The 288358-nt window shown below is 39.4% G+C and overlaps 2 protein-coding genes across 3 annotated transcripts; one reads left to right on the forward strand and one right to left on the reverse strand.

The window, feature by feature from the left end:
- Positions 1 to 29254: 29254 nt before the first annotated feature.
- On the forward strand, positions 29255 to 158636 carry LOC126267592 (beta-parvin). Of its 2 annotated transcripts, none has more exons than XM_049972893.1 (9): positions 29255 to 29767; positions 113010 to 113141; positions 118451 to 118540; positions 123964 to 124137; positions 139595 to 139692; positions 143569 to 143730; positions 156461 to 156601; positions 156675 to 156918; positions 157112 to 158636. In XM_049972893.1, exons 1-9 carry the CDS (start codon positions 29308 to 29310, stop codon positions 157186 to 157188), a joined length of 1578 nt encoding a protein of 525 aa, XP_049828850.1. In that variant the 5' UTR covers positions 29255 to 29307; the 3' UTR covers positions 157189 to 158636. The 2 variants fall into 2 exon arrangements, with proteins under 2 accessions (XP_049828850.1, XP_049828851.1); XM_049972894.1 differs by lacking the exon at positions 29255 to 29767 and adding an exon at positions 112660 to 112781.
- Positions 158637 to 211451: 52815 nt separating this feature from the next.
- LOC126267593 (peptidyl-prolyl cis-trans isomerase-like 3) lies at positions 211452 to 253894 on the reverse strand. Its single transcript, XM_049972895.1, has 5 exons — positions 253739 to 253894; positions 253561 to 253635; positions 237086 to 237247; positions 211748 to 211866; positions 211452 to 211639 (listed from the first exon to the last, which is right to left on the reverse strand). Exons 1-5 carry the CDS (start codon positions 253739 to 253741, stop codon positions 211513 to 211515), a joined length of 486 nt encoding a protein of 161 aa, XP_049828852.1. The 5' UTR covers positions 253742 to 253894; the 3' UTR covers positions 211452 to 211512.
- Between the last annotated feature and the right edge of the window lie 34464 nt (positions 253895 to 288358).

A 288358-nucleotide genomic window follows, 5' to 3' on the forward strand; every position in this document is an offset into this window, starting at 1 on the left:
GCAAAGAAGAAAGATTGCACATAGCTTTTATGTGTCGACTACCAATGGATGGACTAAATCATAAGAAAAGATATCTACTTAATGCAGTGCACTGAAGACACCTTAGGCTGCTTGAAAGAAGCAAATTACTTCTGAACGAGAGATATACCAGTGGTAAATAGAGGCTCATGAAGTGAATGGGGAGAAGACTACCTTCATAACTCCTAATAGGCTGTATGTTTGAACTTTATTACACTCTAACCACCTTTCAACATATTATGGGCAAACTTCTTGGACACCTTTGATACCTGATGTCATTATCGTTTATGCGGAGGCGTTTGCAGAGCATCTAGGCTGTCTGGCAACCACGGTAAAGTGTGTTCAGACTGCAGGCTTTTCATCACCCAATATGTAAAAATCATTGGGCATACATTTAATGGCCTTGAAATCCATTCCAACCCAGAGAAAATAAGAGCAGTCACTGATTTGCCGACTTATTCGTGATGTGAGAAGTTTTTCCAGAATGTGCTCATACTGCTGGCGATTCATAAAGGACTTGCATATTACGGTGCACCACATATGGGAACTACTGGAGGTAGACACGAAATTTTCCGAGAGTAAGGTGCAAGAAAGGTCTTCCCTTGCCCTTAAGGAGACGCCAACATTTTCTCCAGACCTAGCACTGTGAGACAAGAATGTCGAGACATAACTTCACACTGACACTTGCAAGTAGTGAATAGATAAAGATCTACTTTAAGAAAATGCTGAAAATGTGATGATTTAAGCTTCCACAATATTCTACAAGTGCAAGAAAACCTACAACGATGAAAGGGTGTGTAGCACTTGTTTGTGCCATCAACAACGATTATAGTAGTCAGTAGGAAAACTTCTTCATAAAAAGGGAGAAAGGGATAATGTAGACAATTTTAGACCTATTTCTATGCCATCAGTGTTCGCTATTATTGAAAAGGCTGTGTATTTAAGGATAATTGATCATTTCATTTCACAAACTTGCTGTCAAATGTGCAGTTTGGTTTTGGAAGTGGTTTAACAACTGAAAATGCTATATTCTCTTTTCTCTGTCAAGTTACAGATGGATGAAAGGTTTCGAACGTCAGCCACCTCTTTTGATTTAACTGAGGGATTTAATTATGAGGATTACAAAATATTGCTCCAGAAGTAGGACCATTAAGGAATACAGGGAGTAGCTCACAACTGGTTCATCTCTTGCTTTAAGAACAGACAGCATAAGGTCATTCTCAACAGTACTGAGAATGACCTTCATAGGGCATCCAAGTGGCGCATGATTAAATGGCAGGTGCCCCAGAGATCAGTGCTGGGATCACTCCTGTTCCTTATCTACACTCCTGGAAATGGAAAAAAGAACACATTGACACCGGTGTGTCAGACCAACCATACTTGCTCCGGACACTGCGAGAGGGCTGTACAAGCAATGATCACACGCACGGCACAGCGGACACACCAGGAACCGCGGTGTTGGCCGTCGAATGGCGCTAGCTGCGCAGCATTTGTGCACCGCCGCCGTCAGTGTCAGCCAGTTTGCCGCGGCATACGGAGCTCCATCGCAGTCTTTAACACTGGTAGCATGCCATGACAGCGTGGACGTGAACCGTATGTGCAGTTGACGGACTCTGAACGAGGGCGTATAGTGGGCATGCGGGAGGCCGGATGGACGTACCGCCGAATTGCTCAACACGTGGGGCGTGAGGTCTCCACAGTACATCGATGTTGTCGCCAGTGTTCGGCGGAAGGTGCACGTGCCCGTCGACCTGGGACCGGACCGCAGCGACGCAAGGATGCACGCCAAGACCGTAGGATCCTACGCAGTGCCGTAGGGGACCGCACCGCCACTTCCCAGCAAATTAGGGACACTGTTGCTCCTGGAGTATCGGCGAGGACCATTCGCAACCTTCTCCATGAAGCTGGGCTACGGTCCCGCACACCGTTAGGCCGTCTTCCGCTCACGCCCCAACATCATGCAGCTCGCCTCCAGTGGTGTCGCGACAGGCGTGAATGGAGGGACGAATGGAGACGTGTCGTCTTCAGCGATGAGAGTCGCTTCTGCCTTGGTGCCAATGATGGTCGTATGCGTGTTTGGCGCCGTGCAGGTGAGCGCCACAATCAGGACTGCATACGACCGAGGCACACAGGGCCAACACCCGGCATCATGGTGTGGGGAGCGATCTCCTACACTGGCCGTACACCTCTGGTGATCGTCGAGGGGACACTGAATAGTGCACGGTACATCCAAATCGTCATCGAACCCATCGTTCTACCATTCCTTGACCGGCAAGGAAACTTGCTGTTCCAACAGGACAATGCATGTTCGCATGTATCCCGTGCCACCCAACGTGCTCTAGAGGGTGTAAGTCAACTACCCTGGCCAGCAAGATCTCCGGATCTGTCCCCCTTTGAGCATATTTGGGACTGGATGAAGCGTAGTCTCACGCGGTCTGCACGTCCAGCACAGCTGGTCCAACTGAGGCGCCAGGTGCAAATGGCATGGCAAGCCGTTCCACAGGACTACATCCAGCATCTCTACGATCGTCTCCATGGGAGAATAGCAGCCTGCATTGCTGCGAAAGGTGGATATACACTGTACTAGTGCCGACATTGTGCATGCTCTGTTGCCTGTGTCTATGTGCCTGTGGTTCTGTCAGTGTCGCCCTAACCGCCGTCTGCTTCACGTCTGCTGTGCAGCGAGCTACCTTAATTTAAGTATTATCTGTATTTTTCTTACTTGTCACTTCTTCTTCTGCGTGTTTTTGCTTTTAGGAAGCTTTAATAGTAGAGTGCTATTAAGTGTTCCATAGATCTCGTGTTTGTTTTGAATACAGTCAGAGTCCCTTTAGTCAGCCATAGTGCCAGTAGTGTCAGTGTCGCCCTAACCGCCGTCTGCTTCACGTCTGCTGTGCAGCGAGCTACCTTAATTTAAGTATTATCTGTATTTTTCTTACTTGTCACTTCTTCTTCTGCGTGTTTTTGCTTTTAGGAAGCTTTAATAGTAGAGTGCTATTAAGTGTTCCATAGATCTCGTGTGTGTTTCGAATACAGTCAGAGAGTCCCTTTAGTCAGCCATAGTGCTCGTAGTGCTAGTGTTTGTTTTCAATACCGTCCAGAGACAGGTAGTGCTATTTTCCTTGTTTCTACAAGAAGTGGTTAGCAATCACAGTTTAGTCAATAATCAACCGCCTTTAGTGAATTAGCAGTCTAGTTAAAAGCTGATTAACACTCTATAGTAAATTGATTTCTTAGGATGGCTAGGATGTGTGGCTGCTGTGTACGGACGCAGGAGGAGCTGGCCACTCTTCGCGAACAGCTGAGCGTGTTGATGGCTGCGGTCAGCCGTCTTCAGGCTGCTGCCTCGGAGTGTAGCGGCAGTGGGGAGTCTGGTGCGTCGCATGGTGCACCCCAGGTGTTAGATGCTTCACCCACTGTCCCTGCTGTCGAGACATCTTCGCGGGTACCGGGCGCGGTTGGGCCACCCTCTCCCCAAGGGGAGTGGCGGGTTCAGCGGCGTTCGCGGCGCACGAGGCGGAGGGTCAATGTGGAGGCTGGCCGTGTGGCATCGCCCGCTCTGCCTGTGAGTGGACATGTGGCTGCTCCTTCAGCAAGGTCCGAGCAGGCACACGGGGGGAGGGGTTTATTAGTTATTGGGAGCTCCAACGTTAGGCGGGTGATCGAGCCCCTTAGGAAAATAGCGGAAAGGTCGGGGAAGAAGGCCAGTGTTCACTCTGTCTGCTTGCCGGGGGGTCTCATCCGAGATGTGGAGGAGGCCCTACCGGCGGCGATAGAGAGCACTGGGTGCACCCGACTGCAAATTGTTGCTCATGTCGGCACCAATGACTCTTGCCGTCTGGGTTCAGAGGTCATCCTCATTTCGTACAGGCGGTTGGCGGAGTTGGTGAAGGTGGAAAGCCTCGCTCGCGGGGTGGAATCAGAGCTAACTATTTGTAGTATCGTTCCGAGAACCGATCGCGGTCCTCTGGTTTGGAGCCGAGTGGAAGGCTTAAACCAGAGGCTCAGACGATTCTGCGGAGAGCTGGGGTGCAAATTTCTCGACCTCCGCTATCGGGTGGAGAAATGTAGGGTCCCCCTGAATAGGTCAGGCGTGCACTACACGCCGGAAGCGGCTACGAGGGTAGCGGAGTACGTGTGGAGTGCACATGGGGTTTTTTTAGGTTAGAGAATTCCCTCCCTAGGCCCGACAAGACGCCTCCTGAGACGCGGCAAGGCAGGAGTAGGCAAAATGCAACAAGGAATAACAATATTAATGTGCTAATAGTAAACTGCAGAAGCGTCTATAGAAAGGTCCCAGAACTGCTCTCATTAATAAACGGTCACAACGCCCATATAGTACTAGGAACAGAAAGTTGGCTGAAACCAGACGTAAACAGTAATGAAATCCTAAACTCTGATTGGAATGTATACCGCAGAGATAGGCTGGACAGTGAAGGGGGAGGCGTGTTTATAGCGATAAGAAGTGCAATAGTATCGAAGGAAATTGACGGAGATTCGAATTGTGAAATGATTTGGGTGAAGGTCACGGTTAAAGCAGGCTCAGACATGGTAATTGGATGTCTCTATAGGCCCCCGGGCTCAGCAGCTGTTGTGGCTCAGCACCTGAAGAATAATTTGGAAAATATTTCGAGTAGATTTCCCCACCATGTTATAGTTCTGGGTGGAGATTTTAATTTGCCGGATATAGACTGGGAGACTCAAACGTTCATAACGGGTGGCAGGGACAAAGAATCCAGTGAAATATTTTTAAGTGCTTTATCTGAAAACTACCTTGAGCAGTTAAACAGAAAACCGACTCGTGGCGATAACATATTAGACCTTCTGGTGACCAACAGACCCGAACTATTTGAATCAGTTATTGCAGAACAGGGAATCAGCGATCATAAAGCGGTTACTGCATCGATGATTTCAGCCGTAAATAGAAATATTAAAAAAGGTAGGAAGATTTTTCTGTTTAGCAAAAGTGACAAAAAGCAGATTACAGAGTACCTGACGGCTCAACACAAAAGTTTTGTCTCAAGTGCAGATAGTGTTGAGGATCAGTGGACAAAGTTCAAAACCATGGTACAATATGCGTTAGATGAGTATGTGCCAAGCAAGATCGTAAGAGATGGAAAAGAGCCACCGTGGTACAACAACCGAGTTAGAAAACTGCTGCGGAAGCAAAGGGAACTTCACAGCAAACATAAACATAGCCAAAGCCTTGCAGACAAACAAAAATTACGCGAAGCGAAATGTAGTGTGAGGAGGGCTATGCGAGAGGCGTTCAATTAATTCGAAAGTAACGTTCTATGTACTGACTTGGCAGAAAATCCTAAGAAATTTTGGTCCTATGTCAAAGCGGTAGGTGGATCAAAACAAAATGTCCAGACACTCTGTGACCAAAATGGTACTGAAACAGAGGATGACAGACTAAAGGCCGAATTACTAAATGTCTTCTTCCAAAGCTGTTTCACAGAGGAAGACTGCACTGTGCTTCCTTCTCTAGATTGTCGCACAGTTGACAAAATGGTAGATATCGAAGTAGACGACAGAGGGATAGAGAAACAATTAAAATCGCTCAAAAGAGGAAAGGCCGCTGGTCCTGATGGGATACCAGTTCGATTTTACACAGAGTACGCGAAGGAACTTGCCCCCCTTCTTGCAGCGGTGTACCGTAGGTCTCTAGAAGAGCGAAGCGTTCCAAAGGATTGGAAAAGGGCACAGGTCATCCCCGTTCTCAAGAAGGGACGTCGAACAGATGTGCAGAACTATAGACCTATATCTCTAACGTCGATCAGTTGTAGAATTTTGGAACACGTATTATGTTCGAGTATAATGTCTTTTCTGGAGACTAGAAATCTACTCTGTAGGAATCAGCATGGGTTTCGAAAAAGACGATCGTGTGAAACCCAGCTCGCGCTATTCGTCCACGAGACTCAGAGGGCCTTAGACACGGGTTCACAGGTAGATGCCGTGTTTCTTGACTTCCGCAAGGCGTTTGACACAGTTCCCCATAGTCGTTTAATGAACAAAGTAAGAGCATACGGACTATCAGATCAATTGTGTGATTGGATTGAGGAGTTCCTAGATAACAGAACGCAGCATGTCATTCTCAATGGAGAGAAGTCTTCCGAAGTAAGAGTGATTTCAGGTGTGCCGCAGGGGAGTGTCATAGGACCGTTGCTATTCACAATATACATAAATGACCTGGTGGATGACATCGGAAGTTCACTGAGGCTTTTTGCAGATGATGCTGTGGTGTATCGAGAGGTTGCAACAATGGAAAATTGTACTGAAATGCAGGAGGATCTGCAGCGAATTGACGCATGGTGCACGGAATGGCAATTGAATCTCAATGTAGCGAAGTGTAATGTGATGCGAATACATAGAAAGATAGGTCCCTTATCATTTAGCTACAAAATAGCAGGTCAGCAACTGGAAGCAGTTAATTCCATAAATTATCTGGGAGTACGCATTAGGAGTGATTTAAAATGGAATGATCATATAAAGTTGATCGTCGGTAAAGCAGATGCCAGACTGAGATTCATTGGAAGAATCCTAAGGAAATGCAATCCGACAACAAAGGAAGTAGGTTACAGTACGCTTGTTCGCCCAATGCTTGAATACTGCTCAGCAGTGTGGGATCCGCACCAGGTAGGGTTGATAGAAGAGATAGAGAAGATCCAACGGAGAGCAGCGCGCTTCGTTACAGGATCATTTAGTAATTGCGAAAGCGTTACGGAGATGATAGATAAACTCCAGTGGAAGACTCTGCAGGAGAGACGCTCAGTAGCTCGGTACGGGCTTTTGTTGAAGTTTCGAGAACATACCTTCACCGAAGAGTCAAGCAGTATATTGCTCCCTCCTACGTATATCTCGCGAAGAGACCATGAGGATAAAATCAGAGAGATTAGAGCCCACACAGAAGCATACCGACAGTCCTTCTTTCCACGTACAATACGAGACTGGAATAGAAGGGAGAACCGATAGAGGTACTCAGGGTACCCTCCGCCACACACCGTCAGGTGGCTTGCAGAGTACGGATGTAGATGTAGATGTAGTAGATCATGTGATGTGTCTGACCCCAGGAATGTGTCAATAAAGTTTCCCCTTCCTGGGACAATGAATTTACGGTGTTCTTATTTCAATTTCCAGGAGTGTATATAAATGATATCTCTTCTAGTATTACAGGTGATTATAAAATGTTTCTTTTTGCTGTCACAGTAGCTTGGTAGGATGTTATGTGCAGTGATGGCACTGTTGCAAATGGTGCAGTTCAAAACGTAAATACATTTTTTACCATTTCTAACACACAGTTCAATAAAACTTGTCATAGTGTAATGAATAATATTATTGTTATTTTCATTTTTCTCTCATTTTGTACCAGCAATACTATAGGGTCACAAACAAAACAGGTAGAGATATGCTCTTCATTTTTTTAATTTCTATATATTCACCTGCTTGTTTCTATAAGTGTTAGTGGGCAGACATATTACCATATTAATATTGTTCAAAATGTGTATTCTAACCAGACATTAAAGAAGTGTTATCACAGTTGTTACTGAATGGAAATCAATCCTCGGGAAGATTCTCAATGTCGACAAAAGTGAATGGATGGGTAGTAACTGGTAATGACTACATCACTCGTTATGGTGTCATCAAATGTGTGCTGACTGGAAATTACAAGGTTCATTGTAGAAGACATCATTTGAAAGCATGAAGCACGCCGCCAAATGATCTCTGATCATGGAAAGATATTCCAGTCAAGACTGGTTTCAAATATAATTTCACACTGAGACATCACCCACGGGATGACAACTACCTGCCATCCATAGACGAATGGGATCACAGAATACTTTAATAAGATACTAGCGAGTATGCACCCAATGTACACTGAAGTCAAAAGGAGAGATTTGGATACAATACATCTGTATATAACGCTGCTAAACAAGACACTACAGGCTTCACACTGTTCTCTCTTCACTGCGGATGTAAGGTCGAAATGACAATGGAAACACTGTTTCCATTTAAACTGGAAGATACCAAGGATGACTATGTAAAACACCTCATCATTTGGACTGAAGAAGCAAGATAGCTGGCACGCATACAGAGCTTGGATACCCAGCAGAAGAACTAAGACTGCTATAATATCAAGCACCTTCAGTGGGATACAGCCCAGGAGACGTGGTGTGGATTTTTATGCCTGTGTAGAAAATGGCAATATAGGAAAAATTACTAAATGCAGGCTGCTTCATACCCTTCGTCACTTGTTGAACATATCACATGAAGTCAAGGATTATGACCATTCATCAGAAAAATAGAATAGTTGTCTTATTCATAAAGTGACATATTCTTATTACAGGTTGGATTTGCGGCCTCTCAAATAGAATTTCTACAGCTGCCAGACAAGGAAACATCAGATTTCGATATTTAAAACATACAGGTTGCTTGTCTGAAAGGACACATATACGATGCAAAACTACTAATAAAATGAGGTAACGGCCATTATGCTTCATCAGTTACCTCCATAATGATCCCTGCGAAATATTACAACATTCATACAAATTGTTTTTGACAGGAGCAGTTAGATTCGGTATACTGTCATTTTAAATAAAACACCGATACTTTTGATGACTTATTTTATTTACTAAATAACTGTGCAGCATCTGGTATGTTAGACTAAGACATTCCCCTCAAAACTCTAACAGACAGAACAGAAGAATAATAACTGTAAGTTTTTCTATTTTGTTTTAGAAATAAAATGACCTGAGATATTATTTCTTGTGCCTATCACATGTACATAAATTAATTCTTTGCCACTACTCAACAAATTTTTTCCATACAGAATTTTCTTTCCACTTAAAAGATTTATTATACTGCCTCCTAAATAGTGACCCTGAGTGGCAAACCACAGCTGAACTATTTACATCTAAGATTTTATTACAATATTCTTCAAAAACATACATATGCCAGTTCTCTTTTACGAGGGTCGGTCAAAAAGTAATGCCTCCCATTTTTTTTCTACTTAAAAAAATTAAGTTAAGTGAAAAATTTGAATTTGGCGCCATTCCTCAAACCTTCTTCTGCAATCCACTGCAGTAGTAACTTTCTGTGTCAACAGGTGGCAGCACAGCAGAAGTTTGTAAGATGGCCGACATCGATGTTCGTTTGAGACAGCGTTGTGTGATTGAATTCTTGAATGCAGAAGGTGAAACGCCCATACGCATTCATGAAAGACTGAAGAAGGTGTATGGTGTTGTGACAGTGGATGTCAGCACTGTTAGACGATGGGTTCGTCGTTGTAATGAAGCTGAAGGGCAAACACCGTTGACTGACGAAAAGCGGAGCGGCAGGCCGGTGAGTGCAGTGACTCCACACAACATTCAGCAAGTTGATGACATCATCGTGGTGACCGTTGGGTGACTGCAGATGAAGTGTGTCGCATTATTTCTCTTAGTAAAGGCTGTGTGATCACGATTATTAAACAATTGGGGTACTCCAAAGTTTGTGCACGGTGGTTTCCAAGAATGTTAACCGATCACAATAAAGAGGCAAGGAAAACAATAGCCTCCCAACACTTGCAGCCCTTCCGTTTGGAGGGAGATGAGTTTCTGAAAAAAATTGTGACCGGGGACGAAACATGGGTGCATTTTTTTGAACCCGAATCAAAGAGGCAGTCAATGGAGTGGCGTCACACAAGCTCGCCGAGGAAGAAAAAATTCAAAACTGTGCGATCGGCAGGGAAAGTTATGGCAACAGTTTTCTGGGATACAGAGGGTGTGATTCTGGTTGATTTTTTGGAGCAGGGATGCACAATAAATTCTGTTCAATACGTCACAACCCTCAAAAAACTTAAAGCACGTCTTCAGCGAGTTCGCCCAACAAAATCAATGGCAGATGTTCTTCTTTTGCATGACAATGCAAGACCACACACCAGTCGTCACACCTCTGACGAGATTGTCAAAATTGGATGGGAAGTTTTGCCTCATCCCCCATACAGCCCTGACCTGGCACCATCAGACTTCCATCTGTTTGGGCCACTAAAAGAAGCTCATCGTGGGATTCATTTTGAAGATGAGGAGGCCGTCAAAACATCCGTGCGTCAATGGCTTAGGAAGCAGAGCTGTGATTTTTACCGTGCTGGGATACATGCCCTAGTTCAAAGATGGACCAAAACTGTAGAGATGGGCGGAGATTACATTGAAAAATGACAAAATGATCCTCAATGTTGTGGTTTTCAACCTATGTAATTGCATTTAAATTTCCTGACAATTAAACGTAGAAAAAAAATAGGAGGCATTACTTTTTGACTGACCCTCGTACATGCATATACAATAATCAGTTTTAAATTCTCGTTCCGCGCTTTTTTGGGCATTATTGTAGAACAAATCACAGCTGATGTCATGCAATTGTTCATATTTCAACAGTCCTTGATATGCACAGTAGTTCGCCATATGCCACTCTTTTCACCGTACAGAGTGCAACGGTTTAATACTTGTCAAATGTGGATAAATATTTGTCTCCTTTCATCAAGATCGTCAATAGAAGAGGAAATCATACACTTTAACATAGATATAACAAGTGAAATACATAAAAGATAATACATTAAATACAATTTGTTTTACATGCAATATAAATGTCTCTTATATTTTCAATATATATATTGATATCATCGATTTATGATTTTTAATGTTTTTGCAGATTGTCTATTATATGCTGTGTTTCCTGAGTGCCCAGATAATCTTAAAATCTTTCTAAGGTTAGTGTTTCTGATGTTAACTGTTTATTCAATGTCATTGGTAAAAGAGTCGTTTCTTAAAATCCATGTCTATAGAATGTATGCTTTTTTTATGATGCTCCTTTCTTGCAGATAACACACATACAGGATGATATCCATGTGGTGGTCGTTGTGCTGAGAGGTCATTTGAGAACAAGTGCCAGAACACAGTCGTTCCTTTCGGAATCGTGCAGAAGAGTGATAGAATTTCAGTGTCGACCCCTGTTTTCAATATTTATTTGTTTTTGCTGTTTGCCATAGCCTTACACATGTTTCACTGTATTCTACACTGAACTTCATTGGTTGAATTTACCGCATTTTATGGTGCCTTAGAACATTCCTGCCATCATTTATACGATTTCTTTCGTTCTTTTAAAAGTCTTTATAACTACTTCTGTCATTCTGAACATTCTACTGTATATTTGTTTATGCAGCAATTCTACATTTCTTTTATGTCACCATAGGATTTCTTTAATTACTACTGACACCAGAAAGGAAGGATTAGGCACAGCACAAGCCACTTACAACACATGAGCTCAAGTGCATATCTATGAATTAAATACTACAGTTAAAGTAAGAATTAAAATTCCTCTAAATCGAGTTAGAAGATAGAGAACTTAATTTGTTTCTGGATCCTTATCTGTTTTCCAATGTTGTGTAATGATTTTGTTCATCTACATCATTTGCCTGCTTCCTTTGACGTTTTCCATTATGTTCTGGAGTATGTGATTTCATTCTGTGTTTTGAAAAGTGGTTCGTTTCTAGGAATGATTTCTGTTTGTGTCAGGTTCATGCATGCTCAGATTTCTGTCATAGAAAATTCCAGAGTGATAGGCATAATTTTCATCATGCAGCATAATAAATCATTTATTCTATAAACATCATTTAAATTATAATAAAGTTTTCTTCCTCGCCATTTCTTCTTTCGTCTTAGCTGCTGACTGAAATAAAATATCTTAGACGATTTTGTATATCTGTAAGCTCCAGTCACAATGTTGTGCTTTACATTCATTTTTTTTGTTTGTGATTCTCTTACCTGCTTGTCTTTTTATTATTTTGTTTATGTTTTTATATCAAACTTACGTCAATTTCTATGGTGCTACAATCCAACTATTTTGTTTGTTCCAAAATTCTGTGAAAAATACGACACTGCAAGTGGAATGCGAGCAGTGATGTATGGATCTTCATAAAGAAGCGGCCACTCTTCATTACATCGCTTCATTGTACAAGATTTTGGAATAGTATGCAAAAGTAATTGCATGCCTATTGTAAAATCCTGAATTCGTTTTATAGTTTCTAATTCGTGTTTTCGGTTCTGGTGTTATCTGCTAGGGTAATTAATGCATCTCATGCCTTGTAGCAGGATTCCAGTTGTCCAGGAACCTTTGGAAGGGGATCACACCATTTGTTACTTTCCTTTACATCTAACATAGTTTCGGTAGGTGTATAATTAGAGTCATATCTTTGCATCTAACATAGTTTTGGTAGGTGTATAATTAGAGTCATATATTGGCAAATTATTGTAAATCTCCTCAAAAAGAGACAAATAGTTCACCCAGTTGGAATGTTTCCCTGATATGAATGTTCACATAAAACAGTTTAGTTCCTTGAATACCTTTTTACACGAATTAGACATACGGCTAAATCTTCAAATAAGGATAATTTTGGTGTCATTATGTCCTACATCAACATGATGCTATAATCGTTCATATGTTCTAGATCGTCTATGTCTTGGTATAGTCCCTGAGATAGATGCGACAATGCATCTGCAGTTATATTGGCTTTACCTTTAATGTACACTATTTCGAACGAGTAGTTCTACAAGATCAATGTCCATCACAATAACAGTGTATGTACAAGTTTAGAGGGCATTAAAAAGGTTAACGCCTAGCAGTCAGTGTATACCTTCACATGTCTTCCAAAAAATATAGTAGTTAAATTTTTTAAAGGACATTTAATTCCAAAGATTTCCAACCCTATTGTTGAATACGTATGTTCGCACTTACCAACAGTTCGACTAGCAAAACCAAAAAATATTTTCTCTTGGTTATCCCTTGACCTTATTATCTGAAAAAGACATGATTCTAACCCTGTGCATGATGCATCGCTTGCAATACAGAAATTTTCATTAAGATCAGGATGACGCAAAATATTTGAACTTATGAATGTTTCCTTTGTTCTGATAAAAACTCGTGTACATTGTTTCGTCAAAACCGAAGCATGATTCTTGGTTTAAAACTGGTATCAAGAGTTTGCTGTTGAGTAATTGATTTAGCACAAAGTACCTAAAAATGGGGCAAAACCCAGGAGAGTTTTTAATTGTTTTCTGGCACATTGCTAAGGAAAATTATTATTTGGATGCAGTTTACTAGGATCTGGTGTAATGCCTTCAGAACTGATTGTGTGTTCCAAGTACTTAATATCATTTCGCCCAAACTTTGATTTCTGTATATTTTTTGTAACACCAGCTTGTGCAAATTTACATAATATCTTTTCTAAAATGTATTTGTGGTCTTTCCATGTCTGTGCGGCTATAAGGATTTTATAAACTTACAAACCTACCTTTATCAGTAATTCTGTGCCTAGAACTGTGTCTAGAGCAGTAATTGAAACATCTGAACTTTCACGAATCGAGTGGTAGTACACAAAATTGACAACTGTGGCCACCAAAAATTAACACAGTATATTTTCTTGACCCTTTCCTTAATGGCACTTGTAAAAATATTTTCTTCAAATCAGCAGTTGGTAAGTACTTTAGCTCTAAAAATTTATGCAATTGTTCATCGAGACTTTCTGGTTTTGTGTGAACTGGCATGGTGATTCTGTTGATCACACACGGATTCAGAACTATGCTTATATTTCCGTCTGGTTTGATTACAGTTAATAATGGACAGCAATAAGGAGATATTAATGGTTCTGTGATATTCCACTTAATCATTTGCTTGATTTCTTCACCCACTGCAGGCTGCTTGGATAGAGGCATCTTATATGTGTTATAGCAAAAGATTTCGTGAGGTTTAACTTCCATATTATATACAAATGTATTGATGACACCTGGTTTCTTTGTAAGTAAGTACATGTAGTTGAGCAATACTTTGTGTAGAGTTTCTTGTTGTTGCTCGTTAATGGCTGTAGTTTCATTTAGTTTATCATTAATTAGGGATTGTAGGTCTTTCATTTCATGAGCAAATACAGTTTCATTACTTGTAGCGTCATCTTATCCACATAATAACTGGATCTTGCATCAATGTCAGTGTTTATTATGGTTCAGTGTTTGCTTATCCACACTACTGTCGATGTGAGTGTCATTCTGCTTCATAAAACATTTACCATATAAGAAGTCAATTGTACTGTCCTTGTCTCTTAATAAATATACGCCAGTCAGGCAATTTATGACCAGGTTTTCTACAACAAATGGCCATTTTATTGTACCATATCCTACTTTCATAGTCACAAATATTTGCTTACTTACCCTATTTGATTTGCATCCAACTGCAATCAAGATTCGGCATTAATTAACCGGAAATTCGTGTATCGATCCTGCTTCAACCATTTGTTTATAAAAATTGTGAGATACGGCAGTAAATGTCGCACCCGTCTCAATCATAACAAGTGCTGTTATGTCACTCACTTCACCAAAAGAAATAACTTCCATAATAAAATCTTTAAAAACAAAGCATTCTAGTGGTTACGATGAAATATCAACAAAGTTAATTAAGGCATGTTCTTGTGAGGTTAGTACAGTTCTAAGTTACTTGTGTAACCAGTCAATTATAACTGGGACATTTCCCGACTGGCTGAAATACGCAGATGTTAAGCCTCTACTCAAGAAAGGGGATAAAGAGATGCCATCAAACTACAGACCGATTTCACTTTTGCCAGCATTCTCAAAAATTTTAGAAAAAGTAATCTACAGGCAGCTTCTCAACCATCTGACCGCAAATAACATATTATCAAGAATACAGTTTGGATTTCTGACGGGTTCTGATATCTAAAAGCCTATTTACACCTACAGTGAAAATGTACTTAATGCATTAAATAACAAGTTACAAGCAGCAGGTATTTTCTGTGATTTGTCAAAGGCATTCGATTATGTAAACCACAACATCCTTTTAAATAAATTAGAATTCTATGGTGTCACGGGCAGTGCTACAAAATGGTTCAAGTCATACCTCGCTAACGGGAAACAAAGGGTGTCAGTGCAAGGGACTAGTGAATTAAGTCATCAGTCATCATCAGAATGGGAAGAAATTACATGTGGTGTCCCACAAGGATCCATATTAGGGCCATTGCTTTTTCTTGTGTACATTAATCATCTCTCATCAGTTACACTGCCAGAAGCAGAGTTCGTTTTGTTTTCAGATGACACAAGTATTGCAATAAATAGTATGTCGAGTGTAGTTCCAGAAAGATCTGCTAATAATATTTTCATGGATATTAATAAATGGTTTAAAGCCAACTCACTGACATTAAACTTCGTAAAGACTCACTATATGCAATTCAGAACCTGTAAGAGGTTTCCACCCAGCATACGCATAAAGTACAAAGAAGAGCAGATAGAAGAGGTTGACAGTCTTAAATTCCTGGGATTACAACTTGATAATAAATTCAGTTGGGAGGAGCACACCATAGAACTGCAGAAACACCTTAACAAATCTGTATTTGCAATTCGAGTGTTAGCAGACATAGGCGACATAAAAGTGAAAAAGCTTGCATACTTTGCCTACTTTCATTCCATAATGTCATATGGTATAATACTTTGGGGTAACTCTTCAAGTCAAACAAAAGTTTTCAGTGTCCATAGGCGTGTAATACGTATTATTTGTGGAGTAAACTCATGAATGTCTTGTAGAAACCTCTTCAAAGAACTGGGCATACTAACTACTGCCTCTCAGTATATGTACTCCTTAATGAAATTTGTCCTAAATAATATATCTCTTTTTCCAACAAACAGCTCAGTTCATACATACAATACCAGGAACAAAAATGATCTGCACAAGGACTTAAGAGCACTTACTTTAGTTCAAAAAGGGGTCCACTACTCAGGAACACTCATCTTCAATAATTTGCCAGCAAACATAAAAAATTTAGTTACAAATAGAGATCACTTTAAAAGGAGCCTGAAAGACTTACTAGTGGCCAACTCCTTCTACTCCATTGACAAATTTTTTAATAGAAACAAATGATGTTTTGTATATATTTATACTATTAGTATTGTTGTTTGAGATAAAAAAAAGGTGACATGTTCCACATCTACGAGGATCTCCTCAACACGGATCTATGGAACGAAAAACTAATCTAATCTAATCTCATGTCAGTAATGATTTATATTCCTCTCTTTGGCACTCAACGTAAGCCACAGGACTTCAAGTGTCATTTTCAGTCACAATCTGAAATTAAAAATGATGTTAATAAACATTTATCTCGTCGACTGCAGCTCCTTTTCTCCATCTCATACCATTTCAAAATAATGAAGCATATTTTTCGAAACTAAAAATCAAGTAAAAAGAAAAGACGATAATATTGTACTGATTATTACTCTAATACTTCCAAGCTGAACCTTTGTGAGCACTGCCTCAGTAAACAAGAAATATTCTTCAGATTTTTCGATGAATTAAAAGAAAACTTTTTCTAAAGCTGTTATCAAAATTTATTTTACATTCCAGATCCCAAGTTACGCTTTTTTCTTAACACGATTTCTAGAGACATTCTCGAATCCTCTTAATGTCGAGCAGATGTAACTTAGAGATGACGAACAAGAGATATTTGTCAGTTTTCATAATTCTAGCAAGCCATTGTTCAGAAGCTATAAGAGGCGTGAAAGCAAATTTGGGCACTGTCATTCGAAATCGTTCTAAGGGTGAACAAGGAAAAACTCAGCAAAATCCGATAGCATTGCGCACCTCGATCGTCAGACATTAAAATGACGCACATTCTTCACAAAACTAAACTTCTAGTATATTAAAATAATTCTAGTTGGAACTGCCTAGGCTTATTCTGAGTCTGTCCAGTAGAATAAAAGCCCTTCTGTTAACTTTCATAGGAAGTCCTTCTTCATCATCACAGCACTGTGGCAAACAGCACACGAAGTGTCGAGTCTCGCTGCGCCAGATGTCTGTCGCCAGCCTTTTGCCGGGTTCAGTAGACTTCACACTACTTTTTGCAGTCAGGACGTCACTAGTGGCTTTCTACTACCGATTTTTGTGTGTATTTCTTGTGGATGACCACAGTATTAACAGTGTGCAGGACAAAAGATAAAACTATCGAATTAATCCGTAGCGTAGTGAATAACGTCTTGATTTGCAAAGTTAGAGATGGTAGATTCGCATGTTGCCGCACTTTTTTCCATCTTAATATTAACACATTACGGAACTTTGTTATGAATGTAATACAAGTATGTTCTGCAACATTCGGTCTTGTTTAACATTTCCATCTGATTAGCATGAAATAAATATTTGGCTGCCCATTTCCAAATAGGTGGTGATTTCCGAATGTGTGGTTAGGCAAGTACCTAAGAGGATAGCTGCGAGTGTAACGAGCAGCAATAAAATTCAATTTCTTCCTTGTCACAAATACTTCGCTGTTAATTTCCGAATATGTCACGATTTCGAAGTGAGTGGTTAGGCAGGAGCCATAGAGGACAGTTTTAATTGCTGAGACTGAAACGATGAGTAGTAACATTTTAATTCTCCCAGAAACACATTCTTCTAACGCGTTCTCGCTACAACTGAGATTCTCCTGTCACTAACTCATCCATAAGCGTCTATTCGGTTCTATAGCGAATGATAAATCGATAGCCTCGTTTCACATCACCCCTACGTCACTATTACGTAAATTCCTGCAAAAAGTAGTTTGAAAATCGTACTCGGTCCCAAGTGCCTTTATTTGTATATACCACAAACGTCATGTATGTCTATGGTGTATGCATTACGAAAGATACTGTGGCTCAGTGAGCTCAGTACTAAACTGGAGAGACTATTACCCGAAGCAAAGAAGTGATGCGTAATATCACAGTTGCAATGTTAAACTGTAGCAAGGTGTCAAATGGTTCTGCGGTATAAAATAAATACAAGTAGCATTTATGTATACTAAATGACGTTATGTGTGTTTAGTCTATATCTGACTGTTATCTTCTGCCTTGTACATTCTAAACCTTCCCTGGAAGATCAATTTCGCAATTATTCTGCTGTGTTTACATACGTAATTTCCATACTGACGCTAAAGCTGCTAACAATCTATGCTTCTCAAAAATCTACCTCTGTGTAAAAGACTTTTTTCTTTCACTTCCTTCATTTTATTTCCTTAATGACTAAACTATATAGCAATACAAAATGACCTAAACATTGAAATGAAAAATTTTTCATTATAGTTACTTCAACAGATATGTGGCGAACTTTTACACAATAAAACATGTGATGTAAAGTGCATTTCTCTGTGCATATAACGAGAAAATTTCTGTACACATCATTAAGCAACAAAACTGCTAAACCATTGCTTTGTTGCTAATTTCAGCTGCTAAAAGGAAGAAAATCTTCGATGTTAACACGAAACATGTAACAGATTTTTATGTTAGCAATTAACAGGAAAAAATTTTGGGAAAGGAAGGAGGTCATCAAATTAGTAAAATGTAAATACCAATTTTTATTTACTGTTTTTTTTTTCATTCAATATATAATCACATGTATACACCTGTCATACATTGGCAAATGTAATTACTGTCTCAAACCTCTACCCATGCCTTGATAGCTACTCTGAGAAGCAGCTGTTGATTTTTTTGTGTGTGCCTTCAACCTAATCTAAAAGTACACTAGGAAATACATTATATTAGCTGTGACTCATGCATGTTTTCTCAGTCAATTGCAGAGAGCAGTGTAAGTGCTTTACAAACTATGTTGGCTTGTTCAACACGGAAACAACAAAAAGAATTAATAAGCCTATAATAAAAATGGTCTGAGTTTAAGGTAAATCTCACTAGAGCAGAACAAAAGCATTTGTCTGTATGCTGCAGTATTTTAAACACTGCTACAGATGGGTGAAGCAAACCATCTCTGTCAATCTTCGTAGTAAAGGCAGCCGGATTTGCCATGGGAGTCTTCCAGTAAGTGTGATCATTTGGACGTATGTAGGTAACAGTAATAACTTATTTGCGCTCAGCACATCTTAACGTTTGCAAAATCTTTTTCGCAATATATCTTGATGTATAATAACTAACATTCTCCTAGTATTCACTTTGTAGTGTTCAATCAAAGGCCTCAAAGTAATTAGTGTCTTCATTTTCACAGTGAACTTCTCACTTTGTTTGTTTTGGAACATGAATTCATGAACACTGAAAAGAGTTCAGTTTCTCAATGTTATCTACATTACTCTTGTCACTTGCAGTGACGTTGTTCTTGAGCAACATGCTTCTTAGAGCCGACTGGAACTGTAATGGGATGGGATTACTGTTCCAACCAAACTTAGATATGATGCAAGAAAAAAAGAGTTCTAGAAGTTCTTATGAAAGTTTGTATGTTAACCCTTAAATCAAGAGATGACTTTTTTTAATGTGTACTATGAGATGTGGTCTCTGTGACTCCTGCCTTTAAACCATGTAAATCATGTGAAAATTTAATTTATGTTACAGAACTTTCATCATTACAACTATATAAGTGTTTTTTAAATACTCTTTGTTGCACTAAATAAAGCCAACCATACTGTATTTTTATATCAAGCAAAAATAACATAGTACACGAAACGAACTGTCAGAGAACTGAATTTTACGTTCTGAAAAATTATGGTATCTCTGTAGAAAGCAAATGTTCGCATAAAACTAATTTCCAGGATTTAAACTTGCATAGAAAAACTGAACTCAATTGCTAGAAAAAGAAAGGCTGCAAAATTAACATCCAGTACTGATATCTATATCTCTCTTTACCACCACTCAGAACACATCTAAATTTAACAAACACTAAGTATTTTGTTGGAGAAACAGAAAACTCCTCATCACCATTGTCCTGAAGTTCTTCCTCTGAATGGTCCTCTTGTGTGCTAGCAGAATTCTGGTCACTGGCCATTGAAAAATCACTGTCTTCTTCATCTACTTCTTGTTCTATATCATCGACATCATTCTCCGTCCACTGATTAAAAATTTCATCGAACTTACAGAGTGTAAAATTATCATATTCTTGCTAATACATTTTGTACTGAACTGACGAAAGCAGGTGCTTAGTTCATGAGGTGCAATCTAGGAGACCCCATCATATGCCAACAACACATGTCAACAACAATCAAATAAGGCGATAACGCAACTAACAATAATAATCTGTAGGGTTGGCGATTAAAAGAGGTAGGCGGTGTATAAAAACGTTCCGCCACAATTGACCTACGGGAGTGATTTGGAAAATTCCAGCACGGTCTGAGAGACCACACCTCTTGAGTTAAGGGTTAAAAAAAACCTTAGAGGTTCAGTATCCCAAAACAGAAACAGAAACCCCAGCACAAATGTTTTTCATGAATGTAATAAGACACACACACACACACACACACACACACACACACACACACACACACACACACCATCAATCCTTAATGTTTGAAAGACGTTTTCTGCATAACTAAGAAATTCAGTCAAATAATTTACATTTTCAGCTCTCAATGGTTGTTTAAAGATTTTAACGTGAACACTCCTAGAGTTGCCCACATCAAACAGTTTATCAATAATTCTGATGTACTCTCAGTGGCAGATGCGCCCTGACAATCTTGGTGCTGGGAACTCTCTGGAAACTGAATGGCAGAAACTCAATGGCATCAGTAACACTGGAGCTGAATGTCTGGGCTGCTAAAGAGACATTCATGTTCTTGTTATAGAAATTCCCATGAGAAGCAGACAGTGAATTAGCAAATTTTAAAGATTCGCACTCATGCAGTTAATGTAACTTCAAAAGATAGTCCCACTTCACACCTCCAGCTTCATAGTTAATAATTTTGTTTCCAGCTAAATTATTATGAACTAATTTCAGCATATGGCACAGGTCAAGAATTGCATGAACTATCACTGGCAGGATGCTTGAAGTAAGGGGCAAGATTTTCCAGATTCAGTGAGCATCCAAAATTTTTCACCATCTAAATGTTGACAGCAGTATCCTCACATGTCACTGACTTCACAAGAACACCAACAGAAAACAGTTTCACTATACAAACGCTCATAATTTCATTCATTACATCTGATGACAGTATATTCACAAAGAAATATGCAACTGGGCAGTAAACGTTTCAGTATGTGACAATATCTGAAAAACGAAAGCTTCAGTAGCCAGTTCACTGCACCTATATTCACGATGGTGCACAAATCAACAGAGCCTGCATGCAGTTTTTTGTTGTTGTTCCACACAAACTGCTTCCTGATTTACATACTATCAAAAATAAGTGCACAGTCTTTAAGATTTAGCTTGCCGCTGGTATTATGCTTTAGATTGTTGAATACCTCTTAGTAGATAGCCAGGTTCATAATTTACTGAAGACACCAAACCACAAAGAATACTGGGATGGAATAAAAGAAATACAGAGCATACAAACTTATAATTCCTGGGAGAATAGAAACAGAATGATGGCAAATTGTTTAGTTAGTTCACTGTATCACTTGTTTTTCAGTTTGACAACTATAAAATCTAAAGGAAAGCCACTACAACGTTCCTGAAGAACACTTTCAGGTTCACATTTACACAGTTTCTTTCTTTCTGTACTGTAATTAATTCTTCCATTATTCCCAATTTCCCAGTTTCATCTGCAATTGTCTTACTTTTTCACCAAGGGGCACAATTCTGTGAGATACATCAGTCAGAACACTTACATTTCTCATTATTGTCATTGGATTCACGCAATGTATTTCCAGTTTCGATCTCATTTATTTCTTGACACAAAATTAAAATAATCCATCAGCAACAACTAAAAATTCAGAAAGATACATTAAGAGCATTGGGTATCCTGGGCAATAGTTAAATAAATGGTTTTACCTCAGAAACTGATGGTTTATTCCGAAAACGTTACCTTATCCGATTGATTTTCACTTGTAAATGGCCTGGGAAAGTAAATAACATTCTTATAGCGTCATCCTTCAACAGCTGTCTATCAGCTCCTGGTCGAAACCCGTAGCAGTCTTTTGTAAAACGAGAGCTACAAATGATGCTATATTGCGATAGAGTCCAGGACTCCCTTCGTTCTGCATACCCCAATTTCTTTACAAGTTCTGGACCTGAATGTGGAAAACTGAAAAGATTTTAGGTATCTTTTCACAGGATTTGAATTTATCGAACTCTATTTCCTTTAACATATATTAAATCATATGTAACTGACATGTGGAAGTGATTACCACTTTTTGCTGTCCGTCAATTACTGCATCCGTATGCAATACAACTCTTAACCACGTTTGTTAAAAAAAGAAAAAGAATGACTTTAAGTCAGAAGTACAAGAACGACAAGAAATACTAGGGTCCGTTACAATATGGCGACTCCACCAATGACTATCACGATTTTGTAGGCAAAGACACCTTTGAGTAGTCTCCTCAGTTTAGTATTATGCTCACTGTTGTAGCTGCATTCCTTTCAAAGATATATTTTGGATGAAGTACATGCGTGACGCCATATTGGATTTCATCAGGCTCATATCTGGTGTGTTTTATACACTGGAGAGTCAAATAAACTGGTAAATCTGCCTAATATCGTATAGAGTCCCTGCGAGCGTGCAGAACTGATGCATCACGACATGGCATGGACTCGACTAGTGTCTGAAGTAGTGCTGGTGGGAAATGACACAATGAATCCTGCAGGACTGTCCATAAATACGCAAGCGTACGTACGAGAGGGTGAACAGCACATTGCAAGGAATCCCACCTATGCTCAATAATGTTCATGTCTGGAGAGTTTAGTGGCCAGCGTAAGTATTTAAACTCAGAATAGTGTTCCCAGAGCACTTCTGTACCAATTCTGCTGGAATTGCCCAAGTCGATCAGAATGCACAATGGACATGAACGGATGCAGGTGATCAGACAGGGTGCTTATGTGTGTGTCATCTGCCAGAGTCCTGTCCAGAAGTATCATGGGTCATATCATTCCAACTGCACACACGCCACACAATTGCAGAGCCTCTACCAGCTTGAACAGTCTCCTACTGATATTCAGGGTCCATGGATTCATGAGGTTGTCTCCATACCCATACACGTACATCTGATCGATAAAATTTGAAACCAAATTTGTCTGACCAGGAAACATGTTTCCAGTCATCCATAGCCCAAAATCGATGTTGACAGGCCGAGGCAAGAGATAAAGCTTTGTGTCGTACAGTCATCAAGGTTACACAAATAAGCCTTCAGCTCTGAAAACCCATGTTTCGTTGAATGTTTCACACGCTGACACTTGTTGATGGCCCAGCATTGAAATCTGTAGCAATTTGCAGGACGGTTGAACTTCTGTCACGTTCAACAATTCTCTTCAGTCGTCGTTGGTCCCATTCTTGCAGAATCATATTCCAGATGTAGTGATTTACCGATTAGGTTAGGTTAGCAGCAATTATGTTTTACCAGATTCCTGATATTCATGGTGCACTTGTCAAATGGAATTACGGAATCCCCACTTCATCGCTACCTCGGAGATGCTGTGTCCCATCGCTCGTGTGCCGACTACAACACCACGTTGAAACTCAATTAAATGTTGATAATCTGCTATTGTAGCAACAGCGCCACACCCTTGTGTTATGCTATAGGCATTGCCGACCACAGCGCCGTGTTCCGCCTTTTTATTTATATCTGTATTTGAATACTCATGCCTATAGTTTCTTTGACGCTTCAGTGTATTACAACCATCCATATTGTAACTTATGTCCTATAAATAAATGTACCAAAACACTAGGACATTGAGGATTTTTCATAAAGTTGGATTTTATCGATATTAAATGTCAGATAATGCGTTAATGTCATTTGAAGGTTTCAGGAGGTAACTGACAGAGGACGAAGTTACTAGCTGCACATCATCACCGTGATGAAGTGAGTGACATCGTAAACAGTGTATGAGAAGGTGGAACTGCAATTATGGTAAGTATGGTTCGTCTCCTGTCATCTGCACAAAGTTTATTTATTCGCCTTCACATTAATGAAAACTTGTGGGACTTGACATTGTCAATAATTTCCAAATCAAGCATGAAACATGGAAATGCCGGTCAGAATTTAAAACAAGTTGATTATCTGGGAAGAGCAAACTACCATTCATTGCCAGAACAAAAAACATAAAAAAGACTGAAATATGGGAGAAAGAAAGATCACTTACATTCGCTGTCAGCTGTCTATAAAGTATAAAAGAAAAATTTCAAGTCAGTTATTTTAGGAGACTTCTTTTCCAAACCAGGAAATCTTCAAGCTGAGTCCATATGCGCAAGAAATATATTCTGTTACTCATGCAGGTATATTTCTGGTGGTGATTTTTCTAGATGTTTCTGTTATTTTCACGAGCAAAGGAATAAATTTAATTTCCTCAGAGCGATATTTTTATGGTAAATTGGAACACACTTCACATAACCAGCACACTTATTCGTACTACGTACCGCAATGTAAATAATGAGTATGCTTTGGGCAGGTTGTCACTTTCAAACAAAGAAAAGATAGCAATAGCTTCCAAATTTGTAATGAGTGAGCAAGCTTAAAATATAAAGAACTTCTGCTTTAATTCGTCTGCTAGAACGTGTGTTGCAGTCACGACAAATAGCTTGACAGCAGACACATGTTTTGATGCCTTCGAGAAAGCCAAAGTACTTGAAAGGTGTGCTGTCAAAGCACCTCTCGTGATGCGCATATAAATAAAGGCACGTCTCGATCCCTTATTGACCCACAGAAAATCGTGGCTGCAAATATCTGTGAGGACGAACTTACGAGTGACCCTGAAAGCTAAGACGACCATCTCTAGTACAAAGGATGTGGCAACACGACCAGAAAGTGGGGATCTGCCAACGCTGCCATTCAGAGGACTACTACTAAGACCTAGATCCGAGATGATGTAAATCACCCCAGTGATAATTTCTGAAACAGCTGGTTACTGCTCTCCAGGAGAAGCAGTAGTGCCATGAGCTGGAGCGCATGCAACATGGCATAGAAGTTGATATCGCTAGTTAGCGTACGGTTAGGTTAGGTTATGTCAGGTTAGCAGAAATTATTTGTTGCTAGCTGAAAAGTTCGGTTTTGCCTGGGTATACATTTTGCCAATTATCTATTAGAAAGGTAAAAAACAAAAAAAAAACGAACTGTACTTGCGGTGTAATATCTAAAAAAAATTGATTTTTCCATGTATTAGTGAAACTCCTTTGAAATTATTCAGTACATTTAGTGTGAAATGATACTGGACAGTTGAGATGATACCGGACAGTTTCTGTATGCTGGGCTATCTGCTTCCTATGGTCACAAGGCGACTAAGTAAAACGTGTCTAAGGCAACGCCTCTTCATAGCTCTATAGGCAGCTATTGTTTTTACTGCACTCTTTCGATCTTAGCTGTTGAAAACTGTCAAAAGCGCTGCTATGGATTTCCTGAAGTTGACTCGACTGTAAAAACGACTTGGTAGTAAACTTCATGTGTGATGCGACATTATTTTAACGCATCTCATGACGTCATATCTCTTAAACTATGCATCACAGTGATATATTTGTGTAGAAACATTCATCCAGCGGCATATGTGGATATTGTCTGCAAATATGTTGCGAACATAGTTAGCAGCAAAGAATAATAAATTTAAAAGTCTTGCACAATGCGGCAGTCTATCATGCATATCCGTGTTTATGAAGTCATATCTCCTGAACTATGTGTGGTACCATGATATAATTTTGTATGTGTATTTAGCGGCATATGTGTATACGCCTGCGAAATTTATTTAATGGGAATAGAGTTAGTAGCACAGAAGTAATATAAATTTAGCTGTCATGCATGATGCAGCAGTTTTCCTTCTATCTCATTGTTTATGACGTCATATCTCCTGAACTATGATAGGTAAGTGGCTCTTACTGCTACAACGATTGTTGCCTGACATAACGGGTATACGTATCAAGTTTGGTTGAAATCTGTGCGGTGATTTAGGGAGAGATGTGGAACATACATGCACACACCCACATATTTGAATCCATTTATATAATATGTATGAGTTTAGTTTTATATGTCTCATGTTTGTAATACCTGCTTTTTTGGAATATAGAATGTTTGTATATATAGCACCACTCTCTGGCCAGGAAGTCAGTTCCATTCTATCTGTTCTTTCGTGTCAATAACAAATATGTTTCCAGTGAAAAGTGATGTATTTTATTGACGAACCAACTTTCGCATTTGGATTTCACTGTGGTTATGGCGAGACAATATCTCTCTATTGTCCACCATATTCACTCCCAGATGTAACTGAAAACTTTAGAGCCCACCTCAGTTTTCTGGCACAAATGTTCCCCATTCACACTGTCATCATTGACAGAGAACTACTTCATGCAACCATCAATTTAGAAAATTACAATTTTGTTAGTGGTTGGCATGACAAGACATCCAACGAAATGTTACTAAAAATGTTATCTAGAAACTACCTAGATCTGAATATACACTCCTGGAAATTGAAATAAGAACACCGTGAATTCATTGTCCCAGGAAGGGGAAACTTTATTGACACATTCCTGGGGTCAGATACATCACATGATCACACTGACAGAACCACAGGCAGATAGACACAGGCAACAGAGCGTGCACAATGTCGGCACTAGTACAGTGTATATCCACATTTCGCAGCAATGCAGGCTGCTATTCTCCCATGGAGACGATCGTAGAGATGCTGGATGTAGTCGTGTGGAACGGCTTGCCATGCCATTTGCACCTGGCGCCTCAGTTGGACCAGCGTTCGTGCTGGACGTGCAGACCGCGTGAGACGACGCTTCATCCAGTCCCAAACATCCTCAATGGGGGACAGATGACAGATCCGGAGATCTTGCTGGCCAGGGTAGTTGACTTACACCTTCTAGAGCACGTTGGGTGGCAGGGATACATGCGGACGTGCATTGTCCTGTTGGAACAGCAAGTTCCTTTGCCCGTCTAGGAATGGTAGAACGATGGGTTCGATGACGGTTTGGCTGTACCGTGCACTATTCAGTGTCCCCTTGACGATCACCAGAGGTGTACGGCCAGTGTAGGAGATCGCTCCCCACACCATGATGCCGGGTGTTGGCCCTGTGTGCCTCGGTCGTATGCAGTCCTGATTGTGGCGCTCACCTGCACGGCGCCAAACACGCATACGACCATCATTGGCACCAAGGCAGAAGCGACTCTCATGGCTGAAGACGACACATCTCCATTCGTCCCTCCATTCACGCCTGTCGCGACACCACTGGAGGCGGGCTGCACGATGTTGGGGCGTGAGCGGAAGACGGCCTAACGGTGTGCGGGACCGTAGCCCAGCTTCATGGAGACGGTTGCGAATGGTCCTCGCCGATACCCCAGGAGCAACAGTGTGTCTAATTTGCTGGGAAGTGGCGGTGCGGTCCCCTACGTCATTGAGTAGGATCCTACGGTCTTGGCGTGCATCCTTGCGTCGCTGCGGTACGGTCCCAGGTCGACGGGCACGTGCTCCTTCCGCCGACCACTGGCGACAACATCGATGTACTGTGGAGACCTCACGCCCCACGTGTTGAGCAATTCGGTGGTACGTACACCCGGCCTCCCGCATGCCCACTATACGCCCTCGCTGAAAGTCCGTCAACTGCACATACAGTTCACGTCCACGCTGTCACGGAATGCTACCAGTGTTAAAGACTGCGATGGAGCTCCGTATGCCGCGGCAAACTGGCTGACACTGACGGCGGCGGTGCACAAATGCTGCGCAGCTAGCGCCATTCGACGGCCAACACCGCGGTTCCTGGTGTGTCCGCTGTGCCGTGCGTGTGATCATTGCTTGTACAGCCCTCTCGCAGTGTCCGGAGCAAGTATGGTGGGTCTGACACACCGGTGTCAATGTGTTCTTTTTTCCATTTCCAGGAGTGTAGTTCAGGAACCCACTCATAGTGGATTATACTCTAGACCTAATGGCGACATATATACCTGATATTGACGACGACGAACATATTAAAATGGAAATGTTCAATAACCTCCGGTGGCTGACTCCACAAGAGGGGCGTTGTACATCATGGAGACGTTTACTTTTGAATTTCTGAGAGAGTGCATTCCAGGAAGAGTCGTGCAACATATTACTTCCTTCAACATACGTCTCGTGAAATGCCACAACAGTAAAATTCGAGAAACTAGATCTAATGCAGAGGTTTACCCACAGCCATTCTTCCCACGCCCCAGTGAAGTGGAGGTCAGTAAGTAATACCAGAAGTACCCTTCACCACATACTGTCAGATGGCTTGCGGTGTATAGATGTAGATACAAAAATGATATTAGTGACTGCAAGACAGTTGTAGCAACAATGATTATAAAATTACATTGGGCAGCTAAAACAAGTAGGAAGATATTCAGATTTAGTAAGTTACACAAAGAGGCTGTCCTCTCACATCTTCAAGAGGATCTCAAAATATTTACCTCGTATCTCTTGGCATGAGTACGTAGAAGAACTATAGCTCAAATTGAAAGGAATAAATTGACTATACACTGGATAGATATGTGTGTAGTTCATAATGGTATGTGGGGAAGGGAGAAAATAGTCCATGGTATATAGTTATTGTAAAGTAAACAAACAGTGCCTTCTGCATAATAGGCAAAAAACAAAGCATAGGACCATGGATAAAGACACGCTGTATGAAACGTGTTTGGTTGTCAAGAGGGCAGTGCGTGAAACCTTCAATGACTAACACAGCAGAGCATTATCAAAAGATTCCTCACAAAACCCAAAGAAATACTGGTTATATGCAAACGATGTAAACGATGTAAGTGACAGCAAAGTTAGTGTCCTGATACTCATAGATGAAACGGGAACCGAAATTGAAGGTGCATAAAAAAATAAAAAAAATAAACAGAAATACTGAACTTGGTATTCAAATGATCTTCTACTGAGGAAGATACACATGTAACCTTTGATATTTAATGATTTTCTTATTTTTAACTTTCTAACTTAAAAAGTAAGGCGCGATTTAAAAGATAATTTATTTTCATTTATATTTAATGGATTTTGGTAACAGTAGATTCTCGCACTAATTAGTGGATAACTGCATCATATGTGAGTGATTTAGTCCATTGACGCTGTAACGAGAAATTCGCCAGGCAACAGTCGATGATACAGACGGCATTGCCTTAATTTTATCGCAGTTTTTCTACTTTTGCGTCAGTTTCAATGACTTTGGTATAATTTCACTGTAGCAGTGTAGTATGATGAATTTGTACTACCGATAATACTCAAAATGTATTTCTCTTCTGAAGTTTTGTATATATTGTTTCCACGGAATCCTAATATGGGCGCCGCGGAAGCTGCGGCCGCCTGTATCGGTTCTCTTCCTGTATGACACACGCAGATAAACTGCTTCACCAGTCGCGCTGATTACGTTGAGCGCTATGGAGGGTGAACTGGAAATGCCCGTATCTCGGACACTGTACCGTCAGTCGTCCATTGAAATGCGCGTCCAGCCAGCTTCTCCTACAGCTTCTGAATACGAGGATGAAGGCGAAGATGACAAGCCGCAGCCCCCTCGTGTGATAGACGTTACTCCTAAAATTCCCCAAAACAGACAGTGTGAAACACAGGGTCATACGCAGCAAGTTGTCCAAGATGAAGATGAAAAGTTAAAACTTGAGAAAAGTTCGGATGAAACAACACCAGCCGAAGTCAACAGTACGCAAGAACAAGCTCCAAGCAGTGAGACAGAAGAACCTGATTATGTCGTACTGGCAGTTAGAAGTGACGTGGAAGAGAAGCCTGAACAAAAGGAGGCACCAGAACGAGCACAGAAATCCGACGAGAAAGAAAATGCAAAGTGCAGAAGCAGTCACTGCGAATCAGTTGGGACACTGAAAGGTATGTGATTCATAAGTAATGAGCATATCGATAAATCTTCATTTCATATGGTGTAATTGACATGTTTGACGTTAACTATGCAAAAATGTAAACATTCTGCTAGCAGTAGATGAAGCTTCAGGAATTAATACTACACTATATGTTGTGTAAATGTTTCTACATGTTTCTTAAATAGTCTGTACTACATTATTTTTAAAAAATCAATATGGCTGCCAGTGGTGACTATGTCTCATGCACTTACGCTGCAGTGATCTCTCGAAACGTGATGAGTTACTAAATTCTTCAGAATGTTTGACATGTGAAGTTATTACTTTAAAATGCATTACCCACCATCTTCGTTACGGCTATTTCCGATTTGTGCAGTATTTATATACGTCTCTTTTTTAGGTAGAACGGACTAACATCTAAGATTACATCTATTTCTGTGTATGTTACATGCACGCTTCCTGTTATCTTTCTTTGTGTTATTTCTAAGAAACTTATTTGTTTTCGTGCTTTCTATTGCAGCGTGATGCAGCAAAGCTATTTTTTACATAGATTTTTCCAATGTTACTGAGGCTCATATACGATAACGAGAAACTTATGTGTGAATTAATACCACTAGACCAATTTGTTTCTTGCTGTATTTATCTCTACAAATAATATTTTATGTCTTAGGTACATTTAAATCTACATGACTACTCTGCAGTTCACACTTGAGTGTTTGGCCGAGGGTTCAACAAACCAAATTTAGACAGTATCATTACCGTTTCACTTTCGAATAGCACGTGGGAAAATCAAGTTCCTAAATCTTTCCGTGCAAGCTCTGATTTCAATCATTGTACTACGACGATCATAGCTCGATAGGTAGGTGGGAGTCAACAACTTATTTTTTCATTCGGAGTAAAATGGAAATGAGCGTTTGACGTCATTGGCCGGGAGGCCCCTTGCGGGGCAGGTCCGGCCGCCTTGGTGCAGGTCTCATTACATTCGACGCCACATTGGCCGACGTGCGCGCCGGATGGGGATGAAATGATGATGAAGACATCACAACACCCAGTCTCTGGGCGGAGAAAATCTCCGACCCAGCCGGGAATCGATACCGGACCCATAGGACTGCATTCTGTCTCGCTGACCACTCAGCGTTCGGGGAAGAAAGCTGACGATTGAAATTTCGTGAAAAACATGGCCGGTATGGAAAACGCCTTTGCTTTAATGATTGCCACCCCAACTCACGTATCATATTCACGACACTGTCATCCTTCTTTCGCGATAATGCAACACATGTGCCCTTCTTTGAACTTTTCTGATATCTTCCACCAAGCCTATCTGGTAAGGATCCCGTACCTTGTAGCAATACTCCTAAAGAGGACGAAAAGTAAGGTGTACACAGTCTCTTTAGCAGATTTGTTGTATCTTGAAAGTGTTTTGCCAATAAAACGTAGTCCTTGGTTTGCCTTCCCAATAATATTTTCCGTGTCATGGTTCATGTTTAAGTTGCTAGTGATCGTAGTCCCTAGCTATTTATTTAAATAGACAACCTTTAAATTTGTGTGATTTATTATGTAACCGAAACGTTATGGTTGCTTTTAATACTCATGTAGAAGATCTCACACTTTTTGTTGTTTAACATCGGTTGCCAGTTTTCGCAGCATACATGTTTTTCGTCTAAATAATTTTGCAGTTGGTTTTGTTCTTTTGGTGACTTTAGGCTAGACGATAAACGACGGTATCATGTGCAAACAATCTAAGAGGGCTGCTCAGATTACCTCCTAAATCGTGCATATAGAATAGGAACAGCAAAGAACTTTGGTGAACATCAGATATTACTTCCATTTAACTCGATGATTTTTCATCAGTTACAATAAACTGTACCTTTCTGGCAGGAAACCACAATCCAGCCACATAACTGCGACGATGTTCTACAGCCAGGAAATTTCGTTAGAAGCTGCTTGTGAGGAACTGTTCAAAAGCCTTCGAACAATTTAGAAATATATAATCAACTTGAGATCCACTGTCGATAGCATTCATTACTTAGTGTGAATAGAGAGCCAGCTGTGTTTTATTAGAAATGATATTTACTGAATCCTTGTTGTCTATGATGTCTAGATGGTTTGCTTCGACGATTTCGTAATGTTCAAACACAGTGTGTGTTCCTAAATCGTACTGCGAACAGATGCCAGTGATATGAATCCATAACTTAGCAGATCACTTCTATTTCCTTTCTTCTACAGCTACACCCATTTTCTGCAAAGCACTCTGAAGCACATGAAAGAGGGTACAACTCATTATGCAGTTAATAGGACTTCGACCCATTCACTTCAAGTGTGATGTGCGAGAAGAATAACTATAAATGAGTCCATGTGCGCTGTAATTAATCTAATCTTAACTCCACTGTCCCTACGAGAGGGATACATGGGGGTTGTAGTACATTTCTAGATTTCATCATTTAAAATAGTTTCTTGAAATTTGGAAGTAGACTTTCTCTGGAGGTTTACCGTCTATCTTCAGTGTCTGACAGTTAAGCTTCTTCAGCATCTGTGACACTTTCCCATTGGCCAGACAAACCAGTGACCATATGTTCAACATTTCTTGGTGTGCATTCAGCATCCCCTGTTATTAATATTTGATATGGATACTACAAACTTGATCAGTATTCTAGGAAAGTCACACAAGTGGTTTATAAGCAATTTTCTTTGTGGACATATTGCGTTTCCCTAGTTTTGTCAATAAAATGAAGATTGCCACCTGCTTTACCTACATCTGAGCCAGTGTGATCTTTCCATGTTATATCCCTGGAAAGAGTTACATCCAGGTATTTGTATGAGTGGACTGATCCCAATAGTGACTCTTATAAACTGTGCTCATAGGAAACTATGTTTCTTAATTTTAAGAAACGCACAGTTTTAGATTTCTGAACATTTGAAGAAAATTTCCAATCCTTGTCTACTTTGAAAATTTTTTCAAGATTCGACTGATTATTTATCAGATTGTACTTCATTACAGATAAATACATCGTTTGCGAAAAGTTTGACATTACTGTTAACATTATCCACAAGACCATCAAAATACAACACGAACAGCAAGGGTCTCAACACATTTCTCTGGAGCACTTTGAAGTTATTTTTACATCTGTCGATGATTCTCCATCCAAGATAACATGCCATGTCCTCCTTCCAAGAAACCCTGAATCCAATCGAAATTTCACTTGATACCCCATTCAATCGTACATAGCTGTGTTAGAGAGTAATTTTTTTTCGAAAATCGAAAGATACTGCTTCTACCTGACATCCCTGATGTTGACATTGTGTGTTGATTTGACCTGCGTCACTTTCCAGTTCTTAGGTTTTCGAGTGAGCATTTGTATGTGATTATTAAATATGGAGTTCTTACAACAGTATACTCCAAAAGAAATTCAAGTCAATCCTTTGGTCACCATTGACCACTTACAGCGAAAAATGTTAAGATATAACTGTAAAATTAACAACAATTTTACAGAGAAATTCTTATAATTTAATTCCACTTCTTTTAGAAATATTTTCATAAACAATCATCGATAATGTTCACCTCAGATAGTTCTACTTTCTCGTAAAATGGGTGTTTCAGTAACGATTCATAAATCCGAACTTTGATTATATTACAGGACAAGGATCAGCTACATATAGGAAGTGCTTATTTTATGTGTGTTTGCAGCCTTCGTCGGTCTGTGTCATGGTATATCAAAAATCCCGTTTCTGCCCCGTGTTGTGAAGATGTACATTTTCTTTGTATATTCTCATTTAAGTTGCTTTTGACATAAATCAATGCTGTATACAAATGTATAGATTTAGAACAGTAAATATGTTGGGCTCGATAAAGTGGGGTCATCTGTGTTCCTAGGGTTTCACTTTGCATTCTTCTGGTTAGGTTTCTTTTCTTTCTTTTTTTTAATTTTCAGAATTTTAGTGAAATAACAGGAATGTCCAAATCAGAGGGCCATAGGAAACATGTCACGAAATAGTCTACAACAACCCACAATCCATCTTTAGGTGCTCATAAGTGACTACAGTTCCCAGGTTCCAATTGAGATGCACACTCTTGCTATTCACTTGCTGACATGGCTAATATGTTCATACCTCCTTAATTTGCAATCAATATGAAAACCTAAAAATTTTACTGTTTTATTTTCTACAGCTTTAGTTAACCCCCGAATTAGAACAAGTGTTTTATTAGGATTACAAAATTGTTGATTAGAAGAAAATAAATTCATTTCTAGTTATAACTTTTCGTATGTTGCGTGATGCAGTTCTGGTGCATCATGGTGTGTATTGAGTAGTGTCGTGTCACCTGCATAATAAACTACTGGTTTACCTCGTACCTAGTTTGGTAAATCGTTAACTGTAATGATGAAAGAACTGTAACACGGACCCCTCTGTGGCACTCAAGTCTGAAGCTTTCTTCAACGAAAAGCATCTGTTTTTAATCGAGAGTAACTTGTTTACTATTCCTTACATATGACATGATTACAGCTAAAGATGGTTTTCTTATGTCATAAAATTCTAGTTTTGCAAATAATGTGTCAGAGGGTATATAGTCAAAAGTTTTGCTGAGATCACAAAGTGCAACAGATACCAAATCCTTATTTTCAAATGCAGTTAATACTTGGTTAACAACTTAGTGATAGCATTTGCCATACTTCTACTGTGTTGGAATCCAAATTGTCTATTGCAGATGAGAACATGTTTTTCGAAATAGGTATTTATCTGCTTGTACAACATAAAATCACTAACTTTGGGGCAATAGAAAATCGTTGGTAGTTACGTTTGTGAAGTAATAGGCGAATTGTGGCGGCCTGAAGATATTCTTCTTATGTTCGGAGTTAGCGTAGCCGCACGGGCCGCTCGGCGGGCGCGAGCCTCTCACAGGCCGACCACCATGGTCGGCGGACGTGGGCCAAAGCAAGAGGGGTCCAGACCGATCGGGTGGCTGGGAATTCCATGTTGACGCTGTGACGAGGACGGTGCTTTGTGTTGATGAAGGAGATGTCAATGCTGAGAGTACCAAAGATGGCGGACTTTGTGAAACCTTAATGGCAGACATTTCACAGTTCTGATAGAACTTAGAAGTACCCAGATGAATCATGATACCTCAAAAAAGGAACAGGTACATTACCGTTATTTGCACGACGACTCTGATGGCGTAATCAGATTTTCAGTATATTTATTAGTTTAAACTTTAGTATCAGATGATAAATTATACAAGTAACACCCAGCAACGAATTTCCAAAATCTGAACGGTTCAAACGATTTCGTCGATTTACATGTCTTTAGAAAGCTATTAGTGTAAACCTAAATTGGTTTGATTTACAGGCATGTAACTTAAATAGTACATGAGTTATTGGAGGTCAAAGTGGCTGATTACTATCGATCGTGTCAGGCCATAAGTACTCCACAGTTACACGAAAAAACGGTAGCAGCATGCTTTTAAATATATTTATTCATCTATGTCTTTGTTTATATCCGATATATACTATTCATGAAGAAATTGGTTAAATATTTACTGTGTTTTAGAAAGCACAGAGACATTAGTCTACTGGCCTACATTTTGTTGCTTTTCCTTTGATATATGTTTATTTAATTTGTTTATGTATTTAATAATGTGTCTTTGAGCGTGTTTATGGTCCAGCCATAGGAATATTTATTTAATTTCGAGTTATTTAAATGTAAATCCAGCATGTCGTATGTGTTTCAATATGTTTGTGAGTGCATGTTGGCTTGGAAACATGGAGGGAGCTCTCTAGCCATTCACAACGCTCGTTACTAGGAGAGACGTATGAAGGTTGGGGAGGAGCATCGATTCCGGCGAGGACAGGAGGTAGGTAGCTCTGAGCAGTGCAGCAGTTCTGGAAAGGGCGGCACAGTACACGGGAAGTGCTGGACGCGACGGCGCGACGAACGCGGAGTCGCCGGAAAGACTTGGACAGAGGAGCAGTTTGTACGTGGTCCGGAGGATAGAAATATTTCGGAGTGCCATCCTGTGCTCTTGAGTGATTTCCGTGGCTTCTGCAGTGAAGATGTAGTGTCCATTCAGAAGTGAATATCTCACGAGCTATGTTGTTGTTCATAACTAATTACTCGAAGTTATTGTTTCCCTGTTATTCAACTTATATTTTATTTAATTGCTCGATCATCGACACCAATTACTGTTTTGCAGAAATATACCGCATTCTCAAAAGTATTCCTACTAACGTACTCATAATTTAAAGTCGTTAAGATAGTACCTGTAGGTTTTATTTAATTGCAAACTTTCATTTATAAATTTATATGTTACTTTCATAATTCGCAATTTCCGAGTGATAGAAACCTTCGACCATTCGATTCATGTGTGTATTCTTATCGTATACTGTAAACTCAGCAGTAATTGGCCTGTAACATTGCAACTACATGTCCCATCCCCTAAACAACGAAACCAGCCAAAACTTTTAATATTTCAACGTTGAGTCGGAGGGTACGTAGTTGAGGGCCACACCTCATTTTATTTACTATTGAAAGCCCGCACGGTGCAATGTTTATCTCTATTTTTAAAGACTTTACCATTTTTGAGTGCATCAGGAACTGGTATACGATCTGGGTCAGAAGACTTGACTTTATTAAGTGACTTCAGCTGATGCGCCACACTGACGGTATTTGCTTGTAAGTTATTCATGTTGACAGCTGTTCCTGATTCGAATTCTGAAATACTTCCTGCATCTTCTTCGGTGAAGGAATTTCGGAAAACTACGCTCAGCATTTCCGCTCAGTGGTGCTTTCGTTGGTAGCATTATCATCGTTATTGCACAGTGGAGGCATTGACTGCGTCTTGCCATTCAATCACATTCTCTTTGGATTTTCTGCTATATTTGGAATTTCGTTGTGGAAACTGTTGAAAACATGCCACATTGAAGTCTGAACTAGATTTAGAGCTTTTGTAAGCCATAGGAAATCTTGGAGTTTTTGCATTAATTTAAATTTGTTATTGTTTTTCGTTTCTTCTGCGGCAGTGTCCTCACTTGTTTTGTGCACAATGCGAGATCTATTCCGTCTTTTATTAATTTACTTGGCATGAATTTCTCAACTGCTGTCAATTCTATTTCTTCGAATTTAAGCCACTTCTTGGGTAAACTTACGTAGACAGTTTGAAAGGGGCGGAGACTGCCTCTTAGAAAGGTGTCAAGCGAATTTTTATCTGCTTTTGCTGTGGTTTAGCAGACGGAGCAGTAGACTCTGACCAAGAAGTCCTGAGATCATGCCCCAGGTAGAGGTTTTGCCTCCTTTTAGTCCCTTTAAGACTACCCTAGGTACACATTTTTTATTAAAAGATTAGTTGACACTTACGAACTTCTTTAAAAATGGTTTATTGTGTGAAAGCTTTGCTCCAAGGAAGACATTTAGTTTATATTTGAAAGCTCTTGGGATTTTTATACTTTTAACTTTATCTTTATTGTACATCCAATTCCCAAGTGCAGCAACTTCTATCATAAAATATTGTCCTGCACTCAGTCGGCGACGATTCAAACAGTAAGGTGTCGACACACACGAAAAAAAGGCCAGAGCTCAGATGTTCGTGTGATGTTGGTTAATGATGTCACATGTGCACCAAATTTCACCGCTATTTTGCCTAATGCCACAGTGGACGTGCCACACGATGGGAAGGTAGTCACCCCCCCCCCCCTCCTCTCAATTAGTCACATCTAACCCCTCCTTTTGACGCTTCTGCGGTGGAGAACAGAACTGTGGGTCAGGAAAACATTTCATACACACTATCTCCCACAATCGACACAAAAAGGTCTCAATATGTGTCATAAAGGGTGTCAACGACACCACCCCTTCCTCTGGGACATTCATTCCAACGCATTTCAGTCTGAAAGGATAGTGCGCAGTGCGATGAGCAACCGGAGACGTGCTTCACAATCTTTCACACTGCTGGTCATATGCGAACTCTGATGGGTGTCGAAAGGGCTGTCTGTCCCGCCGGTGCTTATGTGTAGGTGAACGGCCTGTCTCCTTACAGGGACATACATAAGGTGCGCAAAGGGGAACGAAGATGCTGCTGAACTGGGAGGAGAGGGGGGGGGGGGGGTTAGAGGGCTCCATAGCCGTTTTATTCACGCTCATTTCAGTATTGCATCCCTACGTGCACACGTCATAGGAGATAGCAACACAGAAAGACTGAAAAAGCATAAACACCATCTGCTGTTTCCGCTCACATTCAGATTTCGAGAAATTATTTTGATTGGTCCTTACTGTTTCTACACTATATACTAGAGCATAAATTGTGGTCACTAATTTTACGGAACATTTATCTTGGACCACAAAAATTTATTTATTACTTAAAAATGAACACGAACAGTCACAACTGCAATAAACTTCTTTTTTTTATGAGGTTACCGGTTTCGGTCTGTTTTAGACCATCTTCACACCTGACACCGAGATGGCAAACGGTGGCTGTGAACGTAGCAGGCGCTAGACTCCACAAAGGCTGCTCAGTTAGCTTCGTGGAGTTTAGCGCCTGCTATGTTCACAGCCGCCGTCTGACATCTTGGTGTCAGGTCTGAAGATGGTCTAAAACAGAACGAAATCGGTAACTTAAAAAAAAGGAAGTTTCTTGCGGTTGTGACTGTTCATGTTCATTTTTAAGTAAAACTGTATTCACGTTACACTCGAAACAGGACAGACCATATTCAATGGGTTGGAGCCCCAGGATGTCCTGAGAGAAGGACTGTTTGGGCTGGGGAGGGGGTCGTGCCAACAATGTCCAAGGTTATCAAGAAATTCGTCCTCTTGTTCATTGCACTACGAGCTTTCATTTTTCCATCGCGAAATGTGTGGGAATGAACGCACCAAGTAAATGGGTGGTTTCATTGACGCCCCTTATGCCACCTCCAGAGGCATTTTCGTGCCGGTTCTTAGAGGGGATGTGTCTGAAATGTTTTCCTCTGCCATCTATAAAAAACCCAGGCGATTTCAACGCTGGGCATCGCTGTTCTGATCTCCATTGAGAGACGTCAAAACAAGGCGTGAGATGTGGGTATAGGCAAAAGCAAGTCTTCTGGTCCAGACTGTATACCAGTTAGGTTCCTTTCAGAGTATGCTGATGCAGTAGCTCCAGACTAAACAATCACATACAACCATTCGTTCGACGAAAGATCCGTACTCAAAGACTGGAAAGTCACACCAATATTCAAGAAAGGTACTAGGAGTAATCCACTAAATTACAGGCCCATATCATCAACGTCGATATGCTGCAAGATTTTGGAAAATATATTGTGATCGAAAATTATGAATTACCTCGAAGAAAACGATCTATTGACACGCAGTCCACACGAATTTAGAAAACATCGTCCTTGTGAAACACAACTAGCTCTTTACTCGCATAAAGCGTTGAGTGCTATTGACAAGCGATTTCAAATTGACTCCGTATTTCTGGATTTCCGGAAATTGCGAGCTAATGGAATATCGTTTCAGTTATGTGACTGTATTCGTGATTTCTGTCAGAGAGATCACAGTTCCTAGTAACTGACGGAAAGCCATCGAGTAAAACAGAAATGATTTCTGGCGATCCCCAAGGTAGTGTTATAGGCCCTTTGCTGTTCCTTATCTATATAAACGGTTTTGGAGACAATCTGAGCAGCCATCTTATGTTTTCTGCAGATGACGCTGTCGTTTATCGACTAGTAAAGTCATCAGAAGATCAAAACGAATTAGGAAAGATACCTGTATGGTGCGAAAATTGGCAATTGACCCTAAATAACGAAAAGTGTCATGTCATCCACGTTGTTGTTGTTGTGGTCTTCAGTCCTGAAACTGGTTTGATGCAGCTCTCCATGCTACTCTATCATGTGCAAGCTTCTTCATCTCCCAGTACCTACTGCAACCTACATCCTTCTGAATCTGCTTAGTGTAGTCATCTCTTGGTCTCTCTCTACGATTTTTACCCTCCACGCTGCCCTCCAATACTAAATTGGTGATCCCTTGATGCCTCAGAACATGTCCTACCAACCGATCCCTTCTTCTGGTCAAGTTAACACAAACTTCTCTTCTCCCCGATCCGATTCAATACTTCCTCATTAGTTATGTGATCTACCCATCTAATCTTCAGCTTTCTTCTGTAGCACCACATTACGAAAGCTTCTATTCTCTTCTTGTCCAAACTATTTATCGTCCATGTTTCACTTCCATACATGGCTACACTCCATACAAATACTTTCAGAAATGACTTCCTGACACTTAAATCTATACTCGATGTTAACAAATTTCTCTTCTTCAGAAACGCTTTTCTTGCCATTGCCAGTCTGCATTTTATATCCTCTCTACTTCGACCATCATCAGTTATTTTGGTCCCCAAATAGCAAAACTCCTTTACTACTTTAAGTGTCTCACTTCCTAATCTAATTCCCTCAGCATCACCCGACTTAATTCGACTACATTCCATTATCCTTGTTTTGCTTTTGTTGATGGTCATCTTATATCCTCCTTTCAAGACACTATCCATTCCGTTCAACTGCTCTTCCAAGTCCTTTGCTGTCATCGGCGAACCTCAAAGTTTTTATTTCTTCTCCATGGACTTTAATACCTACTCCGAATTTTTCTTTTGTTTTCTTCACTGCTTGCTCAATATACAGATTGAATAACATCGGGGATAGACTACAGCCCTGTCTCACTCCCTTTCTCGCCACTGCTTCCCTTCCATGTCCCTCGACTCTTATAACTGCCATCTGGTTTCTGTACAAATTGTAAATAGCCTTCCACTCCCTGTATTTTACCCCTGCCACCTTCAGAATTTGAAAGAGAGTATTCCAGTCAACATTGTCAAAAGCTTTCTCTAAGTCTACAAATGCTAGAAACGTAGGTTTGCCCTTCCTTAATCTAGGTTCTAAGATAAGTTGTAGGGTTAGTATTGCCTCACGTGTTCCAACATTTCTACGGAATCCAAACTGATCTTCCCCGAGGTCGGCTTCTACTAGTTTTTCCATTCGTCTGTAAAGAACTCGCGTTAGTATTTTGCAGCTGTGACTTATTAAACTGATAGTTCGGTAATTTTCACATCTGTCAACACCTGCTTTCTTTGGGATTGGAATTATTATATTCTTCTTGAAGACTGAGGGTATTTCGCCTGTCTCATACATCTTGCTCACCAGATGGTAGAGTTTTGTCAGGACTGGCTCTCCCAAGGCTGTCAGTAGTTCCAATGGAATGTTGTCGACTCCGGGGGCCTTGTTTCGACTCAGGTCTTTCAGTGCTCTGTCAAACTCTTCACGCAGTATCGTATCTCCCATTTCATCTTCATCTACATCCTCTTCCATTTCCATAATATTGTCCTCAAGTACATCGCCCTTGTATAGACCCTCTATATACTCCTTCCACCTTTATGCTTTCCCTTCTTTGGTTAGAACTGGGTTTCCATCTGAGCTCTTAATATTCAGACAAGTGGTCCTCTTTTCTCCAAAGGTCTCTTTAATTTTCCTGTAGGCAGTATCTATCTTATCCCTAGTGAGATAAGCCTCTACATCCTTACATTTGTCCTCTGGCCATACCTGCTTAGCCATTTTGCACTTCCTGTCGATGTCATTTTTGAGACGTTTGTATTCCTTTTTGCCTGCTTCATTTACTGCATTTTTATATTGTCTCCTTTCATCAAATAAATTCAATATTTCTTCTGTTACCCAAGGATTTCTACTAGCCCTCGTCTTTTTACCTACTTGATCCTCTGCTGCCTTCACTACTTCATCCCTCAAAGCTACCCATTCTTCTTCTATTGTATTTCTTTCCTCCATTCCTGTCAATTGCTCCCTTATGCTCTCCTTGAAACTCTGTACAACCTCTGGTTCTTTTAGTTTATCCAGGTCCCATCTCCTTAAATTCCCACCTTTTTGCAGTTTCTTCAGTTTTAATCTACAGGTCATAACCAACAGATTGTGGTCAGAGTACACATCTGCCCCTGGAAATGTCTTACAATTTAAAACCTGGTTCCTAAATCTCTGTCGTACCATTATATAATCTATCTGAAACCTGTCAGTATCTCCAGGCTTCTTCCGTGTATACAGCCTTCTTTTATGATTCTTGAACCAAGTGTTACCTATGATTAAGTTGTGCTCTGTGCAAAATTCTACCAGGCGGTTTCCTCTTTCATTTCTTTGCCCCAGTCCATATTCACCTACTACGTTTCCTTCTCTCCCTTTTCCTACTACCGAATTCCAGTCACCCATGACTATTAAATTTTCGTCACCCTTCACTATCTGAATAATTTCTTTTATTTGATCATACATTTCTTCAATTTCTTCGTCATCTGCAGAGCTAGTTGGCATATAAACTTGTACTACTGTAGTAGGTGTGGGCTTCGTATCTATCTTGGCCACAATAATGCGTTCACTATGTTGTTTGTAGTAGCTTACCCGCATTCCTATTTTCCTATTCATTATTAAACCTACTCCTGCATTACCCCTATTTGATTTTGTTTTTATAACCCTGTAGTCACCTGACCAGAAGTCTTGTTCCTCCTGCCACCGAACTTCACTAATTCCCACTATATCTAACTTTAACCTATCCATTTCCCTTTTTAAATTTTCTAACCTACCTGCCCGATTAAGGGATCTGACATTCCACGCTCCGACCAATAGAACGCCAGTTTTCTTTCTCCTGATAACGACATCCTCTTGAGTAGTCCCCGCCCGGAGATCCGAATGGGGGACTATTTTACCTCCGGAATATTTTACCCAAGAGGATGCCATCATCATTTAATCATACAGTAAAGCTGCATGCCCTCGGGAAAAATGACGGCTGTAGTTTCCCCTTGCTTTCAGCCGTTCGCAGTACCAGCACAGCAAGGCCGTTTTGGTTAATGTTGCAAGGCCAGATCAGTCAATCATCGAGACTGTTGCCCCTGCAACTACTGAAAAGGCTGCTGCCCCTCTTCAGGAACCACACATTTGTCTCGCCTCTCAACAGATACCCCTCCGTTGTGGTTGCACCTACGGTACGGCTATCTGTATCGCTGAGGCACGCAAGCCTCCCCACCAGCGGCAAGGTCCATGGTTCATGGGGGGGGGGGGGGGGGGATGTCATCCACACATGTCATCCACATGAGTGCTAAAAGGAATCCGCTAAAAATTTAAAGGCCGTAAATTCAACTAAATACCTAAGAATTTCAATTATGAACAACTTAAATGGGAAGGAACACACAGAAATTGTTGTGGGGGAATGTTAACCAAAGACTGCGTTTTATTGAAAGGACACTTGGGAAAAGTAACAGATCTACTACGCTTACACTACGCATGTCCGTTCTCTTTTAGAATACTGCTGCGCTGGGTGGCATCCTTACCAGGTCGAACTGATAGAGTATACCGAAAAGTTGAGAGAAGGGCAGCACGTTTTGTATTATCGTGAGATAGGTGAGAGAGTGTCACTGTAACTATACAGGATTTGAGATGGACATCATTAAAACGAAGGCGTTTTTCGTTGCGGAGGAATTTACTCACGAAATTCCAATCGCCAACTTTCTCCTCCGAATGCGAAAATATTTTGATGCTAGGAAGAAACGATCACCATGATAAAATATGGGAACTCAGAGCTCGTACGGAAAGACATAGTCGTTCGTTCTTTCCGCGAGCTGTAAGAGATTGGAATAATAGAGATTTGTGAAGGTGGTTCGATGAACCCTCTGCCAGGCACTTACATGTGATTTGCTGAGTATCCATGTCGATATAGATGTAGATATAGGTACGGTGGTTTCGACTACTTTCCCACCATGTAACATGTCCACAGTGACAGGCAGAATTGTGGCAATGTGAGTTCATTAAAAACATCTTACACATCACATGAACTTCTGAGCTCTGTTCTGTTTCGCATTCGGGAGGACGACGGTTCGATCCAGCGTCCGGCCATCCTGATTTAGGTTTTCCGAGATTTTCCTAAATCGCACTCGGCAACTGCCGGGATGGTTCCTTTGAAAGGCCACTGCCGACTTCCTTCCCTAATCCGATGAGACCGATGACCTCGCAGTTTGGTCTATTCCCCCAAACAAGCCAACCCCTCTGTTCCATTTTTCGCACGTGTCGACATCTTGCTGTTTGAAGTATCGCCGAGCACGAGGACGATGTAGCAGGGCGGTACCGTTACAGAGGAAGATTGTAGGTGCCTTTCAGGCAGAAAAATTACAACATCAAGAAGAAGGTGTGTGACATAGACGAATGTTGGCAGGCATATTTCTACATGTGAAAGATGACGTCCGGAAGTCCATATCAGTTTTGCGACAGTTATATAAGAGAGGCGCTAGTAGCACTACGTGAGGAAGGAAATCATGTTTGCTTTTAATACACGCTGCAAAGATGGTGAGCGTTAGATATTTTGAGATTAGACGTGGTGAGTTGATGTTAGTCAAGAATGCCTTTACGGCGACATGGACGCTATTATAAACACCTCACTGAGGTTGGACGAGGTCGGCGAGAAGCTGGATGTTCCTTTGGCGATATTACAGAAAGACTTGGCAGGAATGTAGGAACTGAACATGACTGCTGGCAGTGGTTGTCAGGAGAACGTTGCATCTGCAGTAGCAATCTGAGCAGAATTTGACGGCCCAGTGACACAACGAACTGTTACAAATCGCTTACTTGAAGGACAGCTCCGAGCCAGACACCCTGCAGCGCGCATTCCACTGACCCCAAACCACAGCCAATTGCGACTTCAGTGGTGTCAAGCGAAAACTTATTCGAAGACAGGATGGAGGTCTGTCGTGTTTTCTGATGAAAGCTGGTTCTGTCCTGGTGCCAGTGATGCCCGTGTATTGGTTAGAAGGAGGCCAGTTGAGGACCTGCAACCAACATGTCAGTGTGCTCGAAACTCTGAACCTACTCCTGGAGCTATGATCTGGGGTGCGATTTCGTATGACAGCAGTACTCTCTTGGTTATCTCACGCATCCTGACTGCAAATTAGTTCATCAATCTGGTGATTCGACTTGTCGTGCTGCCATTCACGAACAGCACTCCAGGGTGTGTTTTCCAACAGGATAATACTCACCCGCATACTGCTGTTGTAATTCAACATGCTCTACATGTTGCCTTGTCGACATGTTGCCTTGGCCTTCTCAGTCGCCAGATCTGTCTCCAATTGAGCACATATGGGACATCATCAGACGACAACTCCAGCGTCATCCACATCCAGCATTAACCGTACCTGTATTGACCGATCAAGTGCAACAGGCGTGGAACTCCATCCCATGAACTGACATCCAGACATGTTGCCTTGGCCTTCTCAGTCACCAGATCTGTCTTCAATTGAGCACATGTAGGACATCATTGGACGACAACTCCAGCGTCATCCACAACCAGCATTAACCGTACCTGTATTGACCGATCAAGCGCAACAGGCGTGGAACTCCATCCCACGAATTGACATCCAGAACCTGTGGAATACCAGTCATGCACGTTTGCATTCATGCATTCAAAATTCTTGCTGTTACACCAGTCATTAATGTACCAGCGTTTCACATTTGCAATGGTTCGCTTTGCACTTACATTAACCTGTAATATTACAGTGTCCGCAGCTCGTCGTCTTGCGGTAGCGTTCTCGCTTCCCACTCATGGGGTCCGGGTTCGATTTCCGGCGGGGGCAGGGATTTGCCCTGCCTCGAGATTAGTGGGCAACAGGTGCCGATGTTAACCGTCCAAAAACTGTCTTGATTCCTGTACGGTCTACGGTAACTCAGATAGACCGCACGTGGTTTACAATCAGTGATAAGCACAAAATTTTAGGTATTCCTTTTCAAGCCAACCTACAGAGAATGACGTCCCACAATTGGCAGTTACTTCTTAATTCAATCAGGGCTCTAGCGAAAACGCATTCTCGACGACACCTTGCACTAGGATAGAAAATTCAACTTATTATGTCGTTATATTGTCTAAGATCTGGTTTTTGGCACAAATCTTCCACCTACCGAAAGAGATAGGCAGAGCTATTGTCCAGGCAGTTTACTGGCTGCAATGGAGGGGGGAGATTCTTAAGGTCTCTCACGCCACCTGCACGCTGCCACAGGATGAGGGAGGACTTGGGCTCATCGATCAGCCGGCCAAATGTGCCGCACTTCTAGTTCATCGGACACTCGCCATCTGTGACAAGCATATGCCTAGTAGCACAGCAGCGTTCTTCCAGCATCTCCAACCAGATTCCCAGGTTGCTCCTCTCGATCCAACGGTGACGCCTTTTCGATTGGCTTATGTGTGGCAGTTTCTTATGCAGGATATTTCACCAGACTGTTTGGAGCAACACAATCGGACGGCGAAGAAGCTATATGAAGCTGTTCGGGGAACACCGCCGCGGAATAAGTATGAAGCACGGCACCCACATGGACGATGGAAGATTGCTTGGCAGAACATCTCTGCCCGTTATCTGTCCCCTCAATTCAAAGCTACGTTGTATAAAGTGGTTAATAGGACAATTCCGACTAATGAAATGCTGCACAGGTTACATCTAATTCCGTCCAACGTGAGTGCCACTTGTGGTGGGGTAGACAGCGTAGAACATCGCATCATATGCTCCCGCTTCAAATCAGTGTGGGATGTCACACGGGGCATGCTGCGGCTCATGAATCGCACAACGATCGACTGTTTCGATACAGCCACCATCGTCACCCCAGATGTCGAGGCTTTTCCTGCCAGTAAACGGACGGCGACTAGCTGGATTGTCACACATGCAGCACACGCCATCTTTCACCCGGGTATTACGGACGCAGTTCAATTCCTGATGTACGTGTGGGACCAGCACCTGTGCTTGCAAGGCCATATACACTCCTGGAAATTGAAATAAGAACACCGTGAATTCATTGTCCCAGGAAGGGGAAACTTTATTGACACATTCCTGGGGTCAGATACATCACATGATCACACTGACAGAACCACAGGCAGATAGACACAGGCAACAGAGCGTGCACAATGTCGGCACTAGTACAGTGTATATCCACATTTCGCAGCAACGCAGGCTGCTATTCTCCCATGGAGACGTTCGTAGAGATACTGGATGTAGTCCTGTGGAACGGCTTGCCATGCCATTTCCACCTGGCGCCTCAGTTGGACCAGCGTTCGTGCTGGACGTGCAGACCGCGTGAGACGACGCTTCATCCAGTCCCAAACATGCTCAATGGGGGACAGATGACAGATCCGGAGATCTTGCTGGCCAGGGTAGTTGACTTACACCTTCTAGAGCACGTTGGGTGGCACGGGATACATGCGGACGTGCATGGTCCTGTTGGAACAGCAAGTTCCCTTGCCGGTCTAGGAATGGTAGAACGATGGGTTCGATGACGGTTTGGATGTACCGTGCACTATTCAGTGTCCCCTCGACGATCACCAGAGGTGTACGGCCAGTGTAGGACATCGCTCCCCACACCACGATGCCGGGTGTTGGCCCTGTGTGCCTAGGTCGTATGCAGTCCTGATTGTGGCGCTCACCTGCACGGCGCCAAACACGCATACGACCATCATTGGCACCAAGGCAGAAGCGACTCTCATCGCTGAAGACGACACGTCTCCATTCGTCCCTCCATTCACGCCTGTCGCGACACCACTGGAAGCGGGCTGCACGATGTTGGGGCGTGAGCGGAAGACGGCCTAACGGTGTGAGGGACCGTAGCCCAGCTTCATGGAGACGGTTGCGAATGGTCCTCGCCGATACCCCAGGAGCAACAGTGTGCCTAATTTGCTGGGAAGTGGCGGTGCGGTCCCCTACGGCACTGCGTAGGATCCTACGGTCTTGGCGTGCATCCTTGCGTCGCTGCGGTCCGGTCCCAGGTCGACGGGCACGTGCTCCTTCCGCCGACCACTGGCGACAACATCGGTGTACTGTGGAGACCTCACGCCCCACGTGTTGAGCAATTCGGCGGTACGTCCATCCGGCCTCCCGCATGCCCACTACACGCCCTCGCTCAAAGTCCGTCAACTGCACATACGGTTCACGTCCACGCTGTCGCGGCATGCTACCAGTGTTAAAGACTGCGATGGAGCTCCGTATGCCACGGCAAACTGGCTGGCACTGACGGCGGCGGTGCACAAATGCTGCGCAGCTAGCGCCATTCGACGGCCAACACCGCGGTTCCTGGTGTGTCCGCTGTGCCGTGCGTGTGATCATTGCTTGTACAGCCCTCTCGCAGTGTCCGGAGCAAGTATGGTGGGTCTGACACACCGGTGTCAATGTGTTCTTTTTTCCATTTCCAGGAGTGTACGTTACCGAGAGACTTTCCAGTACTTCGTGAAACTAGCACTCCAGACTATTTTTCCGAAATTTGTGTCTACTACTGTGAGATTGTGATGCAAGACTGTGATGGATAATAGTTAACATTGTTTTCCGCACAGTTTGTTTCTGACCAGCTGCAGTACTGTTCATCTTTACTTCAGACACAATAGGATTGGTACATTTCTCGATACTCACCTGTATGTATATGCTAGTAAGTATGTATTACTTGAAAGATGGTCGTTATTTTGTATTTTGTTGAGGCAAGGCATGAAAATTGCTTACAAAAAGGTGTAATGTACTGTAAAGATATAAAAATAAAGTAATTGTATAAAAATTGTTGTGTCACCCTCATCATCATCATTCATCCCCACAACGGTCGGAGGAAGGCAGTGGCAAACCACCTCCGCTAGGACCTTGCCTTGTCAGCGGTGCGGGTCTCCCGCATCGTCCTACGCTTCTCGCAGTATGGGGCCTCATCATCATCATCATCAGTACAACGTTAATCACTTAAACATTTTACTTAGGCAAATGATTTCCAGAAATTTCTTCACTTTAAATTAATTATGTTTAGGTGCTGCGACGTTTTTTAGACTTTGACAGGTAAAACCGTATATATATATATATATATATATATATATACTTTTCATTTCCGCAATATTTACGGTGCAAGCTTTAGGTGATACATCCTCCCTCCCTCTTTTTCTCTCTCTCTCTCTCTCTCGGTGAATCAGTGAATCACCTAAAACTTGCACTCGTATTCATGTGCAGTTTTCACAGGACAGATGGCCAGTCAGGGGCTTATGGTGTTAGCCAGTCAACGGACTAATAACTCTTAGAAAGTGAATTTTTTGTGGAGATATGCACTTTCTTTAAATGTAACAGTGTCTATTGACATCAACAAAATAAAAGTGGGATGAATTAGAATGTCGATGGTGTTCGTCGCAGGATTCTAGTGCGAATCGTTTACGAGATATCGAATTTTGTAAAGTTTACACACCAACACATTTTTGCGCCATTCAGCTTGTGTAGTTGCTAGGTATGATATTGCTATGTTTGATTACAGCGCGCTTTTGTGTTCCTTGAGTGGATTAGGACTTGCTAGTCAGTTAGCGTGTGATAGTACAAGCAGCAGGTCGTGGCTGGGCGATGGAATTTGCTAATGCGGAAAAAGCCAACAAGCTACTGGTGTATGTAGAGTGTAGGAAGAATACCTTTCGTTCTTGCACAGTGTATGCAGCAAGATATCCCAATAGATGTCAACTATCTCGAAAATTATTTATCAACCTCTTCAAACAGTTACATGAAAGTGGTAGTGTAACACCTAGACAACGTAGCAGAAGGAAACGAGTGACAAGAGGACAGCGGTAAATTAATGTTCAAAATGGTTCAAATGGTTCTGAGCGCTATAGGACTTAACATCTGAGGTTATCACTCCCCTAGACATAGAACTACTTAAGCCTAACTAACCTAAGGACATCACACACATCCATGTCCGAGGCAGGATTCGAACCTGCGACCGGAGCAGCCGCGCAGTTCCGGACTGAAGCGCCTAGAACCGCTCGGCCACCGCGGGCGGCTGTAAATTAATGCTCTTGCTGCTGCTGATCCACATGTTAGCTTCGGTGCATTCACAAGAGGAAGTGGTATGAGATAGGCAAGTGTCCTACACATGCTTCGTCGTCATAAATTCCATCCTTACCACATCTCTTTCCATCAAGAGCTGTATGGAAACGTGTATGAGAGTATTGTTAACTTCTGTACATGCGCATTAAGACGAGACACTCCAGATGTAGCCGGCCGGTGTGGCCGAGCGGTTCTAGGCGCTACAGTCTGGAACCACGCGACCTCTACGGTCGCAGGTTCGAATCCTGCCTCGGGCATGGATGTGTGTGATGTCATTAGGTTAGTTAGGTTTAAGTAGTTCTAAGTTCTAGGGGACTGATGACCTCAGAAGTTAAGTCCCATAGTGCTCAGAGACATTGGACCCATTTTATTTCATTTGGACTCCAGATGTATCATGTTTCTTGTTTAGCAATGAAGCCACATTTACCAATAATTGCCAGGTAAACCGCTCGAACGTGAACTATTGGTCTGTTGACTGTCCCTGTCGACTTTGTCAGTTGGAATATCAATGTCCATGGAGTGTAAACGTGTGGAATGCGGTGGTGAACAGTCAGCTCATAAGCCCATTTTTCAGAGTCCGAACACTAAATGAACACAAGTGTCGCAGCCTCCTGACAGACTATCTTGCATAGATGCTAGAAAATGTCCCTCTGCAGACTAGGAAGGACCTGTGGTACTAACATGATGACTTTACAGCCCATAGCGCACGAAGTCCTACAGCATATTTTCACGAATTGTTTTCAAATCGTTGGATTGGATGCAGAGGACCTGTAACGTGGCCAGTCCATTTTCTGATTTTGACGCCAGTAGACATTTTTCTGTGCAGAAATATGAAGGACGCTGTCTAAAAGAACATACCAAGTGTACCCAGTGACATGCAACGACATATTACTGAAACCTGCAGTTACATCTCTGCTGGAATGCTATCACATGTGCAGCTGTCTTTCCATACCAAGATGGAAGCGTGTATTGCTGCTGTCGATGGTCATTTTGAATACAACCTGTGATGGTCAATTTTCTCTGTACTGTTCAGTATCCACATAACTAGTGTATGCGCTTGTACTATTCTTTAGCGTGTACTGCTACATGTACTGTACAAGTGTTGATGTATGGACCTTTCAAAATACAATATCTCGTAAATGACTCTCATTAGGATCCTGCAACAAACACCACAAACATTTTAATTTACACTATTTTTAATTTTTTAACGTCCATAGGCACTGTTGCACTTAAAAATTGTATGTTTGCACAAAAAATACACTTTCTAAGTATTATTACAATCTGTTGGTTGGCGAACAATACAAGACCCCGACAACCACTCTGTCCTGTGGAAACGGCACATGAATAGCACTTTCCATTTTCGCAATATTTGCAGTGCAAATTTTGAAACCAAGAAAATGCACCTCTCTAATTCTAGGTGTGCACGGTCTGCAGGAAGTTGGTCTGAGGGAAAATGTTCCCTTATACCTGAGGTGATTAAAGCAAACATTCTAGAGAAGCAGAACGTCTGGGTTTGCGTCCCATTCCAGCACAAATTTTAAACTCTCGCTGTTGCATTGTCTGAAAGCCCTGTGCAGCTGGAACTCATTATTTTCTTCCTATCTTTTCCCCATCGAATTTCCTTTCCATTCCTTTCACCCCAAATATTCTTGTATATGCCACAGCTGCCTCAATGTGAGTGGTGTCTGTTCTGTTGGACATGTCTCACAGAATGGACACCACTCATATCTATAATTCTATGGGCTCAATGGCTGCTTGGTGAAACTGTTTCTGTGTGGTCATAAAACAAATGTCGAACTACTGCGAGCAGAATGTTGGGTGAGGATTGTTGTGGTGCAGCAAGCAGGAAGTAGAGAATTTGTGTCTAATGAAAAGTCTGTACGAATGGTTGAGGCAAGTAAGGCAACCTTTCTAGAGAAGCAGAGTATCCTGGTTTGAGTCCCAGTCCAGCACAAGTTTTCAGCAATGGCCACTGAATTGCTGCAATGCTCTGTGTAGCTGGAAGCCAGTATTTCCTACCTAGCTCTTTCCCATCCTGTGTTCCTCCCTTCCTTTCACCCTAGAAATTTATGTATGTCCCTGTACAGTTTGCAGCGTAAGTATATTAGCTGTGACGTCAGATGGGTGGGGAAAACCCAGGTATTTTAAACTTTGAACAACTGGGCTTTTGGATTCTAAACTTAGTAAACTTAGCACAAGTTTGGATTATGACCTCAGAAGTGTGAGTGGAAACTCAATATTTCTGAATTTCCACACATATTTTGAATTCCCTCCTATTTTATTGTTCTTTTTAATTTCCTGTGAATTTCCTAGTATTTTAAAATGGTTTCTTGTATTTCATGCTCAGCATGAATGACCTAGGCCCGTGAGCCTAGATTTTTCCAATTTTTTTGAATTTCCCACCACTTTTGAATTTCCTGCCATTTTAAAAATGACAAGTGACCTATGTTCACCATCTTGGAGTCTGGCGTCAGAGAAGTTGGGGAAATCTGGAAATTTTGCACATCATCAGGTAAGGTCATAGGGTGACATTATCGGGAATCTGGCAACAGTGCATGCTGTACCAGTATTGGTAAAGTTGTACTGTTGTGCAGTGTGAATAAGCGTTTTTTGAAGACATCCACAAGACAGTGATGATTTGTTTTTCAGCTGTTGTTTTTCCAACTGTTACAGGCGATGATATGTGGGTATCCTTCACAAACACAAAATTAAAGCCGCAAACCATGTAGTAGTGTTATTCAACTTGGCCAAAAACATCTATCAGTCTCCTTGTTTCAGATAAAAAAAAATGATAGTTACTGTTTTCAAAGAAGAGAATGGAGTTCTTTTCATTGCTTTGAAGGAACGTGGATCAAGAGTTGCAGCTGACATGTACAGGCACACATACACAGAGCCAACAAATGACAACCAGCTGTTTTGTTGGCCGAGATTTCCTTAGGCCGGTATTACACTATCAAATTTCTTTGTCAAAGATTTGATCAAAGATGTGATCAAATATTCCGTCAAGTATATTTGACAAAGTTCTTTGATGTAGTGCTAGAAGGGGTATTACACTGTCATCAAATTTTTCGTCGAAGTTCAAGATGGCTGACAACAACTTGCTATTAACAGCAGCAGTTGCTCATACCGCAATTGCATTGTGTGCACATGCAGAAAAGAAGTGGGAAAAAAAGGAAACCATACATACGAGGTTGGCAGTCTTAAATTCCTGGGATTACAAGTTGATAATAAATTCAGTTGGGGGGAGCACACCACAGAACTGCAGAAACGCCTTAACAAATCTGTATTTGCAATTCGAGTGTTAGCAGACATAGGTAACATAAAAATGAAAATGCTTGAATACTTTGCCTACTTTCATTCCATAATGTCATATGTCATCATATTTTGGGGTAACTCTTCTAGTCAAACGAAAGTTTTCAGAGCCCAAAGGCGTGTAATTTGTATTATTTGTGGAGTACATTCATGGACGTCCTGCTGAAACCTCTTCAAAGAACTGGGTATACTAACTACTGCCTCTCAGTATATTTACTCCTTAATGAAATTTGTCCTAAATAATATATCTCTTTTTCCAACAAACAACTCAGTTCATACATACAATACCAGGAGCAAAAATGATCTGTACAAGGACTTAAAAGCACTTACTTTAGTTAAAAAAGGGGTCCACTACTCAGGATCACTCATCTTCAATAATGTGCCTGCAAACATAAAAAGTTTAGTTACAAATAAAGATCAGTTTAAAAGGAGCCTGAAAGACTTACTAGTGGCCAGCTCCTTCTACTCCATTGACGAAATTTTTAATAGAAACAAATGATGTATTGTATTTATTCATACTATTAGTATTGTTATTTCAACTTTAAAAAATTGACATGTTCCACATCCACGAAGATCTCAGCACGGATCTGTGGAACGAAAAACTAATCTAATCTGGGTGAAGCTGTGGGTTTTACTATGACACGATAAAAGCATTCAACAAAACTTCTTATATGAGCTTACAGTGGAAGACGTCAAGTCGTACAACAATTACTTAAGAGTGGTTGAGCATACGTTTCTGTATGTGCTCAGTGAAGTGTATCCTCATATCACAAAGCACAATATTCACTTAAGAACTACTACATCTTCAGAAGACAGGCTCACTGTAACACTCCGATTCCTTGCTACAGGTTATGTTAGGTTAGGTCAGGTCAGGTCAGGTCAGGTCTCCAATCTTCTTAATCTATTTTTGTATTCAGGGTGCTTCACGTTGGAAAGCGCCTCATCAGCTTCATACATCTCTATTAATTATGTAGTTGTCGGCACACACCAATTGTATTTACCGGCAATGTTTATAAAAACACTACAGACGACAGAACGCTGCAGCGATGCTAGCGCTCCATGTGGTATCATGTCATATTGCAGTGAAGAGAAGACAAGCGATTTCTTTGATCAAATCTACAGCGAGGCCCTAGATTTGATCAAATATTGGACAACATTTGACAAAGTTCCTATTACACCATCAAATATCTTTGACAAAGGTATTTGACAAAGAAATGTGATAGTGTAATACCGGCCTTAGTGTGTACAGGCAGCAAATAGAAACCCATGAAGCGGTTGGCCTTGGTTGCTGTTCGGAGTGTCAGCGGTAACATTAAAATGTGCTAGTATAGACGCAGGGTCGAAACATCGTTGGTTCAGTAAAGATTTACTGTGTCTCTTAACCGGATATGTATTTATCTTGCTTAAAAATACTGAAATATGGAATGGAACAGAGAGACAGCTTTAAAGCTGGTAGCTTTTTCGTGAACGGGAATGTTTAGGGGATCCTACGAACTGTGATTATAAAAACAAATTGAAAACTGTTGGAGGGAACTAAGTGAGATGTTGGAAAGTGTTTTGATAACGTGAAAAGGAAATGGACCCTGCATTGAAATTTGTAGCTTTCATTCCGAAAAAAAAAGTTATGAGACAGCCCATATTCCAATTCAGATTTACTGTAGGACTTAACTTTGTCCCACCACACTGCTCACTACGTTTTAAAAGCGAGGTCGTCCGCCAGTGCCATTTCTTTTTCCTTTTTCTGATGATCAGAATAAAATAAGTGATCAGAATAAAATAAATTTTGCACATGTTACAACTTCTGGATTCTTTACTTCCCTTATAATATCGAACACTGAAATAGTAATTGAAATGCTACTTTATAACAATTACAAAAAAGGAGCAGCATTGATGTGTTATGAGAGCCAACTGCGACTCCACATGGGCGAACCCTTGGCCCTAATCCATTGGTTTGATGAGTATGAGAGGCCAAACACCAATGCCTTGGCGATCAACGTTTGGTTGAATCCATTGGCTGTAGTTCGTTGGCCTTTGTTGACCCACCTTGCTATGAAACATTGGCCAAACTTAACACATACCACACAGGATTCGGGAGCCTGTCATCTTTCTCCACAACAGTCTGTGTAACAAAGACTGGTAAACTACCCATGCCAAAGATTTAGTTTGCTTTCCCTGTGATAAATGGATTATAGGATCTTTGATGCATAATAGATTAACTTACAAAACATAGCAGGATGTACAGTTCAGAAACCATTAAGTAAAAGTGTAAAGTTACTCAACCCAATATCTATAGAGCACTTCAGACAAAGTTTAAGAAATGTTAACTGGGAAGTTGTATATACTGAGCCAAATGCTAATGATAAATGTAACATATTTATTGATACATTTATACCCCTTTTTGGACATTGTTGTCCAAAAAAGTTACTAAATGTAACACCAAACAGTTTTGAAAGAAACATTGTATTATTACAGGTACTAAAGTGTCTTCAGAAAGAAAAAGGAAACTGTATGAGGCACCAAGAATTCGTAAAGACCCAGAAGTAATTTTACAATATAAAAATTATTGTAACAAGGGGAGAAAACTTGTCAGAAAATCAAGAAATATGTATTTTATGGATGAAATTAACAACTTGGGCAATAAAATCAAACTAATATGGAATGTTGTTAGAAGGGAGACAGGAAATGTATCCACTGGACTAGGTAGTATTAGTATTAAAGTTTATGAGAACACTTTAATCAACAGTACACAAGAAGCTAATGTATTCAAAAGCATTTCTTAAGTGTAGGTGAAAAAATTGGTGAGAATAGCTCAAAAGAGAATGCTGAGCAGTATATAGAAGAGTCAGTTTTGAGAAATCTTAGTAATATTAATTTTCGCCTAAGTACCTCTTGTAAAATAAGAAAAGTCATTAAAACTTTGAAAAATAAATGTTCTGTTGGAGTAGATGACATCTCTAACAAGACATTAAAACAATGTGGAACAGTTACAACTGATGTTCTAAGTCACACATATAATGCATCAATAACTCAAGGTATTTTCCCAGACAGGTTAAAATAAGCTATTGTCAAGTATCTCTAAAAAAAGGGGACACCACAGATGTCAGCAATTACCAGCCAGTATCCTTGCTTACACCATTTTCAAAAACCGCCGAGAAAGCAACATGCGTAAGAGTGGTTAGCCATCTCAGTAGTAATGGGGTACTTAGTCACTCAAAAATGCTGTTCCACTGAGACAGCATACAATTTCACTGCCCATGTAACACAGTCTTTAAATAGTTGAACATCACCAATAAGAATTTTCTGTGACTTATCCAAAGTTTGCCACTTCATGTAACTAGGATGAAATTACGTTAGGTGTTCCACAGAGTTCGATCGTGGGACCCCTTCTGTTCTTGATATATGTGAATGACCTCCCTTCTTATCTGAAACAAGAAGCTGTTCTGACACTGTTAACTGATGATACAAGCGTCATTATTAATCCAGTAAAAGAAATTCCAATAGAAAATGATGCAAATAATGCCTTTGGAAAAGTTGCTAATCGATTTTCTGCGAATGGTATTGCTCTGAACTTTAAAAAGACAAAGAACATTCAGTTTTCTGCTGCAAGGAGTACAGTTCCTTTAATAAATATAACACAGCAACAGAAATCAGTATCCAGGGTAAAGCATCCTAAGTTTTTGGGTGTACATGTAGATGAGAATCTTAATTCGAACATTCATATTTTGGATCTCCTAAAGCGATTAGGTTCAGCAACTTTTGCAATCAGAATAATTGCCAATTTTGAGGATATAGAAACTAATGAGATAACATACTTTGCATACTTTCATTCTCTGTTGTCATACAGAATAATATTTTGGAGCATCTCAACTCTTAGGCAAAAAGTATTTTCTGTTCGAAAGATAGTGGTTGGAATAATGTATAGGCCTCATAGTTGCAGGTCTTGTAGGCATTTGTTTAAAAGCTTACAACAGCCTCACAGTACATTTACTTAGTAAGGAAATTGCTCTCAACAACATGGACCTTTTCAAAAACAACAGTGACAATCATGATTATAAAACCAGAAGAAAGAAAGACTTACACTTTCCTCTACTTAACCTATCTTTGACACAGAAAGGGGAGAAATATGCTGCTATAAAACTTTTCGATAAATTAGCAGATGAAATAAAATGTCTGACAAACAGTAGTAATAGTTTCAAAAACAAACTGAAATCATGTTTCCATGACCATTCCTTCTGTACCATAGATGAATTCTTGAATAGGAATAAATAAATCTATAGGTATTCTGTGCCATTTAATGGAATGGAGTAGGTTAGACAAATTTTAAGCTTTTTCAGAAAGAGAAACCTTGATTCATGCGTGCATTTCGTATGCACTTGACACATTCAACATCAAAACAGTTACTGTGAGGTTAATCACTGGGACACAATACTTCAGATCGTCGATGTCAGTTGTCTGGATTGCCAGACAGAGGACTTCAGTAGAAAAGGGTTGACGAATCTAATGCAGTGTTGCGAAAAATGTTTAGAAGTGAATGGAAATAATGTAGGAAAGCGAAGTAGATTGATAGGAAACTAAGACCACCACTAAACACTTTTTGTAAAAAAAAGTTTCGGAAAAGTGTCGTAATTCCTTCTTTCACATAAGCTAAGAATTTTAGAATCCAGTTTTTGTTTTGTAACTGGAAATTGGGACAGAAATTATAGATGAATTATTATACTCAAACATGGTTGCTTCTGCTTAAGGCTGTCAAATAGGTTTTTTTTATTTATTGTGGTTGCAATGTATAGTTTTGCCGTTCATGTTCAGGCATAAGTCTCAAATACGGATGTCAACACAGGCATAAGTCTAGCTGCTAGTTCAAATATCACGCAAGGACGAGCAGTGTCCAAGTAAAAAAGGTACATGGACAATTACAAAACCAGATCAAAACCACAACAGTAGTCTAGAGGCTGTTTGAAAAGAAGTATCATATATTCCTCCACGAAACAGTATGGGTCAAACCTAGAAGGCAATTTCCTATAAACAAGGACGCAGGCAAGGGGGGTTTGATCTGTTAAAGAGGAGTTTAAGACTCTTGTTTTTCATTTATTCTGAAAATTTGCATAGAGAACGATAAAACATTTTATTCGATAATAATTTCAGAGTTTTTACCAAGAGTAGGTCTAATCTCGTTACTTAAAAGTGCAGTATTTTGGCAAAATAATAAGAAGCAGTCATGGTCCAATCTCCCTTCACCCTCCAAGGTCATTTTACACTCATCTTATTTCGTCTGGATTTGAGCTGAGGAAGTGATCAGAAATGCATGGATCCTAATTTTTTGGGACATCATGATAGTTACCGACATGACTTTTGGAAAAAAGAGACCTCTGTTCGATAGAAAAGCTAGAATAATTTTTGGTGGCGAAAATCCCAAGGATCTGGAATTACTCAACTTAACAATTCCCCCAAATTTCCACATTTATGTACGCATCTGTCACTTCTTGCTATCTAAGAAAGACCATTGTTCACATTAAAGAATATCATGGCAGACAAGTGCATGGGCCTCAATGAGGAGAATTTGCCCTGCTACTTATTTATCATACAGCTCTTAGTGTTGAGAGTTTCTAAAGAGATGCTCGGCTCACTTTTGATGCAGTTCTTTTCAATTAAGCAGAGGGGCTACATCTTTTAGGGAAACAACGTTATTCGGAAGGAATTGGTTGCGGCCTATAGTAAGGGACCAACCCTAGCGTTTGTCTAATATGAACATGGGAAAACAGAGGGAAACATTTTGGTTTTTGCTGGCAGATGGATTCGAATCACCTCCTCTCTCGAATTCAGGGATACTGAGCTAAGTGCCTTAACACGCACAGCTACCCCAAGTCAGTGGAGAATTTGGAAAAAACGCCTCCTAAACATTCTTTTAAAATAAATAAAATAAAATGCATCACAGCAAACGATTGTATTGTGACAATAAAATTATTCTTCTAATTGTGCATGGTTAGTGACTTAAAATGTGCATAAATGCATGAATATTTTAAGTTTTAATTGTGCATAAAACTGATGGCTTCTGTTATTACAGTATTACAAGAGCGTAAATACGTTTTGGACGAAAGGGGGAGTGTGAGGTGCAGGGTGCAGTCGTCTAGAGATGAACGAATTAAAGAATGTGCTGTCATCACATACCACTTCCATTCTTCACAAACCCACCCCAGCGTTTAGAATTTGGATGGCCAGATTGGGCAATTTTTTGCCATTTGTGCTACTAATGACAGATAACAGAGTGAACTTTTTAAAGAAATGCAACAGTCTCCATTTGGCGATATTTTTGTTGATCAACGCAGTTTTGGGATGGCATGGACAAATCTACATGTATCTTTATGCACTGATATTGACTTAATGTTATTTATAATGTGTTTAACGTTCCACTGTGTCACGAAAAGCTGAAACATTGAATCCCAAAATTCTGTCAGCCAACATATAACGACTCCAGTGCTAACATTAAACTCCTATAGATAGGTCATTAGGCTGTTGTAGCATTGTGTACATACTTGTATCTTACCAAAACGCCAGAGTACAAATCAAAATCGATTTTTTTCTCCTTTCTTGTCACAGACTTAGCCATAATTAGAAACTTTTGCAGTAGCACACAGCACAAAAACAATAAACAGTAGCACTTACATTCAACTGCAAGTAAGAACTGAACTCATTAACAAAACAACTACTGAGCTTAAGCAAAAGAAACCGTTGTTCTTTGTTAAAATAGGCATGGGCGATAGCTGATAGCTCTATGGATGTAAAAATAATTTAAATCCTTCGTTGGCTTGCAGACTATCGATAATGCATATCTCTTTTTCATCTTGTGGCTGAAAAATCAAAATGTACACCTAAATCGTATGCAATTTCATTTGGGTGACAGGGGGGAGTACAGACCCACTGGACATCCACCGCCCCTTCACTTTTTGCTTTGTCTTTGTTATAACTGTGAAACCTTCCCGTCTCCTTTATATCTCTTTTTTTGTTACGCAACTTTCCCTTCTACCATAACCTATGAAACTTTTTCATAGGATTTCTATTTCTTGCTTAATAATAACAAATGAAATCTTACCTTTGAAATTTATTCTCTTTCTCAGTCTTCACATACAAATTTAATTGCTGCTTATTAAAAGTGATTTTATGGTTATTTCGACGAAACATAGAATGCGTCGTCGTCGTGGCCCTCGGTCGTTATCTGCAATAACCCAAAACTGTTCCTTACCTTTTTTACTGATGCTGGATCGCCATCTGACTGCTACATCGACTGCAACATGAATGTACTTACTCTGGTTGACTATACTCTATTAACTGCTTGTAGGCTGTCATAATAAGTGGCTGTATTTATTACCAAAGCTGACATAATTCTTTAATAGCAACGTTGATGTTATTCTTTAATTAATTTGACTGAAGTTACATAATTCATCGTTACACTTTTCTTGACAACAATAAAATTTTTGTAAAGTTTTATGTTGATGGCTTTTGGGATGGATTATAATCAGTAATGCAACATTGCTGGCAAAAATTAATTATATTCTGAAAATGTTTCTTAAAATAATTACTGCTGGTAATGAAATGATTTTACAAACATTCATATGGGACTTACTTTTTACAATAGTCTTACAACTAGCATTGTGTAAACATAACTTCAGTAGTTTTGAGTTTTGTAAAGAAAATAATTCAATAATATTAGTTCCTCTTATGATAATAGTTAGCTGATGACCCTGTACATCCGTTTATAATCTCTTGTAAATCATAGCTGGTGGCTGGCAGGCACACTGCTCCTCTCAACCTCTGGCTTCAGACCTGCTACCAACTCCCTTAACATCTCACTTACTACTGACTTCCTACGAACGCCAACAATGCTCTCTGGTGCAGACAATCCCTGCTACCATTACAAAATGTATCAATGCGCAGTCTTTCCTGCTCTTTTCTTAAAATCTTACATGGTCTCACCCACTCTTTTTAAAATTATATAAATTTGCGGTCTCTCTCTTGCCAACTATACTTTGGTGCAGACATTCCCTGCTACCACAATTATTTCCAACATGACAAATATTAATTATTCCTACTTAATCCTATTAATAAAATATAAACAATTTTCATAAATTGTGGTTTGGCAATAGACAATAGAAATATACACATCTTCCATAACCCTCCACTGGGTTTCCTTAAAATTTTCCTATGTCTTTAAGTCATTTGTACATGATGTAAGGAGAAAATTTGATTATAGAAATATGTGTAGTAAGTAGTAAGCTAATGATAGAATATTTTTTTCAACCAACCACATACATATACTGTCATAAGAATTTGTTTTTCTAAGTCTAACAAAGAGAATATTCAAAAGAGTATACATCAAAATATACAAAGTAAGTCAGTAAGCCGGAAGTATACATCGGGTAGTAAAGGTTATTTATATCTCTAATAGTAATGGATGGCAAGAAATTAGAACATAGTTCATGTTTCATTTTAAACTGGCATCTATTAATACCATATTCAAGGAACGGAAAAAAAGGAATTGGATAGCATGGCCAAAGCTCTGGCAACTGTGAATGCACTCAAAAGTCCGTTTCTTTCCCTCACATAGCTCAATACCAGGTTTCGCCATGTGATTCAGTCATCTGTTTGATCCATAGTTTTAGTGTAACGAAACACTAAGTTAACTGTCGAATTGTCTGAGTTGCCGCAGCTACATCAGGTACAAGTTCCAACTCCAATTGTCCATTAGTAGTGATGGTGTGCATCTTGGTATGCAAGAACCTATTGACCTACATCATGACTACGGTGTGCATCTTGGTATGCGGACACCTCATAGAAAACATCATAGATTGGAGTAATGTGGTTCACTATTCACTTTGTTTGTGCTCCATAACCATGGGAATGCACAGGAATTGAGGTAGAGGTATAATCATTTTGTCAAAAGGTTCACAGATATGGTTGATACCGTTACTGCCAAATTTTACATCATCTCTTTACTCTGTGCTCATAAAAATTATCTTTCCTGTATTCTTATTTTACGTTTAAAACGACAAAATATGTCACCTTGTGTGACTGTAGAAAAAGTTTACAGTTTTAAACAATTACATAAAAAACACATTATCCATCTGTAGTGAATTTAGCCTACAGCACATATGAAATTATGTGACAGTCAATAACATAAACAAATATTCCTGTAAGCGGAATTTAGCAGTACATTTAGGCATCATCATTTTTTAATAAAATAGACAAGTACCTTTATACAAACTATGTCACTTCCTGTGACTTGTTCAGATATATTTCCTCTAAATAAATCATAATCTAGTGCTCATATAAATAATTACATAAAGACACTGTTATATTACTTCACACGTTGTGAATTCACAGTTTTTGAAATATTAAAGTACATTTTGACAAACTAAGTCACTTTCTATGACTTCAGTATGTTCAGTAATGTGGACATCAGTTACGAGTCATATTGTCAGTCGACTATATATTATGTTTGAATTGTGAAGCATAAATCGTCATTGTTATTTAAGAGAAAACATTTATATTTTACACAGAGTGCGAATCAGTATGCTGACATTTGGTATGATCTGTTTTTCCTATGTATGTATCTGATGTAGAAGATATCATGTTCAATGCAGAAAAAATTTTTGAATAGCAAAGTACATATAGTATGCAATTTAATATGGTTTCTCCATCCGTAGTGCTTTGCTGTGTCACCTGTTATCAAAATAAACCATTACTAATTTATATGCCTTACATAGTAACATCTTCATTCTCCTCTCTCCTTTGTACCTCCTGTCATCTCTCTGCATAGCCTATAATAAAATATTCATTGTTAATAATCATCAGCTCATGGCATGACTTCAATATCTCTCTGTATTACCTATAATAAAATATTCATGGTTAATATTCGTCAGCGCTCGGCATGACTTCAACATCTCTCTGCATCTGGAAAAGCCGCGTCAGCTCTCGGCATGACCTGTAAATCATTTATCCACATTTCTCCATATTCAGTACTTATATTATAATTAAAACTACGTTTATTTTGGTGAACTATCACAACAATGTTCTATGCATGGGTTAAAGAATGCATCTAATTGCTACTGCTGTATGAAAATTATTTGTACGTGTTATATATTTACTTTTAAAATAGCCTTGTTAATTGCTTCACGTACCTTACATAATGTGAAATAAATGTCCTGCGAGAACGCTTCTAAGACTGGTGTATTTATTTGCAGTCGAATCGAGGTGAACTGTTGTGCACATAAATAACCCATTAGTAGCTCACTGTGTTTGGGCTTGCTGGAATGTGTCAAAAAGCTCATTGTTATACTCCTTCTATATGTATCCCTGTAAGAAGGTTTTTCTACTTTAAGAATTTCTTTATGTTTCACATATCATGGTTTCATGCCGATTTTTTTGTTCTGAGTGTCTCAATGTGTACTACATTAGCGTGCGGAATACTTCGAATTCTGTATGGTCCTGCATATAGAAGTTCACTTTTTTTTTGCATCGGTTCTTCCCTTTATGTGACAGATAATGGGTACGAACTAGTACCTTATCGTCAATCTCGTACTTGTGTAATCTACTTACCTGCTCCTGCTGTCTCTTCCGATGATCTGCAGCTCGTTTAATGTTCGCTAATGCCATGTCTATTATCTCACGATGAGGAAGTCTACGCTTCTTTGGAAAAGTAATCATTTCAGTAAGTTCATTCAGTGGGTGTGTATTTGTCAGTTTTACAGTTGGTGACAACATCGTTGACTCATTAGATATTGCATTTATTACTTCCTGAAACTGTGAAATGTATTCGTCCTATGTTGTATGCTTTCTATGGCAATAAATTCTACATAGTTTCCCGATCTCTTTCATTATTCTTTCTGATGGGTTAGAAGAACTGCGATATCTTGATATGTAAATTGGTGTTACATTCTTACTCTCTAACATTTGTTTCCATATGTCTGACTTAAACTGTGGTCCGTTACCTGGAATAACCTTCTGAACATGTCCTACTATTGATAGAAAATCTCTTACAAATGCTCTTGATACTGATATAGCTGTTACTTTCCTTAGTGGAGAAAATGTTACAAATTTGGATGTCAGTTCTACGGCTACTAGAATATAACTATAACTTTTACTTGTTCTAGGGATTTGACCGAAAAGCTCTACTGCTGTCTTGTGTCTTAACTTAACCATTATGATAGGATACAGTGGTGGAATGTGTGATACTGTTGATGATTTAGCTTTAGTGACATATCTTGCACGATGCTATAAATTTGCGAATGTGTTTTTCCATATTGCTGAAGTAACAATTTTGTCGAAGAATTAGAAAGCATTTCCTATCTACTTTATGTGCATAGCTTATGTGCGTATACCATATCAATTTGTTTCAGATCCCTTCTGGAATGCATAAAAGCCAACTGTTGCCGTCTGGGTGTGAGCGAATACACAGAATATTTGGATGTGTACTGTAATTATGTCTGATTTTTGCAAAGCTCTTGTCTCGCCAAAGTATTACAATCTCTTTTAGTGTTTCATCTTTCTGCTCATGATATAAAGTCTTCGGAAGCTACTTGTTTGATATACATAATACTATGGTTGTGTGGCAGAAGGTATTTTATTTCTCTAGCCTTTTATGGTGAATAGATCTCGATAGTGCGTCGGCAACAATATTCTGTGTGCCTGTAATGTGTAAAATAGTAAAGTCGAACTCTTGTAGATATAATTTCCAATGGCTTAATCTATCATGCGTAAGTTTTTCTGATAAAAAAAAAAACTGGATTGCTCGGGGATCGGTATATGCTGTGGTGTGTCTTCTACATAAATAATGACGGAATCTCTTAAATGCCCATACTACGCATAGAATCTCTAATTCTGTTACAGAATAATTGCGCTCTTGTGGAGAGAGTATCCTGCTTGCAAACGCAATATGTTTAACGACTGTCTTACCGTCCTCCTCTATTTCCTGGACAATATGTACTCCTAGTGCTGAAGTTGAACTATCTGTTGCAATGGAAAAGTTTTGTGTTGGGTCAGGATGTGAGAACAAAGGTGCCCTTAGTAACACTTCTTTCAAATTCTCGAATTCAGCTTCAGCGACTTCATTCCATGACCAAATTGTGTTTTTACTTGTGAGATGGCATAGCAAGGGTGTGTCTAATGCTTTATAATGAATGAATTTTCTAAAATAATTAATAAGGCCTGAAAAGCTTCGAAGTTCCTTCTTATTTGTTGGCATGTCGATATCTTTCAATGCTTGTAATTTGTCGGAGTCTGGTGCAATACCTGTTTGTGAAATGATATGACCTAGAAATTTTATTGAGGGTTTTCCAAATTCAGATTTACGGTTTATAGTCACACCGTTCTGCTCGAATGTATTCAGTAATTGTTGAAGGGTGTGGTTGTGCTCTTCCCAGTTTTCAGCTGCGGTTAGAATGTCATCCAAATATGTAGTAATTTTGTTTTTAAGATCCTGTCGGAGAATTGTATTCTTGCCTTGTATTAAGGTTGCAGACGAAATAGTTAGACTAAACGGAAGTTTACAAAATCGGTAACATTCACCGAAGCAAAGGAATGGCGTATACTTTCGGCAATTTGGATGCAACTGGATTTACCAAAATCCTGATTTGAGATCGAGAGCGGTATCTATAGAGGTGCCATGAAACGTTTGCAGTAACTCTTCTAACGTCTGTGGTCGGTCAGTTTCTGTAATGATTATTTTATTAACCAGACGTGAATCTAAAACTAAATGGAGCGATCCATCCTTCTTTTGAAAGGTGTGTAATGGATTTATATACTGCCTTGCTGCTGGTTCAATTATACCCTGATCAATCATTGCTTGTAACTCTTTCTTAACTGCTTCTCTGTGTAAATGTGGGATTGGATAGTGATTTGCTTTGAAATTCTCGTGTGGTTTCACCTGAAATTTGTACATAAATCCTGTAATCGTTCCTGGAACATTGTTAACAACTGTTTTATGATACACAAGAATATTTTCTAATTCTGTGCGCTCTGTGTCGTCTTTTGCTATACTGCCTCCAACCTTGCATGTAATTGTCTCTAATACATTATACTCCTGTTCCTCTGCCGAGTCGTTATTATGTGTATTCGTTTAGTGTGAGATAACAATCGTTATCCTTAGAATCTGCAATAATCCCGATCCTGTCCATATTTTGTTCTTCTGAGGATACTGTGTTTTGAAATCCCACTACCTCTTCACTGTCTTCCTTTTATAATGTTAGGTATGACGATTTAAAGTCAATCTTTGCATCGTACTGTACGAGAAAATTCATTCCTAATATTACATCAGTTGGTAAATGTGGAACTATCCAACAATTGCTGTGGAAAGTTTGCCCTGCAAAAAAAACGTTAATTGTGTCTGTCTTTTGACTTCAATGCTTTTTCCTGGAAATGCTCCCTTAACTTTAGTTTTGTTTAACAGGAATACTGGGTCATCATTATTGCTATTGCATAAATGTTCTGACATTTCATTTTCTGTCAGGGAGTGTTGTGTGTTCTCTATGAGCTGTACTGTTCTACTATTTTGATTGTTAGCGGTAAGTGGTGGATGAAATCTTGTGTCTAGTAAATTCATACGATCACTTGGTTGTTGTGTACTGTTTGAATTTCTATGAAAATCATCGTTGTAGAATGTCCATTGCGGCCATTGTTCGTTTTCTCTCCTTCTGTCGTTATAGCTGTGGTTATACGGCGAGGCATGTGTGTTTCTCTGAAAAGGCTGTCTTTGTTCGTTTTGTGTATTTTGCGGCTGACCCATGTAATTGCTTGCACCTAACGCATTTTCTAGGCGAGGAGTCATGTGAAAGTTTGACCGGTTCGGTATTTCCTGTCGTATATGTGTCATGTTATTTGGATGGCTTTGTTGCTGTCTTGAATTGTACTGTACATTGTTATTATACTGCTGTTCATTAAATCCCTGTGTGTATTCTCGATTAAAATTTTCATTTTCGCTGCGAAAGCGTTTATTACGATTATTATTGCCAAATAGTTTTTGCTCAAAATTAGCATTGTTTGTCTGGTTTGCATTATGTCGTGAAAATTTCTTATTAACAAACGCATAATCTGACTGGTGTACCTCTAGCAATTGCAGGATGTCTCTAAATGTGTACCCACCGTCCTTTTGCTGGCCTGTTAATGACACTTTTAATGCTCTGGGGAGTTTTGAAATACACAGCTGTATTAATGCGGATTGACATGGCTCATTGAGGTATTGGTTTTGTTCAACCATATACTCGAAAAATTGTGTGATTGTTGGGAAAGTAGAATTTTCGAAATTTGGCAGACTAATTAGCAGATCTTTAATGCTACTCTGTGTGGTGTCTGACCAATATGCAGCTAGAAATGCTTCCTGGAATGTTTCTACTGAAAAACACTGTCTAGCTATTGGTCGCATTCTTCTCGCTGGTTACCCTTCAAGAAAACGAATAATAAATTCTAGCTTATGTTGAGCTGGCCATGACAGTGGGTGTTCCGCATTGAAATGTTGGATTCAATCCAGTGGATGTATTTGCGTCCTGTCGTTTTTAAATGTTTTAAACTTTCTCACTGAAAGGAAATGCTTGTGGTCGAAATCGTCATGTCTTTGTGTGTAATTATTTTCATAATGTTGTGAATATGAATTTATGTGTCTTTCTGCCTGGTTAAGATCTCTTACTCTCTGAAGTCTACCGACATGATATGTATTGTGCATCTGAGGCAAGTCGTAATGGTGTGTGTTCCGTTCGAATTGATTGTTTGCAGTTGTTTCTTGTGTGTCAGCTATCCCTCGCTGTAAAGAATTGATTTTCTGATGTAACAAATTATTACGTGATTCTAGGTTTGCGATTATTTGTTGCACATTTGTAATTTGCGTATCTTTACTATTAGAAATCTGTTGAACTGAGACTGGTGTAGTGTCATCTGATTTACTGTCATTGTTAATATCTAACAGGTCTATTCCTGAAACTTCCTGGCAGATTCATATCAGCGCACACTCTGCTGCAGAGTGAAAATTTCATGCAGGTCTATTCTTGTAGTAAGTTCTTTGATCTTTTCTGTAAGTTTTTACTATTACATTTGGTTACTTTCTTAAAATCTGCTTTCAAATTTTCTGGGTCTTGATCGATTTCTGCATGTTCTATTTTGTCAGTTAGTGTCTGGACTTCTGTTAATTTATCCGTAATATTCTGAATTTCAGTGTCTGTAGAATTTTTCGCCTCAATTGTGTGTGATTGGATTTCCGTGAACCCCTCTTGTATTTGAATATTTTTCTCCTTAACTGTTTCGATTTCTTCCGAAATCGAGTGTATGTGATTTTTCCGTGAGCAGACACTTTCTTTTTGTCGTCCTGTTGCTGTTTATTAATTGTTTGTAATAGTTCTTTTCGTTCTTTATCCTGCAATCGCACCAGTTTGCGGCGACGTATCAAACAGTTTTCTGTGTGATTGTTAAAACGTTCATCAATGTGAGCGTTTTCTTTAGAAAAGTTCTCTGTCATTTTTCTCGTATGCTAACCGCAAATGCTTCTTCTTTATCTGTTATTTCTTGAATCTTGGCATGTAATTCTTGGTTTGATTGTGAACATTTTTCAGCGACTACCTTGATTTCGTTTCTTAGGTCTACTAATTCTTGTGCCCTTCTGTTAAAATTCTGATTCATGTCTTGTCTCATTTGTAGCTAAAATGCAATTATTGGATCCGTTTCGGGTTGACTTCTGTGTGTATTTGTATTCGTTGTTAAAGGTTGTACATCTGTGTTCATTTGAACATCCTCTGATGATTGTAATCGTGTCACCTCTTCCGTTGTTTCTGAAGTTTCGTCAATAAAACTGTGATATCTGTTACGCAGATTGTGTAGCTGTCTACCGTTTGAATCTGTTTCGGCACATAATGGAGTTACACTGTTCGACTACATTACAGTGGTTTCGTTACTGAAACTATTATGTCTGCTACAGGTAAGTTGTGGCTGTGTAGTGTCTGTTGTATTTAAAAACAAATTATTTTACACTAATGTCTCATTATCAGTTGGCATTTATGAAGCTGATTGTTCATCAAAAGATTCCATATTATAACTGCTCTCGAATGTCTGTTCACCTAACGTTCCACTATCGGGTTTTTCGCACGTATTATTTCTGTCTATTCCTGTTAAGAGTTCCTCGTCAGTATTTTCTACACTTTTATCACTTTGAGAACGAGTAATTATTCTGCGGGACATTGTCTATAATTAATACACGCAACAAAATTTATCACTGTTCAAAGCGGATTCAACACTGAACAAACACTTTCCAACGCAGAATCAATAGAGGAAACAGAATTGCCGTTGGGCTGTAAATTAAAGGTATACAGTTTAGTATAAACGTTGCACTACTTAACACTAGCTTATTCATACAATTGTCAGAGTCAGTATATCCATTTTCACAGTAGATTCACTAAAGAGTCTTACTGGTTGGATGTCGCCATGTGAAATCTTCCCGTCTCCTCTATATCTCTTTTGTTACACAACCTTCCCTTCTACAATAACCTATGAAACCGTTCCTTAGTTTTTCTATCTCTTGCTTAATAATAACAAATGAAACCTTCCCTTTGAAATTTATTCTCTTTCTCAATCTTCGCATACAAATTTAATTGATGCTTATTAAAAGTGATTTTCTGATTATTTCGACGAAACATAGAATGTGTCGTCGTCGTCGTGGCCCTCAGTCTTTATCTGCAATAACCCAAAACTGTTCCTTACCTTTTCTACTGTTACTGGATCGCCATCTGACTGCTACATCAAACTGCGACAAGAATATACTTATTCTGGTTTACTATACTCTACAAACTGCTGGTGGGCTGTCATAATAAATGGCTGTATTTATTACCAAAGCTGACGTTATTCTTTAAGTAATATGACTGAAGTTACGTAATTCATAGTTCCATTTTTTCTTGACAACAATAAAATTTTTGTAAAGTTTTACGTTGATGGCTTTTGGGATGGATTATAATCAGTAATGCAACATTGCTGGCAAAAATTAATTATATTCTGAAAACGTTTCTTAAAATAATTATTGCTGGTAATGAAATTATTTTACAAACTTTCTAATGGGACTTACTTTTTACTATAATCTTACAACTGTCAATTGTGCAAACATACCTTCAGTAGTTTTGAGTTTTGCAAAGAAAATAATTCAATATTAGTTCCTCTTATGATAATAGTTAGCTAATGTCTCTGTACATCCATTTATAATCTCTTGTAAATCATAGCTGGTGGCTGGCAGGCACACTGCTCCTCTCAATCTCTGGCTTCAGACCTGCTACCAACTCGCTTCACATCTCGCTTACTACTGACTTCTACGAACGCTGAAGTGCGGTCTCTCCCGCCAACAATGCTCTCTGGTGCAGACAATCCCTGCTACCATTACAAAACGTATCAATGCGCAGTCTTTCCCGCTCTTTTCTTAAAATGCATCCATACATGGTCTCTCCCACTCTTTTTAAAATTATATCAATTTGCGGTCTCTCTTGGCAACTATACTTTGGTGCAGACATTCCCTGCAACCACAATTATTTCCAACATGACAAATATTAATTATTCCTACTTAATCCTATTAATAAAATATAAACATCATTCATAAATTGTGGTTTGACAATAGACAAAAGAAATATACACATCTTCCATAACCCTCCACTGGGTTTCCTTAACTATTACCTGCTGGAATATGTGTCGTTTTACTTATGACAAGTAATGTGTAGTATTCGGTAGTGTAGGCCGTCATACCGTTGCGTAATATGTACATTTCGCATATTTGGGGAGATGCAAATCCTTGACCAATCATAGAGATAAGGCATCAGAGTCGCTCCAATATCGTTACAGACGGTCTACGAGATATCCCTGGCGGTGGGATTTCGATAAAGATTTAAAAATTAAAAAAAAAGTGCTGTACCTGACGAAATTTGATCCCATAAGCTCGTGAAAGTGAAGCTACTATCCTATCCATTACTCCATGGAACCAGACTATGCAATTTGGCTTTTAAACGTTATTGAGCAGGACACAAAACTCAGAAATATATTCCCGTCAATTACATGCAAGTGATGGCCCACCAGGATGAATTGCTGCAGTGTGTGAAACCTGGTATCTTAACCTACATCATCATATATTTGGTTTCAAAAAGTCGATTCCACTGCTAAGGACACCTCTTATTAGTGCTCTGTTCCTGTTTCAGCTAGGAACGTGGAGTAAAAAGTTTTTGTTTTAGTCTTTACCAGCGACCGTTTGTACAGCCATTCAAACACCTGCCTTATAGTATCTATGTTACAGTATATTAAGCACTGTATGTACGACGATCCTGAGATGGTGCCCAAACAAATGTCTTTTGCAAAAGATTTTAATTGGGCTGAAATTAATACTCGGCTGATGGCACCAATTGTATGTGCACTGTTCACGTTTTTCATACAAAAACAGTAACCCTCGTTCGGATATTAAGTGCAGAGAAATAGTCACCCTTAAATAACTCCTGAGTGGAGGGAGGATGATGGTTTGTATTTGTTCCATTGGTGTTTCGCACTTTGGTCTAAGACAAGTTTTAACCATTTGAAAAAATCTTGCTTCCTTTGGATTTTACGTACAAAAGACAGGTTTTTGTGAGAGATTCTTGAAACGCACAAGTTCTATACTTTATAATTGTACAAGTCGGTTCAACTGCCCACGAAGTAGATAAATAGATAAAGTCAAAACGATATTTTTAATCCAGTAGTCTTTATCCGTTGTCGAGACACGGTGATTTAAAATCGAGCTAATTACAGCTCGTAAAATTCATTCTTAAGTGAACAGAATGCTCAGAAACGGTTTAAACTGGATCCAATAAATAAAAATGCATTTTTAGTTAAATTTGAAAACTCACTTTCAAACATATAGCTTCACTCGGATTTTTCGTGCATAAAACACGGTTTTGAGAGTTTTTCTGCGCTCCACTTCTATGTTTCAGACTTATGTGAATCGGTTCAAATTTTGTAAATGAATAGACAAATACATGTAATTAACAGTTGTCCTGTTATTTTATGAAAGCTTTATCCATTTCACGATATAAGCAACATGGTTCGAAAGGCAATTAAAAAAATTATACTGGATGTCGTCGCCCGAGACAACAAAAATCTATATGAAGTGTCAAGCTGTGGCAATCTGATTCAAAATTATAGTGGAGTAAAAGTTGGGAACCGGAATGAAAAAATGCTCCTACCATAGAGCAAAAAATGACGAATATGCCCTGGGCAAGGCTAGGATTGTAAAAGAAGGGAACTAGCTTTCTGACTTATCTGGCAGCTTAAAGACATTTAAATCAAGACATAGTGACATATTCGCGTTTTTTTTGTCAGTTAGCCCTACTTCCCCTGCACATTGAGCTCTCTTACCCGCAAGGTGTTGGCAGACCTGCATATTGTAATTTGTAGGCTAAATCCTAGATCTTGTGCTCAAACTCCAGAAGATTTACGAGCCATAGTAAACAATGTATTACATCACATGGTTGAGGAACATACATGTGATAGCTAAATTTTTTTGGGGGGTGGTGAGTAACATTTATGGGGATTGATTTATTCTTGGGTGGGATGCTAATTTTTTTTATAGGTTGATTTTTTTTCCCCAAGGGGACCAATTCTCTCCCACACCCACCCTTGGTGTATGTATTGTTAAGGGTGTAAGAACAAATAGACACGAATTTATGTGCTTCTAGAGCATGATACGCATCTGTAATAGGAAGTATCCTAGAGTGAGGGAGCATCTATAATAGGAAGTATCTCAGAGTGGGGATGCATGCATCCTAAACCTCAATCACACGTTGTGTCATAATGCACATCATTACAAATGCCATGTGAGATGACGTGATGGCATGTGTCATGTTATACAACGTTATTTTACATGATGTGATGTACTAATACTGTTGTTGTTATTGTTGTTGTGGTCTTCAGTCCTGAGGCTGGTTTGATGCAGCTCTCCATGCTACTCTATCCTGTGCAAGCTTCTTCATCTCCCAGAACCCACATCCTTCTGAATCTGCTTAGTGTAGTCATCTCTTGGTCTCCCTCTACGATTTTTACCCTCTACACTGCCCTCCAATACTAAATTGGTGATCCCTTAATGCCTCAGAACATGTCCTACCAACCGATCCCTTCTTATGGTCAAGTTGTGCCACAAACTTCTCTTCTCCCCAATCCTATTCAATACTTCCTCATTAGTTATGTGATCTATCCATCTAATCTTCAGCATTCTTCTGTAGCACCACATTTCGAAAGCTTCTATTCTCTTCTTGTCCAAACTATTTATCGTCCACGTTTCACTCCCTACATGGCTACACTCCATACAAATACTTTCAGAAATGACTTCCTGACATTCAAATCTATACTCGACGTTAACAAATTTCTCTTCTTCAGAAACGCTTTCATTGCAATTGCCAGTCTACATTTTATATCCTCTCTATTTCGACCATCATCAGTTATTTTGTTCCCCAAATAGCAAAACTCCTTTACTACTTTAAGTGTCTCATTTCCTAATCTAATTCCCTCAGCATCACCCGACTTAATTCGACTACATTCCATTATCCTCGTTTTGCTCTTGTTGATGTTCATCTTATATTCTCCTTTCAAGACACTATCCATTACGTTCAACTGCTCTTCCAAGTCCTTTGCTGTCTCTGACAGAATTACGATGTCATCGGCGAACCTCAAAGTTTTTATTTCTTCTCCATGGATTTTAATACCTACTCCAAACTTTTCTTTTGTTTCCTTTACTGCTTGCTCAATATACAGATTGAATAACATCGGGGAGAGACTACAACCCTGTCTCACTCCCTTCCCAACCACTGCTTCCCTTTCATGTCCCTCGACTCTTATAACTGCCATCTGGTTTCTGTACAAATTGCAAATAGCCTGTCGCTCCCTATATTTTACCCCTTCCATCTTCAGAATTTGAAAGAGAGTATTCCAGTCAACATTGTCAAAAACTTTCTCTAAGTCTACAAATGCTAGAAACGTAGGTATGCCCTTCCTTAATCTAGCTTCTAAGATAAGTAGTAGGATCAGTATTGCCTCACGTGTTCCAACATTTCTACGGAATCCAAACTGATCTTCCCCGAGGTCGGCATCTACTAGTTTTTCCATTCGTCTGTAAAGAATTCGCGTTAGTATTTTGCAGCTGTGACTTATTAAACTGATAGTTCGGTAATTTTCACATCTGTCAACACCTGCTTTCTTTGGGAAGTCTGAGGGTATTTCGCCTGTCTCATACATCTTGCTCACCAGATGGTAGAGTTTTGTCAGGACTGGCTCTCCCAAGGCCGTCAGTAGCTCCAATGGAATGTTGTCTACTCCGGGGGCCTTGTTTCGACTTAGGTCTTTCAGTGCTCTGTCAAACTCTTCACGTAGTATCTAACAAGTAAAAAGCTGCAAATATGTCAAGATGTTTTAACATAAATGTCTTTGAAGCTGCCAGGTAAGTCGAAAAGCTAGTTTCCTTTTTTTTACACCTCTTACTCTGTCCAAGACATATGCTATCATACGAGCATGTTCCATTCTTGTCCACTAAATGTGTATGGGCAGGAATCGTCAGTGACAGAATTAGGACCATATACTTTACCAGACAGATTAACAGGTGCTGTGCATCACCGCTTTACACATGACGAATTACCATTGCTGCTGGGGAACACTACACTTACAGAAAGACATCTATTGTCGTTAATGCACGACAGATTACCACTACATTTTTTATGAACAGTACGACAGTGCCTCAACGCAACGTTTCATGGACGACGGATTGGTTGAGATGGTCTCGTAGCAGGCCTCACTTTCGCCGGACCTCAGTTCATTGGACCCTGGCTATGCGGACATTGAAGGCATTGGGGTATGCCCAACACATGTCAATGTGCCAACATTACAGGAGCGTGCAGAGCAGAGTGAATGGAGCCAAGTGTATTGAAAGAGTAAGAGTTCATTGCGAAAATGATGTGTCAAGATGCGTGGTAACCAACATGCAGCTGTGTATGCAGTATCTACAGGGCTATTACAAATGATTGAAGTGATTTCATAAATTCACTGTAGCTCCATTCATTGACATATGGTCACGACGATACGTAGAAAAACTCATAAAGTTTTGTTCGGCTGAAGCCGCACTTCAGGTTTCTGCCGCCAGTGCGTTCGAGAGCGCAGTGAGACAAAATGGCGACAGGAGCCGAGAAAGCGTATGTCGTGCTTGAAATGCACTCACATCAGTCAGTCATAACAGTGAAACGACACTTCAGGACGAAGTTCAACAAGGATCCAACAACTGCTAACTCCATTCGGCCATGGTATGCGCAGTTTAAAGCTTCTGGATGCCTCTGTAAGGGGAAATCAAAGGGTCGGCCTGCAGTGAGCGAAGAAACGGTTGAACGCGTGCGGGCAAGTCGACGAATAAAGCAAGCAGGGAGCTAAACGTACCACAGCCGACGGTTTGGAAAATCTTACGGAAAAGGCTAAAGCAGAAGCCTTACCGTTTACAGTTGCTACAAGCCCTGACACCCGATGACAAAGTCAAACGCTTTGAATTTTCGGCATGGTTGCAACAGCTCATGGAAGAGGATACGTTCAGTGCGTAACTTGTTTTCAGTGATGAAGCAACATATTTTCTTAATGGTGAAGTGAACAGACACAATGTGTGAATCTTGGCGGTAGAGAATCCTCATGCATTTGTGCAGCAAATTCGCAACTCACCAAAAGTTAACGTATTTTGTGCAGTCTCACGGTATAAAGTTTATGGTCCCTTTTTCTTCAGCGAAAAAAACGTTACAGGACACGTGTATCTGGACATGCTGAAAAAATGGCTCATGCCACAACTGGAGACCGACAGCGCCGACTTCATCTTTCAACAGGATGGTGCTCCACCGCACTTCCATCATGATGTTCGTCATTTCTTAAACAGAAGATTGGAAAACCGATGGATCGGTCGTGGTGGACATCATGATCAGCAATTCATGTCATGGCCTCCACGCTCTCCCGACTTAACCCCATGCGATTTCTTTCTGTGGGGTTATATGAAAGATTCAGTGTTTAAACCTCCTCTACCAAGAAACGTGCCGGAACTGCGAGCTCGCATCAACGATGCTTTCGAACTCATTGATGTGGACATGCTGCGCCGAGTGTGGGAGGAACTTGATTATCGGCTTGATGTCTGCCGAATCACTAAAGGGGCACATGTCGAACATTTGTGAATGCCTAAAAAAAACTTTTAGAGTTTTTGTATGTGTGTTCAAAGCATTGTGAAAATATCTCAAATAATAAAGTTATTGTAGAGCTGTGAAATCGCTTCAATCATTTGTAATAACCCTGTACTTATATTAAATAGAAAGATGGTTGCTTGGCTCGTTGGTATGGGGGGTAGCGGACCAAACAGCGAGGTCATCGGATGAGGGAAGGTGGGAACCATCTTGGTGTTTGGCTGAAGTCATGTATGGAATGAGGATGGCCGGACTCGGATTTGAACCTCCCGAATGCGAGTCCTGGGAGTCCAGCGTGCCACCTCGCTCGGTACAGAAAGATGATGAGAAGATAGATCCCCTTGTGTCTCACTACTTATTGGGTTCCGGAGATATCGTCATAGGAAATTTTCTTCTGGTTCTGACCAATACTACCTCCTGTAGGAATACGTGACTTTTTCTTACACACTCTGTATTTCTTTCATTTGTATGGTCCAACGTGATTGCTGGGTTACAAATATGATAGATAGACACTTCCTAAAATTGTGAAAGTACATCTACTGTGTATGTTTTGCATTAAATTGACAAGGGTTTACAACAGTAATCTCGAAATCCATAATCTATACACGTTTCTCTGTTGTCGGAATAGGTCACATGTAGTATTCAGAAGTGCAAATACTTCCTCGAAACTGGATACGTAATGTCATGATGAGTTTTTAAAAATATATTTCGCTTGAGTCTGAGAACTAGGTGCCCTTCTACATTTTAATGAATACTTGCATATTTCATTCGTAATTTTTTGTAGTAGTGGCTTGTCTGAGAGACGATGTCAACTTTATTATAATTGCGTCTATATATTTGGGTCACATGATCCTATGAAATGCACATACTAATAGATTTGACTAGTAGAATGTCTCATTTATCGATTGCTACTGCGCCTCATGGCACTGTTTTGCCCGAAAACGGAATGTATAATTATAGCATAAGTGAAAATAAAGAACAATTAGTTTTTACACACGAACTCTCAATATCTAGATCAAATTTGAATTCTGTAGTGATATAGTAGAACCTCGGCTATTTATGCACAAGTATTCTTCGCCAGAAATTTATAATACCAGGTATTGTAGATTAGGATGGGTATAAAATCCGCAGATATTTTCTTTCTCGTTCTAGCGACACATTGTTTCTTGCCTAACTTCAACCTGGAGACCAGCGCGTACAAGGACCTTCTACTTGTATTCTCTAACAGCTGGAGCTCCACAATCAGTTCGCGTGAAGACCTCTGCTTTGGCAGGGTCGTCACGCCATCCGGTATATGGCTGTACAAGCCTCCCGCGTGAAGCTTTGCTGACATGCTCCCGTTCCGCTGCAGTACTCTCGGAAAGTGCGCTGCTCCGCTGGCTTGGAAACATCTGTCAAGGTCCGCTGCTCCCTGTGAATCGCAGCCTGTTGCCTTCGCCTTTCTGAGTTCGTTGCCATAACGATTACTTTCGCGTCATTTAGAAATCATGACGTTCTGAAGTCGTTACACTTATTTTACAAGTCACCGCCTCGCGTATCGACATCTGTAGTCTGCAGTCCACTGTGAAATACATGCAGAAGGTTTTTCCCAACGTAACAGTACCAGCTATTTGCGTATGAGCTAGAAAAGGATTATTGTTTCACTGCCTCTGTGCAGTCAGTGCCTTTATGATCCACACGAGCGCGATACCTAGTAGCCTGCAACATATTCCTAGATAATGCACTTGGAAATGGTCCTTGAAATTTTGTAAGTAGGCTGTCACAGGATAGTTTGCGTCTAGCTTCAAGCGTTTACCAGTTTCGTATTTTCAGTAGCCTCTCTTTGACGCTCTCCCATGGATCAAACAAAATTGTGACAATTCGTTAGCCCCTTCTTTGTATACACATTCAAAATCCCCTGTTAGTCCTATATGGTCCCCCCTCCCCTTGAGCAATATTGTAGGGTGAGTCACAAAACTGTTTTTAAAGCAATCCCCTTTGAATTAATCGAAGTACTCATTTTTAATGAAAATTCCACCAACATTTGGGAGTTTCATAATTTTTCCAATCAATCTAATAAGAATAAACTGCACAGGCATCACGTTAAAGAATCATCCATTGTTCATCACAGAAAATTTATGTTACCGGCACATGTAGCCAAAACTAATACTTTTTGAATTTTATCAGTTATTGCTAATATTTACCACTTATTACACTTAGAATATTACAAGGGTTGGAACTTTAATAGTGACAACTATTTACTTACAGTTCGTACAAAATAGATACGTGTTTCGAAGTTTTACTGACCTTCAGCGTAGTCCCAGCATTGGGTATAACCTGTTGCCAGCGATGTGGAAGTCGCAGGATAATCTTAGCAGTGCCATTTGTGTTGACAGTTCAAGTGGCGCGGTCTATTGCCCGACGAATTTATAGCAGTTCTGGGGGGAATGCTGTGAAGTGTTTCCTTCAGTTTACAAATCAGGTTGAACTTACGAGGGCTTAGGTCAGGGGAGTGCAGTACGTGGTGTAGCACTTAGCAGCCCCATCAGTCAAACAAACCAGTAACAGCTTCCACTGTACATGTTTGAGCTTTGTCCTGCAAAATGATGGTCAGGTCGCGCAGAAAGAGTCATCACTTCTGTCTCTATGCTGTTCATTTTTGGAACACAACCTATGACCAGCTTAGAGATAGAAGTGATGACACATTCTGCAGGACCTGACCAATCAGTTTTCAGGACAATGCTCAAACACATACAATGCGTTACTGATTTGTTTGAGTGATGGGGCTGCTAAGTGCTATACCTCTTACTGCACTCCCCTGACATAAGCCCTCGTGAGTTCAACTCGGTTTCTAAACTGAAGGAAACACTTCAAAGCATTCACTTCAGAACTCCTACAAATTCGTCGGACAATAGACCGCGCCGCTCCAACTTTCAACACAACTGGCACTGCTAAGAGTATCCTACGACTTCCAGGTCGCTGGCAAAGGGTTATGCACAATGCTGGTGACTACGTTGAAGGTCAGTAAAATTTTGAAACACGTATCTATTTTGTACGAGCTGTAAATAAATAGTTGCCACTATTAAAGTTCCAATCATCGTATTTTACTCGATGCAGATAACTGAGCAGATGCTATTAAGGCGCCATTGTTCACTGTATATTGACTTACAATCGCTGGGGAAAAGGATTATATGTCGGAAGCGTCTCATAGTCAACACTGTAAATAAAGGAACTAACTCAAATTAGCTCCACAATAGATTTTCTCACTTGAGAAACTGGTTATTAACAATCTTTATGAATTTGATAGTAACTGTAGATTTCATAAATATAACACCTGGAATAAATGTTATCTCCACTGTTCACAACCTAAGCTGACTCTGAGTCAGAAATAGGCATGCTACCACAGAAGTAATCGACCCACTCCCAACAGAATATTGATTCTGATATAAAATAAATACACATTTGAAAGCTAAACTGAAATCTTATCTATACCGTCACGTCTTGTGCTCAATAGAACAATTTTTGTGCACATAGTGTATATTTGTGTACCTGTATGTGATTAGTTGTGTGTGATGTAGTTCAAGTCGTACATAAATATGTGTGTCTACATTTATGAGTTGAAATATAAACTAAAGGTGGAAGATTTACTTGTTCAGAACCTTCCTTCGGTGTCACTCAGTCAACAATGCCATACACTCTGAATGCTGATATCGGGACTCGAATTACGTGAGGATTCTAAGAATATTTTACAGCCTCCTTCGTGTTGTTTCCAAAGGGTCTACGAAGGCAAAATCAGACTAATTACAAAGCGCACAGAGATCAGTATCTACAGCCTTCTGTTATAGCAACTGTTTTTCTTTAATGACACCTATATGGGAGACTGTACACTTTTAATAGTCCAGCTGACAAACCAAACACAATTATAGCATTAGTTGTTAAATTACATGTTATTTACTTGATATTATTAACTTTCACTCACTCACACACACAGTATCGTCTGGACACACAACATATGTCTCTCACACATTCACTCACACTTAATTCGAGCTCGGGACTCAATCTTAAAACGTATCGTTTCTATATTAACGGGTGTCCAACTATGTTGTATGTCCTGATTAACGCCATAATTCTTTTCCAATAACAGTGTTTCTGTAGAATTTTGTAATAGATGGTTTACTTTCATCAGGTAGCATAGCACACTGATAAAGACAAAATGATTTAGGCAAGGGAAAACGTGTAATTACAAAGATTTTCCCATAATAATATGTGTGGATGTTCTTCATGGGTATACAGCCGGATTTCATCGTCCTTACAACACAATATTTTGATGGTCCAACTGGCCGCCATCTTCAGGTCAGATCACAGGTGCACAATATGGTTGTCATGGATGTTGAGTAAGAAAAAATATTCTTTAACATTTTTTCATTTAAATTATAAGAATTATCTTGTCAGAAAACATGTGAAAGTTCAATGCACTCAGATACATATGAGAAGTCTTGGGCTATTGTAGCCATGCACCATCAAATAGAAAATATCACTTACTTACAATGATTGCATTGTTGTTGTTGTGGTCTTCAGTCCTAAGACTGGTTTGATGCAGCTCTCCATGCTACTCTATCCTGTGCAAGCTTCTTCATCTCCCAGAACCCACTGCAACCCACATCCTTCTGAATCTGCTTAGTATAGTCATCTCTTGGTCTCCCTCTACGAATTTTACCCTCTACGCTGCCCTCCAATACTAAATTGGTGATCCCTTGATGCCTCAGAACATGTCCTACCAACCGATCCCTTCTTCTTGTCAAGTTGTGCCACAAACTTCTCTTCTCCCCAATCCTATTCAATACTTCCTCATTAGTTATATGATCTACCCATCCAATCTTCAGCATTCTTCTGTAGCAGCACATTTCGAAAGCTTCTATTCTCTTCTTGTCCAAACTATTTATCGTCCATGTTTCACTCCCTTACATGGCTACACACCATACAAATACTTTCAGAAATGACTTCCTGACACTCAAATCTATACTCGATGTTAACAAATTTCTCTTCTTCAGAAACGCTTTCCTTGCCATTGCCAGTCTACGTTTTATATCCTCTCTATTTCGACCATCATTAGTTAGTTTGCTCCCCAAATAGCAAAACTCCTTTACTACTTTAAGTGTCTCATTTCCTAATCTAATTCCCTCAGCATCGCCCGACTTAATTCGACTACATTCCATTATCCTCGTTTTGCTTTTGTTGATGTTCATCTTATATCCTTGTTTCGACACAGGTCTTTCAGTGCTCTGTCAAATTCTACACGCAGTATCGTATCTCCCATTTCGTCTGCATCTACATCCTCTTCTATTTCCATAATATTGTCCTCAAGTACATCGCCCTTATATGGACCCTCTATATACTCCTTCCACCTTTCTACTTTCCCTTCTTTGCTTAGAACTGGGTTTCCATCTGCGCTCTTGATGTTCATACAAGTGGTTCTCTTATCTCCAAAGGTCTCTTTAATTTTCCTGTAGGCAGTATCTATCTTACCCCTAGTGAGATAAGCCTCTACATCCTTACATTTGTCCTCTAGTCATCCCTGCTTAGCTATTTTGCACTTCCTGTCGATCTCATTTTTGAGACGTTTGTATTCCTTTTTGCCAGCTTCATTTACTGCATTTTTATATTTTCTCCTTTCATCAATTAAATTCAATATTTCTTCTGTTACCCAAGGATTTCTACTAGCCCTCGTCTTTTTACCTACTTGATTCTCTGCTGCCTTCACTACTTCATCCCTCAAAGCTACCCGCTCTTCTTCTACTGTATTTCTTTCCCCCATTCCTGTCAATTGCTCCCTTATGCTCTCCCTGAAACTGTGTACAACCTCTGGTTCTTTCAGATTATCCATGTCCCATCTCCCTAAATTCCCACCGTTTTGCACTTTCTTCAGTTTTAATCTACAGGTCATAACCAATAGATTGTGGTCAGAGTTTACATCTGCCCCTGGAAATGTCTTACAATTTAAAACCTGGTTCCTAAACCTCTGTCTTACCATTATATAATCTATCTGATACCTTTTAGTATCTCCAGGCTTCTTCCATGTATACAGCCTTCTTTTATGATTCTTGAACCAAGTGTTAGCTATGATTAAGTTGTGCTCTGTGCAAAATTCTACCAGGCGGCTTCCTCTTTCATTTCTTTGCCCTAGTCCATATTCACCTAGTTCGTTTCCTTCTCTCCCTTTTCCTACTACCGAATTCCAGTCACCCATGACTATTAAATTTTCCTCTCCCTTCACTATCTGAATAATTTCTTTTATTTAATCATACATTTCTTCAATTTCTTCGTCATCTGCAGAGCTAGTTGGCATATAAACTTGTACTACTGTAATAGGTGTGGGCTTCGTATCTATCTTGGCCAAAATAATGTGTTCACTATGCTGTTTGTAGTAGCTTACCAGCATTCCTATTTTGCTTTACTGCACTGAATTTGTATAATAGTCAAGAGTGTATTGGTACTTGTATTATTTGATATTATTTGCAACATGTACACTTTAGTTGGCCCTACTAAGAAAATCATCTATGGAGTAGAAGGAATTGTTCACTGATAAACCCTTTAGGCTACTTTTAAACTCAACCTTATTAGGAGTTAAACTTTTAATCGCTGCCAGCAACTTATTGAAAATGCATGTTCGTGAATGATGACACCTTTTTGGAACAATGTTGATGTCAGTGGTGCTGTGTGTTTTGTCATGACACCATTCCACATGCAAAATGGATCCTCAGCTCTGCATAGATCTGTGGAGTGGAGTCTGCCTGTGCTCAGGGTTCAACTTGCTGCTCTCAGACAGGATTCAGAGGCTGCTGGCGCTGCAGAACCAAGTCCCTCTAGGAACTCAGCATGAGTGTGGCAGGGGCAGATGGCAGGTTCAGCAGGCTGTAGCACCAAGTCTCATTAAGGAGGCGCAGCCCAGTCACAAACTCACAGTTGCTGATGGTGGTGCCCAATAGTCTCCCTGTCCTGCATAGCTCTGGTGATATGGTGATGCTGCTGGTTTCCAAGAATTGATAACTGTCTAAAAATACAGACATATCAATGTGCCTCTGTTGCCCATTTATTTCGGCAAAACCTGGCAAATTGTCATGTTGTTACCCATAACAAAAGACCTGCCCTGGCGTGGTTGCATCGCTCTGCTGGATACATGCTTATCGCTTCACAGAACAGTTTATTTGTTGCACTTGGCTATCCTGGCTTCGCAACCCACTTGCATGTCTGTTATTGTGACCCACATGTCGCCACACTGATGGCTGCCAGCTTGGGAGTAATAATACAACGCACCAAAGTAGTTTCCATGCTACTTCTCATTACTTTTGCTGAAACATATAATTTTTACTCAAAGGCAAGGTAGCAGCACTACACTGCCCCCTCCACAGAGAAGACCCGATTTCTCAGGTCTTGCTCCAGCCTAGCTCTGTATTGCAATTACCACTACCCCTTAATCTGTAATACAATTATATAGTAATAAATCAGTTACTTTTAATTACTATGGAAATTTCTATATTAACCTCTGACCCTGTAAATCAGTCTTTCATCCATTGCTCAGGGGATCCAGTCTACAGGAACTTGAATTACCCTTGCATCAGATTCTAGAACAGTTCATTGTCTCAATTACATAAAAACTGGACAGAGCAAAATCAGAGTTACCACAGCATTAAGAATAGCGATGTTCAAGGTCATGGTTACCTGATGTCTTCCATCCTGATACAGTTCCACATGCTAAAGTAATTGCTTTGCTGTGGTTGCAGCTCCTAAGCCGCTATTATCCAATTTAGTGAAGAGTCTAGGCTGGTTTCCAAGATGTCGTTAAGAAGGTAAGGTTTTATTTGTACATCTCCAGAGGTTTGTCTGGCCACTACAGCTGTGTCTGTGTTCCATTCAAAAGAGTAGTTCCCACCTCAGTAGCTGGTAGATGAAACATGGGTCCTGTAGTATCTACATCTACATCGATACTCAGCAAGCCACCTGACGGTGTGTGGCAGAGGGTACCCTGAGTACTTCTATCGGTTCTCCCTTCTATTCCAGTCTCGTATTGTTCGTGGAAAGGAGGATTGTTGGTATGCTTCTGTGTGGGCTCTGATCTCTCTGATTTGATCCTCATGGTCTCTTCGCGAGATATACGTAGGAGGGAGCAATATACTGCTTGACTCTTTGGTGACGTTATATTCTCGAAACTTTAACAAAAGCCCGTACCGAGCTACTGAGCGTCTCTCCTGCAGAGTTTTCCACTGTAGTTTATGTATCATGTCCATAACGCTTTCGCGATTACTAAATGATCCTGTAACGAAGCGCGCTGCTCTCCGTTGGATCTTCTCTATCTCTCCTATCAACCCTATCTGGTACGGATCCCACACTGTTAAGCAGTATTCAAGCAGTGGGCGAACAAGCGTACTGTAACCTATTTTCTTTTTTTTTGGATTGCGTTTCCTTAGGATTCTTCCAATGAATCTCAGTCTAGCATCTGCTTTACCGACGATCAACTTTATATGATCATTCCATTTTTAATCACTCCTAATGTGTACTCCCAGATAATTTATGGAATTAACTGCTTCCAGTTGCTGACCTGCTACTTTGTATCTAAATGATAAGGGATCTATCTTGCTATGTATTCGCAGCACATTACACTTGTCTACATTTTGCTTCAATTGCCACTCCCTGCACCATGCGTCAATTCGCTGCAGATCCTCCTGCATTTCAGTACAATTTTCCATTGTTACAACCTCTCGATACACCACAGCATCATCTACAAAAAGCCTGAGTGAACTTCCAATGTCATCCACCTGGTCATTTATGTACACTCCTGGAAATTGAAATAAGAACACCGTGAATTCATTGTCCCAGGAAGGGGAAACTTTATTGACACATTCCTGGGGTCAGATACATCACATGATCACACTGACAGAACCACAGGCACATAGACACAGGCAACAGAGCATGCACAATGTCGGCACTAGTACAGTGTATATCCACCTTTCGCAGCAATTCAGGCTGCTATTCTCCCATGGAGACGATCGTAGAGATGCTGGATGTAGTCCTGTGGAACAGATTGCCATGCCATTTCCACCTGGCGCCTCAGTTGGACCAGCGTTCGTGCTGGACGTGCAGACCGCGTGAGACGACGCTTCATCCAGTCCCAAACATGCTCAATGGGGGACAGATCCGGAGATCTTGCTGGCCAGGGTAGTTGACTTACACCTTCTAGAGCACGTTGGGTGGCACGGGATACATGCGGACGTGCAGTGTCCTGTTGGAACAGCAAGTTCCCTTGCCGGTCTAGGAATGGTAGAACGATGGGTTCGATGACGGTTTGGATGTACCGTGCATTATTCAGTGTCCCCTCGACGATCACCAGAGGTGTACGGCCAGTGAAGGACATCGCTCCCCACGCCATGATGCCGGGTGTTGGCCCTGTGTGCCTCGGTTGTATGCAGTCCTGATTGTGGCGCTCACCTGCACGGCGCCAAACACGCATACGACCATCATTGGCACCAAGGCAGAAGCGACTCTCATCGCTGAAGACGACACGTCTCCATTCGTCCCTCCATTCACGCCTGTCGCGACACCACTGGAGGCGGGCTGCACGATGTTGGGGCGTGAGCGGAAGACGGCCTAACGGTGTGCGGGACCGTAGCCCAGCTTCATGGAGACGGTTGCGAATGGTCCTCGCCGATACCCCAGGAGCAACAGTGTGCCTAATTTGCTGGGAAGTGGCGGTGCGGTCCCCTACGGCACTGCGTAGGATCCTACGGTCTTGGCGTGCATCCTTGCGTCGCTGCGGTCCGGTCCCAGGTCGACGGGCACGTGCACCTTCCGCCGACCACTGGCGACAACAACGATGTACTGTGGAGACCTCACGCCCCACGTGTTGAGGAATTCGGCGGTACGTCCACCCGGCCTCCCGCATGCCCACTATACGCCCTCGCTCAAAGTCCGTCAAATGCACATACGGTTCACGTCCACGCTGTCGCGGCAAGCTACCAGTGTCAAAGACTGCGATGGAGCTCCGTATGCCACGGCAAACTGGCTGACACTGACGGCGGCGGTGCACAAATGCTGCGCAGCTAGCGGCATTCGACGGCCAACACCGCGGTTCCTGGTGTGTCCGCTGTGCCGTGCGTGTGATCATTGCTTGTACAGCCCTCTCGCAGTGTCCGGTGCAAGTATGGTGGGTCTGACACACCGGTGTCAATGTGTCCTTTTTTCCATTTCCAGAAGTGTATATTGTGAGTAGCAACGGTCCTATGACGCTTCCCTGCGGCACACCTGAAATCACTCTTACTTTGGAAGACTTCTCTCCATTGAGAATGACATGCTGCGTTCTGTTATCTAGGAACTCCTCAATCCAATCACACAATTGGTCTGTTAGTCCATATGCTCTTACTTCGTTCATTAAACGACTGTGGGGAACTGTATCGAACGCCTTGCGGAAGTCAAGAAACACGGCATCTACCTGTGAACCCGTGTCTATGGCCCTCTGAGTCTCGTGGACGAATTGCGCGAGCTGGGTTTCACACGAGCGTCTTTTTTGAAACCCATGCTGATTCCTACAGAGTAGATTTCTAGTCTCCAGAAAAGTCATTATACTCGAACATAATACGTGTTCCAAAATTCTACAACTGATCGACGTTAGAGATATAGGTCTATAGTTCTGCACATCTGTTCGACGTCTCTTCTTGAATACGGGGATGACCTGTGCCCTTTTCCAATCCTTTGGAACGCTACGCTCTTCTAGGGTCCTATGGTACACCACTGCAGAAGGAGGGCAAGTTCCTTCGCGTACTCTGTGTAAAATCGAACTGGTATCCCATCATGTCCAGCGGCCTTTCCTCTTTTGAGCGATTTTAGTTGTTTCTCTATCCCTCTGTCGTCTATTTCGATATCTACCATTTTTTCATCTGTGCGACAATCTAGAGAAGGAACTACAGTGCAGTCTTCCTCTGTGAAACAGCTTTGGAAAAAGACATTTAGTATTTCGGCCTTTAGTCTGTCATCCTGTGTCTCAGTACCATTTTGGTCACAGAGTGTCTGGACATTTTGTTTTGATTCACCTACCGCTCTGACATAAGACCAAAATTTCTTATGATTTTCTGCCAAGTCAGTAGATTGAACTTTACTTTCGAATTAATTGAACGCCTCTCGCATAGCCCTCCTCATACTACATTTCGCTTCGCGTAATTTTTGTTTGTCTGCAAGGCTTTGGCTATGTTTATGTTTGCTGTGAAGTTCACTTTGCTTCCGCAACAGTTTTCTAACTCGGTTGTTGTACCACGGTGGCTCTTTTCCATCTCTTACGATCTTGCTTGGCACATACTCATCTAACGCATATTGTACGATGGTTTTGAACTTTGTCCACTGATCCTCAAAACTATCTGTACTTGAGACAAAACTTTTGTGTTGAGCCGCCAGGTACTCTGTAATCTGCTTTTTGTCACTTTTGCTAAACAGAAAAATCTTCCTACCTTTTTTAATATTTCTATTTACTGCTGAAATCATCGATGCCGTAACCGCTTTATGATCGCTGATTCCCTGTTCTGTATTAACTGTTTCAAATAGTTCGGGTCTGTTTGTCACAAGAAGGTTCAAATGGTGCAAATGGCTCTGAGCACTATGGGACTCAACTGCTGTGGTCATTAGTCCCCTAGAACTTAGAACTACTTAAACCTAAGGACATCACACACATCCATGCCCGAGGCAGGATTCGAACCTGCGACCGTAGCAGTCGCACGGTTCTGGACTGCGCGCCTAGAACCGCGAGACCACCGCGGCCGGCTCACCAGAAGGTCTAATATGTTATCGCCACGAGTCGGTTCTCTGTTTAACTGCTCAAGGTAGTTTTCAGATAAAGCACTTAAAAAAATTTCACTAGATTCTTTGTCCCTGCCATCCGTTAGGAACGTTTGAGTCTCCCAGTCTATATCCGGCAAATTAAAATCTCCACCCAGAACTATAACATGGTGGGGAAATCTACTCGAAATATTTTCCAAATTATCCTTCAGGTGCTCAGCTACAACAGCTGCTGAGCCAGGGAGCCTATAGAGACATCCAATTACCATGTCCGAGCCTGCTTTAACCGTGACCTTCACCCAAATCATTTCACATTTCGGATCTCCGCCAATTTCCTTCGATATTATTGCACTTCTTATCGCTATAAACACACCTCCCCCTTCACTGTCCAGCCTGTCTCTGCGGTATAAATTTCTATCTGAGTTTAGGATTTCATTACTGTTTACGTCTGGTTTCAGCCAACTTTCTGTCCCTAGTACTATATGGGCGTTGTGACCGTTTATTAATGAGAGCAGTTCTGGGACCTTTCTATAGACGCTCCTGCAGTTTACTATTAGCACATTAATATTGTTATTCCCTGTTGCATTTTGCCTACTCCTACCTTTCCCCATCCCAGGAGGCGTCTTGTCGGGCCTAGGGAGGGAATTCCCTAACCTAAAAAACTCCTATGTGCATTCCACACGTACTCCGCTACCCTTGTAGCCGCTTCCGGCGTGTAGTGCATGCCTGACCTATTCAGCGGGACCCTACATTTCTCCATCCGATAGCGGAGGTCGAGAAATTTGCACCCCAGATCTCCACAGAATCGTCTGAGCCTCTGGTTTAAGCCTTCCACTCCGCTCCAAACCAGAGGACCGCAATCGGTTCTGTGAACGATACTACAAATAGTTAGCTCTGATTCCACCGCGCGAGCGAGGCTTTCCGCCTTCACCAAGTCCGCCAACCGCCTGTACGAAATGAGGATGACCTCTGAACCCAGACAGCAGGAGTTATTGGTGCCGACATGAGCAACAATTTGCAGTCGGGTGCACCCAGTGCTCTCTATCGCCGCTGGTAGGGCCTCCTCCACATCTCGGATGAGACACCTCGGCAAGCAGACAGAGTGAACACTGGCCTTCTTCCCCGACCATTCCGCTATTTGCCTAAGGGGCTCCATCATCCGCCTAACGTTGGAGCTCCTAATAACTAATAAACCCATCCCCCAGTGTGCCTGCTCGGACCTTGCTGAAGGAGCGGTCACATGTCCACTCACAGGCAGAGCAGGCGGTGCCACACGGCCAGCCTCCAAATTTACCCTCCGCCTCATCCGCCACGAACGCCGCTGAACCCGCCACTCCTCTTGGGGAGAGGGTGGCCCAACCGCGCCTGGTACCCGCGGAGATGTCTCGACAGCAGGGTCAGTGGGTGAAGCATGTTACACCTGGGGTGTACCATGCGATGCACCAGACTCCCCGCTGCCGCTACACTCCGAGGCAACAGCCTGAAGACAGCTGACCGCGCCCATCAACACGCTCAGCTGTTCGCGAACAGTGGCCAGCTCCTCCTGCGTCCGTACACAGCAGTCACATATCCTATCCATCCTAAGGAATCAATTTACTGAAGAGAGTTAATCAACTTTTAACTAGACTGCTAATTCACTAAAGGCGGCTGATTATAGACTAAACTGTGATTGGTAGGCACTTCTTGTAGAAAACAATGAAAATAGCACTACCTGTCTCTGGACTGAGTTTAAAACAAACACTAGCACTACTGGCACTATGGTTGACTAAAGGGACTCTCTCTGACTGTATTCAAAGCAAACACGAATCTATGGAACACTATTAATAGCATTCGACAATTAAAGCTTCCTAAAAGCAAAAACACACGGAAGAAGAAGTGATAAGTAAGAAAAATATAGCTGATACTTAAATTAAGGTAGCTCACTGCACAGCAGACGTGAAGCAGACGGCGGTTAGGACGACACTGACACTACTGGCACTATGGCTGACTAAAGGGGCTCTCTGACTGTATTCAAAACAATCACGAAATCTATGGAACACTATTAATAGCACTCGACAATCAAAGCTTCCTAAAAGCAAAAAAGTCCCATTGATTAATAGTCCACCACCTCACAGTTCTAAATGGCTTGCCCCCATGAGTTACCCTTTCTTGTAGCAACTAGCAACAACCACCATTTCAATGTACACTGAGTTTTTCCAATGTAAACCTACTCTCCAGCAATATGGTTCTGGTTCGATTACTTCCTTCTGATAAGCTTGTCCTTCTGTTTTACCCCTGAAGAGTTGCATGAGGCATTCACTCCCACTTATCAAATCTTGTGACTCAGGCATAAGGTGGCTATGCCACTCTGACACCGCTGGAACTCAACCTCAGCCATTACAATGTGTCAATCCCCTTCTCCTGTTAATAGTAGCAACCTTTTCACTTGCACAACTGTTGCAACTTCTCTGGACAAATGTGCACTGTGTAACACCTAAACACCCCATGCTTTTCATTCGTCATCATCCTCATTGATACATACATCTGTGCACTATCTGCCATTACACCCACCATAGTAGAATGGCAAGTTTTGGCTCCTCGACTCTTCTATTTGATATAATTGTGGCTGTGATTTTCCTTGCACCCTCCCCAACACTTTGTCATACAGTTTCAGCAACAGAAAAATAGGACTTAACTGCCCATACAGTGTCTGATGGTTGGTTTCTTGCAAATTTGTGAATTCCATTTGTGAATACCAGATACTATCCCCTAATGACTGCAATGGCCTGGCCATCTTGCTTCTACTACTTGCTTCTGTTGTTGTGCCCTTGTCAAACACCAATTCAGAGTGCTAGCCGAGGCCCTAGCATAATCCATAATATCCTTAGCCATTTGTCAAAGCACGCATGTACTGTTTAATATAGAGTAGATCATGGGAAGATGCCGTCCTTAAGGTTTGGAATTTCAAAAGGCGAGTTAGAATTGAAGATTTAGGGTCAGCACTAAAATATTGTTCACTGATGAGATTTTTCTATGTAAAGGCCAGTTGGCGTTACGAAACCATTAATAATTATATGGGTGTTTAATTTTTTTATGAACAAAGTTGTGTAGGCATCTCATCTCAGGCATCAGGGTGAAATGACAGTTACATTGCAAGGAGATTTTAGCACTAGTTTGAAACGTCCCCTTACAAAAATTATACAAGACTGTACTTCAACTCACACACAATATTTTTAGCGCAACGCAATCTGACCTTCAAAAATCCCTACAAAAGAATGGCCCTGACTAACATTAACCTATACCTATCACAAATCACTTACCTCACAAAAATCTTCGTTACTGAAGATACTGCAATACAGCGAGAACCACTACTGCCAGCTAAATAAAAGACTAACTACTGATAGGCATAGTTAGCAAATGAAAGACTTTGATAGAGAACAAACAATGTATTTACCTTAATACTTATAATATACATATAGCAGTTCATGACATCCAGTCTTACAAATTTCAAAACTCTGCCATCTCTCTCCCCACATCCACCACTGCTGGCGGCTCACCTCCAACTGCACAACGCTACTCGCTGTTAACATCCAGCTGCCCAACACTACAATGGCAGACAACAATGCAAACTAGCCACAGACTGCGCACAGCACAGCCAGTGATTTTTCATACAGAGCGCTACATGGCGTTACCGATTAAAACAACCTAAAAAACCTACTTACATAGGCCCCATGCTTCCCACAAAAAATTTTACAAATTGTTTTGGGCACTGGCCAATACAAATTTGAATTTTTTTTCAAAATTACAGTAAGAAAGATATCAAATGCACACACTTATTCATGCAATGTTGGTCAAAAGCTAAAATTTTCTCACAGTCCATAAAGACAGTCCTGATTATCCAACACAGTAAAATTGCTGTGTTTTTCTCAAAGACTGAGCAATAAAAGAAAATGCACTCGGAAGTAGTGGATTTCTAAGCAGTGTTGAAGAAGTAGTGTTGTCCTTCCAATGGAAAGACAGTGCTGATGCTCGACATGCAGACAGGTAATGGGCCAAAACACAGCAAACCCACAGCAGAGTCAGTCAAAGTTGAAGAATATTGGTAGCTAGGTCGTCACAGACCAGACCCACTGTAGTCCTGGTAGAGATTATGTTATTGGTGGGCCACCAGAGGTGGAGACCCAGTGCAGTCCTTGTAGAAATAATGGTATTCGTGGGCCATCAAAGATGTAGACCCATTATAGTCATTGCAGAGACGGCCAACAGCCATCTATTGCGATTGTGCAGGTGCACAATCACCATCAAAGAGTCTTGCAGAGAATATAGCAAGTCCATAAACCACCACTTGTGCACTCACAAAGTTTTTTTTAAAATTGTCCTTAGAACCAGCAATGCTGTTAACCAGTCCCTTGCTGAATTGTTAACACACGTGCAAACACTATCAGTTCCTACTTCTCACATATTGTCCATATACTATGACCAACAGAAACGTGTGCAGTGAAATGTAACTTACAAGTTACTTAATTTGATGAACTGGTGTCAGTTACAATTTTATAACATAAGAATACAATAACAAAGGTACAAAATACATCATTAAAGAACATAACAATACTGATAACATTTGTAGTAATAGGGGCTTTACAAAAGAATAGAAATTAATATATACATCAGTGTTACAGGAATTATGACATAAGTAAATACATAAAAGATCAGAATAACTTTTGAAACATCAATTTCACACGTGAGCATTAAAACAATACATAACAAATAACAACTAAACATCTGCAAGAAGTAAACAACATATTATCAGAAAAATTCTACAACGTAACTCTCATCAGATAAACACATAAAGACAGGAAGAACACAGATACCCAAGGGTACACAAACACATAGTGGGATAACACAAGAAGAAAGGGCAGGGTTTGTTTTCAGTGTAACATTTGGTACCCCAAAACTTCATTCCATAGATCTTTCGTCTTATTTCAACATTTGTTTCAACCAAAAAAATCCTATCCAAGCATGCTTTCTGTATTTTTTTCGTATAACTTCTCAATGCATTTCTTCCAGTTCATCACAACTCATTCTCTTATATAGTCTACCCCCTCTTAAGCTAACTTAAATCTACTGAACTCAGATGCATGAACTAAGGGACGAGGCAATGCAGCAGCACAAAACAATTAATACAAGCGACAATGACAAAAAAATGCAAGTAAGCAAAGCAAGTAGCAATAAATGTAATAACTTATACCTAAACATGACAAACTCACAAGCAGAAAAAATAGTACACTAAAGACAACAACGCAGATAAGGGAAATGTATATTCAGATCTTAATGTCTATATAGTTAAAGTTGTGCACCACCACTTATTCTACAAAATTTATGCAGTTCCTGTGAAGGGAAATGTCTTTTTGTGCTCCCTCATTTTTTTGGAAGTATATCACACTATTATTATATACTGGATCTGAAGACAGAAAATATTTATATTAGTACATCTATAAAATTTTATTTTAACCAATGCTGCAGTGCAGCTAGAAACTAGATATTAAACAAAATAGACAAAGCAAAGCGTGAAACGTCATTCGCTAGCCATAAGGCATTTCATAATGCAGTAAACAATCATCCAACTAGCAAGACAATAGACATGAAATGTTTCTCATCATTTCATTTCAGTAAATATCATAAATTAAGAGCTCTACAGTGTAATCATGTTTTCAAGTTCGAGGGTGTCGTATTTACGATGCTTTCTACAAAGGAATGTCAATAGCGAGGATAATGGCCTCTTTTTTTTCCACCTGTGCCTCTGAAAGGCACGAACTAATGGCTTTCTTTTCCAGGCGTCTGCCGCGCAGCTGGGTGCCCATGACGCATTACGTGAAGGTGGTCACTTAACTTTCTTACCGAAATATTTATGACAGCAGTTTCCGCTACAGTAACAGTCTCATATAAAAATATTTCACAGGTCAAGAGTTTGGGTTACAAATCTGTAGAAACAAAATCCTTTAACTATAATAGTGTCCAAAAAATTTTCGTCGGCATTGTAATACATTCATGCATTTACATACATTTCAAAACTCTTAAATTACGATTCTTGGTTTCCAACAACCTTTTGCACAAACCAGAGTCCCTAACCACTACTCATTATTCCTTGCTTTATTACACATATACATATTTGTCAACACTTCTCCAATATTTAATCATAAGAAATACGTAGCATAATCAAATTCCTCATATACCGTAGCATCAGCTTATTGATCATAAACATACCGCAACAGCGTAATACGCATCATCATCCTAACATCATAAAACCTCAGCCAATTCTCAAAATTGTCGTAGCTTCCTCCAATAATTTCTAAACCTAAAAAAATTCTCTGCTCATTTCAATAGTGTCATATACCTCAAACGTACTTTAAAAATCATGATCTCATACCAAATACATCATTCAAAGCTCTCATAGTATCACAATGGTTCTGAAAAATATGAACAGTTCACAAGGTACATACAAAATACTATTTCATAAGTGTGAAGTTATCCAACTGTGTAATTACGTAAACATCTGTCACAGATGTAGTAAAATAAATATTTGTCTCTCTCAGTTAAATTATCAGATAGCTGCGTAATTCTGTGTTAGAGGAATATGGTACCGATGTGTAAAGTTGTATAAGCAAATACCATATAAGCTAGGGCTCCTTGTACTTGCCAGACACATGGTACACAAAGTAAGCGTGTACCCCCCTGAGGATTAATGTAATTATACCCTCAGGTGTTACAGATTACAGCAATGGAATGAAATGTATCACGGAAACCCTTTGTATCATTGTACTTCAAATATCTTTAAAAATAAATGTTTAAGTACAAAATTAATCACTCAAATACGTGTACTATAGCGCTAAACTGTGCGTCTTGTTGTAAGATAATCTCTGTGGAAGTGTCGTAGTTATCGTCCTCTGTAAGCAAAGTTCTGCTGATTCCAAGTACTTCCCTTGTAATAAACGAAGTGAATTGTTTTCGTAAATATATCTTAGTTATTACGCTTATTGCCGTGATGAAGGAAGTGCTGTGCTGTAACGTATTGTTGTGCTACGGAAAAGGCTGTCTCATTGTAGATATATCACAGAAGTTACTACTAAAACATGTTTTACTTTCCAGAATAATTCAGAAAAACTGTGCAGATATAAAACAGATACACCGCAAAAGCAACATTGTAAATTGTCACTCATTAGTAGCGTCGTGATAAAATCGTGTAGTTGCCACATAAACTAAACACTGTGTCATCTGGTATCTCACAGAAAGTACTTTAAATCCAGAATGTATCTTCAAGTAAACCAAAATGTTGCATTAAAATGTCATTAGCTGTACCAGTATATGTCCTAAGTATGTCAGCGTGATAGTCGTTACGTGATCGTGCAACTAACAAGCAAGAATGTACAAATACAACACTGTGTCGTCTGTTCACTATAACAATGCATTCGTAATTTCTGTTTAAAAATGTTCTCTAGGTTCTAGACTAGATAGTTAACTTCAAAACATTGTTGCATGTTAACAGTTCCTCAATTTGACAAATTGTACTAGTAGCGAGAGGTGAAAAGTTTTATGGCAAAAAATAAGTTAAAAAACATCTTTCAATAAACGGTTTTACATGTGAAATGTGGTGCAATCCTTTACTCTTCCTAGTACACAGAGTTTCAACTTCAACACAATTGTCATGTGGTGTACGTCGGTAAGGAACATTTTCTCAAGGTTAGCGTCTATGTTACTTTTCTCTGAGCCAGCCGGCGCACGTGGCTGCCTGCTGTGCAAGTCATTGTCTGTCTCTTTGTTGGCGCGCGTCGTTATTGGGATTTGGAGACCTAACTTCTACAAATTCACCTTGTCGAGAGGGCCCTGCTCTGTTTAAATCCCGCCAGTTCTGATGCAATTCAGGTATGTCGTTACGATCATATCGTCTGCCGTGATGTCGGTAGATTCCATAGTTTCTTTCTTGTCGGTCACCTGGTGGAGAATTTCTCCTGGAATCGCAACTGCGTGATGGATCGTTGCGTCTGAAGTTATTCTGTCTCCCTTGATAATATTTGTTTTGGTTCCCATATTGTCTGTTTCTATGGTTCTCTCTGTCATATTCATTACTACGGAAATGCGATTTTTCTCTGTAACTATTACTCTGCCAGTGGTTGTCATATGGGCGGTGTCTGTTCTGTTCACGATTTGCGCTGTAAGAATAGCCTTGTCGTGTATTATTTCTGTCATCGCGGAATTGTGACAGATGTAACCTGTAATTGTTGTGCTTCTGTTTTCGCGTTCCATGATTGTCAGTGTCAATTTCTAATTCTTGTAAGAGTCCCTGAAAAGCGTCAATGTCGTCTTTGCAACGTCCTGCCAAAATAATATGCCGTAAATGTTCAGGCAATTTGATTAAGCAAATGCGGATGAGTTCTGAGGAGCTGTATGGGTTTGACAGGCACTGATTCTTGTGCAACATGTCTTCAAAATATTTCACAAGACTGGAAAATTCAGATTGTTCGAAATGTTTCATCATTACGATGCCATGTTTTACTCGGTCTTGTGTGGCTTGAGACCAATATGCTGAGAGGAAGGCATGATAAAATTCTCCTTCACTGTGACAATCGTGAATGACCGATCGCATTCTTACAGCTGGTTCATTCTCCAAGTAGCCACACATAAATTTTAATCTGTGTTCTAATGACCAGTTGGGAGGAAAACAATGAGAGAATTGATGGAGCCACGCTTGTGGATGGATGTCGTTGCTAGAATTCTTAAATGTTTTGAATTTACGTGTAGTAATGAACAGCTTATAGTCAAAATCATCATGTCGGCGAGTCGCATGTCGGTCATTGTTACGTCGTTTCGGCGGTTCCATCTCAGAATTCGGTGTACCTTGCCAATTTCTTTCATAATCTCCGAAGTGCCCTGTGTTATTATTTTGTGGCAGTTCCGTGTTTCTATGTCCCTCTTCCTGTATTGGAGCGCGAGAGTCCTCTGAAATATGTAATTCTTGTATTACCTGTGTCAGCTGATCTTGTACTTCCCGGATTTCTCTTTGGTGTTGCGTATTAATTTGATTCAGATTTTGTTTGAATTTCCTAATTTGTTCGCACTCTTCTGTGTCATTAAAGACTATCAGTTTTGTGTCATTCAGATTATCATCTACCTTCGTAGATAAATTATTTAGCTGATCCGAAAGTTCAACTACCTTCTCTGATAATGAACTAATTTTCTCAATGTGTCTTTCTGAACCAATTTTCATAGTATCTACCGTGTACTTTAAGTTTTCTTGAGTTTTTGCAAGTTGTGTAACCGAATCGGTAGATGCAACTGAGTCAATTTTAGCTTGGAAGGTCTCATGATTTTCATGAACAATAGTTTGCAGTTCTTTTATGGCTGCTTCGTGATTCTGTAATGCATTTACATGCCGCGAAAAAATAGGTTGGAAATGCTCTCAATTTTGTGTTTTTACGTCATTACAGACTTTTTGACATTTCGATTCGATTTTATGTAATTCAGTAGTTAAATCTTCACGTGTTTGTTCAAGCGTATGTTCCACTGAGTCTAACTTTTGAAGCTTTTGTTCCATTGCGTCTAACTTTTGCTGTGTTTGTCTCTGATTTTGTTCCATTGTGTCTAACTTTTGAAGCTTTTACTGCTTGTCTCTGATTTTGTTCCATTGTGTCTAACTTTTGCTGTGTTTGTCTCTGATTTTGGTCCATTGTGTCTAACGTTTGAAGATTTCGTTCCATTGTGTCTAGCTTTTGAAGCTTTTGTCCCTTTGGTGCATTAATTGTAATAACAATGCACTAGTGTCTGAAACATGTTCCTCAGTGCTATTCGGCAATGCATTTGAACCGGCAATATTCGCAGTTTGAAAAACGGAAAATGTGTCTTGACTTATTTGAGAAAACGGTGAGGACGCAAGACCTGAATCTACAGTATTTGCAAGATTGTGCTCTGTCATTCCCGATTCCTGAGGCGAGCTGTTGCCGACCGATCGATCGATAATGCTTCCCTGTTCAGTAGCTGTTTCACTGTCTACACCATTATTTGACGCCCTCTCCATTTCCCTATGCATAGTTACCAAATTACTACTTTGAATGTCTGTTAATTCATTACAAAGTGCTGCTGGTAAGCTACGCTCGTCGTCACTATTATTTCTCAGTTTACTTTGGAGCCTAGTGTTAGGTTTTTCACATGCCATTATTGTCACAATATTTCACACGATAACACAGAAAACCACAATTTGAAGAGCAAAAATAAGAGAACACATTAACATAGCACTGAAAATAATATCTAGTTAATTGCAAGTGCAGCTGCAAAATACTTCGTGCAAAACTACATGCATGCCATAACTGTTTTACTGTACAACAATAAAAGACTGCAACTACAAAGGAAATTCTCTCTATGATTATGCGCTAGCAATAAACAAAAGCTACACTAATTACACAAACTACAAGAAAAAAATCAGAAGATTCCAGTGAGGTATTCTCGGCTAAGGGTCTACATATGAAACGTCCCCTTAGAAAAGTTATACAAGACTGTGCTTAAACTGACACACAATATTTTTAGCACAACGCAATCTGACTTTCAAAAATCCCTACAAATCACTTACCTCACAAAAATCTTCGTTACTCAAGATACTGCAATACAGAGAGCGCCACTACTGCCAGCTAAATAAAAGATTCGAACTACGGAAGGCACTAAGTACTGATAGGCATAGTTAGCAAATGAAAGATTTTGATAGAGAACAAACAATGTATTACCTTAATAGTTATAAATATATATAGTAGTTCATGACATCCAGTATTACAAATTTCAAAACTCCGCCATCTCTCTCCCCACATCCACCACTGCTGGCGGCTCACCTCCAATTGCGCAACGCTACGCGCTGTTAACATCAAGCTGCCCAACACTACAATGGCAACAACAATGCAAACTAGCCACAGACTGTGCACAGCACAGCCAGTGATTTTTCATACAGAGCGCTACGTGGCGTTACCGATAAAAAACCTAAACAGCAAACAAGACTGTGCTTAAACTGACACACAATATTTTTAGCGCAACGCAATCTGACTTTCAAAAATCCCTACAAAAGAATGGCCCTGACTTACATTAACCTATACCTTTCACAAATCACTTACCTCACAAAAATCTTCGTTACTCAAGATACTGCAATACAGCGAGAACCACTACTGCCAGCTAAATAAAAGATTCGAACTACGGAAGGCACTAACTACTGATAGGCATAGTTAGCAAATGAAAGATTTTCATAGAGAACAAGCACATTGTGCTTTTGCAGTGTATCTGTTTTATATCTGTACAGTTTTTATGAATTCTTCTCGAAAGAAAAACATGTTTTAGTAGTAACTTTGTGGCATAGCTACAATGAGACAGCCTTTTCTGTACCACAACAATACGTTACAGTACAGCATTTACTTCATCACAGCAATAAGCGTAATAACTACGATATCTATACGTAAAGCATTTCACTTTTGTTTATCACGAGGTAAGTACATTGACTTCTCCAGAACTTAGCTTTCGGAGGACGATAACTACGACACTTCCACAGAGATTATCCTACAAGACGCACAGTTCAGCGCTGCAGCACACGTATTTGAGTGATTAATTTTGTACTTAAAACATTTATTTTTAAAGATATTTGAAGTACAATGATATACAGTTCTTCCGTGACACATTTCATTCCATTGCTGTAATCTGTAACACCTGAGGATATAATTACATTAATCCTCAGGGGGGTACACGCTTACCTTGTGTACCAAGTGTGTGGCAAGCACAAGGAGCCCTAGCTTCTATGGTATTTCCTTATACAACTTTACACATCGGTACCATATTTCTCTAACACATTAATTACACAGATATCTGATCATTTAACTGGGAGAGACAAACATTTATTTTACTACTTCAGTGACAGATGTTTACGTAATTACACCGTTGGATAACTTCACACTTTCGAAATTGTATTTTGTCTGTACTTTGTGAACTGTTCATATTTTTCAGAACCATTGTGATACTATGAGAGCTTTGAATGATGTATTTGGTATGGGATCATGATTTTTAAAGTACATTTGAGGTTGATGACACTTTTGACATGAGCAGAGAATTTTTCTTAGGTTTCGAAATTATTGCAGAAAGCTATGATATTATTGAGATTTGACTGAGATGTTATGATGTTATTATTACGACGACGATGTGAATTATGCTGCTGAGGTATGTTTAAGCTGATGCTATATGAGTTATTTGGTTATGATACATGTCTGTTATGATGAAATATTGAAGAAGTGTACAATGGCAGACAACAATGCAAACTACCCACAGACTGCGCATAGCACAGCCAGTGATTTTTCATACAGAGCGCTATGTGGCATTACCGATAAAAAAACCTAAACAGCCTACTTACAAGTTTTGTGCATCCATGATACAACATAGCTACATAAGTAATTCAGAAAGCAAATTAACTACGTTTGTAAGGAACAGAATACAAAACAAATTTAAAAAACATTTAAGAATCAGCTAATACAAAATCAAATAGGGGTAATGCAGGAGTAGGTTTAATAATGAATAAAAAATAGGAGTGCGGGTAAGCTACAACAAACAGCATTGTGAATGTATTATTGTGGCCAAGATAGAGACGAAGCCATTGCCTACTACAGTAGTACAAGTTTATATGCCAACTAGCTCTGCAGATGACGAAGAAATTGAAGAAATGTATGATCAAATAAAATAAATTATTCAGGTAGTGAGGGGAGGCAAAAATTTAATAGTCATTGGTGACTGGAATTCGAGTGTAGGAAAAGGGAGAGAAGGAAACATAGTAGGTGAATATGGATTGGGGGTAAGAAATGAAAGAGGAAGCCATCTGGTAGAATTTTGCACAGAGTATAACTTAACCATAGCTAACACTTGATTCAAGAATCATAAAAGAAGGTTGTATACATGGAACAATCCTGGAGATACTAGAAGGTATCAGATATATTATATAATGGTAAGACAGAGATTTAGAAACCAGGTTTTAAATTGTAAGACATTTCCAGGGGCAGATGAGAGCTCAGACCACAATCTATTGGTTATGAACTGTAGATTAAAACTGAAGAAACTGCAAAAAGGTGGGAGTTTAAGGAGATGAGGCCTGGATAAACTGACTACACCAGATGTTGTACAGAGTTTCAGGGAGGGCATAAGGGAACAATTGACGTGAATGGGGAAAAGAAGTACAGTAGAAGAAGAATGGGTAGCTCTGAGGGATGAAGTAGTGAAGGCAAGAGAGGATCAAGTAGGTAAAAAGGCGAAGGCTAGTAGAAATCCTTGAGTAACAGAAGAAATATTGAATTTAATTGATGAAAGGAGAAAATACAAAAATGCAGTAAATGAAGAAGGCAAAAAGGAATACAAACGTGTCGAAACTGAGATCGACAGGAAGTGCAAAATGGCTAAGCAGGACAAATGTAACGATGTAGAGGCCTATCTCAGTGGGGGTAAGATAGATACTGCCTACAGGAAAATTAAAGAGACCTTTGGAGAAAAGAGAGCCACTTGTATGAATATCAAAAGCTCAGATGGAAACCCAGTTCTAAGCAAAGAAGGGAAAGCAGAAAGGTGGAAGGAGTATATAGAGGGTCTATACAAGGGCGATGTACTTGAGGACAATATTATGGAAATAGAAGAGGATGTAGATGAAGATGAAATGGGAGATAGGATACTGCGTGAAGAGCTTGACAGAGCACTGAAAGACCTGAGTCGAAACAAGGCCCCCAGAGTCGACAACATTCCATTGGAACTACTGACAGCCTTGGGAGAGCCAGTCCTGACAAAACTCTACCATCTGGTGCGCAAGATGTATGAGAGAGGCGAAATACCCTCAGTCTTCAAGAAGAATATAATAATTCCAATCCCAAAGAAAGCAGGTGTCGACAGATGTGAAAATTACAGAACTATCAGTTTAATAAGTCACAGCTGCAAAATACTAACGCGAGTTCTTTAAAGACGAATGGAAAAACTAGTAGAAGCCGACCTCGGGGAAGATCAGTTTGGATTCCGTAGAAATGTTGGAACGCATGAGGCAATACTGACCCTACGACTTATCTTAGAAGCTAGATTAAGGAAGGGCAAACCTACGTTTCTAGCTTTTGTAGACTTAGAGAAAGCTTTTGACAATGTTGACTGGAATACTCTCTTTCAAATTTGAAAGGTAGCATGGGTAAAATACAGGGAGCGAAAGGCTATTTACAATTTGTACAGAAACCAGATGGCAGTTGTAAGAGTTCAGGGGCATGAAATGGAAGCAGTGGTTGGGAAGGGAGTGAGACAGGGTTGTAGCCTCTCCCCGATGTTGTTCAATGTGTATATTGAGCAAGCAGTAAAAGAAACAAAAGAAATATTTGGAGTAGGTATTAAAATCCATGGAGAAGAAATAAAAACTTTAAGGTTCGCCGATGACGTTGTAATTCTGTCAGAGACAGCAAAGGACTTGGAAGAGCAGTTGAAAGCAATGGACAGTGTCTTGAAAGGAGGGTATAAGATGAACATCGACAAAAGCAAAACGAGGATAATGGTATGTAGTCGAATTAAGTCGGGTGATGCTGAGGGAATTAGATTGGGGAATGAGACACTTAAAGTAGTAAAGGAGTTTTGCTATTTGGGGAACAAAATAACTGATGATGGTCAAAGTAGAGAGGATATAAAATGTAGACTGGCAATGGCAAGGGAAGCGTTTCTGAAGAAGAGAAATTTGTTAACATCAAGTACAGATTTAAGTGTCAGGAAGTCGTTTCTGAAAGTATTTGCATGGAGTGTAGCCATGTATGGAAGTGAAACATGGACGATAAATAGTTTGGACAAGAAGAGAATAGAAGCTTTCGAAATGTGGTGCTACAGAAGAATGCTGATGATTAGATGGGTAGACCACATAACTAATGAGGAGATATTGAATATAATTGGGGAGAAGAGAGGTTTGTGGCACAACTTGACTAGAAGAAGGGATCGGTTGGTAGAACATGTTCTGAGGCATCAAGGAATCACAAATTCAGCATTGGAGAGCAGTGTGGAGGGTAAAAATCGTAGAGGGAGACCAAGAGATGAATACACTAAGCAGATTCAGAAGGATGTAGGTTGCAGTAGGTACTGGGAGATGAAGAAGCTTGCACAGGATAGAGTAGCATGGAGAGCTGCATCAAACCAGTCTCAGGACTGAAGACCACAACAACAACAACAACAACAACAAGAATCGGCAAATGACAAGAAATCATCCAAAAAATTAGTATTCATTTGCACAGTTATTACACATGTTTTCTTCCTCTGTACAGGCTTCATGCAACCATTTATTGCATATGACACACTGAATCCAATCCACCTGTGGTCCATTTTTATCATAGTAATTCTTGGAATACTCAGCACAATAATCACTGTCATTTGCTGAGTTACTTGGTTTGCTAAACTTAGACTGACCTTGAGTTGATTTTTTGCTTTTAGTTCGCTGTGACCTAGCTCTTGCTCCTTCTTTTCGACTCCTTTCTGTGAGAACTTCAGCAGTTTTCTTTCTGTGCTTCGATGGCAGTGCATACTAGACAGGCATAGGAGTAATTTCTTCTAATGATGTTCCTGGCATTGGCTCATTATCAACCTGTGTTTCAAGTCTTCTATTGGCTTTCTGTGGGAGAACAACCTCAGCACATCCTCTACAGTCGGTGTTATATGCTTTATTCTTGACTGCCACACCAATAGCAACCAGATCAGAAATTTGAAATCCCTCCTCTGGAATTCTTTCCAGGTTGTATGGATACAAGCCACAAGCTTCAAATCCAGATTGAGCATTGGATGGAGCTGCAGCTTTCTTCCAGGTTTCGCTGAGGAAGACTGGGAACTGGACTTTACGTCCAGGATGACACAATGTCCAGTTTCGCATTGTCCTGTAAAAAGCTTGTTTCAGAGATTTGAAAACACACCTGCCAAGAGGCTGAAGATAGTGTGTTGAATGTGGAGGTAAATAAATCATGATCACATCATTTTCTGTTGCAAGATCAAGCATATCTGGATCAGTAGAATGTGAGGTGTGCCCATCGAGAAGAAGAACTACTTTCCCTGGTTGAAACTTCCTGGCAGATTAAAACTGTGTGACCGACCGAGACTCGAACTCGGGACCTTTGCCTTTCGCGGGCAAGTGCTCTACCAACTGAGCTACCGAAGCACGACTCACGTCCGGTACTCACAGCTTTACTTCTGCCAGTATCCGTCTCCTACCTTCCAAACTTTACAGAAGCTCTTCTGCGAACCTTGCAGAACTAGCACTCCTGAAAGAAAGGATACTGCGGAGACATGGCTTAGCCACAGCCTGGGGGATGTTTCCAGAATGAGATTTTCACTCTGCAGCGGAGTGTGCGCTGATATGAAACTTCCTGGCAGATTAAAACTGTGTGCCCGACCGAGACTCGAACTCGGGACCTTTGCCCTGCCTCAAACTCCAGGCTTATTTATATACCTCTAGCACGCCTAGTCACATTGCCCATAAATTACCTGTCCTGGTATGGTGACATCAAGCTGCTGGCTACATCATTACCACTGTGCGGTACAATTTACTGTTGTGCTCAGCTCTCCTGGATTCACAATTCCCTTGTGTGTCTGTCATTGTGGCCCACACGTCACCACAATGAGACTACCAGCTGCCAATGCTCCACAGCAGCTTCTATGCTACTTCTCATTACTTTTACTGAAGACTGTTACTCAAATACTAGGCAGCAGTACTACTGTAAGCATATTATGCCAGCTTTTTTTGTTTTTATATCACATGTGTTTCTCCCAGTTGAACTTATTATTAAGCTGTAACCTCAAAAATTTAATACTGTCAATTTCTATATATTTTTCATCATTCTTTGGGCATATACTGACGTCAAATCTCTTACAAGTTCCTAACTTCATGTATTGTGTTTTTTTAAAGTTTGGTGTTAAAGAATTGGTTAGGAAACACTTATTAATGTCCATGAAAATTTCATTAACTGATCTTTCTATGACGATATTTGATATGCTATTTATTGCAATTTTTGTACCATCTGCAAATAAAACAAACATGGCATCTGGCAATCTTAGAGATGAAAGGTCAGTGACATAGACAAGGAAAAGTAAGGGTCCTAAGATGGAACCTTGTGGGTTACCACTTTTAATAAGTGCCCAACAGGGTGGGGCAAATAGCACAGCACATATCTTTTTCTTAATGACATCCTATGTTTCCTGTCAGAGATATAGGATATGACCACTTTGCAGCATTTCCTGTTACATCACAATATTCTAATTTACTTGAAAGCATATTGTGGTTTATACAGTCAAATGCATTTAACAGATCATAGAATATACCAGTAGTCTGCAATTTATTGTCAAAGGAATTGATTATATTCTCACTATATGTGTAAATGGCCTTCTAATATCATAATTCTTTAGTCATCCAAACAGTGACTTTGGCAATATATTATATACTGTCACATGGTTAAAAAGCCGATTGTATAATACCTTTTCTAAAATTTTCGAGACTGCTGACAAAACTGAAACTAAGTGGAAATTTGACTATATTTATTTACCTCATTTTTAAAAACAAAAGCTAAACTTCATTGTATTTCAAAAATTCGGGAAATATTTGACTGATAAATGACTGGTTACACAGATAGCTTAATATGTTACTATCCTCATAAGCACACTCTTTACTTAACTTTGTTGATATTTTGTCATAACCACAAGATTGTTTTAATTTTAGAGATTCTATGGTGGACATTATTTCTACTGGTGTAGTGAAGGCCATACTTATATTAATGAATCTGTTTGCAACAATTTCTCTGAGGTACCCCATGGCATCATCTACTGAACCTGACAACTCAGTATATTCAGCAATCGTTATAAAATGCTTGTGGAAAGTTTACAACACTGCACACATTTGTTACTAATGTATCATTTACTCTTAATGTTATCAATTTCTTGTTCAAATGTGTTATATTCTATGATGCAGAATTATATTCAGTGCTGAAGTTAAATAGCTTTTTTAGGAACTGTTCACATAACTTGTGTATGCAATTTCCATGTTCTTGACTTTGCCAATATCTGTAGTATACTGACGAGAGCCAAGAGCTAACTAAATGTATCTTTTAATCTTGTCTTCTCTGAATTGTCAATATGACAGTGTCATCAGGCTCCTACTGATTCTGCTGTAACAATATATATATATATATATATATATATATATATATATATATATATATATATAAAATAAACCATCTCCAGAAGATGAAAATGGCGACATACATTGTAAAATCGTTTACTGTTGTCTTTACCAGGTATTTCCAGTTGATTTGTTCTATCAACACAACTTTTGTTAACTAGAATACATACAGCAAGTATGAGGGTGGCACTGTTGGACAGGAATAAGACCTGTGAAAGCAGTATAACTATTAATGAGATTGCAGATAGGCAATCATTTACTTGGTCCTGCACATTATTACAATGATTTTTTTCAGGATTTAGGAACAAAAAGTAAAGAAATGATTGCTAGATTCTTTCATGTGATTCAGTTTTACATTCATGTTTTAAAATTAAGCATAGCCAGAGCAGGAGAATGTAAAGCCTCAAAGACATTATTAGGATAATATTTTGTAAGATAGAGCACTCTTACACCTTGAATTATGTCAGACACAGTGTACAGTTTCAGCTGTGTTGAATATGCCACAAAGTGTAATTTTTAGGGTTTAGGCATGGTTCTGTAGCTTATATAATGTTCATGGTATATTAGTAAAAGATATACCAAGAATATTTAACTGCACTACAAAAACAGCAATATTTGCAAAATATTAGTTTTGAGAGCTCATAGCTGTCTCAGGAATTATAGCTTCCCCACAAACGATCTATTGAGTGGTTGAGAAATTGGTCCACATGCTACAACTGTCATTAATGTGTATCCCCCATTCCTAGGAATTGGATTGATTGTAATAGGAATTCTTGCACCATCTTATAATGAGTGTATCAAGACACTGTCAAACATGTGTAGCAGATTGCGATGTACATATACTGCTTCTCTAAGACAAGTAAAAAATAAAGGCAGTTCTTTTAAAAAAAGAAACTTTATTATTGAGTAAACAATGTTGCAAGTAACATCATTTCTCTACATTATCTCAGTCAACCACTAGGCACTTGGTTCACCTCTTGACAAGCTTCCAAACCTTACCTTGGAAGATGCTTTGTCACATTGCACATAACCACTCTTGTGTCACCTTCAGAATCTCATCATTCTACGAAATCTTAGATTCTCACAGCTGCCCCCTTACTGGATCGAAAAGATGGAAATTAATTGGAGCTACGTACCCTGAAGCAAAATCATTCCTTTTGTAAGTTTCCTTCTCTTTTTCGTTTCGATTTTGGGTTTGAGATCTCACAGTAGCTCATAGTAGCTGTTCACTGTTTCACCTTTAGGAGTGTAATAAGGCTTCCGTAGTCCATGATGTATGTTTCCACACCTATACTCTGCCAATATGAGGCAAAAGCATTATAGAAACGGTAGTACTTTCATAATAAAGGTAAACGAATCACACCTCTCACTTCTTCCTTGACGCATATGCAGGAGGGGGCTGTCACAATCAAACGCTCTATAACTGCTGCAAATAGGGATATTCACCGAACCAACACAGTGAAGGCAAAAGAGCAATAGAGTTGATAACACACGCTAGTATTGAGTCAGTGCTGTCAACCTAAGGACCATAAAAAATTTCCATCACTTAATGATTTGTGGTCATATGTTTTAGAGATTCTCATGTGATACTACTGTTTTTGCATATCTATATTCGTTTTTTTGAACCTTCCAGATACAAGTTTTGACTACAACACTGAAATCACATCCAGGATGAGTGAAGTTCAGATTTATTTCTGGACTTCCACAGCAGATTTTCCTAAATAATGTAAGGTAAATGGCGAGATGATACCAATGAGAAGGTCATGGGGATGCCAGCCCATCCTTATACAACAAGAGCTTGTGCTCTATCATCATCAATGAGATGAGTAACACCAATCTTCATTTCTTTCCTTTCTAACCCTTCTGGCATCCTGTGTATGGAATATGTTTCATTTTAGAAATGTATTCAACACTGCTCTTCTTTTATCACATAATATTTGCCTCTAGAATTTTGGCAGTTTACTTAAATCACTTATAATTTTCTTATACTTTCTTCTGGAAGTTCATGGGAGTAACTGACATACCAGAAAGTGTGTGCATAAGAATTAACTCATAAGATACTATTGTTGCCAATGTAGTAGTAGCTGTCATGGTAGCAGTAGTTATTCATTTGTAGATCACTTTTACGGGGGTATCAGCTTATCATAGTACCAGTATTACATATTAATAACAACAACAATAACGTAATGCATATATACAGGTCTAGTTTGACAAAGATGAGACAGGTCGTTGGCTGCGGCCTTACTTCAAGAACATCCTGATGCTTGCCTGAATGGAAAACGTGAAAAACGATGACTAGATGAATATTAGAACCTTCATGATACTAAACACAAGACCAGTCTGTTTACAACAGTGCTACCTCATTCACTTTATCCCTAGTAAAGAAGTTATTTAATACTGTAGAAGACAAACGCTACATTGTTCATTTATTTCTCGTTCCCAGGTACTGCATACACTTCAGGCTACAAACATTATTTCATAACGTAATACTATACACATTACCAGCTGACATCAACACATGATATTAACAAACTCCTAACAAACTCCCCGTGAGCTGTCTGATAGTGTCTGTCGGCACAACAACCGGCTATGTGCTTATCGCAGAATTCCTGTGTGGAGAAGGTATACAAATACTGTGAACTCCATGGTGAACTCATGAGATATAAAAGAAAATATAAAGAAATATACCCTCTTGTGGGAATACCCTCTTTGGAGTGACAGGCTAGGGAGGAAGTTTTTCCCTTGGACCATATTAAAAGAAATTTTTCCGGCGTTTTCGGATAGCTGTTGAAAATTTTGATGACTGCTTCGAATTACACCTGCCTTATCATAAAAAATAGGAATATAAGATTGTCAATCCCAGCTGAACAAAAGCTGTCCCAAGCACTTGAAAATATCAGTCCACTGATTTCCACCTATCCTTTAATTTTCAGATTTGTGCCTGAACACTCCTTGAAGTTTTTGTTGAAAAGTGATAGTGTTTTTTTCATTTCATCTAGAAGAATATCATTATCGATATCGTCTTCGTGCTCAGCCATGGAGTGCGATAAAGGCGACATCGTGATTGCGTCCCACCAAGGTTGCTACATAGAAGGTTGGGCCAATGTGTTCGGCAGCGATCGGGCGCTTCCATGCGACGTCATTGTCGAGAAGCGTCAGCAGCGCGAGGCGTTCACAAACGGCACTATTGCGCTTAAACTAACATTAATTTTCGAAAAGTAAAGGGCAATATAATGAATTATGGATTCGATCAAAGCTTCCCAATACAGGGGCTGAATGTTAATACCTGCTGCGACTGTGAAACTCTTATATTGTCTCTCTGGTAACGAAAAAGTAAAACTACAGATTTGTGGCTCCCCCTCAATTTATATTCTATTACTCAATATTTTTTGTTAGATAACAACAATCTGGTATGCTTCTGTCCCTTTTTATATATTTTACAATCTTTAATAGTACTGGAAACGCAACAATTACAAGAGCTTTCAGTTTACTAAACACATTTTGTGCATCACAGTCGGCAATAGTGTGTACCATCTTTTTCATGCAGGTATTAAGCAGCAACCGTACATCTAGTTAGTTGAGACATTACTACACATAATGATACAGAAGCCCGGTTTAATGAACTCACATTCAAAAATTTTAAGAAGAATTTAAATACCTTAATCAGATCTGGAGGGGACTGCAGAAGCTCTCCACCTGTGTGCTGCTTTCTGCTGCTGCTGTTTGGCCCTCTGTGCCTTTGCAGATGTGTTGAAGTGCCTTCTCCGGATGAAGGTTCTGGTTTTAGCGTACACTGTGATGACCTCTTGAGGAATAGTTGGAAACTTCCCAATTAAAAGTCTCGTCAGGTTTCTGATCACATTGCCGTCTTTACACAGACTGCTCCCATGAAAATTTAAAAAAATGCTACTATAACTGCTTAACAACATCAAACCACACATCTGAAGGGATGATTAAGCCACCACGAGACAGTTTCTCAATCCACCCAGAACTTGCATGGTCTTTCGACACTTCGAGTGTCTTACCACTAGGATAACCAAGTGATTTGTCAATGGAGACGCACCTGGAGACAATATATCCAGCGATGTAGCGGAGACCTTCTAGAGAACACTCTGAATCTTCTATCAAAGGTGGAACAATTAAGTCATGTAGTGTAATGTCCCTCATTTGTTGATCACCTTCTATCATTGACACGCTTCCTCAATGCCCGGCACTAGTCCTGTAAACAGGTTGGAAGTCAAATAATTTGTATCAGTTTCCGAGGAGACTGGACAGGAACTGCGTAACTGAAAGTCAGCAATACTTTCGTTCATAACTAAAATACGCAAACGGCTTTTAAATTCCAGTGGTAAGGGATGATCATAGGCTCTGCCAATTGCTCTTATCTGGGAAAATAAGTTTTCAAGGCAGTCTTGGTTGAACCTTGAGGTCAATACATACTTCAAACCGTAGCCATGCTTTAAATCCGAAAAACAACCCAGCAGTGACCAAATCGAGGTGAGTAATCCCTTTTGGAAAGGAAGTAAAGTTTTATGATTTCCCATACTCATTTTTTCACAGACAGAGTAGAATCTGTGAAGAACTTACTCCTGCGTCTCCTTACACAATCCAAAAGCACTTGAAACTGGTCGTTTGCCGACAGCTACCCTCGAATTCATAACATCAAAAGTGTCGTTCACCAATTTGAAGAATTCTGCTGTGCCCTGTTGATCTCTTCCACAAACTGTCAGATGATGAGCAGTAAGCTTAGGGCACAGTTTCAGTTCTCCATTATCTTTCGACAATAGCTGCTCGATTACGCGTTTCGTTATCGTTCTTCCGTCACATAATGAGAAACCATCATCTAAAAGGTGGTTTCTGAGAAGTTTCACCATATGTGGTACATCAGCAAATACCCAAACACGTTTCGTTTCATCATATGGGTTGGTGAAGCACGTGTTTGTGTAGTCGATGTGGAATTCCTTCCACACTTTCCCATTTTTACCCCCGAAATCAGACACTATACCAACTACGACAAATCCCACTTTCTGCATCTCTCTAACGATACTGATCAGTAAATCCCGATTTATCGTAGTATCAAAGTTATAATATACGGGCTGCTTCCAGGTTCCACACAAACCACATGCCATAACAACCTGTACCTAGCTATGTGGTATGGTGGCAGTTTCTTGGTCGTTGCATATGCGACTGTCGACATTCACTTCGTCAAAGCTTAACACACACAGCTTCTCTGCTTGACTTAAGTTTGTTGCTTGCTTATTCATTAAGTACACTACATCAGTCAATATTCCGGGAACACAACGAAAAGAATTGGATATCCATCGTTTTAACGTAGAAAATCCAGGTAATGGTATTCCCATTATATTTCATAAATAAATATAAGTTTTTCTGGACAGAGAGCGCAGAAGCAAGGCTTTGCTTGTATCTTCCTGGGTCCAATGGGTGCTCTTTTTTGATTTCAGAAGACATTCAATTTATCTGTTCGTAAACACTTTTTTTAAAACTTGGTGTACTTTAGTTGTCACTTTAGTACTTCGTTGATACTGAAGCCTTTGGCATATCTTTCTCTGTCTGCTTAATGCATGAGCCAGTAATTTGTTTCTCGTTCTCAGCGTATTGTTTTCAGCTATCAAACGCTTATTTTTTTCTGTCTGTAGCGATAATTCCTTATGAAGCCTCTTCATTTCATCCTCGATGCGGCCTTTTTCAGTTTCTGTGCTATGATCCATTTGTTTTCCTTCGGTGGCAGTGTAGCTAGTCTGTTAAGCGCACGTTTACGTGTTTCATGATCTTTCCTTCTGTCATTTCTTTCTTGGACAGAAGACGAAGCAGCAGCAGCAGCTGCAGATGTTGCTTTAATGAGATGCAATGAAGGAACTGCAGTCGGCTTTAAGATCTTCTTTGGCGGAAGTTTCATTAGTTCAGCTTGGAGATCCCGTAAATTATCGTCTTCTTTAAAATGTACGCTACAGATAGTAGCATTTTTAATGTTAATACTATCACGTCTTCTACAGAGCTGAACCCACAGAGCACATGTTTCAGGATCTTTCGGAAACTTATGATAGGAGATACCACTCCCTTTAGTATTCTGATTATAGTTTTCACACACCGCCACGGCACAATTCGGCATTCTTTAAGTGTCGCAGAAAGAATAAACTCGATTCAACTCGATAACAAACAGCAACAACACAACACTTACTTGCTTCAACACATTAGAAAGCGCGCGCGAACTGAGCGGAGTTTCTCGACGCTGACGTCATGCGCAGTACGGCGAAAAATCTCTGTTCTGCGCACGCATTATGGGCCCCTCCTGGGGGTGCCACTTTATTGTTAGTCGGAAAACAAATGGGGGGCGGAGAGTGCGGCGTTCAGAGTGACAAATTTGTCAATAGTCCGCGCGCAGCAATAAAAATGTAGCACCGCGGTAATAATTTTGTCTAATGTTCATGGATCGGCGTACAAAAGTGTTATCCCGTAGTCACGATATGAACGCATCTACATATACAGCCACAGACTGGACAAGAATGATGTCACACTCACAGTGACGAAAGTCGCCCACGAGCGCTAGTCCCTACTGTGCACATTGTTAAATGTAGGACTGAGACAAGCAGCCGCATCTTCACCGCTCATCTCCCGTTGCAGGAAATTGCATGTTAGTATGACATCGAAGTTGCATGATTTGGTATGGAAGTAACGTTCCGTTGATTTACTCGCCGTATGATATAAATTTTATGCAAGTTGTATTATGTGTACAAAAATGTTCGGCCGCATTAATTCTTTCGTTTCGTTCAGTTCACTGCATTTTTCGTCTTGTCAGCAAATATCTAGAAATGAATCAGCATTGTGGAATGTTTACATTGTCTTGTTTCGAACTTCACAGGTTTATCAAGCATGGCGTCCCCGAGGCCAAAGTCTCCTAGGCCAGCTGTGGCCACGCCAAAGAAAGATGAGAAAGAAGAATCTTTCTGGGAAAAGATTGGCACGTTAGGAAGGAAGAAGCGCATTAAAGAAGGTAAGATAAGATCTCATTCGAATGTACTGCTACTGTGTCTGGGTACTGAATTAGATTGGCCACAAGAACAGACCATATTTGGCCCTTGAAAATGGGCGTAGCTGTTTCCTGTCAGCGCTATATTACAATACAGTGAAGAATGCTATTGGAGAATCTCAGTATGAAAGACGTAAATCGGCAGCGGATTGTGTTCTTAATATTTAAATTATTTCTGTAAAGGTTTCTTGTTTAATAGCAGTTAACGCCCTTTGATAATTGGGCCTATTTCGGGTGTGAACCTTTACACTTCGTGAAATATTTAATCGGTAATTGTCAACGATGGTGTGAAAAACATGCACAACACTAATGTGTATCCAACGCACACGTCCTAGTAATATTTGAAAAGATCTGTTTTGCAAAGCAATCTCGACTGTAAGGCCATTAGTGCATTGGTGTTGGCTAGAAGTGTCACCACAGCCAACTCTAACAGTGGGAATAAGCTTAAACGACTAGAGCCGTCAAAAATTGTTTTGAAATACAGATTTCTGCGTGTTTTACCGTTAGTAATGATTTTGCCCCGTTGTGTACAGTCTTTTAAGTTTGGAGGTTAATAAACTGAAGACTACGGAAACACTAGAAGCTAAAGAAATTAGTTCACAGGATTCATAAACGATGTATTATGTAGCAAAAAATTTAAAAAATTGCTGATGTAGAAGTGCAAATGTAGAATTTGAATGAAGTGTTTAAAACATGATGAAATGGAACAGTTTTAAGCAGCAATCTGCATAATGTTATTGCAGTGGCTTTGATAGTGGACTACTGCAATGCAGACACACCAGAATTGATGCAGAATGTCGACTTGTTGTTCTTATCATGTGTCTTTACTGTTTCATTCCACTCTGTTTCAGTCACTTCGTTGTGTCTCAGAATTTGCACTTTGAAGAAGTTCAAGAGCAGGCCAGCAGAGCAACTTGCAATTATGAATTTGTAGATGGTGACCTGAGAAGATAGCTTCCCTAACTGGTATCTTACTGATGTGAGCATTATTGGGCTGTTCTGGTGACATGATTGGTTCCGTGTTAGCAGTGCTGTACATCAAGTGAATGCAAAGCTGGAGATTGCGCAGGTGACTACGGGCTGGGTGCACATACCTCAGCATTGTCTATCAAATTTGGAGTCTACTATAGAAACTGAGTACACCAGCTTGAAGTTGAATTACAGCCTTTGAACAGCATAGTGGTGTTCATTACAGAGCACTAGTGTATAGACAATGGCCTACAGCACATAGTGCTATTTTTACATGAATGTGCATATTGCTTTTATAGAAATACCTGAAAGAGCAGGGTATCATGTGTATGTATCAGAAGTGCCACACATTTTAAAACTCAAAGATCTGATCACAATTAGTGTTGGAAAGCATTTGAACTGGTAGTTACTCAACTAACAAAGCTAGACACGCATAGGAAGTTGATCATTGTGTGCATCTGCTGCTCATCTATCAGTAATGTTGACACTTTTTTTCAACAAATTGACTGAAGTACTGAAAAGAATCTGTCACCAAAACCTCTCATATTGATATGTGGTGACATGAGTATTAATACATTTGTTGATGGTGAAATTAGTAATAACTGTTTAAACGTTTTGAACACTTTTTGCCTGGCACAAATGGTAGACATGGCTACTATGATATCACAAAGATCAGTATCAGTGTTAGGCTACATACTTGTAGATATCAGTAAAAGAAATTGTAAAGTATTAATCAAAGATGCTTGCCCATCTGATCACTACTTTCAGATAAGGAAGCTAAAGACATTGGCAAAACACACAAAACTGTAAATCTACAAATTGATTTTCTTCACATTTAATATACATACTTTTTCTAGGGCACTGACAAATCAGATGTGGGATGAAGTGTATATGGGAATCAATATACATAGACACTACATTCTCTAAATTCTGCACATGGTATAATTAAATTTTTTGAGGAGATATTTCCAAAAGTAGCCATGTCAATAGCAACATTTAAGGAAAATAAATGAATAACTCTGGCCATTAGAAAGAGCTTTCGACATTTAAATTTCTTAGTTCTTTACTAAAGTATTACATATCCACCATTCCTGAATTACTGTCACATGTATAAAAAAGTATACAAGAGGCTACTGCCTGCTGGAAAAAAAGAAAGAAAAAAAAAAAACAACCAGAGAATGCTGTATAATAGAGACCAACCGAATGAGGCACTACAGCTTTTAAGGTACTGACTTGATATCTGGGAGGCTGGGGTTCACTCTTTCCAGCCATCTTGATTAGATCACTTCAGACAAATGCCAGGATGGTTCCGTCATCAAGACCATGGCTAACCACCTGCCCGATCCTTTTACGTCATGCTCAAGTACTCTGTGAATCTCTATTTTGAGCTGTTGACTTTTATCGTATTACCTTGACAGGTCCTATAATGTTGAGAAATGATTCTTGGATGAAATAAATAAATAAAATACAGGGTATATCAAAAAGAATCATCAGATTTAAGGAAAAGGTAACTGCTATGTTATTTCAGTGTGTACTGTTGGAAAGAGCAAAATCTTGAGTTTTACATGGTTCCTGCCAGGTAGCAGCAGTGTGCACCGACTTAAGTTCTAGTACAAACATGACAACAGAAAGTGTTTTGTCATCTACGTTTTGTGCAGTGTGAGTCAGTAATAACTGTTCAGCGTGGCAGTGGGAATGGGTGTTGGTAAAGCAACCATTGGAAGAAGAACCAAGTAAAGCTTGAACAGTCCTGTGCAATGTCTTCAGGAAAAACACTCTAAATTTGACAGACTTTGAAACAGTCCCAGTACAATAAGGTGGATGAAGCTATTTTCCTTTGGTTTACACAGGAAAGAGAAAGAGGAACTCCTTTGAGTGGAGTACTGGTTCAGGAGAAGGCTGTTTACCTGACCAAGTTAATGAATAGTGATGAGTCTTCTAGTGCAAGTACGGGTTGGTTGGACAGATTCAAGAAACGTCATGGAATCCATCAGCTAACAATTACTGGAGAGAAGCTTTCTTCTGACCATGGTGCAGTGAAGGAATACGTGGGTGAGTTTGAAAAAAAATGATAAGAGAGGGAAAGTAATCTTCCCAACAAATTTATAACGCTGACGAGACTGCCCTTAATTTTAGGGCCTTACCAATAAAAAGCCTGGCATCAAAAGTAGAAGACCATGCTCCTGGTTTTAAAATGTGCAAAGATCACTAGCATGCAGCAATGCTGCTGGTAATGACAAGCTGCCTTTAATGCTGAACGGCAAACTTACTAGACCCAGAGCTTTTAAAAATTTGCAACCTGAAGTCCGTGCCTGTATATTATCACAACCAGAAAAAAGCATGGATGGATGGTAAGCTGTTTAATGGTTGGTTTCACAGCCAGTTTGTTTCCTCTGTTCGACAGTTTTCTAAGGAAAATCAATTGTCTCCCAGTGCAATCCTTTTGATTGATAACGCGCTATCTCACTCCAGCACAGAGGAATTATGTGATGAAGAAATTGTAGCGAAGTTTTTGCCACCAAATGTTACAACATGTCTACAGCCAATGGATGAGGGTGTGCTGCAAACATTAAAACTGTTTTACAGACAACAATTTTTAGGAATGCTGATCCATGGTGATAGCATTCCTGTAGTGGACAAAATAGAAAAGACCAATGTGAAGGATGTTGTTTATTGGCCCACTGTGGCATGGCAGAATATTTCAGAAAATACTCTGAGAAAATTGTGGAGAAAACTGTGGACATGTCTTGAATTTCAGGACAACCTAGTTAAAATGAAGAGAAAAATCTACTACAAATGATACGGGCAATCCCTGGATGTGAAGAAGCTAGTGAAGGAGATGTAAATGAGTGGACAGCAGCAGATGGAGCATGTATGGAGAACCTTACTGACGCTGATTTAGTTGGTGCTGTGACTCAAGACCAGGAAAAAGTGGACTGCTGTGATGGAAGTGACAATGAGCCAGGAGTGCTGTTGCCACACAGTGATGCAGCAGAAGCCCTTGACCTCACGCTATGCTATTTGGAGCAACAGCCCACTGCTACACATGCTGATTTGATGTTTATGATATGATGGCGCAACTCTGCGTCATATAACAGACTGTCTTCATTACGCCAAAAAACAATGACTGAGTTTTTGTCATCTAAAAAGTAGGGATAAAATGTCCACTGTATTTTAGTAAGTTTGACAGCTTTTCTTTCATTGTTAGACATTGTTTAAAACTAATGTTTTCTTGCCAATTTTTCTAATACGTGTTTACTGTATTGTGTAAATTAAAATAGTGTTTATGTACAGCCATTTACCACACAGTTTTCCATCCTTAGACTAACATTTTTCATGTTCGGGTTAACTGAAAGTTCGGATGATTACCGGGGTTCGGATTAGCGGGACTCTGCTGTATCTGCGTGTAGATTTGGGGAGTGTATTGAGAGCAACAATAACATAGGGATGGAGATGTTGAAAGGTGAAGAAATGTCTTTGATTAGGCTACCACTCTTCTTGGGCTACAATGAGAGTGAGAGAAGCCTTGGTGAAGAGTGTATTTTAATTGATATATGTTGATTTCTCAAGACTTGGGTGATACGTGACATTCTGGTCAGTGACTTGTTCTCTTTGGTGGCAGATGTTCCTTCTCCCTTCCTAGTGTCACAATCTTTTCTCTACTCCCCATACCTCAATCTGTGTACCTAGACAACCATTAATCACCCCCCCATCCCCCCCCCCCTTCTCTCTCTCTCTCTCTCTCTCTCTCTCTCTCTCTCTCTCTCTCTCTCTCTCTCTCTCTCTCTCTCTTTCTCAATTTTTTGCTTTGCAGCAAAATGACAGATGAATTTGGTTTCATGAATCATAAAGAGATAACTAGAAAAGATTGGGAGTTGAGAGGAATAGCTTTGGATTCATTTTATGTATATAGAAATATATAATTGTGACAAGGAAAACTTTCATATTGTTCTGCGTGTTCTGAAAGAGCTTTCAATGAAATTCTGGAGGGTACACTCCCAGATATCTCATTGCTGAGCGAGAAATATCAAAACAGTACTGGAAATGTTTACAAATCATTCTGTGATACAGCAACATAGTAAAATTTTGCTTGTATCTGATACAGTGTGGAATGTACAAAAATACAAGACGGTTTGCTAATGTTGAGAAATAACAGTTTTGTAGTCCAATAGGCTCCCTTTATATACCTGGCCGAAAGAAGATGAGTCCTCATGTTTCATGTTCAAAATTTTAAAAATATTTGTTATTCCTTGCATTTCAGATTGAGCTTTGTTCTAAACTTTTGGGGGCATTTAATGTTTCAGTGCAAGAGGTGCAAGAAGAAGGAAAATATGCTATTGACTCACCTGGAAATCCTACAGCCCCTGATTTACCACCAGAGGAATATGCACTAGGTAAGTTAGCCTACTCCTGATAAAAGAAAGAATGCCCTTATATTAGTCTTCATAAAAATACAACACTGTACTGATAATTTGTTAAAATGATAATTTGTCTCTTGAAGTATTCACAATAATTTTAAGAGTAACTGAAACACATTTCAGACAACACTCTCCTATGGATTTGTTAGCCTTCTGCTAAAAATGTGGAACATTATCCCAAATCTCTTGGTTTTGATCACATTAGTTTGTATACATATCGTAATTCGAATGTAAAAACTGTTCACTCATAAAAAAGAGTTAGCAAAACCTTTTATTAGCCATTTTAATTCCCTAGAAATTTCTTCACTTTTCCACACAATCATCATACACTTGTAAGCACTTTTCATTACATTGCACTGCATGAAAGTTCTACACCTGAGAACTGAACCAGTTGACAGTGGTAGCCTTGAGTTCCTCATTAGCTTCCAGTTGTTGTCCATAACCTCATTCTTTGAAGTGCAAGAAGAGAAAACAGTCTATGGGTATGAAGTCAGGGCTTTAGAGTGGATGTTAGAGAAGTTCCCAATGGAAATGCCGAATCTTATGTGTAGTACTGGCAGATGTTTGTGGAAGCATGTTGTCGTGGAGGAGGACCATCCTGGACAAACGCATGGCAGTTGTTTCTCAGTATACTTCAGCTGGAACTGCTGATTAAAATTCAGTGAAAGCAACTGAAAGAATTCCTTTTTGTGCCGGTAAATGATGAATATCATTTCTCAACTATAGTAAGGAGACTGTGAATGTTTTTGGCTCAGCCAAGTTGAATGGTTGGACTAGATTTACTGTTGTTTTGAATCTGAGTTGGTGTGGCAATTGTCTCATCACCTGTAATGATGTGGAAAACAAATCATCTGTATCTTGTTGGTAGTGCTCAAACACAGTTGTCTGTTTGACATTCTTTGTTGTTTGTGCTGCTTGCCAAGCAGTTTTAGTACTACAGAGCAAAGTGGTAAGTCACTTGACGTATGGTCAGAATGCAGTTATTCAAATCCCTGTCCACCTTTCAAGATTTAGGTTTTCCACGATATTCCTAAACTGCTTAAGGCAAACGCTGGGATGGTGCCTTTGAAATGGCATAGCCAGTTTCCTTTACCAATCCGAGCTTGTGCTCCACCTCTGAACCTCTGATGACCTTGACATGGCTGTGATTTTAAACCAATCTTCCTTTTATTTCCAATACCCATCTTGCCAAATTTTGATACCTTATCTTTTCTGTGATCAGTTGTGTAAATGGTGGAGCATCAAGCATGAAGAAATTCATTAGCCAAAACACTACTTGTCAGTCAATTTACAGTTTTTGACTCAGTATTGCATGATCTCATTGCTCTGAATACTGGGCCTCCCATTCTGCTCTTAATCATCCACATTTGTACAGAATGGGGCAAATAAAAATGGCTCGGATGAGGGGCTATGACAGGAAACGAATGTAAGCCTATAACCACACCCTGTGATATGCAGATCGCATGTACACTCGCCATGTGATCCATACTAAATCTTATAGCACATTTACGCAATCTTCATGCCTGACAGAGTTCAGTTTGGTCCCGGCCCTAGCTGCCCCCCCCCCCCCCCCCCCCCCCAGGTCACCTGATCTGTCAGCGTGCGATTACTTTGTGTGGGGAGCCCGCAAGTCTAAGGCATATCACAACCACCTTCATAGTCTTAAAGAACTGTAGCAGAACTTTTTATGATATTGCAGCAATTCCAACAGTCCAGCTTTGATCCTCCTTGAGCAACTTGCTGACCAGAGCCGAAAAGTGCCAAGAGATGAATGGTGGTCACTTTCGACACCTGCTGGTTACGTTAGTACTATAGTTCCTTTCCTCTACCATGTTTCTTTGTACCCTGGAACTCCATCCTCTGGCCACTTTTATTTGTGCCAGCCTGTATAACCTTGTTTAAAGTATCGACACAGTTGTCTAACCTTACCTTCACCCATTACTAGTGCATAAGCCACATACAATTTCTGATTAATCTGGAAAAGTATAGATCCTTCTACACACAAAAATTAAATAGCGATATGGCATACACGTCACTCCTGGCAGGAGCAACAATTTTTGTTGTCTGTTTTCACCCACTATGGAATTAAAACAATGACTTTAGTTGTGGTCCTTGCTTTTAGAGTATGTCTTGTATATTCATGTTGGATTGTAAACTTTGACAGATATATGGCTCACTTCTGCATATTTTATGAATTATTCATATGATAAAATTTCTGGTACCATACATAGACAGTTTCATGAATGAAGGTGGTCTGCACAGGTTGAGCCACAGAGGGAGATTGCAGTATTGCCATTTGCAGGTGATAGGTGTAGTGTCCTCTGTTTTCTGCTGCGTAGTGTCCTCTGTTTTCTGCTGTGTGTTTGCAAAAAGCATGTATCCTGTTAATTATGGCTTGTTTATGTAGAATTTGTCACTTACCCCTGTTGTTGGCCACAATAACTCATAACAAATAGAACAAAAATTCACTAAATAACTCACTATGACCACATTTAATGCTCACACTGGCTTCGGCATTCACAGTGGAGTGCTCAGAAAACTACCGAACGCTTATTGGCTGTCAGAGAATGCGTGTTGTCAAGTGTACAGAACTTGCCTGAACTTGGCCGCCTCCATTTGTGACTACGACTAAAGGAAAACAATCACATAAGAATCAATTCTTCAGACTTCCTTGGTGATCTGTTGACATGTTCTGCCAGACATCAGTGTCGTCCATGCACAATATTTCGACAGTGTGGATCTTTGTCATCAGGTGCTACATGATTCTCTGCAGGAAGCACCAGATGATTTGTCATCAACATATTGTCATGTATGATGCTGACATCTGACAAAACACCCAACACCTCAAGATGTCAAGATAAGAAATGGTTATTTATTTATTTAGTCATTCATTCATTCATTCATCTGTTTAAAATTCCCATTGTATAAACATAGTCAGGACATGGACAATATCAAGCATGTTTATGCACATAACACTGGAGTACTGTAATTCACTCAAAACTTATTTTAATTACCCTCATATTAATACCCAGTGCAAATCTAAGAGTGCCTCAATACAATCTGGATAAGATAAAAGTGTTATTAATTTCACTTTTGTACTGCACAAATTTACACATTATCTTCACATTTTTACAATTATACACTTTCACTATTTCACTTTTGAACTGTATGCCCTGCTCTAATTAATCTTCACTAGCACACACTTTGGCAGCCTCATTTTGTAGTGCTAAACCTGTCCAATTCTCACTTCAGAGAAAAAAAGAGAGACAGAGATAGAACAATGAACAGTGTTCTTACATAAAGTACGTATGTAATATATTGTATATTTATGACTCCTGGTTTATATATGCATAGATACTTCTTGTTTAAATGGAGATCCTCTCTACTGCTTAGCTTGTAGGTATTCTTCTAGGCTATGTAGAGATGGAGAGACTAAATAACCTCGTAATTTATTTCTGAATACAGATGTGTTTTCAATGCTTTTTAATCTGGTAATTTATTTCTGCAGGTTTTGTCCACTACTTCAACATAATAATAAGTACCAATGCTGGCCATAGTTTTATTTATCAGGCAATGTTCATATGCCGTTTTTAATTCACCCTTATTGCATAGCGCTTGATGTGATCCATATCTCAGTATTTCCTGTAGTTAAAACTATTTAATAATGCCGGCAGTTCATTGGTCAATTACACAAGTTAAGATAGATTAGGTTAGAAGTAGTTTTTGTTCTAATGGATCCATAGTGAAGAGATCCTCCAAGTTGTAGAACATCTCAGAAAACTAGATTACACAGTAAATACATTAAAACATTTGATTTTCTTTGTACGTATCTTTCAATTATTCCAAGTGAAATGGTCCTCATAGATGTAGAATAAGTTACTTAATTAAAAACATGTTCCATGGGTCATTTTGCATGATAAATTGTAATTATCTGACTAATTTTACATACACATCGCAAATTAATTTATAAATGTGGGGACATGCTGAACACTTATAAGTTTTTTGTTTAAAACATACAGATATGAGTTAGTAATTCCTACTTCTCATCTTTTACACATGAAAATAATAGAAATTCTTTTTAATAATAATTTAAACACATTTTCATTAACATTAAATTGTTATAAAACATACAAATGTTCAGTACACTAAGGTGCATATGATAATTCATAGGTCATTGTAGCCATGCTTTAGCAAGTCGAATAACCGCTTGACATCACTTATAAATAATTATTGCATTACAGCACTGAATTTTTAGCCAGCCACGGTGGCCATGCGGTTCTAGGCACTTCAGTCCAGAACCGCATGACTGCTACGGTCGCAGGTTCGGATCCTGCCTCGAGCATGGATGTGTGTGATGTCCTTAGGTTAGTTAGGTCTAAGTAGTTTTAAGTTCTAGGGGACTGATGACCTCAGATGTTGAGTCCCATAGCGCTCAGAGCCATGTGAACCATTTGAACCACTGAATTTTTACAGAGGTAAAGATAATAATAGAAGCAGCAGGTGGAAGCAAAAAAACTGTGACAGTTTGGTGATCATAACTAAATAATGTAATGCCATTATCACAAACAGTTGAGTTTTGCAAGATGGTGATAGATGTTACAGAGATATCGAGTGCATAATTCCCGTCTGTATGGTTTGTAATTATTTTTAACTGTTTGTACCTTACTTTCAGCTTTATCCTGTACTTCCATCATTGATATCTTCCTTCATGACTATCATGGTTGTTTGTTTTTCTGCCTATTCAGTATTTTTATCCCTATCTTTATTTAATTTTCATTCATACATATTATTATTTATGGAAGTGCTTTTCACTTGTTGTTGACTAACAATGTAGTTATTCACAAATTTGTAGTGTATTATGTGCACATGTGTGTAGCAACTAACTTGTCATATGCAGTGGTTCACCCATCAAACATAATAGTGATTGTGTCAAGTTAGTCTAGGTGGCTGCTCTGCATGTGTTTCAAGGCAAGAAGCTTTAATCATGTCCTTATTCATCTGATATTAGCAGAGGAGTCGGTCGAATCGGCAAACCATCAAAGTTATGCAGAAAACAGTGAGGCTACTAGTTTCCCCTGTATTGCCTCGTGTTGACTGTAGGCGTATTTTCACCATCTTTCAAAACTGTCTGTTTCAGTTTTCTGACACCTCGAATGGTGGTACTGTTGCTTTGTTCAAAGTTGTCAGCATTAGCACATTGTTTTTAACATTCTTGTTTATTTTACGATTTACTTCCTGTTGCTCTGCAGGCTGCATTGTGATCTTATGTCTGTAATTAGTTTTTGGTAAATAATAACATTATTGTCATTATATTTTTCTTGCCATATCATGAAATGGAATTGGCTTAACATTTTTTTGCAAAAATAACAATTATGGACATTCAATATTTGTACTCTTAGAGGAAAATGAGGAGCGGTCAATGATAGAACCAAGATCCTTTGAAGATCCAAAGCTGAAAGAACTCATTGCAGTGCTCATTGAATGGATAAATGATGAACTGGCAGATCAGAGGATAATAGTCAAAGATATTGAGGAAGATTTATATGATGGGCAGGTACTGCAGAAGCTATTGGGTAAGTGTTCCTAAAATAATAGTAACTTTACTCCTACAATGAAAACATAAAGCAATTAAAGAAAATCTCAAAATTTGTGTTGCACAATCTAATAGAGAATGCAAGAACTTGATATATCAAGATGTCATATAACATTATTCCAGTAATACGTAATTGTTGTATAGTCTTACAGTATGGTACCACACTCAAAGTTGCATGCCAGTTGGCAACAAATTCTCTCTCCCTCCATCCGTTTCCCTCTCCCTCCTCCACTCCTGAGGAGGTTAAAGTCACCATGAGTCAGGGTGATGACTGAGTTGGTAGGGAAGTGAACATTATCTTCCAGATCATTGTTCAGTGTCATATCAGATGAACATTTGGTTTAATATTCTATTGTGGCATTGCATATCATAAGAAGTTGTGGCTGTTTCTGATTGTACCTGGTCTTGGCAGTGACCATTACATCGAATAGATTGGAGAGCCAAGAGCAGTATCCGTTTGGTTTCTTATAACTTCTTCGTATCATGTAAGGACTTTTAAAGACTCTTCAAAGCATTAAGGATATGGTGTCTTCCCTGAACTGCCTACTGACTTAGTAAACACTTCAAAAAAGATTTTGCACTATCCTTAAGATATGCATGGTTTATTACAGTCACAAACCTTAACTATATACTATTTTATGTTTATGACCACAAAATTTCCCTTTGTATAGCCACCTGTTAAGTAGAGGTGAAAATACACCTGCATTCTGATTGCAGTGTAATAAAACATACTGTGTGTCTAATCTTGAAAGTGATGGTGTAGCTTGTACAGACTGTTCATTTTGTCAATATGCTTCAAAGGGTCATTTTAAGCTAAGGCCATGTCCACACTGCCACTTTGTGGCAAGAAGGATTATCAGCATAGGAAGTTGCCCACCATATTTGGTGCACACCACAGTGACCTCCTTCAAACATTCGGCTGCTATCTAGACAAACTAGACTTTGAAGCTCTTCCTTATAATGATCACCAGCACCCAACACCACCAGCCTTTGACCACCACCAGCAAATTGACACACAGATACTCTGATAAGAATGCAAGACAGTGCACTGTCTTTTTAGAGGCAACTGGGAGAGCTGTGCAGACCCAGATGGTATACAATCATCTCTGCATGACCGTTTTAGTCTGCAGGTATCTAGTGTGAACAACAGAACAAACATGGTGCTCAAAGAAAGTTGGCATGGGGAAAATCTGTAATTGTTTCTTGTCACCGATGAGAGCAGGATTTGTCTGGCACTAGTTTGTGGTTGTTGAACAGCAGCCAGGTGCCAATGCATGTCTCAAGACAAGTTCACCAAGGAAGTGGATCAGTCATATTTTGGGCTGTCGTCATAATATGAGGATGACCTCAGGAAGGCCATTGTCAAAGAGTGGAACAGGCTTCAGTATTGGCCATCTTGTAGACAGTTATGCTGGTTGTGGATAGCGTGCCATGGGAGGTATAATAATATATCCTCTTCTCCAATCTTTATTATGTCTGGCTTTTGTAAAGACCAGTCTTTAAATTAGTTATATCATTGATATTTGTCCTCAAATTGCTTAGAGACTCAGTAGCAGGATATTATAAAATTATAGATACAGGATGGAAGAATAGGAACAAAAATCTCAAAGCTATGATTAATCAATCTTTACACCACACTGGTAAGTTTTTAAATAATGTACTGTTGGTTATTTTGTCATCACACCAATGAAATAGTATAATCAGGGTTGCCAAGGTTTCTGGAAATCAGAATTTCAAACACATCAGGGGAATTTGGGGGGGGGGGGGGGGGGGGAGGGAAGATCTCATTCTTGTCTCAGTAGCTGAAATAGTTTGTTTACTGAGGTGTCATGCATCGTTGCTGGCTGGGTGTAGCTGAGTATGTGCACTGCCCTCATTCTTACTGCTTCTCCCCTTATTGTGACTTCCCTCAGCTTGCAGTCAGAGCTGCTACCACCTCTTGCTATTAGCCTAGCAGCTGCCAGTGAGAGTCAGGGAAGTGGAGTAATAGTTTGTTTGGATGTGATTTCCAGAGAATGTAGACACACCAGCTGGAGATGGCGGTCATGTGTGCATGAGTTGTGTCTGAGTAATTGTGTTAATGTTTGTGTGCTCTCATTTTCTGACAAAAGCCGTGGCTGAAAATTTAGTTGTGAGAATGTGATTGTCTTGTCTGTGTCTGTCTGTCTGTGGCTCAACAATCATCTTTACAGTGAGTTGCTACCTATCCTCATTATTATTCATTCTCAGAGTATTTGAACAAGTTATCTGTTGCATGGATTGATCACTGTGGTCTCATTTCAACAAGATGCTGTCTATGGCTTGTGAATTTCCATGCCAGGCTAAAACCACAGGCCATTTCTGTGGGCATCTGTAATGGATTGCACCTGCCGATCTGAAGCCATTTGGTACCCCCTAATGTGCAGGCCTTGCCTGTTGGATCTAGTCTCACTGATTTACCTTCAGGCTGGATCTGTTTGTGTTTGGTGTAATGCAGCAGATTTTTATGGTTTATCCATGGACCCAGGACTGTGGTGATCCTCAGCAGGCCAGAGGCCATGATCGATATGTTTCAGGAATTCAGAATGTCTCACTGCAAGTATGTTGTACAGTGTGGCATTTGATAGACATTTTATTTGTTCTAGTACATTTTGGCACTTCAAAAGTAGTTTATATGTTAGAGAGTATGGATGATAAGAAGAAGAAAATTGTCAGTCGCTGGCAGTTTGTACACAATGTACTCATATATTTCTCAAAAGAGAAATCACATAATACATGTAAAATAATAGATATAACACATGGGTAATAACAGACAATGATGAACATAGTAGAACCAACATTTTATTGGTGGTCACCTACAGTGTTGGTTTACATAATTCTTTTCCACTTACATCCTTCTTTCAAGAGGCCTACTTTGTTGAGGTTATTTCTGAAAGCAGTGTAGGTATTTTAAATCTGTCGTGCGACTCTAAGGAAATGCGTATTCTTGTCACCAAATGTGTTTTGCTTCATTGATATAAAATAACATCAGTGGTCTTGATGAAAAACATACCATTTGTCTTGCTTTCTCCATCTAACAACAGTTCGTTACAAAAGATGTTGATGTTAGTCCTTAAGATTTTTGCTCACATCAGGAAACTTCATCTGCTTGCAAGTATTTTTTTAGATATTTCCTTGTTTGCGCTATTATTTCTTGTACCATGGCTGCAAAGACAGATTGTCAATGTATGTCTTAACTCACCCTTGAGATCCCAAATTTGTCATGGGAAAAATGCTAAAACTTGTCTGGAAATCAGGGAATTTCACTTGGGGAAACTTGTGGCAACCCTGATAATGTAATTGGATATTTATATTGTCATTATATTATATTGTCAATAATTGAGTCTTTTCGTAGTTACAATGAAATAGTATGCTTCTCTTACAATTATTTTGAATTCCATTACAGTGATTTATGTTCTCTAGCTTTTTGTCTAATGGCAGATCCCAACACTCGTGTCTGGTCTTGTGTTATGGCAGACTGGAAACTTGCCCTCTGCTTTTGCTTACAGACAGATAGTAGCTAAAGTCCATGTTTGTCATTTTCTGTTCCATTAAGAGAAAGACAATTGATTTGAATAAATAGCATAGAGATAGTAAATCCTGTGTTCTGAGAGATCTTACATCATAATTACTCATCAGTAATCAGTGCATGAAAACTGTGGATTTAAACAAAATCTATGACATGTACAGGCTATTATCACAGTATGGCTTCACCAAACAATGAGTTTTTAAGTAAATGTAGTATATACATGTGTTTCTTCGTAAAACTATAAATATTGTGTGTAGTAAATTGCATTCATGTCTGGTGATTCCTTGATGGTGGCAAAAGTTTCTAGAATAGTTATGTATGAAGCTACACCACACTTACCCCATTGGCTGTTCTTGCAAGTTGGGGAATTAGATGTCTCTCTGGAACTTATTAAAATAACTACATAATGTGCACAGGTACTGGCACAGTTGTACTTTAGATGTGGAGCAGCAACCAGCCACCACCGTCAGCAGCAGTATCTCTTGTTCATGTTCAACACTTAACTTTAGTAGTGATCCCAAGAGTAGTGTGGCTGTACTCGGATTCTGCTTGGGGAAGTGGTATGTTTGTTGTTGTATAGTTGAATATAGGTGAAGAGGGATGGAGACTATATCTTTTGTTGGATGGGAAATTCATCACTGTCCATAAATAGTTGGATGCTGTGTTGGCCGTGGTCGGGTGACTGAAAGCTGCTGCCTAAAGCCATGGTGTCGTCTAGACACCTGCCATGAAAGATGTGGCACTTCTGGTGGACATTTAGTATCACCTGGAATCCCTTATGTTGCAGTGCCTTCTGATTTGCCTGACCTGGCTGTTTTACACTTTTCTAAGAGTGAACAGCCAACAATGGAGGGATCATGCATATTTTGGGTGAAACACTAAAGTGGATAAATGCAGAACAGCTGCCCCTTTAGGCCTAAAAAACAGGTATTGCCCATTTCAAATGGATATTTGCTGGGTGGAATTGTCAGAACTTAGGGGGCTCGGCCAGGGACAGTTGAATGCACTGGGTAAAGATGGCTGCAAATTGTGGTTCATATTGTTATGAGTGACACCTGCTACCTGGATTCAGAGGTGATCTTGGGTTCCTACAGGCAGTTGGATGTATTGATGAAAACAACTAGCCTCACACACGGAGTGGAAGCTGAGTTTCATTTTGCAACATTTTTCCCAGAACTGAAAAAGTCATCTGGTTTGGAACAGAGTGGATGTCCTAAATTAGAGGCCTTGGTGATTCTGTGGTGATCCTAGACGTGAATTCATTGACCAGTGTTACTGGAAGCAGAAGTGTGGGATACACATGGCATCCCTGTACTGGTTTTTTAGGATAGAGAAACCTCTCCACAGGGCTGATAAATTATTCACTGATTTCAGAGTGGGTGAAATATTAGCCCTGTTACTTTTACAACATTCATTATTGCAGATGAGAGAAATAAAATGTTAATATAGTATTAACAATGTAGGAAAATACAAATTGCTACTTACTATAAAAAGATATTAAGTTGCATATGAGCACAATTAAAAGACTCTTACCGACAGCTTTCAGCCACAGCCTCCATCAGCAAAAGAGAAAAACACATAATTCATACACACAAGCAAGCACACCACATGCACACGTCTGCCAACTGTTGCGGCATGGGCCAGAATGCAACTATCACTTGCGATGTAAGCAACAATCTTGAGGGGACAGGAAAGGGGAAGGGATAGTAGTGTATGGATGGGGAGTGAGACAAACACTGTGTCTCGGAGTGCGCAGAATGCCAGCAGCCATAGAGTCAGAAGGTTTTGCGGGTTGGGAGGTGGGGAAGAAGGAGTGATAAAGGAGAGGAGTGGGGAAAGATGGACGGATGCATTGGCAGAGGGCAGCAAACAAAGAGGGTGGGGAATGAGAATTGGTAGGAGATGATATTACAGAGAGGGTGGAAACTATTGCGTGGAGAGCATGGGGACAGTGTTACCGTAGGTTGAGGCTGGGATAATTACGGGAGCGGAGAATGTGTTGTAAAGATAACAGCCAGCTGTGCAGTTCAGAAAAGCTGATGGTGTGGAGGGGAGGATCCAGATGGCTTGGGTGGTGAAGCAGCCATTAAAATCAATTATGTTATGTTCCGTTGCATGTCTACTTTGCTCTTGGCTACAGTTTGTTGGTGGCCGTTAATCCTGGTGGACAGTTGGTTGGTTGCCATATCAATAAAAAATGCTGTGTAATGTTTGCAGGAGAGTTGGTAAAGGGCATTGCTGCTTTAACAGGTGGCCCATCTCCTGATGGGGTAGGATAAATCAGTGACTGAAATGAAATAGTAAGTGATGGGTGAGTGGATTGAGCAGGTCTTGCATTTGGTCATCCACTGGGATAAGATCCTTGTGGCAAGGGATTGGGACTAGGAGTGGCATAGGGATGGCCTAGGATGTTGTGGAGGTTGGGTGGGTGGTGGAACACCATTTTAGGAGGTTGGGAAGGATCTCTGGTAGGATGTCCCTCATTTCAGGGCATGATGATATATAATCAAAGTCCTAGTGAAGGATGTGGTTCAGTCGTTCCAGTGTGGAGTGGTACTGGGTGATGAAGGGGGGCACTCCTTTGTGGTTGGTTATTGGGGCTGGTGGGAGGATTGGGAATATGAGGGAAAATGGCATGGGGGATGTGTTCGTAGACTAGGTCTGGGATAGTGCCTGTCTGAGAAGGCCTTGGTGAGATCCAGAGAATACTAAGCAAAGGACTTCTTGTCACTGCAAACATGCTGTCCTCAGATGTCAAAGCTGTATGGGAGGGATTTTTTTGTTGTGAAAGGGATGACAGCTGTCGAAATGCAGGTACTGTTAGTGATTGCATTTAATGTGAACAGAGGTGCAGATGAAGCCATCAGAGAGGAGGAAGTCAATGTCTAGCAAGGTGGCATGCTAGTTGGAGGAGGACTAGGTGAAGTGTATGGGAGAGAAGGTACCGAGGTTGTGAGGGAACAAAGATAGGGTATCTTGGCCCTGAGTCATAAAGATATCATCAGTGAACCTGAACCAGACTAAGGTTAGTCAATTTAGGAAGCTAGGAAGGCCTTATATAGATGGCATAGAAGAGGGCCATGGGGCTGCCCATGGCTGAGCTGCAGATTTGTTTGTATACCTCCCATTCAAAGGAGAAGTAGTTGTGATTTGATGTTGGGAAAGGTACTTTTCAATAGCGGTAAGAACATGGGCATGAGGGATGTTGGTGTATAGGGAGCTGGTGTCAACAGTGACAAGTAGGGATTCAGGGGGTAAATTTGTGGAGTTGGTGAAGAAAGTGATTGGTGTCTTTGACCTGGGAGACTAGATTATGGGCAATTGGTTGAAGGTGTTGGTTCATGAGGGACAAAATTCTTTCAGTGGGGACACAGTAACCAGCCACAGTAGGGCGTCTAGGATTGTTGGGTTTGTGAATTTTGGGGAGCATGTGGAAGGTGGGTGTGCAGGGTGTCATAGGGGTGATGAGGAAAATAGACTCAAGGGAGAGGTTCTGGGAAGGCCTAAGGCTCTAAGAAGGGATTGGAGGTAGTGTTGGACTTCTGGGATGGGACCACACTGGCAAGGTTATAGGTAGAGTAATCAGATAATAGGCTGAGGTAGAGTAGTCAGATAATTAGCAGAGGTCTTCTGCCAGGTAGTCACTGTGATTCATAATAGTGGTGGTGGAACTTTTGTCTGCAGATAAGATGATTAGGTCATGATTTGTTTTTGAGGTTGTGTATGGCTATTCTTTCTTCTACTGAAAGTTTGGTGTTCTGAAGGAGGGACCTGGGGAAGGGTGGTGAGGCTAAGTTGGAAGTTTGGAATTCCTGGAACGTGACCACCAGTTGGTGACAGAGAGGTGGAGGATCATGGCTGGACGGTGGTATGAACTGGAAGATGCATGATTCATTGTTGGATTAGGTACGTTTTGGTTGGAGGGATTGGTAGTAAAGAATTGCTTCCATTGCAGGGATCAGGAGAAGGAGAGTAGGTCTTTGACAGGTCCAGCGTGGTTAAATTTGGGTGTAGGGCTAAAGGTAGGGCCCTTGGATAGGACTGAGACTTCTCTGGAGGTGACAATTAGCGGTATGTTTTGGCTCCAGATTTCGACAGCTGTCATCCCCTTCACACCAAAAAATTCCTCTCCTACCATCTGGCCACCTGGGGATGGGATATCTGGAATGATAAAGAACTCTCGTGCTCACTATGCTGAGGGTCTCACGAAGGCCTTCACAGACAGGTATACCTCACTTCTAATCTGCAAACAGATATACCATGTCATTTCCCCTCAGTCACGATCTTCCCACCAGCCCCAAGAACCAGCTCAATCCCAATCCTTTGCCACAAGGATCATACCTGTGTCTAAGATAAAGTGCAAGGTTTGTCCAATCCACCCACCCAGCACTTAGTATTCCAGTCCTGTTGCAGGTTTAACCTACTCAATCAGGGGCCGGGTCGCCTGTGGAAGCAGCTCTGCTGCAATCATTGCACAGCTTTTTATATTGGTATGACTAGCAACCAGCTGTCCACCAGGATGATCGGCCACCAACAAACTATGGCCGAGAACAAAGTAGACCACACTGTGGCACAACATGCAGTGGAATGTAACATGATTGATTTCAATGGCTGCTTCACCACCCAAGCCATCTGGATTCTCCCCTCCACCACCTGCTTTCCTGAACTGCATGGATGGGAGTTATCGTTAAGACACATTCTCCGCTTCTGTAATTATCCCGGCCTCAACCTACGGTAACATACCGTCTCCACACCCTCCACCCAACAGTTTCAACCCTATTCCTTATCACCACCTCCCCATTCTTGTCTCCCACCCTCTTTGTTTGCTGCCCTCTACCAGTGCGCCTGTGCATCTTTGCCTTCTCTTCTCCTTTTTCTCTGCTCTTTTCCCCACCTCCCTGTCCCAAAACCTCCTGACACTGCACTCCCCCCACCCATACACTCCCACCGTCTGTATAGTGCTATCCCTTCCCCTTCCTCATTTCATTATTTCATTATGTCGCTCTTTTTCCACTCAGAATTTTTGTGAATGTGAATTCAATTTTATATATGTAAAATTCACATTCACAAAAATTATGACTGGAAAAAGAGTGAGATAAAGAAATGGTGATTAAAATGATGTGACAAACGTAAAGAAATAAAAATTAAATGTAAACCACTTAATTGAATAAAAATAATGATCAAAATCATTTCAATAAAGATTTTTAAAATGAAAATGAGACTTCTGACAAGATTCAAACCCACAACCTCCTGCAAGTGAAACCCTTACCCTATCCATTGTATGCCACACGACTTTTTTAATACTATTGCGGATCACACAGAATTCAGTAATATTTTTGTCAATTACTCACAAACAATGTTTCACCAGTGTGAACGGTTACTGGTTGTGATACCTTGGATCTTAACCTACACCACCATTTATTTGGTTTCAAAAAGTCACTGGGTGTATACGACCCGGGACAACTGGGAGATCCGGGAAAAACCCCGGGAATTTTTTCATCCGAGAGAAAACTGGGAAAAACCCGGAAGTTTTTTTAGAATTCCAGGAATTTTCAATTTTTGTAACATTGACCGGTAAGAACCAATACTCTAACAAAGGATGTTACTGTATTTCACTACTGCAGAATAATATGGCAGCAATAAAACTTGAGACAGAGAGAGAGAGAGAGAGAGAGAGAGAGAGAGAGAGAAACGAAAATAAAACAAAGTTGTCAAGGAAATGTGCCATATACAGCAACAAAACACAGTGCTCACACAAGCGTCTGCCAACAGCAAAATGTGTCAACGGCTTTAGGAAGACTATGCAATGCTTCATAACAGCAAATTGCTTCCGATTAGCGTGACATCACAACTGCTTACAGTAGATTCATTTGAGCAGTTGCTAGCAAGCTCATGTGCATGCGTTGTTGAGTCAAGTATGAGTAGTACCTTCTTCAGCTTTTTTGCCAGAACGCTACACTGGTAAAGGCCAGTTGTAAAGTCCCCGGCTAGCAGCCACTGAAGTTCTATTGTGGGAGCAGCGCGGAAAAAGCATTGTATGAACATGTAATAACACCTAACCAGAGAAAAAAACGCAGAATAACTAAAACGGTGATTGTGGCAGGGTTAGTCAAGTTAACCGGAGAATAAGTTTTAACCCTGGCAGGAATATTCATAGAATTAGTGATGACAAAATTGTTAGAATGAGGAAGGAGAAGAAACAGGGACATCACACAAATTTTGGAAGAATATGACGATTCCAAATTTATATAAAATTTTTGTACTACTGCTTCAGAAGCTAGAGCGTATGAATGAAATGTGAAACTATTTCTTAACATGCAACTTTTTGCTTGTAGTAGGCCTAATAGGCATTGATTATATTCTGTCATGTTGTAAAAATGACCATTTGTGCCAAAACAGTGTCGTTTGTTCAGTATGTGTTACAATTGCTGCAATATTAGGCAGACCTATTTCGTGACAAAATACACATAATCAGATTGAGAAACCATGACAGTCTTGGGTTCTATTCATATTAATAGCATTTTCAGTAATAGACAACATTTGGTTTTTTCATGTAGCAAAACATTTTACAAACTTTGTTGAACTAATAGATTCTTACCCAAAAGGAAAGCACGCCATATAAAGCTGTACTAAGGTTAGTGATAAAAACAATGTAAGGACTTAAGGATTGAATAATGTGTACTGTCTTGCTTGTATATTGTCTTTACTGGTTTTATGTATCCTATATTTAATTTTATGTCACACAAAACATACAAGTTATTAGCTAACAGGCAATAAAGAGTGCAAATTTTCTCAAGAGTTAGTGTTCTCCTGGTTACAAATAATCCCATCCAGTATTTATTGTGAGTTTCTTCTAAACGGAAGCAGGTTGTCAGACCGGACGATTGGGAGCAGGATAGGCACCTCAGGAAATTTTAATTTCCACTGTCCTGAATATAGTTTGATGGCATCCATTACAAAATGTTACAGGTTTGAGTTCCACACAATGAAATACAGTGACGTGCGATACAATGCTGTGTGAAGAGGCGTAGGACTGCACTTTGGCACATTTAAGACCAAACAATGTCTTACATTTCCTCAAACACATATATCTTATATATCAGACTCTTCAGAAAGATGTGCACTACAAAATGGACATTTTTTGAAAAGTCGATTTTTTAAATTTTTCGTGGCCTACTTCAAACGCTCGAGGGGGGGGGGGGGGGGGCACTATCTAATATTGCCCTGGTTCGGAAATATCGTAGATCCGGTGCAGATGTACAGAGTAGTCTTAAGTTGTAATGGGTAAGTGGGTAGTCTCACGTGACCCATGTTTACATTTGGTGATTTCGCTGTTTTCTTTTCGTTGATTGCTCTTACGTCAAATGAAATAAAACTGATTTCTGTGACTGGGAGCTATCAAGTGAATTACATAATTACGGAAGGCTAAACTATTTTGTTAGTTTCAGATTTTATTTTATTTCTCCTTTCTTATAGTCAAGGATTAATCACATTGCAGAACAATGAAGTTATTTCTGTCGATTTGCTAAAGAAATTTGGTTTTTATTAATCTATTCCGCTGAACCAGCCAATTTATTTGAAATGGAGTGTTAATTCCACACTATTGGCTAGATTCAGCTGTTCATGTTTTCATCTTCTAGAACGTATAGAATTATGCCATAATAAAGAACCAAACATGAGATAATACAGTACTGGTACTCCAAGAATATTTACATCCGAATCTGAAAAATACGAATGTGCACTTTAAGCCGAATTATGCATTTTAGTGTGGTTCACGAAATACCCGTGCTTTTCGAGCATCCTCTAATGTCTTGTTTCTTTTATGACATTATGTAAGACGCTTGTTATCAGGTGCCCCCTGGCAAGTGTTGAAACGAACCTATTTCTAACAGGTCACTGGAAAATATTGTGAATGGTGGTTCGAAAAGCGTTACTGTCAAAGTAAATTTTATTTTACGCAAGATGAACTATGTGCGAGAATGTATGATGAATTTCATAAATCCCAGAGCTTTTGACTCTTTATTGAAAAATCAACTCTTTGAGTATGACGATTTAGAATAATTTCGAGCCCAGATGATCTGACATTTATGTCGTTGTTAGACATTTTACGGACACATTTGTGTGATGTATCTTAAAGTGTAACACACACAAAAAAGGGGCAACATTATATATGGAAGCTTTTCTTTTCTTGTTGCCTTGTAGCAACACTACGTACATTAATTTAAACCATTAACTTTCCATATTGTGTGTTCGTGTTACCTAACAGTGATGTTGATTTTGGCCGACTACATTACGTGTCACATTTTCTGAATATCCGCTGTCATCGGCTGGTGAGATCACGTGACGTGAGCTGTGACTGGCTTACAAAAGCGCATCGCAATGACGATTTCAATGCTTCGGAAAGTAACATGCAGTGTTTGGTGGAATTCGTATTTATACTTTTGTAATATGAAAATGTGCAGTGTATATGTTGCTGCACATCAGACATCTTCCCACGTGTTTGGTTACCTGAGTTTCGTTTTCTAAAATGCCGGGAAATTCTACGCCCGAGTATAAAACCATAACCATTCAAAAGACTAATAAGTTTTACAGTTCGGAGGAGAAGAATACTCTCACTTAACATCGAAAAAGTGTATTTCCACCTGGGAGGAAATGTACCCAGCGGATATGGTCGTCCAGAACATCCATGATGTCCTACTCCACCTGCAACGGCAGGGAAAGGAGGTTTCTTTCTGCTGGGTGCCGGGGCACGTGGGTATTAGGGGAAACGAACTGGCGGATGTGGCTGCCAAAGATGCATGTTCCCTCCCTCGTGTTGTTGAATGTGCCGTCCCCCTCCATGCTGTTACCTCCCTTTTATGTTTTCGTGTTATGCGTCAATGAGAAGAGGAGTGGCTGGGAGTCGGTGAAAATAAGCTGCATCTGGTCAAGTCCACCATTCGGCCATGGCTGATGTCCTACCAGGTTCTCCTCACTCGCCTCCGCATCGGGCACAGTCCCTTAACGCATGGTTTTTTACCCCGGCGGGAGGACTCCCCAATCTGCAGTGCTTGTGGTGTCCAGATTACTGCCCGACACATTTTACTTGACTGTCTTTTATTCTCTGACCAGAGGGCGGTGGTTTCCTTGTCACCGGATTTGCCCTCGGTTATTGTCTTATGGTTTTGTGTCCTGTCCAGTTTGTTGCCTCGGATTTTAGGAAGAGGATTTTAATGTGCTGCTGGGTGACTGGCTCACCCAGGTTTTAGGTAAGAGGTCTGCCAGTCACGATTACCTATTGTTTCACTTCGATTTCTGTTCTCTTTTCCTGTCCTTTTTAGTGTGTTTCTTCTCCTCTTGTTTTGCCACTGTATGTGAGGATTTGGAACTGCATCAGGTCTGTGTCTTTTAGCCGTTCTCCTTGTTTGCTGTCCGTCTTCATCCCTTCACCACATGTGTTACTGTTTCTATGCGTTTGGGCGCTGATGACCACGCTGTTTAGCACCCGAAAACCTCAAAACACACACACACACACACACACACACACACACACACACACACTTTTAACCGGGAATTCTGGGAAAAATCTGGGAGTTTTTTTTTCTTCCTCGTCCACTATACACCCTGGGTCAGTACCACCACTGGGGATTTCAGGAAATGGATCAAAACCATCTGTTCAGCTACTCAATGACCATATTGGTGCTGAAATGGAAGATGACAGAGAGAAGGCCAAAATTCTTTATTTTATTTGTCTAAAGTTGTTTCATTGAAGAACTTTGTACTGTTTTTCCTCCTTACATTTATCACATGAACACCAGAACGACAGATATCGAGGTGAGTGACTGGAGAATAGAAACACCATTAAACTTGCTCAGCAGATTCGTCAATCAGATGGACATAACTATAGGTCTATATTGCTGACACCAAAGTCTCTTCAAATTTAAAAACATGTTATTTGCTTTCTTGAGACAGAAAATTTCCTTGATGAATTAATAGGATTCAGCAAACATTGATGGTATGAGACCCCACTTGCGCTGTTTGTCCATGATACCAAGAAGGCAGTAGGAGCAAGCACTCTGGCTGATGTGTCCCTTAACTTCCGGTCGGCATTCGACACAGATCCGCTGTGTTGCCCAGTTAACTAAATACACTGAGGCAACGTAAGTCATGTGATAGGAATGAACTCGCATACAAATGGTGGTAGTATTGCGTACACAAAGTATAAAAGGGCAGTGCTTTGGTGGAGCTCTCATTTGTACTCAGCTGATTCAGTGAAAAGATTTCCGATGTGTTTATGGTCACACAAAGGGAATTAATAAACTTTGAACACAGAATTATAGTTGGAGCTGGATGCGTAGTTGTCAGTGCTAATAAACAAGTAACACTGGATGAAATAACTGCCAAAATCAATGTGGGATGTATGACCGACATATCTGTTAGGACAGTGCGGCAAAATTTGGCATTATGGGCTAAGTGCCCTTGCTAACAGCATGACATTTTCTGCGGCACCTCCCCTGGAATTGTGAACATATCGATTGGACCTTAGGCGACTGGAAACATATCGATTGGCCTCTAGAAGGCTGTAAAACTGTGGCCTGGTTGGATGAGTCTGATTTCAGTTTGAAAGAACTGATGATAGGATTCGAGTGTGGCACAGACCTGACAAAGCCTTGGAAGAAGGAAAAAGGACATTGTAAAAGAGGTGTGTGTGTGTGTGTGTAAGCCACCACCACCCTTGGTTCTCTTTTCTTTCTTTTCATTCTTAATAATAAAGCCAATGAACAACATACATATGTTAAGTGTAAACATTTCCTAACGTGTGACGTCAGATATATTGTCCAGTCTCTTGCTGTACTTGATAAAGTGTATATTATAACAGTTAAAACTTTTTATAAAGTATTTATTTATATAAATGACCAGATTTAGGGCATTTAAACCTGTTAGAGGCAAATGCCTATTTATAAATGTCCTGCCCACTGGGCATTTGTTCACCCCATACCACTAAGCACACCAGAGATGATATCATCATCATCATCATCATCATCATCATCATCATCATCATCATCATCGTTGTTGATGTCATTGTCTTCAGTCTGATGACTGGTTTAAGCAGCTCTCCACATTAGTCTATCCTGTGTAAGCCTTTTCATCTCCAAATGATGTCAGCAGCTTACATACATTTGAACCTTCTTACTGTATTCATTTTACATGTAATGTGAGACTTTATGATCTGTTACCTGAGTGTTTAGGAAGGGTGTTACTGGCTTGTGTGTCAGTGAATCAATAACAGAGAGGTGTAAAAAGTTTTGGAAAAGCAAAGTAAGATGTAACATATGACAGAGTTTGGCAATTGATTAAGGGGCTCAGAAAAAATGATGAGTGTAAAGTTATAAAATGATGGAAATTCCTGGATGGAAAAATATGTAAAATGAGAGAAAAGCAACTGCTTACTTATAGAGGCCTGATGCCTGGCACTCAGAAACACGTAATAGAAAACTGTTAACAGTAGGTTTCGAGCTCTCGCTCTTTCGCTAGTAAGAGTGCACACAGATACTAAAGCGTACACACTGTGTGTGTGTTGCTGACAAAGGCCTTAATGGCCGAAAACTATAATTGTGTGAATCTTTTTGTTGTGCCTGTCACGACTCTGCATCTCCGCTATATGGTGAGTAGCAACTTTCCTTCTCTAATGTTGTTATTCAACAGTAATTAGAAATAGAGTAACTGAGGGAAACAGACTGGAAGCTGCACAAAAAACTCCTTCTGTCCAGAAGTTAATATTGATTATTGATAGTAATCAGTTTGAAAATATTGAATATTGTATTTAAGAATTGTTCAAAAAACCAGTGGTGGGTTTATTTGTTAATGTGAACAGAAAATTTTGTATCATATTGTTCTCTTTTATTTTTAGAGAAGCTTAGTGGAGAAAAGTTAGATGTGCCTGAAGTGACACAGTCAGAAGAGGGTCAGAAGCAGAAATTAGGAATTGTTCTAGCTGCTACCAACAGGGTAAGTTCACTTGGTACCTATAGTTTGTATCGCTGCACTCTACATGAATACTGAGGTTAGTCTCCTTTGTTTTGCTACTGAAACTGGTATTTTTTAAAATTTCTACTATTTATTGTAGGATAAATAGCAATTGAATTAGAAGTAGCGATGGTGTTGAAGACAGATAGTGCACCCATTGCCATGTTGTGGAGCAGTTTCATTTTTACTTGACAGAGACTGTCGGTATTAGAGTACATAGCATGTATGCTGGGAGAGATGTTTGACCTCTGTACCTCATAGTACGGTGACACTTCTCATGGAATGGTTGCTCACATGTGGTAGTTATGCAGCATTGAATTAGCAAATGATGTGTTGTAATGTAGTCCTCCTTTCTACTTTTACAATCCCTGACAGCGCATGGTGTCCCCTATAAACTACACATTGTTGCCCATGGTGGTTCACTAAGGCAGCAACAATTTTTCAACAATTGATTCACAAACCATCTACCCTCAACATAGTGACAATTGAAGAGTTTATTGCCTGAAGTTTAGAGTCATCCTTAATATATAATAAATAGTATTAAGTCAGTTGCTTATTTCACAGTGCCCACCAAAAAGAAAAGATAAGAAACTGATGCTTATTTTTAATAAGCCAAAGTGAAATAATTGCAAGACAGAACTATGAACTGTATTACCGTATTTACTCGAATCTAAGCTGCACCTGAAAAATGAGATTCGAAATCAAGGGAAAAAAAAGTTTCCCATATCTAGGCCACACCTGAAATTTGAGATTAGAAATTCAAGGAGAGAGAAGTTATAGGCCGCACCTCCAAATCGAAACAAAGTTGGTCCATTGTAATATGAGACACAATTTAGGTCGAATGAATGACGATACAGCTATAGTAGTTCGGTTCGAGTTGTAAGCTTAGCGGTTAAGCTTTACCAGGTAGCCATTGCTATGTGTCAGGTGCTCTGTCCGTATTTACATGGGTGCCCTTCCTTTCTCACGTGCTTCGTCTGGTTTGAATTGATTGCTTATTTTTCTTTGATCTGATAAGTGTCGTTCTCTTTGTTATAGGTGTTTACGTCTCTCTAAGCTGAAAATTCATTACTGTACTGTGTCGCGCATTGTTTGTCGCATTCTGATAATGAGTGTTTACGGCCTTTCGCCGCTCGTGGCATGGCTTGCTTTTGTGCACGCTACAATCGTCTTGTTAGCGAAACAATGGCAAGAGACTGCTATTTGTTGTTACTTACATTGCTGCTTTCTTTGATAATGATCAACAAGAACCAAATTATAGACTGTGTATGATAAGAAGATGGTCTGAACGAGAGTTCAGCGAAAATTTTTCTCCGTTTGAAAATTTTTTGCAGACTCCTCTTTAGCACATTACATTCTGCACAAAAATTAGTCATCTTAGATTTAAAAATCTAGTCAATTGCTGTGCTTCATTTCTGTCTATATCACTATTAGGCATAAGAATAATACGAATATAATCATGACATGATATATATATTCCTCTGCGTTTGCTGTTGTCTCACTCTAGTTTCGTAGTTTATTAGGCAGACCGGATTTAAATTAGATAGCAGCAAACACGAAAGAATACATGGCAGAATGTTTACATTCATATTATTCTTATAGTGAAGAGAATACTGCATGTTATTCACAATTCATAAAATTTCCTATTAACAACCGTCTCTTCTCACAGGTAGGAAAAAATTCAGAACACAGAGTTGGCCATATTGACAAACATCCCAAAAAGTCTTGCCAGTCGGATTTTCGTAGTACACTGAAATGCTGCTACATTCGAAGATGAACAATACGGAATTTGTATTTACTTCGTTGAATAATGTATAAAATGCAGTGGTCGAAACTTGGGGCGGAGAAAAAAAGCTCATCTTCCACCTTTTATTATTATTATTATTATTATTATTATTATTATTTTAAATGACGCAGAGGTTTTGGCGCCAGTATTTATCTTTGTGCCTGCAAAGCATGCCTGTGTAGCGCGACATATATTTGACGGCAGAAGTTAGTTGTGGTGGCACCTACCAACAGTTTTCAGAACTTCATAACTTACTTTGCACTCGATTCTAAGCTGCAAGCGTTTTTTTGGATTACAAAAACCGGAAAAAAAGTGCGGCTTAGATTCGAGTAAATACGGTTCTCAGCAAAGCGAAGTTATAAATCTCGGACAGGGGCAGCAAAATCATGTTTATGCCCAAGAAATAGGGAGCAGGAAGTAATACTGGTGTACACTCCAGTATTACCCGCATGGATAAAGTCATTGCGAGTAATCAACTGAAAGTATTTTGTATGGTGTTCTAGAGTATTTAAACTTAATAATGTTGTTCCGAACAGTAGTGAAGTATAGGGGTTAAGACATATTTATGACAAGCAAGAAGTTGTAAATATGAATCCCTTCAGGTTCTTATAAAATTTTATTTATAAAAATTTACCTTAATGGCTTTATTCATTAGTTTTATTAAATTTATTGTGTTTATTTTACTTCTAACCTTTGTTGTGTTATTTTAACCATTGTATTAACATTTTTACATGTCCATCACATAATAGATGGCTTTCAAAAATTGATCCCACTCCTCCCCTTGTGAGTTACCGAATGTTTTGTTACTACCATTGCGGATGAAAGTGTTTGCCAGTAAGAGAAAGTGGATAGAATTATTTTCAAATTTGCATGCTATGAAGGATAATACAGTTGCTGCCAATTAGTTTTGTTAATTTATAAAACATTTTAGCTTTTTTGTGTTTTGTTTAGTCAAAGATAAAATATGACCCTCTTCAAATAAATAAATAAAGATAAGTTTTCATGGTCCATTTATGAGTGGTTGTCAAATATTTTGATTTTTTAGTCACATATGAAAAATTAACTCATAATGAAACCCATGTCAGTGCCTGCATTCACAACAATTAAACACAGGCTGCCACTTTTATTCGACAATAATCCTTGCACTCTTTGTCAACATTTATTTACAGGCTAATGTGTGTGAAACACGTTTCACCTAAGAAGTAAACCACTGGCAGCTTAGATTCTGATGCTTCATTCTTTCAAAAAAATCTAACGTAGTATGCCCTTCTTCTTTCACACATAACACATTGATTTTGGCACCTTTCAGAACTCAGAACAGTTTTTCTAAGAGTTCCATTGCTGCCTTGAAGTTCAGTTTTGTGTAACAAAAGCTGTACAGGTTTTGCAAAGTTGATATTTCTTTATATTGTTAGCAATAACTGTTGAAATTGGTATCTGATAATACATATATCTATATCATCAGTGGAATACTTACTGTGAACACCTTGCCTCTCCTTCTGTGGTGCAGGAATGTGACCTCCACTCTGCTCTGATGTGTGTCATTCCTTCTGTAATTTGCAAACCATTCTCTTGCTCACCTTCAACGTTTTGGCTGCATGTTCCATTGCCTTCTCCACTGGCATGATAAATCCATTCTCTGTTAATCATCAACAGATGTGATCATGCTAACCATAAACCATCTCCCTGTTTGCAAAGAATTTTTTGAACTCGCTTTCTGTTCCTGCACTGTGGTATAACAATACACATTACTGAAATCGGAGTGTGACTAAATAACATGTTAGTCCCCCACTATTGCTGCATTTCCTCTTTGTCTTGTCAGGTTGTACTTTAAAGTCTGTTTTCTCTGTTCTGCAGTATATTATTTTGAACATTCATGGCAATGTAAAGCAGTATATTAGTCAGTAACTTGGGAGTCCTTACACCTTTTTTAAACTTAGCCACTGAAGCATGTCTCATAGTGAGATGGTTGAATTTCATGAGCCAAAGCCTGCAAAAATATCTCACTTCACATGCTTTTTCCCTGTGTGTGTGTGTGTTTTTTTTAAAATTATCATTGTAATATTTTGCAGGTATTGGGACTTCCCCGTTGGTCACAACAAAAATGGAGTGTTGAAAGTATTCATTCAAAGAATATTGTTGCAATTTTACATTTGCTTGTTGCTCTGGCCCGCCATTTCAGAGCACCTGTTCGCTTACCTGAAAATGTTGCTGTGCATGTTGTTGTTGTACAGGTATGAACTATGAACTAAATATTTTATGTCATTCTTTTGTCAATTGATGTGTGAATAATTTAGTCAGTTACATTGATAGGCAAAAAATAAATAAATAAATAATAATTTAAAGAATAATATACGTAGAGTGTAGTAAAGCTTGTATACAGTGTTTTGACGAAGTGTAGCTGGCTCTCATTTCATCTCTTCCTTGTATGTAACTATTAATTTGACAAAAAACACAGAATTGGATTAACCGTATTCTCAACAAAATCTTCATATAATAGACAGAGTGAGACTGGTTAGCAATTTTCTCCTATTTCAAGTTTTTGCATAGTTTGGTCTGACCAGCATCTCCTCCTTTGGCAGTGTACAAAAAATTTAGAGTTGAAACAGCAAAGTGGAGTTACATTCGTGGAAGAGGTGTTTAAACAGCAGCTGGAAAAAAAAAGATGATGTCCAATCCTTTTCTTAACAGTATTTGCTATTAGTACAAGCACAGACATATATCCTACCGAGAAGGGAAGCCATGGAATCAATTATTAGCTTTATAAAACATCTGAAGAGAGAAGCTAAAGCAGACTGTTGAGTGCTACTATATTACTTTATGCTGCCCCCCCCCCCCCCCCCCTCTCTCTCTCTCTCTCTCTCTCTCTCTCTCTCTCTCTCTCTCTCTCTCTCTCTCTCTCTCTCTCTCCTCTTCAAGTCAATGATCTAATGATACATTTTCTTTTGCATATAGGTTTTAAGAAGCAGACAATGAAAGGCTCGATTGATAACAGTTAATCTACAATCTATTATCTAAACTGTACAGTCTATTATCTAAATTGTTACGCATTTCAAGATCAGTTTTAGTACACTCAATTTTAACATCATTCTACATGGCACAGAATGACATTAATCACTTCACACTGAAATTTTAAGTCCGTCCGAATGGGACTCAGATATATCCAGAATGAAATTTTCACTCTGCAGTGGAGTGTGCATTGATGTGAAACGTCCTGGCAGATTAAAACTGTATGCCAGACTGAGACTCAAACTCGGACCTTTGCCTTTTGCCGGCAAGTGTGAAGATAATTAGTGCTAACACATTAGTGATGGTGGTCACCAAATGACAACAACAGACTTCCTGGCAGATTTAAGCTGTGTGCAGGATTGAGACTTGTACTCAGGAACTTTGCTTTTTGCGGGCAAGTGCAAAGATAATTAGCGCTAACACATTATTGTTGGCGGCCGCAATTGGCAACAACAGACTGTAGCCTTCTATTCACCATGAATTTAATGAAAAAGGAAAGACCCAAACAGATAGCAAAAAAATCATAGTTAAATATTAAATGATATAAACCAATAAGTCACATGGATTATATACTCTTAACTAATGTGATAACGTGAAAACATAACTTCAGAAAATAAATACAAGATATTAGAAAAAAATCTTCAAAATGTGGTATTCGAGGTTGTGTAAGTGGAAAAAATGGAAAAATACTATTATTTACAAAATTTGTCCATCATTTAGCACTACAACAATTAATATGAAGACATGCTTTAGTGCAAAAATTCTGAACTGCTTGTTTATAAAAACAAATCCTTATATATACTTTTAAGAACTGTTATTATTTACGTAATGTAATTAGAAAAATGAGTAAAGGATGTATATGAAATTAATCCATTATCTGCTAATTGCAACAGAGCGAAGAATTGTCTTTTCTCCAACAAGATTTTTTAAAAAATGTCTTTCACAGAAAGAATTAATAATTTTCAGATCAACATATTCCACCAGCCTATTTTGTTACTTCTAGTCTTTCTTTAAATAAAATCCACTATGTTCAGAAAATTGTATTTTGAGAGAGAATAATCCTCTAACGAGATTGTCATTGTAGACAAACATTAACTAAGTACACCATCGTGCAGCAAGAGTAATCATATCGGGTATAAAATGTATCCACAAAATGTGTTATCTTCCAAAGTTAATCTAGTCAGTTTAGAAATGAAGAAAGAAAATTAGAAAGAGGCAGAGATAATTTGTGGTACACAGTTCACATAAGTAACTATGTATTTGCGTATAACTAGCATCAAAGTTTTTATGTATCCAGACTAAACACATATAATATCACATTATTTCATTTGTGTCATTCACTTCACTTGCAGGTACTCCGCTTTGTAAAGAATGTGGGTAACATTTAATTCATTACACACAATGAAAGGCTCATATTATTGTTGCATCTCAAATGGAAATGTTGATAAACAAATAGCTTTGACATTGCTCACACTGGATCGACTGGTGCACAGCCTGGCTTTTTTTTCCCATCAGAAGATACACCAACTCCTGGGGTCATTCAAAGTGATGTCAGACTCCTCCTGCGAGCCACCTTATTGCTTTGGGTGATGTGCTGTGCACCAACACCATTCAAACGTAAAGGAAACAGAAATTAAACTCTTGATGCCCACACCATTGAACATGTAAATGATAGTCACACACAAAAAATAATTTGAATCACTGTTAATGAATTTCTACACAAGGCAAAGTCTTCATGTTATCTCTCAACAGCAAACTTGAAATTTCTTCTTCTTCCCTTTTCAGTTACTTTTTCTCTTATTATTTCCAAAATTAGTTTACAATCCTCATCTTTTTATTCATACTGTTTTTGATCTACTATTCCAGCGGAATTTCTCCTTAAAACTGTTGTGAAATTCCAATTGCTGTTCTCATCGTGGATTAGTAAATTATGTACAGTTTTCTGCTGATCTTTGCAAAAACATACACCTGAGAAAGTGCTTTCAAACTCTGCAGTTGTTGTAAATTTTTCCACACCTAACTCACAATATGAGCTCTGTTCGAAAAATTCTGAAACATTTGTAATTTTGTGCCAGTGGTTTGTTGGAGTGAAATTGAGTTGGCATCCCTGCACATGCCTGTGTTTGGTGTATAACTGCCGGAAGTTTCGTTGTTATATTTCTGTTAGTTATTGTTCAGTGCTGTATTGAGTAGAACATTGCATCACACAGTTTGCAAATTTTTAGGTGACATAGTTAGAGAAGCAATGTGTCTGCATTATATTTTGCGTGAAACTAAAGAAACCTTTACAGAGACACACCAAATGATGCAGGAAGTTTACAGTAATGAGTGCTTAAGCTGTGCTTGGTGTTAGGAATGCTTCATATGATTTAGAAATGACTGGACGGAAGTTAAAGATGACTCTCATTCAAGATGCCCTTCGACATCCATCGATATGCTCATGTCAGGAACATCAATGAAATTGTGTGTGTTAATTGAAAACTGACTGTCTGAGAGATTGTAGAAGAATGTAACGTTTCAGTCGGATCATGCCATGAAATCCTGACGTGGCACCTTGGAATGCACCGTGCTACCGCCAAGTTCATCCCATGGCTCAAGAAATCTGTGAAGAGCTTTTGGATCACGCAAATGAGAACAAGATCTTCCTTAAGAGAACCATAAATGGTGATGAGAAGTCAGTCTATGGTTATGATGTTGAGACCTGGGTTCAGTCTTCACAATGGGTCAGGAGAGGTTCTCCAAGACCAAGGAAAACTGAACAGGTTAGGTTAAATGTCAAAGCCGTGCTGATAGTTTTCTTTGACTGTGAAGAATTGGTTCATTGTGAATTCACAAAAACAAAGTATTAATCGATGGTACTATCGGGATGTGTAGCGATACCTGCAAGAAAATGAAGGAAATGGCCTGAAATCTGGTGAGGTAGTTCGTAGCTTGTACAAGGTAGTTTGTAGCTCGTACATCATGATAATGCACCTGCATATTCGTCCCTGTTTGTGCATGACTATTGTGCAGAAAATGAAATCACTGTGCTGCCTCACCCTCCGTACTTTCTGGACCTTTTTTATTTGCAAAGTGAAAACCCCATTGGAAGGTTGAAGATTCGCAATAGATGCGATAAAAAAAGAATTTGCAGATGGGGCATTGTGTGGTCCAGCAAGAGGTGTACCAAAACAGTTTCCAGAAGTGCAAATGGTATTGGGATGGTGTATCAATTGTGGAGGAGAGTATTTTGAAAGTGACCATACACAATAGGTAAAATGAGAGTGTAGAAAAATTTTGTGCTCAAAAGTTCCAGAATTTTTTTGAACTGACCTTGTATGTAGTCACAAACATTACAAGTAGAGTGCACATCATCAGCAATTTGTGAACACGAAATGCTAAATTGTCCGTCGATAGCAAAATAGTTGATCCTTAAGTTAAGAGTAGTAATATTATTGCTAAGCACTGTTATTATTAAGTTAGTGTAGCAGTTATCATTGGAGCTTTCTTGCATCAGCAAATCAATATCCTGTCATTTCCGACTCCAGCCAGTATCAGTTTTCTTTTGTCTTGTCCAATTGATCCAGCTAATTAACTTTAATTTCAAGATTGAAAGAATGTTGTTATACATCAGAAATCTACTTGCAATCTGAATTGGTTTCGTCACGTTATTTTTGCATATCAAAATTGGTATGGATAATTATTGTACTTGGTTCAATAATCTGAATTTCTTGTTGCTGTGAGATTGAACTTCAGCCTCCTTGGATTCTTTCTCTTCTTCTCATTGTTTACTGTCCTGCGTGCCATCAGACTGCTTGGCATTTGTTAATCACATAAGTTCATTTTTCAAATCCTTGAATAACTCTTACATGTCATAATGATTTTTATAACTTTTTTATTCAACATTCCATTCAAATCTATTTTTAATTTTTGGTTTTGCTCATAGAGCTTTTTTGTTTACACATGCACTTAATTTTTGATTATCAGCCTTCAGTTAGTTACTGAGTTTCATGTTGCATGGATCACACAAATTAATTTTTAAATATAGTTACATGCCAAATATCTATAAAGGTTTTTTTCTTTATATCGACAGTGTTGAACAGCAACCTTGCTTGTCAAAAAAATTAGTTTTACATGAGAGTGAAAAAAATTATTATCTTGATATCAAACTTGTAAAGGCAACCGTAATGTTGAGTAACGAATGCCATTTTTTTGTTCTGCTGTCATATTTATGTACATCATTGTTTCTTTTGTTTATAACAAATTTAATGAGGGAACAAATATAGTGTGAAGCAGTAGTAAAAATGCCCAAGAGATGTGTGCAAGATAATTGTGTATGTGCACCACATATTACTCTTGCAGCAGGTTTTTGAGCAATGAAGACTTTCTTTCTTAAAGATGAGTAACGACAGAACATTATTTTGTTCATCTCCTGCTTATTATCATCTATTTTCTTGTTCAAATCTACACCCAGATTTTATAATAATTGCATTAACACATTCTGCTTTCCTACATTATCAGCATGATTGTTGTCTATTCCTGCCTCTTTTGATTTTGTGTCTGTTCTCAACTTTGAACTGTTATATTCAGCTATCTCTACAATATGAATTTTGTCGGTTAGTCCTGATTCATCAGTGACATGTCCAAACTACGCAAATCAAGACTGCCCTCATTAATTACGTCTCGGTTCTCACTTTGAGTAGACTCTGTTATTTATAATCAGAAGAGCAGTTCACTATCTATGTCATTTCTCCAGTCCAATGTTGTTTGATAAATGGAGGTACCACTGAAAATGGCAAATTCACTTATTATATATTGACAGTGCCACTAGGGCTCCAGATCAGAAGATCATTGCAGGATGTCAGGTCCTTGTCACCGGTCTCCATACATAAGAGTATCTGTCAGTGATGCTGTATTAACCAATGATACTTCTCTCCTCTTCAACTCAGTGATCTAATGAAACATTTTCTTCTCCTGATATCTTTTAGGAATCAGACAATGAAAGGTATGATTAATAACAATTAATGCCGGCTCACATGCTGTACAATTTATTATCAAAGTTATTACTCACTTCAAAGCCAATTTAACTACACTTTGTTTTAGCAGGATTCTCTATGTCACAGTACAACATTAATCATTTCACACTGAAACCTTAAGCACATCTGAACAGAGTGGGGATAATTATCCCGAATACAGTAGTGAGTGGTTTTCTGTGATTTCCCTAAATCGCTCCAGGCAAATGCCGGGATGGTTCCTTTCAAAGGGCACGGCCAACTTCCTTCCCCGTCCTTCCCTAATCTGATGAGACCGATGTCCTCACTGTCTGGTCTCCTTCCCCAAACCAACCAACCAACCAGCAGTAGTGAGTGCGGCTACACGATGACGACAGATTCTAGCTATCTACTTGCCACATTAGTTCTAAGCCAAGCACATGCACTAAGCAACAATCACTATACCCGAAAGCATTGTCAGTGGGCAAAGATTATTCTTAAATGCTGGACATGGATAAACCAGTGTTAGCTGCAGTTATATAACACATACCCTGTGGTAAAAGTGATAACTAAGGTCTCAAGAAATGTCTTGAAATATGTGGGAGGATAAGGGATCCTCACAACATTACCTGTTTAACATACTGGATGCTATTTAGAAAGATAAGCTAGGGAGTAATTCTTGCTGGAAATTCGGAACGTAGGTGTGGGTGTTCCTATGTTTGTCTGTTTTTCTCACCCTGCTTTGTTGTTGTTGTTGTTGTTGTTGTTGTTGTTGTTCTTAATGGTGCCCATTGAAAGTTTTTCCTTCTGTCCATTTTGAACATTTTTATATGGTCATTTCTCTCCTACACGAACTATTATATTCTATGGCCAGTGCTGTCTTTTTCTCACAGTATCACTTTGGTGTACTATCTAGTTGTAAGACAATTGTGCCATAAAGAATCAGTGTACATAATTAGCACCTAATATGTTTCAGCATCCTGTGAAACGTAATTAAGAATTGGACCTTGTATGTCCTATTAAGATCATCCTTCTCAACCACTTTTCTTTAAAGATCAGATTGTCGATTGACTGATTGATTGATGTTTGATTGGCCCAGTTTTTTATCATACATCACAAATTGTACAAGTGATATTGGACAAGTCAAAAGAAAGTTCAATAATACATAGTATAAGCAAGTAGTAGGTAAATTAAAGAAGTTAGGAAAAGCAGTAGGTGAATATGGACTGGGGGTAAGGAATGAAAGAGGAAGCTGCCTGGTAGAATTTTGCTCAGAGCATAACTTAATCATAGCTGACACTTGGTTTAACAATCATTAGAGAAGGTTGTATACTTGGAAGAGAGATGGAGACACCAAAAGGTTTCAGGTTGATTATATAATGGTAAGACAGAGATTTAGGAACCAGGTTGTAAGACATTTCCAGGGGCAGATGTGGACTCTGACCACAATTAATTGGTTATGAACTGTGATTAAAACTGAAGAAACTGTAAAAAGGAGGAAATTTAAGGAAATGGGACCTGGATAAACTGACTAAACCAGAGGTTGTACAGAGTTTCAGGGAGAACATAAGGAAACAATTGACAGGAATGGGGAAAAGAAATACAGTAGAAGAAGAAGGGGGAGCCCTGAGGGATGAGGTAGTGAAGGCAGCAGAGAATCAAGTAGGTAAAAAGACGAGGGCTGGTAGAAATCCATGGGTAACTCAAGAGATATTGAATTTAATTGACGAAAAGAGGAAATATAAAAATGCAGTAAATGAAGCAGGCAAAAAGGAATACAAACATCTCAAAAATGAGATCGACAGGAAGTGCAAAATGGCTAAGCAGGAATGGCTACAGGACAAATGATGGACTATGGGAACGATAGATACTGCCTATAGGGAAATTAAAGAGATCTTTGGAGAAAAGACAACCACCTGCATGAACATCAAGAGCTGAGATGGAAAACCAGTCCTGAGCAAAGAAGGGAAAGCAGAAAGATGAAAGCAATATATACAGGGTCTATAAAAGTGCAGTATACTTGAGGGCAACATTATCGAAATGGAAGAGTAGTAGACGATGATGAGATGGGAGATAAGATACTGCACGAAGAATTTGACAGATGTAAGTTGAAAGAAGGCCCTGGGAGTTGACAACATTCTGTTAGAACTACTGCTAGTCTTGGGAGAGCCAGCCATGACAAATTCTTCCATCTGGTGAGCAAGCAGGTGAAATACTCTGACTCCAAGAAGAATGTAATAATCCATTTCCTAAGAAAGCAAGTGCGAAAATTACCAAACATCATTTTAATAAGTCATGGTTGCAAAATGCTAACATGAATCCCTTACAGAAGAATGGAAAAACTGATAGAAGCTGACCTCAAGGAAGATCAGTTTGGATTCCTGAAAAAAGCAGGAACATGCGTGGCAGTACTGATTGTACGACTTCTCATAGAAGATAGGTTAAGGAAAGGCGAACCTATGTTTATGGTATTTGTAGACTTAGAGAAAACTTTTGACAATGTTGAATGGCATGCTCTCTTTCACATTCTAAAGAGGACAGTAGCAAAATACAGGGAGCAAAAGGCTATATGTGATTTGTACAGAAACCAGATGGCAGTTGTAAGAGTCAAGGGGCATGAAAGGGAAGCAGTGGTTTAGAAGGGAGTGTGACAGGGTTGTAGCCAACCGCCAATGTTATTCGATCTGTATATTGAGCAAGCAGTAAAGGAAACAAAAGAAGAAATTGGAGTAGGCATTAAAGTCCAGGGAGGAGAAATAAAAATTTGAGGTTTGCCGATGACATTGTAATCCTGTCAGAGCCAACAAAGGACTCGGAAGAGCAATTGAATGGAATAGACAGTGTCTTGAAAAGGAGGATGTAAGATGAACATCAAAAAAGCAAAACGAAGATAATGGAATGTAGTCGAATTAAATCAGGTGATGCTGTGGGTATTAGATGAGGAAATGAGACACTTAAAGTAGTAAAGTTTTGCTATTTGGAGAGCAAAATAAATGATGATTGTTGAAGTAGGGAGGATATAAAATGTAGACAGGCAAGGGTAAGAAAAGAGTTTCTGAAGAAGAGAAATTGTTAACTTCGAGTATAGATTTAAGTGTCAGGAAGTCCTTTTTGAAAGTATTTGTCTAGAGAGTAGCGATGTATGGAAGTGAAATGTGGATGATAAACACTTCACACAGCAAGAGAATATAAGCTTTTGAAGTGTGGTGCTACAGACGAATGCTGAATATTGGACGGTGGATTACGCAACTAATGAGGAAGTATTGAATAGAATTGGGGAGAAAAGAATTTGTGGTGCAACTTGACTAGAAGAAAGGATCAGTTGCTGGAACGCATTCTGAGGCATCAAGGGATTACCAATTTAGTACTGGAGGGAAGAATGGAGGATGAAAACTGTAGGAGGAGACCAGGAGATGAATACACTAAGCAGATTCAGAAGGATTTAGGTTGCAGCAGTTACTCAGAGATGAAGAGGCTTACACAGGATAGATTAGCACGGAGAGCTGCATCAAACCAGTCTTTGGACTGAAGACCACATGAAGAAGAAGAAGAAGAAGAAGAAGAAGAAGAAGAAGAAGAAGAAGAACAACCTACTCTTACAATTAACTAGCAGTACAGTATGTCCTTGGTTCTCCCCACCCACCTGGCCTTAATTTACATTAATTTCTTCTGACTCAGCATTTCTTCACTGTAATTACATTTGCTTCAATCCACTTTAGTTTTCCATATCTTTCATTGTCTTTCCCATTTATCTTTCCACATCTGTTACGTACAATGCACTTAGCTTTTCACTCTTATTAACTTGTGCATGATATTTAAGCAGTAATCTCTATCTGCATATTACCCTGTCTTCCACCTTTAAGCTCTTAGGTGTTCAAATCTCGTCCGATGCAGACCCACGGTTCTGGGTGACTTTCCACAAAATCTACCCCTTGGCCTTTTCCTTCACCCCTCTTCCTTTCACATCAACTCTTTTGCTTGAAGAAGGAGCCACTGGCTCCAAAAGCTTGCCAATTGCAACCATCTTTTATGTGTATGTTCTGCTGTGGCTTGGTGAGTAGATTTTTTATCTATCCAGTTAAATAATGTAGTTTTTAAGCAACTTTTTCACTACATATTCAGAAATTCTTTTACAGATTAGTAACAGTGCTTTATTAGACATGCCTTTAGTTTAACTTAAATTATTGGATATGTAGCAATTTTTATTTCCTGTGATAATTTATTGTCTAGTATTACGCCAATGTTAATTATGCTCCTCTGATTTGCTGCTGTTCTGTGATATTTTTTGTGTATTTTTGACTTCCCTCTGGTACAATAGTTGTGTACATCTTTGTTCTGTAGTAGTTTTGTTTCCAAGAGGTAGTCTCTATTGAACAAGATAGTTTCATAAATGGATAAACTTGGAACATTCAGAACATCAAGCTCGGAAAATGAGATTTTTCAAGACTGCATCTTTTTATGGCCACAAATTATTGTTAGGGCTCATTGCATTCTAAAAACCTTTACGCTGTGAGTTGAGTGTTGCCAGAAACTGATTCCATATTGAAGGAATTAGTTTAACTGTGCACAGTATGCCTGCAGTACTGTTGTTTTTCTTTCTGTTGACTTTAATATACTGGTGTCTTCAGCAAAAAGGATAGTTTTTTTTTTTTGAGGACTCGTGTATTCAACAAAGTGACACACATAAATCAAGAAGGATAGTGGACCTGAGATTGAGCTCTGCGGTATGCCATATTTTATTGGCAATCTACTAGAAAGGAAGGAGTTGTTTCTTGTTTAATTCTTAGTGTTGAATTCATACTGAAGTGATATCTTCTGCATGCTATTTTTTTAGATATGAACACAACGAGTTATGTGCTACACCTTTTACTCCCCATCTTTTTAATTTTTTGAGCAGAGTGTTATGATCCAGGATGTAAAAGGTTTTTGATAGTTCTAGAAAAATACCTACATCTAATATATGTTGATCAAGGGATTTTAAAGCACAGTCTAAGAATTCAAAAATCACTGTCTGTGTAGGTTTAGACTTTTAAAACCATGTTGTTGTACTGTAAGAGGAGAATATTTATTTATAAAACTTAAAAGCATGTCATAAAAGAAAACAGATAAAATAATGCCGTAAAACAATTTTCTCTAGAATTTTTGAGAAGGGATTTAACTGTGACACAGGTTTTTAGTTTGATATTTTATCCAAAGAACCTTTTCTTAGCTCTGGCATCCACAGTTCTCATGCATTTTCCTTGTTTGTTGCCATGGATTGTAGACCATGTATTTAGCAAGTAAGTATGCATATAAAAACAACTGCAATGCCTTTCACACAGACTACTTCTCCACAGCCTTTGTGTGACTAACACTGCCGGTGTGATGTAAACATTTAGTAACCATTTCCAGAAAACATGTTTTCTTTTCACGTCATGCAGAAATAAATCTTCCATGCCATTACATTCCTGTGACAGTACTGCTAGCCAAGATCTAAAACAATCTCTCTCTCACCCCCTTCTCCCTATTTTCTCATACATAATATTCAGCTCGCAAGTTACATAAACATGTTATTCCTTTATTACAAAACTCACTTTTCCTTGTCTACTCCATTTCTGCCTCATCACACATACCATTATCTTCAAAAGCAGTCAGATACTACAGTTATCTTGCTACATCACTGTCTAGCATTCTGTTTGCAGTATGTTAATGTGAGGTGCCTTTTTATATGAATAGATCTTTTCCAAGATAATTCCAGTCCTTTTGTTCAGTGTAATGTTATGACAGATGCTTTTTTCCAACTGTGGCATCTCCATATCCCTTCAATAACTAACAACTTCTCTCTGAAACATGTAAATAATATGTCTTCTTGCCCCCTCACCTTCCTGCCAGTCTCATTACACTTTCGCATCACTTGTCCCTTCAAGCGTGTTTGTGTTTGTGTGTGATGAGCATTGCTGGATTGATAAGCAGTTATGTGGTTGTGGGGAGAGGTCGAGCAAAAACGGAAGAGTTAATATGATAACTTTATCATTTACATCAGAAATTGGTAAACTAGCAGGGAAACCGGTAATAAAATGCATCAGAGGAAAAAAGAGTTCTGCATTAAAGGAGGCTAGCAGAACATGTTTTTTCTTAACAAATGCAAAAATTATGTGGGTAAAATAAAGATGTACTGTATTGCAGGATGTAAAAAGGTAGATTGTTTTACAAGAAAAGGAGTTTTGAAACTACTACATAAAATGGCCACTAACTGCAACTAAATTGTGAAAATGGGAGCATAACATTGTCAGTCTTCACTGAACTTCTTTCAATTAGTTTGTATGTATGTGAGAAAGTACGTATGTGATGAAAGACTGTCCAACAGAACAAATCAGTTTGTGGTATTTAATGTTAACTGTGTAAAATCTTATATCTATATGTTACCCCATTCTGTGCAGGATCCTTTCATCAAGGGTTTTGTGTTTTGGAATAGAAATAGTGCGCGCGCACCCCCTCCCCCCCTCCACACACACACACACACACACACACACACACACACACACACACACACACACACACTGACTCACTCTTTCAATGAAGAGTTCGGCATTAAAGGAGGCTAGCAGAACATGTTTTTTTCTTAACAAATGCAAAAATTATGTGGGTAAAATACAGATGTACTGTATTGCAGGATGTAAAAAGGTAGATTGTTTTACAAAAAAAAGGAGTTTTAAAACTACTACATAAAATGGCCACTAACTGCAACTGCCATGTAGTGAGTATGGAAATCCTGATTCAGTTCTGGTTGATGAGAGACTACATGAGATGAAATAAAAATGCCATTAGCAAAAGGGAAAGCATGCAGCATTAATCATCTGTTTTGTAATTAAAGAGAGAGAGAGAGAGAGAGAGAGAGAGAGAGAGAGAGAGAGAGAGAGAGTTGAAAAATGTGTTGTGCTAGTTTTGTTTGATAGAGTTATTTGGACTCAGCATACAGTATATTGAGGAATTTGTATTGCTTTAGAAACTGGATGGCTCACTGAGCCATCGGACAGTATTAGAAGAAATAACAACTACCTATGATGACCTCGGGATGCGCTGTGAGAGAGACGCCTTCGATACATTATTTGACCACGCACCGGACAAACTGCAAGTTGTGAAAAAGGTATGTTACTAATTTAAAAGTTGCCTTGAATATTAATGATGTCAGAAAATTGAGTGAATTCTTTTGTTTACAGTCTTTGGTTACATTTGTCAACAAGCATCTGAACAAAGTAAATCTTGATGTGACTGATCTTGATACACAGTTTCATGATGGTGTTTATCTAACTCTTTTGATGGGCTTGTTGGAAGGTTTCTTTGTGCCTTTATATAGTTTTCATTTAACACCACAAGATTTTGATCAAAAAGTTCATAATGTTGCCTTTGCCTTTGAACTTATGCAAGATGTGGGATTAGCTAAGCCGAAAGCTCGACCTGAAGGTATGTAGACTTCTTTATAACTGACATTGTTTTTTTGCTATATATTAATTTACAGTGATCAATCATTGTCATATAACTCTTCATGAAATAATTTTCATGACTAGTTAACCTTCCTGTTTAGAAATAGTCTATTATTCATCTGTTTTACAGTTAAGTGTTTCAAGAAGTTGGTAATAATCTAATTTGTTTCCAGATATTGTCAACTTGGATCTGAAATCAACACTCAGAGTATTATACAACCTTTTCACAAAATACAAAAACTTGAGCTGAACTGAAATCAAGCAGACTGGAGACAGTCACTGTATAGCCTAGAAATAAGCTTAAGGCAAGAGCTTTACTAGTTGAGATTAACTATAATCGCAGTAAACAGAAAATGAATGGTTGTTATAACAGGAACATTAAATACAGTATTGTCTTTTCCAAAATGCATAACTTCATATTTGCTTGACACCACAGATTTAACAAAAATCTCATCTGTGGAGCATTGCTTATCTGCAAAAGAACCACAGCCTACCTTTTGCTGACTGTAGATTAAAAATGTGTCTTGTCTTCTGTAACTGGACAGTGCATGTCTGTTCTTAGTTTAAGTCATTATGTGCCTTTGTTCTCCAGAAATGAGTATTTTTTCTATATGAATATGTAGAGTAACCAGAGTGTTTTAGTAGTCTCTTGATCTGCAACTTTTATGTACAGTAGATCACAAAAAGGAGAATAGAAAATAAGAATTAGGTTAGATAAGAGTTTTACAGCTCTTTTTGCAAGTTAATTACTTGCTGTGCCGATAATTCTGATCTCAGATTGTTTGATGTTGTCTTACTACATTGTTAGACACATTCAATATGTTTTGATAAACTTCATTGCATGTAATTTTTTATTTATGTTTAAAACAAGATTTTGGTAATTTGTGTGTGATGTGTGCCTTCCATTACTTAAAATACTAATTAATGTATAAGTAATTAATCAATGTGTGACAATTGTTTTCCGTTATTTAAATTACAAATTAATGCGGAAATAATCAATGTGTGACAAATGTCTTCCATTACTTAATATACAAATTAACATAGAAGTGATTAATCTTTGTATAACAGTTGCCTTCTATTATTTAAAATACAAATTAATATAGAAATAATTAATCATCTGTTGACCATTCCCTTTGCATCCCAAAACTATGATTTAATGAGATAATGATTGGCCACTGAAATGGTACTACCAGTGTGATCACTGTTTCACTGGTCTGCCAGAATTGCAGTTAGTTTCATTAGATTTTGTTTACAATATTCTTTTCATTCACAGATCCTTACTAATAAAATGATTGTTTGAGGTGCACTAATAACTTACTGCTGTGAGCTTCTTTTATCTGCTTCTATAGGCCATTAATTTGTTGGAGTTATGTAATCTCTTACATAGTTGTAGTAAGACTACTGGTGCTAAACTTCGAGAGGATGGATAATGTCAAGAAGACATAAAATTATCACTGCCAGGAAGAAAATATATGTATGTAAGGTTAGTTTGTGAAGTGCCTCCTTTTTACTGTGTCATTTATATTGTGCTTCCTTTATGCTGATACAAAAATGTTTGGGAAAGATGTCCTGTGTGGGAAAGATGTCCTGTGTGAACTAGATTCTTGCCATAAGGATGTGTATTACATTGAAAAGTCTATAAATGTGTGCTAATTTATGAAGTATATGCACAGTGTTTAATAAAAGATTTTTATAAGATTCTCTCAAAATTATTTTTCTATTAAAAAACGCAATCTTAGAACTTATTCCGTCCATAAAAATGGCACATACCTCACATCAAAACATTGCACACTGTTTTTTTTGGTTTCAGCTTGTGACATTAGTATATTACTACACTGGTATCCAAAATTAAAGAACTGCTATTTTCCTGACCTATGTCTAATTCACGATATAATCATACAAACTGTAAACGACCTCCGTACGACCGTGTTCTGCACGGAAGATGGCATTCTGGTTAACTGACAACTGTGGCAGTGATGATATCGGGCACCTATGAAACAAGGTAGTGTTTGCTGGGTAGCACGACATCCACAGTCGCTGTGTACACAGTCACAGACAGTGCAGTATGGCACAGAGAAGATGCTACCAGACTCGCTGCAGTGGAGGACCAGAGAAAGAAAGAAAGGAAGTAGGACTCTCGCAAACTGATGTGGTCCGATGGCTTAGTGTGAATCATTCTGTTATTTCTTGAGTGTAGCGACAGTGTATACAGTCAGAAACTGTGTCCCAAAGACACTGTAACTCAGCACTTGTAACTTCAGAAGAGAGAGCTTATTTGACTGTAAGCGCATGACAGTACTGCCTTAGTACTGCACAGCAACTGGCACGTGAGTTGGCAGGGACGTGTTGTATCGAGGCAAATGGTGTGCAGAGACTTTGGCAGAGTGGCCTTTATTGTCGGAGACATGCTGCTTGTCGACCTCTGACACGTCTTCAGGGGGGAATGTCTAGAGTTGAGTCACCAACATGTCACCTTGTTGGACGAACAGTGGACCAATGTTGTTTTAACAGACAAGTCCCGATTTGAGAATGATTCTCAATGGATTCGGATCTGGAGGGAACATGGAACACAATTTTGGGAAATTGTAAGGGTAAAACAGCAACTGGTGTCATGTATGGTGACAAGATCTTGGGACCTCATGTGCAGTTGTTGTGTGATGCTGTGGGCCCAGACTTTGTACTGATGTGCTGTGGGCCCAGACTTTGTACTGATGGACAACAGTGCTCCACCTCATAGAGCATGTGTGGTTGGTGTTTACTTGGTAACGGAAGATATTGCACACATGACATGCCATGGCCTGCTCGCTCTCCCGATTTAATTCCCGGAGAGCATGTCTGGGATGCACTAGGGAGATAGCTTCCATCAGTCAGCATCCACCAACCACTCTTCAAAACTGCGAGCAGCTCTGCAGGAAGGATGGGCGTTATTGCCTCAATGTGAGACTGATGACATAATTCATAGCATGCCCCCTTGTTGTGAGGCCTGTATTGGCGTCAGAGGTGGTCATACCCCATATTAAGCACATTAACAACTTGGTGGAATGTGTGTGCAAATCCCCTAAGTTGGAAAAAATGAACATTTTTGTCTACCGCTATGCCCATTGCAGTTGTTTACATTATGTGTTCTTCACATTGTTTTTACTTTGCTATCACCTGTTTGTACTGTTTTGTGGCAAAATAAACACAATGATGCTAAATGTCTGTGTGTTGCTTTAATTTTGGACACCAGTGTATTATAAATGTAAAAAAAAGTATGTATTGATACAAATTAAGAAGATAATTGGAAGTAATGCCATAGACAAAGTAGTGTGGATTTGACTGCAATTGCTTCCTGTTACATCACAATGCTGTTCTTACTGTGGTACGCTGTTTCAACAGTTGTACATTGAGTTCACCTTATCATGAAACTTAAAGTACATACTCCAAACGGCACGCTGTGCGCTTCACCTTAGATTGATACAGGGTGTTTCAAAAATGACCGGTATATTTGAAACAGCAATAAAAACTAAACGAGCAGTGATAGAAATACGCCGTTTGTTGCAATATGCTTGGGACAACAGTACATTTTCAGGCGGACAAACTTTCGAAATTACAGTAGTTACAATTTTTATCAACATATGGCGCTGCAAGTGATGTGAAAGATATAGAAGACAACGCAGTCTGTGGGTGCGCCATTCTGTATGTCGTCTTTCTGCTGTAAGCGTGTGCTGTTCACAACGTGCAAGTCTGCTGTGGACAACATGGTTTATTCCTTAGAAGAGAGGATTTTTCTGGTGTTGGAATTCCACCGCCTAGAACACAGTGTTGTTGCAACAAGACGAAGTCTTCAACGGAGGTTTAATGTAACCAAAGGACCGAAAAGCGATACAATAAAGGATCTGTTTGAAAAATTTCAACGGACTGGGAACGTGACGGATGAACGTGCTGGAAAGGTAGAGCGACCGCGTATGGCAACCGCAGAGGGCAACGCGCAGCTAGTGCAGCTGGTGATCCAACAGCAGCCTCGGTTTTCTGTTCCCCGTGTTGCAGCTGCGGTCCAAATGACACCAACGTCCACGTATCGTCTCATGCGCCAGAGTTTACACCTCTAACCATACAAAATTCAAACGCGGCAACCCCTCAGCGCCGCTACCATTACTGCACGAGAGACATTCGCTAACGATATAGTGCACAGGATTGATAATGGCGATATGCATGTGGGCAGCATTTGGTTTACTGACGAAGCTTATTTTTACCTGGACGGCTTTGTCAATAAACAGAACTGGCGCATATGGGGAACCAAAAAGCCGCATGTTGCAGTCCCATCGTCCCTGCATCCTCAAAAAGTACTGGTCTGGGCCGCTATTTCTTCCAAAGGAATCATTGGCCCATTTTTCAGATCCGAAACGATTACTGCATCACGCTATCTGTACATTCTTCGTGAATTTGTGGCGGTACAAACTGCCTTAGACGACACTGCGAACACCTCGTGGTTTATGCAAGATGGTGCCCGGCCACATCGCACGGCCGACGTCTTTAATTTCCTGAATGAATATTTCGATGATCGTGTGATTGCTTTGGGCTATCCGAAACATACAGGAGGCGGCGTGGATTGGCCTCCCTATTAGCCAGACCAGGTGTACTGCGCCAGAATCCAGAAACAATTGAACAGCTGAAGCAGTACATCTCATCTGCATGTGAAGCCATTCCGCCAGACACGTTGTCAAAGGTTTCGGGTAATTTCATTCAGAGACTATGCCATATTATTGCTACGCATGGTGGATATGTGGAAATTATCGCACTATAGAATTTCCCAGACCGCAGCACCATCTGTTGTTGACAATTGTAACTACTGTAATTTCGAAAGTTTGTCTGCCTGAAAATGTACTGTTGTCCCAAGCATATTGCAACAAACGGTGTATTTCTATCGCTGCTCGTTTAGTTTGTATTGCCGTTTCAAATATACCGGTCATTTTTGAAACACCCTGTACTTGCTTTCTGGTTTATCAAATTTCATTGACTAAATTTCTTAAATTACCTTAAGCAACTTTCTTGGGGCAATTTCAGATCTTTTGGTTCTGGACCAGGTAATAAGTTTGCTGTGGGCTTAACACTTTTTGGTTGGGCCTGAATCTTACAATGGCACTGGTCCACTGCTATAGATGACATACATCTTGAACTATTTGTTGTACAATGATGTAAGCTTGCAGGTACATTCAACAGTGTATATGGATACTGTCTACAAAATTTGGTGTGAATAGAGTTAGTAGTAAAGAGATAATATATTAAAACATTATGCGTTTGAGACTCAGCTCCTTCTCAGAACTGTTAGGTTCGAGCCACCAATCTATAAGGCTGAGACTGGTAATTGTGTGTGTGCTATGGATTGAAATATTATTCAAGCAACATTATGCAATTCTTGTCCTTCACGTTAGAAATAGGTAGTTAACACACACAAGCATGAGTTGCACTTAGATTGTGTAATAACATTATATGTGTCATGAACATTATTTCAATAAATCTCAATAGCAGCTCTGATTTATTGTCACTGCAAAGTATCAATTAAAACAATGAGCAAATTTACTTCTTTGACAAACAAGTGAAAAAGTTTGACCTTGAAAACATTGAACAGTAAAATATTACACAAAATGCATTTTGACGCTATTTGTACAAAAAAAAAAAAAAGGCAGCTCTCTAGAAATGTTAATAGTATCCATTATAAAAAGATTTCTCACTAATCATGTTGTCATACATTATGCCAGGCAGAATTCAGGATTGCTTGGACTGTCTCTACACTTGTAAGTTTTGTCAGTATACTTGCCTTGTTTGGCACAATTTTACACCTCTTCCTCATGATTTGCTTTTTTTCCTTCAGTTGATTCCTGCTTTTCCACAAATTTGTTCTTTTTATTCTGTAAGTATTTGTTGTAAAGGAATTGCAAACTGAAACGTGTCAACATCATCTAGTCCTAGAAATATTTGCAATACAATTGGCAGTGGTTCTGAGATTCTTTGCTGCCATGAGTTTATGACTTACTTGTGTCGGTGTGTTCTGAAATTTGGTGGAAATTAAACTAACATCTCCTCTTCCTTCCATTTTCAATTATCAACCTTGCACATAGTGAGCAATTGTGTTTCCTTGGCTCAGTTTTCTAGGTACTGCAACTTTAGGAGCATTCCTCCTATTTAACCTTAATGTTTCACAGCAGTGCATTTTCAGATTTAATAATGCCACAGCAAACACAAAACTATTGTAATAATGATGGCCAATATGCAACTTCTCTGAAAAGTGTGAAACAACATTTTTAGTATGAAATTTTCCACCAATATCGCCAAGCAATTTGTACACAGCACTCATTTATAAAACCAACTGGAATGTTCAGCATATATATCTTCATGCCATATTTATGCCTTTTTATTTTGTATATATAGTCGAATCATTAATTCATCTAAAGACAGGTCTCTTCTGATAATATGCTCGACTCATTCATACACTCGCTCATAATCACTAAGCACTGGAAAACGCAATGTTTTGTCCTGTGTGGATGTCGAAGGCACTTAGATTAACATATGTTATGGAGGTGAGTGGTTATTGTTTATTGTGATTTTCTGCAGCACTTTCATCTAAAGTGCCAGGAATAGACTTACTCGGTGTCAAATCTGAAATGTTTATCGCAAAGACACTCAGTAAATTCTACACTTGTCGTGACACAGTTCGTAGCCTGACATCTGAGGTGACGCGAGGTTGGTCCGAAGATGTGGTGAACAATGAAGACATTGTCGCTATGTTGTTTGGCACTGTAGTATCGTCCAAGCCTTGTGGATATTTAGGAATTTTGCATGTGGAATTCATGAGCACTTGAGAGATGTTGTCGACATTGCCAAAGAAACAGTGAGATTGTGCTGTTAGCAATGGCAGCATTCTCAATCATTTAACCGATATGGCAGATTTTTGGCTTAACAGCAAAATCATGGTGTAATGTGGAAAATCACCACCGAGGGAAATTGGATACCAGAGGTGTGAAATCGGAATAGTGACACGCTAGAGATATGATTTCCTTACTATTTATTGCTGAGCATAATATACACAATTCTTGTAATCATTATAAGCATACAGAGTATACTAACTCTCCTTGCCGTCCGGACCAGTGATCTTCCTTTCCTCCAGTCAGAGATGTTACACCACCACACCTTCATGACAAATAAAAAGCCAAAAATGGGACAAACTTTAAGTGAATTGTCTACTGGTCTGTTGAAAAATTTTAAGAAGTTATTGCCATATATAAATTGTCTAAACAGTTCTTCAGCTATCATATTTGCATCCAAGGAGGATGATTCAAAAGAAGACAAAAATACTAAATTCTGTAATTTTCTCATAGCACGGTCATTATATTTCTCGTGTCAGTTTTTGCACAAATGCTGAAATAATAAATATTGTGACATTTGTTCATGGAATAAGAAAAGCTACTATAATTGCTCAGCACAGGAAAGGAGACTGGGCATGATACGACTCTATCGTTCTGTTCTATGTAGATAACTGGAATGCTCTTGCTCCTGTTCTACCAGTCATAGGTTCCTGGAATAATAGTGTTTCAAGTGACAACAAGGTGACACAAGCCTCTCCCATTTATAATAAGAATTATCAGATTGCTGCTCCTGACTATAGGTTTACTTCAATGACATTGTATGCTTACATGTTATGACCTGTTTCGAGATTCTGAACCGCCTCTAGGAATTGGTACTGATTCTACAAATGGTGATAGTGTGAAATTGTTCAAGTAGTTCAGTTCTCGAAATGGTAATTTCCAGGAAATCATTCTTGACTTCCAGACATGTTGGTACAATTTTGTACTGTTGCCTAGAGAAGAAAATGCACACTGATAGAGAACTGCACCTGCTCTGTGATTCAGATTAGCGGGTCTTAGGAGACAGAACTTAGCACATCGTTCTTAAGAGTGTCAAAATCATTAGATGTCAAATAGCTTCACACTTACCATAGGGGAACGTTTGCGGTGCCTAGTGTGGATTTTACAAGGGATTGGGCAGCGGGGTTCATGATAAAGGGCATTCTATAGGTAGACCAAAGTGAGAGGGAGACTTGCTTGGCTGGACTACATTCTGTAAGGTGGACTGGAGGATGATGAGGAGAGTAATAAACTCAAAAAAATAAAATTAACATCCAATGTTTATTTAGAATATCAGTTACAGAATTAACCTCCCTATCACAATAGTAGCCAAGTCCTTCTACAAACTTTTTTGCGGTGAACATACAGTGCGTAGTGGGGCATTCATTCTGTTTACTGGATAACCGGTTTCAACACTCTAAAGGTGCCATCATCGGACCTGTGAAGATATAACATGACAGGTTTGAGGGAGGGCTTAGACGAGTTACACTATATACATTACTATTAGTACAGTACCAAATATCTGAATGTAGATTAACATTTATACACCATACATGAGGCAGACCAGCTGATATAAAATCAATGCCACAAAAAAAACTTCTCTCATGGTCATTCTTTTCCACAAGGTATGTAAAACCGAAGTCACAAGATAAAACCATTTGGTACATGACCGCTGCTCGACTAACAACAGTCAGCATCACACTGCCCTATTCCGCGCAGGTTTACCTGCTGCGATTCTAGTGGTTCACAACCGGCCACCAGATAGCGCTGTCTGAGCAGTGCACACACAGTCCCACTCATTACTACTACAATACAACTTTACTATTACTGCTAATCAAATACCCATGCAAAAAAACACTTTTGCATACACATACTGTTAAGTACATCAATTACAGAGTAAAAACGTCTTAAGCACAGGCATTATCCATATTAGCACCATACAAAACTACATATTATAATTTACCCTTATTCATATATGGAAGTCAGGAATTTAAACACAGTAAGCTGTTCATAACACGACTTAGATACACTGTGATGAATGATTAAAACCTATATGCTGGGCTTTACCTGTCTGGGTACTATGGTCTTCGGTACTGTAAGCGCTAAAAAAGTACTCACTATAAAAGGCTCTCATCATCATCTATACACTCATGAACGTAGTACGGACCAACTATGAAAACCTGCATAGGCACATGAAATTAAGGAAGTGCCCAGACCGGTAAAGCCCAGCATATAGGTTTTAATCACTTGCCACAGTGTATCTAAGTCGTGTTATGAACAGCTTACTATGTGTAAGTTCCTGACATCCATAAATAAATAAGGGTAAATTATAATATGTAGTTTTGTATGGCGCTAATATGGATAATGTCTGTGCTTCAGATGTTTTTACTCTGTAATTGACGTACTAGTACGTATAGTATGCACAGCATGTATAGTATGTACAGTAAGTGTATGCAAAAGTGTTTTTTGCATAGGTATCTGATTAGCAGTAGTAGTAAAGTTGTATTGTAGTAGTAATGAGTAGCTATACCATGGGACTGTGTGTGCACTGCTTGGACAGCACTATCTAGTGGCAGGTTGTGAACCACTAGAATTGCAACAGGTCAGCCTGCGCAGAATGGGGCAGTGTTATGCCGACCGTTGTTAGTCGAGCAGCGGTCATGTTCCAAATATTTTTTATCTTGTGACTTCGGCTTTACATATCTTATGGAAAAGAATGACCATGAGAGCAGTTGTTTTTTATTTTTTGTGACAATGATTTTATATCAGCTGGTCTGCCTCATGTATTGTGATATCCAAATAGTTTATAAATGTTAATCTACATTCAGGTATGTGGTAATGTGCTAATAGTAATGTATATAGTGTAACTCATGTAAACCCACCCTCAAACCTGTCATGTTCGTCTTCACAGATCCGATGATGGTACCTTTAGTGTGTTGAAACCGGTTATGCAGTAAACAGGAATTAAGCGTTCTTGGCTTTTGAATTATTTCTCCTTCTAAAGAGACAGTGACTGTTACCACTCTTGCCTACTCACTGCAATAAAAGACCAGCAGAGCCTTGCAGGTCACTCAGTGCCTCCAGCCTGTAAATATGGCTGCATCTGTCCAAGACTGCTTTTCAATGTCTCAGACTTCTACTCTGACTTGTAACTGACTTCTTCTGGACACTCAGTCCTAGAATGTTGTTAGTTTTATCATCAGATCTCTCCGGCTGCAGAAGCGGCGTAATATTGAGGGGTTTTTATCGCCTTATTTCCTATCTTTGTGCATTGTTTTTCAGAGACTGTGCAGAGGGTAGGGGAGTCTTTCCCTGTATGGTCTCAAAATTCATCCTAAGCCCTTCATTGGCATGTAATAGCTTAGTGTATTACCCTTCACAAGCATTGTCTCTTACGGTTTTTGTTCTTTTTCATTTCAACCTATTCATTGCCTAAGTACCTCACTTCATTAATTCTGTCTCATTCCTTTATCATTCAAGGAACTTCCTTGATTATTTATGTCACATTACTTACATAACAGGCCCCTTTGTTTGCTTGCATGTCTGGCCTGACAGTGTGGCAACCTGTGGTTGCCCTTCTGCTATGCCCTAACTAGTTCCTTTCTACACTGAAGAGCCAAAGAAACAGGTACACCTGCCTAATGTCATATAGGGCCCCTATGAACATGCAGCTCGATGTGTTGTGCACTCAACTGATCTCTGAAGTAGTGCTGGAGGGAACTGACACCATGAATCCTGCAGGGCTGTTCACAAATCTGTAAAGATTATGAGGGAGCGGAGATCTCTTCTGAACAGCAAATTGCAAGGCATCCCAGATATGATCAATAACGTTCATGCCTGTGGAGTTTGGAGGTCAGTGGAAGTGTTTAAACTCAGAAGAGTGTTTCTGGAGCCACTCTGTAGCAATTCTGGATGTGTGGTGTGTCACATTGTCCTGCTGGAATTGCCTAAGTCCGTCGGAATTCGCAATGGATGTGAATGGATGCAGGTTATCGGGCAGGATGCTTACGTACCTAGCTATATCAGGGGTCCAATATCATTCCAACTGCACATGCCCCACACCATTACAGATCCGCCTCCAGTGTGAATAGTCCTCTGCTGACATGCAGGGTCCATGGATTCATGAGGCTCCATATCTGTACACCCCCATCTGTTTGATACAATTTGAAACAAGACTTGTTCAAGCAAGCAACATGTTTCCAGTCATCAACAGCCCAATGTCGGTGTTGAAGGGCCTGGGCGAGGCATAAAGCTTTGTCATGCAGTCATCAAGGGTACACCACTGGGCCTTCAGTTCCAAAAGCCCGTATTGATGTTGTTTCACATGCTGACATTTGTTGATGGCCCAGCATTGAAATCTACAGCAATCTGCGAAGGGTTGCAGTGCACTTCTGTCACGTTGAACAGTTCTCATCAGTCGTTGGTCCCATTCTTGCAGTGTCTATTTCCAACTGCAGTGATGTTGGAGATTTTATGTTTGACAGAGTTCCCGATATTCACAATCCGTGGGGAAAATTCCCACTTCATCGCTACCTCGGAGATTCTGTGTCCCATCACTCGTTTGGCGACTGTAGCACCACATTGAAACTCACTTAAATCTTGATAACTTGCTATTGTAGCAACAGTAAGTGATCTAACAACTGTGCCAGACACTTGTCTTATATGAGTGTTGCTGACTGCAGCACTGTATTCTGCCTGTTTACATCTCTCTGTATTTGGATACACATGTTCATACCAGTTTCTTTGGCACTTCAGTGTATATTGTTTCCAGTATTTGGCTTTTCATTGTGAACATACCACCACCTTCCTTAGGAAAATAGGCGTTACTCCTCAGAGTAGTGTCAATTAACCTGGTTCTTGAAGGACATTCTGAAGGATCCATGTCGGCTGTTGTCTGCACTTATTTACTTTATTTAATTTCACACAGCTCGCCAATTTCAAACCTACAAACCATTATAAAGTGCTGTAGTATCAAATTATTTAGCAGGGAACACGGTAGTACTGAAAGCAAGCACAAATATGAAAAAGTGTCAAATTTAAAGTAGAATGTTTACTGACTACACTAATAATCATTGTAGAAACTATTGCCATGTTGTTAGGCAATGCATGTGCTCACTTTCATTGTTAAAAATTGACCAGTCATGTGAAATTAAATAAAGTAAATGTATGTAAACAACAGCTGAGGTAGATGGGCACAGTATCCTTAACAAACATGCTGCTTGGTACATCATAAAGAAAGTGATTAATCTGATTCTTTATTGTGGATTACTTTTTTTATTTTGCAAATGAATATATTACTACATCAGTAAGTGTTTTAAATTGCAATGTTGTCCCTATAAAGGACACAGTGACATACTCCCTCCCAGGATAACAGTACTTTTTTCTGAAATTTAATTCTATTTCTAAAAGATACTCATTTGTCTTAGCCTGAGGACTCCCTTAATAAATTATTCTCCTTCCAGTATTTCTATTAACAGGTTGTCTTGATAATATATTTTTCTGGACATTGGTTTCTTCTAACAAAATGTTTTCCAGAGCAGTCAATGTCAAATTAGTTCCATATTGTCTTATAACAATCTTTGTAATATTTACGCTGTTTACAGCAGCATTCAAATATGACCAGTATGACCAGCATTATACTTACTTATGTAGTTACAAAAATGTGTTAAGTTTCTCGAGTGTGTCATCTATATTACTTAGCAGCTAATATGGTTCATGATATATGGTCCCAATGCAGGTTGCCTATCTAACAGCTTCTGGAGACTACAAAAATTTGATTTTCAAGTGTTTCATATAATTACTGGCTGAATTTAAAAATTGAAAATGCTTTCTTAGTTACTCATTAAAAGACAAGCAAAAAGTCTAACACAGTAGGACAAGTATTATAGTTAAAAATTGTGTATATGCATTGAGGCAGTGTAGCTCACGGCATACAAAGTCTACGTTTAGCTAGTATTTGAGAATGAGTACACCTGGCAATTTGCGATGGACTTCAAGAATACTTTCAAACCTTTTCCTCGCTTAGATGCTTAACATAAAATACTGAACACTTCTTTGTACTTGGGTGTTCGATTCTTTACAAAATCAAGGATTTACTGGTTCTCTTTAAATCATTTAACCTTTCTCCTCCACAACTTTCAAGTCACAGAGTTGACTAACCACATGGTCTAAGGGCAAGTCTAAATTTAACATGGAAATGTTAGTTTTTTTTCCAAATTTATATGTTGTGTAATTTCTTCCTTAGTTGTTTTGGTACATATAATTTTGCCTGTCTGTATGAAGACTCTTGTTCCACACCCTTTACATTTTCCAACTCCTTTCATAAGCACATCATTTGGGGCCTGTTACCTGCATAGTACTGTCAGTCCTTCCTCTTTAGAAACTACGTTCAACCGTCAGATTAAAGCTACAATATTCTCTTCACACAGTCATTTGGAATTTTACTTACAACCGACACTCTTCCTGCTCAAAAGTTAATATAAGTGGAAAAGTTTTTCTGCGCAACTTTAATTCTTTACAATTACACTGTTAAGCCAACAGCTTTACATACTGTCTTTTTTACTGAAAGATCTGTTGGCAATGGAAACATTTTGTACAAATTGAACACATTATCAACAACTAAGAGAATATTTATTATGTAACATGGTATAGTCCGGCTATGAATATATCTAAATCAGTCTACTTCAGCAGTAAATACCAAGATGACTCTGCTAGAGAAACAGGAAATTTATGTTTTTTAACTCATATTACACAAGGAACTTTACCATTTGTATGAGATTTATTCTCTGCAGCTGCAATATTCCCATTTGTTCATTCACTGCTTCATTTATCCTATGCTCATATTGTTTGTATTTCCCCAATTTTGTCTGATGATTACAACACTGGTTCACATATTGTGACAAACAATGTGACTCTTTTTTTCATTTCCATGTCTGTTTTGTTAACACAAGACTTAATGAACCTTTCCATTCCTAATTTTAAAGTGCTTTAATTTTATTTTGCATGAATTATTGTTCTATTTACTCCAGATAAAGTGTTGTTACTGCCACTTAATCCAGGCTTACATGCTGTCAGTGCTACAGTCCTTGGAGAACCTTGGCCTTCTTTGTCACCTGCCTCCATTCTTTGTCCACTGTTTTCCTTCTGCAGTTTGTGACTCCCATTGCTCTGAGACACTCCTCCATATCTTCAAGTCACCTTTTCTTGGGTCTTCCTCTTTGCTTCTCCCCTTGGGGGCTTTCCTATAAACTCTTTCTAAATACATTGAATTTCTGGCATTACTCTGTACACCAGCAGGCCATTTTATTCTTCCTTGCTTGATTTTCACCACAATGTTTATCTGCCCAAAAAGTATCTGTAGTTCTGCATCTTTATTCTCATGCTTTCATCATCTCTCACTGCCTCAACTATCTTTCTCAAAATCTCAATAGCTATCCTCCTTTCTTTGAAGTCTTCTCCTGGCCTTCTGATGCCTGCATCACTGTTGTCAAATATATTTGAATTTTCGCATTCCTACTAATAGACATGAATGCACTATGTGATCTAAAGTATATGGACACCTGGTTGAATATGACTTAACGTTTGTGGCGCCCTCCATTGGTAATGCTGGAATTCAATACTATGTTTGCCCACCCTTAGCCTTGATGACAACTTCCACTCTTGCAGGCACATGTTTAATCAGCTGCTGGAAGGCTTCTTGGGGAATGGCAGCCCATTCTTCACAAAGTGCTGCACTGAGGCGAGGTATCAATGTCAGTCGGTGAGGCCTGGCACGAAGTCAGCATTCCAAAACATACCAAGGTGTTCTATAGGCTCTGTGCAAGCCAGTCCATTACAGGGATTTTATTGTTGTGTGACCACTCCACCACAGACCATGCATTACGAATAGGTGCTTGATCATGTTGGAAGATGGAATCGCCATCCCCAAATTGCTTTTCAACAGTCGAAAGCAAGAAGGTGCTTAAAACATCAGTGTAGGCCTGTGCTGTGATAGTGCCACACAAAACAATAAAGGGTGCAAGCCCCCTCCATGAAAAACACGACCACACCATAACACCACTGCCTCCGAATTTTACTGTTGGCACTACACACGCTGGCAGATGACGTTTGCCGAGCACTCTCCAAACACAAATCCTGCCTATTACACATTATGACCCTCTTCAACTGTCGGCATTCTCTGTCAGTCAACATATGAGGTTGTCCTGTACGCTTTTGGGCTGTATGTGTCCCTTCACATTTCCACTTAACTATCACATCAGAAACAGTGGACCTAGGAATGTTTAGGAGTGTAGAAATCTTGCATAGAGTTGTATGACACCCCATCACCTGACCACATTCAAAGTCTGTGAGTTCCGTGGAACACCCCATTCTGCTCTCTCATGATGTCTAATGAGTACTGAGGTCGCTGATATGGAGTACCTGGCAGTAGATGGCAGCACAATACACCTAATATGAAAAACATGTTTTTAGGGGTGTCCGGATACTTTTGATCACATAGTGTATATTCTGCAAGGAATAATAACATTGGTTTCCACCTGCCATCCTTTCTTGAATTTCTACTGCTATACTGTTATTATTGAACATGAATATTGGAACTTGTCCACTCTTTGGTACTCTTCCCCATTTATTTTTAATGCAGTCTCTCCCCACCAGGATTTCCTATCATCATATACATGACTTTAACTATATTCACTTCCAGTCCTAACTCTTTTACTGCTGCTTCCAATGCAGCACAATTATCCTCCAAAGCTCTGACATTCCTTGCAATTAACATTGCATCATCAGTGTTTGCCACCACCTAGACATGACGGTTAAATATAGTTCCCCATGTTTGTTGCACTTGCTGAATCACCTTCTCTAATGTGAAATTAACAAGAAGCACAGAGATCACATCTCCCTGCTGCAGCCCCTCCCTATGCAGAACTCTCCCGATAACTCTTGCTCTATTCTGACCTTGTGAACTAATACTTTCATTGTCATTTCTATAAACCTCACTAATTTTAGCAGGACTCTAAAATCTTTCATACTGTGAAGGATCTTATACCTGTTATGTTGTCATATGCTTCCTTAAAATCAGTGTACAACTGATGCAGTTGTTTGGCACATTCATAAAAACTCAGCAAAATACTCTTGCCATCTTCCCAAAGCTTTGCTTTTATTTCCAGTTAGGTTTCCATCTTCATACTTATAAACTGCTCTCAGTTTGAATCCTATCTTCACTTCACTAGTTCTTTCTTGTCTCAATAATTTCTTCTTAGATTCCTCCTGCTTTTCTGTAATTTGGAGACTTTCTATAATGTTTTGCTTTTCCCCTACATGTTTTGTTTCTTGCCATACATATCTTCTGTCTATATCTGACATGCACTAACTAATGATCTGTGTCTTCATCTGCCCCTGTACAGCTATCAGCTCCCTTAATGTCTGGTGCTATCAGCTTCCTTAATGTCTGGTGTGTATAATCACTTGATCTGTTACTTGCAACTCCGTCTGGGGATGCCCAAGTACACTTCTTAATACCTTTCGTTGGTTGCCGTGTGTTTTTTGTTACCATCTCATTACCACTGACAAAGTCTCTCAGCTTTAGTCCCATATCATTACTGACTTCAAGCAGGCTTTCTTTTCCTATTATACTTCCTATTTTTGCAGACAGATCCACAAGGATCACCCATGCACCATTCCTTTGATCTTTGCTGATTTCCTCTTCCAGTTTGGAGCAAAATGCACCTTTTCATCTTCACTGATTCCTGCATAGGTGCAGCATATGCACACATCGTAGTAACACTGAAAAAGTTTGCTCTAAATTTCTAAGAAAACAACATGTCACTAACTGCTTCAAAACTAATTATATTTGCCTTCACTGAGCTGTGTACAAAGAGATCATTCCCATGATGACCTGTATCCCCTCCGCTATACATCAGCATGCTTTCCTGATCCAATCATTCCTTGTCACGTTCATTATATTTTTTGTAGTGCAGAGCCGTGCACTGCAGCGAGTTCCATGTCTAATGGAAAAACAGATGTAGGAAAGAAATGGTAAGGAATGGTTGTGACTGACACAGCTAATTTAAATGATAATGCTGAAGGGAAAACTCCAAGAATTAGAGAAGCAATGAATATACAACAGACAAGAGCAAATGAACTGAAAGTGGAATTAAAAGAGAAAATATTGCAATGGGTAATAGAGCAGGTTTTATCAATTGGCAGGTTGGAACAACTACAAAAAGAAAATGAAAGTTATAGAGAAAATTCACAAAAACCAGCAAAAACATATGCAAATTTGGCACTAACAGTGCCACCTTGTAGAGATGTAAGCAAAACAGCTCCTCCAGCTAAAATTGCGGCAGCCCAAACAATGCAATAAAATACATTATTTAGAAGGTCAAGAACTATTGAAGAGGCAAAGGTAGTGCACCAAAAACTAATGATCTTAATAAATCCCACAAAAGAGAAAATTTGGATAAGAAATATCAGGTTAACCAATAATGTAGTCATCATGACAAGTGCTACACAAAGTGACACGGAAAAGATAATGAACAACAAAAAGATGCGAGAGAGACTGATTTGTCAACAGCCTAAGAAAAAGAGACCTTTAGTGATACTCTACGACATCACAGATGCAAAGATACTAAATGACACAATATAAATGCAGAACCTTGAAAGTGAACTGTACAAGGAAAGCTTTGAAACTGGCTTTACAGTACAATTCAGGACAGGACGAAGGGGAAGAAAAGGCCTCTACCAAGTTATTGAAGTACGTTCTGAGGTTGGAACAACTCTCATGAAGTGACAAAAAGTGTATCTTGGCTTACATTCGATTTCAGTGAAAGACTATCTAGTACTGAGGTGCTGCATTCAATTCCAAGACCTCGGTCATTTGGCGAAATATTGTGATAAACAAGTAATAATTTGTAGACATTGTAGGGAAGGACGCCATATAAGAAAAGACTGCAATAAAATCAAACAAGTGGCAGTCTGTGTGCCATGTAAATATAGGGGTAAAAATGCATAGGGAAGAGAGTTGAATGTCACACGTATCAAAACCTCCTAACAAGGCAAAATTTAAGAATGGATTTTAGGTAGGTGTCTCTTAATATTATAAAGCAATCAGGGCTCTAATGAAACCATCAAGTGCCCTCTGTGTAGTAAACATAAATCACCATCGAGGAGGAAAAGGGATGCCAAAAGAGTGAAGAGTTTCAAGCAAAAAGTGAGCAGTAAGTACCATAGAAAAGAGCATGCAACACAGGCCGAAATAGAACTTCATCCACCTATGAAAAAGCACTAAATAAGTTTTTTTTGCAAAAATTCAGAACTTTGTAGTATAACAGAGAAGCAAGATTAGGGGTAGATGTAGGAGTGACATACGACATAGGCAATCAGGGTTTTGTGACAAACTGGGCAGTTGTACGTAGAATGTGACAGCACCGACCCTGAGAAATACACTGCACTGCCTACAGAAGTAAAAGAAGATTCACCAATGTGGAATGTGAATCTGTAACAAAAACATTAAGAGACTCAAGAGCTATTTGTACAGGAAACAAACACCTACTACAAAGAAGTAAACAATAAAACACAGACCAGAACAGATCCGCCACAGATTTATCAAAGCTTAGAGGAAGTTACGCAACTCACTAGACTGGAAGAACCGATGACATTTACTGCAGTGTTCAACCATCTAGTAATGTAAAAACATCCAGAAGAGGAGTATACTACATTTTCTGTGCCTGATAGTGTAGGTATAATCCACCTCAAAGTGAACAATCTGCCAATAGAAGTGGGAAAGACGCAGAAGTTACTGAAACAGATTTCTGCCACAGGAAATGCACCATCATCCTTAGATACATGGTACAAGCACTTTGTGATGATGGGTGATCGCATAGCGTGGGGTTGCTACAAGCAGGTAGGGCGAGACTGTCAAATATACACTCATCATTCCTAATGGAGATAAAGATAGGATAGCTCAATGCTAAGAAAAGTGTCAGCATATTGCTACAAGAGTGGCAGAAGAGTTTCAGTTAGATGTATTGGGCCTCCAAGAACTGTGTACGAATATAGGAAAGAATCCCAGTATGCTAATAACTGTCCAGATAGTCACAAAAGGGAAGTGTCCTATGCCAGTGATAATAGTACTTAACAACGCCATAACACTGACAAAAATATTACAAGACTGTTCAGAACACACAATCTGTGTGGAAATGTTAGTTGGAAGGGAGAGTTGCATCTTGGTTTCAAAGTATTTTCAATTTAGTGATGAGACTGACGAGCATCTACTAAGAATAAAGAATATTAGTCACTTATTACTCCACTGACGCAAATGTGAAGTCAGTATTGTGGCAGTGACGCACAGTGTAAAAGGCTGGGGAGCTGAGAATGGAATGACATCGAGTGACCATAATACCATACACTATACCATCACTGCAAGGGGAATCCAAAATGCCACAGTTATGTGTGCATAAGGCCCAAATATAAGATTGAGGGAAGAACTAAGAGGGGTGTTTCAGTGTCCAGGAAGTCCATCGCTGGGTGACAATGTAGGTGTTAAAGCATGAGAACTGGCAGTGGCTATATGTAGAACAATGAAGGCATCGATATTTGTCAACGGAGGTCCTACCAGAGGAGTATCTCGCAACTGGACAGAGAAGTTGCAGAAACTAAGATGGGAAACAAGAAGAGCTAGGAAGCTATACTGGAGCCACATGACCCACGAAGAAAAAATTTGAAGATCACACGTCTTTACATGCCACTGTCATTACCTCCCTTTCCTGTTCCAGTCGCGTATGGTTCGCAGGAAGAACGACTGCTGGAAAGCCTCCTTGCGTGCTCGAATCTCTCTAATTTTACATTCGTGATCTCCTTGGGAGGTATAAGTAGGGGGAAGCAATATATTCGATACCTCATCCAGAAAAGCACCCTCTCGAAACCTGGACAGCAAGTTACACCGCAATGCAGAGCGCCTCTCTTGCAGAGTCTGCCACTTGAGTTTGCTAAACATCTCTGTAACGCCATCATGCTTACCAAATAGCCTGAGACGAAATGTGCTGCTCTTCTTTCGAATTTCTCTATCTTCTCAATCTGTTCTCTATCTGTCAACACGGACTGGTAAGGATCCCACACTGATGAGGAATACTCAAGTATAGGTCGAACGAGTGTTTTGTAAGCCACCTCCTTTTTTGATGGACTACATTTTCTAAGGACTCTCCCAATGAATCTCAACCTGGCACCCGCCTTACCAACAATTAATTTTATATGATCATTCCACTTGAAATCGTTCCGCACACATACTCCCAGATATTTTACAGAAGTAACTGCTACCAGTGTTTGTTCCGCTATCATATAATCATACAAAGGATCCTTCTTTCTATGTATTTGCAATACATCACATTTGTCTATGTTACGGATCAGTTGCCACTCCCTGCACCATGTGCCTATCTGCTTCAGATCTTCATGCATTTTGCTGCAATTTTCTAATGCTGCAACTTCTCTGTGTACTACAGCATCATCCGCAAAAAGCCGCATGGAACTTCCGACACTATCTACAGGGTCATTTATATATATTGTGAAAAGCAATGGTCCCATAACACTCCCCTGTGGCACGCCAGAGGTTACTTTAACTTCTGTAGACGTCTCTCCGTTGAGAACAACATGCTGTGTTCTGTTTGCTAAAAACTCTTCAATCCAGCCACACAGCTGGTCTGATATTCTGTAGGCTCTTACTTTGTTTATAAGGCGACAGTGCGGAACTGTATCGAACGCCTTCCGGAAGCCAAGGAAAATGGCATCTACCTGGGAGCCTGAATCTAGTATTTTCTGGATCTCATGAACCGACAAAGCGAGTTAGGTCTCACACGATTGCTGTTTACGGAATCCGTGTTGATAGCTAGAGAGTAGATTCTAGGTTTGCAGAAATGACATGATATGCGAGCAAAATACATGTTCTAAAGTTCTACAACAGATCGATGTCAGAGATATAGGCCTATAGTTTTGCGCATCTGCTTGACGACCCTTCTTGAAAGCTGGAACTACCTGTGCTCTTTTCCAATCATTTGGAATCTTCCATTCCTCTAGAGACTTGGGGTACACGGCTGTTGGAAGGGGGGCAAGTACTTCGCGTACTCTGTGTAGAATAGAATTGGTATCCCGTCAGGTCCAGTGGACTTTCCTCTGTTGAGTGATTTCAGTTGTTTTTCTGTTCCTTGGACACTTATTTCGATGTCCGCCATTTTTTCACTTGTGCGAGGATTTAGAGAAGGAACTGCAGAGCAGTCTTCCTCTGTGATACAGCTTTGGGAAAAAGTGTTTAGTATTTCAGCTTTACCTGTGTCATCCTCTGTTTCAATGCCATTATCATCCCAGAGTGTCTGGATATGCTGTTTCGGCCCACCTACTGATTTAACATAAGACCAGAACTTCCTAGGATTTTCTCTAAAGTTGGTACACAGAATTTTACTTTTGAATTCACTGAACACTTCACGCATAGCCCTCCTTATGCTAACTTTGACATTGTTTAGCTTCTTTTGCAGTAGTTCCTAACTTTGTTGTTGAACAATGGTGGGTTTTTCCCGTCCCTCACAAATTTACTCAAAACATACCTGTCTAAAACGTATCTTACAATTGCCTTTAACTTTTTCCATAAACACTCAACATTGTCAGTGTCGGAACAGAAATTTTCGTTTTGATCTGTTAGGTAGTCTGAAATCTGCCTCCTATTACTCTTGCTAAACAGATAAACCTTCCTTTTTTTATATTCCTATTTACAGGATGTTTCAAAAATGACTGGTATATTTGAAACGGCAATACAAACTAAACGAGCAACGATAGAAATACACCGTTTGTTGCAATATGCTTGGGACAACAGTACATTTTCAGGCAGACAAACTTTTAAAATTACAGTAGTTACAATTGTCAACAACAGATGGCCCTGCGGTCTGGGAAACTCTATAGTACGATATTTTCCACATATCCACCATGCGTAGCAATAATATGGCATAGTCTCTGAATGAAATTACCCGAAACCTTTGACAACGTGTCTGGCGGAATGGCTTCACATGCAGATGAGATGTACTGTTTCAGCTGTTCAATTGTTTCTGGATTCTGGCGGTACACCTGGTCTTTCAAGTGTCCCCACAGAAAGAAGTCACAGGGGTTCATGTCTGGCGAATAGGGAGGCCAATCCAAGCCCCCTCCTGTATGTTTCGGATAGCCCAAAGCAATCACACGATCATCGAAATATTCATTCAGGAAATTAAAGACGTCGGCCGTGCGATGTGGCCGGGCACCATCTTGCATAAACCACGAGGTGTTCGCAGTGTCGTCTAAGGCAGTTTGTACCGCCACAAATTCACGAAGAATGTACAGATAGCGTGAGGCAGTAATCGTTTCGGATCTGAAAAATGGGCCAATGATTCCTTTGGAAGAAATAGCGGCCCAGACCAGTACTTTTTGAGGATGCAGGGACGATGGGACTGCAACATGCGGCTTTTTGGTTCCCCATATGCGCCAGTTCTGTTTATTGACAAAGCCGTCCAGGTAAAAATAAGCTTCGTCAGTAAACCAAATGCTGCCCACATGCATATCGCCATTATCAATCCTGTGCACTATATCGTTAGCGAATGTCTCTCGTGCAGTAATGGTAGCGGCGCTGAGGGGTTGCCGCGTTTGAATTTTGTATGGTTAGAGGTGTAAACTCTGGCGCATGAGACGATACGTGGACGTTGGTGTCATTTGGACCGCAGCTGCAACACGGCGAACGGAAAACCGAGGCCGCTGTTGGATCACCAGCTGCACTAGCTGCGCGTTGCTCTCTGTGATTGCCATACGTGGTCGCCCTACCTTTCCAGCACGTTCATCCGTCACGTTCCCAGTCCATTGAAATTTTTCAAACAGATCCTTTATTGTATCGCTTTTCGGTCCTTTGGTTACATTAAACCTCCGTTGAAGACTTCGTCTTGTTGCAACAACACTGTGTTCTAGGCGGTGGAATTCCAACACCAGAAAAATCCTCTGTTCTAAGGAATAAACCATGTTGTCCACAGCAGACTTGCACGTTGTGAACAGCACAAGCTGACAACAGAATGGCGCACCCACAGGCTGCGTTGTCTTCTATATCTTTCACATCACTTGCAGCGCCATCTGTTGTTGAAAATTGGAACTACTGTAAATTCGAAAGTTTGTCTGCCTGAAAATGTACTGTTGTCCCAAGCATATTGCAACAAACGGTGTATTTCTATCTCTGCTCGTTTAGTTTTTATTGCCGTTTCAAATATACCGGTCATTTTTGAAACACCCTGTACTTCCATATTCAAGGATGCTGCAACGGCCTTATTCCCTGTTCTGCACTTACAGAGTCGAAAAGTTCGGGTATGTTTGTTATCAGTAGGTCCAAGATTTTATCTCCACGAGTCGGTTCTCTGTTTAATTGCTCGAGGTAATTTTCAGATAGTGCACTCAGTATAATGTCACTCGATGTTCTGTCCTAAACATCTGAGTGTCCCAGTCTATATCTGGTAAATTGAAATCCCCACCTAAGACTATAACATGCTGAGGAAATTTATGTGCAATGTATTCCAGATTTTCTCTCAGTTGTTCTGCCACTAATGCTGCTGAGTCAGGAGGTCAGTAAAAGGAGCCAACTATTAACCTAGCTCAGTTGTCGAGTGTAACCTCCACCCAAAATAATTCACAGAAACTATCCACTTCTATTTCACTACTAGATAAACTACTACTAACAGTGACAAACACGTCACCACTGATTGCATGCAATCTATCCTTTCTAAACACCATCTGTGCCTTTGTAAAAATTTCAGCAGAATTTATCTCTGGCTTCAGCCAGCTTTCCATACCTGTAACGATTTCAGCTTTGGTGCTTTCTATCAGCACTTGAAGTTCCAGTACTTTACCAATGCAGCTTCGACAGTTTACAATTACAATACCAATTGCTGCTTCGTCCCCGCATGTCCTGACTTTGCCCCGCACTCTTTGAGGCTGTTGTCCTTTCTGTACTTGCCCGAGGCCATCTAACCTAAAAAACTGCCCAGCCCACACCACACAACCCTTGCTACCCATGTAGCTGCCTGCTGTGTGTAGTGGACTCCTGACCTACCCAGCAGAACCCATTTTCTCCAAACTACATATTTGTTAAGAAAAATGACTTGTCCTATATCATGTGTACTTTGTTCAATATGTGATCCACAGGATAAATAAATAAATACAAATACAAATACTCCACCACCCTATGGCGCAAATTGAGGAATCTGCAGCCCACATGGTTGCAGAACCATCTCAGCCTCTGATTCAGACCCTCCACTCGGCTCTGTACCAAAGGTCCATGGTCAGTCCTGTCAACGATGCTGCAGATGGTGAGCTCTGCTATCATCCCGCTAGCGAGACTGGCAGTCTTCACCAAATCAGATAGCCGCCGGAAGCCAGAGATGATTTCCTCCAATCCATAGTGACACACATCATTGGTGCCGACATTGGCGGCCATCTGCAGATGGGTGCACACTGTACCCTTCATGACATCCGGAAAGACCCTTTCCACATCTGGAATGCCTCCCCCCGGTATGCACATGGAGTGCACATTGGTTTTCTTCCCCTCTCTTGCAGCCATATCCCTAAGAGGCCCCATTATGTACCTGATGTTGGAGGTCCCAACTACCAGTAAGCCCACCCTCTGCGACCGCCCGGGTCTTTCAGACTTAGGGGCAACCTCTGGAGCAGGACAAGCAGCCATGTCCAGCTGAAGATCAGTATCAGCCAGAGACAGAGCCTGAAACCGGTTCATCAGACAAACTGGAAAACTGGAAAGGCCTTCTGTTCAGCCTTCCGGAATGTCTTTCGCCCCCTGCCACACCTCGAGATGACGTCCCACTCCACCATGGGTGAGGGGTCAGCCTCAATGTGGGTAGTATCCTGGGCAGCCACAGCCGAAGTCCGTTCGGGGGATGCATGGGACGAGCTGGCCGTCCCTGACAAACCCCCGTCTGGACCCCCACATTGCTGCCCATTGCAACAGCCTCAAGCTGTGTGGCCGAAGCCAACACTGCCTGAAGCTGGGAGCGAAGGGATGCCAACTCAGCCCGCATCCAAACACAGCAGTCACAGTCCCTATCCATGCTAAATAATGTTGTGCAAAGAATGTCTGAACTAATCTACAGAGAGCACAAACAATTTGACACAAAATTTAAATGGTTATTAAAATACAAGATTGCCTAGTAAATTCAGTAATGCTGCTACTTGCTCACTGCTGACACACTGCTTGATGGCAGAAGGCTAATTGTCAGTAACGTACAAAGATTATTTGAAAGAAATAAACAAATGACAGACGACTAAGCGACTTTACACGTCACAGATATTAAAATGCAAATCGGCCCCTGCTAAATACGAAACTACACAATGATTTGGCAGATTTAACTAAACAAGTGTGCTAAGAACACTCAAACAAATTTTCAATTTGATGACAACACTTATATGAATGCTAAATAAGCCACTTGCTGCTACTTGCGCACTGCTGACACACTGCTCGGGTGCAGAAGGCATAACATACAGTTATGCTAAAAGTTTTAAGGAAGATATATGGAAAACACAAGACGAATGATGCAAGCAATTCGTGGAGAGTAACTTAGAAACCAATCCCTGGGATGTACCATACAAAACAGTCTGTGAGAAAAATACAGTCACCAACAGTTTTACCTGTGCTTAAAAGGGATGATAACAGAAAGTTGGAAACAGTCAGCTGCCTTGCTAATGGAAACACTATTATGCAGAAGAAGGCGAAACAGATCAGATCTCTGACTAAGTAATACAAGCTCTATGCAACCAATTAGATAGTTACTTGTATGAACTGTACAATAAGTCTCTCTTGCAAGGAAGGGTCCCTGCACTGTGGAAGAATGCTGAAGTGGTAATAATCAGTAAAAGGCAAGATCGAATGATATTCAAATCCTAGAGACAAATTTGTCTTTTGAACATTCTTGGCAAGATATTTGAAAAAACCGATATGCAAAAGATTACAAGATCACAGACTGGTACTTAGGATGACCCCTCACCAGTATGGGTTCAGAAGAGGCAAGTCAACTGAAGAAGCTATAAATAAGGCAACTTTGCTTGGACAGATACTCATTCTACATGCATTCTAGTGATAACGGTTGATATGGCTGGCACTTTCAATAACCTATGGTGTCTGTCTTTCTTTGGCCACCTTAGGGATTTGGAGTGCTCAGAAGTGCCGTACAACTGCCTGAGAGACTACTGTCATGGTGAACATGCTTCTGTAACATGCCCAGGAAAGAAAATAACAAAGACAGTAACAAAAGGCTGTTTGCAGGGATAGGTGTGTGGTCTGGAGTTTTGGGATGTAGCACTGGAACCTGTGCTACAGACATTACGTGACAGCAGTAACATAAGTGGACTGGTGGTATTTACAGATGATGTGCTGGTTGTTGTAAGTGAAGAATTACAGAAGACAAATGTAATGAGGGCTGGTGTCAAAGTGTTAAACTGTTGCTAACACTTCACAAAACAATGTATCTCCTGCTGAAAGGGAACCTAATAAGAAACCCTAAAACAAAATTAAATGATTTAACAACTAGGAGAAGCACAGTAACAAGATATATAGGGGTATTGTAACTTTGCACACCATAGAGAAGATGCGGGTACAAACATGATGAATAAAATTATAACCATTGCAAATAGTCAATTTTGGCTTCCCCTGAAAACAATAAGAGTAACCACTAATCTGTACTAGCACCAGTCGTAGGATATGGTGTGAGCGTTTGGGCTCATAGATTGCAGCTAGTGAAGCCAGCCTCATTAGGGAGAAGAGCTCAATGGGGAGTGTTACTAAGATTAACGGACGTCTACTACACTACCCCAAATGATGCTTTGTTAGAAATTCTAGAAATATGTTCAAATGGACTTAGAAATTAGGAAAATGGGGAGACTTTTCCGGATTACAGAAAGGCAATCAAATGGAACTATGAAGGGTGCTTGGAACGGAGGACAAATCGAAAAAGGCAATAGATGATCGTATATTACAACTGTGGCAAAATGAATGAAACACTTCAGGCAAAGGCAAGAGAACATACCCCAATTTCTCTCTGTCAGGGGGAGATTAAATATGAGATTTTTTAACCCGTTGAGTGGACTGATATATTGCCTGACTGACCATGGCCCATATGCTACGTATCTATGCAAAATCAGAAGACAGACAAATGACAGTTATGACTGTGGCTGTGTAGGCATACAAAAACACACATTGTGGAACTGCATGCTCTATGAGGATGTAGTGAGGTAATGGATGTAAAGTATTAAAGATGCTGGAACCCCGCATTAAGGACATTGGATCCCAACGCAGCACTAAGGGGTGAGTTGACCTGGTGCACATTAGATAACACTGCAGCCAAAGTATCCAGGTAGGCCAAGGAAGACTTCAAGAGGCATTGAACCATAAGTCATAAGTTAGCATGCTGCCATCCAGGCTACACAACATACTCTGTAGATGGAGAGAAGATAACAGAGGTTGGTGACCACCAAATGAAGTACTGTCCAAAGAATCTAAATTTTATTGGTGCAAGTGATCATGGAAGTGCGACTTTAAGAATTAACAGTAATGAGTGGAATTAATTGCTACAGTGGAACGCTGCTGACATGCTGCCTGAAGCCCAAAGAATCCAGCAGACAATGGCTGTTGTCCGGGGTAGTATGACGGTGGATTCAGTAGCAGAAACAACCATCTACAAGTTGATGCACAAAAAGAAATGAACACACAGAACAAATGCTGTAGTGCTTGTGGTAGATTAGTAGTTGGTTAAAGGTTTCATTGTAGTTTGGTAGTGGTAGAAGTAGTTTTACTTTTTTATTTCTCTCTTTTTTTCTCTCCCTTTTTCAAATTCAGTATCAGAAATAAATAATTAACATAAAATTTACTACTATCCGAGGAAATGTGATTTGTATGGCATGTTTTGGCTTTACAGATAATGGGCTGTAATTATGAATAATAAATAAATAAAAATAAAAGTTTTCACTCTAGACTTATACAATTCTTCTCTAATTTCTTGCAATTTGTCAGGTCTCTTACGTGTTCTTATATTCCCATGGGTTATCATGATACCTATTTTCTTTCCCATTAACCTCTTTTCTCTTAATTCATATGCTTCTAGATTGACAGTTACATTTTGTGAGGTAGGGCTGTTGGCCCCCATCTCAAAACCCCAACATGGAGGATCAGGATTTTCCCTGCGAGGGGAGGGGGGTAGGTTTGGCTTCCCTATGCCTATAGAGCCCTCTGCCCTATGTGATACACGATTCATCCAACTCCTCTGTAGAGGCCCATCCAGCTTGGGTGATTTTGCCAGTAGCTACGCCACTGCTGGCATAGCCCTCAACTTTGCTGGAGTGTGCAAATTCTCCCACCCAGTACTGAAGGTGTCTTTGGTAAGGCCGTGTCTCATGGGAGAGCACTTGTTCTTTAATTAACTTCAATATTAATTCAGAGTTCCTTTCCGTAGTCTCTGTGTGTTCATAATACGTGGCATCTGCCTTGTCCAGTGCTCTGAAAAGTATCTCACTTACCTGGCTGACGACGGTCATTTTCGTCTCTTCTCATGCCTTGTCAGCTGGCGTAAGAACTTCTGCAATCTTGTATCTTTGCATGTCGTGTCACTTGTTGACCTAATAGGTGACACACTATTAATCCTACATTTACTTCTTTGTGTGTCCCTATGCCTCTCCAATTCTTGTGTTACTTCTCCCTCTCTGCTTGGGACAACCCACTGCGGGATACCATTCGGTATCTTTATGAGTGTTTGCATGTGAGAATACACACCTGCATTGACATCAAATGGGGCACACTGTATACTAATTCAGTTACTTGGGAAACCTTTACTGTGATGTTTCACTTCTTACCATATACTCCTACAAAGATAAAATACCTTCACATAACTTATCAGTAAATTTATCTTGTGCTTACAGATGCTGCATTTCTATTTTTCCAGTAGTATACAATTTAGATTCACATATCGCCATTCCAGAAGAACAATGACAGCTGTCAAAATGAAAAGTTTACAGGAGACACAGAAAATCAAACAACATTCTCCAAAAATTTCAATAGACAACAGTAAAATTATCTGCGGAACTGAAACTCAGCCTAATTGTGACACTTAAGAAGTGTGCCTTACAAAACACAAAAATTACTTCTTCTAAATTGCACCCCATTCACCCCCTTGCAACCCTTTTGACAAATATGCCATTTTTCCTCTGGCATTAGTGGCCAAATAACAAATACGACTGAAAAAGATGTGCAGGAAAAACTTCAATGCATCTCTAAATCATTAGTTTTTGGTCATTCTTACAGTGTTTCATTGTTATCATTTTTATTATTTGTATCTTATAAATGAAATAAAGTAATACACTCAGGAAAAAAAAAACTTCCAAACAAGTGACATAAAAAGCAACACATTACATTTTTGTGGAAAGAGAATTACAGAAACCCTTGCAATACTTAGGCATCTGCAAGAAACGACAAAAATAAGTAAAACAGACTTCAAGAGTAAAACAAATTTTGAAAACAATGTATGCATGGGCACTTACTGTGAAACTCTCGTGCCTTGATTTGTAGAAAAAGGCAGCTGTTTGTCCTGTAGGCACTAGTAAGACAGCTTTTAAATCACGAACAGCTAGTTGTATCTCCTTGTCCATGTTTTTCTCCATGTGGCTCAATTCTTTTCTTCCTGATGTTCTTGAAATGCCTTTTGTCTTCATCTGTAGCGTTTTGTAAACTTCACATTGGACGCACTGATCCTCCTTTGGTGCAAAGAAATCCCCTATTAAATTCAGGATTGAATATATGCGTGTAAATGTCATAATTCACAGCTGGCAGGTTAGTGGAACATCATGCTGAATAGTAAGTAATCTATGTGCATTTCAGTGATGTACAAGTCACCGTTGATGAAAGCTCTTGTTATGTCATGCCTTGCAAAGTGACTCTCAATAAAGGGAATTGACATTATGTGATTCCTAGATGACTCCAAGATTTTTTGATCAGTCTTACAATGTTTTTCATGTTGGGCCATTTTGTCCGCAGGTGCCATCTCAGTCCAGTCATTTCACCTTGATAACAGTACAGACTTGCCTTTCCATTATTTCCAAAGCGTTTATCAGAAAGTTTTACACACAAGAATCTTCTGCTCATCTTTCATCAAATAGAAAGTGGTTCAGCTTTCTAGGTTCTCTGGCAGTAATGTGATAATATTTGAGAACGAGTGTGTCAATGCATGAATTCAGAAAATCCTGTTGGCTTTGTAATGATCCCAGCACCCAGTAGCTCATGGACAGCTGATGCCTGTAGTCCTCTACCACTTTCTATGTAAAGAGAGGATACATTTATCTGTACATGCGGGACCCATGTTTTGAGCCTTGACAATTTTGCCTGTTCTTGTTACATAATTTTTTCACTGCTTCTCAATGTTTTAGCTTTTACTCTGGCAATCACTAACATTCTGCATTCTTTCTTTAGGTTTTTTAATGTGACATTTTTCTTTGTTGGTGAGTGATCTTTCACTTGAATTTGACAATTCATCGCTGCTTGATGGTTGATAGTAGTCATTGTTGCTTGACAGTTGATAATTTTCACTTGAACCAGAGGACAAATCTGAACTGCTTTCAGAATTGCTGTTCAGCAAAGGGGTCGTCAATGACAATCTTTTCAAAACTGATTTTGTCGTGTTTGCCCTTTCAATCACATACACACTTGAAGCTTCCATTATTTGTGTAACGTTGAACTTGTGCTTTAATGCTGATGTCTGTGGCTCCTCCTTGCTTACTTGTTTTTTGTTATTTTACAATGTGGGATTGATGGCTGTTCCTCTAAACTGCTGGATCGTGTTTGTGTTTCACTTCTCACAAAAAAATGTATCTCCCTGGTCTTTTTGTTATCCTCCATTAGCCCTTCAAGAGCAAGGTGCATGATCTTTGTTTGATCACTCTTTTTGTCCCTAAAAAACAGAAAATAGAAATGAAATTGACTTTAATGTATTCAAAGCCATTTTGCTCACATCAACAATGATGCTAAGAACAGTTTTAAAACAAAAGTTATTTTAATGTTTAGCAAACAATGAGGCCAAGAACGATAATGCTGCAGAAGTTACTCAAATGTAGGAAAAACAGTGACACAATGTACACTTGCATCATTATCACATCCAGGACATGAGTTGAAGCGACTCTCAATTCCCGCTATTCAACATTTGCATTGTTGTTTCACTGGATATGTTACTTCACTCATCAAACTGAAAAAGACAACTGCCAGTTACGATGATGTTCTTCCCAACCTTTGTCACAACATTCGGTATTTCCACAAAGACGTAACTATCTTATAGTGGCACGATGTATAACAGCAGTTAAGATCTACATGACTACTCTGCAATTCACATTTAAGTGCTTGGCAGAGGGTTCATCGAACCACAATCATACTATCTCTCTACTATTCCACTCCCGAACAGCGAGCGGGAAAAACGAACACCTAAACCTTTCTGTTCGAGCTCTGATTTCTCTTATTTTATTTTGATGATCATTCCTACCTATGTAGGTTGTTCAACAAAATATTTTCGCATTTGGAAGAGAAAGTTGGTGACTGAAATTTCGTAAAAAGGTCTCGCCGCGACAAAAAACGTCTATGCTGTAATGACTTCCATCCCAACTCGTGTATCATATCTGCCACACTCTCTCCCCTATTACGTGATAATACAAAATGAGCTGCCCTTTTTTGCACCCTTTCGATGTCCTCCGTCAATCCCACCTGTTAAGGATCCCACACCGCGCAGCAATATTCTAACAGAGGACGAACGAGTGTAGTGTAAGCTGTCTCTTTTCTTTAGTGGACTTGTTGCATCTTGTAAGTGTCCTGCCAATGAAACGCAACCTTTGGCTCGCCTTCCCGACAATATTATCTATGTGGTCCTTCCAAGTGAAGTTGTTCGTAATTTTAACACCCAGGTACTTCGTTGAATTGACAGCCTTGAGAATTGTAGTATTTATCGAGTAATCGAATTCCAACGGATTTCTTTTGGAACTCATGTGGATCATCTCACACTTTTCGTTATTTAGCGTCAACTGCCACCTGACACACCATACAGCAATCTTTTCTAAATCGCTTTGCAACTGATACTGGTCTTCGGATGACCTTACTAGACGGTAAATTACAGCATCATCTGCGAACAGTCTAAGAGAACTGCTCAGATTGTCACCCAGGTCATTTATATAGATCAGGGACAGTAGAGGTCCCAGGGGAACACCTGATATCATTTCAGTTTTACTCGATGATTTGGCGTCTATTACTAGGAACTGCGACCTTCCTGACAGGAAATCACGAATCCAGTCGCACAACTGAGACGATACCCCATAGCTCCGCAGCTTGATTAGAAGTCGCTTGTGAGGAACGGTGTCAAAAGCATTCCGGAAATCTAGAAATACGGAATCAACTTGAGCTCCCCTGTCGATAGCGGCCATTACTTCGTGCGAATAAAGAGCTAGCTGCGTTGCACAAGAGCGATGTTTTCTGAAGCCATGCTGATTACGTGTCAATAGATCGTTCCCTTCGAGGTGATTCATAATGTTTGAATACAGTATATGCTCCAAAACCCTACTGCAAACCGACGTCAATGATATAGGTCTGTAGTTAAATGGATTACTCCTACTACCCTTCTTGAACACTGGTGCGACCTGCGCAATTTTCCAATCTGTAGGTACAGATCTATCGGTGAGCGAGCAGTTGTATATGAGTGCTAAGTAGGGAGCTATAGTATCAGCGTAATCTGAAAGGAACATAATCGGTATACAATCTGGACCTGAAGACTTGCCCGTATCGAGCGATTTGAGTTCCTTCGCAACCCCTAAGGTATCTACTTCTAAGAGACTCATGCTAGCAGATGTTCGTGTTTCAAATTCTGGAATATTCCATTCGTCTTCCCTGGTGAAGGAATTTCGGAAAACTGCGTTCAATAACTCCGCTTTAGCGGCACAGTCGTCGATAACAGTACCATCGGCACTGCGCAGCGAAGGTATTGACTGCGTCTTGCCGCTTGTGTACTTTACATACGACCAGAATTTCTTCGGATTTTGTACCAAATTTCGAGACAATGTTTCGTTGTGGAACCTATTAAAGGCATCTCGCATCGAAGTACGTGCCAAATTTCGCGAGTCTGTAAATTTAAGCCCATCTTCGGGATTTCGCATTCTTCTGAACTTCGCATGCTTTTTCCGTTGCCTCTGCAACAGCGTTCGGACCTTTTTTGTGTACCACGGGGGGATCCGTTCCATCTCTTACCAATTTATGAGGTATGAATATCTCAATTGCTGTTGCTACTATATCTTTGAATTTGAGCCACATCTCATCTACATTCACATAGTCAGTTCGGAAGGAATGGAAATTGTCTTTTAGGAAGGCTTCTAGTGGCACTTTATCCGCTTTTTTAAATAAAATTATTTTGCGTATGTTTCTGATGGATTTGGAAGAAATGGTATTGAGCCTAGCTACAATGACCTTGTGATCACTAAACCCTGTATCAGTCATGATGCTCTCTATCAGCTCTGGATTGTTTGTGGCTAAGAGGTCAAGTGTGTTTTCACAACCGTTTACAATTCGTATGGGTTCATGGACTAACTGCTCGAAATAATTTTCGGAGAAAGCATTTAGGACAATCTCGGAAGACGTTTTCTGCCTAACACCGGGTTTGAACAAGTATTTTTGCCAACATACCGAGGGTAGGTTGAAGTCCCCACCAACTACAACCTTATGAGTGGGGTATTTATTTGTTACGAGACTCAAACTTTCTCTGAACTGTTCCGCAACTGTATTATCGGAGTCTGGGGGTCGGTAGAAGGAGCCAATTATTAACTTAATTCGGCTGTTAAGTATAACCTCCACCCACACCAATTCGCACAGAGTATCTACTTCGACTTCACTACAAGATAAACCACTACTGACAGACACAAACACTCCACCACCAATTCTGCCTAATCTATCTTTCCTGAACACCGTCTGAGACTTCGTAAAAATTTCTGCAGAACTTATTTCAGGCTTTAGCCAGCTTTCTGTACCTATAACGATATCAGCTTCTGTGCTTTCTATTAGCGCTTGAAGCTCAGGGACTTTTCCAGCGCAACTACAACAATTTACAACTATAATTCCGACTGTTCCTTGATCCAAGCACGTCCTGTAATTGCCAAGCACCCTTTGACATTGCAGCCCATCCCGCACTTTCCCGAGGCCTTCTAACCTAAAAAACCGCCCAGTCCACGCCACATAGCCTCCGCTACCCGTGTAGCCGCCAGCTGAGTGTAGTGAACTCCTGACCTATTCAGCGGAACCCGAAACCCCACCACCCTATGGCGCAAGTCAAGGAATCTGCAGCCAATACGGTCGCAAAACCGTCTGAGCCTCTGATTCAGACCCTCCACCCGGCTCTGCACCAAAGGTCCACAGTCGGTTCTGTCAACGATGCTGCAGATGGTGAGCTCTGCCTTCATTTCGTAAGCAAGACCGGCAGCCTTCAACAAATCAGATAGCCGCTGGAATCCAGAGAGAATTTCCTCAGATCCAAAGCGACACACGTCATTAGTGCCGACATGTGTCACCACCTGCAGCTGGCTGCACCCTGTGCTCTTCATGGCATCCGGAAGGACCCTTTCCACATCAGGAATGACTCCTCCCGGAACACATGGAGTGCACACTGGATTTCTTCCCCTCCTTAGCCGCCGTATCCTTAAGGGGGCCCATTACGCGCCTAACATTGGAGCTCCCAACTACCAGTAAGCCCACCCTCTGCGATTGCCCGGACCTTGAAGGCTGAGAATGATCCTCTGTTCTCCGTGATACCCAAGTCCGGCTCCCCACAGTGGTGCCCATTGGCAACAGCCTCAAGCTGCGCGACCGAAGTCAGCGCCGATTGCAGCTGTGAGCGAAGGGATGCCAAGTCGGCCCTAATCCGAACACAGCAATCGCAGTCCCTGTCCATTCTAATCGATGTTGAACAACAGTTACTGAAACACGAGTCCGTGCCTAGATAACGCAAGCGAAACACGCAAAGAATGTATCAACTAACCTGTACAAATGCCTAACGACTGCGCTACAATCTGCTGAATTTACGATTACAGTAACTAAAACTCGAAATTGCACCTCCTATACGAAACTCACACGCAATTTAAATAAGAATCTACGAAGTAAACACTAAAGCGCGATGCTACAACTGTCAAATACTATAATACGCCTGAAATATATGAATTAAACAATGCAAGTACCCAAAAACACGCAAAGAAATTAATTAAACTATCTAACAAATAAGTAAGCTAGGGTTATGCGACTTGCTGCTGCAGCTGCTTATCCAACGGCGGCAGGGAGCACAATGGCTGTGACCAACTGACCCTGGCTGTTCAAAACAAAAACAGAAGACAGACGACTACGCGAATTTACACTATTCAGGTACTAAGGCGCGATGCTACAACCCTCAAATACTATAATACGCCCAAAATATATGAATTAAACAATGCAAGTACCCTAAAACATGCAAAGAAATTAATTAAACTATCTAACAAATAAGTAAGCTAGGGTTATGCTACTTGCTGCTGTGCGCTGCTTATCCAACGGCGGCAGGGAGCACACTGACTGACTGACTGACTGACTGTAAGCACTACCTGTTTCTGAGATGACTGAAGCAATAAAGTTTATTTGACAAATTTTGCAGTTGCATCAGAGTTCTTCTGGAACAATAATATGTACAGTTCTCGAAGTGGTAGTGTAAGTCTATAACTACATCTGCACAGATACTCCACAAGCGACCATAAGGCATTTGGAGGAGGGTACCCTGGACCACTACTAATCATTTCCTTTCCTGTTCCATTCAAAAACTGAATGAGGGAAAAATGGTTGTCTATATGTCTACATCTACATCTACATCCATACACTGCAAGCCACCTGACGGTGTGTGGCGGAGGGTACCTTGAGTACCTCTGTCAGTTCTCCCTTCTATTCTAGTCTCGTATTGTTCGTGGAAAGAAGGATTGTCGGTATGCCTCTGTGTGGGCTTTAATCTCTCTGATTTTATCCTCATGGTCTCTTCACGAGATATACGTAGGAGGGAGCAAATTACTGCTTGACTCCTCGGTGAAGGTACGTTCTCGAAACTTCAACAAAAACCCGTACCGAGCTACTGAGCGTCTCTCTTGTACCGAGCTACTGAGCGTCTCTCTTGTAGAGTCTGCCACTGCAGTTTATCTATCATCTCCGTAACGCTTCCGCGATTACTAAATGATCCTGTAACGATGCGCGCTGCTCTCCGTTGGATCTTCTCTATCTCTTCTACCAACCCTATCTGGTTAGGATCCCACACTGTTGAGCAGTATTCAAGCAGTGGGCAAACAAGCGTACTGTAACCTACTTCCTTTGTTTTCGCATTGCATTTCCTTAGGATTCTTCCAATGAATCTCAGTCTGGCATCTGCTTTACCAAACAATCAACTTTATATAATCATTCCATTTTAAATCTCTCCTAATGCCAAATAATTTATGGAATTAACTGCTTCCAGTTGCTGACCTGCTATATTGTAGCTAAATGAGATAAGGGATCTTTCTTTCTATGTATTCGCAGCATGTTACACTTGTCTACATTGAGATTCAATTGCCATTCCCTGCACCATGCGTCAATTTGCTGCAGATCCTCCTGCATTTCAGTACAATTTTCCATTGTTGCAACCTCTCGATACACCACAGCATCATCTGCAAAAAGCCTCAGTGAACTTCCGATGTCATCCACCAGGTCATTTATGTATATTGTGAATAGCAACGGTCCTATGACACTCCCCTGCGGCACACCTGAAATCACTCTTACTTCGGAAGACTTCTCTCCATTGAGAATGACATGCTGCGTTCTGTTATCTAGGAACTCTTCAATCCAATCACACAATTGATCTGTTAGTCCATAGGCTCTTACTTCGTTCATTAAACGACTGTGGGGAACTGTATCGAACGCCTTGCGGAAGTCAAGAAACATGGAATCTACGTGGACGAATAGTGCGAGCTGGGTTTCACACGATCGTCTTTTTCAAAACCCATGCTGATTCCTACAGAGAAGATTTCTAGTCTCGAGAAAAGTCATTATACTCTAACATAATACATGTTCCAAAATTCTACAACTGATCGACATTAGAGATATAGGTCTATAGTTCTGCACATCTGTTTGACGTGCCTTCTTGAATACAGGGATGATCTGTGCCCTTTTCCAATCCTTTGGAATGCTACGCTCTTCTAGAGACCTACGGTACACCGCTGCAAGAAGGGGGGCAAGTTCCTTCGCGTACTCTGTGTAAAATTGAACTGGTATCCCATCAGGTCCAGCAGCCTTTTCTCTTTTGAGCGATTTTAATTGTTTCTCTATCCCCCTGTCGTCTATTTCGATATCTACCATTTAGTCATCTGCGCGACAATCTAGAGAAGGAGCTACAGTGCAGTCTTCCTCTGTGAAACAGCTTTGGAAAAAGACATTTAGTATTTCGGCCTTTAGTCTGTCATCCTCTGTTTCAGTACCATTTTGGTCACAGAATGTCTGGACATTTTGTTTTTATCCTTGACATAAGACCAAAATTTCTTACGATTTTCTGCCAAGTCAGTACATAGAACTTTACTTTCGAATTCATTGAACGCCTCTCGCATAGCCCTCCTCACACAACATTTTGCTTCGCGTAATTTTTGTTTGTCTACAAGCTTTGGCTATGTTTATGTTTGCTGTGAAGTTCCCTTTGCTTCCGCAGCAGTTTTCTAACTCGGTTGTTGTACCACAGTGGCTCTTTTCCATCTCTTACAATCTTGCTTGGCACATACTCATCTAATGCATATTGTACGATGGTTTTGAACTTTGTCCACTGATCCTCAACACTATCTGTACATGAGACAAAACTTTTGTGTTGAGCCGTCAGGTACTCTGAAATCTGCTTATTGTCACTTTTGCGAAACAGAAAAATCTTCCTACCTTTTTTAATATTTCTATTTATGGCTGAAATCATCAATGCAGTAACCGCTTCATGAAAGCTGATTCCCTGTTCTGTGTTAACCATTTCAAACCTAATTTCTCATTATTCTTACACGCAATACACCATGTGGTTATAATTAAACTTTCTCTATTTAACATGTTATAATATGAAAACTAATTACCATATGAATAAGAAACTTGATAACATTAATGTCAAGGACATGGGGAAGAGAAATAATGCAGAATCAGTTTTTAACTGAAACACTTTTAATGTGCTGCTACAGTACATCATGCTATTACACACCAGTACCATTCCTGCTACAAAAAAGGCTCAATATGGCGCCCATCAAAGACCATAATAGTATGAAAGCGCAGGATTGCATTCTGCACAGCAAAACACAGCATGTCCCTAGTTATGCTGGCTCTTTGTCTCGATATGCTGCGCTTCAGATCAGCATGTGTGAATGTTCCCCTGGTAAAACTTGTCCTTCAGATAGCCACACAACAGAAATCACAGGGAGTGAGATCAGGTGATCATGTCAGCCAAGCATTTGGAACTCAAATGGGAATTCATGGAGGGAAGGTGACGTTGTTTTTGAGAAACACTATAGAGGAAAATTTAGAGAACAGTCATTTGAGGATGACTGTTGAGCGATTCTAATGTCGCCAACATACTGGGTAGTTATAATTAAACTTTCCATATTTAATTTGGAAATTAATTACTGTAAGAGTGCCAAACTTGGTAGGAGTAATGTCCAGAGTATGGAGCACGATTTCCATGCGTCAGAGCACCACCGTCCAGTTGCAATTATGGCCACCAGGTGCCGTCACAGGAAAATGAGCTTCGTCTGTCCATAGGATGGTCCAGGGCCAGCCCTCATCAATTTCCATCCTTGCGAGACAGTGGAGAGCGATGTCAACATGTCGTTGTGCGTCCTGTGGTGCAAGCTGCTGTATGATATGGACCTTGTATGGATACCATTTGAGAATGGTTTGAAGCACCTTTCGTACAATGGACTACGGGATGTTCAACTGTCATGACACAGCAAGTGCACTGCCTGATGATTGGAAATTGTACGCAGCATTGTCTGCCATAACAACAGTGATTTAACTAACCACCTGTGGCGCAACCAGTCATCAGCCTCTTGCCAGAGTGATGCCCAGTTCTCCAGTTGATTTGAACTTCTTCTTCATGCTCTGCACAGCCAGTGGACAAAGAGGACTCTTCTGTAATCCTTTCAGCTGGTGATATTCTCAAAGTGCATCTGCAGCATTTCTGTTGTTTTGATGATAGAGTTTCACCAATAATGTCCTGCTCCTTTTGTCCAAGCTCATGTTGACACGTCAACAAGTACACTGCAACTAGTCAGGTGTGTGAGACTATGAATCATGATGACCAATCATGGCACCTGGTGGCCATAATTGGAACTGGACGGTGGCGCTGTGACACATGGAAATCATGCAATACATACTTTGGACATTACTCCTACCAAGTTTGGTACTCATACAGTAATTAATTTCCATATTAAATACGGAAAGTTTAATTATAACCACCCAGTATGTTGGCGACAGTAGAATCATTCAGCAGTCACCCTCAAATGACGGTTCACAACATTTACAAATAGTGTTTCTCAAAAAGAATGCCACCTTCCTCCATGAATTCCCATCTGAGTTCTAAAAGCACCTCTGTAACACTTCGGTGTTGTTCAAACTTACTGGTACCAAATCAAGCAGCTCGCTCCTGAATTGATTCAGTGTTTTCCTTTAATCTGACCTGGTACAGATCCCAAACACTCAATCAGTAATCAGGAATAGGTCATACCCGTGTTCTATACGTGGGTCTCCTTTACAGAATTCTCTGAATAAAACAAAGCTGACCATTCACCTTCCCTGCCAAAGTCTTCACGTGCTTGTTCCATTTCATATCGCTTTGCAACGTTACACTCAGATATTTAAATTACATGACTGTGTCAAGCAGGACAATAATTCTGTATTCAAACATTATGAGTTTTTTTTTTTTTTTCTACTCATTCACATTAACTTAAATTTTTCTACATTTAGAACCAACTGTCATTCGCCCGATCAACTAGAAATTTTGTCTAAGTCATCTTGTATCCTCCTACAGTAACTAGACTTTCCCCAGATTATCATTAATGCAGTCCTGATGGCTCCTCTATTTTTGTTGCTTCAGAATTAATTACTATATTTGCCATGTTGGAACTTGCATGTTGCACTGGGACTTCTAGTAGTAGGAACATTCTCCCTGGGTGTGCCATACCTGAAATTAAAACTAGAAATCTGTTCACATGTATCTTTGCTTCTTTTAATCTTTATTATTACATTCAGAGTGCCTATGCTTACCACAACAAATGGTTCTTGGTTCTGTAAATATTTATGAATCTGCCACATCTCAATGAATCATTGAAGAGTAATACTTTGTCATGTGCCTTCAATTTTTTTCAAGTTCTGTTTAAGTTCACATGCACCTCTTACGTGTATTTGATATATTTTAACGTCCCACTATGTCATTTAACACTATTCAAATATTACCATAGCTGTCTCATGATTTCTAGAGACATGCTTGGCTTGTGTGTACTTATCATTCTGACGGGATGGACACTTTTCCATATACTGCTCTGTACCAAGCTTCCTTCTGTGCCACTGTTTGTACATTTTAATTATATCAGACATCCTAAACATGCCTTGGCACTCTCTTGAAGGATAATCATGCTTCACTTTTAATATATCCTCCTTATCTAGGAAACTAATTCCCTTGTCACTGTTTGCTTCCATTCCTACCTTTGGGTTTGCTTACACTTGTCGCAAATTAAGGGGAGGGGAGCAGGAGGAGGGGGGGGGGGGGCAGGGGGCCGGTGTTACTCACATGGTTCAAATGGCTCTGAGCACTATGGGACTCAACTTCTGAGGTTATCAGTCCCCTAGAACATAGAACTACTTAAACCTAACTAACCTAAGGACATCACACACATCCATGCCCGAGGCAGGATTCGAACCTGCGACCGTAGCGGCCACGCGGTTCCAGACTGTAGCGCCTAGAACCGCTCGGCCACTCCAGCCGGCCCGGTGTTACTCTCTAACCCTTCTTTCGTTACAGAGCTCTCCTCTGTTCCTATATTGTTACTTTTTCAGGCCATCTGTTTCTCGTGGGTATGGTTCGACCACGTTTTAAGTGTATCCACATTACTGGTCAAACTGCCTGCTTTGCAGATTAACTGGTGGGTCATTTCAAAAGCCCTGCACACTGTGCACGGACAACCTTTATCATGGTTTGATGGTCATATATATGTTTGCTGGTTTGCATGGCTCTGCTGTGAGTGATTTGGTTTTAAAGTGGAAGCTGAAAACAAGGCAGGTCACATTACTCATAGTCACCAGCATTCTTACATCAAAATCAAATCCCTATGTGGAAAGAACCCAATAGAAATTTACACTTTGAGTGAGGTGTGTGGGAATAGTGTAGTGGATTGTAGCTAGTATTACAGTGGTCTGCTTGTTTCCATGAAGGTCACGTAATCACTATGGACAACCCAAGAAGTAAAAGACCATCACCTGCAGCAGACTGCATCAACTACAAAGGACTGCAGCCCCCAGGTTATTGTTAATGAAATTCTGAGAGAGGATCAATGACAAATTTAAAGGAAAAGCATATGAGGCCAGAATGCCTTCCACTTCAGTTTACAGAATCATAACTGAGAAGTTAAAAATGAGAAAATTTGCTACCATATGGGTTCCGCATGATCTGAGGGAAGAGCAGAAAGCAGGTTGCAGAATAATTGCTTCAAAGTTATTGAACAAAAGAAGAATTTTTGCACTTGATAAAACCTGTATACAAGATTTTGAGCCAGAACTGAGGTTTCAGTTGTCACAATGGAAAAGTTCCCACTACACGCCTGAAAAAATTCCGCCACCAAAAATCAAAAATGAAACTGATGATGATCTCTGCATATGACATGAATGGAGTCATAGCTACAAATAAAGTGCCCCAGTAGACGTATATAACAGGTGCGTTCTACAAGATGATTATCTGCAAAATGTTTTGCACCTGAAATAAGGTCTGACATGCTTGTGATTGGTGTCCTCAATTTGCACAATAATGCAAGACCACATATTGCCCTACCAGTGAGAGAAAATTTTGATAAATATGAACTGCAAATACTTCTCCATCCACCATAAAGTCCTGGTATGACCCTGCCAGATTTTGATTTGTTCCCCAAAATGAAGGAACAACTTTGTGAAAAAAATTTTTATTCAACTGATGGAGCTTCCAGTGAGGTGACCCGAGTAATCAGACAGTTGCAAAAATGTTGGCAAGCTGTCATTAGGAAGAGTGGAAATTATATTGAAGGCCTGTAAAGGTTTTTTGTAAAATAAATTACTGTCTTCAATTCTGTTTTACAGTATGCAGAACGTTTGAAATGAACCTTGAATTCTTCAAGTTTGTCTCCGTTTTAGGTGTCTCGAACTTCGATCCTTCACACTAAAAATCTGTTTTAATGGACTGCACTAGCCATTCCTTTTCTGTCATATTGTTGTTCAATTCAGCTTTATTCAACAACTGAATTGCATACACTACTGGCACATCTTCAAGAACTTTCCTTGTGCCAAGACTGCTCAGAGTGCTTTGTTAGATGTGTCTGTCATCATTATGAATGGTTTCCCATAGCCAAAGTACTGAAGTACTGGAGGAATAATCAATATCTCCTTCAGTTTCAAAAGCTCCATTTGCCTTTTACCCCATTTTTATTTCACTCTTTTCTTTAATAGTTCATTAAGTTGCTTAACAATTTTTCTACACTTCCCTATGTATCTATGATAATATACATTTCAATTCATTTGTTGTTTTCAGCAGAGGAAAGAACTTTACCTTTACCACTTCTGATGAGATTACCTTCTCTGTAATGGACTGAACTATGAAGATAACTTTTTCTTTAGGAATTCACTCTTACCCGGTTGCAGCTTTACATTATACTCTCGCAACCATTCAAGGATTTCCTGAAGCCTCTCATTATGCACCTACAGTTTCATCCACAGCACACTACACACTTTAGAAAAGCAAAACATTTCATTCCTTGCCAAAACTGTGTTCATGAGCTGCTGAAAACATCCTGAGGCTCCTTTCAGTCCCATTAGTGTGGGCAATTAGGAATGAATGCAGTTTTCTTTCTGTCTTTATCTGTTAATATCTTATGGCATTACTTTGCCTGTCCCATTTGGTCCAAAATATCAGATGTATTCAGCAGTGGAAATGCACCACCTACAGCAATATCATCCTTTAATTGCCTGTATTCCACTACAACTCTCCATTTCTTTTGCCACTGGAATATCTTTTCCAGAACCAACAATGACAGCAGCATGCTCCAGAACTACAGTATCCTATGCTTCACTAGAGACATATATGACAAACTGTTACTTGGTAGAACAAATGCATCTCCACATTCAGTGAAAACCCACATATAAATGTAAATGCCACTCGGGGATTACACATTAGGCCTGTTCCACTAGACTGCTGCCTACAAGGCGATATGAAGAGCAATCTATGATAGCAGAACATGTGATCAGCTTGTCACCAATTCCTCCATTCATTATTGCCAGTAGACGAATCCTGGTGATGCTGTTGCTTCTTTATTCACACAGCTGCTCATCTGGTTTAAGGCTGAGTTAACTCCACTCCAGACGTCCCTGCCTCAGAAAAAGTTCTTTCTCTAGTGACCATGTGATTGACAGGATGTTAAACTCTACTCTTTCTTCCTTTTTCAGAGAAATCTGAGGTAGTACCGGAAATGGAACCTAGGTCCTTCAGCAGTGAAGATAACAATGCTAACCATTAGGCTACGGAGCAGTCAACCGGACGTACAGAATTGCACTTCTCTCTTCTGCATTTAAATGACTAATTCGCTTGATTCCTACTGGCTCTCTCTCCCTCTCTCTCTCTCTCTTCCTTCTATGGCGTCTTTAGTGCCTTTTACTTTGCAGACTTTCACTAGTTGTTCTGTTCCTTCCATCACTAACCTGACTCTCTTTATCTGAATTTCATCCTCAAAGACCACTGCACTGACTACACCTTTCATTTTGGATGCTACGATATGACTCTGGTGATGTACACCCTATGTACAGGGTGATTATCATTAAAGTTAAGTTTTCAAACCACTGTAGAAATAACACCACTAGTCAGAATGATGTCAAACTGCAATGGAATATTATTGGAAAAGGGGGGAAAAAGTACGGCAGAATTAAAAAAAAAAAAAAAGTGTGAAAATTGATCAATAGATGGCGCTCTATGTGTCAGAATATGTAAATGGAAACACCTGTCATGCACACGAACCATTTAAGTTGGTATAAACACACCCGATGTTCGTCATGACTGTCTCAACGCAGGATCGCCCTCTGATTGTAAGGCTGTGTTACATGAATGATGACAGTGCACACATCGCTCTGCAGAAGTTCCAGACACTGAAGGGTTTGAAGAAAGGCGCTGGTCCAATGACTGCTGTGGGTGTGGAGAAAATGATTCACAAATTTGAAAATATGGGTTCTTTTGGTGTGCAACCTGGTAGAGGGAGAAAACAAATTGATTTGTCAGTGAAAGCAGTGGTCACAGCAACGCAGGAGGAGATGAGTGGTGGTGTGCAAATGTGCAGTGCACTGAGAATTGCCCAAACATTGAACCTACCCATGAGCACAGTGCGTAAAATCCTACGAAACGTCCTCCTTTGCTGTCCATTCAAAATTACCCATGTGCACGAGTTGCTTCCTGTTGACCTGCCAGCAAGAGAGAACTTTGCTTTAGAATTTCTTGCTTGCATGGAAGTGGGACAATGATTGGTGGAAGATTTTGTGGACAGATGAAGCCCACTCCCATCTGACAGGATAAGCCAATTCACAGAATTGTTGAATATGGTAAACGGAAAATCCACACGCAAATGAACCAGTACCACTTTATCCTGAAAAAGTCACTGTGTGGTGCAGGTTTACAGCATCATTTATCATAGCGCCATATTTTTCCAAAGAGACGGTCCTGTTACCTGTACTGTTACTCATTAGCACTACGAGTGTCTTTTGTGCAACCATGTCATTCCAGCTCTTCAACGGCGTGGATGGTATCATTTTTATGCAACATGAAGCAACTCCGCACATTGAAAGTCCACTTAAGCAACTGCTGAAGTGCCATTTCAGAAATGCTAGAATTATCAGCCACCATTTCCCTACATTCTGGTCATCCCAATCACATGATCTTAATCTGTATGACTTCTGGCTATGGAGCTATCTGAAAGACGACATGTTCAGTGTTCCGACTGCAAACTTAGCTGCATTGGAGGCTAGTGCTGCGCAACACTTCTGAACGTGACCCTGAAAACACTTTGATCAGTTGTGGAACATGTTTCTCAATTTCAACTTGTTGCAGTATTTCTGTATGGTACACTTCACACAGGTTTTAGTCCATGCTCTTACTGCATCCTGACTCTTACTCATTTGCAACTTGAGTGCCATTCACTTCTCCCAGCTATTTATAATCTTGCCCTTTGGCGGGTGTTCCTCACATCATGGTTTTTGACGATTTACAGTGGAATCCCTACAATAATTATTGATACAAAAAGAAATAAATTGTAAGGGTAACCATCCCAACTTTTAGAATCATTTACTTCATGTACCAATGTTTTGTCATTGTGTTCTACAGAAACTAAATGCACTACATTCCGAAATACTGATAATAGCATACCCCCAAGTTCAGTAAAAATTCCCTGGCTTCTAAGAGAACCACCACATATAGCTTATTTAACAGAAGTTGAAACTCTGAATATTTCCTTTAATAATCAAAATATGGAAAGTTTTAAAACATCACAGTTTGCGAAGAAATTTTTGTCACGGTATTATTAGAACAAAATTTTGAAATATTACAAGGTACAAAAATTGTTGGTGAGCTGAAATTGTATCTGAATTAATTAATAACTTTTCAATTACAAGCATTTAAACTAAACTACTTACTTCTTCGAATAATAAACAGATTTTACACACACATTTTTTTGCACTGTAATGAAATTACCATATTTCCATATCCTGGCATCCACTGAATCAATTAACTTTAAATGACAACAGTTACACCACCATTTTCCTTGTTAGATACAGTTGATCTGCAATAATAATAATAATAATAATAATAATAATAATATGAAATCCTTTACAAAATGTGAAAGTTACAAAATCATGTACACTTTTGTGATGAGGGGTGTGGGTAACACTTTAAATGGATCCATAAACAAGCTTAATTTGTTGTGTATAATAGTGAAATCTTTTTTTCAATAGGAATATGTATCTCAGAGAATTTGTTAGAATTCAACCTACTGAAGCTGATGGGACATGGAATTTTGTTCAAATTCATAAAGCACAGGAACTTTAAGCAGTCCTTGGGGAAAATTATTCCAGAAACAGAATAATCAATTAGTTGTTGTTGTTGTTGTCTTCAGTCCTGAGACTGGTTTGATGCAGCTCTCCATGCTAATCTATCCTGTGCAAGTTTCTTCATCTCCAACTGCCTACTGCAACCTACAACCTTCTGAATCTGCTTAGTGTATTCATCTCTTGGTCTCCCTCTATGATTTTTACCCTCCACTCTGCCCTCCAATACTAAATTGGTGATCCCTTGATGCCTCAGAACATGTCCTACCAACCGATCCCTTCTTCTAGTCAAGTTGTGCCACAAGCTCCTCTTCTCCCCAATTCTATTCAATACTTCCTCATTAGTTATGTGGTCTACCCATCTAATCATCAGCATTCTTCTGTAGCACCACATTTCGAAAGCTTCTATTCTCTTCTTGTCCAAACTATTTATCATCCATGTTTCACTGCCATACGTGGCTACACTCCATGCAAATACTTTCAGAAACAACTTCCCGACAAATCTATACTTGATGTTAACAAATTTCTGTTCTTCAGAAACGCTTTCCTTGCCATTGCCAGTCTACATTTTATATCCTCTCTACTTCGACCATCGTCAGTTATTTTGCTCCACAAATAGCAAAATTCCTTTACTACTTTAAGTGTCTCATTTCCCAATCTAATTCCCTCAGCATCACCCGACTTAATTCGACTACATACCATTATCCTTGTTTTGTTTTTGTTGATGTTCATCTCATACCCTCCTTTCAAGACATTGTCCATTCCGTTCAACTGCTCTTCCAAGTCCTTTGCTGTCTCTGACAGGATTACAATGTCATCGGCGAACCTTAAAGTTTTTATTTCTTCTCCATGGATTTTAATACCTACTCCAAATTTTTCTTCTGTTTCTTTTACTGCTTGCTCAATATACACATTGAACAACATCGGGGAGAGGCTACAACCTTGTCTCACTCCCTTCCCAACCACTGCTTCAGTTTCATGCCCCTCAACTCTTATAACTGCCATTTGGTTTCTATACAAATTGTAAATCGCCTTTCGCTCCCTGTATTTTACACCTGCCACTTTCAGAATTTGAAAGAGTGTATTCCAGTCAACATTATCACAAGCTTTCTCTAAGTCTACAAATGCTAGAAATGTAGGTTTGCCTTTTTTTTAATCTAGCTTCTAAAATAAGTCGTAGGGTCAGTATTGCCTCACGTGTTCCCATATTTCTACGGAATTCCAACTGATCTTCCCCAAGGTCGGCTTCTACAAGTTTTTCCATTTGTCTGTAAAAAATTCGCATTAGTATTTTGCAGCCGTGACTTATTAAAGTGATAGTTCAGTAATTTTCACATCTGTGAATGCCTGCTTCCTTTGGGATTGGAATTATTATATTCTTCTTGAAGTCTGAGGGTATTGCACCTGTCTCATACATTTTGCTCACCAGATGGTAGATTTTTGTCAGGACTGGCTCTCCCAAGGCAGTCAGTAGTTCTAATGGAATGTTGTCTACTCCCGGGGCCCTGTTTCGACTTAGGTCTTTCAGTGCTCTATCAAACTCTTCACGCAGTATGATGTCTCCCATTTCATCTTCATCTACATCTACATCCATTTCTACAACACTGCCCTCAAGTACGTCGCCCTTGTATAGACCCTCTATATACTCCTTCCACCTTTCTGCTTTCCCTTATTTGCTTAGAACTGGGTTTCCATCTGAGCTCTTGGTATTCATACAAGTGGCTCTCTTTTCTCCAAAGGTCTCTTTAATTTTCCTGTAGGCAGTATCTATCTTACCCCTAGTGAGATAAGCCTTTACATCATTACATTTGTCCTCTAGCCTTACCCATTTTGCACTTCCTGTCGATCTCATTTGAGATGTTTGTATTCCTTTTTGCCTGCTTCATTTACTGCATTTTTATATTTCCTCCTTTCGTCAATTAAATTCAATATTTCTTCTGTTACCCTAGGATTTCTACTAGCCCTCGTCTTTTTACCTACTTGATCCTCTGCTGCCTTCACTACTTCTTCCCTCAAAGCTACCCATTCCTCTTCTACTGTATTTCTTTCCCCCAGTCTTGTCAATTGTTCCCTTATGCTCTCTCTGAAACTCTCTACAACCTCTGGTTCTTTCAGTTTATCCAGGTCCCATCTCCTTAAATTCCCACCTTTTTGCAGTTTCTTCAGTTTTAATCTACAGGTCATAACCAATAGATTGTGGTCAGAGTCCACATCTGCCCCTGGAAATGTCTTACAATTTAAAACCTGGTTCCTAAATCTCTGTCTTACCATTATATAATCTATCTGAAACCTTCCAGTGTTTCCAGGCCTCTTAAATGTATACAACCTTCTTTCACGATTCTTAAACCAAGTGTAAGCTATGATCCAGTTATGCTCTGTGAAAAATTTTACCATGGTGCAGGTGAGGACTGATTTACAATGGGGTGCACAATGAAACAGTGGCAGCATTAGTAAGTGTATTTCCATTGTTAATGTACAGTATTACAGCCAACTTCAAGGCTGTCCAGACCACATGCCAGTGCAGCCAGTTGGTGGTGCCCATGACGTGTTTACCCTAGGTCATGGGCAGCTACCTCCGCAGTGCCATGTGTCTTGTGAGCCAGGAGTATGGGCCATTCAGGGCCTCTAGATTCGGCAGGCTACACATCCCTGTGTCATGCACTTGGTGTCAAACGTCTAGTGTCAGCTATTGCACCCGAGCAGCATGTTCCCAGTCACCCATAAGGGATTGACCAGGACAGTGGCCGATGACATCTAGGTAGCTAGGAGGCTGAAAGAGCTTGCCTTCCTCAATTGGACTGGAGAAAATTGCAGTCCGTCAGTCAAAGTGTCAGAGGATGGAGGGTGGCTACACACAGCCACTTGCAATGGTGAAGTTCCCCAAATCCAGCAGCTGCAACATTATTGGTGTAGCATACCTCAAGCCAGAACCTGACAAGTTTGTCAGTACCCAGTCAGCCAGCAGATCTTCACTACCCAAGTGTTAGTCACGGTGTCTCTGGAACTCAACAGGCTGTCGTTCTTTATGCTTCTGATATAGTCCTACTGGGGTGAGTGGATCTGTTCCATATTCCTTGTCTCATCAGCTTTTCCTAGCTCTGCTTCGAGCACACCTCAGTCATATTTGCAATGTGTGATTTTTCAGCAGCATGCAAGTGCTCCAAGTTGCAAGAAGTTACTTCAACCTTGATCTCATAGCATTGGGAGGATTAGGTGTTCTACATGCTTCACCCATGACTGGTGTCACAAACCGGTTCAGTCTGAGGGTTTGACGTAATGTCAACATTGCTGCCCAGTGGCCTACTTTATTAGCACTTCAGTAGAGCTAGCATCTATTGCCTGGCAGGGGCCAGAAAAATTTTACAATTTGTGCGCCAAACTTTTTCATTGCATAGCACACCTCTCCTCTATCAAAAGATTTGTCCTGAATCTTCCAAGGTAAGTCCTTTACTACATTTATTACTGTGCTGATGGGAACACCCGGCCTGCATGATGAGCTGTCCCCCAAGGGTCATTCCATGTAATTTCACAGGTGGTGACGATGTGACCATTTCAGAATTTAGTCATATATGGCACATGGATACAGTACAATGAGTTCCAGGAACATGATATAACCATGCATTTTCAGTCACTGCTACTAACAACTTTCTAATGAAGAGAATTCCAACAGACAAAAATGGGAACACTGCTGCTATGGAAGCTCATAAAAATGCCTTGTGGGAACAGCTGCAGGTCAGACAGAATGTGGCTTTCATTTACCATGAGATTTGGTACACAAGGTGTATTTCCCCGCCATCAACTGGATTTAAAGATGTTGAGATTAACTGCACGCACTACTGCTAAATCACAATTTCTTTCAGGCCCAATAGGAATGTTGCTGTTTGGGGGCCCTTCTCCAATGTTATATGTAAAATGGACATCCCACCCTTACACAGACGCAGTTCACAGCTGTATAAACTTGGCAATAAATGCTATGGAAGAAAAAAAGAAAAAAATCATACCTCTTACCTTTAAGTGAACTAATTTCGTTTTTGCATCAAGATATCAAGAAAAACATAGTTATATGCAAGGTAAAAGAATTTTAAAAATACATTTTCCTTCTTTTATTTGAATTTATTTATGAAACTGTTCTTTGCAGAGTTTTTATACCTGTATATACCAGTATACATTTAAAAAGTTATTATTGTCTCTCACTATTGCTTGCACCTTTTCTGATTCACTGAAGTTATCTTTTTAAGTTATAGTTACTGAGGGGTGATATCACCCCATTTGTGCACCGAAGCTGTCTCTTCTAATTCATTCCACAGAAAAGACAATAAATGTAACATTTTTGACACTCTTCTGTAGCACCAGATCTCAAATGCTTCGATACCCTTTTGTTCTGGTTTTCCAAGGTCCATGTTTTACATCCATGCAATGCTGTGTTCCAAACGTACTCTATCAGAAACGCCGGCAGTCCCATAGTACTCAGAGCCATTTGAATGGGGGGGGGGGGGGGGAATAAAAAAAAATAAAATCTCAAAATGATTGGTAACTTTTGACCTCTCACCTGTTTACTGTTCTGACCTCAGGTCAACCACAAATATTTTAGGAACAATTTTTCCAGGAATACAAATGGTACGCGCACACACATGCGCACACACGCAAACACATCTTGCACACACATCTGCAGTCTCAGAACTGAAAACACACTCAGTTTCAGTTCTGCCAAAAGCTATAATTGTGCGAATCTTTTTGTTGTGCCTATCGTGACTCAGCATCTCCGCTACATGGTGAGTAGCAACTTTCCTTCTCTGGTATTGTTACATTCTTGGAAAATGATTTGTGTACTGTCATATCATACCTGCACTAGTAACATACAGAGGAGAGAGCTCTCAACTGATGTCCATTTGCCTTTAAATAGTCTGTAGCTCTTCAACTGGTACATCATGTGCATTGTATTTCAGCTTTTGAAACTAATATATAGGGAACAAATACACCATTGCACATTATTTTCCACAATACCCCTGAAATATTTTTGTGCCCATGACTGTCTCTTCATTGCCATCAATATTCACTATCAGTACTGCATTCTGTACAGCTCAAATTAAATGACCAAATTTTTGCTACATTTTGTTTCGTGTTGCAGGTCTATCAATTGCACAAATGCAGGGTTTACTCTATGGCTCAGCCTTTTGACTCCGTCTGCCAGATGCTAACCTTGGACTGAATGCCACAAAATCAATGAAGTGTTTACATGTGTCTGTTGAAGCATGCTTTATGTAAGGTATTAAGATGTTTTTCAGCCATCCTCGTTCCTATCTCCTCCCTACTGTCAGGTCCATGGCACAGTTTACATTCCTCTTGCAATTAAATTTTATCAATGCTATCTATGTGATTTCTGCTTATTTCTCCAGGTATTAAAATTGTAATATAAATGGTGCTCCGACATAAACTTACTTACTTAAAGCATAAACTATAATATTCAAAATGTTCCTGATCTGTATACTATATGCTCAGCTTTGTAGAGTCAGTAGACTTCTGACAACTAAACAGTTGGGGGGTCTTGTATCCAGCCATTGCACTTCAGTGAATGAATTGTACTGTGTACACTAATACCATTGCACTCAGGTTGTTCCTACTAAAATAAGTGCTGAAGCAGTTACTGATGCAGTATTGGCACCATCTACAACCCCTCCTTTGAAAGGAGAGCTCAATATATGGAGTTAGAGTAAATCCTCAGTACAAACTACAGGTACAGTGGCAGCATTGTGGAAGAAATGGGCAATTACAATATCTCCTTTGTTCTTTGTTACATGGTAGTCCGTGCCGGGCACAGCATCCTTCATCATTTTCACCACATCTCCATTCATTAATGAAGAAGAAAAAATTTATGGACTACTTATATTACTGTGGAGGAAGGTTTTTCCTTTTTGCTTAAGTACTTTTAAAGTGTGACTTAACACAATAGAAGCATACTGCAAGTTGTGACACATGCTGTAATAATAAAAAGGCAGACAATTACAAATGAGTTTTCTTGGCTATCTCTATTTTGTAATGTGTGCCATGATACAAATATTAGTTATCCAAAAGAAATAGACAAGTTTTATGAAAATCATTTTCAGTCTATCAACACTGTGCACTTTGGCGTATTGCACATAACAGCATGGCTTTTCATTTTAAGGTTCATATTGTCACATAACCACAACCAAATCCGAAAGGAGAGTCACCAATGGAGTACAAAACTTAACACTGAAAGCATATACGTTTCACACATCAACATCCAGACAGAACAGAACTGCTTCCTAGTTGGTGAGTGCTGCTATTCATGCATTATAATATTCCTGAATAATACAAACACAAGAAATTTCGAGAACCTTCCAGACAAGATGAGTACTGAATATTTGTTGATAATCAGCCTTGATCTGGCAACCCGCAGCAATCCAGCAAGTGGCACAAAACACTACTCCACACAGGATGCAGCACAGCTAGCGACAATATTGTGGTTATTCAGTTATGACAATTTTGCAACTTTGGTTTTACCGACATTGCACACTTGTTTATGCGTAAACAACTTGTGTTTACATAACCATATTGTAAAGTGGCTTATCAAATTTGCAACAAATAAAGTAATACCAAATAATTGTGAGTTTATGTAAAGTTTTTATCATTTAAATGTCGTTTTCTTCTTATTTGTCATACCTTTTAATCTTCTCTGAATACCAGCATCTTAGCAAACATGCATAGCACAAAATCCTCTTGAAGCTTATCAAGAAATTTAAAACCAATTACAGCTCAACAAAATGTTTGAAGTGTGGTATGTTGCAAGATCACAAATATGCATGGACTCTGCTTATAAGACAGTACTATGGTTCTTCTGCATGTCCGCAAGAAACAAAATTGCTACATGGAGGTCTGGAGAAGATATTCACCATTATTGACAGTCTTGCAGAAATTGGACAGGAGCATATGACCTGTGCATGTAAGCTGCCAGCTCGGAGAGTTGTCACTAGTGTCACTGCTTCTCAAAATGCATGATTCCTAATACATTGGCAACTGAAAGCATTTCTGCAATTTCTGAAGCATACAATACACAGCCCGTGGTCTTTGAATGCAAAGCACATGGATGACAGACTGGTGAAAACAACAAACCTCACCTGACATGTTCACCTTTATTGTGGATATCACGCTAACTGTAGGATTTACTATTTCTTTCAGAGCACCACAATATATTAAGTCAAGAACCAACATGTTGTAACAGAAGAATCTATTTACATTACCAAGTCACTTTTTCGCCACTCTGTTTTTCCTTCTGCAGTCTTCTACGTATGCCTACTGCTTGAGGGAACATTGTTCAGCTTATCTGGCTGCAATTTTATAAAGTTTCTCTATCTAAATCCACATTTTACCTAATTGAAAACTTCCTCTTTCTACACTGGATTCTTAATATAGCTTTTGAATTCAATTTTGTTTTTCTTTTTTTATAAAAAGAAGTTGTGGCATACTGTTGCCTAATACTGGATAAAAATTTTAGGCACCAAGAATTATTTGGGGCTGTAGCAAATCACTGATCTTATCTAACACAAAAAAAGTGTTCATGGATTTAGGTGTCTGTGCCTTTTCTTGTTCCAATGTAGACATCAGTTCACAATGGGTTAAGTTCAACTGATACGCACCCCCCCCCCCCCCCCCCAAAAAAAAAAAAAACACACACACACACACACACACACACACACACACACACACACACACACACACACACACACACACACACACACACACGAGGGCACATTTAATTGCATTTAATCATTTTCTCGAAGTTTATTGTGGTGTAGCACATTCCAGAACTCCACCTCAAGTAAAAATATTTGAAGCAGTACCCGCCTGCCTTTATCATTAACAGGCACTACTTGTATAGAAAGAAGTGTGAAGTTTCAGCTGAGAAGAAAGTGCTTTAAATTATATTGAGATACAAAAATATATCTTGCGACTCAAAACTAAATGTTATGCACAATAATTTGTATCATAAATAGTCCTCTGTTCAACACTTCACGTACCTGCAGTGTATACAACATTCAGGAAGTACTGAAGATTAAAATATAAATTGGAAAAGAATGATAACAAATCAATTAAATTTTTATTCACCTTTTATTCTATGAAATTTTAGGAGTGATGGGTGCTTGGTTTAATAAAGGCTAAAGCCTTTAAAACTTCTGTAAGACTTGCTGCAGTAAATTTCTTATTTTTTTATTTCACATGTATTATCCAATTAATTTATTGCTGACAATTATCCTGCCAAGGGGTTGGCATGTATTGTAACTCTGTTTATCCTTGTTTCTGTTAAAGGTTTGTAATTTTTAGGGTTTACTGGCAACTTCTCTAATTCATCCAGTGTCTCAAATCCATCAATAACCCTATAACAACAACAAAAAAACATAGAATTCTCATAGTTGAAATGGGGAAGAAAAACAAAATTTGGTTTATTGGTTACAAATTGTGGTATAGAAGGCAATGGAACTTACTTTCCAAAGATGGTGTATTTCAAATCCAGGTGCGGCTGGGCAGCATACGTAATAAAAAATTGGCTTGCATTTGTGTTTGGACCATTATTTGCCATAGATACAATACCTCTAGTGTTATGCTGTTCAACAAAAAATACAGTGACTCTGTAATTGCAAAAGTAAAGAAATAAGAATCAATGTAAAAAAAAAATTAGAAATATCTGCAACAATTTTATGACAGCAGAAAGACATCAAAGTACCAGTCTCAAAGCACTAAGTCTTAAAAAGATTGTAAATGCTTTTCATTAAATATACTGCACAAATAAGAAAATGATTGAAGTACCAGAAAAGTTCTGGTACAAGGTAAAATCTCTCTCTCTCTCTCTCTCTCTCTCTCTCTCTCTCTCTCTCTCTCTCTCTCTAATTAAGATTTGTTTTAAGCAGAAAAAAAACTTCACTTGGAACCCACTGAATGACCAAGGGAGGTTTTTGCACGAGAACATCCACAACATTTGAATGGTCGTCTATTTAATATTCATTATCCAAAATCTAGAAAATAATTTTCCAAGTTAATGAAATGATACACAATGACAAAGAAACAGGCCCTCCATGATGTTAGTATAATAGGACAGCCATAGACCACAGCAACAAATTCTAGCAAGTCTGTGTGTGTACAGTTGTGACTGATATTTAACATCAAACCCCACAGTAATCATATAATGGAAAAGCCAGGACTGAATGTAACAATATGGTGAGTAACAACTTTCCTTCTCATTATATTGTCACAAACCCCACAGTAAATAATACCATCCATCTGTTGGCAAAAAGATGACATGTTTTAAGCAAAATCCAGTGATTATAGTATACTCTGTTGCCATCAAAGTGTAGATATGGAATTCACTCCAATGAGGCCATCACAGTGAAGTTCTATTTAGCATGTTTATGAGACTACAGTAAAATGAGAGAGACAAAATACTGAGTGAAATAAAAACTAAAATGGGTTGGTTATCTCTACAATGAGCCTCCATATAACTCACTTTTTGTTCAGTGAGAATATGAAACTCCGTCACTCTGACTTAGCAGTTTGTGATTTTTCTCTTTACACCAAAATTAAATTCTTATTGAATGTGTGGCTATTTCCACTGAAAAACACAAATGTAAACAACAGTTATTACACATGCTACAAATAATTTACTTTTAAAAGTGCTTTCAACCAAACGAAAAACAGTCTCATAGTTGTGAACTATTCTGAAGTGATTGTTTTGAAGATGTCGAGTATTTAAAGGAATTCCCCTATTTTTGCTACAAAGTGCACGTTTTGGGTATCTACATCTACTACTATACCCTGCAAACCAAAGAGGGTACATCCCATTGTACCAGTTATTAGGGTTTCTTCCCATTCCATTCCATTCCATTCACATGTGGAGTGTGAGAAGAATGACTTTTTCAATATCTCTCTGTGTGCATTAAATGTTCTAATCTTATCCTCATGATGCCTATTTGAGATGCATAGGGGTTGTTGAATGTTCCTAGAGCAATCATTTAAAGCCAGTTCTTGAAACTTTGTTAATAGATTTTGTTGTGACACTTTACATTATCTTCAAGAGTCTACCACCTGTTCCTTCAGTATCTCTGTAACACTCTCCCATGGATTAAACAAATGTGGAACTATTTATGCTGCCCTTCTCTGTACAAGACGAACATCCTCTGTTAGTCCTATCTGGTACAGGTCCCACATACTTGCATAATATTCTAGAACCAGTCAAACAAATGATTTGTAAGCAATCTACTTTGTAGACTGATAGCACTTACCCAGTATTCTACCAATAAACTGGAGTCTACCACCTGCTTTACCCATGACAGAACCTATGAGATCATTCCGTTTCATATCCCTACAAAATGTTACACACAGTTATTTCTACAAGTTGGCAGATGCCAATAGCAACTCATTGATTTTAGAGTAGTGTAAAATTTTACATTTATGAACATTTAGAACACGCTGCCAATCTCTGCACCACACTGATAACTTATGAAGATCAGACTGAATATTTATGCAGCTTCTTTCAGACATAATCTGTGGTAGTCTTCCTCAACAGGCTCTACAGTCAGTCAGTCAGTGAAATATATTTGTTGTGCTATGTATGTTTGCAAAAAGGCAGATAACATGGAATTTACCAACCCCTCAGCACATACAAAAAGCACCTGAATACCATATGCAACAGCACCTGAGTAAACTGGACTAGAGACATACCCATGTTGTAATTTTGTTATTGTAATTGTCACATAAGAATATGAACGTTAAGTACACAAGTACATTTCTAATTTGCTCAAGATGTTCAATTTTCACTGCGAGAACGTAGTATGAACTCTGCCTACCACACCCTCCCTGCCTTTTCCAATGCACAATTTCTCTTTTCAGCAAAGCTGTAAAGTTTAATTTTGCTTATAAATGAAAGAGATTAGATTGATGTGCTTACCTTGCACTATTTTAGGTATGTGTGTGCTCTTTGTCATTATTCATGGCAGTTTTTGGTTCATTGGTTGGGTGGAGGTTAAGTGACTAAACAGTGAGGTCATCAGACGCTTGGTCCATGGGTTATTCATTTGCAGTTAGTGATGTCTGCCAGGGAAGTGTTATGATGAAAGTGTGTATGGGCAGTAAAACTGAGGCACTTAAAGCAATAAAGATGCCAGATAAAAAAAAGAAGAAGTAGTATACGGGTATAAGTCAGAGCAGATGATGATCTCGCAGAGCTCGTCAACAGTGAGAGAAACCCTATCCACAGCTGACTCCTGCCAAATCGATTAAGGAAGAAGACAGTTACAGAGTAAAGAATGCCTTCTAGTTGGGAAGTTCTGAATGTGAAAAGAGAAGGCTAAAAACGTAATGAGCACCAGATGTATAATCAATAATGAAAACAAAATAAGAGAAATAAGTTATGCAGCAGGTGGGTTTCCATTACACTCTACATGTGACAGGGTCTGTCCCATCCAGAACTGTTCCACCCCTGATACATTATAGACAAGATGTTAAGAGGACCCATAATTCCACAATGTTACTCTTGAAATGGAAAACAGGGTGAAGAAGAAAGACTCAGGCTACACCTAAAAGCCCTTAAACAGACTAAAAACGGGATGAAAGAGGCAGCATGCAAAGGAGGCAGGTTAGAGGATCCTCCAGACCCAGCATGCAGTGGGAGATGACCCAACCCCAAGTGCCCCACCTCCTGCCATGAAGATAGTTTAAAATTTTATATCTAAGATGACTGAGAACGGGTTCATCTGTCCATGGATTGCCTGCCAGGATTAGTGGCACAGAATCTGGAAGACCATGGAGGGCCAGAAGGTGGCAACATTCCACCAAGCTATGAGGTACTGTCTGTAATGCTCCGCAACCCCAATATTTGGGGGGATTGGCTCATTATTTAAAATAAAACTATGAGTTAGCCTGGTACAATCGATGTAGGAGGGAGATAGGATAGGGGATTCCTTCCAGGAGGAATGGAAGGAGAAACACCATGCAGCAGTAGTTGATTAGAGGGGGCAGTAGCCGACCATTTATTATTTCATCTCCGAATGAGCAGAGGCTTTACGTGCACCCACAAATATGCATTTAGGAATATTAAAGAGTATACATAAAAAAGACAACTGTGCAGGTAGTATAAGTAAGGTCAGACAGAAGGTAGTGAAGAGCAGATATTGCAGTGTGACAAGAGTAACAGTGACTTAATGGCTTAGAGGCTGTTCACTGAAATTTAAAATGCAGTCAAGGGTGGCTTGTATTATAAAATGTGGATCTTTGTTAATGCTAATTAGTTTTTGCAAAAACTCCATGTTTCCGGCTATAAGTGTTGTTCTTGATTGGCAGGTGATGTAAACACATATTCCACCTATCCATGGTTTAAGTGGTCAGTAAAATGAGACAGCAGCACACTGATACTCATGGAAAACTGAAAGGAAAAGACACTTTGTCTTCTGGTAGGTCTAATCCATGATGTCGAAGAATCCCATCTGCAGCTATCGAGCATGCAGCGTGCAGTCATCTGCGGGTGTGGTTCACATCAGTACCAATGATGTTTGTCACTTGGGTTCCGAGGCCATGCTGAGCTCATATGAGTGGCTAGCAGAAGTGGTGAAGATTGCTGGCCTTGCGTGTGGGGTGCAAGCAGAGTAAACAGTGTGCAGCATAGTTCCCGGAATTGATTGGTGTCCTTTGTTTTGGATTCAAGTGGAGTTCCTCAATCAAAGGCTCCACTGATTCTCCATCAAGTCTATGCTGCAGATTTCTGGATCTGTGTTATGGGGCGGAGAATTGTACAACTTGGCTTGACACGTCAGACTGCATTACACAAAGGAAGCAGCTACTTGGGTAGCAGAGTACTTGTGGAATGCACAAGGGGTAATTCTGGCTAGGTGGTAATTTGAGATCCTCTGGTTGATATGTAGAGAGTAAAATCAAAATCACACCAAAATATGGAAAGTGGAGACTGTTGCACTCTAAGTTCAAAAAAAGAATGTGCATGCGATGACAGGTGAAAGTTAGAAGAAATCTGAGCGACTGTAAAAAGATTGATGCATAAAGTATACAACTACCAATGTCATAACTCAGCGAAAGATCCTGCCAAGATCCAGAGAAAATTCTGGTCCTACATAAAATCGCTATGTGGAACGAAAGCTTCTATTTGGGCACTCGATCAGTCTGGGATGGCAATAGAAGAAAGCAAAAGAAAAGCCCAAGCTTTAAATCTTGCATTTAAGAAAACATTCATGCAGGAGGATTGAACAAACAAAGTTCTGGAAACAAAGTATGAAGGACATAGTACTCCTAGCACAGAAGAGCATCTGAAAGAGTTGAAAACAAATACAGTAAGTTGCAGGTCAGGATGGAATCACAATTCAGTTTTAGAGAGAGTTCTCTTGGTATCCACCTCTTACTTAGCTTGCATTTATAACGAATCTCTCAATCAGGCCGAAGCTTCAAGCAACTGGAAAAAAAACTACAAGTGAATCTTGTGTTAAGAAGAGTACAAAAATAGATTCACAAAACTACAGATCTATATTCTTAAAGTCAGTTTGCTGAAAATGTGTTTAACATATCCTCACTTCAAATATAAAAATTTTCTTCAGGTAGAGGAGCCTCTGTCCACAAATCAGCATGGGTTTAGAAAGCACAAATCATGTGAAAATCAGCTTGCCCTTTGTGAACCATAGATGAAAGGCAACAGGCAGAATCCATAGTCCTATATTTTCGAAATGCGTTTGACACAGAGCCCCAATAGAGACTGTTAATGAAGGTATGAGCATGCGTAGTTGTTTCTCAGGTATTTGAGTGGTCTAAAGACTTCATAAGTAATAGGTTTCAGTAGGCTGTCCTTGGGGGTTCACCAGAGAAAAGGGTACTGCATATACAACAATAGTGCAACTCATTCTTCAGTACTGCCAGAGTATTTGGGATTCCCTCCAGGTCGGATTAAAGGAAAACATCAAAGCAATACCAAGGTGGGATACTAGATTTTTACCAGTAGATTTGATAAACACGAGTATTATGGAGCTGCTTTGTAAACTCAAGTGAGAACCTCTGGAGCGATGACAACATTCTTTCGTGGAGCATTATTGAGAAAATTTGGAGAATGGGCTGCTGGAGTCCCAATTCCTTAGGAAGACAGAAGTTTACTCAGCATATGTGGGCAGCTAGCACACTGTGACTGCTGTGTTGTCATGATACTCTGCAGAAACAGTGCATAATGATCCCAACATGTCAGATTGGCTACCGAGAGTCATCAACTCTCTAGGCAGTAGGTGCTATTTGAGGTGTTCTTCTGAAGTTGGTTCACACTACAGAAAAAAAACTGGAACCAGGAGTCAAACCCAGGTGACCAAATTACTTGAGCCGAAAAGTGATTAAGGAAAAATTAAGAAATACGGCAACAAAAGAAAGCAGAACCTATGGAAATAACTGAGTCAACATCAAAGGTTACCACTAAGAGAAACAGAGAGAGGTAAGGATAGTTGGAGATGGAGACGACAGCCCAAGAAAGGAAATAAGTGCTGAAGTAGCTTTGGGCCCTGTGCTCACCACACACACACACACACACACACACACACACACACACACACACACACACACACACACACACACACACGCACGCGTGAATGAGTCTTTAGCTTCCTGAGGGGCCAGTTTTTGGACTTTACTTATTGCTTCCACACTGCAAGAGCAACTGATTGGGTTCAACTCTCTTGTCAATTTCATTTAGTTTGCATGATAAACCCAGACAAAAAAAAAAATCAACAAGTTTGCATAATGGTAGGTTAGATTATTTAATCTAATTGAAGTAATTTAAAATGCTAAACAGTACATTTTAAAATATTAAATAGAAAACACTTTATAAATGTTCTGCATAATTATATCTATTTGGTTACAAACCAGCTTTTGTCATCTTAAGCCTTTATTATATGTACCTTGTCACCCGACAATGACCAAAGTAGCTGAAAGTCAATTCATGACCAAATAAATATTATTTCACAGAACATTAAGAAATTTTTTTGGTTAATATTTTTATCATGTTCCACCAAGCACCAATGGAAAATTCAATTAATGTTGTAAAGTAAATTTTATATTTACAATAACTCCAATGTAATAAAACAAATAAAGTAAACAGGATTCACTCATTCATTCATGCATCATGTTCCGTTTATCCCATCATGAAGGGGAGGCTTGAGATATGTGGAATGAGTCGAGTTGTACATTAACATGTAGATGCAAGCACTTCTGGCTTTAACAAATGACTAGTACTAATCTAATCAAATAATGGTAATAATTTTTTAAATTATGTTATACATGTAAGTTAGAAGAGAAACAGCTACTTTGAAAAGCCTCATGCTGTTATGTAATACTTTAAACAAAGCATTTATGCAACATTAGACAGACCACTATAGGCTTTCTATATAGCCTAATGGCAAACTCAGGATACCTCTAATACAAATATCAGACTTGTGAGGAATTTATATTCTTGAGTCCAAGAATTGGTTGGTTAGTAGTTGGAGTTTAAAGGTACCAAATTGTGAGGTCATCAGTCCCTTCATCCTATACGAATTTAACCATGAAAAATCCTCAGAAGGAGGATAGAGAAAGCAAATCCTGAGAAGCCAGATTAGGTGCAAGATGCAATAAGACAGAGAAAATCAAGGAGAAGCAGGAGGGGAATGAGAGGGGGTAAGGTGCAGGAGGGGAATGAGAGGGGGTAAGGTGGGCGAGCCGCTCACCCAAAATGCAGTTAAGAGGTCCCCAGATCATGGTATACTGTGGGAGACACACCCTCTGGATCTCACCAACACCGCCTCACTGTCCTCTACTGCAAGAAAAAGAGCACCACAGACAAGGTGAAGTAATTTTAGAAAAGATAAAACATTAGAAATGGTAAACTTAAAGGACTAAGGAGAATAAAAAAGTGGGAAGGGTAGGGGCCAGGCCACACCACTGAGCAAGGACTACCATGGGAACCCTGGCCCAGAGCAGATGAGGGGTGCCCCTCCAAATCATCAGGTGGTCAATGAGGCTGAAGTGCCCAACTCACAGAGATGAGTAGAAACCACCTTCATGGGTGAAACCTAAAATCAGGTCAGCTGCTTTGGAGCTGTCCGCTAGCACAAAGAGGTAGTGTGTCAGGAATGTTAAAAGGCTGACAAAGTAACCACATTTGGGCAGTCTCTTAGGATTTGGGTCACCGTAAGGTGGGCACCACATCGATTGTAAGGTGGGTTCTCACATTGGAGAATGGGACTCTGCATCAGCCAAGTGTGGCCAATGCGTAGCTGACTGAGGACAGTGGATTCCTTACAAAAAGTGCGATGGGACGACGGCCATATGGCCGTGGTTTCCTTTATTGCCCTCAGTTTGGAGAGTCCAGGGTGAACCATTCCGAGTTCCAGACATCCAAACAACTGATGGCATAGGATTGACCAAAGGTCTAATTCTGGGAACTCCATTTCCAATATTGGCTTCCTGGTAACCAACTTTGTCAAGTGGTCATTCCTTGAGATCCCAAAATGTCCAGGGGTCCAAACAAAGACGACTGGCCATCCAGCTTGATGGAGGACAGAAAGAAGATCATAGATAGCCATGACTAATGGAAAACGAGGGCAGCACTGGTCTATAGCCCAAAGGTGATTCAGGGGCCGCTGCAGATTAGAAGCATCCTATCAGTGCAAGAATGAGTACAGCAAAGGGCTCGTTTGATGGCCACCAATTCAGCAATGAAGACACTGCATCCATTTGGCACAGAGTGTAGTTCACTGCACTGTGTGTGTGTGTGTGTGTGTGTGTGTGTGTGTGTGTGTGTGTGTGTGTGTGTGTCACGAGCTCACGTGTGAAAAGCAGGTTTGGCCAACAACCGTTGAGATGTTGTGTATACCACCTCCAAACCAGGAAATTTATCAAGGACAGCCAGGACCAGGTGGCAAAACACAGTGGGGTCAAATGAATTTTTGAGTTCAAAGGGTAAATTGAGACAGATTCAAGGTCAGGGTACATGCCGCAGGGGTGTACACAAGTAATCACTGACAAGATGTGATGGAGGGAGAATTGGAGTTCAGAGTAGAGACACTGACAGTTTGAATGCTTAGGGGAGATGAAAACATTATAACATAATTGAGTAGGTCTTGTTGGCACCTGATCCATAGTGGATGGACCCCAGACTCCATGAGTAGGTTGTTCATAGAACTAGTTTGAAAGGCTCCTGTTTCACGTCAGACCCTACAGTAGTTCATTGGGTACAGCGAGCTGAGAACGATGCCAAACAATACGCCAGACTCTCGTAATCAAGATGGGACAGTATCAGGGCTTAATAAAGCTGCAGAAAAGTAGTGCAGTCTACCCACTGGCCGGTGTTACTGAGGCAGCAAAATGTACTAAGGTGTAGCCAGCGCCTCTGCTTAAGTGGCGAAGACGGGGGAGCCACGTAAGCTGGGTGTCAAAGACCAGTCCCAAAAAACAGTAAGCCTCCACCACATTGAGTAATTGGTTATTGAGGTGAAGTCCTGGTTGGGGATGAACAGTAAGACAGCGACAGAAATGTATGATGCCAGTCTTGGCAGCACAAAACTGGAACCCATGGTTGAGGGGCCATGACTGGACCTTTCATATTGTGCCATGCAGTTGGTGTTCTGCAACACCCACACTAGAGGAGCAAAAATCATCGGCATACAAGGAGGGTGACACTCAAGGCCCCACAGTCACTGCTAGATCATTAATCACCACAAAGAAGAGAGGGACACTTAATACAGAGCCCTGCAGAACCCCCATTCTCTTGGATATGGGGGATACTGTGGGCAGCACCAATTTGAACCAGGGAAGCACAGTGCGACAAGTTCTGGAAAAAAATTGGACTGTGAGGGTTCTCTAAATTAGTTTCAGCAACTGATGAAGATCTTGAAGCCTTATGACCAGCAGCCTGGCACAAGAAGTGGGACGAGTGTGATGTGTATCTGGGTGGGCGAACAGTATCAGCATCCCTGGTGGGTGGGGAGTCATTGCTCCCAAAGTAGGTGATAGGTGTAGGGGAAGTAGCAGAAGATGGCCCCCAACCATCAGGGGGACACGTACAGCTGTGCAGCCCTGAGGGCTTGCTGTAGGAGCTATGACAGGCAAAAGTACTGTCTGTAGAGAGGGCGTCATTATCATAGTAGTTGTGTGTGACACTCATGCAGGCAGGATGTAGACGCTCATACTTTTCCTTGGCCTCTTCGTATGTCATTCTGTCCAGAGTCTTATTTTTGTGTTTATATATATATATAAAACAGAAAGAAACTTCCACATGGGAGAAATATATTAAAAATAAAGATTCCAAGACTTACCAAGCGGGAAAGCGCCGGCAGACAGGCACATGAACAAAACACACAAACACACACACAAAATTACGAGCTTTCGCAACTGGCAGTTGCTTCGTCAGGAAGGAAGGAAGGAGAGGGAAAAATGAAAGGGTGTGGGTTTTAAGGGAGAGGGTAAGGAGTCATTCCAATCCCGGGAGCGGAAAGACTTCCCTTAGGGGAAAAAAAAAAAAAAGGACAGGTGTACACTCGCACACACACACACATATCCATGGATGTGTGTGTGTGTGTGCGAGTGTACACCTGTCCTTTTTTTTTTTTTTCCCCTAAGGGAAGTCTTTCCGCTCCCGGGATTGGAATGACTCCTTACCCTCTCCCTTAAAACCCACACCCTTTCATTTTTCCCTCTCCTTCCTTCCTTCCTGACGAAGTAACTGCCAGTTGCGAAAGCTCGTAATTTTGTGTGTGTGTTTGTGTGTTTTGTTCATGTGCCTGTCTGCCGGCGCTTTCCCGCTTGGTAAGTCTTGGAATCTTTATTTTTAATATATATATATATATATATATATATATATATATATATATATATATATATATATATATATATATATATATATATGGGGAGGGGGTACCACAAAGGACATTGGTGTGCAACAGTCGTCCACAATCCCTACAGGCTGGGCTGGCATTGCAACACAAAGACATGTCCGAATTTCATTTATTCAATGCATTGCAAGGGGGGAGGGTGCACACAGTTTCACACTATGTCGATGTACCATCAATTTGACCTATTCAGGCAATGAATCGCCCTCAAACGCTAAGATGAAGGCCCTAATAGCAATCTTATTATCCTTTAGCTCCCTATGAACACACAACAGACGAAGTGCACAACTCATTGCTGCAAGTTAGTGCACAGTTCATCACCACACTGCAAGAGGAGGTCACAATGGAAAATGATGCCTTGAACCATGTTTAGATTATCAGGGGGAGTGAGAGTCAGCTTGTCATAAGCAACCAACACCTGAGACTGGGCAGGGGATGCTGTTTTAATCAAAATTAACCCACTCTTTATTTTTAGATGACTGCAACTTCCCCAAAGTTGTCCTATATTGTCTATACAAAGAATAAAGGCTTTGTAGCCAAAAAAGAATACTTATCTGTTGCACAAACCTGGTAATGAGGGGAGTATTTCTCTGCTTGTTGCTTTGCCATACGTTCCTCCCATGACGTAACCAGGGAAGGAAACCATTTTGGGGTCGTATCTCTCTGCGTTGAATGAGTTCTTTCCTTCTGAAGAGATTGCTGGGACCAAGTGACCACCACCAAGAGAAAGCTTCATCTGCTTAATACGTGAGCCATGTGCCATGGTACCAGCCACTCTAAATGTGGGCTGGTGCCACCCAGCCTCAGCAGCGGCTACCTGGCCAGTAATCCATTGCTCATAATCCCCATGCCCCAGTCATGATGGGCACATACTCCATGGCATACATGGGGAGGTTTCAGCTCAGACCTCAACAGTGCAATCTGTGTGGGGTCAGGGGGCGCTACAATCGTGCAGGAACTTGACAGCCTCCCCCACAAGTGGATGGCTACCGAGCCAGGTTTTGGGCATGCTGCCTTACTGGAAAAGAAGGGTACTAAGATGGAAAGCCAAAAAGGTGGTAAAGACACCACACTGGAGGATCTTCCCTGCACGATCTGCACTCCTGAAAAATTTGTAAAAGTGGTGGCATGTCAAACCTAACAATGGGGACTATGTATCTATTAATGAAAAGGTGTAGAGAGCGTTAGAAGTGAAATGGAAAACTAGGGTCCTAAATCGTGTACAAGGTCCAAGTGGAGTCTACACCAGAAAGACCACCCAATGGAAAGACAGAAGGGGAAAGGGATAGTGGAAGTACAGGAGTGCAACACAGAAAGGAAAGTGGAGCTGCAAAGGCTGGGGCCCCATAGTAGCCAAGCCTGTACTGACAAAAGAGTTATGAGCCCTGTGGTAACATTCCAAAATTTCTAGTAAATTGTTGGAAGATTGGTTATATGAGGTTTTTTTTAAAGTATTCCCTGTCTGATGTCAACTGGCAACCTGTTATAGATTTCAGCACCACAATACGAAACACCATTCTGAACCCCCAAGAAGGACAAGTTCTCTATATGGAAATAATTTCTACTTCTAGTATTGAGGTTATGGATTGCCGAGTTCATCCTAAATTCACTTGTTATTAACCAAAAGTACCATTAGGGAGTATATGAGGTGTGGTGTGGTGTGTTAAAGTGTCAAGAATTTTTATTTCTTGGAAATAATTTTATTTATTCATCCACATTAATGTTATCTCCTTCAAAGTAGTCCCCATTAGATATTATACACTTATCCCAGCACCTTTTCCAATACCTGAAACACATTTGGAACCCACTCTTTTGATAGTACTTAGCTTTTTCAGAATTGCATTTTTAACCTCCTAACTGATTATCCCAAGATAACTCAGGTTTAACTGTTTTACTGAGAAATATTAACCCGAGGTAACTCAGGCCTCCAAATTTGATGCACCCCTGCACAAATATCCTTATTATAAAAACTGTAGTTTCTTTCACTGTTGCTCGTTAGTATCAGCATCCAGATATGGTCGTTTTGGTTCATTTTGTTACCACTAGTTAGCATTTTTTTTCCCCACAGTGTAGTACTACTGGCTTGTGCTTGTGAATTTGCTGCAGCAGTACCATGTGGTTTCATAGCATTTTGGTGCAGTTGTTGCAGTATTACATCTGCTTGCAGTCTTCTATAATGAATATTGATTGTTCCAGTCCAGAAGAGCAGTGGGGAGACATCCCTGTTTTGCAATCTGGTAATGTCTCTTTTGAATTATCATCAAGTGAGGAGGAATGTGAGTAAGGCACAGATACAGATTGGTGTCAGGTGACACTGTGATGTTGTTGATCAAAATACTGATAGTGGTCCACCACATTTTTCATTAATTGCTAATCCTGGCTGTATGACTCCTTCTGCCAATGAAAGACTTGAAATACCTGACCACTTTTTTTTTATAGGGGTTTGATGGAAACGATACAGGAGGAAACAGCTAAATACACGTTAAAGAGCCAAAGAGACTGGTATACCTGCTTAATATCATGTAGGGGTCCCGCGGGCATGCAGAAGTGCTGGAACATGACATGGCATGGACTCTACCAATGTCTGAAGTAGTGCTGGAGGGAATTTACACCAATAATCCTGCAGGGCTGTCCATAAATCCATAAGAGTACGAGGGGGTGGAACAGCACATTGCAGGGCATCCCAGATATGCTCAATAATGTCTGGCAGACAGTGGAAGTGTTTAAATTCAGAAGAGTGTTCCTGGAGCCACTCTGTAGCAACTCCAGTTGTGTGGGGTAACATTTTCCGGCTGGAATTGCCACAAGTCCATCAGAATGTGCAATGGACATGGATGGATGCAGGTGATCAGACAGGATGCTTATGTACATGTCACAACAAGACACATCACATCAGGGTCCCACATCAATTCAACGGCTCACACCTCACACCATTACAGAGCCTCCACCAGCTTGAACAGTAACCTGGATGACATGAAAGGTCCAAGGATTATGAGGTTGTTTCCATACCCGTAAACCTCCATCCCCTCAATATACACTCCTGGAAATGGAAAAAAGAACACATTGACACCGGTGTGTCAGACCCACCATACTTGCTCCGGACACTGCGAGAGGGCTGTACAAGCAATGATCACACGCACGGCACAGCGGACACACCAGGAACCGCGGTGTTGGCCGTCGAATGGCGCTAGGTGCACAGCATTTGTGCACTGCCGCCGTCAGTGTCAGCCAGTTTGCTGTGGCATACGGAGCTCCATCGCAGTCTTTAACACTGGTAGCATGCCGCGACAGCGTGGACGTGAACCGTATGTGCAGTTGACGGACTTCGAGCGAGGGCGTATAGTGGGCATGCGGGAGGCCGGGTGGACGTACCGCCGAATTGCTCAACACATGGGGCGTGAGGTCTCCACAGTACATCGATGTTGTCGCCAGTGGTCGGCGGAAGGTGCACGTGCCCGTCGACCTGGGACCGGACCGCAGCGACGCACGGATGCACGTCAAGACCGTAGGATCCTACGCAGTGCCGTAGGGGACCGCACCGCCACTTCCCAGCAAATTAGGCACACTGTTGCTCCTGGGGTATCGGCGAGGACCATTCGCAACCGTCTCCATGAAGCTGGGCTACGGTCCCGCACACCATTAGGCCATCTTCCGCTCACGCCCCAACATCGTGCAGCCCGCCTCCAGTGGTGTCGCAACAGGCGTGAATGGAGGGACGAATGGAGATGTGTCGTCTTCAGCGATGAGAGTCGCTTCTGCCTTGGTGCCAATTATGGTCGTATGCGTGTTTGGCGCCGTGCAGATGAGTGCCACAATCAGGACTGCATACGACCGAGGCACACAGGGCCAACACCCGGCATCATGGTGTGGGGAGCGATCTCCTACACTGGCCGTACACCTCTGGTGATCGTCGAGGGGACACTGAATAGTGCACGGTACATCCAAACCGTCATCGAACCCATCGTTCTACCATTCCTAGACCGGCAAGGGAACTTGCTGTTCCAACAGGACAATGCATGTCTGCATGTATCCCGTGCCACCCAACGTGCTCTAGAGGGTGTAAGTCAACTACCCTGGCCAGCAATATCTCCGGATCTGTCCCCCATTGAGCATGTTTGGGACTGGATGAAGCGTCGTCTCACGCGGTCTGCACGTCCAGCACGAACGCTGGTCCAACTGAGGCGCCAGGTGGAAATGGCATGGCAAGCCGTTCCACAGGACTACATCCAGCATCTCTACGATCGTCTCCATGGGAGAATAGCAGCCTGCATTGCTGCGAAAGGTGGATATACACTGTACTAGTGCCGACATTGTGCATGCTCTGTTGCCTGTGTCTATGTGCCTGTGGTTCTGTCAGTGTGATCATGTGATGTATCTGACCCCAGGAATGTGTCAAAGTTTCCCCTTCCTGGGACAATGAATTCACGGTGTTCTTATTTCAATTTCCAGCAGTGTAATTTGAAACGAGTCTCATCCAACCAGGCAACATATTTCCAGTCATCAACAGTCCAATGTCAGTGTTGATGGCCCCAGGTGAGGCATAAAGCTTAGTGTCGTGCAGTCATCAAGGGTACACAAGTGGACCGTCGGTTCCAAAAGCCCATATTGATGATGTTTCTCATGCTGAGACTTGTCGATGGCCCAGCATTGAAATCTGCAGCAATTTGTGGAAAGATTGCACTTCTGTCACATGAACAGTTCTCTTCAGTCGTCATTGGTCCCGTTTTTGCAAGATATTTATCCGACCGCAGAAATGTCAGATTGGATGTTATCGGATTCCTTATATTCAAGATACACTCATGAAATGGTTGTACGAGAAAATTCCCGCTTCATCCCTATCTCGGAGATGCTGTGTCCCATCGCTCGCAAACGCAGCTCTATATTCTGCCCGTTTACATATCTGTGTCTGAATACACATGCCTATACCAATTTCTTTGGCGCTTCAGGGTATTAGCCAATTTGTTTCAACCACCAGCTGTAATGGCTTGCCACCATCATGTGAACAACTTCGAATGTTCCTTGCTGTAACCATTTTGCGAAGTGTTGTTCAGAAACCTGAACCACAGATGTACTAGATGCAGCAGCAAGCATATCAACTCCGTTTTTCAATAACATAATGTCTTACAAGAGGCTTTGTCAATCAAAAAGTATCTTCATTTTTCTGATAACAAAATCTGTGATGCTGCAAAACACCCAAAGCCTAAGCCGAAAAAAATTTGCCCAGTTTATCAACACCTTGAAAATAAATTCGAAACTTCTTATGTTCCTGAATATGACATAGTGATGAAAGTCTACTTTTGTGTAAGTGCCGACTGGATCCAGTACAGTATAGTTCCATGAAAAAAACCAAGATTTGGAATAAAATTCTACATTCTGTGTGAATCTTAGCATATATGTGTGGCTCATGACTATAGACACAGCGAAAGTTGAAAAGATGGATGCAGAATTTATAAATTTTCCAATGTCATCACAAGTTGTTTTGACACTTTTAAAACCACTCCTGAAGCAAGGCTTCTGTCTAATGACAGATACCTTTTACATATTCCCACTGTTAGCCGATTTCCTAACTCTGAAGTCCACAGGTATTTATGGAACAGTAAAAATGACCCAGTTGCCACAATTTCTCTGAAATAAAAAATTATGAAGGGGGGTGGGTTCTAGCATTGAATAGAAAAGGTACGAAAGAAGTGGTACCTCTTTCAACTATCCACTTTATGGATATGGTGGAGACTGAAAAAAGGTCATAGGAAATAATGTAGCCAAAGCTCATGCTTGATGACAGCAACACCATGGGATAGGTGGATCAAGCCGATTGGAGAATGGCATTGTATCCAATACTCAGAAAGCAAGGCAAGAAATATTATACGAAAATCTTTATCCGTTTGCTGGAAATTTCTGTGTGGAACTCTTTTATCTCGTACGGCAAAGGTGGAGGGAAAAAGAACTCCCAGCAATTTATGTTGACCTTGGAAAAAACAGTTGAGAAATACGAAGGGAGCATCATTTCTCCTACACCAAGATGACCATGACAAACACCCTATCCTCTTCAGTAGACAAAGACATTTCCCAGAAGCCATCAAACCAACAGAAAAGAAGAGCGATCTGACACGAGTATGCACAGTTTGCTCCAAGAAGTAGGATACACGTGGGAAGTGTGTCTAGAGAGAAACACAATACTACTGCCCCAGGTGGTAGTCTCCATGTGCATCACACCATGCTTCAGAATCTACAATACAAAAACAGATTTCTGACATTGGTCTAGTGTGATATATAATGCTTATGTTACCTATGTGCTGATACGTATCTTTAAATTTTCGTCTTTGTAATAAACCATGTGTTGTAAAGAGTATTTGTAGAAATTTGTGATGAGCCCGAGTTATCTCGGAATAATACCTTTTGTCCTTTTCCACCTACAACACCCCTAGATTTTCAAGATAACCATAGGAATGAGTTGCCAAAGGTATGTTATTTTAAAATAGTGTTAAATTACATTGGAAAAAAATATAGGTAAGGTTTTGAAAGTTTTGTGGCAGGCTTCTATGCTTGTAAAATGAAACCCCTTTCGAGTTCTTTTTATTTTTGAAAATAAAGAAAGTCACAAAGTCTAGTGAATGTGGAGGCTGGGATATTACTATAGTGTTGTTTTTTGCCAAAAAACTCATGAACAATCAATGAAATGTGAGAAGGTGCATTACCGTGGTGCAAAATCCATGAATCGTTTCACGTGTTTCATACCCAAAACATCCAAAAAGATCTCATGGTATAAGGCAATTGTTATGCCAACACCATCAGCAACTTCTCTGAATGAGATTTGGCAACTGTTTTCACTTTTTCCATGTTTTAGACTGTTGTTGATGTGCTGGGATGTCCAGAATGATCATCATCTTCAACATCTTCACAGACATCTAGGAAACATTTATATCACTCACAAGTCCTAGTTTTAGTGATAGCAGACTTACCAAAAACAATACTCAACAATTCTGAAACTTTGTTACATTTTATTCCATTTTTATAGCAAAATTTACTGCAAATTCTCTGACCTACTTTTAAAAAACAATCATTACTCGTAAGCATACACATGCAACCTTCTTGAGAACTGGCAACAGGCTATCTGTATACAGATATGTTTCAGACATGTTTAGCAACACTATGAAAAACTGCACGAATTGGACAAATGCAACCTGTGAAATTATAAAATTCCAGATACTTTTTGAACACAACTCGTATGTATTGACATGTAAATTTAAGAATGCCTAGGTGAATTAAGAGGCTCATACAAGATGCTCAGTTATCAACTTAACAGAATGTTCTTATTGCACCCTTCTCTAGAATAAACATTTTTTTTTTCATTTTAGCTGGAATGCGCCATAACATTATGCCATACGACATAACTGAGTGAAAGAAGGTAATGTATGCTAGCAGTTCTCTCTGCAGGTCGACACAGTGAGAGATGTTTCAGAGTGCAAAACAGGCAGAACTGAGCTTTCTGTCTACTCATTCACATATTGGCACCTCCTCAGTAGATTATGTATTTGGATACACAGGAGCTCAACACACAGAGCCTCATTCAGTGCATGGCCATTGATCTGAACTTCTGGATAAGTAACTTATTTATTTGGAATTGTATAATATGAGTTTTAATACGATTTAACTAATTAATGGAAAATCTCATATAAAGATGTGAAACAATTACTACAAAGAGATAGAGGGGCTGGCCAGTACTTACCTCAGCTCAGTACAGCCGATAGAGACACAAAAAACAACCGAAAATTTAAGCTCCTAGCTTTCGGAATAAATGTTCCTTCATCAGGGAGGAGAGAGGGGAAAGAAAGGGAAGAAGGGAAAGTGGATTTAGTTACTCACAACCCAGGTTATGAAGCAACAGGGAAAGGAAAACAGGGAAGGTAGCAAGGATGGAGGCATGGCTGTCAGAGGGAAGCATCTTTGGCTTCCCTCTGACAGCCATGCCTCCATCCTTGCTACCTTCCCTGTTTTCCTTTCCCTGTTGCTTCATAACCTGGGTTGTGAGTAACTAAATCCACTTTCCCTTCTTCCCTTTCTTTCCCCTCTCTCCTCCCTGATGAAGGAACATTTATTCCGAAAGCTAGGAGCTTAAATTTTCGGTTGTTTTTTGTGTCTCTATCGGCTGTACTGAGCTGAGGTAAGTACTGGCCAGCCCCTCTATCTCTTTGTTTTAATACGATTAACAGTTAAGCTGTTGTCTGGGAACAACTTTTAAGTCTGTTCCATTATTCCCAGGGCTGTCTCTGGTATGGATGTTTGGATCTTTTGTCAATATGAGGTATGAACAAAAATTAACAGGAATTTTATTTCAAGGGCTTTATATATTCAATTTTGAAAGATTAAAAAAAATCTTGTTTGTACACATGTTCCTAATGTATGTTTTAATTTTAAGCTATTTTGTATATTTAGTTTATTGTTGAAAGTCAAAAATGTCCTAGAGTATTCGGCAAATTTTTACTTTTGAAAAATATGGATCAAAGAATTTGCACTAAATTTTGCATGAAAAATGGAATAAAGTGCAGCACCACATTTGAAATGTTGACTGTGGCTTTTAGCATACCTACTATGAGTAAGATAAGAGTTTACGAGTGGTAAAAATGTTACAAAAAGACACTGAAGCTGACAATTGCCCTTGATGCCCTAGCCCAAGAAAATGGACAAATCACCATCAGAGAGGTTGCTGCTGATGTCAGTATTTCCTTTGGCTCACGCCATTTTCATGTGCACTCTTCCAATAACAGTTCAGTTCCTGCATAACGAACTTTGAAGTGATGACAAACAAAACACCCAACCTGGCAAAAACCACCCAATTAATTTGACACAAAAAGTCTCCCATTTTGGCAAACAATGCCAAATTTGCCAAAGAACACCCAATTTGGCTAAAATACTGAATTTGGCAAAAGAACACCATACTTGGCAAAAAAACAATACCGTGCTTGGAAAAGAAAAATGCACTGAATTTGGAAAGAAACACCAAGTCCGCAAAATCAACAACAGTGAATATGGAGAAAAAAAGAAAAAAAATGGCACCAACCTTAAAACCAAATTTGTACAAAATTATCACATATGGAAAAAATTATGAAACACCAAGTTCAATAAAAATACAGAATTTTTCAAAGCAACACTGAATCTGGCAAGAAATAATGCCATGTGTGTCAAAAAAGTATGGTTACAACCAATCTGGCACAATCAACTAACTTGGATAAACGTAATGTCAATTTTGGCAAAAATAACAGCAATGTTAGCAAAAAATGACATGATCTTATCAAATAATAGCAAGGATTTTGGCCACGAAACAGTATTTTTTTTCCCCCATCCTGAACTATGACTAACATTAGCTTGCACTTTTTTTTACTGTCTTTTCAGAGCATACCTAAAGTCCTCAGATTGTTTGAATACTTTCTGTCTGCAGTGCAGTGAAGCTGTTTTGAGGCTGATGCTAGCAGACTTGCACAATATCTTGAACTTCTTGCCCAATACAGCAGGTTTGACCACAGTCCAGTCATCTACACTATTATGAACTTAACTGCTGCCAAGTACAGTTCTGAATTGTTCTAATTCTGCCCATGCTATAGGCATATCAACTTTGAGTTTTAAGAGCAGCTGGAATTTTTTCATAATCATGGAGCAATATACATAACTACTACAGTGCCAAAGGCTTGTCACACATCTAATCCAAGCTGGTTGCTTTGCTGCATCCAACATGAATAATCATTGGTAGTCTGCACACTGTCGATCTTTTCCACTAATCTGCAGCAGTTTTCACACTTGTCAATTGTGACAACAACATTTTTGCATACATCATTGTTTACCAGTACCTGCCCAATGAAACATTGAGATACTTGGCTTTTTACAGTTTTATTTGATAAAAATGACTAACTAATGATACTGTAAATAAAACAGAAAGAAACTTCCACATGGGAAAAATATATTAAAAACAAAGATTCCAAGACTTACCAAGCGGGAAAGCGCCGGCAGACAGGCACATGAACAAAACACACAAACACACACACAGAATTACGAGCTTTCGCAACTGGCAGTTGCTTCGTCAGGAAAGAGGGAAGGAGAGGGAAAAATGAAAGGATGTGGGTTTTAAGGGAGAGGGTAAGGAGTCATTCCAATCCCGGGAGCGGAAAGACTTCCCTTAGGGGAAAAAAAAAGGACAGGTGTACACTCGCGCACACACACACACACACACACACACACACACACACACACATATCCATCCGCACATACACAGACACAAGCAGACATATTTAAAGGCCTTTAAATATGTCTGCTTGTGTCTGTGTATGTGCGGATGGATGTGTGTGTGTGTGTGTGTGTGTGTGTGTGTGTGTGTGTGTGTGTGTGTGTGTGTGTGTGTGTGTGTGTGTGTGTGCGCGCGAGCGAGAGTGTACACCTGTCCTTTTTTTTTCCCCCCCCTAAGGGAAGTCTTTCCACTCCCGGGATTGGAATGACTCCTTACCCTCTCCCTTAAAACCCACATCCTTTCATTTTTCCCTCTCCTTCCCTCTTTCCTGACGAAGCAACTGCCAGTTGCGAAAGCTCGTAATTCTGTGTGTGTGTTTGTGTGTTTTGTTCATGTGCCTGTCTGCCGGCGCTTTCCCGCTTGGTAAGTCTTGGAATCTTTGTTTTTAATATATAACTAATGATACTGGTATATAATTTAATCAAGAAATTTGTGAACAATATATACAAATAATACCTATTTAGCTGTATGTTACATTACTGAATATTTCATAAAATAGATACTGTTTCTCGTAAGTAATTTCACTGCCACTACAGCAAAGACTGAGATCAGGTTAAGTTGTGTTCATTACACAAGTATACAGTAAACAAACTTTTTAGTAAAATACAGTAATGCAATTTGTTATTTTTATTTGCTAAATTTATAAAAAGTTTGGTATTTACCTATATAAATAGAGCTTTAAGAATACTTACTATTGTTTACAACAATACTAAAGCAAGTACTTAGATATTTCTACACAAGCACTAAAACTAAACTTTTTATTCACTACCTCAACTATAGCAGCTTGTTAATCACTGAAATATCCAAATTTAATGGCACTTTTAAGTCTTACAATAGAGATCCCCAGCAGGGGAACTGACTTTTTCAAACTATCTATATGGCAATATAGGTTAAGATCCCAGGTATCACATCCTGCAACCATTCAACCTGGCGGAGCCTCATTTGCAAGTAATCGAAGAAAAAAAAAAGTTTTTGGAATTTTGTTTGACGCTCTACAGATTTTAAAAAGTTGGTTTTTTACTAAATGGCTGTGTACTGTAATGGTTACAGTACAAGCCTCATATGCAGAAAATTGTGGGTTTGAATGTCATTAGGTGCTTTGAAAGTTTTACATTTTTAAATCTTTAGTGAAATGACTTTGATCACTATTTTTGTTCAATGAATGGGTTTCAATGTAACTTTTTTTACTTATGGTGACACCGTGCAGTTACATAGCATTGTATCGTGCATGTTTAGGAACAATCATGCTATTAAACATCTTGTGCCAGCCATCAGACGTGTTGTGTTTATATATATATATATATATATATATATATATATATATATATATTTTGTTTTTGTTATTCTTTGAATATGCTTTTTTTATTGTTGGTTCATGCATGGCTACAAGATTATGCTGATGTTTTTGTTTCTTGCTTATTTTCAACTGCAAGCCCAGAATGATCGAACAAGGCATGTAATCTTTGCCGTCTCCTGTGATTGTGATTAATAAAGCCACATTAATATTGTTCAAAGCAGTTCTTGTGTAGTGTTGTTCTGTCAATTAAGTACACATATGTTCTAACAGTCAAATGACAGTCTGCTCAGCTAGTACCAACATCTATATAACATCACTTTTAATCACCATTTTAACTTTTGTAACTGCTCTTATTCCCCTCACCCCCCCCCCCCCCCCCCCATCAGTCTTCTTTCAGTTAGAAACTGGGTGTGTGAATTTAAATGTACAATTATTTTTATTTATTTATTTATCATAATACTTAAAAATTTGAAAATGTTGATCTATCAGGGAAAGGGGGGGTGGGGGGGGGGGGGGGGAGAAAAAGAAAGAGAAAGAGAAAGAGAGAGAGGACGAAATAATCAGTTTCCATGTGCAATTATTTCAAAATATGATTTTTGTTGCATGATGTACAATTTCTTGGGCGGTAGTCATTTACACATTTAAATCACATTTTTTTTTTTTTTTTGCACTATGGACAACATAGGTGAAGATTTAAATGAAAGAAGGAATTATAAATAAAATGAAATTCAAGCAAAATGATAAATAGAAATAATGAATAACAAATACAATAAACTGGGCAAAAAGTATAGGATGACGGAACAAAAGAAATAAATCAACGTTAATGCATGGAAATAAATAAAATCACATGCTCAAAAAAGATTCCAAGTGGTAAAAGAATTACAGGAAAAAAATTAGAGCAACTGAAAAAGTTGATATGGTGATTAAAATGGCACGACAAAGGAACAGAAATAGATAAATTACTTATAAACCTATTAACTGAATTAAAAAAAAGTGACCAAAGTTGTTTTGACAAGGACATAAAAACAAAAAATTTCAAAGCAGCTAATGGGATTGAAACACCCATAACCACTTGCATAGGAGGCTTGTACTATAATAATTATGTTACAAAACAAGTCTGATTTAATTAAATTATTTAAAGCTGTACAGCACCACATAAAATTTCAAATTTTGTTTGTAGATTGTCAGCAAAAAAGGGCTCACCAGGGTGAATGGCTGCAAGTTGTGATACATGGGACATTAACCTACAGTACCTTACAGATAGTTTCAAAAAGTCGATTCCACTGCTTGGGGCATCTCCTTGTTACAAATGTTCACACAGTCAGTGAAACGCTGTAGTTTCTTCCCGCTTAACTCTAAAACATTCAAGTTGATGATTGTGGAAGCTCCACACCAATTCAACATCAACAGTTTGCAGTAAAGCAAATATAAACAACTAAGCCACAGTATGCATAACAGTTCTGTGTTTTACAAGCTGTGTGTGCATCAATACAAAAATCAAAGTTATCTCTATCTAGCAACACTGGAGTCATCTAGTGGCAGCAGTGCACTGATGCAACAAATGTGAATTGCAGGGATTCACAAGCTAGCTAACAGTGTCTCCCTCCTGTCCCACAATCATAAACCCAGAACACTGTCTAGGCAATGATGCAACATTGCAGGCTACGATGGCAGTTAGCTCGAACTGGGAGACATTTGTGGTATCAGTAACATTACAATTTCTGTTAGGAGCTAGTTTCTTAAAGGAAAAAATAAAGGGTATTCATATGATGCAGGCTATGAATCTAAAGTAACAGCATATGCAGAAGAACATGGAAACAAAGCAGCTGAGTGGCATTTTGGCCCTCCACCAACAGAAAAGGCCATTCACGATTGGTGGGCAAGTAAAGAACAACTGAAGAAAATGAGGAAGACTAAGCATGCAAATAAGAGTACTGAATGCAAAATGGTCAAAACTATAAGATGACATATTGAAATGGATTCAAGGACACCAGCAAAATGTCACTGAAATTAATACAAATATGATTCAAATACATGCCCTTAACCTATTGCTACAGTGGAACTTAACAGACTTTAAGGGTGGTATTTGTTGGTGCTACTGGTTTATGAAGTGTAATATACTTAGTATGCGAACCAAAACCAAAATATCTCAGAAAATGCCACAAGAGTATGACGAGAAAATATTATCTTTCCATCGCTTTATTATTAAACATCAAAATAAAACCAATAGGGAGTCTACACAAATAGCAAATATGGGTGAAACTCCTCTGTCATTTGATGTGCCGAGTAACTGAAGTATAACTAGAAAAACAAGTGGACTTTAAAAAATGCACTACACTGTTGTCCTTTCATACTGTGCTGGAGGTACTACAGTCAATGATCATTTTCAAGTACAAAACAATGTCAAAACTTTCCGAAATGCTGCCAGGAGGTGTTGTTCACACACATGACAAGGCTTGAATGGACAAAACTGATATGAAATTACAGATGAACAGAATGTGGGAGAGAAGGAAAGGTGCTTTCTTGAATAAGAGGTCTCTCCTTGTGCTAGATCAGTTTAGTAGCAATCTGAAAAATTCTGTAAAAGAGAAGTTGAGACAGGGAAATACAGGGCTTGCTATTACTCCTGGAGGACTTCTCAGTGGCAACCTCTTGAATATCAATAAATAACCCATTTGAAGTGTATGACAAATGAAACCCAAGATGAATTCACACAGAAGGGACCTTTACAATGACCTACAATCAAACAAGTGTCTCAGTGGATAAAACAGTCATGGTCTAGAGTGAGACAAGACATTATTGTTAAATCTTTCAAGAAGTGAGGCACAAGTAACATTCCCGATGGCAGTGAAGACTATCTTATATATGAAGAGAACAATGATGACGAAGAGGAAGAAGAAAAAGAAGGAGAACAACAAAGTTAACACAGTTCAGATGATGATTTTTACACATTTTAAGGTCAATTCTGTTTTATAAATAAATAATTTGTTAAGTCTGGCTTTGCAGTCTAATAATAAAGATGGTAAATGTTCTGTTTTGAAAAAAAAAAAAAAAACAAAAAACTGCATCTTATAGTCCACAGTGTTTACAGTCTAAAATATGGTAAATGAATGAATTAGATGGATTATGTATTGCACTGCAATTAATGGACTGAAGAGAAATAACTGTTCCAGAATTTCTTGAGAGGTCACTTAAGAAATTACTCCCGTTTTTGTAAGTAGAGAAAAATAAAGATGTTTTGCCGAATGAAGGGAGAAGGGGATTTAGTTATTTATAAAGAGTTAGTACAGTAACATAGAACTTAATTTACACAGAAATAATAGTCTGATAACAGCAAGTAGTAGATATTTCTTGTTACCTTCAAGTCTTCCTTATATTCATCTTCGAATTTCCGGCCCCATATGGAATTTCCTCCCTTCCCTGTCTGTGTAGGATCTCCAGTCTGAACAATGAAGCCTTTAATATTCCGATGAAATAAACAGCCATTGTAATAATCACTTGCACACAGTGCTAAGAAGTTCTGAAAACAGAAGATAAATATAACACATTTTGTAAAAATTTTGAAAAAGAGTTAACATAACAATTTCATTTGTGGTATCAAGCAGTCACTGTATTTTTTGAACTGTGAACTCTGGGGATTTTCCAACTCATTCCTATAAATGTCACCCATTTCATTCATTTCCTACTCTATAGAGTGTGGTAGAAACTCTCGTTCTGGATTTACTGTTTGAAACTTTTGTTCATGTTTAAGTTTGATATCACTGGTTAAGTAGAATTTACAGCCCAAAGAAATTTAGACAAGTATTATTGACACAGCAATGAAAGTTCTGGGAGAATTACAGAGTTGTCACCAGGCACACAAAGAATGAGAACTTGCTAGATTTTGGAAAAATCCTTTTAATGAGCTAGAGAAAACACACACCCCCCAACACACAAACACACACACCCCCCAACACACAAACACACACACCCCCCAACACACACACAAACACACCCCCCAACACACAAACACACACACCCCCCAACACACAAACACACACACCCCCCAACACACACACAAACACACCCCCCAACACACAAACACACACACACAAACACACACAAACACACACAAACACACACAAACACACACAAACACACACAAACACACACAAACACACACAAACACACACAAACACACACAAACACACACAAACACACACAAACACACACAAACACACACAAACACACACAAACACACACACACACACACAAACACACACACACACAAACACACACAAACACACACAAACACACACAAACACACACAAACACACACAAACACACACAAACACACACAAACACACACAAACACACACAAACACACACAAACACACACAAACACACACAAACACACACAAACACACACAAACACACACAAACACACACAAACACACACAAACACACACAAACACACACAAACACACACAAACACACACAAACACACACAAACACACACAAACACACACAAACACACACAAACACACACAAACACACACAAACACACACAAACACACACAAACACACACAAACACACACAAACACACACAAACACACACAAACACACACAAACACACACAAACACACACAAACACACACAAACACACACCTGTCCATCTACATTGTGCCGACTAAATACACAATGTCAGAACTTCAGTACAGCAGGCAGACAGAACGAGCCTGTAACAGGACCGCAGTATTATCTGGTGGATGGGTCAATCTGGCAGATCTTGCACATGGGTCTTCCACAGGAATAGGACCCCTGTGGCAAAATGTCAAGAGTGGCATAAGGATGGACCAGGATTCTGAGCAATGGCAGCAGAGTAGCACTTTACGAGGCGTGGAAGGACTTTAGTAGGAAATTCCTCATTTCTGGGCATGATGACATAGTCAAAGACCTGGTGAAGGTCAAGGTTCAGTTGCCCAAGAGCAGGGGCACCATCTTGCAGCTGGTTCTTGGAAATTGTGGATGATAAGTGTGTGAGAATATGACATAGGAAATCTGTTTGAGGACTAGGTCTTAGGAATAGTGCCTGTCTGTGAAGGCCTTTGTGAAACCTTCAGCATATTGGGCAGGTGACTTATTGTTATTGCACAAACACCATACGTGGTGGCCAGGCCAAATGGGAGGGATTTTTGGTGTGGAAATGGTGATAGCGGTCAAAATACATGTACTGTTTGTAGTTTGTGGGTTTTATATGGACAGAGATATGGATAGAACCATCCGGGATGGAGATCAATACCCAGGAAGGTGACATGTGGGGTTGAGGAGGACCAGGTGAAGCAAATGCAGAGAATGTGTTGAGGTTGTAGAGGAATGACGGGGTTTCTTGGCCTGGGCCCAGATCACAAAGATATCATCAATGAATATGAACCAGATAAGGGGTTTGGGAGACTAGGAAGGTATCCTCTAGATGGTCCATAAACATGTTGACATATGATGGTGCCATGAAAGTTCTCCAGCTGTGCTACAGATTTGTGTGTATCTTCCCCTCAGAGGAGCAGCAGTTATAAGGGAGGATATAATTGGTAAGACGTATAAGTAATGAAGTAGGAAATTTGGACTCAAAATGACGGTGGGAGAGGTAGTGTTTGTTAGAGGTAAGGCCACGGGCATTAGAGATGTTGATGTACAGAGGTGTCACCAACAGTTGGCATCCATAAGGCAATGGGGTAGAAATGGTCAAGAGGTGGTGAAGGAAGTGGTTTTTATCTTTGATATGGGAGGCTAGGCTACACGCAATTAGTTGGAAGTGTTGGGTTGCCAAGAGACGGTATTCTTTCAGTGGAAACACAGTAACTAGTTACAATGAGGTGTCTACAAAATGTTGCATTTATTAATTTTTTAAAGCAAGTAGAAGGTGGGTGTGTAGAGGATCACTGGGGTGAGGAGGGTATGGATTCATGGGAGAGATTCTGGGATGGGCATATGGACCTGAACAGGGATTAGGCTTCTGGTATGGGATTACTATGGCTGGGCTTGTAGGCTGTGTCAGATAACTGACGAAAGCTTTCTGTCTTTTAGTCATTGCAGTTCATCACAATAGTTTATAAACAGGATGATTTAATCAGGATCTGTCTTCAGAATGTGAACGGCTGTTCTTTCTTCTGTTGAGAGGGTTTTGTTCTATGAAAGAATGGTAAGGCGAAGTTCAAGGTAAGGAATTCCTAGAAGATGAGCAAGGAATGGTTAGCTGGGAGGGAGAGCCACAGTTGGTTGGAGGTATGAAATGGGATAGGCAAGGTTCAAATTCTGGGATGATACTGGTTTTGTTTGAGTGATTGGTGGCAAAGAAGTGTTTCCACAGTGTGGTTGGTTGATTGATTGACTGATTGGTGTTGAAGAGACCAAACAGCAACGTCATCAGTCCCTTGTTTCAAATGTGGTCCATTCTGATAGTGTGACATCTCAGAAAAGTCAGAATGATAAAAGGAAAAAGGCTATAAAATGTAAAAGTGCAGTCATGTCGTCAATGGTAAAAACAAAATGAGGTAGGTAAGTCAGCAAGAGAGCAAACCCAGAGCGATGCTAGAGGCAGGAAATATCCCACCCCTGAAGCAGTAGAGGCAAGACCACCTGTGACTCAAAAGCGTGCAACTGCTAGAATGTAGAATTGCATATGGGAAAAGGAGACTAACCAATCCTAAAAAGTGATAAAAACAGAGTAAAAGGGGAAGAAAAGAGCACATCAGCCAGGGAGGGGAGTCTGGGATCTCCAAACACGGCTTACAGTGGGAGATACCCCAACACTCACTGCCCTGCTCCAACACCAGAGAGAGATGAAAAACCTTAAAACAGATTAAAAACCGCTTTCTTGGAGGAAACCGAGTACCAGTTCGACCACCCGGGAATTGTCAGCCAACATCAAAGGTAAAGTGTGGGGGAGTCTGTACTTAGTACGCAGAGCCGAAGAAGGGGGCATTCAACCAAAATGTGGGCAATTGACTGGAAGGCTCCACAACCACAAAGTGAGGGTGGCTCATCACGCAAAAGAAAACCATGGGTCAGCCTGGTATGGCCAAAGTGGAGACAACACGGTGTGGTCGAGTCCTTTCGGGAGGGGCGAAAGAAAGAACACCACGGGCCTGGTGTCACCGTAATTGCACAAAGTTTATTAGTCAGGGAGGTAGCCTCCCAAGAGTTGGCCCACGATTGTGCGAAGTGGGATTTGATATGAAGTAGTAAATCTGCTGCAGGAAGGGGTTACAGGAAACAGGGTAAGTGACTGCACTCCCAGCCAAACGATCAGTGACCTCATTACCTGGGATCCCCACATGGCCAGGGACTCAAAGGAAGTCAATGGTACAAGCAGCATGGTGAATATCAGCGAGATGGTCATGTATGGCAGAGACTAAGGGATGGCGCGAAAAACACTGGTCAATAGCCAGAAGGCCACTCATTGAGTCCGTACATAACAAAACGCGGTTGTGTTGGGACTGTTTAATAAAGGTAAGGGCCTGGAAAATTGCCATCAATTCCGCAGTAAACACCCCACATGTAGGGGGCAGCAGATGATTTTCCGTTCCAACAGAAGTTGTGAAGGCATCTCCCACACGATCAGCAGATTTAGAGCCATCAGTCTAAAAAAAATAACAGCATCCCGAAACGCCCATAAAATTCAGCGGAAAAAGGAATGGAACACCATCGGGGGGATGCAATCTTTCAGACCTCGGCGGAGATGCATCCGAATTTGGGGCCGAGGAACTAACCAAGGGGGGGTGGAGGGGAGGGAGTGTGGAAGACTGGACAAAGAAGGAAGCTGAAAATCAGGGCGAAGAGATGCAAGGCGGAGTCCAACCAGTAAACCCACCCAAGGGCAGGAACATGATGAAATAGGAAGGATGAGTGGGAGAGGAACAAACAGTGATTGCATAAGACACCAGAAGCTGGGATCGCCGAACAGAAAGAGGGGGGGATCCCAGCTTCAACCAGGAGACTATCACCAGAGCTAGTAGGGAAGGCACCAGTAGCCAAACGGATACCGTGCTGGTGGACTGGATCCAGCACGTGCAGTGTGGAAGGAGTAGCCGAACCATAAACTTAACAACCATAGTCCAAGCGAGACAGACCTAAAGCATGATAAAGGTGGAGAAGGAGAAGAGCGGTCCGCACCCAAAGAGGTGTGGGCAAGGAAGCAAAGAACATTAAGTTTACAGGAACATACTACCTTCAGAAGTCTGATAGGGGCAGCCAAGTGAGCTTGTTGTCAAAAAGAAGACCCAGGAAACGAAACTGTGGACCACATGCAATCGTTATCATAGAGATAGAGCTCTGGATCAGGGTGGATCGTAGTACAGCGACAGAAGTGGACCACCCGCGATTTTAAAATAGAAAATTGAAACCCGTGTGTGAGGGTCCATGCAGAGGCACGCCGTATAACTCCCTGTAGCTGGCGCTCTGCATAGGCCACCGAATAGGAACTAAACCAAATGCAGAAATCATCCACAAACAGAGCAGGGGCGACCAAAGGACCGACAGAGACCACAAGTCCATCGATAGCAATGAGGAAAAGAAGTACACTCAATACAAACCTTGTGGGATGCCCATTTCCTGGGTCCGTGGAGAACTAAAAATAGTACCAAACCGTACCTCGAATGACCAATGGAACAGGAACTGGCGCATAAAAATAGGGAGTGGGCTCTGAAGACCCCACTGATGAAGTGTAAGTATGATGCGATGGTGCCAAGCCGTGTCATAGGCCTTGCGAAGGTCAAAAAATACTACAACCAAATAGCGGCACTGGGAAAAAGCCTGCCAAACTGCGGATTCCAAGCAAAGTAAATTATCGATCGGAGACAGTCCCTCTTGGAAGCCACACTGGTAAGGGGACAATAGATCCTGAGATTTGAGGACCCAATTGAGCCAACGGGCTACCATCTGTTCAAGTAACTTGCAAACAACATTTGTCAGAATAATTGGCCGATAGCTTTCAACAAATAGGGGGTTCTTACCAGTCTTAAGGACAGGAACCACGGTGCTATCCGTCCGCTGAGAAGGGAAGTCACCCTGGAGGCAAATACAGTTGAACACCAGGAGAACATGCCATTGTGGAGCACAGAAATGTTGAAGCAGTTGGTTATGAATGGAGTCTGGGTCAGAGGCCGTATCATGAGAAGAAGAAAGTGCGGAAAGAAATCCCCATTAAGTAAAAGGTTTGTTTTAAAATTCTGACTGACAAGGGGTAAAACATAAGGCGGAAGCTTCGGCCCGCTGTTTCCGGTGAAGGAACGCAGCCGGATATGAGGCTGATGCCGTTGCAAAATGGGTAGCAAAGATTTTCCGCAGGAATCAACGGGTCCGTAAAAAGGCCATCTGGGAGGTGAAGGCCTGGAAGGGTGGACTGCCGATGGCAACCTTGGAGAGAGCGAAGTGTGGCCCATACCCACGACATAGGGACAGTAGAACCAAGGGAAGAAACAAATCATTCCCAACATAGCCATTTGCTCTGTTTGATTAAATAACAGGCTTTAGCGTGAAGGCGTTTAAAGGTAATAAGGTTGGCAATGGATGGATGCCTCTCAAGGTGTTGCAAAGCTCGAAGGCGATCACAGATGGCAATGGCAATAGCTGTACTCCACCACGGGACTTGCCGGTGACGAAATGGTCCAGGTGAGCGCAGTACAGCAAGGCTAGCAGCGCGAACAATTGTGGCAGACACGTCACGTAGGACGTCATCAACACAACCCGACAAAGAAGGAGAAAACACGACCTGTGCAGTGTATAGAGGCCAATCGGCGCATTGGAAAGACCAATGAGGTAATCTGTCCATCGGGGAGCGAGAAGGGAGCGACAGAATCAACGGGAAATGGTCACTATTGGTGGTCATGTGGTGACCAGTGCAATGAAGGAAGGGAGGAGGGAGAAGAAAGAGAAAGAGCAATGGCACAAAAAATACCATGACCGGCACTGAAATGAGTAGGGGAGCCATCATTAAGAAGGCACAAGTCGTGGTTTGTAATAAACTGGTCTATGAGAAGAGCTCATCTAGATGGAAATGCACTGCCGCACAAGGGATGATGAGCATTAAAATCCCTGAGAAGGAGGAAGGGAGGAGGAAGTTCCTGAAGAAGGGCAGTTAAGGCAGCAGGTGTAAGAGTCCTGTCAGGAGGGAGATAAAGATTACAAACCCTAACAGCAACCGCTTCCAATGTAATTTGAAGAAGAATCCATGTGCTAGCAATGTCTGTACAGACCAACGTACTAACGCCACCAGAAGGCTGCAGGGGGGTGACCCGATTTTGACAGAAAACACGGAACCAACAGAGGGTTGGTGAGTGATCAACAGTAAAATGAGATTCCTGTAGAACCACACAAGCTGCAGAGTAAGACAAAATAAGGGATTTCAATTCCGGAAGGTGATGGTAGTATCCTTTACAATTCTATTAAATAACCACAGAACGATGATTCAAATGGGGGTTGAACAGGCTAAAGCCAGTCATACCACCGGGTCACCACCCGTCACCGACGAGGAGGGGGCGACATCCATGAACAACAGGTCAAAATCTGGTTGTGAAGCCGGGTATGGGACCTCTGGTGACACCAAAAGCTCCTTGTCCCGGGACTTATGTTTCTTCTTCTTTTCTGTTCGAGATGGAGGAGGGCTGTGTGGCATAAAGGAGCCAGCTGCAGCACGGTTGGGCGACCTGGGGGTCGACAAACCATGGTTCTCGCGGTCGTCACGTGGCAGCAGACCTTTGGCCTGGAAGGTGCCAGGAGGAGGAGCAGTGCCTGGAGGAGAGGAGAAGGTGTGGGAGCCGCAGGGGAGGGGGGGGGGGAGGAGAGGGGGACCAGGACTGGAGTAAGGAAGGGGGAGGAAGGGGTGAAGATGTAATTAAAGCATAACTAGATGTCATGGACACAGGATGAAGACAGGCATACTTCTTATGAGCCTCAGTGTAGGTTAAACAATCAAGGGACTTATACTCCTGTTCCTTCTTTTCCTTCTGATATATTGGGCAATCTGGTGAACGTGGAGAATGATTGCCAAGACAATTAACACACACAAGAGGGGGAACCCAGGAACTCCCCTCATGGAGTGGATGTCCACAGTCACCACAGAGAGGGGCCTGCGAACAGCGGGAAGATGTGTCCAAAACACAAGCGCTTAAAACACCTCATAAGAGGTGGGATGTATGGCTTCACATCACATCGATAAACCATAATTTTTACTTTCTCAGGGAGGGTATCCCCTTCGAAGGCCAGGATAAAGGCACCAGTATCAATGCGATCGTCCTTCGGACCCTTCTGAACATGCCGAACAAAGTGAACACCCTGTTGTCCGAGATTGTCACGAAGTTGCTCATCAGTTTGAAGGATCAGGCCCCTGTGAAAAATCACATCTTGAACCATATTTAGAGACTGGTGGGGGGTAATGGACACAGGAATTGTGCCAAGATGGGTACAGGCACGAAGGGCTGCAGACTGGGCAGCTGAAGCAGTTTTGATCAACAACAAACCCGGGTGCATCTTGCCAGGGAGTCCACTTCGCCAAACTTTTCTTCAATGTGTTCCACACAGAATAAAGGTTTGTTATTGGTGAAAGTATCCGCATCAATCCTGGTGCAAACAAGATAGCGGGAGAAAGGTTTTGCCCCTAGCTGACAGGCCTGACCCGCCTCCCAGGGGGTAGCCATGGAAGGGAAGGCTAAAGGGGCAGGAGAAGCAGCAGTAGAAGAATCAGTTCCACGCAGTGAGACGGCCGCAGAAGAACCGCCAGAGTTCTGGACCCGTATGTGTTTCATTTGCATAGCATCCTCCCTGATTACACAACAAAAATAAATTGCAAAACCAACATAACCAGGAGGATAGCTAGGCCAACATAAGCAAGGACAGGAAAGGAATGGAATGGAAGGGAAGGGCAAGGAAATGCAGCCCTGGAAAGAAGGAAGGCTGCAATAGCTTGGGGCCCTGTGCTCGCCACGCACATACTCACGAAAAAACCGTGAGCCCCCTGGGGGATCCACAGTGTGAATCAGGGGGAGAGTAAGTCTCAGTATTCTGGGTCTATTAGGAGTGAGTTTTAGAGGATCTGGTAAACCGAAAAGGTCACAAATGCAGGGCCTGCATGCTTTATAGGATTGATGAGGGTGTTCACAGTGAATCAGGATAGATGTTGATGAGTACCGGTACTCTAATGCCGGAATGGTATAATAGTACCTTCATTAATTTTTGGAGGCTGTCTCTGGAATGTTCTTCCTGGTGATGGAGGCCAAGGATTTCAGTGTGGTAGATGTGGCATAGGTACTTGGGATTGCACAGTAACAAAACCTCACGGCATCTATGCTATGGAAATTTGTTTCTGTAGTACCAGGTTTGTGAGGGAAAGGGACTGGTAGAATTTAAAAATATGAAGGTCATTGGGAAGGGGATTCCAGGGTGTATGCAGTATTTAAGGAACAAGATGCAAGTTTGTGTTTTAGATAGGGAGAAGGGGGCTTATGGACTCAACAGCAAGGTTATCAGCAGCAGTATGGAAGGAATGGAGGTGGTTAAAACAAGTAAAATGTCAAACCAAGTAAGGGTAAGTCTGGCACATTACATTCACTTTCTCCCAACTCCAATCTTGGTCACCTGCATAGGTGCACTATGTCACATCCTTTAAGTTAGTGTAAAATTGGGGCATCGTGGATATACTGGGCTACTTTATCTGTTGTGTACAAATGTTGTAGAGACTCTGAACTAGAGGTGGGTTGTTCATAAATGAATGGGTCCAAAGGAACGGTTCACTAAAGTGAATGAAAGACCAAGGAACGACTTCTAAAGAAAAGTTGTTCACCATTCACTTCGCCTACAGTTGGTCTCGTTCCTGGGAATGATCATAGTTCACTATTGTCATGATCGGTCTTATTCCTGGTAATTCACAGTTCACTTCAGTGATCTCATTCCCATCTTGGTCTATTTTGTGTGGTCCTCATTCCCTCCTCAGTCTTACTTAGCCAGTTTAGTTCTTTTTTTGTAGTTGCTTATTCCAGTTCAACTTACATAACTGTAAAAAGTATATAAAAATTAAGTTGTATCTAACACACACATTTTTCAGCGACAGAAAGTGAAATCTGCCTATCTCTTCATTATTTTGATCAACAATCAACTGTAGGGCATTTATTTATCACAAGGGAAGTTATTTTTGTTTGTTTGAGTAATTTAAAAGCAGCTACTGTTTTGTCCACAGTTTAAGTTTCATCTGCTTGGTATAATGACTAGGTTTTAAGACAGCTTTTATTAATTTCTTAATTGTAGTGTATGAAAGGTTACATAAAATCTGTAACTTTCACATTTCTCTCAAAAATAAAACATGGCATTTAGGCAGGCTCTTATTTTTCAAGTTTGGTTGTTTTTGTGGTACCCCCAGTTTACAAAAACAAGTGAGTCATGCATGAGGCATCCGGCTCCTGAAGTGTCACAAGATCATGCTTCAACTTACATACTGCTAAGAAAAATACAAACAGAACATACTGCAGTCCTTGTGGTCATAATTCAACACAGAACAAACTGTTTTAAAATATATATGGCTCTCGCATGATGGATCACCTTGAGCATGGGAAGACAGATCAAGAAATGGTTCTTTGAGAAGAGCGTTTGCAGTTAATTCCAAAACTATCAACTTAATCACCTCATACATCTCATAATTGCAAGGTAAATACAAGAGATCTTTTTCCAATCCAACCACATACACCTCTGAAAGGGCCCACTTTTACACTGCTGTGAAAGAAACTAAGGATTTAACTAAAAATCCACATATATATTTACAAGCACCTAGTTAATAGAGAACTTTAATTTTAATTTTTTTAATATGGGACATCTGTGTGTACAAATTATATTTTAAATACATTAATGTGTATTTAATGAATTGTTGAATTTCATACTCTATTCACTCTCGTCTCTTAATTCTGTGGAGACCACTCACTTAGAAGAATATTGAGCCTAGGAAACTGGCCATTCATGCCATTATTTAAAGTACCACTGGCACATGTGCAAATGGTATATCTTCAAGATTAGTACATACTAAAAAAGAACCAAACTTCAAGCTTTATTTTCTCTTTTTACTTTAAATCTTTTATAGACTACACATTTCAAAATAATAATGACAGAAAGTATAATTATCTTCTCAAGAAAAAAGTACAAGGTGAGTTACTGAGCAATTTCTTCCTCTTGAACTTTCAAAATTTCTTGCTCACTCAACAAACTTAGTATGTTCGTAGCAGAATCACAGCAAACTGCAAAATCTAATGAGTACATCAGTGCAATCATATTGGCTCAGTTATTCATGACAGGAACAGTTACGCTCACTAATGTTTTTATCGAAACAATTCCAAAAATTTGCAACAGATAGGAGCACCAGTCGAGGGACAGGTCGCAAGATGTTGGTACATTATTGTCATACGAAATAAGTACACTTTTAGAGTGACATGTGGCTCGCATGCCGAGAAAATCACTGACCATTCTATACTTGAGCTCAGTCTCCAAAGTGTTAATGGCAGCTCGTGCTTGGTTAGTTCTCTACCTCAAATAACTGATGCTGGATTCCATGCACGAACCTTGGCTCTTCTTTCAACTGGTGACTGATCAAAAACTGATCATCTATTTTGACTGTAAAGATCTTCAAAGCTGTTACGTGTACTATGTTGTGAAGATTTTGGGCAAAAAAAAAGTTTTGATGATATACAAGCAGATTTATCTAGTTAACTCCATTGCTGATACACAGCTTCTATGTTTAGTATGTAATTTCTCTGCTCCTATGTCAGAAGTCATGATTCTTCTAATAAACTATCACTTACCACACAGACGATATAGCAATTTGACAGCTACCATTTCTGCAGCAACAGGAAGTCACTTGCCCAATATTCTGAAGGTCTAAAAAATGGCTCCGAGCATTATGGGACTTAACATCTGAGGTCATCAGTCCCCTAGACTTAGAACTACTTAAACCTAACTATTCTAAGGACATCGCACACATCCACGCCCGAGGCAGGATTCGAACCTACGACCGCAGCAGCCAGCCCGTTTAAGGTCTCACGAAGGCCCTCACAAACAGGCACTATCCCCAAAATCTAGCCCACAAACAGGTTTTCCACAACCTTAATTGGCCCACCATTATCCAGAACAAGCTGCAAGGTGGTGCCTCATGTTCACCCAATATCACCCTGCTCTGGAGCAACTGAACCATGTCCTTCACCAGGGCTTTGACTACCTTCACCACACCTGAAAATCAGGAACTTCCTACCCACATCTTCCCACCCCTCCTGCCATCCACCGGACATTCCGACACATCCCTATGTCACTCCCATCGACTTGCATGGGGGTCATATCTGTGTGGAAGACCTGACGCAAGACCTGCCGATTCCCACTGACAGCGCATCCTACCCGACTCAGGCTCATCCTGTCCCATCAGAGACAGTGCCATCTGTGAAACCAACCATGTCACACACCAGCTCTGCTGCAACTTCTGCACAGCATTTTATGAGAGCATGACCACCAATCATCTCTCTTCCTGAACAAACGGCCATCTCCAAACTGTGGTCAAGATGAGAGCTGATGATCCAGTCACTGTACACGCTGTTGAGTACAACATGCTTCGGTTCTATGGCTGCTTTACTACCCATGCCATCTGGATCCTGCCCCCAAGCATCAGCTTTCCTGAACTACACAGCTGGGAGTTATCCTTGGAATACCACTTTTGGCCTGAATCTCCACTAATACAGTACTCTGACACCTTCCTCCCAACAATATCCCCCTCCTCTGTCCTGCCACCCTCTCCCTATGCATGCCTTCACATCATCATCATCATCATCATCATCATCATCATCATCGATGTGTGCTGCACAGCTCACTAGCTGCATGCACATGTGACACATTCTTATCATGTACACCTACTACCTCCCCCTCGCACATTCCTATCCTGCATACTGGCTGCCTTCATTCAAGCCATCAGATACTGCTCCCCAATGCCCCTTTCGTTTCCCACATCTCTCTCTCTCTTTACTTAACTCATGCAGCAATTCCTTAGAAATTGAACAGTGGACAAAAGTAAACCTCTAATCAAAAGTACGAGACACACACACACACACACACACACACACACACACACACACACACACACACACACGCTGACTGAGGAAGAAATCCTCAAGTTGAAAGGCTATGGTGAAAATCCATGGGCAATAAAAGATCAATCAATATGTACCGTAGCGTGTGTGTTCAAAATAGCTGCTAATAATTATACTCAGACAAGAATCCCCATGTCAAAGAATTTCTGGAAAGCTGTAGTTTCCAAATAATGAGACTGTTCTACATGGGATCACCAATAATTGTGGTACCACACATCTGGTTTGACCCATAAAATCATCAAGATGTGGCATACCACTATTTAGGTCTTAAGCAATATAGCAATACTCCTCTATTAACACAACCAAAACCTGTCTAGTACACCTCCCCACCACACTAAAACCACACCAGAACCAGGGCTGTGAAAAACCCAGGTATATAATTAAAAAAAGGGGGGAGGGAGGGTGTGAGAAAAAAGGGGAAAACAAAGAGATGGGGAGGAAAACAGAGGGTTTTATGGTTTTTTTGGGGGGTGGGGGTGGTTCATATTGATGATTAAATAGTTCAACTTCAGTTCCTATGAGTAATTTATTCAAATTATTAATCCATTCTTACAGGTACTTCATTAGTGTCACTTTTTGCCCTGCCAGCACTGCACCAATCAAGAGAACTTTCTCCACCTACACAGGCTTGTTTGGTCAAAATTAAGAAATAATTTAGGAGAGAAAAGACCCAAGAATAGAGTGAAGATCTATAAATTTCTGTATTTAAACTAAATTGTACTTCACAGTCATTATGTTCTATATAAAGTTAAAAGGCTTTTTTTTTCAGAAGGGTAAATGTTATTTAACTGTCTTTCTTTCTGCAAGAAAAGTTAAAACACAATATTAACTAAATAAATTCTTGTGACAGTAAATAGTCACCTTCAATAAATTTGATGGCTCTTTTTAATTTGTGTAAAGCTAACTAATGTAACACACCTATCACTTTCATGGTCTGTCACATGTGCACAAAACTCAATGGATGAATAATACTGACAGTAACTTCGTAGAACAGTACTCTGAATGGCCAGTCTAGATTGCTTGACCCAGGAACTCCTCCAAATATTATCTCAATAGCACTGCCACATGTATTGGTCCCTGGTTCAAGAAGCACCAATCGTCAATATCAATTCCCCGCAGTGGCAACACCTAGTGTACTCACCAAGGAGGCCATGCAGCTGCAGGAATTTTATAGTCACAGCCATACTCTCACTCATTGAAGTCACTAATGAACAACTGTTAAAAGTAATCATCAGACCCATACTCAGCAACGAAAGACAAACGGGTAAAATTAAATTCTACACATGAACAAATTTCAAACAACAAACCAACAACTGCAAAACTGGAAACTAATCATAACCAATCACTACTGAGATTAAAATGACCCAATGACAATCCAACAACAGCCTCAGAAAACATCAAGTTCAATATAGTGATAAGCCCAACCCACACTAACGTCAGGCACATTCAAATCAGAAAAACAAAAATTCAACACTCGAGTGCACCACTGCTTCCTTCAATACGTTCTCTGTAAACACAATCCATTTCAAAGATGCCACACCTCAATAATGTCACACAATACAGTTATGTCATGGTTCAAAGCCAATGTATGGTATCGCAAATTTCAATTGACCTTCCTGCACAATATGTACGCTTGAGCAACTGAATCACTGGCTGCATGAGAGATGTTGTGGACTACTAATTGTTCAATGTGTCATCTTTCCCCACCTGAATACATGATTCAGCTCATTATTACACAGTTTCAAACATGGTCAACTCTATATGGCAAATTGCATGCTATCTCTATAGGTCTGAATAGTAAGTATATCCTATTATTCTCAATACATTATATACAGCCAGGTTGTGCTATAATTTCCTACTGGACTCCCTTTGCATCTTTTATACTTCATTTGAGTGATGCGCAATTACACTTGTTTTACAACAAAATGGGTGTTAAATATACAGCAAAAATATGTTAAATTAGGGGCAAACGTAAGAATCAGAAGACAGATCATGCTGTTACCGCAACTTTTATTTTGCATTCACATTCGTTTCCTTTATTAACTCACAATTAAATTATCACTTTCCATTCTAAGTTAGACCTCGAGCTATGCTATAGATCAGTTTCTCATCACAGCCAGGACTACAGGAGATGAGGGCAGTTCCATTATCACACTCTAAAATAGTTGGCTTCTTTCAACATTACAACTGACTTTAATATTAATCATCCTAATTTAAAATTCTTATTACATATTTTAATGCTATTGCATGTATTTTTACAATCATCTCGCAGACAGTGAAATAGAAGAAGTTCATAGACAGAATATTTTGGAGCGTATATGTAATGAACTGAGGACAATTTATGCTGATGAGCAGTTTTTATCACAGACAGATTAATGTAATTCAGTACCGAACACAAGTTTGTATACTTTCAATAGACTGGCAGTCATAAGACTGATGAGGAATCATGAAACACAAAGAGTTACTATGACATCAGAGTAACTTAAACACACTTTTGGAATCCATCAAAGAGCGAAAAATGGATTAAGAGTGATAAGATAACAGAATATACAAGAACAGAGAAGGCATGTGTGCACAAATAAACAGTAGGTTTCTGTGTAAGCTACTAGAAATTAGAGAAAAAAGGGAATGTGGAAGACAGTAGTATGTAGGGGCATGTACATACTGTATAATCACTTTCCTTAACAATTCATTTCACTACTGATAATAATGACATTTACACGGATACTCCGTAGGGTGTGTGGCGACGGTACACATTATCGCTACTAACCGTTTACTTTCTGTTCCATTCGCAAAAAGAGTGAGGGGAAAACGACTACCTTACATGGTCCCACAGGAGTTTTAATGTCTCATATCTTATCTTCGTGATCCTTAGGCGCAATGTTGGCGGCAGTACAATCGTGTAACAGTCAACTTCAAATGTCGGTTCTCTAAATTTTGTCAATAGTGTTTCTCGAAAAAGGACGTCGTCTTCCCTCCAGAGATTTCCATTTAAGCTCCTGAACCAACTCCGTGACAATTATGTGCTGTTCGAATCTACCAGTGACAAATCTAGCAGATCACCTCTGAACTGCTTCGATATCTACTGCAGTACAACATAATCAAGTAAATTTTTCGGTACCCTCCCAGAGCAATAACACAGCACAGGCAGTACTTGTATGTGGAGAAGAAATTTTAACCAAATCTGTTGAATCCACACTATGGTTGAAACAATATTAATTAGACCAACAACAATTTTAATGTGACTTCTGAAATTTTCCCGGCGTATTTGTTCTTCTAATAATTTCCGGGTATGCAGCCGGATCCCGTCGACATTCTGCCACGATATTTCGGCCCAGAGACGTCCGGCCATCATCAGGTGAGTACACAACTAGTTGTGTACTCACCTGATGATGGCCGGACGTCTCTGGGCCGAAATATCGTGGCAGAATGTCGACGGGATCCGGCTGCATACCCGGAAATTATTAGAAGAACAATTTTAATGACTGAAAGGTTGCCCTATCAAAGACTGCACTGACATATTCACGGCTATTGCATGATTCATCATTTATTACTATGTAGAGTATTCACCCACCAGGTCTTGACACCACGGGGCCAACGGCTAGGTTATACACGCAAAGTTTGACACTATACAACACTTACGCACAAGGTTTAACCAACCATTTATAATTGCACTTACTTAATCCATACCTCGCAAGCTTTTGGGCAGTATTCGCAGAAGAGTTCGATTTTCAAATCACCGACGTCCGTATGAATTGTAACCGACTGAAACAGTCCAAAATGTCAAAAACTGCATAACAACACTTCAAATGAAAATAGAGATACATCTGTGCAGTTTTACTAGATAATGACGAAAAGAAATACATACCATGTTTCAGATAGTGCCAAAATAACAATGATCTCTTATCAAGGTCCTTCGACATCTACACACAACAAAATAATCACACTACACTTTACAGTCCACCACACCTTCGTTCTATTTACATTTATAAACTAGCGTTTATGTCTCTGGTCATTGCCAACCGTAGAGACTACTGACTAGCGCGCCAGGGTGATGTTGATCTTTGTCACCTTGAAAAAAAATTATCTCTCACTGTCACGATACTTCAAAAAGGTGGTGTGCGCTCTCGAAGGATGACTGCCACTAAACTTTTTTTTTAAGTCCAAGTGTCATCTGTCGATATGGATTCTAAAGAGACAGTCATTAATTCCGAAGTCACCATAAAAAAAGTAGTGGGTACAGCATACCCTTTTTCGAGAGACAAGCTAACGGCACCGTCGCGTCACCGCAGCGTCACTTCAAGGTGTATATTCACACCGTCCGTCATGTCACAGCACTTCAAGCCAATTTAAGTCACACGATATCAACTCAAATTGCTGTTCTTAACGCTGGAGTTGCCATCCTCGCAAGATGGTTTTCAATTGTGCGAAGTACATATACGCGCGCGGTAGCTAGCCATCGGCCAACTCGTGTTTACGACAGACGGAATTGCAAGTATGCGTAAACCGAGTTCATACCAAGTTAAACCGAATTGGCAGTGCAGATTACCGTTCAGTTCAGCTAACCAAACTGAGCTTCGTGATCACCCAGTCGGTGATTACATAATTTTATAGTCACGAGAGTGTTGGACGTTAGGTGGGATGCAGTTTTTGGCCTTTTGGCTTGAAATTTTGAAGATAGGCCTGTGAAAGACCTGAAACATGCTGCATAGATTTTGAGGGGTATTGTGTGTTTGTAAGACAGCCAAATGACTTTCCACTTTTATGAGTGCATATCGCACTACAGACCGCAATATTGTTTTTTTTTTTTTTTTTTTTTTGTTATCTGATACTGACTAATAATGACTTGTGAAACATTCGAAATTTGCAGTATAAATTTTGACAGTGTGGTAGTCAAGTGGATGTTCACAAGCATGACTGTACATCGCGCTACAAGCAGCAGTTTTGGGTCTATATTTTGAAATATTGAAAATAGACTTATGAACCATCCGAAGGTAGCTGTACGTATTTTAACAGTCATTGGACGATCTTCAGATAGCCAACTGGAGCCTCACAATCGTAAATGGATATCGTGCTATGAGATGGAACGATTATTTTTATTTTGAAGAGAGTCTCGCTGGACACTTAGAATTAGCTGTATCCTCGACACTCAGGTGAGCTCCTAATTAGCACGAAAGAAAATGTAACTCATTGTTGTCCACCGTGCAACTTGTTCAGCTCGAGCTAGTAACAGTGGCGAATACAGAAAATCCTCAAGGAAGGAGCGCTAAAGATATCTTGAGCTACCTTTACTTTTACCGTAATAAAAAATAATCAAGTCAAATGGAAAGTTTAAGAAAGTTTTATTTAAACTAATTGTACACACATACAAGACAATGCCATCTTATAATATTAAAAAGTTACAATTGTGATTCTCTTCATTAAATGATGAATTCTATGCCCCTATTCTTCCTGGCGAATTTGTTAATTACACATTACTATATATGTGCCAGACAGAAATGTATAAAATACGATGACGCGGGTGCACACGCTACATAGCAACGTACTACTACTCGATATCTCGATTCAGTCGAGTCGACTAACGAAAGAAAAAAACGAATAGCTTGTGGGCTGACTGGTGTGGGCGGCCTGGGTGGCAATGCGGGCGGTCCTACAAGGGGTGGGGGAGGGCGCCCCGCGTGCTCCCCATATGTATACGCTGCTGGCTAGCAATAATCATAAACCATGATAGCTCGTTTCATAAACCGAGTTAGCAGGAAACGCTGAATTAACATTCGACGTCGATTGCCACATTCACATCCGCTCAGGTTTTAACATCTCTTAAGATATGGTGTCCACAACTCATGGTCTCACGGTAGCGTTCTCGCTTCCCGAGCAAGTGGTCGCGGCTTCGATTCCCAGTGGGGTCAGGGATTTTCACCTGCCCCAAGATGATTAGGAGTTGTTGTGTCATCTTCATCATCATCATTCATCCCCATTAAGGTTGGAGAAAGGCAACTGCAAACTACCTCCATTAGGACGTTCCCCAGTAAAGCGGTGTGGGTCTCCTGCATCCCTTCACTCTGTCAAGAAGCACGGAACTTCATTTCCATTTCCATAAGATACAGTAATCAGATCGAGTTGCTAGGAAAATTCTAATACTGCTCATTTCTCTTGTTAGTGTTTGCGTAGTTTGTGAACAGATTTGATTGCAATTTTGTTTCATATGAAATCGGCTATCAGATTGGAAACACATTTCTTACTGTCTGACATTCCAGTATCAAAAAGCAATATTCCAAATTTTTGTGACAAGCTACATATCAAATACTGTATTATATAAACCCTGTAACCTAGTCAATTGTTTTCCTTGTGGCCAGTTCGTAATCAGCGATCTAGTAGCCAAATGCTATGACACAAGCATGAATAGTTTCTGTGCTGCACATCACAATTACGAGTCTTTTGACATAAAATTTTGAAAACGGTGATACATCCGGAATTTGCTATAGTGGTATGTTGTCAATATGGCGACCTTAAGCTAGCCAAATCCCTTGTCATGAGCCTTAATAAGTGGAACACTACAGGCTGAAATTTGAAAATACAGTCATGAGACATTCTGAATTTCATGTAAGATTTGGACAGTGATTGGAAACATTAATGAAGCCATATATGTCATTATGTGAATGGTTGCTGCGATATAGGCCACATTGCAAAAATTTTACTCATGACACTTGGAATTTACCACAAGGATTTTGACGATGAGCAGACAATCTTAAGATACTCAAATACCATGGTTCAAGAAAGACGATTGGGGTAAAGTTGTCACTTTATCGTCATTTTCGTCAGTCACTTTGCACTCAAAATTTGAATGTATACAGGGTACGTTCCGAAAGTAATGCAACTGAATTTCCCGCGCCGCTCCTAGTAGTCGGAGTGGGAGCGGGCCACATGGAGTAGGTGGGGGCGGGGGGGGGGGGGACGCTAAGCTTTGCCACGAAACCGGTTTCAGTGCTCTCCGAGCTGTGGAAGCGGCAGGACGTCTGTTATTGTAAACCTCTGCGCGCCGACCGTGTCACGGAAAAAATGGAATCGACGATCGAGCAACGTTACGCGATTAAGTTTTGTGCTAAACTGAACAAATCTTTTGAGGAGACTAACAAAATGATTCGTGAGGTTTACGGGGACTCTGCTCTGTCCTACTCACAAGTTTCGAGGTGGTTAAAGGCCTTTAAGGAAGGCCGGGAAGAGGTTCACGACGAACAACGCTCTGGGCGGCCGTCAACCAGCAAAACCGACAACAATGTGGCTCGTGTGCGACAACTGTTGGACTCTGACCGTCGATTGAGTATCAGGATGGTTGCCAATGAACTGAACTTGTCGTCTACTGTTGTTTTTCGCATTGTTACTGAAGATTTAGCGATGAGGAAAGTGTGCGCCAAGCTCGTGCCCAAGGTGTTGTCAGATGACGAAAAGACCAACCGAGCGGAAATTTCAAGTGAACTTTTGCAACGTGTTGAAATTGTACCTGATTATTTGGACAACGTCATCACTGGTGATGAAACTTGGGTTTTTGAATACGACCCAGAAACAAAACGCCAAAGCTCTGAGTGGCACACTGATCAGTCCCCCAAGCCCAAAAAGGCAAGAATGAGCAAATCAAAAGTGAAAACAATGCTCATTGTCTTTTTCGACAGCAAAGGAGTGGTCCATAAGGAGTTTGTTCCTCAAGGACAGAAAGTTAACGCTGCCTACTACGTGGATGTGCTGGAAAGACTCCGCAAAAGGGTCGTCAGGACGAGAAAGGACATCTCCGCTACCTGGCAACTCCATCACAACAACGCGCCTTGCCACAACGCGCTACGAGTCCACGAGTTCCTGGCCAAACACCAGGTGCCAACGCTGCCCCACCCCCCCTATAGTCCTGACCTCGCCCCAGCTGACTTCTTTTTGTTTCCTAGGATTAAGTCAGCCCTGAAAGGAACCCGTTTTTCGTCCATAGACGAGATCCAATCCGCCACGACGAAGACCTTGCGAGAGGTCCCAGAAGACGCCTTCCAGGGCGCGTACCGGTCATGGCAGAGTCGCTGGAAAAAATGTGTAGAGGCCCAAGGACAGTACTTTGAAGAATTTTAAGTGTTTGTGCAAATCTGTTCAATAAATTACTTTAAAAAAAATAATTGCATTACTTTCGGAACGCACCCTGTATTTTCGAGTTCTCTTGAAGCTAATGTTTCTGCTAGACCCACTTATAAAAAGCATTTATCAAACCCTTCATGGATTTCGATCAAACAAAATAAATAATAATAAGCTACTGCAATTTTACAGGTCACAGTGAGTGACATCACATTCTATAGGCATAGACTCAACTCGATTCAACAGGAGTTCAATGGCGCGATGGCAGTAAGCTCCAACCATCATCAGTAGTGAGCACCACAGTGTGACTCATGAGCATAACTCAAATCAGCAACAGTGTAGCTCAGGTTGACACAGAATCCACTCAACTCGAGTTAACCTGGTTTGGTAACTCAAGTTGACCCATCTCCAGTGACAGCTTATATGCATGGATGCTGAAGTCCACTTTTGTATGAAACTGACATTTATTGGACTCAAATGTTTTGCACCTAGCAAAAAGCTTGTATATTAGAGACAGGAGACAGAAGTCTAAAACATGGAAAAACAGAGTTCTGCCCATGGCCGTTTATCGGAAGGAAATGAGCTTGTGAATCTTGTGATCAGCAATGGACAGATGACATCAGCAGCCCAAACTTTACTTCAGAGAAACCTCTATGTGAAGTAATGTGACATGACACAATGGGATGGCTGGTGTGGATGGCACTATTTGAAATGCATTGAAGAATGTCTTGACAGGAGTAGATGAGACATGATGTGATATGATGGCCATGTGAAATGGCGGTAGTAAATGGAAAGTTTCACGTAATGTTCATAAACTTTGACAACATCAAAAGAATTAATTTCAACATTTTGGAAAAGGTGTTGATAGTTTTGACAAATTAGTTTACATTTTACCTGCAATCACATACAAAAATATGAACATGCGATTTTCTATCCCAGCTGAACATAAGCTGTCCTGAGCACTTAAAAATATTGTACAACTGATTTCTTCCCACTCTTAATTGTCATATTTATGTCCGAACAATCCTTCAAATTAATGTCGAAAAATGGTAATCTCTTTTCGACTTATTCTATAAAAATGTCATTAACGATCATGTCCTTGTGCTTGGTCATGTTCTATGGAGATGTTGAGGCCATGTTGAGGTGTCACTACGTAGAGCAAACAGAGTGTGGAGAATGCAAGAAGAGTCTCGATTTTGTCATTTGTGCAAGAGTGGCAAACAAAACTTAACAGCAAACTGACAGTTTCGCCATAGGCTTGTTCACGGGTTGGAAGACAAAAGTGTCACCCAGCTGTCATACCCTAACATGAACTCACATATACATATACCGACAGAGTGGACAAGAGTGACGAAATAGTTGTGATGAGAAAGATCACTCATGCATCCTTTGTGTGCTTCCTAGCCCTAACTGGGCAAACAATGCTATGAGCAATGATCAGTAGAAAGTCTACCAAATGATTAACAGTAGCATACCACTGCACACTAGAGAACGATCATTCTGCTTTGGAATTATTTGTCGTAATATAGGCGATACTGTAGTTTCTGAGTCATATCAGGAGCCACACACAACAATTCAGAAAATGTTAATGTTCTGAGAGAGGCTACTAAAATGATAACAAATATTGCTAAACGATACAACTCCAAAAAGCAAAACCCCTACAGGTCAATTCAAACTGGCTGTCACATCACATCAGACATCATCACACCAGGTTGTATTCACGATGTCCATCACATCCCGTCATTTTTCTTTGCTCCAGAATCGAAAGGTGGAAGTGAGCCTAAGAGCTACCATCCATGATACAAAAAGTCCAAATAGGAATTGAGGCACTAACAACTGCAAAGTTTATTGATGGCCAAAGTAAGCTTTTAACATAGGTTCTTGATCAATTTTGTGATATAAATAAAGTTTGAAACAATATTTCAAAACATCGACAATTATTTACTAGCGAAAATATTTACATACAAACACAATAAGAGAGTAAATAGTTACTGTTTACCTTATCCTTTAGGTTTTTTTCCTTAGATAACTAATAATGTTATTAACAACTGTACTTTTCTCCATCATTATTACTGATCTTTTAGTTAAAGTGTTACTTAATGAAAATTTTTTCCATCAACTTATGTTCTTATTTATATACAGTGTGCGCATCAGCTCTGTTATGTTATTGTAAATCCTAAACAACTTTTCTTATCTTGTTAATGGAAGAACACTCGATGGAAAAAAATACAAATTGTCATGGAACATTCGCAATTTGCCACAGAAAGAAAACATAGTATTTATTGTTGTGCATTTCAAAATCTCGACATTTATTTGACAGCGAAAATATATACATAGAAACATTTGTTTATTTATTTGGTCTTAAGAGAATCTTCCCTATTAACCCATCAAATATACAATTTCATAAAAGAATATAACAATATGAAGTACAGAATGAAATATAAAGGATTATATCGGTAATGTGAAGTTAAGTTCACTGCAAGCTATACCTGTCTTGTATACTTATTCCAATCTTCTTAATGGAATTACCAATCTCTTTATATAGATAAATTTCTTTGAGAGTAATGGGTGAGTAGCTGCTAGTGGAAGCTGATTATCCAATGACTGTATCAATTTGATAAAACGAATGTTAATTGTTATATTTGGCACAAGAAATGAGGATATGATTTACATCAGCGATTGTCTCAGAGCTACACTCACATGCAGGAGAACCGAAAATGTTACTTCTGTATAAATGAAGCATGAAGGAAGCATGGCTGAAATGAACCAGAATTATGGTCGATGTAATGAAACTGTTCAACTGAGCCCTTCTGATCCATGGTACAGACATGATTTGAGCTGTAGCCTTGTGTAAAATCTACCCTGGTGTTGTTTAGGTTTATTCTACTTCTCTTGTCATTGGAATAGAGCCAGATCCTTGATGTCATGCATAAAATCCATACATGACATTTTGTATTTGAGAATACTGCCCGTTGATTTCACTTGTTTAGCTAAGATGCCCACCTCGTCACTGTATTTTATATATATACAAGAGAATGTACGGATAAGATTATCAATTTGGCCTTTCTTACGATAGCAATACACTCCCTTAATCACATGCAGAATATATTGGTTAGCTGATTTGTTCCAGTGCCTACACTCGACATTTATGTGGACGCTCTGTGAATCAAATACAATTAAAATCCCAGAGAGTAAAGCTAAAATATAAATTTTAGGGGGCTCCAAACTTGCTGTTTATTTAGGAACGGTCTTAAGTAATTTGTATATCTTCTGGACTGGAATATGCCGTTGTTAAACCTTTCTTTAAGAAATGTTATAAGAGGGATGTGAATAACTACCAATCTGTTTCAATGCTGACATCATTTTCCAAAAATTTTGAGAAGGTGATGTATTCTATAATGGTATCCTATCTAGGAAACAACATCTGCAACAAATCACAGTTTGAATTTCAGAAGAGTTGTCCTACTGAGAATGTAATTTTCATGTTCACTCACCAAATTTTACATGCATTAAATAATAAAATAGCCCCTGTTGGTAATTTCTGTGACTTATCTAAGGCATCTGACTGTGTGAATGATAGTATTTACCTAGATAAATTGAAGTTTTATGAGATTGATAGAATTGCCCACCTATGGATAATGTCATATGTAGCCAAAATAATGCAGAAATGTGTACTTACTAACTCAACCAATAGTCTGGAGACATAATTCTAACTTGGAGAAATCATGTATGACGTTCTCCATGACTCAATTTTAGGTCCACTATTGTTACTTATATATGTAAATGATCTTCCAGCCTAATATACAATAAGCAGTACTAGTTCTTTTTGTCGATGACACTAGTGTTGTAATCAGTCCGAGCATAAATACAGAAACAGAAAATATAGCAAAAAATATTTTCAAATGTATCATTGGCTGGTTTTCTTCTAATTTTCTCACATTCAGTTTTAAAAAGACGCAATATATTCAGTTCTGCCCATCTAGGAGTACTATGCCAGTAATAAAATAACCACTAGAGAAGAAATTTCAAAATTGTTAGGTGTCCACTTTGATGAGAATTCAAACTGGAAAAACATATTTTACACCTCCTAAAACAACATGGTTCAGCCACATTTGCACTTAGAATCGTAACAAGTATTGGGGAGAGGCTAATCAGTAAGTTGACATATTTTGCATCTATTCATTGGATGATGTCATATGGAATATCCTGAGATCATCAGGTGATGATTTTAATGTATCTTGCTGTCATTGTGGGCAATAGATGTTAGAAATGATTTCTTGATTTGTCTCCAAACAATAATGCTGTCACTCTTTGCCCATGTCAGGCACTGGCTATATGTTTTAATAATTAGATGTTTTACATATCTTATAACAATATGTTGATCTCCCAGAGAAATTATGAAGGTGAACTAAAACCTAAGTTAAAAAAATAGAGGCATAATGCGTATTTCTGTGGCCCAACATACGCCATGGTAAGAAATAATTGTATGTGTGTTGCATGCTTGTTTTTCTCTGTTTCATGTATCTTATGTAACCAAACATCAGTGGAAAAAACTTGTAACAACAGAAAGAGATGCCTCATGTCAGTATAAGATTTATCAAGATTGGAATAATAGTTTTAGATGAAAAACATTTATGCGACATGATGCACAATTGTAAGGAAAACCTAAGGGACATCAGCATAGCTAGTTCACCTTTACGTATTCTTTGTAAAGTTCTTACCTAAAGTTTTCAAACATAGCCACTACTCTGCCATGCATTGTCTATATGGGGTGCTAAACAATCTTCTGTTACTAAATGAGGATCCATGTCATCTGTATATAATAGTCAGTAATTATTGCAGTGCATAATTATTGAAGAAGTGAACTCTCTGTGAATAATTGCACTTTTAAACTTTTGCGATGTTTTCTGAGATTAAAATTAAGACAAAATTCGGTAAACCAGAAATGAAGGAAATGGAACATGATACAGAAAAACAGGTTCATATCGATGGAGGTAACATTGTCAAACCTACTATGACAAGACAGATTCCTTCAGAATCCGCTGTTGCTATTGTAATTGATTTGTTCAAGGAACCTGTTGTACAAGTGCCACTTGTGTGGAAGTTACACTGTGCAAACAACTCTTACAAAAAAAAATGGTTCAAATGGCTCTAAGCACTATCAGACTTAACATCTGAGGTCATCAGTCCTCTAGACTTAGAGCTACTTACACCTAACTAACCTAAGGACATCACACACAGCTGTGCCAGAGGCAGGATTTGAACCTGCGACAGTAGCAGCAGCGCTGTTCCGGACTGAAGATCCTAGAAACGCTCGGCCACAGCTGCTGGCCAACCTATTACATCATTTGATGATTTATTCGGAAAACTAGTTGAAATATTGACTCCTCAAAATACGAAACTAAAGACTGAACTGAATGAAAATTTTTCTTCCATTGCAGAGGAACAGTCCACAAAAATGAATGACAATTTATCTCATACTGTGAAAGAACGGTCCGCCAAAATGAACGAAAATTTTTTGGACATTGGAAGGGAACAGTCCACTAAAATCAATGATAGGTTACAAGCATAATCCAATAGTATGGACGAAAATTTGATTATGTAGTTAAAGATGTAAATAATTAGGATACTGCCACTCTGGATTCAGTGAAAAACAGGATATCAGATCTTACAGAAGCATACTGAGAAATATCAGGTGTACAAAGCCAATTTTATGAGGGTGTTAAAGAATTAAAAAGTACTCAGACTATAATGGAAACTAATATCTCAAAATTGACGCAAGTTAACAATTTGACACTTGAGCTAGACCACAGAACAAACCAAACCTTGTCTACTCAAGGTGAAATATTTAATAAAACGTTTAATGAATATATTTCAGAGAAAAATGCTTACATTCTTCAATAGACTGAAAAGGAAATTCGTGGTGCAGTACAGTTCGTTGGTGCATAGGTCCTATTTGAACCAAGGTCCTCTGGCGAGACAATACAAGATGAGCTCAGTCACACATGACCGATATTGACCTCGACTTACCTGACCGGCGTGATGCTGCTAATATGCTGATTTCTGAGACCTGTAACCAGAACTTCAGATGATAAAGAACTTACCACGTGAAGCAATACTGACACCAGCGCATGCATCAAAAAGTATGGTAATACAAGTAAATACATTCAGTCTATTCCGGCAGCACCAAGGGCCTAGTAGCTCGTTAACTGTTGTGCTTTTTGAGGTCAGTTTGCTCCAGCAACAGCAATTCCCGGTTTATACAACTAAGAAAAAGTATCCACATCCAGTCATTTTCATTTGTAGTATTAAAGGGTTCTTACCTAAAAACTAGAATGAGAGACAAACAATACAGTGTGTGGCATCATACATGAAAGAGAAATCCACACCTGAGATGCAGCAATTTCTGAAACCGGTTCAGCTTTTGATCAATCTGAACAGGTTTTGTTGTGAAGGGTTGGTCAGATCATGACAAACCTTACTTACAATAAGAAGTGTTCAATCCAGACATACAACCAGAACCAGGGCAGTCTCAGAAGATATTCTGAGAGGTATTTAGGGAAATAACGCTTCTGGGACTACCCTATAGGACACAAAGACGTCATAGGAATACTGAAGGGAAACTTCCGATCAGCATTCGTGAAAAATTAATGCACTGGAGGACAAAGTAGAAAACTTTCTGTCCATGGTAGAGTCACTTGATCTGATTCAAGGGGAATCCAAGCATATAAACAGCAACGCTAGCACAGCATCACAGCATTTTGAGAACCACAGCAATAATGGCCGGAATCTTGTCGTTGGAGCATTGGCACCCTGCCTCCACCTTTTCCTAGAAATGAAAAGAGACACAACCTGGTGGAAAATGTTTCAGGGACTTCGAGGCGATATTTAAATCGAAAATCAGTGGCAATCGAATTTTCGCTTGCTACCACTTACACAGGATATGAATGGTAAGTGCACTAGGCCAGTACATTATTCTGAACCACTTCTTGGATGGCCACAGCAACATTCAGATTCTCTTAAGAATGGTCGAAGTCACTGAAGAGTGGTCTTATAGCTCTATCTCAGTCAACAGACTAGAGGCAGTCTTATCTTGCTCCCAGGTATCGACTGTGGAAGGATATGAGGCCACACATTGTAATTTAGCAACACATATGTTAAGTTATAACAATGGAAAGGACATATGTAACGAGTTATACAATGATCCTATGTCTTGCACAAAACAGTTTGAAGACTAGGTTCAGGCCAATGTACATGCCTTTGTTGGTGAAATACCATCCATGGTAGTTATTGACACAGGAACAAAAATGAATTTCTTGATGAGTCATTTTTCCGAAAGGATCTGTGAGACTGCTAAGATTTCGACATCACTGGTGCAAATTTGTATTATGTTGGGTGCTACTGGCGCCCATATGCAGAGGGTGGAAAAGCAGGTGGAGTTAAAATTTGAGGACAGAACAGTTTAGTGCACATTTTTCATTATGAAGGAGTTATCTGTGGCATGCTTACTAGGCATGGATTTCCTACTACAGGGAGATGCAAGTGTCGACCTCCGAAGTGGTTATTGAATACTGTGGGGAAAGAAATAATATTAAATTTAATTTGTACTTGTGCATGTTGAGGCAGATTCTGACAGACTATTAAGTTAAATATAATAGCCAATAAAACTCTATGAGCATGCATGGCCTAATTGACTACACATTGTATGAGCCTACTTCAACGAATGCCAGATACTAGATAGATTTACGATAAGGCTCAAGAATCTGGGTGCCTTAGCGAACGTCAAAACTCTGAACTGTTAGTTATTGCAGTCATTTATTCACATATTGTCTTGTAAACCAGGGGCGATCAGAGATTATGTACATCATATGAATGTCGTTTCCCGAGATACATTTTCACACGAAACCTATTCCATTCCATGGCCAAAAAGTGAAGGAGTCAGTTGGGATGTACCTAGGATGACGTTTTGAAGGTTTTTGATTGCACTGCATATATGTATGTATTGTTCTATGATATGATGTGTTATTTTTATTTTGTAATGATCTATGGAGGGATAATTCCTGATGTGAAAGCCAATGAATTCCACGTAAAAGTAATATGTAGGAAAATGTGTCACGTGAATTAATTGTAAGAAAAAACCCCATTTAATCCCTTTTCAAAAATACTGTGTATTAGCATGAAGATTTCTGTTTACTGTGAAAGGTGGACTGTTCATGACTACCACAGTGGAGTCCAACCCATGAATTAATTTAGCTGTGTAATAAGAAACAAAGTTAGTAGGCCATCTGTTGCTGTTTTTGCAAAATTTCTCTATGACATAAATATCGCTATAGAATTCAGATTTATCTTATTCCTTGACAGTGAAATATAAAAGCTGGAACAAAGGAGAAAATTTATAACCCATATGTAGTCATATATCACAATACATATCTTATTCAAAGTTATTCATGTTATTCAAGTTATTCAAAAAACGCTAGTGAGAACTGAAAATTTTCTGCCATTAGCGGAGTATTGTGTGTAGAATGAAATGACAGTGTGAAAATTAGGCACAGTGACATTCCTTAGCTAAAGTAGCAAACCAAGGGCTATGATTACTTAGACTGTAGATTCTTATATTGTATTTTTACTAATTCATTTTGGATTTAATTAATGACATGTCATCTACTTGTAGTGTTGTTTTAATTGTTTTCTCTGTAGTAGTGTCGACATAGTATCAAAAGGCAAACTGAGTCACAGATTGTTTTCGTAAAAGTTCAAGAATTTGAAGTAAGTATAGAATTTCTTAAGTCTTGACCATTTGTGTGGCACTTGCATCTACTGCGACTTGCCATTTTGCATCTCATTCCGAAAGGTTAAGTACCTTAAACCACGTTGTGTTATGTTCTAGAAAGCCTGGTGTCCTAACCATTTCTGTGTCATTATTTCTGGTGTTTAGAGTCCTGGGCCAGTATATTCCACAACTGAAAATACAGCCAATAAGTAACGGTATCCTCACTTAAAATTCAGTGTGTACCCTGTCATTATACTTTGTAAAAGAAAAGCTTGCTTAATGTCAAAGTACACTGTACATAGATATTATAACGCTCCAGGGACTAGAATGACAGAAACGCTAATTCTGACAAAGAATACGATGAGTGCATAAATGAACAAATGATCCACGTCTGTGTGACACTTCTGATGGTCGAAAATGATCGTGTTATAACGCTGTGTACGAGCAACTGCCTTTAGTGATGTGAAAACAGAGTGACAATAAAAAGTATGAATGTGCACAGAGAAAGAGTACTCACCTCAGCCCAACAGTAAGGAGGATGGAGACGAGTGATGACTTCATGGACAACAAAAAAATCTTGAGAATCTGTAGGACGCTATAAACGCAGGCACTTTTGAAAAGCACACACGCCATGACTCTCCAAGATGAGATGACTGTGAAAAATGACAGCTTACAATACTTTGGCTCTCTTGTGGACCTGACGGTTGTTGCGTTGTCTTGAGCGTGTGGATAAGTTTAAACTTCTCGCCGTGCATGTGTTATGCCCATCTTGCCATGAAAGTACAGTCTTTTAGTGTATGTGTCGAAGTACACAGAATAAATAATGGAACAATAAACCATTGACTGAAATAGGAGCAAAGTAAATCTGTTTGCTTCTATTATACGTAATTTTTAATGCTAACTAACATAAAAACTACTGCCAACATAAAATCAGTGAATAACAGAAGTCCCAACAGTAGCAGACCGTGAGCGCATTAAGTAACTGGAAGTTTTGTTTAACGTCGACAGGCGATTTCACATGAACAATGTCAGCTTTGTACTTTCCAACCTCTATAATGCAGCAATAATGCCTTCTCACCTTGTTTCATAACAACAAGAGCTCAGCCTCGTTTCCCATGCTGTACACTTTATCACTGAGTTCATGAACTCCATATGTTTACTTTGCTATGTATTCAGCAAAAAATCTTGTAAATTCATCTGCTGTTACCTGTCCGACTGAAGTCAACAAGTCTACTTTGCTATGTATTCAGTAAACAAACTTGTAAATTCATCTACCATCGCCTGTTCTTCTGAAGACAATAAGTCTGCTGTGCTTTGTATTCAATAAAAAATCGCTTAAATTCACTTATCGTAGCCTGGTCATCAGAAGTGATCAGTATCATAGCTGTACCAATTCTGGACCAAAGCACACTACGTAGTCAAATTTCAATCCAAGAACTCAATTTCTTGTTCCCCCAAATTAAAAAATCTTGTTCACCTGACAACCCCCAAATAAAAAAAAATTCGTTTGGCCCTCATGAAAAAATAAAAATCGAATTCTACATAACAACAATAAAAAAATATGTCGACAAAGTTGAGCTGTCAAACGTCATTTGCCTATCTCGAAAAAAAAATCAATTTTTACATATTAAAAAATTTAAGACTGGTAAATTTTATTCTCTATAAATCTGACTGTCAGATCTCATTTGCCATACTCAAAACATCAAATTGAATTTTATCATTTTTGAAAATTATAAAACTATTAAATTTTATGCTCTAAAATGCGCACTAACAAACTTCATATCTCAACAACACATTTTAACAGCGAACATTTAAATAAAAAAATTCACAACTCTCTAAATACAATGGAAAAATATGGTGGACAAAGTAGATCTGTTTAAGACCACAGAATTTTTTTGTTTAGGAAACCATGAATTGAATGCAAAAGATTTAGAAACTTATTGTAGAAAATAGTTACTCAAACATATCTATAAACGATTTGTGGGAGTATTTTGGTTATTGTAATAGGAAAGAAAAGATGAAAGATATGAAGAAGGAAGATCAAAAATTTAAAACTAAAAAAGAACTTCGATCCACTGGTGAAACAGGAAACATGAAGAATTATTTCAAGCTTAGAAAGCAAAACTTGATTGAGCTTATTGTAAGTCATGTTGACGACGACGATTTGAGTAAAAAAATCGAAAAGAAATTCACCAAATCTGTAAACCAAAAACAATATAAAACTATTCTAAATTTAGAAAAGACCAATTAATTGATCTTGTCAAAGGAGATAAGTTAAAATTAATAATGATGAGGATTTGATTAAAACATCTTTAAATGATTTAATCAAATTTGTAAAATGAAAAATTTTTAAATTTATTTTAAGCTTAATAAACAATCGAGCTTGTGAATGGATGTAAGGGAAAAATTATTATTAAAGATTATGCGATTTATCTTCAAAAACTTCTAGTAGAAAAGGATCAAGAAATTATACAAAAAAATTATCAGAAATATTTGCTAGGTTTCAATTTTCTAGACGATGATGATTTTTTTCAAAGCACCCAAATGAATTTAAAGAAAACACTCAGCTTTCAGATCAAGAATAGTAACTTATGGATTGGATCATATAGATAGTATTGTGCAAAAAGAAGAATTTTTTAATCAAAATTTTATTTTAATTTTAAAAGTCAAGAAGAAATTCAAAAATTTAATTTGAAAACTTCAAGTTTTATTCAGAACAGGTGATTTATCAAAATTCAACAAATAAACTAATAACAGAAATGGAAGAAGCGCAAAGAAAGTTGCAAAGTCTAACAGAAAGAAGAAGGTTCTGTTGCTAGGTAGTTCGCACAGTAGAGGTGTGGGCCAGCAGTTCCAGGAAGTGCTGGGGAGTGACTACCAGGTCACCAGCATTGTGAAGCCTAGGGCAGGGTTGGCTCAGATGACTGACAGGTTTTTTATGAAGGTGGATCACGTTGTGATAGTGGGTGGAGCAGGGAACACTCTTGACAGGGACAGGGAATATGATGTAGGTGGTGACCTGGTAAAGGTAGCTACCGACACTGCTCGCACAAATGGGCACTTCGTGCAACTATTTTAGCATCATTATTGGTCACATCTTAATGCAGCTGTTAGGCAAGTTAACATGGCGCTCGACAGAGAGCTGATGGCAGAGGGCATGGGACACATTTCAGTGGTGCCAGTTGTGTCTATCAGTAGATTGGGTTTCACAATGCATGGCCTGTACCTCAATAGGTATGAGAAGGGGAGGCTGGCAAAGCTCATAGCTGACAGTGTAGTGGGTGGTGGTGGGATCACTCATGGAAAAATTCCTGTAGTTGTTGGTGCACCTTTTTTCCACTCAAGTCAGCTGATTGGTATAACTGCTTAGAGGAAGTCCCTCTAACTAAGGGCTCGCCCTCAGACGACGTCATGTTTCCAAGTAGAGAAGGAATTAGCACATTTCATCAAAATATAAGATATATTAGAGATAAAGGTAGGGAACTGCTTATAGATGTTGACTTTGAAATTATTGGTATGTTGGAGCACCACTTAAATAATTTGACAATTCAGAGGCTTCCGTTACCAGGATACAGATTAGTTGGCTGTTTTTTAAGTAGTTCCTTGAGGGGTGGGGGAGTGGCTATGTATGCAAAAAAAAACAGTATTCCATTTGAGCCCATAGACATATCATGGCACTGCACTGAACAGATATTTGAATGTTGTGCAGGTGCAGTTGAATTTTGTGAAACTAAATTTCTAATTTTTGTTGTTTATAGGTCCCCTAACTCTGACTTCAGAGCATTTGTGCTCAAGCTAGAGAGTGTTCTTGATTCACTTTGTAGGAAGTACCAGAAATTAGTTATATGTGGTGGCTTCAACATAATTTTTTTATATAAAGCTTCAAGGAAAAAAGATGTTGATAGCTCTCCTAAATTCATATGATCTGATGCAGGCTAAGTTTTTTCCAGCTATGGACGAGATGAATAATAGCACAGCCATAGACAATATTTTTATTTATTCTTCAATACTAGATGGGCATTCTGTTAGTAAAAGGGTGAATGGACTTCCAGACCACGATGGACAAATTTTAACACTGAAAGGCGTTTGTAATCAAACAAATGTACCATATAACTGAAAAACTATATAGGAAAGCTAATCCAACACCAATAGGGAGTTTTTTAAACGTTGTCAAGGAACAAGAGTGGCAGCATGTTAATAGTGCCAGTAACATAGATGATATACATAATGCTTTGCTTAACACATTTCTCATGTTCTTTGAGAGTTGCTGACCATTAGAACATTCTATCATGTAGAAAAAAGTAAAAATTATATCAAAATGTTAGATGTAGTCACAATCAAGCTCCAGTAACCCATTACAAACTGTATTGTAAGGTGCGTAAAATGTTATTAGGAAGGAAAAGAGTATGTGGTATGGAAATAGAATAGTTAATATCAAAATAAAATTAAAACTATATGGTCAGTTGTGAAGGAAGTGTCTGGTCAGCAAGATCGATGACATAAAGACAGTTAGTAGTAAAAATATTTCTGTTACTGATAAATCAGATATATGTCCAATATTTAATAATCATTTTCTGAGCATTGCTGGTAAATTAAATAAAAATTTAGTTTTTACAAGGAATCATATAACTTTCTTAGCAAATGCCTTTCCGAGATTAATGCCTGAAATACTCCTCTGTGATACAGACAAAGGGGTGATTGAGTGAATAATTAAATCACTGAAGAATAAGGATTCTCATGGTTATGATGGAGTGCCTAGCAGAGTGCCTGTGCCGCACATGTTAGCCCTGTATTTAGCCATATCTGTAATTTTTCTTTTAGGAATGGTCAGTTACCTGAACAGTTAACGTACTCAGTACTAAAGCTGCTTTATAAAAAGGGAGAAAGGGATAATTTATACAATTTTGACCTATTTCTATGCTATCAGTGTTTGCAAAAGTTATTGAAAAGGCTGTGTATATCATTGATCATGTAATATCACACGATTGGCTCTCGATTGTACAGTTCGGCTTTAGAAGTCGTCTAACATCTGAAAATGCTATATTCTCTTTTCTGTATGAGGTACTGGATGGGTTAAGCAAAAGGTTTCGAGCACTAGGCATTTTTTTAGTTATCTAAGGCATTCGATTGTGTTGATCACAAAATGCAGCTCCAGAAGCTAGACCATTACGGAACACAGGGAATAGCTCACAATTAGTTTCCCCCTTACTTTTTCAACAGACAGCAATAGGTTATTATTCATAATGTTGAGAATGGCTGTGATGCAGGGTCTGAGTGGGGTACAGTGAAATGGGGAGTGCCCCAGAGGGTCAGTGCTGGGGTCACTCCTGTTTCTTACTTATATAAATGATATGCCCTCTAGTATTACTGCTAACTCTAAAATATTTCAATTTGTTGATGACACTAGCTTGGCAGTAAAGGATGTTGTGTGCAACATTGGCACGGTTTCAAATAGTGCAATGTAACAAAACCTGACATTTTAATTTCACAGAATGGGCAATTGATTAGTGAAACTTAACAGTTCAAATTCTATGTGTTCAAATAGATAGTAAACTGTCCTGGAAAGCCCACTTTCCAGATCTTGTTCGAAGACTTAATGCTACTAATTTTAGTATTCGAATGGAATCTGAAGTGAGTGATTGTTTGCCACGAAAATTAGTCTACTTTGTTGCATTCATTCGCTTATGTCGTAGGGTATTATATTTTAGGGTAAGTCTTCCATTCTAAAGGATATTTTAGTTTCAGAAACAGGCAGATAGGGCAATAAATGGTGGAAGTTCACAAACCTATTGTCGACCCTGTTCACGAGTGTGGTTATTTTGACACTGGCCTCTCAGTATATATATTCCTAATTTCTTGTTAACAACAGTAGCTTATTCCCAAGAATAAGCAGCTTTCACTCACTTAAAACTTGGCAGAAATCAAACCTACATTTGGATCGGACTTCCTTAACTCTTGTGCAGAAAGATGTGCATTATATTGCTGTGTCCATTTTCAATATGTTACCACTCGAATTCAAAACTCTTAGCAATAAACCAAGCGCTTTCAAATCGAAACTGAAGAGTTTTCTCATGGTTTACTCCTTCTATTCTGTCAAGGAGTTCCTTGAAAGATTAAGCTGATTCTTGTTGTATTGTTGATTTTTATTTAGACCTTTCGACTGACTTTTTTGAGGTTCACAAACATTTTATTTTTACTGTTATTATTTTTATGTTGTAATTTCATGTGCTGACACGTTCCATGACCTTCGAGATTTGCTTCTCTATTTGGTCCTACTAAATTGGCCTCTAAATAAGAAAATAAAAGTAAATAAAAGAATCTGGTTTGTCTTCATTTTATATAGACAATTATGAGTTAAACATTAACATCCAATTTATCGTTCTTCATCTATGGATTTAGCAAAATAAATTAAAGACAACAAAGCAGTAATTAATGTAAAGACTACAGATCAAAAATGCTTTCTTTATACATTAAAATCAGTTTTATATCGAGCAAGTAACACGTAGAATGAGTAAATGATCATAAAAATATTGGATTAGTATTAGATGTTATTTTTGGGAAAGAAAAATTTAATTTTCTTGTTCTGTTAAGAGATATTCAAAAATTTGAGAAGAAATCAAATATTTCAATCATGTTTATGTTTATGAAATAAATGGTAAAGAAGGAGAAAATACTATTATGTATCCTCTTCATCACACACAAAATAAACAAAAAACATGTAAATCATCTTTTAATTCGAGGTAAAAACAATTTGCATTATTGTTGAATAAAAATCCAACTAGCTTAATTAGATGACAGACAACTAAAGAAGGACACCAAATTTATCTTTGTGGTCGATGTTTAAGATATTTTTATTCGCAAGAAAAATTAGAGATACATGAAGTCGATTGTAAAGAACATAAAGAAGTAAAAATTGATATGCCTATTAAAGGTTAATAAAACTGAATTCAAAAATTATAATAATTCATTAAGGGTTCCTTTTTTTGTTTATACTGATTTCAAATGTCTGTTAAATGATGTTCTAACTTCTCAGCCAAATCCTCAAAAATCGTACATTAACTAATATCAAAAACATTTGCCCATTTCATTCAATTAATGTGTGAAATATTTGAATGGTCATTAGAAAATATATACATATGTTGGTGAAGATGCAGCACAAAAATTTTTTGATATGTTTAAAAAAAGAGTCTATAGAATTTGCTAGAAAAAATATATGAAATGTTCAAATGAAATTGACTAAAGATGAAGTACACAATTTTTAAAAAATCAGAAATTTGTGAACGAGAATTTAACTTTGGTGGTAAGAAAGTGAGAGATCAATATAATTTAACTGGAAATACACTAGGACCTGCACATGAAGATTGCAATCTTAACTACAAAAATCCAAATTCTGTTTCTGTTTATATTCACAATTGAAGAAATTATGATATTCATATATTTATAAAAAAACTTGGCAGTAGACAATAAAGATATTGATGCAATTCAAAATAATGAACAAAATATATTTCTTCTAGTAAACGAGTTGAGGATGGATTAACAATAAGATTATTTGAAATATTCAAATGTATCGCTTCAAGCATAGATAAATTATCTTCTAGCCTCACAAAAGGACAAATTAAATAAACAGCAAAATATTTGGAAGGTAAGCAACTAGATTTAATAATAAAAAAGGAGTAGATTGATTCTGAAGAAAAATTGCAAGAAACCAAATTGCCTAAAAAGAGTGCTATTATTTGAGGTGTAATAAATCAGGTATTTCGGATGAAGAATATAATAGAGCAAAACATTTTGGAAAAGGTTCAATATCAAAAATTTAGATGAATATACAAGATAATGTAAGAAATCATATGCTTTAATTTTAGCTGAAATCTTCGACAATTTTAGAGATAGATCCATTAAATCTGATAAACTCGATTCACCCTGGTATTTCATGGTTCCACGGTTGACTTAATATTCAATGTTAAAAAGCACAAAAATTGGGCTACATTTATTACATGATTATGACATAAACTTGTGTATTGAAAAAGGAATTCGTGGTGGAATTTCTAAAGGTATTAAAAGACATGCAAAAGGAAATAACAAGTATATGAAAAATTTTGATACAGAAAAACAATCAAAGTATATCGCATATTTAGATGCAAACATCTTGTATGGTTAGGCAATGTCTCAATTTTTGCCATTTAAAAATTTCATTTGGAAGGAAGCAAAATATCGTAGTGTAGAAAAAATTCTTAAAATTCCAGATAATTATAGATATGGTTACATATTCGAGGTTGATTTAGAATATCCAAGAAAAATGCACGATTTACATAAAAATTTGAATTTGTAGCCAGGAGTAGGAAATAAATTCTTAACAACACATTATGGCAAACAAGAATATGTGCTTCACTATAGAAATCGTAAACAATTATTAAATCTTGGGTTAAAATTAAAGAAAAAGCATAGGGTCTTTCGAATTGAGCAGTCAGACTGGTTGGAAAAATACATTGATTATAACACAAAAATGACAAAAAGTGCAGCCAAAGATTCTGAAAAAAATTTCTACATATTCTTGGATAACATTGTCTTTGGAAAAACAATGGAAGGGAAAAACCTTAAAATAATAACAGACTCAGAAAAATATACAAAATATGTTTCAAGTCCAAATTATGATCACACATTTTCAGAAAATTTTGTAGGATTTCACATAAAAAAATAAAAACAATGTTCAATAAGCAAATTAATGTTGGAATGAGTATTCTAAATATTTCGATAATAAAAATGTTTGTTTTCCAGTAAAATGTTATGAAACCAAATTATGGAGAAAATATTGATTTATGTTATATGCATCCTGATTCTTTCATTTATGACAAAAGAACTAAAGAGTACTATAAATACATGAAGACAATGATAGACAAATTTGATTCAAGTTATTACCTAAATGACAATACTTATGGAATTCCACAAGTAAAAAAGAAAGTCTTAAGAAAAATGAAAGACGAAAATTGTCGAAGAATCATGCTTGAACATGTGAGTTTAAGATAAAAATATATGCTTATAGAGTTGGAAAATTAGAAGACAAAAGTCAAAAGAATTTATGAAGTCAGTTGTGAAAAATTAAATCACTTTTGGTGACTATAAAAAATGTTTAGATGGCAAAATAAAACAATAATGAAAAATGAATTTAGTTATATGATTTTAACATGAATTGTATACTGTTGAACGCAATAAAGTTGTTCCAATATGAGACAATGATAAACGAGTTATATTACAAGATGGAATTAATAGATTGTCATACAGCCATTATAAATTAAATGCAAATGAAGCTAAAAATGATGAAAATGATATCTTAAATGTATTAGAATATGGCACTGGGGATTAGAATGATTTCTTAAAAGAATTAAACAATTGCACAGAATACGAAAATGGTTTCTTAAAAGAATTAAAAATCAGTACAGAAGCTGAAAATGATTTCTGGAACGAAAAAACAGCTGCAAAGAAGATTAAAATAATAAAATAAAAAATTATTAGTTTTCAACATGTGTTCATGATACGTTATTTTTTGATCTGTTTTCAAACAATACACACACACACACATATTTTCCGCAAAGCATTCACCTTTTCTATATTCTCTTCATTTATTCAAAAATTAATGCTAAGTTCCCATCTTTTGAATGATCACTGTTAGGAAAATGCTTAGAAGCATTTTTAATTTGTCTTCCAAATTTTTCATAAAAATTGTATTTATCCATATACACTCTGACAACCTGATTTTGAAGGCAAATTACGTTTTGTTATTTTAATGTCTTCATGAATTTCTTTTTCTTGGTTGAATGTTATACAAATCATTTTATTTTCAGTCTCCATTTATAATGTAAAAGATATAAGAGAATTAAAATAATTAAAAAGTTATCAAATTCGTTTATATATAACTGGAGAGACTTGTTGATCAAAAAAATAATATGCTCTTTATAAGAACGAAAATGTTTTAATATTTATTGACGAAAATTATGAACCATGGCTTAAAGCAAATGATATCGCCGAAATTTTGGAATATAAAAACACTGGTGAAGCGATAAGTTATAGTATAGATAATGATTATACTAATGTATTAGAAATTTAAGACAAGTCTTGGAGACAAATCAAATTTATAACAAAGAAAGAACAATAATTCATCAACAAATCTGGTCCTTATGCATTAATTTTAAAATTTGAGTAGCAGAAGCAAAACAATTTAGAAAATAGGTTATTCAAGAAGTATTACCATCAATTCGAAAACATGCAGAATATAAAATCATAAAAGAGATGGTTGCGCCTATAAAATAAGAAAAGTGGATGAAAAGTGAGTAGAAAATATGGGTGAAACATTTAACAAATCTTTAGCTGAAATAAACAGAACAGACGAGATGATAAATACAGTATTACCATATGTTGTTATTAGATTAAATAAGGAAAATTGATGACCTACTTTTGTTATTTTTAAGATTCTATATTTCTCATTATGGATATTATGATATTCAAACACTATTTAAAAATGTACAAAATCAAATAGATATTACAAGAAAAAGAAATCCAAAATATGGAAAATTTTTAAGAGTTATTTATGTGCAAAATTATGTGTAAAGTTAAGTTTAAAATAATATTATTCAAATGAAAAAAATTTGAGAATTGTATTCTATCGACATTATTTAATTCTACATGAGATCAATTGCTTCAAGGTATAAACAGACCAATTAACTTCTCTTAGAATATAAAACTAAATTTAGAAGCAATTTCAATTGCCATCATCCAGGTAACTGAAAAATTAAGACAATATAAGAAGAATTTTCCGCTATTTTTACTAATGGAGAAGGTCTTTGTTCTTTAATTATAGTCCACGGTTTTTCTGACGGCTGTATTTTTATTCATTATGGAATATCAATGGATCTGGGCAGATCTACTGTAGATTTAATAAAATTAATATTGCAAGAAGAAGAAAGACTTAAAACATTACAGGGCTTTAACTTAGATGACATAATATTCTTGTAAACCTCTCCTGTTCATTCGCTTCACAAAAATTAAAATTTTTTTCCAGAATATTTTTTTTGTTCATTATGAAATAGTGGGAAAATTCACACTCTAGAGGAAGCTAATTACTCTCATGAAGATGTGAATTAAACGTCACTTTCGATTTATAAAATAAAATCATCTTTTTGTACCTAACTTTTGTGCTTATTATCGAAGCCCAACCATTTAACATAAACCTTATCTTCTTTCTTTCTCAACTTTTTTTCAAGAGGGAAACATGTGGAAAATTCGTTTTCATTAGTTTTTGTTCATAAAAATTTCCATAAATATCTTTCAATTTATATGTGATTGGATTTGAAAGATTGCCATCTTCAATTTCGAAAATTCCTGTTGACAAATTGGCAGAGTATCCTATTTCAAAAATTCCTTTCAATTTGCTTATTTTCAATTTGTCCTCTCAGCATCTTGCAAATTTGTTACCTTAACCGTTTCCAGTAAGGTCTTTTCTACGTGTTTTGGTGTCATTTTTACAATTGAATATTTTGTGTTGTTGTATTCATCAGCTAATTTCAAAATTAAATCAACCCATTTACAATTTCTTGAAGAACAAATGTCTTCCACGCTTTTCCTTTCTATGTTCTATTAAATCGTTCATGCTTTTAATTCACTAAAAGTTGAATGATGATTAATGTTAAATTTCTTCATCAATTTCCTGAAAATATTTATTACAGAATGTTTTGCCATAGTCTGTTTGCAAATGTTTTCGCGATCGAACAATGAATATTTTTTCGAAAGCATCAACTATATTTTTAGCTGTTTTATCTTTAATTGGGATACCCCTAGCAAATTTAGAAAAGACATTGATGACAGTCAGTAAATATTTATTTTATTTATTTAACTTTAAAATCCCTTCCAACATCCAGAGTCCATTTCGACTAAATCAGCTTGCCATACATCATCTATTGGAAAAGAAATTACATGTTTCTTCCACAAATATTTATATCCTTTTTTATTGTCGAAATTCCTTTCATGTTTCCAGAGTCCATTTCGACTAAATCAGCTTGCCATGGATCATCTATTCTAAAAGAAATTACATTTTTTCTTCTGAAATTTTTCTCATTGGCCTATGTAATTCATTAATGATTACTTCGAGACTGGAAGTGGGTAAAGATTTACCCACCGTTTCATCTGCAAAATTCTCTTAACGAATTTACTCTTTTTCATTTAACATATTGAAAAAAGTCCTCCAATTATCTGTTTCCCATTTTTGGTTGTTAACCTACGAGGATTATGTGTATCAGTCAACTTTCTGCACCTGAAACAGTAAGTGTGAATATGACTACCCATTTACATAGAATTTAAAAAAAATTACGATTTCATTTGTTTGATTATAAAGACTTCAGTATTTCTAGGTCTTCACCAACATTTCCATCTAAATATTAAGCTATCGTTTTAGGCACATTTTCTGTCTAATTAATCCTTGCTTTTGAGTTATTTATTTCTTTATTGCAAAGTTCCATGATACCACCATAAATGCGATTTATTTGATTTAAATTTGCTTTAAAATTTTTAATTTATTCCTCAAGATTTGTTATTGTAGCATCTTCATCTTTAAGATTGCTTAATTCACTTAAGCACCTATACCTACACATACATATATACTCCCTAGAAACCAAGTGATGTGTGGCAGAGGCCACATTTCGTGGCAAATTCATATTTACCCCCCCTCTGTTCCACTTGCGGATCATGCGAGTGAAAAACGACTGTCGGAACACCTCAGTATGAGCTCTAATTTCCCTTATCTTCGAATGACGATCATTGCGGGATTTGAAAGTTTTTGCTAGTAACACATGCTCTACATCCTCCGCGAAGATAGGATTTCGGAATTTAATGAGCAGCCCCTACCGTTTGGTATGTCGTTTACCTGAAAGTGTGACCTACATTAAACTTTCTGTGAGATTTATAACTCTTCTGCGATTGCTAAATCTACCAGTGACAGACCTTGCCGCTCTTCTTTGGACATTCTCAGCCTCTTGAATCAGACCCAACTGATAAGGGTCCCATACGGACAAACAATACTCTAAGACTGGACTGCATCGCTTCAGGATTCTACCAATAAACCTCGATCTCGTGTTTGCCTTGCCCGTTACTTACGTAATCTGATCATTCCATTTGAGATCATTTCGAACAATCACACCGAGAGACTTGAGGGATGTTACCGCATCCAAAGACTGAGCATTTATTTTGTACTTGTACATTAATGGGGATTTTCGCTTTGTTTTATGCATTATGTTACACTTACTAATATATAGTCATTACACCCTGCACTTATTTTCTGCAAATCCTCATACATTTTTCACAACTTTCGTGTGATACTACTTGCCTCTAGACTACAGCATTATCGCAAACAATCTAATGCCATTGTCAATACCAGCAACCAGATCGTTCACGTAAATTGTAAAAAGCTGTGGACCTATTACGCTGCCCTGGGACGACGTACAGCTCCCTGTCTGTTAGAAAACTTTCTATCCAACCGCATATGTTATTGGATAGACTGTAAGCGCGCACTTTTTGGAGCAAGCGACATTGCGGAACTGATTCGAATGCCTTTCGAAAGTCGTGAAATATGACATCATCCTGGGAGCCGGTATCTAGACCCTGTTGTATATCATGCGCAAAAAGGGCCCGCTGTGTCTCACATGACTGCTGTTTCCTAAAACCATGCTGGTTTTTGCAGATGAGCTTGTCAGAGTCTAGAAAGGTTATTATGTCTGAACAGAAAATATGTTCTATCATTCTACAACAAAACGATGCCAGAAAGTTGGCCAGTAATTATATGCATCAGATTTTCTTCCCTTTTTTATAGATTGCTAGACCTCGGCCTTCTTCCAGTCCTGTGGAACTTTCCGCTTTTCCACTGATCTCTAATAGATGATGGATAAGAATGGTACTATATTTGTAGCATAGTCAAAATATAATCTTATGGGTATATCACCTGGGCCAGATGCCTTCCTGGCGTCTAATGATCTTAACTGTCTTACAATCCCACTGTAACATTACAGGACATATTGGGACATATTGAAGTATTCGATACTGTAGACTTTTAGGGGATGTCGATACAGATATGCAAAATGTAAAGGGAAACTTTGGTGATGTTTAAATATTGTACCGTGTCAATATTAGGACATTTTGCACAGAAAGAACAAAAATAGAATTAATGTAAATATATATTAGTGTTAGTAACCTATTTTCATTCAATTTTGTAATTATATTTCATTTTGTAAAAGAAAGACTCACTGTTTGCTGTAGCTCTGATTCATTGTATAAATTATCAGTTTTGAGCTAAATTATTTCGTATAATATGGACAAGATACTTTTAAAAACTCACCAGCTAAAGAGAAAGTCTGTAAATGAACGTTTAATGCACACTTCTGGAACTTTCTATGGAGAAATTCTATATTATGATCGCAAAAATACGAAAACTTGTGAAAACTGTTTCATAACCTAATTTCGAAAGACGATTTGTATCAAGAAATATTGCTAAAAAGATTTATTTACGTTTTGAAATTTTAAAATATCATTAAACTTATAATTGTTGTATAACAGGTTAAAAGCACAAAAGACCGCAGATTATTTCATCAAAGTTTTGTATTCACTTGCTATTGCAGTGCAGATAATTTTTTCCCAAGTAGTTAATGTGTTCATGTGGACTATTACCTCCATATAAATAAAAAAAATTGTTTTATACCCCTATTTTTATAGTAACAGATCCAATGAGTACCGACATGACCAGAATTATCTAAATTTACTATTCCATCTTCTAAATTTTTCGTTTCATCTGGCAATTCATCAATCATGCAAACTCCTCGAAAATTATTTTTAAGTAGTTTTTCTATGACAAAAGTAGATGAAGGGTTATTAAAGCTTTCGATTATCTTTTTAAAACCTTTTACTCCTTTTCTTTTCGTTTCATTAATCCAATTAAGACCATTTTTGTTCCTCCAATTCTTTATCACTTTTTTTCTTTTTTATGACTGTATTTGCAATTGCTGCAGCTCCTCCAGCCAATGAACCAGTTGTTGCAAGATAAGCCAAAGTAAAGGAAGAGATACATCTTCATGTTTTGTTAGACCAGTGCCTTCTAACATTTTTTGTGGGGTATTAAATCATTTATTTCACATTTGGAGTAGTTACTGTAATAATTAAATTTCCACCAACATATTACTTTTTTGTGGTTCAGTCAAAAACGGTTCAATCGCATTTAATTGTTCATTATTCAAGTATAATTTAATTCATTTGGTTCAGTTTTATCACTTGGCAGTAAAGTATCATCAATTGAAATGTCATTCATTTATATATACTAAAAAACAATAAATATATTATTTTCAGGTAGCACAACACCACTGCTATTGAAACCTCAACCATTTTAGTCAACCTCCAATCCCATTCCTAATTTTCATTTTCTGAACATTATTTCTCTAAATGCTGTAGCTGCAACTTTTTCGCCTGATGAAGCATCACTTGCATGTATTCTGTCTTTTGCAGCTAATGGAAATTTTTTATCTGCTTCCCACCTTTTTTCTAATTGTTTATTATTTCTATATGCAATAATTTCATGTTATTTACATAGTTCATATAATGGCTTATTTCCTTTACATCCTCTAGCTAGTCCTTCTTCTGATTTAGTTCCCAGACCACAAAATGTATAGCCTGGAAGATGCATTTCAAATGTCAATTTCATAATTTAAGTGTTAACTAATCGTTTTCCATATTTTTCACTTTTCAAAAATGTATGTGGTAAATTATTCAAAAGTCTGATTAAATTAGTATTGCCTTTCGGATTATTGATGATGAAATCTCTGAATTTGATTGTTATTACAAATTTTTCATTGTGATAATTTTTATTTCCTGCTGGTTCGTTACTATGAATTAGTGCTAATCTACCAATTAATTGATGAACAGCATTAATCCAAACATATTCGAATGGTTTCTCTGAATATTTTTATCTAAACCTTCATCAACTTTTTAAACAAATCATCAAAATTTCTTTCTGATTAACTAGGAAAATAATTTTCAGCAATTGATTTAATCAAATTATCATATTTGTTTCTTTTACTTGATATTTATTTATTTGGATTGCTTTCATAATATACTGTATCTGAGTTGAATATAACATTTGAATAATTTTACATATCAAGAAAATTTAATTTGTCACGTAAATTACCTATAGAGATTTGTGTTTTAGTTAAAAGATTCATTAATCCATCAGTTCCTTCATATTCTTTATCGCCAGTTTTTTATTTATCGCCATTGAATTTCATTGGTAAATTTCAAATATATTTGAAAGCGCCAACTGGCCTTAATCCCCAAAAAAATCTTCACTATGACTGACAAATCCAAAAATTTCTCATTAACTTAATGTCAAACCTTTTTTATCATCTTCATGATATTTAATGGTTGAAATGCCATTAAAGTCATCACAATAAAGCTCATTATATGGATTCATTTGTTTTTCAAATTCTCTATATACTTCAATTTATTTCAACGCTTTATCATCCAAACCTTATATTCCTTTTCTAACATTTTCAATTCTATTGGTAACTAATGATCTTTTTAAAGTTTTACATATTCTGTTCTTGAGTTTTTTCCCATTTCCTAAAACCTTCTTTTAATTATTGTTTCACTATTCTATTTTGTCTAACAATTTTAACTATTTCTGGATCATATTTCACGAATATTTATTAAGAATGAAAAAATACCAGTTTTTTATTTTGCATTCATCGTTATTGTTCAATATTCATCTTCACACTCAACATTTACATTCACAGTTTATGTTCAACATTTACGTTCGACATTTATCTTTAACATTTATATTCAATGTTTATGTTCAACATTTAAATTCAATGTTATGTTCAATGTTTACCTTCATTCATTTTTTATGTTCATCATTCAATGTTTATGCTCAGTTTTTATGTTCATTCAGCTAATTATTATTTATCTTTGCTAATTTTGTTTTAGAAATCAATCATGACAAAACCAAATCTATCTTTATTCCAAGATTTACTACACCATTATTTAATATCATCAAATTTAAAATCTACACCAATGAATTCATGATAAATATGATTTGAATTTGTATCATCTACTCTAAAATAGTTAAGAGATTTGAATTATCTCTAATGAATTGTTTTGAAATGGTTGACTGAAATGAAAACTGTCTATTCCTTGAAATCTTCCTCTAACTATATCTTGAATTTCAAGAATGAAACCATCAAATAAAAGAACTCAATTATTTTCACATTCATGCAGTGGGAGAATTTCATCATTATTCTCTACAAAATTAACAACTTTTCATTAATATTTTCATTAATTTTAGCGTCTTCTTACAAATTGTGGATATTTTGATTGATCTAAACTTTTACAACAAATGTGCAAATGATTAATTTTTCCAGTGTAACCAACCAGGAGCTAGAATATAATTATCAATCAGTAATGTTTTTCCACAACCACTCGGTCCAATTATTGCACATTGCACTGAATTTGGTAAAAGGTTGCTATGTTTTTTATTTATTTCCTGGATTTCTTACGTTTTACTCCCAATCTGTCATTTATTTATATAACTTTTATTTATATAAATAATTAGATTATAGGTATTGAATGATAATTCTTCTGCTCTCAAGAAACGATTAACTATTACAGTAAGAAACTCTCATTGGCTGTGTTTTACTCAACTTTTTAACTCCAAACTACACATAAAAAATAATGAACTTCATTGCAATGGAGAAAGGATAAAATTCCTGTAGTCAATATAGTTTGAAAAATTTAGAAAAAATTGTTCATTCGAAACATTCAGATATTCATATTAAGTCAAATAAAATCTTAAATAGAAATTCTTTTGAAAGTGATAAAATATTATACATGGACATTAAAGAAAACAATATTTCAGCTGTTTTGGGTTTTAATAATCAAATTAATTAACCTATGCAAAAACTGTTAGTAAAGATATGCATAAAATTATACTATTTGATTTAGTAGACCCATATTTTAATTTTGCTGATGGAATGTTTGTTAAGCATAATGATCATTTTGATCAAGAAATTAACACTTTTGCGTCATTCAAACCAAATTCTGAATTTGGATGGCCAATTATTTATGAACCAAATAATCCTATAAAATTCCTATTTTCAGTACTGTTCAATATTAAGAAACTCCTGTAACTGATGAAAATGATGGTTTGACTTCAATGGTGCCTCTTAACAAATCATGAATAAAATCGATTTATCAATTTTACTTATTTCCTGTTAATGAGGAAACTAAAAATAAATTAAATCTTCCTAAGAAGGAAATAGAAATTAAAATTAATATTGGAGATGATTGAGATTATCCTAATCATGCTCAATATGACGTTCAATATGAACGTCTATATTATTGGAACTAATGTAACATATTACCCAACTTATAATGGAAAATTCAATAAAAATTAATCGATAATTATGAAGCAAAACTGTTCAATGTTACTACCATTGACAAAGGAAGTAAAATTTTGTTTATAATTGCATATCCTTTTATTTCTTCTTCAGCCCTAATTCGCTTAACTTCTTCTGTTTCGCATGAATTGGATATGGAAGGCCATGTTCTTAATAATGGAAAGATAAAAAATAATAAAAATCTAGTTCTTTATCTTTTAGAAATATTTGGCGTTTTTTAAGATTATAAAGAAATTATGTTTGAAGGTGATTTAAGTATAATTTTCTTGGAGTTCAAGTGCTGACGACACAATTCTTTAATGGGCTGACAAACATTATGCTGGAGTTGAAGATGACAAACTTGTTGTCGTAGAATCGATTGAAATTCGTGTTCCTGTTGTTAGATATAAACTAGAATATAGAACAAGAAAGACCTAAAAATCCAATAATTCCTATTTCTTTTATTGAACTCAAAGCATTTGAATTGAGAGATTGCTGGGAAAACGAAACTTTGAACCAGATATAACAAATTATTATAATTTTATTGAGTTTGACATGCCTTCATTTATTTTTGTTGTTTTTCTAATTAATCGAGAAAACAACCAAGTGCTTGCTTTTTCGTCATTTGATCATGTTAAATTACAAAATACATATGTAAAAAATTATCATTGGATCTTGATCTACCAAATAACTTCTTAAAAGCTTACAATGCTGTCAGAGATTTTAAGACAATAACATATTTCAACAATGATATTAATCTGAGATTATTCAATTTTATACAAAATTATACAGTATATGTAATTAATATGACTGAAACATTGAATGTTGTAACTACTAAAATGACAATGAAGTTATGTCCATTCTTTAATTAAAATATTCCAAATGACACAATTGCTTATCTTATTATGTATTGAAAATGAATTTAACTTATGATTCACCATGTAGAATGCTTACTGAAAATTCTTAAACTGAAAACTTAATTTATTCAAAAATGAAAATGCACTACAAATGCAATCATTTGGAGAACTTTTTATTTTTTTCATTCTTCGTTTTTCAGTTTTTCATTTGTCATTTTTAACATTCTTTTATTTTTAAGTTGTCTTCTAAACAAATAAAAATGTCAATGAAAAGTAGCATTGGAATTCTATTATCTGAAGTTAACAATTATAGTAATGGTTGTTCAGAAGTTTTTACAAAATTAGTGTAACTGAAAACCATATGATATTTTAAAAACTGAAATTTTGATAACTATTTTCTGAGAAAAAGTTTTATTTCTTTTGGATGAAATCACGCTTGCTGTTCATTACACTAAAACCTTTTTTGTAGACGAAGACAAATTAGAAAAAAGTTGTTGGATTCAAAAGTCTCTACCAAGGTAAAAAAACCAAATTAAGATAAGACAGTTCATGTTAATAGTTTTCAATAAAAAGTTTTGATTTTCTCTTCTAATTTTTTTTGAGATTTCCTTTGCTATAATTTTCTAAGCTCTTAAACAGCTCAACTGTGTCCACCATACTTTTTTCATTGTAGTTTTATTCAGAATTCGATTTTCATTTTTTCGAGAGCGCTGAACAAACTTTTTTTGATTCAGGGTCTGGGGGAAACGAGATTTTTTGTTTGGGGGAATGAGAAATTGGGTTCAGGGATTGAAAACTTGAAATTTGACCCTAAAACGCGCTTTGGTTTGGAATAGGTACGACTATACTACTGATATTTAGTCTACTTTGCATTATATTTATTAAAATATAAATCAAGATGTAAATTTAGCATTATTGTAATCATGAAATTCCTAAAAACTACTTAATCGAAAAATCAATAATGCTAATGAAAATTATTTGCCATTGACAGTACTCATTTTGAAGTGTAACATGATTCAATAAATACCTATTTTAAAGTTATTTAGAGATAATCAAACAAGAAAGGAACCTCCTTATCCTCAGTCATTGCTTGCTACAGTTTCACTACTCAACATTTATTAAAGAAAAAAATAGTTGTTGTCGTACTTAACTATGTGCTATCTTGTGAACTTAACATTTCTCTTTTCCTACCTATACTTGGATTTTTTTAAAAAGGAAAGCAGCTACATATTTGTGTAACAAGCATAACTTATGCATTTTCTGCTGAGACTTATAGTCATCAAGCTACCACCTAACAGAATTCAAATCGATGAAATCTCCCTCTTTTTCGTAGCCTTGACGTCTATTCATCTAAGAGAACAGTTTCAAGCCTTCAAGGGGGCTCTTTTATTGCTTCAGAGAGCGAGTTTATTCTCTCTTTTCCTCCTGACACAGTCTTAGCAAGCAGGCATGCTGTGTAAGTCGTCTAGAAAAAATATTATGTATGCTGTTTTAGAGTAATTAAAAGTGATATCTGTCAAAAACTTTTGTAACTGTTTTTAGATCTTATCTCCTCCCAATTGGATAATTTATGTGATTTATTACCATAGTATGCAGCAGAGTCGGTAAATCATTGTGAAGAGACACAATGACTGAATGTCTATTGCTCTCAGTCCTTAATTTGTACTTACTCATAGCAATCAGTGAGCCTGAGATCAATGGCCAATAGTTTTAATGCACATTGCAATCATTGCCAGGAAAGCGATGTTACAAATGATTCGGTCACTCATGACCAAACAATGATGCTGTTGGTCTTTGCCCAGTCAGAAATGGGCTCCAATTTTTAATATGTAGATGTTTTACTCACCTTGTAGTGATGTGTTGACTTCCTAGAGAAATCATAAACGTAAACTGAAACTTAATCGGAAAATAGACATGTAATGGATCAGTTTGTAGGTTTTGATCACATAGCTCCAAGACAGATATGAATGGCTCTGAATTGTAGTGTGTCTAACGTAGCAAGGTATACCTGTGCAACAGTGTGATACAGCATACAGCCATAATCAATGTGGGATCTGATTAATGCCTTGGTATGTACTGAGAAGGAGGCTGTGATGTGTACCCCCTCCCCCACAGACATGGGTGAGTGAACTAATTGTATTCATACCTTCCTCACACAATACAAGGCGCCCAGCTCAGCTTGGAGTCAAAAATCATACCCAAAAATCCCATCCAGAAATATTGAAGGTGTAGCTCCCAAACAGAACTTGGTCTTCTGCCTTAACATCAATCGATATATAAAATGGGACGATCGACAGTTT

Source organism: Schistocerca gregaria, chromosome 4 (genome assembly GCF_023897955.1).
Source record: "Schistocerca gregaria isolate iqSchGreg1 chromosome 4, iqSchGreg1.2, whole genome shotgun sequence".
Classification (NCBI taxonomy): Eukaryota; Metazoa; Arthropoda; class Insecta; order Orthoptera; family Acrididae; genus Schistocerca; species Schistocerca gregaria.

Excerpts from the sequence above, each read along its gene's own strand:
- LOC126267592 (XM_049972893.1), top strand. The coding sequence starts at position 29,308 with ATGGAGGGTGAACTGGAAATGCCCGTATCTCGGACACTGTACCGTCAG. Across the intron at positions 118,541-123,963 it reads ACCAGAGGAATATGCACTAG|AGGAAAATGAGGAGCGGTCA; the intron begins GTAAGTTAGCCT and ends TTGTACTCTTAG. Across the intron at positions 156,919-157,111 it reads GCCGAAAGCTCGACCTGAAG|ATATTGTCAACTTGGATCTG; the intron begins GTATGTAGACTT and ends ATTTGTTTCCAG.
- LOC126267593 (XM_049972895.1), bottom strand. Across the intron at positions 237,248-253,560 it reads ACTGCCCAAAAGCTTGCGAG|AACTTCTTAGCACTGTGTGC; the intron begins GTATGGATTAAG and ends TTCTGTTTTCAG. Across the intron at positions 211,640-211,747 it reads AAATACACCATCTTTGGAAA|GGTTATTGATGGATTTGAGA; the intron begins GTAAGTTCCATT and ends TTGTTGTTATAG.